This window comes from Leuciscus leuciscus (assembly GCF_965113295.1).
Source record: "Leuciscus leuciscus genome assembly, chromosome: 10".
Lineage (NCBI taxonomy): Eukaryota > Metazoa > Chordata > Actinopteri > Cypriniformes > Leuciscidae > Leuciscus > Leuciscus leuciscus.
This window is the reverse complement of record NC_138734.1, coordinates 9,902,206-10,190,563: the sequence shown is the minus strand read 5'-3', so window position 1 is coordinate 10,190,563 and position 288,358 is coordinate 9,902,206. Positions and strand designations below refer to the sequence as shown.

Sequence of the window (288,358 nt, the reverse complement as noted above, 5' to 3'; positions counted from 1 at the left end):
TGTTGAGCGTACATCAGTTGTACACTTGTTATTGCAGTGCGACTGAATAAGTGCACTCAATAACATCCACTATGGTTTCGAACACCACTACAAATGGATGTCCCCTCAAATAACGCCTTATTTGAGGGTATAGGGGGTGATTTCGGATTCAGCCTATACATCTCGTCTATGTTTGGATGTGTTGTATGCTACTCTCATTGTGTGGATTTGCCTGTGATTTATTAAAGATTGCCTTATTGCCGTCATCTTTGTGTTCATGTGCGTTCTAGCAACACATATCGTGACAACAGTACTCTGTGGACATATTTAAATCTTCAACGTAATCGTTTGTCAGTTAAAATAAACGGAATATTTACTCTAAGGCCTTGAAATAAATGGTGGGATTACCATAGTTATTGCGCACCACCAGTCAAATTCAGTTGTGCAGGGGAGGATGGAATATTTAAAGGGGAAAAAGAAACAGAGGGGACAGATTATCTCTCAAAGCTCCTTAAAACGGACTCAAATGGAGTTGAAAATGAGTTCACAGTGATTTTTTTTTTAAAAGGACAAATTGGTCATGACGTGAACAGAGAGCAATGGTCTCATTAAAGAAATTATAGAGCAAAAACATAACGCATCATCTACAAATATGAATCTTATGAAACCTGGCAAGAACTTGTCCAGGTCATATTTTGTAAAAAGGAAATTAAGTTTATTTCATGACCTCATGTGGATTTTTTAAAACAAATTTTTTTCCCATATTATTCTCTGTGGTTATTCTCATAACAACATGTTATACAACAATTAAAAAGATGATTCAAATGATCAAAATTAATTAAATTTAAATCTGCAGAAATCAAAAAGAATTTACAACATGAACTGCCATAAAATATAAATACTTAGTTTAAATAAGACACTCATAAAAAATTATATAATCGTAATAATACATTTACATTGATGAGAATTTTGGGGAAAATGTGCTTTATTTTCATGTCAGAATTAAAATAAACTATGCAGGATATTTTGTGTCTTCTGATTTTAGGATGAAATGTGATCTGAATACAGGTTTTCTGAGATTCACCCATGTTTACACTCTTATGTCACAATAGAGACACTATTAATTAACACATGTACCGGCAAATATGCTGTCATCGCAGCTCCACTGCATCAATTCCCATAAATAAAAAGCAGTATTCATATTCAAGTCAGCTATGACTTCACTCTTCTCATCAGAAAAACAGGGATTTGATTTCACAGCTGTTCAGGTGTCAAGTACAAATACAAAGACAATAGAAGTGTCTTTGTAATTGCACCCTGTCCCATATGTCTCTCTTTTTCTCTTAGAGTAAGACAACACGTGGAGGAGTGTGGCAAGGCCTGATGGATTACCGTGATTAAAACTGAGTGTAACAGGAGAGCTGCTCTCTCACATCTGGAGTCAACACACACACACACACACACACACACACACACACACGCACACACACACACACACACACACACACACACACACACACACACACACACACACACACACACACACACACACACACACACACACACACACACACACACACACACACACACACACTCACAAAGCACAATGCTAACACTGTTTGAGCTAGCATTATGTAATTGCCTGCTAGTCACACTGTCTTGCAGTATAAATTGTGTAGTCTGGATGCTGTGACATGCTTCCAGGTGAACGTCAATGAACTTTTGTTCCTAAGCTAGTGGCAGAGAGTTGGAGGAAAGGATTGTGAAAAAGACGTGTGCTTAATTGTATTATAGTGTACTTAAAATCTTAAAATAATATAAAAATAAAAAAAATAACTGTATTGCTTAAAAGGCCACTTAAATGTACATAAAGAGAGTCCAATTTCATGACTATGATTTTATAAAACACGCAAGTACACTTTTAAAATGTGAATTTTACACCCAACAGACATTCTACTGACTATAAGTAAATTTGCAAGTACATGTCAGCTTATTCTACTAACCTTAACCCCTTATTCTACTACCCTATCCCTAACAGTCTACTGATACTCAATACTCTAATGAGAGTTATTATAGGTGCAACATTATTTGTAGTCAACAGAAGAGGGCAGGGTTGCCAGGTTTGTGTAAAAAAACTAAAAGAAACAGCCCCGAAAAACGGTTCCCGTTCAGGGCGGATGCTTAAACCCGTGGTGGAGAAACCGCGGACCATCACCATCAAATAGGACCATCCAAATAAAGTGTAGCTATAAACCAATTTTGTAATATACTGAAGCATTACATACTAAATCACATGTTTTATTGTGTAATACTAAATTGCTTGATTATAATTTGGTAACACTTTATTTTACAGTGTCCTTGTTACATATTTTACGTTACCATATAACATTAAATTATGCATATTACATGCAACTAACTCTCAACCAAAACCTAATCCTACCCTAACTCTATAGTAAGTATATGTTGTTAATTAATATTACTCAGTACTTAAATATATAACTAATAATTACACTGTAACAATGACACCTTCAAATAAAGTGTAACCTAATTTTAACTGTAGTGTGGTATTCGATCATTAATGTGTAATTACAAATATGTTCCAATGCATTACACAAAAGAAGACAATAGAAGCAACATTAAAGTATTTTTTAGTGTAGCATAAATGCTTGTCATGCTTGTACATTCAGCAGAACAAATTAACCATATTTTAAAAACATTCAAAATAACTACGCAATTACATACAGTATAAAGATGTATACGTAAGTGGGTCAAAAAAGCACTAAACTTCAGCAAATTAGTAACATGTAAATAACAGTTCAAAAAACATCCAGTTCGTACTTAAGTATATTCTTTTAAAATGTTATTTTTGTAATAAAAAAAAAATAATAATAATAATAATTTGCTGAAGTGTACTTCTTTTTCACAAAAGGGACAGCATTTTGCACAATTACCGTACTCTGCTCCACGGAAGAAATACAGTCATGCAGTTTTGGAACCACATGAGGGTGACTAAATATTGACATTTTGGGGTGAGCTGTTCTTTTAAAGGGTGGTAAGATACCAACAGAGATTCTTTTGGTGTCAACTGAAGAACATTTTTTAATGTTTACAAATAGAATTTAGCAATTCAGTTAACTTGCTCTAAAACATGGCATTAGTGAGAGGTGTTCAAACAGCAAGACATCCCTTCAGGATAATTAGGAGGAAAACCAGGGCTGTCTGCAGATCACTGTCAGGGAAAGTCTGCCCCTCATCTTGACTGTGTTTGCACTGTGTCTGTCACTCTTTTTAGGGTTTGTGTGCTGATAAGGGATCCGTTTTTTTTTTGGGATGTGTATTGTTTAGGAGCTGGAGGAGGGAAAGAGGAAGATAAATAGTGTTCTGCAGCTTCTGTAGAAGATAAACCAAGGATCAGAAATACCATTCCTCACCTCCTCTTCCTTCAAATCTGTCCATAAAGGTGAAGTCATTTATAGGATGTTAAATTGATTTAAAAGAAAAGTGAATATTTAGTAGGAATGTTTCAAAAGCTTAAATGAAAAACCGGGGTTTGATTCATTTTGAATAAATTTGCCACAACATGTCTGATCATAGTCACATTCAAGTATAAATGAAAAGTCAAGGATTTAAAATATCAAATCAAATGCTGCTGAGAAGTGTGGGGTCATTTAAATACTGAGACCTCAAAGGTCAGAGAGAGAGAGAGAGAGAGAGAGAGAGAGAGAGAGAGAGAGAGAGAGAGAGAGAGAGAGAGAGAGAGAGAGAGAGAGAGAGAGAGAGAGAGAGAGAGAGAGAGAGAGAGAGAGAGAGAAAGAGAAATCCGAAAACAACAGACCGAACAAATAAGAGCAAGTGTGAGTCAGTCAGCCTTCACCTCATTGTTTTACAAAGCTGAACTTTCTGGGCAAACACACAACTGCTTTTAACCTCCCAGTGGGAGCAATGTAATGGAAATCCACACTACCGCAACTGGACACGTGGATGACCAGCTATGTCTATCCATGAAGTGCCACGTATTTACAGTACAGTAGGCTATGAATATAATAATAAGTGTGTGTAGGGGTGTATACAAATCTTTACGTTATGATTTTACAGGAGATAAGGGCCATTCTGGGGTGATTTTTGAAGTGGTTCATGTTTCAGTAGTCTGCATAGACAGTCCCAGAAGGGCTTATTGTTTATGTAATTCACAGGCCACAAATTTATTCACCTTCCATTAATGTGTTTGCTGTGATTGGATAACAGTCAGATCCCTTGACCGTATTAAAGGGCCATTGTATATGCACCCAAGATGAATTGTGATTCACTAAACTACATTTGGAAATCGATTCTGACCACTAATGAAGGTGTAGCCTACATTAAGCTACGTAAGTAATGAAACACATGGCTCAGTGGAAAAACGTAGCTACCTGAGGCAATATTTTTGCAAAACGCAAAATATGTAGGCTACTAGGCTACATATCACTGCAGTTTCTAACAGAAATTAACACTAGAGGCTGTAAAACAAGCACTTGTAATCGTTTTCACACACAATTATGATTACAAGGGCAGATTATGGATTAACAAAGACTTGTTTTCACGCAGCTCCTTGCACAATTATGACCTCACAACACTTTTTACCATAGTGCATGATTTATAAACGAATATATTTTGGAGTTTGCATCAGTAGCTCCATATCGTCGGTTTTACAATTTTACTAAGCTTGCTCAGTAGCTCAGCTGTTACAGAAATTGACTTGTCTTGCGAAGAGCTTGGGTTCGCACCCGTGAAAGACGAGTCAAGATAAAAGAGTTCAAAAACAAGCTTAAAATGACATGGTTACGATGGTGTTTTTATGTCACATTTGCTTTTGTTAACACTATCAGGTAGGTTTAGGGTTTAGTGCACGTTATTTTAAAATGAAGCATAAGTTTTTAGCACCACTCACCACACATTTCAATTCAGAACTGCAGTGAAACATAGGCTACAAACTCCGACGTAATTAAACGTTGCCACAGTCACGTTCATATCTGTTCTGGAAAAAAACTAAACGCTTTTAGCGCCACTCACTGGACCTTTCACTTCGAAACGCGAAATATGCACGACGACCACTGATAGAATGACTGGATAGCTCATGACGTCATAAACAGTGAAGCCACTGCGCCGCCATATTGGTATTCAATAGTGAGCTCATGTCATCTTCACAGGTAAGAAAAACAGTTACTATTAAATAGTGAATGCTAAAGACCTATATTTTAATGAATTGGTGAATATTCAGGTGAATATTGTTTTGTTGCCACAAATTAATAATAGGCTACCTCAGCACGTTTTACTAATTTGTTCCCTCGTTTTACTATATTGTGGCAACGTTGTAATTCGTTAAATCAATATGAGGGATGGAATTAGTTAAACGTGTCCACTATTTATTAAAACGAGGGAACAAATAAGTCGTCGTAACAACGAATTATTTAGATCAGTGGACAGGGCGCATAAGAACGAGCAGAGAGAGAGAGAGAGAGAGAGAGAGAGAGAGAGAGTCCCGGCCGCGCGCGCGCACTCTCACCTTCTTCAAACAACACGAGTGCTGTCTTGCTCTCTCTCACTCGCCAATCGCGCATATCAAAATCAATTGACACGATAGTAAAAGGTCGGAAGACCGATTGTGTTTTATATATCACAGGGTTCTCAAGTTTTACCAAAAGCTTGGAGTGAGATCACATACGGTTAGGGGAGGATCCCTAATGGAGCCCCGCCCCCCCAATTTTACCCATCGTTCATAATTAACCAGCACAAATTGAAATTATAACAATTGGTAAATCTGATAAATGATAGAGCAATTCATCACATCAAATATACTCTTTAATGTTATATTTCAAAATTACAAATATACAAAAATTACAAAAATATAACAAATTGCTCCAAACAGTTTGGAAAAACAAATCTTTTTGCATTTTGAATGTGTCTAGTCGAAATGGTATAATGATTTATTGGGTGGTGGGACATTGTGAACAAATGACATATTAGAGTATTAAGGTGTGTGTGTGTGTGTGTGTGTGTGTGTGTGTGTGTGCACAAGTGTGCACAAGAGTACACACTCCAGCTTATGAAATGTGTTTTGTGTTGTGAGTGAGCACTCTGCTTTAATACATGTAGCCTTAATGTAACTAGAAATACTATTAATACAGTATAATATATAATTTAAAATAAAATGAAGAAATACATCTTCATTCCTTACCATACCCACTAACATTTCCCTTAGTTTCAGATAACGTAAGCTAGCCAAACTGAGCCAAAGCTTCTGGCCTGGTTGCAAAGTAGTTGTAGAGTTTCTGACTGCATCAATAATAATGTATACGATGGGCTATATATTAAATGTTCTAGCCTAAAAATGTTAGACGAGCTTTCTTCCAACTTACCTTCTCCGTGTTCTCGCAATGTTGTTGGTTACCTAGTAACGAACGTACGGTGGCCGAGAATGTTCCGTCAACTTTCGTTTGTTCGCGCATCTATGTTGCCTAGTAACGAACGCAATCTGGCCGAGATACGTGCTGGCGGCAGGAAACTTCACTTTGTGTGCCTGCGCCTCGTAAACAACGATAAAGCTTGCTGGACAACTTGGTTGGCATTGCCTTTTCAGCGTGAGAAATACACGGTGTGGCGTGTGAGCGTGTGAACTGGTTGAATTGCGTGTGTCTCTCGGAGAAAACAACATGGGAATAGCGACAATTGTGTATACTCACAGGGCTTGAATTACAACCTGTGGGCAATTTTTCTACATCCTTTTGTGAACGTCATTTTACACTTGAATGCTGCACAGAGGGTCATCTTAAAAGTGACGTGGGAGCTACCAATCTCTGTATAGACCTTATGCGCCAGAGAAACAAGGGCGCCGCCATCTTTAGAATATTGTCTTTTAACTTCCTTTTTTGTGGTCGCTCTGTATATTTCTATGGCATTGCTGTCCAGAAGTAATTCGCTTTTGAAGTGGATTTACTTAATGTAAAGTTTACGAAAGTTATCATGAGGACTGTATTCATATTATAAAAGTGTTTATTACATGGCATGGTTGAATTCTAATGTAGAATGCGTCTGTTATTTCTTAATAACAGACCGCTGCTAAGTATAACACACCGTTGCCATGAAAAATAGAGCGTTGCTATGGACGCAGGATTCTAACCGTAGAGACTCTTCGCTTCTCTTCTTCATGTCGGGGTCCTGATCAGCCTGTCGGGGTTGTATTCGCTATAACAACCGCCTCGCTCTACATTATCCCTTAAATATATCTCATGTTGCCATTCTGTACACTGAGTTTTAGTAGCATATATATTGATTTAACATAAATAACATAAATACCTTGTGCATGTGTATATTCATTGCACCTATCTGTTCTGTTCAATGTTATTGTCATATGGAAGTCCATGGTTATAATTATTCATAAGTATGCAGTGTCATAACTACATCTCTGACGTTTATAACAAACCCAACCGTTTGAAAATCGGTAGAAAATTTAGCAAGTTATGGGTATTTAAAAAGAACATGCACCATTAAAACACAATGTTACGAGTGAGCGAGCTGACTGTGGCAAGATGGCCGCCAGGTGTGGACGTCGACCTCCATTGGCCAGCAGCACGGACGAGACATCCATAGACAGTAAAAGAAATGGACACAGTGATCCCATTGGATTCAACGGAGAAAAGTGAAGTCAATTAGAAACACTCACTTCCTGATGTCTGACCGTACTGCGCAGACTCAAACTGAGCTTGACGACGTAGATGTGACGTGAGCAACCCGTCTGTCTTCTAGTAGCTGTGCCAGGAGAAATCTGAATCATTCCCTTCCGAAACTTGCAGAGACGGAGAGTGTGAGTAGGAGGTGTCCATGAGCTAGGAGCAGGAGAAACTTTTGCTAAGTATTCTGATTAATTATTTTGTCATTTTGCCTCCACGTCCCCCGATTGCCCGCAAGCTTCTCCTCCTGTCCATACGGTAATTTCTCTACTGTCCGACAGAGTTGTGTGTTTATGACGCAATCGTTAGCCTATTTTTACAAAAACTGCTTCTACGGGGCCATAACGTAAGATACAAGGTAATGGAGCCTTTTAGACATTTTCTGTTTCTTTAGAAATAAATAATGGACAAATGGTTATAATTTAAACGCCTCAGATGTAAAGTTATTCGCTGTCAAAGTGACGCCAAAATGAATGGGAGTCAATGGAATGCTAATAGCAGGTGATGATCTGCTAATCAATGGGGTGTATGCAACACCCCCGGGGAAGCTTTTGTTTTTTCTGAAAGATTACCCCCTTGGAGACATCTAGCCTTTGTATATTATGTATTCTGTATATCTATGGTTGGAGCCCTCTGCTGGTAGGGAATCGTAAGATGGCCGCTCGACCGGAAGTGGTGGCTTCACTCCCTGCTGGCAGTTTAGAACGTCATGAGCTATCCAGTCATTATACTGATCAGTGACGACGACACGTAATTTGCGTTTTGAGAAAATGATGCCACAGGTAGGCATACGTTTTTCTAATAAACCTGGGATTAATATGTAATAAGGTTACAAATTATAATTGATGTCAGTTTGATGAACTGAGTCGTTCAAGTGCTGTGTTGTGAATTCTTGGCTTTGACATTTAGCCCTAACTGACAATTTTCTCACCCGATTCAATTAACAATGTTGAATTATTTATCAAAATATTTTAGTGGATTACAATTGGAGTTTTGTTTGAGATTCATTTTGGGAAAACACATTGTCACTTCAGACCTGTTTTTGGCAGAATGCATATGAAATGATCTGTGAATGTTTTTAGAAATAAATGTTTTGTTTAACACGACCGCTTCTGTAACATATAAGTAGGTTCTTTAATTTTTGCATTTTGTGTGGGTATGTGTGATAATCTAAATGAAAAAAACAACAACTATAGCCTATGTAAATTTCTGGCCTCTATGAATGGATCTTGTGCAATACACAGTAGTTGGTGAATAGGTGTTTCGCTTCCTTCAACAGTTTGGGATCAGAAAGAATTATTATGTATATATATTTTTTAATGAAGTTAACACTTTAATTTAGCAAGGACACATAAAATTGATCATAAGTGACAGTAAAGACATTTTTAATGTTACAAAATATTTAAATTTTAAATAAATACTGTTCTTTTGAACTTTCAATTCATCAAAGATCCTGAAAAAATACACGTTCCACAAAAAAAGCGCCCATATTATGCTATTTTAAAGGTTCCCACATTCTCCTACAATGGATTTACATGCATCAAAAAGGTCAAAAACGCTTTAATGTACAATATACATTGCACATCACCTATTTTCTCAGAAAATGGTTAGTTCGAAGATTCAGACTGAATCTGAAATCGCCCCTAAACCCTCATTCTCTATTCCCTACGTTAGTCAGCTAATACTGTTCACTTGAAGGAGTGAATGAAAAGGACTGAGCGAATTTGGACTGCCGTTGAGCGTACATCGGCTGTACATTCGTTATTGCAGTGCAATGTGATCGAATAAGTGCACTAAATAACATCTACGACGGTTTCAGACACCACTACAAATGAATGTCCCCTCAAATAACACCATATTTAAGGGTATAGGGGACGATTTCGGATTCAGCCTCAGTCTCTCTAAACCCCTCCTTTCCGAGAGCCGTCTCTACTCTGATTGGTCAGACAGCCCAGTCTGTTGTGATTGGTCTACTGCTTACAGCGCGTGCCGGAAATTAAACGGCCATTACCATATTTGAATTTCATATTTGTCTTCCTCAGTGCTTGATACACAATGATACGAACAGTAATGATGGCATAATTTTTTTCCATATCAATTCCAGCGTGAATCATCATCCTTTTGAAGGATGTTTACAAAGTAGATTTGCAGTGCTGAAAACAGCATCTTCTCGACATGTGGACAACACAAACCAAACTCTTCCAGGCCTCAGCTACAACTACAGTGTATGAGAGTGGGTCAAAGTAGACGGTGTTCATGGTCAGCCAATAAAGACCATAGACTGGTATTAAGCAAAGTTGTTACAGTACTGTATGTAATAGGTATGTAACAGGAAGGGAGACTGGAATTAGAGACGACTCATTTCGCCAGTTCAGAATCGATTCTTTCTTTTAGGAGACAATGACTTTATTTGTAATTCACTTTGATCTTTAAAACTTTGGAGACATTATACATTCACAAACAGTTATATTACACACCACATGAAAGGTAATATAATGTTTTTTGATCACAAAATCTGCATATTAGAATGATTTCTGAAGGATCATGTGACACTGAAGACTGGAGTAATGATGCTGAAAATGCAGCTTTGCCATCACTGGAATTAATTAAAATAGGCTATATTCAAAAATAGAAAACGTTTAGAATTGTAATCATATTTCACAATATTACTGTTTTACTGTATTTTGATCAAACAAATGCAGTTTTTCTGAGCATTTTTTTACCGACCCCAAACTTTTGAACATTTGATACGTGATCTTCCACTTTAATAATCAAATAGAACCTGAAAAAAAAAAAAAAAGCGATAGTGATCAACATAAATGTTGGCATTCTGATTACTAAGTGCCAACCTGATGCTTTCTTTGACTAGAGTGGAAAAAGCAAGCAGCGTTCTCTCTATTTCTCTCCCTCTTACTCGTCTTGTCTTTCCATCAGCTCCTTTGATCAGCGTTTCATATTAGAGGGGGGCTGATTCAGCTTTGAGACTCCAGCATAAATCATCTACTCGGCTGTCAGGGGCCACATGAATAACAGCCCAATCATCTCAGTTAACTAACACATGCGGTTCATCCCTGCCCTCCCAACAGCCATCAGCACCTGGCGCAAGAGAACTCACACACACACACACACACACACACACAAACACACTGTACTATCCGTGTTTTGTCTATCACACACACTTACAACCACATTTCATTCCCCGCTGCTATAATGCATGAGAGACCTATAAGACCAAAATAGCAGCAGATATGGGAAGACCGAGAACACTGTCCACACTGTCAGTTTTTGTGTGTACATATAACTTTCTTGCTGCTTTTTGGGTTCTTGTAACATGAAATGTGTCTTTGGTTTGTAAGAATTTCTTGTTTTTGAAAGAAGTCTCCACCATTTATTGGACCAAAATACAGTAAAAATAGTAATATTGTGAAATATTATTACAATTTAAAATAACTGTTCTCTAGTTTAATATATTTTAAAATGTAATTTATTCCTTTGATGGCAAAGCTGAATTTTCAGCCTTATTGTTCCAGTCTTCAGTGTCACATGATCCATCAGAAATCATTATTATAAGCTGATTTGCTGCTCAAAAGGGATTTCTTATCATCAATGTTGAAAACGGTTGTTTTTGTGGAAAACGTGATAATTTTTTTTTATCTTCGATGAATAGAAATTTTTTGTAACATTGTAAAGTCTTGTAGTTGTTGACATACAGTAAGAATATAGAACATTAAAATGAATTTGGATAATAATTAATAACGGTGGAAATATCTGTTCATACTGAAATCTTGTGATTGCCGTCTTCAGTGTCTCTTTAAATCTGAGCACAGTTTTCAGGATACATTTCTGAGCAGCAGGAGATTGAAGCAAAAGTCATTTTGCTCTCCATATCATTGCTGTTTATAACAAACAATTGAGATGATTAGAATTTGACCGATTTCTCTTTCTTATGGTTACATTTGCAGACAATGCATTGTGAGAGTAATGTGTAGTCTGTGTCCAGGCAGTTGCCTTGGGATGATTAGAGGACATATGCAATGTGATGGTGGCTATCTTCACAGTAAGATTAAAATAAATGACCCCTTCCTAACACACACACACACACACACACACACACACACACACACACACACACACACACACACACACACACACACACACACACACACACACACACACACACACACACACACACACACACACACACACACACACACACACACACACACACACACACACACACACACACACACACACCTGAACTCATAATACATCCCAACTCTCCCTTCATAGTTTTACTATCACACACACTACTATTACACACACACACACACACACACACACACACACACACACCCCCCACCCTGATGAATTGTTAGCGCTTCTGTCGAGCCATGCAAGGCCTATTAATAACGTGTGGATGGATGGAAGTGTCAGGTGGCCCAAGGGGGAGACATCTCGACATGGGGCCCAGCGAAAGGGCCTACTGCTCAGTTACTGAATGACAAACAGCCCCTTAGACAGATCCAGAGAGTTGCTGTTAACCTGCATCACAGGCCAGGAGAGGTGTCAGTGTTAAAGGCTCTTTATGCTGTCAGTACAAGATCTACTCAGTGAGCAATAACTATATTAAACCATGAGACAGACACTACATGTCTACTTGCTGGTATAATAATGCAGCATTAAAACAAGTACTATAATAATAATAATAATATGTTTATTTTATATAGCGCCTTTCTACAAACTCAAGGTCGCTTTACAATATGATACAAATAAACATGACAGTAGACAAAGAAACAATAGTGTTTGTGGTCAAATGCATTCAAACAGCCACAAATGACTGACCAACTGACTTACAGTTTTATACAATCGCTATGACAATTTTTTCAATACTTTTAACAAATTTCCTAAACTCTTAACGCACCAACACACCTAAAACACACAATTGGCAAAACGGTTAATTTCATGCTCAAAATCACACATTGTAAACTAAACTCCAAAACTAATTTTCAAAATACAATAATACACTAACACAATACACAATGTCTAACAAAACACTGCAAACATGTTTCAAAATCAAATAATTATTCAAAACACTAACACATGTTCTCTTCCAACAGGAACATTTAGTCAATCATAACACAATGACAAAAAAAACACTATCATCTGCTGAAATTACAGAAACTGCATTATTTTATGTGTCAGGTCTGCCTTTATACAATAGACAGTATATTGTATTGATTATAGATTGTGTTTTGCACTGCAGTTTTCTTTTTTTTTGGAAGTCTCTATATTTTTGTTTTGTAATGTAAATGCATGCATTTTGTTGTTGTTTTTTTTTGCAGCAGAAATTCAATACAACAAAATAAATGACCCTTCTTAGAGTAGCTTTATAGAATGTATGGTTTGTGAAAAAAAGAAGACAGAGACAGAATTGCTGTAGTAACGGCTTTATTTGCTACAGGACATTTCTGCAAGATAACAAAAAATATGCATTATTACAGTATTGCAGTACTGTATGTGAAAATACAAAATATACAAACAGAAAAGGCCATCTTCTAGTCTGCCCGGTCTTCTGCATTTGTCCACATGTTCTCATCCACATCACACCTGATATCTTCCCTGGCAAGGCATCTTAGGAAGAATCTTTTACAGTAACATGCCTTATCCACCCCTGGCAGTGTTCAGCTGTGATGTCTTGGTATGCAGCATCTTTTGCATACAGGAGGGACATTTGGTCCTGTGGACTATGGTCAAAAACCTTTCATCTCCAGGCGGAGAAAACTCCTCAATGGGGGTTGAGGAAAGGGAAGTAAGGGGCAAGGAAAATAGACATCATCCTCTGATGGGCGTCAAACCAGGCTGTGACTAGATGGGAATGGAGGAATGCCACATTGTCCCATATTTGCATAACTTCAATCAGCTGTTTCTCACTAGCAATGGAATAATGTGAAAATACAAAATATACGGAAAAAAAACAACAACCCGATCTCACGGGAAAACGTACAAATTCTACGAGGTGGTTACAGTAATTCGTACGAATTCATAAGATTTTAGCAAAATCGTACATATTTTACGAATTGCCCAATTCGTATGAATTCATATGAATGACCTACCCCTGACCCCGCCCCTAAACCTACCCATCACGTGGGTTTAGACAAATCGTACAAATTCGTATGAGTGAGGTTGTACGAATTCGTACGAATTAGCCATCTTTTTATCATTCGTACGAATTGGTCGTGAGATAGTGTTGGAAAAAGCACCAGAAGAATAAAACAATTTTTTTAAAAAAAAGAGTCATCTTCTAATTATTTGCATAATTCTATCAGCTGTTTCTCAGTAAGAATAGAATAAAATACAGGGGATATATTTGTGTTTCAATTCACAATATAAGCAGCTGTTTACCCCTAACTTGTAAGGTTAGGTTTAGAACATGGTGTTATCTGTTCTGACATACAGTGTTAAATCATTGGTAAATTTGGCAGTACAAATCCATTGTTTTGGTCTTGTTTGAGCTTGTGTGTAAAAGAAGTTCAAGCATTTTAAATTTGTGTTAATTGTATGCATTTTGTGTTAAAGCAACAAGAAATGTGTTAATAGTATAGCTTACACAGGCGGATGTAGTGCTAACTGTGTTAAGAGTTTTGGAAAATTGTTAAAAGTATTGAAAAATCTGTCATAGCAATCGTAAAAAACTGTAATGCAACATAAACATTATGGCAAGCGCAGCTATGACTTTGTCGGCTGGAGATCCAAGTTTGGTTTGAAGACGAAAACGTACCAAGCACAATGTACAACCCATATTTGCCAGCCCATAGATCCTCCCCTCCAAGAAATCAGGACAGAAGTGGTTAAAAGTGAAGAGACAGATTCAAACACCAGGTGTAAACGGGACTGTGTCTCCCTCGTCTACATGTGTTCTGATCAACCAAAACACATCTTAATACCAGGTGTAAACAGGGCCTTAGTAACCACTTTAAAATACACTAAAAGCAGTAAAGCAACATCCTAGCAACTATTGGAAACAGCATAACAACCACAGAGCAACCCCCCTTTCAACCACTCAGAACACTTTAGCGTGTTTGACATAGCAACGCCCTGGCAACCACCCAAAACACCTTAGCAACTACAGCATGCAGTAGAGTTGGCAAGTATATTTTCTTCAGAACTGCCAGTACATATCTTGATTTCAGTAGCAAGAGCGTGAGGCTTCTGTTTTTATCACATGGCACATGTGTTTGCCACCAGGGCCCCTGAGCATGCTGTAAGATCACACACACACACACACCGATGATGCCATCAATCATATAGCAAATGAGACAGACCAAAATTAGCGGACCGACTGGCCTAACACTCACCTCTGAATGCTCTCTCTCTCACACACACACACACACACACACACACACACACACACACACACACACACACACACACACACACACACACACACACACACACACACACACACACACACACACACACACACACAATACATTTTATACAGTACATTCTTTATCTAAATATATATTTTATCCCATAACCCTAAATCTATACCCTAAATTAATAATTTTGTAGGATTTATAAGCTGTTTTCCTCATGAAAAAAAATATCCCCACAAGACCAACATATCTGGTATTACTATCCTTGTGGACACACACACACATGTTTGTGGAAATATCACTATGTTAACTTTTTCTTCCTTTTTTCTGTGGAACAAGGTCTCCTTCAGAACGACTGATAATTTATCCAGTGTTTCCTTTCACGGAGCTCAGAAAAACCGAAGGCCTGGAAACACGCGAGTGTGGGTCAGAGAGGTTCTCAAAACCTCAAATCCACAAACTCTTCCTGGTTTTCAGCTTCAGACCCATGGGGGAACAACCTCATAACTGTGTCTCCTTACTGAACATGAAAATACGAATCAATCAATCCAGCCATTAGGAGCTGGATCGCTGCAGGGTCTCGTTAGTCATTCTTACGACTTTTACACAGCGTTCCTTGACCAGACGAGCTGTTAGCCTTGGAGGTGGATCGTGTTGTTTCATGCATTTGAAGGCATTGTGGAAAACCACTAAACTAAAGCATTTACTTCCTCCTCATGTTTCACAGAACTGAGAAAACTCTTTATTTAAAACCCTAGAACAGGAATTCTTGGCTGCACAGTCGTAGTTGCTTCCAAGGTCACAAGAATTATGATGGAGATGTATATTATGACAGTTAGGGCTTTGTTTTATTATTATCATCTTTGATCCAAAAGTATGATTCTGAAATTACGTTTGATAATGAAGAACTACCTTACCTGGATTTAAAGCTTGCACTGTACAAAAAATGCTTGGTTGTTCAACCCATGTTTGGGTCAAATATGGACAAACCCAACCAATGGGTTTAAAATTTTTGTTTAAAAAAATTAAAACGATGGTTGGGTTTGTCCATTTTTGACCCAAACATGGGTTGACCAACCAAGCATTTTTAGAGTGTAGTTTAGCCTTAGATGTAGTCTTTCCTTGTAAAGAAAATAGAAGAGTGCTTAATTGGATTGAATGTGCACTTGTAGCATAAATGTATATTTTTTTAAAAACTGTACTTGCAAATAATATAATATTAGTGAAATAAAAAGGCCCCTTAAGTGAACTTAAAGACAGGACATTTTCATGACTGTTTCCAAACTGTCTAAGGTCAAAGTAAAGGTTTTATTAAAATACATTTTAAATAATTGTTTTAATGATCTTTTTGTCATGAACTTGTTTTGATGTGTTGACTAACATACTAAAGCAGATATTAAGTGTTTGATTATAATTTGAGCTGTAGGGTGTTATTAAAATTTTAAAGTTCCTATGGTTTAAATGTACTAAATTGCAACCTTGTCATTGCAAATGTGTAATTACAAATATATTCAAATACAATACAAAAGTTCAATATAAATTACGTTAAAAGTATATTTTAGTTTACCGTAAACAGTACAGTTCGGCAGTCAGTACACTTCACTTTTACACATTTTTCAAAGACATTAGAAGTTATTATGAAATTACATAAAAAGATGTATGTACGTCAACTTAAAGGCACAATATGTACGATTTTTTGGATTAAAATATCCAGAATCACTAGAACAAATGAAATATGCTTTGTGTTGACTTGTTTACTTTATCCCTTAATATTTCCAACAATGTTTAGATATAGATCCAGGTCACTAAAGACCCGAAAATGTAATACTTATTGGCGAAACATTCATGCATTTAAGGGTCAAATCCAGTGAAATCAGCAATTTAAACCATGGTCTGTGTCATTGTGTCGCCTGTCAATGACGTCATTTCTGTGCTACCATTGATTTTTGGTTTTACCTCCATAGAAACAACACCAAAGATGCTTCAATATATTTTGTGTTTTATTGGACAAGTTAGCAGCTTTAGATACCTTTATCGACAGAAAACGAATCTTTGTTATATAGCTTAAGTCATCGTAAGTCTGTTAATCTATTGGTTTCTTGATTTACCGTGAGTAACATGTTTGTACCATGCCTCAGAGACAACACTATTTTGTCAATTGGCTAACATAGCAAAATCAGAAAGCATTTTATTTGTAGGCCTATTGACAGTAATACAGCATTTTCTCCACCTTACAATATATATTTTTAATTTATTGCATACCATTTAGCAACACAAGTAATCCAACTTTTAATAATATGATATTCTAATATCGACCTAGTTTGTATTAGCATGCAACAAATGTCTAGGCTAAGCTAGCGCACAGAGTAAAATTATAACATAACTTTCAACACACTCAAATGTATTTTAGTATGATGGTTTTGACCAAGGTAAAACAGCGCTGCATTACCCCACAATTTTAATACTTCAAATAAAGTGACCTGTATGAGTAGTAATTCAGCACTTGCGGCTGTTTCATTAGAATGAAATAAAATAATGTGAATTTAAGTGACCAAACGTTACTGTAAAAAGGTTCAAGTTCAGGGAAGACGGAGACGGATGTTAAACGTAACTTTAAACGTAAAATATGCATAAACAACAAAATGAAAGGAGAGGCAGCGGCCGACTCTGGCAAATAAGCATAATAAAAACAGCAATGTAAAATATCCCAGGCTCTCGGCCCCTCCCTGCTTTATACCACAGTAACGTTAATGAAACTTCAGTACATTAGCACACCCATGAATATGATTTCAGCCCAAGTCCCGTCGGATTGCTTTCCATCGGCCGTGGAGGTGAAGACAACAACTCCCATGATTCCACGCTCATTCATGGCGTCATCATCAAAACTATGTTATTGTTTTGAATAAGCAACCTCTATCTGCGAAACATACATACTATGCCATTAAGTGGGTCAAAAAAGCACTCTACAGTTAAATTAACTGCATTTAACATAGTTAAATTATGAGACATTTTTATTTATTCCAACTGACATGCAATTAAGTGACTAAAAACATCACATTCAGTTAACACTTAAATATATTCTGTAAGTACAGAATAAGTACACTCACCACCAGCCACTTTATTAGGTACACCTGTTCAGCTGCATGTTAATGCATTTAGGCATGTAGACGTGGCCAAGAGGATCTGCTGAAGTTCAAATTGAGTATCAGAATGGGGAAGAAAGGTAATTCAAGTGACTTTGAACATGGCATGGTTGTTGATGCCAGACAGAGCTGAGTATTTCAGAAACTGCTTATCTACTGGGATTTTCACGCACAACCTAGGATTTACAAAGAATAGGGCGAAAGTGCCTTGTTGATGTCAGAAGTCAGATGAGAATGGCTAGACGGGTTTGAGCTCATAGAAAGGCAACAGTAACTCAAATAACCACTCGCTACAACCGAAGTCTGCATAAGAGCATCTCTGAACGCACAACACGTCAAACCTTCAAGCAGAAGAGCTACAGCAGCAGAACACACACCGGTGTCACTCCTGTCAGCTAAGAAGCATGGGGGTTTACCAAAATTAGACAATATAAGATTGGAAAAATATTGCCTGGTGTGATAAGTCTTGGTTTCTGCTGTGACATTCAGGGTCAGAATTTGGCATAACAACATGAAAGCATGAATTCATCCTGCCTTGAATCAACAGTCCAGACTGCTGGTGGTGTGATGGTGTTGGGGATATTTTCTTGCCACACTTTGGGTCCCTTAGTACCAGTCGAACATCGTTTAAACGCCACAACCTACCTGAGTATTGTTGCTGAACATCTCCATCTCTTTATGACCACAGTGTACCATCTTCTGATGGCTACCTCCAGCGGGATAATGCGCCATGTCACAAAGTTCAATAAATCTCAAAATGTTTCTTGAACATGACAGTGAGTTCACATACTCAAATGTCCTCCACAGTCACCAGATCTCAATCCAATAGAGCACCTTTAGGATGTGTTGGAACGGAAGATTCACATCATGGATGCGCAGCTGACAAATCTGCAGTATCTGCGTGATGCTATCATGTCAATATGGACCAAAATCTCTGAGGAATGTTTCCAACACCTTGTTGAATCTGTGCCACAAAGAATTAAGGCAGTTCTGGATTCAGCAAGGTCTATATTTGTGGCTTGAAAATAAAAATCACCACTCACATTCACTGTATGTAAAATAACAGCTCAGATATTAAGTAAAATATCTTAGGTAATATTTTTGTAGTAAGGAATAAGTCATTCTGGTTTGGAGTGACATAGTAAATGTTGATGTATAATGTCACAAACATAAAGCCAATATATCCAAATATACATTCTCAAGTCACAAATAAAGCAAACTTTCCTAAAATGTAAAGACACGTACAAACATGCAATCCAGCTTACTGCCATGAGAGCCTTTGCACAAGGAGCGCTCTTTGAATCGGGCCCCTTTTCTCTCTCTGTATGTTTTCTCAAGAGCAGGAAGCTCATAAAAAGCACAGGTTTCTAAATTACTGTCACTCAAAGGGCTCCTTTCTTGCTTCCCTCCACTCCTTTCCTTCACTCTATACCTTACAGTTCTCTACCTTTCCCTTCATTTACTCAAACCAGAGTCTCCCTCTCTCTTTTTCTGTCCTCTGGCCCTGAAGGTAGAAGAGTAAACAGTGGAACCCCGGCCTGAATAAAGACTTGATTCTTCTCTTGCATGTTAAAAATGGATACAAAGGCAAATCTGTATGATAATTTCTGGCATATGGTGGCAGGGCCCGGCAAGACACTGTTGTTCTTTGTTCTCTTAAAACTAAAAACTAACTTAACTATTTTTTTTTCAGTAGCGTGACAGTAGCACAGCTTTTTCAGAATTGTGTGGCTTTTCTAACTTTCCTAGAACTAACATTCTTTCTCATATAAGACTGGGAAGTCTGGATTGTCTGGACAGTTCTTGGAAATGAACCTGTTTACAAGATTCGTTGATTTAATTGATTCCCTGCAATGACATTGTGTTGTGAAATATTTTTAGATGCTGCTGTTTGTCACTGTTTTGGATATGTATTAGTGTTTCTAGATTTATTAAAATAGCTTTAATATAGCTAGTTACTTTGGTTACACTTTATTTTAATGTGTCTTTGTTACACTGTAATTATACATTCACTGAGTAATATTAAGGAACTACGTGTACTTACATTAGGGTTAGGATTATGGGTTGAAAGGTTGAAATCGCTGGTGTATCTGGCGTCACAAACTAACTTGTAACCAATCACGTCAACCTGTGATCGTCAACGAGTGGATCTCTGAGCTGTGTGAGTGAGTGGAGGCGGGACTAATTTGCATATTCATAGGACCGTGTATACTAAATGAGGCAAGGGTTACATTCAAGCTATTTTAAGGCATGAAGATTTTTTTTTAAAGGAAAAAACTTTTAAATAGGTCATTTTGGTGATCAAAGATGAGTTTTAAGGGATAAACGTATTGACTACATGGGGGACTTTATTGCTGCATGCTGCATTGTGCATGTTTTTACATTGTACTTATATTAAAAAAAATTACCTCCATGTAATTACATTTGTAATTACAGTACACTGTAATTCCCTTAAACCAACCCTTAAACCTATAACCATACCACCAAACCTGTCCCTAACCCATATCCCACCTCAATAGCAGCAAGTGTTTTACGATACAACTTGAACACAATAAGTACATTCTACCTAACTATCTTGACTGCAATTGAACTAAATAATGAGTAGTTTGTATCTGGGAAGCTATAGCTTCTCCAAAGGCAGTGACTACAAGTACGTCTGTGCATGTGGCACGTTTTTAGGACTCTGCTGTGTCTCTACATGTCTGCGATGTGTGTTTGGAAAGAAAGACAGCTTTCACGACTCATTCACTGCTGGGTGCCAGGTGGGGATGTTTACATAAGGCTTCCTGGTGCCAGGCTGACAGACGCTCCTCTTTACCAGGTACAATCTGGAAACATGACACAAGTTACGAGCCAAAAAACTTGACGGTCGACTGAGGGTCTTCGGGACACCCTGCAGAGCATGGCATTGTTGGACAGGGATGTTCTGGTTTTAATCTTTTGAGAGCTCTGCGGACAGCTGGAAAAGTTCAGAGATATTTGCCTGCTATAGAGAAGTGTATTATTTTGTTCAAAGTTAAAATCCAAGACAGCAACATAGTGTCGGCTCATATCCGGGCCACATCTGGTACATGTGGATTCAGCGCGTATCAGATGTGGGCCGGATCTGGGCCGACACTATGTTGCTATCTGGGATTATTTCTTCTATCCCAGCCTAATGTGCAGAGAAAACCCATTGTTAGTTTGACTATCTGACTAAGTTATGCTGTAAGTTGCTTTGTCATTATATAAAAGTGTCATTATATACAAATTATACAAATACAGTTTTAACAATACAGGTTTTTCATATAAATTATATAATATACAAATTATGTACAGATTTAATACAGTTTTTTCATGATCATGTCAAACATAGCAATTGGCTCAACTGGCTAAATTGATGTTTGTATTTCTTTTTGCTTTCTGTAAAAGTTATTATAATAAAAAATAAAAAAATTTGCCTAAAGACAATTGTACAACAATGAAAAGACATTTATGTTCACGAACTGCCACATGACAGAAACTAATACAAATGGCTCCAGTCCTATTAAATTCTCATTCATCTACTTAAATGCCTTTCACTTAAATGTTAATTCAATACTAAAAAGGTAAATATTTAATCATACATAGTACAAAAATCTACCCAAATAAACATATGAAACACATTCTCTGCATCTATACCAACCATGCCAAACACAAATAACTTTTTCACAACATCAGAATGAAGCCTAAATGTTTTAAAATGTTCTAAATTGACTTACTAACAAACGTGAGTCAAAAGCTTATTTTTTAGACAAATTGTATTTTGACTGCCAGGACATAGTGTGACCAAGAAATAAAGAAAAATAAAGAAATAAATCCATTTTAAACCATTTCATTATCATCATATATGCATCATTTGAAGAAATGGGTTTGCTACCACGAAGGAACATTGTGTTAGAGGTTTACTAGAAGATAGGATCTCCCCTGTCCATCATCTGTACATCCACCAACTTTATGACATAAGACTAAGTTAGAGGCCGAGATCTAGAGAAAATGAGAACGAGAGAACGATAAGAAAATCAATGTACAAACATGTCCACAAAACAGTGCTTTGCTCATTGATAGCATTCAGCATCATATCAAGTTCTGATGAGCATCTTTGACCCATTAATCCCTTCAGAGTGCTATCAGTCAGCAGAGGGAGAGCAGGCCTGCAGTCAGACACGTTTTTGACAAACACCACCGGGAGAGAGGATGAGACAGTTTATCTGCAGAGATAAGATTACAGAGACGGCCGAGAGAAAACAGCAGAGTGATATGACAGAGTGAAATAAAGGAGGTAATGGAGACGTAACAGTCCTGTAAAAACCATTGTTAATTCACTATAAGAGACCAGTCTTTTTTTTTTTTTAAAGAGTACTATCGTGACCATAGTTTCAAAAACAAACAAAAAAAAGGACATAATAATCGGTACAGATATTGTTTCTACAAATATATATATAAAAATAGTAAAGAAAAAAATATTCTTGAAAAAATAATGATAATAATCAGGTGCATTTATTAAAAACATACATTAAATGTTTCTGTTCCTTAGAAATGAAAAATTCTTTGCTGGTAATGGTTCCATTCAGAACCTTTAAAATACACAGAACCTTTCCATTGCGCTAAATGTTCTTTGTAGTGGATAAAAGGTTCTTTAGGTTATTAAACTGTTATTTACACTGAATAACCATTCGCTAAAAGGGTCTTTGGAGAACCCAAAATGTTTTTTAAATGGCATCAATGTGAAAACGGATGTTTGAAACCTTTATTTTTTATCTGTAAGATTTACTTTTCTTGTGCACTTTAACATTTTTGTAGTGCACATTTTACACATACATGTTCATAAAAAAAATCACCAAATTTATTTGATTATGGATCTTCAACTCTAAAACCTCACGAGTCTTTGTTATATATAAATTAGGCCTATACAAATATACAGTTTTAATAATACTGTTTTTTCCCCCGTTCTTCAGATACTTCAGATACAACAAAACTGCGGTCATGTTTTGCAAGGACAAATAATGTTCGAATAATAAGGAAACAGATATATTTTATTGGTCTCCAGCTTTTCATTTCATGGTGATGCTGTGCCAGTAAATATTAACTCCTCCTGACTTCCAAGTTTCTTCCATAGGAAGAGTGAGATAAATTTGTTTTTAACTTAGGTTGCAGGGTACAGTACAGCTACCAAACTTTGAGACTGGACAGAACAATAACACGTCGATTCCACAACCAAAGACGAAATGTGACACAACCCAGCTCCCCGAGGACAGAGCGACCGGCCCTGTCAACAGCCCAATCAATGTGCAATTTATGGCTTTACATCACAATTCACGCCAATGAAACACCATGTCAGAAATGATTGTGCCCAACAAAAATAAATAAAATAAATAAGGGATGAATGAAAGGTTGGCTCAGAGCGCTAATTGACATCTTGTGTGCTTTATCGTGAGTGTAGACACCTCAGACCAGGTCCATAATACCCCAGTTCATTACGTGAGGTGTGAGAACACAAAGCAGGCATTCACTGCAGGCCAACAGACACAGAGCCACAGGAGTTCGGAGGGGGGGGGGGGATATGAAACACAGGAGCCGTCGGCTGTTTCTCTTGTAATTGTCCCAAAGGCTGCTGCAAGTTTTTACCCCATCATAGACCCCCTCTCTGTTCCTCTGCGCAAGCATCCAGCCTGGCCTGCCAAACCATTGGAAAAAGAAACCCATGCCTCAAAAGACTAGCCGCTGTGGGCAGGGGTGCAGGGCATTCAGTGCGAACATCAAATGCAGCCTTTTGTGCATTGTTATAGAAGACAATGAAGGGGATATTTATCAAAATTCTAAACGGAGAAGGAAAAAACCCTACTTAACAATATGAAATCCTTCACACTGAAAGCGTATACTCTGTTTTGACAAGCATAGCCACTGCTGGTGCCACTAGAGAATAATTGCACTGCTAAGTGGCTTATTTAATAAAAGCTTATAAAAATAAACTATTAATAATAATAAACCAAACATACATGTTACAAGCCATACTAAATGAACTGAAAATGAAAACATTGTAGTCTACATTTATTTTTAGAGAGCCAACAATTTGCTAGAAGTCTAGCTTGTATGGTTTTCTTTAAAAAATACATTTGAAAAAGTACATTTTAGCATACTTTTTAAAAAGTAATTATTATGTATATAACATACTTTAAAATAATATACTAAAGTGCTAACTGAATGTAATATTTTTTGATTACTTAATTGCATTTAATTTATAATTAAATGAAAATGCAGTTAGTTGAATTTAAGAGTGCTTTTTTTACCCACTTAAGTAATATTTATATGTAATTTCATAATTATTTCTATTGTCTTTGAAATATGGTTACAGTGTGCTGTCAAATATTTATGGTAAGCTAAAATGTACTTTGTCATTTCTATTGAAACTTGTATGTCATATATTTAAATTAGAGCTGTGAAATCGATTAATCACTTTAAATCACATCTAACATAAAAGTTTGTGTTTATATAACATATGTATGCATATACAGTATATATATATATGTGTGTGTGTGTGTGTGTGTGTGTGTATGTAAATATACACACACACACACACACACACACACACACACACACACACACACACACACACACACACACACACACACACACACACACACTTATATGAACACAAACTTTTGAACCACACTTATATGAACACGTTAGATGTGATTAATCGCGATGAATTGATTTAAAACATACTTTGAAATACTTTTGCATTAGTAAAAAGTACACTCATTAAAAGTGTACTTAATTGTGTTTAGATACATTGTCATGAAATTGTACTTGTTGGTGTAGTATGTGACCTATCAGTCATAAAGCACTTGCGTTTCCATTGCCTTCAGACTAACATTCCATCAAATAAGAGAAAGAACGATGGAGTGAAAATGAGAGAATACCCCCCCCCCCCATCCTTCCTCCCCTCCCCCCTCTCCCCTCTCCCCTCCCCTCCCCTCCTCATCCTAAACCTCAAATCCATTAAATGTTTCAAAAGTCTCTTTTATTCAGCTCAGGTTTGACCTACACCGTGAATATCTGTTGTGCTATGTAGTGAAATCTGTAAGTAATTATGTCACAGCTCAGAGAAGAACAGGTCATTTGTAAGCAACCCACGACTAGAAGAGTTCAAGCGTTCAAAACAAGACCGATTCAGGCCTGCTCTTCTCATTCATAACCACACTCAACTGAATGCAAACAGAGCGAGGGATAGAAGCCCTCATCCTCTGCTCAGGAAATAGATTGAAGAGATAAAAGGGCTGATAAGGTGTGTCTGCGTGCAAGAGTTTGTTTTGCAGGAACTAACGCAGACTTCCTAGAGTAAAGAAGAGGAATCACAAAGGAGGAGACAATAAGACAATGCAGTGGCTTAAAATGAGAAAGAAAGAGAGAGTGAGATAAAGAAAGGAGACGGTGATTTGGAGAAGGGGACGGAAGCGCAAAAGTACCTGACAGAAACTGAGTAACATAACATCCTTTTACCCTCAGATGTACACAGAGCTGGGATTGAGCAATCGAAAGTTCAATAGCAAGGTCAACATCACCATCTCAGCCAGGTTTAAAAGAACCAGTGTTACATAATTACAAATATTCCAGAGATTGTGGCTTTACTTACACTTTCACAACTGAATCTGTTTCACAGTTCGTTTGTTTGGCTGAAATGGTCAGCCTCAGATCTCCACAAGCTATACATGTAAAGATTTAGTAAAGGTGTTTACACACAGACAAACTGATTTTGAATCTGGCTTGGATCTTTTCCTGATTCCAGGCCTACCCTTGTGCAAAACACTTTAGCATACTTTTAAAAAGAGTACTTGTTACAGAAATAATATACTTTAAAAGAACATTCTTAAGTGTGACGTGAATGTAATGTTTTGGACACCTTATTGCATGTTAATTACAATGAAATGAAAATATTATCACGAACTGTGCTTTTGTGTGGTGTGCAGATGTGCCTGGAGCTTTCAAAAGGCAGGATAGACATCTTAGCATGATAGCATCGTCTCTTATGGGCGACTTCAGCAATCAAACTTGTCTGACTGTATGCATTTCTGCAGAGGTGGTCTTATCATACTTTGACTTTACTGAATGATGCCAATCAGACCTCAGCAAACAAGAAATTTGGTTTGTGAAGGAAGTAGTATATCCAATACATAACTGATAGGAAAATCACTGCACTCACAGATTGAGAAAATAAGGTTTCATTATTTTGCCAACGTCTGCATGTCTATTCAGCTTTTTTCAACACAAATAACCCATTTACATTACTTTTGAGTTTTACTATCTAGATGCGAGTCGTTTTTACAATTTATTTCTTTAAAGTTATGTTACTGTGAATGTCTGTAGTGTTTATCGTCATTATAAATCACTACCGTGTTTATGCAATGCACGTAAATGCTAAACTATTACAAAACAGATTTAGCTGTTATTAATTATACATGAATATAATACATGAACATATCTTGGCATATCTTATTTTTGACTTGAATTTTTTAAATTAATAAATCAGTCAATCCCTTCATTTTTGCTTTTTTTGGTCCTCCCCTCCAACAAAACTCTTTGAAATTATGCTGTCAAACTTTACCAATGCAATCTCCTGCTTCATATACTTCCATTGTAAATGCATTAATGTAAACATGATTTGCTTTTAAAACAATAATAAAAAATAAAAAAAATAATAAAAAAAACTTTATGTGAAAGCCAGCAAACACTAGTCCATGTTTTTAAGGGTAACCATATGTCCCAAGCTTTGACTTGTGGAAGCAGTGTGGTGGATTCAGTGACAAACTGACCGCAAAATTACGGACTCCTGAACCCAACATCTAATTACCACATTACCAAAGCACCATAGACAGGCTTATTTTGGATTGGTATAGCCATAAATTAATCTGTGTTTAGATCAGCACGTGGTGCATGTACACTCACCGGCCACTTTATTAGGTACACTTCGCTAACAAAAACATCTTATCAGCCAATTACATGGCAGCAACTCAAATGCATTTAGGAATTTAGACATGGTCAAGATGATCTGCTGAAGTTCAAATTGAGCATCAGAATGGGGAAGAATGGTCATTTAAGAGACTTTGAACGTGGCATGGTTGTTGATGCCAGACGGGCTGGTCTGAGTATTTCAGAAACTGCTGATCTATTGGGATTTTCACGCACAACCATCTCTAGGTTTTACAGAGAATGGTCTGAAAAAGAGAAAATATCCAGTTAGTTGCAGTTCTTTGGATGAAAATGCCTTGTTGATGCCAGAGGCCAGAGGAGAAAGGCCAGACTGGTTTGAGCTGAAAGTCAACAATAACTCAAATAACCACCGAGGTCTGCAGAAGAACGTATCTGAATGCACAACATGTTGAACCTTAGAGCAGAAGAGCTACAGCAGCAGAAGACACACCAGTGTCAATCCTGTCAGCTAAGAACAGCAAACTGAGGCTACCGTTTGCACAGGCACACCAATATTGGACAATAGAAGATTGGAAAAACATTGCCTGGTCTGATGTGTCTCGATTTCTGCTGTGACATTCAGGGTCAGAATTTGGCGTAAACAACATGAAAGCATGGATCCATCCTGCCTTATCAATGGTTTAGGCTGGATACATCTTCAGGATAACACTGACTTGATTAGCCTAACAACCAGCTCATAGAATGTTGAAATAACAGTCTATCTAAAAGTTTTATTCTTTGGTTGAGAGCTATACTTTCTGTACTATAAATCTCAACCAATCTCAACCATGTAGCTGCTGCCGTGTGTAAACAGGAGACTCGCTCTAAATAAGTGCTGAGTTATGAATCTGTTTCTTGCTCCAGAGTTTGGCAGCTCTCTCTCACTCCCCCTGGGTCTTTGGGCCTGTTGCCTGGAGCATGTGATGTACAGCCTCCGTCTCATCCACTTCCTCAACCCTGGCATTCCCTGGCTATGTTTCAGACAGCATAATTCCATGTTATTCATAATTTCTATTGTGTATGTATATGTCACTTTTCAGTGTGCATAAAAGGCTTGGATGAGCTACTACATTTTTATATTCCATTTATTATAAGGAATATATTTAAGGACACAATATTCACCAAGAGTATATTTCAGTTTCTCTTAATAGTTTTAAAAAGATTGACACAAAGACATACATTCACAATAATATAATAGCACTTTAGAATTATATACATTATGCATTATTCACATTAATTATAAACCTGTATATAGTAGCTCTTACCTCTGGGAGATATGAAAAAAAAAGTTGTTGTTCTTGAGCTAGTGAGCTACGAAAGCTCATTCAACTGAGCGCTACTTACCAATTTCTTTAAACAGAGCTTCTTGGTAGTTAACAGAGTAGTTACTAGAATTTTAATATTGCAATACTCGTTTGTTTCTGTGTAGTTAATGATGGAACAGTATTCTAAAGTGTCACCGCAGGATATGCTATTTCAGGCCAGTTCACCACAGTGTTTCATTTGAGATACCAAAAACGTATAGAGTCAAAGATCCGTATCTCTAGGTGGATACATTTCAAACCACAGAACTACTGTATCATTTCCCATTTAATCTTCTGAAAGCTGTGGACTTGCCAAAAAACTAAAAGTCCAGGTGAAGCGAGCTTTAATAGTAGCTCCACTTTTAACCCGAATCAAGCTTTACATGTTTCACCTTTAATTCATTCTATTCAACTAAATAGGCAAAACAATGAGAGCATTTTAAGATAAGACACCTCTGTCTATACTTGCAACCAGGGTGTGATGTACAGGAGAGTTTGGGCTGGCCTTGAAGCCCCTTAGGAAAGTCAAAAGAAAGAGTTTCTCTACTTTCTATTTGACAATAAAATTACACTACACTGAAGAGAAAAAACCTGCTGTTCCCAGAATAATTCTGTAAAAATACAATAAAAATGTAAACATATTTACAGAATAACCTGTAAATTGTTAAAACTGTAAAATTACAAGTGGGAAATCAAATAGCCCTTCTCTTTAGTAATGCTGTTACTAAAATATGTTTTGTATTTTTAACATATATTGACATCCACCATAATGACACTGGTGGTAAAAAGAAAGCCATATGATGAATCAAAGTTCATCACAAGGACCTTTTCCACAAACTGATGTACTGAACTTTGTTCTTTTTTACTTCCAAAAACAGTACATTTAACAGTATTTTTCTGTAAAATGACATTCATTGTAAGGTTATATCTATTACAGTTCCCTTTCAGTCGGTCACGTTCGATGTAGTTGACGTGTCGACTGATTGGGATCACGCTAGGGAGCCTGTCATCTTAGAGTATTGTAAAAATGGGCCAATGGACATCGGCCTGCGTGAAACACATCACACGCACCAGTTGACTTTCACTTTGGAGCCGATCGGTCTTGATGTCTCTGAAGAGTACTGTTGTTTAAAACGAGCGAGTGTGTCTGTGTTCTTCTAGGAAGACTCCCAGGCTGGTGGTTCTATAGCGCGAGTCATGGACAGCACCTTTCTCTGCCAGAAACTGCCTGAATAGCTTTTCCCCCCTCACTACCCTTGACGGAGAAGGTGAAGGATTGCGAGGCTATCCCTCCAATGGAGTGGTCTGTCGCGACACAGGTGCACCTGTGTCCGGTGGCCGCTGCCTTTTGGACGGGGGCCCCTCGTTTCCCCCCTAAGGCCTGTGAGTTCTCGTCCGTTCTGATGAGCAAAGCTTACAAAGCCTGTGGGCATACCGCCTCCTCTTGCGTGCCATGGTGCTGCTACAGGTCTATCAGGCCAGGGCACTCATGGACATGCACGGGGGTAGCCCAGACCGACCTCGCCCTCTGGGGCAGGAGTGTCGTGGCATGCGCGATCAGTCTGGCGATGTCCACCTTAGTGGTCCAGGAGTGCCATCGTTGGCTCAGCCTGGGTGATATGGCGGATGTGGACAAGGTTCGGTTCCTGGTCTCCCCAACTTCCCAGGTTGGGCTGATCGGCGATGCGGTGGAGAGCTGCGCCCAACAGTTCTCTGCTGCCCGAGCACAGACGGAGGACTTCCGGCACATCCTGCCCCGGCGGTTCACTGCTTCCTCCACCCCGCCGGTGGCAGTTCCTCCGCCTGCTCGCCGCCGAGCCCTGCCGCCACTCCCGCTCCCTCTGGGCCTCCACAGCAGCCCTCAGCCAGGCCTCAGCGTGGAGCCGGCCACAGTAGGGGCGCCCAGCCCGCTCTAGGTGCTGCCAAGTCAGGTGGCAAGCGACAGCGAAAGCGTTCCTGAGCGGGTCACTCAGGGATGGAGGAGGATCCTCTTGGAGTTCGTCCGATCGACTCCCTTCCCCCGGTGGAAGGCCGGGTGGAGGCTTTGTTGTGTGTGTGGGACTGTTCCGCCACTGGTGCCCAAAAACAGCAGAGCCGGCGGTACCCGCACTTCAAAGTAAGAGCAGTTTCCTCTGTTCCTGGGTTCAATGAGGGCCAGACTGCCGGTGTGTGACCCTGTAAAGCCTTGCACCCCTCAGCTACCTCTTGTATTGCCAGCCAGCATCGCCCGGTCACACCTTCTCACGCACTCTCTGCCGCTACAAAAACTAGAGACAGGTATTAATCACTCAGACCCTGCTTCGGGCCGCCTTCGGGCCTCCTGAGCTGGGTCCCTGTCTCTAACCTGCTGCCTCACTCTGAGTACGTCTCTGATACCTTGGGCCCCCTGTGTTGGTCCGTTGTAGCACTGAAAGGTGCTTCCGACCGACTCAGCCGGCTCTTGTATCATCAGACACGGCTAGACGATTCAGTTCATCCGGCACCCGCCCATGTGCAGCGCTGTTTGTTACACATCTGTGTTCCGAATTGTGCTGCCGTGTGTGCGGTCGTCGCTTCCTACTGGCGAAGGTTGCGATCGAGCAGTTCCACCAGCCGATATGAAGATAGGCTTCTAAATGAGGCCTGTTCTTCATTGTACTCAAACTATAGTGAGTAAGACCATCAGGGATCTGTGTGCTTGATTCGGGCTATTTTCCAAGCCTCCATTCAAGTTACTACACAGTACATTACTAATGCTCATCCCTATGAATGGTCTGCAGCGTGGGACCTGAAGGGCGCGTACTTCAGATATCCACTCCTCCGTAAACACAGGCCATCCTGTGTCTTGCGTTGAGGGGTCGAAGTCTCAGTACAAGTCCCTCCCTCCGAGTGCTACATAGCCAGTTGGGTCTTTAGGTTAACTGGAGAAGAGTAACTCGCCTACGGACTGAGAAGCTTTTTTCCAGTACAGAGGTGGACTTGGTTTACACGTTTCTCAACTGGAATGTGTCCGGTCGGTGCTTAGAGGTGAGAAAGGGTCCCACTGAATAAACTTCAGAGGCTCCTGGGGCATAAGACGCAGCCACCTATAAACGGTTTCCTCCATATGATGACTGCTTCAGCACTGACTTCATGACCAAGTCCCTAGGTGGCTGTGGCAGAGCAGCACGCTCCGTGTGTAAACAACACCTGGTATGCTGCCAAACTCTCAGCAGTGTTCAGACCTTTTGTTTCTCCGGGCTAATTGCTCCTAGAACAGAAGTGTTTACAAAACACTAGCTCAGGGGCCACGTATAACGGGCATGCGGTAAGAAGGGCTTGGGCATACCTCACACTGCATTGGCATTCAATTCCCTCGAGTTGTTAGCAGTTTCCTTGCTTGATGCTGCTGCTCAGCAAGATGTACTGCCCAGAACAGCGACCGTTGCTCATACGCTTCCCTTGCATGTCACAACTCACCCGCCACCTCCTCCTATGGAGTCAGAAGCTTCTGAGGTTGCTTCTTCCACTTTAAATTACGGCCTGCTCAATCATGCCGCCCATGTGGCCTCACGACAGCCTGTTGCCGAAGAAAGTGGAGACTCCATCCCCAGGCGTTCCAGCTGTCCGGGATATCTTCGGGGCCGCACAGTTACATCTGTTGCCGCTCTGATCTTGTTCCCTTGCCAGTTGTTTACTCCCTTAAACACGGAGACACCGGCTTACAGCTGACTCCGGGGCCTACGCAAAATGTGTTAATTCCCCAGTGAGCCCTCTTGCACTTCACTGTGTAAGTCAGGTAAGAAGGAGCAGGTTCTTTTAGTTGCCCCGTAATGGCCCAACTAGTACCTCGTTCCCTAGACAGCCTTCCTGACTCATTTCTCTGAGATTTCTCAGGGATAGGGCACCGTTGGCACCCGCACCGATCCGGAGAAATCCAGGTTCCGTTGCGGTGGTTCAGCTATCTACCGCTGAAAGAACGTAGATACTATTACTTCTGCGAGAGCTCCCTCTAAAAAATGAGGCTTGCTTACGATCTGAAGTAGAACCTGTTCGTTGTTGGTGTTCTTCTCACGAGAGGACCCCCTAGAGTGTTCGATCACTTCTGTGCTTCCTTTCCTGCAGAAGATGGGTCAGAGCGTGGCTGTTTCGCTCCACCCTCAAAATGATGTTGCCCTTAAAGCAGGGGTTCTTAACCTTTTTGATGTAGGGGCTCAAATTTTACAGTACAAAGTGGCCCAGGGCCCATTCAAATATTAGCACTGTATTGGTTTATTGATCTCACCCTTGGTTTGATTTGTATTCAATAACTAAACGAAATCCACTTGCATTTTAACAGTTTGTTATTCATGTGTATGTAAACCTGCACATACAACAAGATGCCAAACACACAACAATTCATGGAACAAATCAATCTGCATCAAGAACAAATTGAAAGGCTCAAGTCAGGCATATTAACACAAAAATCAGTTAGATTTGACAAATTTTACTTACAAAAAAATTGAAAATGTATATAAATAAAAATAAATAAAATAAAAACAATAAAATGTGTTGCTAAAATAAATCAATTCAAAATAATATTTTGAAAATTGAAATAAAGTGCAAATGAAAAAATATAGCTTTATAATCTGCAAAATAATTGTTTCAGCAGTCTACATTTTTGCATAGCAGAACCTGAAGTTGCTCTTCATATCTGTTATAAATGAACAATAACAGTCACAACAGTCCAATTTGAACAAGCTACAACTCCCTATTTATGTTCCCCTCTTAATGAGACACTTGGGCCTGCTTCACAGACATTATCAGATCCAGTCTGGGTCGAATGGGGGAAAGGCTCACTCTCAGAGTAGCCTCCAGTGTTGCTTTGAGTCTGTTTCAGGCCTAGGTCTTAGTTGTGGCCACAATGGAGAATCCTGATTCACACAGGTATGTAGTTGTGAATGCGAGGAGTAGTTTCACAGCCCTCAGTGCTAGACATGGGTACTCTTTTGAGACAGCAATCCAGAAAGAGCCCAGATCCAATTTGCCCCACTGCATCTTTAAAGTACTGTCAGTGGCTACTTCCAGAAGCTGGGATTCCAGATGTGAGGGCAAAGCAACATCATTTTTAGTGGGATCCACAGAAAATGGGTCCACAATCCACATGTGTCCCTCTCTGGGATCCTCAGGAAAGTAGTCATCAAATTTCACTGCCAGTTGTGAGAGGTGCTGTGAGACTGAGTCACTAATCTTCACCTGGGGGGAGTTTTCCAAAATGTCAGACAAAAGGGGAAACATGTCCATCCTTTTTCCTTAATCCACAAAGCAAGTTTCATCTTAAAAGCTTGAACTTTATCTGCAACAAAAAAAATATGTTGCTATTTCTCCCTTGAATTGAGATATTCAGCTGGTTCAGCAGTGAAAAAATGTCACAGAGGTAGGCAAGTTTAGCTGTGAACTGTGCATTGGCATAATAATGTGCAAAAGGAGAATTTCTCTCAGTGAGAAAAGATAGGACCTCATTCCTCAGTTCAAACAAACGCTTGAGGACCAGTCCTCTTGAGAGCCATCTCACCTCACTGTGATAGAGCAGCTGGACATGATCTGCTTCCAAGCCTTCACAAAGTTTGGCAAAACATCTGGAGTTCACAGCATTATTTTTAATGAAGTTTATGGTTTTCACACTTACATCCATCACCTCATGTAACTCTGGTGACATTTTTTTTTGCCGCAAGGCTTTCACGGTGAAGAAAACAGTGGGTCCATTTAGCTTCTGGGGCACGATCAAGTATCTGCCTGACGACACCATGATGCCTGCCTGTCATTGACGCTGCACCATTGCTGCACACCCCAACACAGTTCTGCCAGTCTAGGCCGTTCTCTTTGAAGTAGTTATCCATGCAGCGGAAAACATTCCTGAGCCATAGTCCGTGTGGGTAGCTCTCCACAAAACAGTATGTCTTCGTGCAAACTACTGTCCCAGCGATAGCGAACAAAAACCAGTAGCAGTGCAGCATTTGTGACATCAGTAGACTTGTCTAGTTGCAAAGAGAAAAATGGGCTGCTTTTTATTCTTTCTAGCAACTGATGCTGTATGTCTGTGGCCATGTCCGCGATACGGTGACTAACAGTGTCGTTTGAGAGTGGGATGGTTAGCAGCTTTTTTGCAGCAGCCTCTCCGATCTTCTCACGGCACATATCCACAGCGGCAGGTAAAACCAACTCCTCCGCTATCGTGGATGCTTTCTTAGTCTGTGCCACTCGTCTGGCTACGAGGTAGCTGGCTTTCAAAGCGCATTTAGAATTTCCAGTCAGTGACACAACAGACCTTTTCTGCATCTGAAGCCCATTTTCTTTTCTCTTGAAAAATTCCACCGACTTTCCCACAAGCAATGAATGTTTGGTTTCTAGATGCCGCTTTAGTTTTGAAGGCTTCAGTGCTTCATTGTGGGCATTAGCCCACACTCCACACACTGGGCTCTCGGGCTCTGCCTCGTCACCTCCATTCACAAATCCGTACTTAATGAAGTCAGGATTATTTTTGCGGCAAAATCTTGACTTTTGGGCCGGGTTGGCGTGACTTTGGCCTCCCCTTTTCCGCTTTAAAAATGTCTCCTTAACTTTTGCTACAGGCTACGGTTGACTGAGTGTCTTCTTCTGCTTATTGGCGCTTGTTAAACAACTAACTGAGGCATTACTGCCACTAGTGGTGGGATGGTGTATTGTAACTGTCTCATGGATAACAGTGGTCATTCTGGTGTCTTCAATTGATAACTTGTTTGGTCCCGCGGCCCTCGCGGCCCACAGGTGAAAAACGTAACGTTTTTGGCAGCCCTCCAGGTGGCGCTCTTGGGCCGCGGCCCTACGGTTAAGAATAGGTGCCTTAAAGCACATCAGGATGCAGTCGAGATATAGGAAGTACGACTTGATCGTCAGGTTCCTGAGCGGTGCAAGGAGATGAATTCTACAGGCAGTTGAGTAAAAAAATTCTGTTTTTAAAGAAACAGTTCTCCTGCTTGCTTGCACTATCAAGAAGGTAGGGGACCTTCACACATTTTCGGTCAACGAATCGTGCCTGGTTTTGGGCCGGCTAACTCTGGATTTGTGCCCAAGATTCCTACCTCTCCCTTAAAACGGGACCAGGTGGTGAGCCTGCAAGCGCTGCCCCGGAGGGGGCCTGAATTTTCTCTGTTCCTCCCGCTTTGCGGTTATTCAGGACAGAATGCAAAGTCACAGGACCTCTCCAGCTCTCGTCTGTTTCGGAAACCAGCAGAAGGTGACCACCATCAAACAAACCACATGTAAGACGATTACTAAGTTTGTGTGGGACAATGTGGGACATGTTACCAACACTAAAACATAACCTTAAACTGTTATATAATGTCTATTTAACTTAATAAAAACATTTGTATTCTGTATTTCAGCTGATAAAAATACTTTGTTCTTTAGTCCCTTCCAGAAAACGTCTCGGTTACCAATGTAACTCTCGTTCCCTGAAGGAGGGTACGGAGACTTAGTGGATCGTACCGACTGATGGGATCATGCCAGGGAGCCAGATGTCTTCGATATAGTATACAAATCAAGCCAAATGAGCGTGCTTGACTCAAGGGTGCCCTCTATTTGAAGAGAGCACCTGAGAAGCTACTGGCTCAACACGTAAGCTAACCTAGCAAACGTATTAGGTGTCGCCCAACCCGCAGCTCTATAAACATCTGCCAGCGAGGCACCCTGTGCCAGCGCCCAGGAAGCAGCAACACTCCGGGTGGAGTGGGCATGCAACCCTGGGGGACAAGGTACATCTTGGGTATCATACGCCAAGATGATGGCATCCACTATCCAGTGGGCCAGCCTTTGCTTAGAGACTGCCTTCCCTTTCTGCAGGCCTCTGAAACAGATGAACAGCTGATCTGAGGTTCTAAAGCTTTGCGTTCTGTCCAGATAAGTCCGTAAGGCGCGGACTGGACAGAGAAAAGCTAGGGTTGAGTCTGCCTCCTCCAGGGGCAGCGCTTGCAAGTTCACCACTTGATCTCGAAAGGGAGTAGTGGGAACTTTCGGCACATATCCGGGCCGAGGTCTCAGTGTCACCTGAGAGTCAGCCGGCCCGAATTCCAGGCACGATTCGTCTACCGAGAAAGCGTGCAGGTCCCCTACCCTCTTGATAGAAGCCAGTGCAAGCAAGAGAACTGTATTGAGAGACAGAATTTGAGGTGCTGTTAACACCAGAGATAGGTCCCAAGAGGGTATGGAAGAGATGCGAGGAGGGTTCAACCTCCTTGCTCCCTTAAGGAACCTGACGATCAGATCGTGCTTCCCCAGGGATTTCTCACCAACTGCATCGTGATGTGCGGCAATAGAGGCAACATACACTTTGAGGGTGGCGGGAGACAGCCCTCGCTCCAACCCCTCTTGCAGGAAAGAAAGCACTGATCCGACCGAACAAACTCGGGGGTTTTCTTCGTGAGAAGAACACCAATCGATGAACAGGTTCCACCTCGATGCATAAGCCAGTCTCGTGGAGGGGGCTCTAACAGAGGTGATAGTGTCTACGACAGCTTGTGGTAGACCCCTCAGAACCTCCACTTCCCGTCCAGGGACCAGACCTGGAGTCTCCACAGGTCTGGACGTGGGTGCCAAATGGTGCCCTGCCCCTGAGAGAGAAGGTCCTCCCTCAGGGGGATGGGCCAGGGAGGGGCTGAAGAGAGGAGTATGAGTTCGGAGAACCAGGTCCGGTGGGGCCAATAAGGGGCAACTAGCAAGACCTGCTCCTCTTCCTCCCTGACTCTGCACAGTAACTGTGGAATTAGGCTCACCGGGGGAAACGCATACTTGCGTAGACCCGTCTGCTAGCTGTGTGCCAGTGCATCCACACCGAGAGAGTCCTTGGTTAGTGAATAAAACAACTGGCAGTGGGACGTTTCTGGAGAGGCAAACAGGTCTACCTGTGCGGCCCCGAAACGATCCCAGATCAGCTGAACCGACTGGGGGTGGAGTTGCCCTTCCGTAGGCTTTATTTGCTGTCGTGAGAGCCTGTTGGTGGCACGATTGAGCAGACCTGGAATATGAATGACACGAAGCGACCTCAGATGCTTCTGACTCCACCAAAGGAGGAGACGGGCAAGTAGTGTCAGATGACGTGAACGTGCACCACCTTGCTTGTTGATGTACGATATGGTCGTGGTATTGTCCGATCTGACCAGTTCATGCTTGCCGAGCAGCGGCGTTCTGAGGCGTCTCAAAGCAAGTAGTACCGCTAACAACTCGAGGCAATTGAGATGCCAATGCAGCTGAGGATCTGTCCAGCGTCCTGCTACTGCATACCCATTGTGCGTGGCCCCCCAACCTGTCTTGGAGGCATCTGTGAACACCACCGCTTGCCGTGACTGCCGCTGCGGAAGCCATATGCCCCAGGAGCCTCTGAAAGTATTTCAGTGGAACCACCTTCCTGCTCTTGAACATATCCAAGCAGTTCAGTATCAACTGGGCACGATCCTCCGTTAGACGTGCCGTCTGTTTGACCGAGTCCAACTCCATACCGAGAAAAGAGATGCTCTGCTCGGGGGTGAGCTTGCTCTTTTCCCAGTTGACCTGAAGACCCAATGGACTGATATGCTGGAGCAGCAAGTCTCTGTGTTCGCACAACTGTTCCCGCGACTGAGCCAGTATCAGCCAGTCGTCGAGGTTGTTGAGGACACGAACGCCCTGTTCTCTCAAGGGAGAAATGGCCGCCTCCGTGAGCTTCGTAAAGACGCGGGGGGACAGAGACAGTCCAAAGGGTAGGACTTTGTACTCATACGCCCGACCCTCGAATGCGAACCTCAGGAATGGCCTTTGTCGTGGCAGGATGGAGACGTGAAAGTACGCGTACTTCAGGTCTACCGCTGCAAACCAATCTCCTGGACGGACACATCTGCACATGTCCTTGAGTACTATCATCTTGAACGGGAGCTTGTAAAGGGCCTGATTCAAGATGCGTAGGTCCAAGATTGGTCTTAATCCACCTCCTCTCTTTGGCACAATGAAGTAAGGGCTGTAAAACCCTCGCTTCATGTCGGCTACAGACACCGGTTCTATTGCATCCTTCGCCAGTAGTACAGCAATTTCCGCACGCAAGATTGGGGCAGATCTTCTCTTCACAACCGTGGAGCTAAGGGCAGCGAATCTGGGTGGGTGCCGGTGGAACTGAATCGTGTAGCCGCGTGCAATGGTGCTGAGGAGCCAGCTGGACAGTCTGCAGAGGTCTTTCCAGGCTTGCAGAAACCGTACCAGGGGGGCTCGTGGCACCACTGACGTACCAGGAGGAGGTCAGCGAAGTGGAGGGCAGGGACCTAACCCGGAGGGCCCTAAGGCGGTCCGGAGGGGGGTCTGTGTACGTATCACACAAACCTGCCTCCACTTGGTGGCATTGAGTACGGGAGGAGGCAAACCTGGGTCCTTGAACCGTACTCGTCTGCCAACTGGCGACACAAGAGGGGATTGAGGCAGGCCAGACTGATCTGGGGTGTCTGATAATCTGAACCTCTTGAAACCCAGGGTTGAGAATTTCTGTCCCTTTGGCGATTCGGAAACCACTGTACTCCGGAGAGACAATGGTGGAACAACAACCACCAGAGAAACTTTCGTCCCCAACCCTGGGGGGCCTGTATCAGGGACTGGTCTTAAAGGCCTGTATCAGGCATTAAGACCAATCTTGGACCTACGCATCTTGAATCAGGCCCTTTACAAGCTCCCGTTCAAGATGATAGTACTCAAGGACATGTGCAGATGTGTCCGTCCAGGAGATTGGTTTTCAGCGTTAGACCTGAAGGACGCGTACTTTCACGTCTCCATCCTGCCGCGACACAGGCCATTCCTGAGGTTCGCGTTCAAGGGTCGGGCGCATCAGTACAAATTTTACTCTTGCCTCCTGGACTGGCAAGATCTGACACAGGCTGGGCAGCCTGCCTATGGCTAGCTCTATGCTGAGGCCCAAGCTGTGGCAGGGGCCTAACAGGCTGAGCTGCCTTAGGTGACGTGCTGGTGGAGTGACTGCTAGCGGCGACGGGGTGAGAGGCTCAGCAGGCCGTCGTGGCAGGGTGTGTCGGGCTTCCTCCACTTGCGACTGAGCTACAGAAGGCTGTTGGGCACCACCCACTGTAGCGTCGCAGAACAACCCCGTCTGGGAAACTGGGGAGTCCAGGATCCGAACCTTGTCCGCATCCTCCATATCAACCAGACCGAGCCAATGATCGCGCTGCTGAACCACCAGAGTGGACATTGCCAGACCGATCGCGCAGGTTGCCACACTTGTGCTCCGAAGAGACAAGTCGGTTGCCCTACAGAGCTCACCCATGAGCTGACAGTCTGGCCTACCCTTTTGCACATCCTGGAGTGTTTAAGCCTGAAAAAGCTGTAACAAGGCCAAAGTGTGCATAGAGGCGGCGGCTTGCCCACAGGCTCCATAAGCTGCGTCTGACAAAGCAGACAACGACTCCAGAGCCTGTGAGGGGAAACACGGTTCTCCAGACCCGGATGTAACAGCCGCCGGACACAGGTGTGCCAGAACAGACCGCTCCACCGGAGGGATCGCCGTATAACCACTCGTCGCGCCGCACTCCAGGGTAGCGAGGGGGGAGGAGCCATCCTGGTCACTTAAGGCAGTAAAGGGTGCCTTCCATGACCTGGTTAGCTCTCCATGCATCTCAGGAAAGAAAGGTACTGGAGCTGTGGGCAGAGCCCGACCCGCTCCAAGAAACCAATCATCCAGCCGAGACTGAGCGGGCCCGGGCGGAGGATTCCACTCGAGCCCAACAGCCTCGGCAGCCCGTTTCAGCATAGCTAACGACTGTGGATATGACTCAGGCCATGCTGTACAACCCAGGGGGGACAGCACGGGGGAATACAGCTCCCGACAGTATACAGCCCGACAGTATACAGCTCGCCCTCAAATGTAGTGGTCGGCATCCTATCCCCCTGGTAAATTTCCAATGGAATGTCTAATTCACCCATTACAGATGAATCAGTGCGCTCAACACTAGAATCCAAAGGTATCGATGTGAAGGAGTTGTGATGAGTCCACGGGGAATAATCTCCGGGTGGAGCCTCAAACACAACTCTGCGATCACCTGACTCACACCACCCGTGAGGGAGTAGCGCAAAATCAGGGACTCTACATTCGCGAGCGAACGAGAGTCTAGATCTCAAAACCGAGATAGGCAAATTTTCACACAGAAAACATGCACCATCCATAGGCTTGGGTATCGAGTATCGAGTATCGAGTATCGATTGGAACCGGGACTAGCTTTGCGATTTTCCCGGAATCGTTCAAAAGTTTAAATTTCGATTCCTATTTTCGATTCACAGTCCGCCGACCGGAAGAAGAAACCGCTGTCTAAGTTACCAATTTGATCATTTCTAGCTCTATTCTGAACTGAAGTAACTACCTAATCGATTTCAAACTGCCAAATGTTAACTCGCTGAACACTGACAGCTGTAGCCTACTTCCCCAACATTTGTAAACTGGAGCCTACTTCCCCAACATTTGTAAACTGTAACATACACACGGCATGGTAAATGCGTGTATTACTAGCACAGGTGTAAGCGTATATGGATTGTTATGCTAAACTGCGAACCGATACATTTTATGAGACGCTGTGTGAGTTGCCTTATTAACTCACACAGCGTCTCATAACATTTATTCAGAGCAAACAACCCTGAAGCTAAACCTTAAAAACGTACTTATATGATGTTTTCTTATTCTTCGGTATCTTGCAAGTTGCAACCATATTCTCTCGTCCTCTGCTCGTCCGTTTGAAAACTGCGCGCGATGCCGGCGAACGTAAAAAAAAAAAAATTAATGAAAACACATTTACACATGAGTGTAAACCATATTCTCATGCATATTGCATACTCGAACTGCATATTTAGCCTATTTTACCTGATAGCCCATTTTAGCTGTGAAAATAGCAATTGATGGAGAAGGTCAGACTATTTCCTTCAGAAAGACCGTTGGTTAGCTAGCTCATTTAAAATATCCTAACATTTTTTGTTTAAAATAGATTTGATATTTATATTGTAGTTGAAAACAGCCCTGTGAGAAATTCATAGTAAAGTTCATAAAAAGTAAAAAGTTCATAGAATTAAAATTGATCTAAAGTTTTTTTGACCCTTAAAAGAATCGGAATCGAGAATCGTTAGGAACCGGAATCGAAACAAGGAATCGGAATCGGAATCGTTCAAATTCAAACGATACCCAACCCTAACCATCCACAAAAGCTGCCTCAGCGTGTTGTATGCCCAAACACGCGACACAGAAGTTGTGACCATTACAGAGGGCTAGGGAACGACCACATCCAGTAGCGCACAGGTGGAAAGACATCCTTCTTCCGGAGAAGAAATATGAAAAACTCACCCGTGTTTACTTCCTTGGAATAACGCCCTTCACCAGTGCTGGAGCACACAGGGATGTCCGTGGCGACACTGACGGGAAACCCCGTCAGTGAAGCACTCACTTTCCTCGCCCTTAAACCGACCGTCAGTCAACCAACACAAAGGTTGCTGTGAGAACAGCAGTTAAGAGATTCAGAAGCTCACGATCACCGCTGCCACACGCTGTAATGTCAGCACTGGGAGAGCTTCCAACAGAAGTGCCGACACACACAGGCTTGTTATTAAAGTACACTTTCAGAGATATCGACATAACAACCGATCAGCTCCGAAGTGAAAAGAATGAATGGTGGGTGCATCCACTTCCCTGTTATACCCACGCTGCAGGGTGGGGCGTGGATTGCGCACCTGCCAAAGCTCATTTGGCTTGATTTGTATACTATATCGAAGACATCTGGCTCCCTGGCGTGATCCCATCAGTAGGTACGATCGACTAAGTCGAACGTTACCCGACTGAAAGGGAACACCATTATATCACAATGTAACATAACATGTCTTTATTTTACATGTCATTTAAATTCAACATCTGAGCCCAAAGGCAGCAGGCATCATGCAGATAAGTATTTTTGAAACAGTTCTGACCAAGTCCAACTAAAACCCAACAAAATAAATAATGAACAAATAAAATATAAAACAACATGAAATTAGTTCATTGACAGTCTTATATATTAAGAATATATTAAACCAAAAACTTTCATATTTTTAGAAAGGATGTTAATTAAAACAACCACAGCAGGCAACAAGTTGATAAATTCAGTTAAATTAAAATTAAAATGTACTGAATTATCCATTTGTTTTCTGACAGGGAATACATGGAACGAATCACCGGTCCACATTTTCATTGACAGCCGTCACAACCTACTAGTGACCGTATTTACTCCTTTCTTTTCAACCATTGGATAGGATTTAAAAAACGGCTGTTGTATTTTTACTTCTGACGAAGTGCTGTTAAATGTAGGTGAAAAACTATGCCGCAAAAAGAATAAATAAAATGCTTTCTTAAAAAGGCAAAATAACGCATGCACATTTTCTTAATATGATAATTAAAAACCAACACACTGATGAAAACGCGGGACATTTTCTCAATATGCAACGTGCGGGACAAGGGGTGAAAATGCTGTGCGGTACAACGCAAAGTGGGACGGGTGGTCACCCTAGCAGAAGAATTTATATATATATATATATATATATATATATATATATATATATATATATATATATATATATGTGTGGTTTTTGTTATAAGAGGCAGTACAAACAAATTTGTGCATAAAAACCACTCCTTAATGGACTTCATGGATTTTCAAATGTAACATTTTTGAAAGTGAAAAAACATTGTTTCATGATATTTCATTTGAATGTAATTTATTTCAGTATTCTCTTTATTTTGTTCCAGTTTAGGTAAACTTCTCTTCAAATATATTATAACATGAAAACAACTAAATTGCAATGGGCCACATTTCATTTGAATGCCAAAGGTCAAACAGGGGCCAAAAAAGCAGACCGAAAACTATAGTGCAATGAAAGTGCAAAGCCAATGATGACCACATGTCAGAGAAACCTAAAAATATGACTAACATATTAACTTACAGGAGTTCTAAACATAGGTCTCATCACCAAGGCATTTTCAATAGGCACATGGGAGTCTGGACATGCGAACGGCATACCAGACCAGCAAACCACATGGTGCTCTCATAAAGAGCAAGACACTAAAAGAACCTGAAGGGTTAAAATTTAACAAATATAAGCTATGAATCCCAATCTGCTCTAATGATGGAATTATGTGGATTCAGTATTCCTAAGCATATTGATTTTTAGGCTGGTATAAGAATGTAACTTGTCTTGAACTGTTATATGGACATAAAACATCCATTAAAATCCAATATCCTTTATCTAGTGACCAAAATATCATAATATCAAAGACTTAAAGGGATAATTTACTCACCATCATGTGGTTCCAAACCTGTTTTACTTTCTTTCTTTGGCAGAACACAAAATAATATATGTTGGAAACCAAATAGTTTTGGTAACCATTGACTTCCATTGTATGAAAGAAACAACAACAACACAGAGACATCTCAAAAATATATTCAAAAATAAAGTCATGGGGGTATAAATAATTGTAGGCTACACTTTAGCATACTTTTAAAAGGAGTAATTGCTATGTAAATAATTTTGGTAACACTTTGTTTTAGGGTTCAATTCTCGCTATTAACAAGTTGCTTACACATACTACTAGGATATTGGCTGTTTATTAGTACTTTTAAAGCACATATTAATGCCTTATTCTGCATGACCTTATTCTACATCCCTTAATCCTACCCAATACCTCAATTTAAAAGCAAAAGTTGTAGTTAATAGTGAAAATGTGTTCAGGCCGAAGTGTGAACAGAATGTAATGTTTTTGGACACTAGTAATTAGAACTAAATGAAAATGTATTATTTCCCTTTATATTCAATTATATTGAAGTTTGGAGTGCTTTTTCACCCACTTAATTAGGACTTGAGAACATATTTATATGTCATTTCTTAATTATTGTCTTCTATATACTTCTAGTGTATTGCTGAATGTACTGACAATCATTAAGCTATGGTGAACTAAAATATCCTTAAATGTCATTTGACACATGTATGTTGTGTATTTCAATTCAGTTAGTTACAATTCAGTACATTTAAATATGTATTCATTTTAAAATGTAATATCGAATAGGCCTAACACTTTACAGTTAAAATTATAATCAAGTACTTTATGTGTGCTTTAGTATGTTAGTCAACACATCAAAATAAGTGTACTTCTTTAAAGCACAACAAAATGTACGCTAAATTAGAAATATTGTCTCACTTTATTAAGTATCTTTAACAACTATGTTCTAACATTTTAATTAATCATTAGATACAATGCAGTATTTACACACACACACACACACACACACACACACACACACACACACACACACACACACACACACACACACACACACACACACACACACACACACACACACACACACACACATATATATTTACCGTACCCTTATTCCACCTCAATAGCAGCAAATGTGATTTGCAATACAACATGAATACAATAAGTGCATTATACATATGTTTTGTTGATACAAGAACATAGTAACACCAAATATAAAGTGTGGCCAAATACAGTTTTTAATTAAAAAAAGTTTACATGGATTATTTCATGTGTATTAGAGCAGTAGGTAAGTGGTAGAGAGGAGGAGAAGGATATGAGAGACAGACAGAAGAGATATATTATACTGCATAAAATCGAATAATGACAGAAACAATATATCACATGGAGAGAATAATGGACAGAGAGACACATGACAGCAGCGATACTAATGGCTTTGGGATGTTTCCAGCTTGCCACTGTGCCAACTCACCAAATGACATCACTGAGAGGGAATGTAATAAGTGATTCATGATCAGCTTTGAATCTGATACCTCATTTTCCACACCTGAAGAGCGATCTCACCTGGCTGTCATAGTTTTTATATTGTCTCTGATGCATTCATTGATTTTCTATTCTTCTTCATGAATACAGTATTTCTCTTTTTACTTTCACTATTTTTAAATCAAGTTTAATTACCATGTCCATTTTCCATCTGTTCCCTCTCTTTTCACTCCCTCACTTCCTAACACTAATGCAGAGATGCCTGAGCCAAACCTCTGGACCACATAAGCAGGAAATTGCAGTTTGTTTTAAGTAAATTTGCACATGTAATGATATCTCGATGTTAGGCCTGACAGCGTGCAGCAGCGTGTAATTATTGTTCGAGGTTTGCGGAATATATTCCCATCAGGGTGATCTCTTAAAATCTTGGGGCCCATGCAGGACAACATGTTTATGAAGGCCTCCCATAGCTCCATTGAGAATGTTATGCCATAGAGCACTTCAGTGGGACGCGCTTACCCCTAAGAAAATCTTGTTATAGGATGAACTGATTGAATTTAAGCCTTTATTCAAATATAAACTCCTGGAAGTACACACACAACACTCTTACAGTTTTAAAAAGTTCACTTTGTAATAATGTGACTCTAAAAGTTTTACTTTAAAACACATTTAAAATCATTATATCTTAATAATCTTGTGCTGTTCTTTAAAGAAGTAGCCTACACTTATTTTGAAGTGTTGACTAACATACTAAAGCTCATGTAAAGTGCTTGATTATAATTTTAACTGTAGTATGTTATTTGATAACTGTCACAGACGTGTTTGCAGGCAGGAAGACAAAGACAGATGAATAAAGTTCTAAACGTAGTTTAATAACAAGTAATCCAGACAGGCATTAACACAACACATGGCCGATTTCATTAATATTATATTATCTGCAAGTAAAGTTGTATAAAAATATACTTTTAAGATTTTAAGTACACTACAAATGCACATTCACTAAAATGAGGCGCATTTCTTTTTTTCTAGGTAAAACAAAACAATCTTATTCCCAGTCATCTTTCGATATGTTCGGCTGAATGAATTGATCATTTTTACATTTGTGCTGTAAGGTTCCCAGTCATGCACATAAATTGCATTTAGTTGTATAACAACTGAGAACCCGACAATAAGCCATGTTCAGTCCTCATTCTCCTGGATCTGTCTGCTGCCTTCGACACTGTGAATCATCAGATCCTTCTGTCCACCCTCTCATCACTGGGCATCACAGGAACTTCACTCCACTGGTTTGAGTCCTATCTCACAGGTAGGTCCTTCAAGGTCGCATGGAGAGGCGAGGTATCCAGGGCACATCAGCTGACCACAGGGGTTCCCCAGGGTTCAGTTCTTGGTCCCCTCCTCTTCTCCATCTACTGTACACCACATCACTGGGACACATCATACAGGCACACGGTTTTTCCTACCACTGCTATGCTGATGACACTCAGCTCTTCCTCTCATTTCAACCAGATGATCCCACAGTAGCTGCACGGGTCTCAAGCTGTCTGGCGGACATCTCCACATGGATGAAGGAACATCACCTGCAGCTCAACCTGGCAAAGACTGAGCTTCTCGTCCTCCCTGCCAATCCGTCTCTACAGCACGACTTCACCATCCAGCTAGAATCATCATTAATCACCCCATCAAGGTCAGTCAGAAATCTTGGAGTAACGTTTGATGACCAGCTGACCTTCACAGACCACATTTCAAAGACAGCTCGATCTTGCAGGTTTGCACTGCACAACATCAGGAAGATCCGGCCTTTCCTAACTGAGCATGCAACACAACTTCTCGTCCAGGCCCTGGTCATCTCTAGGCTTGACTACTGCAATGCCCTTCTGGCTGGACTTCCAGCATGTGCAACCAAACCCCTACAGATGATTCAGAATGCTGCAGCTCGTCTTGTCTTCAACGAGCCCAAAAGGGCCCACGTCACTCCTCTGTTCATCTCTCTACACTGGCTACCTCTCGCTGCTCGCATCAAGTTCAAGGCATTGACGCTTGCTTACAGATCCATCACAGGCTCAGCTCCCTCCTACTTTCACTCACTCCTACGAGTCTACATCCCTACCAGACACCTACGATCGGTCAACGAGCGACGTCTCGTGGTTCCATCGCAGAAAGCCACAAAATCACTTTCCAGGACATTCTCATTCACAGTTCCATGCTGGTGGAACGCTCTCCCCACCCTCATCCGGAATGCAGAATCCCTGACAACATTCAAAAGACAGCTAAAAACCCATCTCTTCCGTGAGCTCTTAACCTCATAAAAAAATTTAAAAAAAAGTTTTTCCCTTTGAAACATCACTTATCAGGCTTATGCTACTCTGAATAATACCTGAACTTCGTATTTTGAGCACTTCTTGTGTTGTTGTTGTTTTTTGCCTCTTTATGATGACTCGCTTAAATTAGTCCTAATTTGTAAGTCGCTTTGGATAAAAGCGTCTGCTAAATGACTAAATGTAAATGTATAGAAAAATTCTGTACAGAAAAAAACAGGCATGAGAAGAAAAAACTATCTAAAAAGAGACAAACAAATAGACAGAGACAGAAATGGAGAGAAAATATTCTCCAGGTTTAAAATTACAGTTGTTCCAAGACTTCACTACTGGTCACAGATAATATCAAAGTTTATTTAACCGTCCTGGAATATTTTTAACTGATGTAAACAGTCTGACCACAGAAACAATGAGAGCATCTGTTTTCTAGATGACTGTTCCTATAAAACTCATCAAATGATTCTTCATACTTGACCTGCTTACAGTAAACAAGAATAAATCAAAAGTTTATTCACTGTTCAGAAAAATCAGTGAATAAAGAGTATTTTGTTCCTATAAAACTCATCAAATGATTCTTCATACTTGACCTGCTTACAGTAAACAAGAATAAATCAAAAGTTTATTCACTGATCAGAAAAATCAGTGAATAAGAGAGTATTTTGTTGACTTTGTTTTACTTCAATTGTAAGATGACAATGGCGGTTGTGGTGGTCAGTGGGTCTATGGATAGAGCTGAATTCGATAAGCTACATTTATTTATTCATTACAACACTGGGGAAGGACAAATGTGCACATTAGGAGAGAGAAGGGGAGAACGAGAGAGAAACATGCCAGTGTTTGAGGTTTGTGTTTCCTTTGGCCTCCTCTATGGAATTCACTTATTTGTGGAAATGTCAAGAATTCAAGTAATGGGCCCTACTAAACACAGAAAAATAAATGCAATGCTCAGCATATGAGGAACCATGACAACCAGACCTGTGAACGATATTCTCTTCTTTCTCGTTTTACCTGTATCTTTGATCAAATAGATGTAGCCTTGGTGAACATAAGACATTTTTCCATTTATACATATTTTGTATATCTATAAATCATCTAGATATTCTTTATAATCCAACATATAGAAAGCTGTTGTCATTGACAAGAATATTACATAGCAAGGCTGGTTCATGTTCACATATCAAGAGAAATAAACTCCAGAAAAGTTAATATTGTCACACGAAGTGTGGCAGGCAACATGCACGAAGATGGAATACTTTAAATAGTCTTTAATAATAAATGCAGGAGATCGCTTGGAGTACAAAGGAGATAAACCACAAAGCTAGGAGATAAACTGAAGGCTTATATACACAAGGGAGGATAATCAACACAACAAGGAACAGGTGTGGAACTCAATTAACGTCCATAGAAACTCACGCCATAAACATCTAACAAAGTCCAACAGAGGAGGGAGGGTGCACATCCTGATTTTTCCAAGTTAGACTCATTCCTGGGTCAACATATTTTGTTGATCCTAGAACAACATTCGTGTCCGAAACTGTAATCATAACCATATCTCTACCCCTAAACCTAAACCTACCCATAAGTCATCCCTAAATCAGAGGGAAATGATAGGTGAATAACACTGATGTAGAAGCACCTAACCCTGGTTGTAAGCCTTGACGTAAACTTGACATAAACTGTGAATTTTGTCCTTAAATCTGAGGGGTTGATTGGAATGCTGTTCCAGGATCAACAAAGATGTTGATCCAGGAACATGATGCACTTGGTGAAATCAGGTTCTGCGAGGGATGGTGGGGGCTAGAGCTGTAGAGGTAGACATAGAGCTGGAGAGGGATGTGACCAAGGTTGGACTGGCAGATGGAAACACCATAGCGGTGATGATGGCAGGAGGAGCTGATGAAGGGAGGATCCAATTGACAACATAGAGTACAGCCAGGACGAAGGCCCATGGTGAAACCGATGGTGTGAAGAGCCAGAGTGGAGTCAGAGGTCTGACAACCAGCGGTTGAGCCAGGAGAGCTGGAGACCCAAGTGGACTCGAGGAGACACAGAGACCGGGTGATACCGTAAGTCCTAGAGGCCAAGGTGGAGCTGCTGTAATGAGCGGCTGAGGTGGAGCCAGGGTGCTGGAAAACTGAGGAGGAGACTTGGAGCTGGGCTGGACCATCAGAGATGAAGGAGACTTGGAGCTGGACATGACCAGCGGAGACGAAGGAGACTTAGAGCTGGGCAAGACCAGTGGAGATGGGAGATTATGGGGATAACTTCTTCTACTTCCTCATCAAATAATACAGAGGCAAGGCACAGCTCACCCTCAGCAGCGAGAGTGTTCCACCCATGCCCTCGTAGGCCATGAGCACACCCACTGGGATGGGCAATGTTGCCAGCTCACGCATCTGGTCAGACATTCCGTTGGGCTCAGGCTCCAGGATGATGATTGGCTCAGGTGTCTTCTCTGGCGCTGGCATCACAGCAGGCTCAGGCTCTGTGTCTGTGGTGGATCCTGGCATATGCTCCATGCAGGGCATATGTGTGGAACTCATATGTGTGGAGATCAGTTAACGTCCATAGAAACTAACAAATGGAATTATTAGTAATTATTAGTAATCCCCCACCCCCCACCCCACACCCCACCCCACATTCACACCTCACAGACTGCAAGTTGTACTTGACAGCACCATGGAAGCGAATCCGAGTGCTGATGATACGTTGGATTCAATAGTAGATGTGTGAATAAATTCTAGCCATTTCATTCTTAACCAACATACAGTTGGAAAACGGAATAAAACTTGAGTGTTTGAGCAACCAAACACACATCTCCAACCACATCTCCTTGCTCCGTGTCAACGGTCGCTTTGACTAGGTGGTATTTATTGCATGGGGGGCGGGACGCTTTAGATTCTAGAGCAAATTTGATTGGATGGAAGATGTGATGAGAAGCTAAAGTCCATGGTGATGTCATAAAAATTGAGCGGAAGTCCATGGTGATGTCATAAAAATTGAGCGGAAGTGAGAGACTGTAAGTTTTGAATGCTTATATCTCCTAAATGCAAATTTTGTCATTGTTTTCGAACACACCAGCTTATTCATAACCTTAAGGCTAACATACTCATACTAAAAGCTTTGCATCACCTTTAAAAATCTAAAACTTACTTTTTAGAAATGGCATATTTTCAATAAGATTACATATCTATGACTTTGGCACATGGAATTTAAACTAGATTTTTTTTTTTTTTTTTATCTTTTCTTCACCCTGGAACATTTGTTTGTCATGAGTTCTTGTTTATAACACACATTGACAATAAGGTCATAATCAGTGATCCACTATCCACTTTTACACAAATGGAGAAAGTCAAGTTATCAGCAGAAGATTCGTGAGCAAGATTTTTTATTTTTTTTTACACTATTCCACCCTGTGAAGCGGAGCCAGATCATGTCTCAAACATGACTTCCAAATTGCCATCACTGTCACTTTGATCTCACACCCCAACTGCCCGCACAAGTGCTAAAAGTGTGCATGTGTTTATGGTTTTTGCACATTTGAGAGTGTGTGCTGAGACAGTAAATATTTAGTGTCTATACAAGTAGGTGTGAATGTGTGTTTGAGGGTGTGTGTTGTGTGTGTGTGTGTGTGTGTGTGTGTGTGTGTGTGTGTGTGTTGTGTGTTTTGCAAGGAGGATGGCGGCTTTCTTTGGGTGACTTGATCAACAACTTCCATTACCAAGAGACAGTCTTTGTAAGAGTATCACAGTTTCACACTGACAGACCAGCCTGGGAAAAACATGTTCTGAGATCTTCCATGGAGTTCCAGCTGTCACTGCGGCAGCCACAGATGTCACCCTGGTTATGTCGCCTATAACTGCAATCATGGACCATCTAAGATTTCCATTTGCACGTTGGTGTGAATCTCAGCACTCTTGTCCTCTAGCACATTTCATAGGGCATGCCATTCTGACCTCATTAACCTTTATCAGCAACTAATCTCTCAGTGCATGCCTGCATTAAAAACCTGTGAGCATATGATCTGTCTTTGTTGGTGCACCATAAGTTAAAAATAAAAAATAAACTAAGTTAATGTAGTACCATTCAAACATTTGGAAATACCTGACTTTATAAAGGCTTAAATGGCTAACATTAATTTTGTAGACAAATTTAAACCATGGATGTCCATAGATGCATGTAAGACTTAACAATAAGGTTCCATTCATTGACATTGGTTAATGTATCATATATCATGAACTAACAATGAACAATAATTAATTTGCAGCATTTACTAATCTACAGTAGCTCAATGTTAATTCATAAATACAGTATAATTCATTGTTATTTCTTCATAATGCATTAATTCTTGTTGAAAATGTATTAAATACCCAGAGAAAAGATCCTCAACAGAACAGGGAACAGTGAACAGGTGTGGACTAATTAGAAAATATAAATTCTAATAAATATCTGGACACAGTTATAACAGAGACCATAAAAACCAAGACTAGAAATAAAACAAGACAGTGAAATAAAACTTCACCCAACTGTATGAGTGTTGCCTAATGGTCTAAGTCAAAGGAGTCCATCCACAAGCCTATTGATTCTTTAGTGTAGGTACAGTATAGGATTGTAAGACGTTTTATAGTTTGTCAGGTGAAAATCATAGGTTACACTTTATTTTAAGGTGTCATTGTTATAGTGTAATTATATTTTAAAGTTCTGAGTAATATTAAGCAACTACATGTACTTACTATAGGGTTAGGGTGGGATTAGGATTTGGTTGAGGCTTAGTTGCATGTAATTATGCATAATTTACTGTTATTAATATGGTAAGTACATGTAACATTATGTAACAAGGACACTGTAAAATAAAGTGTTACCAAATCATCTTAGAAAAGTGATAGCACTCCTCTCCATAACAAGCTGTACAATTTGAGATGCCATTCATTTGTGCAAGGTGAATTATATAAGTTTAATACTTAGGTTAGAGGACTTTAAAAAACTAGAGCAATAGATAGTGATGCTTGCTTTAGTCCTGTATTAAATAATTCTAAAATGGAAGTGTCTCAAACTACGTGTACAGTATGTCTATGTATCTGTATAAGCACTTTCAAAAGGACATTAACCTCTCTGAAATGTTGTAGGGCTGACCGCAGTCTGTTAAAGTGTGAAGCAGAAGGCTGAAGTGGAGGGTTTCATGAGAGTATTCTGTTAACAGCCATATGTCAGCTTGTTTAATGAGATTAGAGAGCACTGTCTGTGCCGCTGTGGTGAAATCTGAACCTAATAATTTCAATGTAAAAGAAGATACCCGAAGAGGGGGCCTTCAGATGGCGGTTTGGATAAAACAGCTTAAAATCCACCACTAAAAACTTAAGAACTGCAAATTAGTCCAACACAAGCAAAATCTCTAAGCAATTATGCCTGTTGTATTCAAAAGCAAGATCAATTGCTATAAATGCTCTTTCAACCAGTATTAGAACAGACAAGATCATTTGTAAGAGGTGCTGACACCACATAAAGTTCTCTGGAAATGTAACATGTGTTGACAAGCCCAGAAGAGAATCTCCTCATTCATATAAAGCATTCTTGTATATTTGCCAGCCTAATAACAAGATTTATTTCAAACTGTAGATGGCATATTGGTATGCAAAAATAGTTTACAGGAATGCCCTTACAATGGAAGTATATGATGCAAAGCAGCGATGTACACCTCACATTTTTGTTAAAGTGCTTATATTAATTATTTAACATAAAGAAATGTGTTATTTGAGCTGTGAAGATTGTCCTTCAGCTGCTGTCATTGTCTCCAATGTAGAAATTAGCCTTGCGTAGCCAGGCCTTCAGACTGACAGCAGAAGTTTTAGACTCCTTAGCAGATTTCCATTGGCCATGGACCACCCAAGAGGATGTCTGAACACATGTAAAGCAACCGATCACAGTTCACTGTGTTCAACGTAATGTTTAGCGGTGTGAAAATATAAAGTCGATGTATCCACAATTACAAATCCGGCTTGCAATTCATTCAAGAACGTCCTGAAAGTCTACTGCAACAATCGGGTGCTGTGAACTTCACATACTTTTGAAAATCCAGCGTTTAGTTGAACCTGATAAGCGTTTATTTTCACAGTTGTAAACACAACGGCTTTCTTTTTCCATGAGGGGGTTTGGCATCAGAACGACTTTGTTTCCAGGCGGACCATTGAAGAACACGACACACATGTTTCCCGGAAATCCTGTAGGATTCAATTAATCAGATTATGACTTCGAAACTTTTGTGTGCTACCTGCATCAGATGTTCTGCCAACTGTCCATGGGTGTGACGTTTGAGGCTGAGACTACGTAGAAAAAGGATAAGCGTGTGCCCATCACTCCTCACATGCTATAAGAAAAACATTTTTGATGACGAATGGGTAAAAAATATAGCACTAAAGAGTATAGGTCAAGTTAATATTCATTTTAACTGAGGTATGAGTTTTTCTGTAATCAACAGCATGTCACAGATGCTGTTCACAGAGCTTCACTTGTGTTGAACCCAAATTAAGGTGACCATACATCCCCGTTTTCCAGGAACAGACCCGATTTTGGTGTCCTGTCTCTGTCTGAAGCTGTCCCCTGAAATGTCCCCATTTTACGTTCAAAATAGCCTGTGAATACACTGCAATAAAGCCTGACCAATATAGCCTGCTGGTTACCAGAGCAATCGTCTATTGATTGTTTGAGGCTGCAAGTCACACTGATTACTTCATTGTACGCCGCTACTTTAGCCATGAAGAACTTAAAGTCAAAAAGACAAAAAAAAAAAAAAAGGAATATTGCAGTATTTATTGTAAATGATTTATCTGTGCACATCATTATTTTTTCATTCATGCACCCTTGTAATCTTCAATCAAAATAACTTACCCTCCTTTTTGCAGCAACATCTCTTCTCTGGTGATGCGTTTACTGCCGAGAGGGCGGGACAACCTGTCACTCACATGAAATCACAGCAATTACAAACCACAACATCCAACGATTCACTCAATTCCTGATGGTCAAAATCAAGTCCCACCCTACATTATTTATTGTTCGAGAAGCTGTTTCCCTCAAATATACTTCACAATAGTGACTATTGCAACTTTGTTTCTTGTCAACTTCAAGGTGACCAGATTTCTGAAATGGATACCAGGGACATTTTCTATTTCAGTGGTCAAAATATAATAAAATGCAGGACAGCACTTGATTTTGTCCATCAGGAATTAATTGGATCATTGGATCGTTGTGGTTTGCTATGGCTGTGATGATCTCATGAATTCCGCACTCATGCCAGTAAACACGTCATCAGTGAAGAGATGTCTCTGTAAGAGGACGGGGAAGTTATTTTGATTAAAGATTATGAGGGCACATACATTTTTGAAAATAATCATGTGCATGGATAAAAGAGTCCCAAACACGTTCAGGCACACATTCCAGTAACGGAACAGTCTGTGGCATGATGAAAAGCAAAGCAGTATAAAAATATTCACATTTAATAACGTCAACCTTTGCCCATAATACAAACAGACGGGGCTTGTTTTCCTAATGAAACCACTGGCTATTTCAGTCGGTTCCCGTTAGCCGGGGACAAAACACTTGAGCATGTGGTGCAGGGTGCAGAGCAGTGGGTCTGAATCTGTCTGGCCGGGCCACACCCAGAGATTTCCACCCGCCTCAGGAGAGCTTGTTTATCACACAGCTGAGGTGTCATCCAGGAACATGGAGGAGAAGGGCAAATATCTGCACCCTGTCCAAAGCCACAAGCCTCTTTCCCATGCCGTGCCTGACCCCATCCTTCATCGTATTTCATTTAATCCCCCCATGACAAGAACAGGATTTATGATAATCTACTTATGAACACAGCTAAAATATTTAACAGCTCACATAAAAAATTAATTCCTTTGAAATGGATAAACTTTCTTCACCATGGATGAGTTTATCAGTGCAGTTGCTCATCTAAGTCATTTTCCCGCCTAATACACAGCTGTATCTCATTGTGAACAGTGACCTCTGCTGTTCGTATAGCAATCAGTAGATTCTGTATCCTCAAGAGTGTTTGGAACTGTTTGACAAGCGTGTCGGTACTGCAAGCCAGTGGCAGAACTTTCTACTGAGCTCTGGTGTTGTTTTAATGGCCGGTTTATTACTAAAGGGACCTTATCATAACTGACACAGCAATTCACACAGACATTAAAGACATTAAGATTTTTTTTAACACATTTAGAATTTCATCTGGCCATTAGATGTTTCTTTTCGATCAGACTTCTGTATATGAGGGGAAAAAAAGTATAGACATGGTAAAAAACAGTCGTTCAGAGCATACAGAGCATACAGATAAATATCAAGCAAGCAACTAATAATGTCTCATGTCAAACTGTTTAAGACGTCCCCAGGAAACATGCTAAAGTTCATGCATCAGTAAAGCATCAGTCACTGAGATCTGTGACTGTAAAAATATACATTTAGGTCATAAAGTTTGAGACCACCTGTAAACATATTTCGGGGTTAGTTAAATTAGTTAATAAAACCATTTGTTTTGTTGTGCAATATATTGTTGTCACAGAAGAGTGCAAGATTTGGATTTTTGCTCATCATCATGATCATCCAGTCCCTAATTTCTTCCTATTTGGGTCATCTAAATATTATCTCCTTCCTATCTCCAGCCTCGGCTGTTGATGGATTTGAAGATCTCATGTTTCCGAGGGTCATCCCTGTGGGCAACCCCCCCCCAAAAAACAGTTTACAGTCAGAAATAAGGCATTTATGGATAAATTTATGATTGCGGCATTAAGTTTACCTACAGTTTTCTTAGCCAAAAATATTAGCAATAACTCAACTCCTGGAGGGCCACTGACCTATAGATTATAGCTCCAACTATCTCCAAAACACCTGCCTGGAAGTTTCTAGTTCAAGTGTGTTTAATTAGGGTTAGAGGCGAGCTAAAGTCTGCTCAAGCTCCACACAGAGAGGCCTTGAACTCGAGCCCTTGTGTTGTGGGTGTGGAGGTGCAAACCACTAAGCCACCTATCTGTCCCAGTATACGAGTCTTTTGAAGCCATGCAACAGCATTGTGATAAATAGACCAAAGTCATTTTATGCTGACAATCTTCCCCTCTGTCGCAAATCAAATCAAAAGTGGAGCCATTGCCAATACCGCAGGTTGTACGTCGATGACATCAAAGGTCATTGGGTTTTGCAGGCCTTGTATCTGTAGCACGCCCGCCGTCCGACTGGGGGTGCTGCAGTAAGTTAATTCTGTTTGGCAAAACAATGAGACAGACACAGTTGTGCTGTTATCAGTAACGAGTCTTACTGCTTCTCCGCGACTCATAGTTACCCACATGATCAGCACATTGTCTCCCCCTACTGTCCACTGAGGGTATTACGCATCACAAGTCCAGCATAATAACAGTAATTGAAACAATATCATAAACACAATAAAATAAATCAAATATATGAAGACATTTTTTTTCCTGTGACTGTACATACAGGGTGTCACATATCTAAACTCATTGACATTGAATCTGGTGCGACACATCTATGTTTGATTTGAGAGCTGAAGATTGTCAGTGAATAATAACTTAAATTTCAGTCTGTTCATTTAAAACTATGAAATGACTTCAGAAGACTCAACAGTACATGAGTCATATTGACTACTTATATTAATTAGATTTTATGGTTTTTGGCCATTTTTGACAGATGTGACAGGAGCTGCATAAAGATTCTTAAAACAATTCTCCTTCTGTGTTCAATGGGAATAATTGGATTTGGGCTTCCATAAGGGTGAGTAAATAATGACAAATTTTTCACTTTTGGGTGAAAGTGTTCCAATAACAGGATTCAAATAAAAATTTTAATGGCTTGAAATAGTTTCAGCAACTGACATAAGGAATAGTATTATGTTAAAATGTAATTTAAACCTATGAGCAATGAAGCTGGTATTAAATCTTTCGGTGTCTTCACCCACAGAATGCAAAAAAACTCAAAGCTATTTTGTTTTAACATTCATGCTTTGCTCCATCCAAACCTAGTGCTGCGGCTCCAAAACCACTGCTCTCAATGAGAAAGGCTGACAGAAACGGCCTGTTTCTTCGATTTGCTGCCACACTGGCTTAAATTTGCTGACAGAGTAAAGCTTGTGCTCCTCTGTTGGCACGCGGAGGGCAGTTGGACTGACCATGTCCTAATAATGACCTAGAGTGGAAACAGTGTGTCCTCTTGCCATGAAACACAGAAACGCTGCCACTTACTTGCAGCCGAGACGGTCTTCAATGTTCTTTTTCAGAAAAAGACTGAAGATGTCCTTGGAGGGGGCATACAATTTTTTGTGTTCAAATTTGCACTCGTCTAGAGTTCTCCTTACCATCTCTTCTTTAGTAACCTTCTCTTTGTGATCTCTAAAGGGCAGACGGCCTGCCACCATCTCATAGATCATCCACCATCTCTACAGCCCAAGGCCCACCAGTCCACTGACGTACAATATGGTTCACGCTTCAGGATCTCTGACGCCATATACCCCTTGGTGCCAGCCTACGATGGAAAAGACAACACGAGGGGTTATGAGAAAAACCATTCAGCATTCTTGAAGCCACCTGAAAAAGCATTTCAAATCATATTTAAAGCCATCTATAATGGTACATACTCTTTGACCTTTTCTTCATTCTCGCTAAAATCCCATTTCAGAAGAGATTCCTGAAACAGACACAAAAACAGTCTCTTTCCATTTAACCAGTATCTCCAGGGACTTAAGCCAAACCCTTTGCAAGGGTGTGCTGTGCCAACCCAGATCCCAGCTTTGGGTAATACTGTGATTAGCATTAGCAAAGGCTTATTCAATGTTTTATGGTACCACTGGCAAAAATATTTGTTAATGTGACAATGACAACGTGACAAATGTAGTATGTCCGGATTACATTCATACTAGACACATTCATACTATACAGAACATCGAAAAAGTAAGTACCTCAGTGGACATGTTATTTTTGCATACAGCTAACACATTTTCAAACTCTTTCTAATCAAGCTCATCTGATCAACTCATCAGTTTGCTAGTGGAGACTTCATAGATGGGTCAGATAAATGAGATGTGAAATGTGTACATCCAAAATGTGTACTGCTGGTGTAACGGAGGCCAGCTAGTAAGAGCTGTGCAAGTAAACCTCACTTCTCTGGCGTGCTAGCAAATGACGCTAGTGGCTGCAGTCTTTGGTGTCCTTGTTAGTGTGCACGTCTCCCCTGCCAGTTGATGTTGGTTCATATTCTGCTCAAAATTGCGGCTCAATAATGGGTATGCCTCCAGGAAAAGGGTTTGAAAATATTGTTTTTGCGCAGGTATAGCCAACCCAGCTCCTGGGGCCCGTTCTTCGTACGTTGCTTAAAACATCCGAGATCAAATTACACATCCAAGATGATATCATCGGTCTAATCATGATCTGGCTAATTAGGTTCTTCGAACACACCTGCCGGATATAATTAGTATAGCTGGATTGAGTTATCTGAGATAATTGCGCGTTCATGAAGCTGGTTTAAAAGGGGATATGCATCGATAGTAGAAACATTGATCAGCAACGCTGCTTTTGGCTGCTCACCATGGCCAAAGAGCGCGCACAGTTTTTCTCCGCAGCAGAGCAAGAGTTATTGCTTGAAGGTTATGCAGAATATGAAACCTTAATTAAAATGCCAGGGAACACCTCAAAGTGTGCAAAAGCCAGGAGAGAGGGCTGGCAAAAAGTAGCAGACAAATTAAATGCGTACCGGTAAGTGCTCACCATATTATGGTTCTATCACTTATTACAGTATATATTCTTGTATTTTAATAATTTCATAATTGCTTAATGTCAGAGCCACCTCAGGACCCACTAGAACATGGGAACAAGTAAAAGTGAAGTACAAGAATATTCTTCAAAATGGTAATCTTTTCTACTTCTACTGTTCTTTGCCTCTTTTACAAAAGAAAAACACTGTTAAATGACGTGTTTGTCTGTTTATAACAGCAACCAAGAAAAAGGCTGAGCTGAAAAAAACAGGTGGTGGTCCTGCTCCCCCACATTATACCCCAACAGGAGAGCAGGCCCTGGGGTTAAATGTGAACCGACCCACTGTGGAGGGCATCCCTGGGTTCAGCTCTTCCTCAGACCAAAAGCCAGGGACCAGTAGCAGCAACACCTTCAATACTGGTAAATGAGCTTTAAATTATCTTGCTACACTGTAAAATATTTTTTTGCTGCATTAAATTAAGTAGGCCTATATAATCCAAATGGCTGGTACAGTAATTTCAACTGTTAAATATTGAGTAGTGATCAATTGCTTTGACTTGTGAAGGTGAAAACTGCTGAACTTAATGTAAGAATATTTTGCCATGAGTTATTGATCACATTTGTTCATATAGTGTAGTTCATTGTAATGCTATTGTGTTTCCTCTTTTGTGCAGTTTTACACAATACACCAACACTTTTACCTGTTCCCAAGAAAGTGGTGGCTGAAATATGTGCAGTAAGTGGACTTTTTCTAACTTTACATCAAAAGGGAAGAAAGTGCAACACTTTGTAATGCCCATTTGTTTCCACTGCACAGGACAGTGAAGAAACCCTCTCAGATGACTGTCCTTTGGAGGAAGTACTTGTAAGTGCATAAATAACTTTACTTAATTTATAGTTGTGTACATATTATTTCTGACTGCAATATGAGTTGCAGGAGGAAAGGCCTACAGAAAGGCCTACTGCACAAAGTGATACAGAGGGGTGGGCAGTGTAGTAGCCTACTTTTACTTTTTATTTTTGTTGCATGAGGCTTGTGTTGACAGTTCTTTTTTTATTTTTATTCTTTTTATCCAAACATGGCACAGGATGATATCCGTACCCTATATAAATGGAATCTACAACAGAAAATTGAGTATTTTGACCTGAAAAAACAATGAAGCAATCTGCTAAATATTGCCTGTAATTTGAATGGATTTGCAGAACAAATAGAGGATAAAAACTAATAGAGCAATGTTTGATAGTACCTCAGTAATTAAATATTCTGTGAAATCAACCTATGAATAGCTTACTTAGCTTTTTCTGCATATTGAATATATTGAACCCTGAGCATGAAGTTACGATTTCCCTACCCTACTGTGATGTATATCCAACTGAAACTTCTTCTTGAACAAAGGAAAAATGTAGGGCAGGACTTGAATTTGTCCAACAGGAATTGATTGGATAGTTGGATCGTTGTAGTTTGCTTTTGCTGCGATCTCATGTGAGTGATAGGTTATACAATTAAAATGTAATAAATTACTGCTAGTTTAAAATCACTTGCCTTTTCTGTTGACATCACTACACAGGCTACTGGATACGATCTAATCCATTCCTAATGGATAAAATCATGTACTCTTCAACATTTGTTTCTCATTTAATATCCTGCTTCACTCTCAAATACTGTCGAAATATATAATAACATACATTTACACACATGATCTCTAAAGGTTAACAAAAGGATAATAGAAGGCAATTTAGTTTTATAATAAACATTCATAAGACATGATATACTATAAATGTGGAGCTAAAACAGAGAACTTCTAAAACAATTCATACTTTTAATATTTTACATCTGTAGATTTGTTTGTGACAGGGTGAGAGGTGCAAACACTCACCTCTCCAAATCCTCCCTTCCCCAAAGTCCTAAACTCATAGAAGTATTTATCAGAGATGGGCTGCTTCTCGAATTCCTTCCACTGCACAAATCTCTCAAAGAACGGGCTAGTCTGACACTCATTGAAAGGTTTTCCTCTCAGAAACTCTTGCATGGCTTCTTTCACCTGCCCCATCATCACCTCCTCAAAGTCCTTCTCAGAGATGGCTTTACACTTCTCCACGATGTCCTCTGTCAGATAAGACAGGAAACTTTTGGAGTCAGCTTTGCAGAATTTGGCTTTATCTTTAGCACCTGCCTCTGCCAAATTCCAGTCATTCAGCTACTCCAGGAACTCTACAGCGGCAAGGTATTCTGGATTGGAGGCTAAGAGGAACTGTCGGAAGCATGTTTTACCAATGGGCTGCCTCTCACAGATGTCCTCAAAGTCCTTGGGAATAGCTGCATGCACCCTTGTACAGTTTTCAAGTTAGGGAAGAATTAGGGTACGCCTTTGTTTCCTCATCTCCTTGTCGTCTTGAATCTGTGCTATCAGGTAGGCTCTGTTTGCCACTAGGTTGTCCAGTCCACCCATGTCACACATGGCTGTGGCAAGTGAAGGGCCTATGTGAAAGAACTATGTGATGCTGCAGGTAACAATGAATAAGGACATGAAATAATAGGCAGCACAGTGGCAAGCTGTGATATGCAGATGAGTCAAAAAGAATGGGGCTTCAGCGTCTCAAGTCTTCCCTGTGCCACTCATGTAATTGCTCAGTCAGAATTAAAAACCTCAATAGGGGTTTTCTCTTAAGTAAGTGTCTTTGTATGCTAATTCATGGATACTGCTCACGGAAGGAACTTATGCCGTACCCAACTTAAAGAGGCTTTGTGCTATGTTTAGCCACAATGCTTAGGGATAGACAATGCAATTGTTGCCTGAAGTGCTCAGTCCTCTACTGTCAACTTTAAGTTTGAGAAAATAAATAAAACTTGATGGGTTTCTGAAGAAAATGTGAGTGGTGCTTGCCTATGCAACCTTTGCTGCTTTAATGCTATAGGGTGTTGCTATCCAGTTTTTAAGGCAGTGGTTCTCAAAATTTTGCCCAAAAATGTTTCTTCTTTTGGATCTCTACTTTTGCGATAATATAAAACTCCCCTGATATTAGAGTAACAATTACAGAAGAATTAAATAAATAATATTTTGTTATCTTTTGGAGCTTGGAAAGGTTCAGTTCGAGCAGATGTTTGTTTTATACCATCATCACTGTCCTCGCCAGAGCTCATTTCCCAGTACATTCAGCATCTGGCTCATATTCACGATCTCAAACATTGGGCCCTATATCTTGCACCCAGCGCAATTGACTTTGTCAATTGTAATGTAAAATATTAAAAGTATGAATTGTTTTCAAAGTCAATGTATACATGTACGCATGTATTATTCCTATTTTGCACCCGCGCAAAGCGCGCTTTTCCCTCCACAGAAGCACGTCGCTAAACTAGGGAATGAACTTGCGCTCCCTGGGCGGTTCAGCGCAAAAAAAGAGGCGTGTTCCAGCACAAACGTTCCTTCATGCTATTTTGATGGTTTAGAAAACAATTGCGCCACCAACCAGGAAAAAATTGCTTAAAGTCAGTGGCGCGTTGCGCATGTTATTCATATGCTATTTTAAGGGCGCATGCTTGGCCATAATCAATGTAGCATGTGCACAATGCGCATACACTTTGATTCTCTCATCTACACAGAAGCAGCAGTTTTCATTTTTGCAAATCATACATTATTACGATAGATAGATAGATAGATAGATAGATAGATAGATAGATAGATAGATAGATAGATAGATAGATAGATAGATAGATAGATAGATAGATAGATAGACAATTTATTATAAAAGCATACATCTAGCTTACACATTTACCCAAATTATCATACGCCTGTTTAACCGAAGTTAATATGGGTGGGTTTCTCCATTTCAGTGTAACTTCTCTCTTTTACGGCCGTGACGAGAGCGTTGCTCTCCTTGGCTGTGAACCGCTCCTGGCGCGCGCCTGGCAAATCCGCCGTTACAATAGGATCCGCTATGGAAAAAGCGCGTCTGCTCTTAAAGGGAATGTGAGATGACGCTCTGATTGGTTTATTTCACGTTACGCCCAAACCACACCTATGAATAATGAAGCTACTTCAGACCAACCCATTTTAGATTGGGCGCAAGAGTCATTTATCCCGCCGGGAAAATAGCAACAGCGCCCAAGACCCGCCCACAAAGTTACTTGTGCTTTGCGCTTGACACTTGCGTTTCAGATCGTTAAAATAGGGCCCATAGTCTCAAAACTATAATTTTCAACATCAATATTTTGATTGCTAATAGCTTCTTCACCAGATCCTTCACCAGATCCACCATCAAGTGACAGTGACACTAATATTTGATTGCATTCAGTACTTTTAGAACTTCAGTACATTTCAAGTTGTGCTGATGATACATTCTATTCTTTTGTTTTCTTCCTACAGTAAATATGAGTGAAATGTCACTTAATCATTGTGTATCAGACATTGGCACCTTTTGGAATAAAGGTGAATTGCACTTCACCTTCATCAAAGATTCATTATTGTTAAATACTCGGGTCGTTAGAGACCATATACAATTTTTACAAAAAAATGAATTTGGAAAACAGGAATTATTGTGTTGTTTATAATGAATTAATTAAGGAATACCAAGAAGGTTGATGTCTATCTTTAAAAAAATGTATGAGGAGGAGGGTAGTTATCAATGTCCTTGATCACTAAAGACTCAAGGTATGCGTTCAAGGGTTAATGATGCATGATTATCTGCCAGATGATAGTAAAATAATAGCTCTTTTTATGTTTGAAAGTTTAATATTTTTAGAGGTCTATTCAAATTCTGAACCCCATAAGTATGAGCCACATTAGTGATGCTTGCCTTAGCTTACCACCATTTACATTTTATTGATGCTGTTATAAGCTCATAGATCTCCATTATTTTCAGTTCTTTGAGTCTGAAGACTTTAGAAACACTCTCATTTACAAACATAGATTTAGAGCTCATTATGACAGTAGAAAGAGAGTAAGCCTTCATTAGGTGTAAACATTATTGTAAGATCTGTCCTCTTGGCTGCTTTTAATCAAGCTTTGTGCACTGGGGCAGTCATGCTAGCATCTATGGGTTGTCTGGCAGACAGCTGACATATTACAATAATGATGCAGCCTTACAGTACTTACATTTATTAAGATTGCAAGTTTTTGTTTGTTTTTTTTAAATTAAAAGTGTAATGAAACTTCAAATGCTTGACATGATTTTTGTAGAGTAATAAACCTGTGCCTGTAAACGTCTTTTCACTACTAAAAAAGTAACTAAGCGTTTTGTTTAGTTTTTTTTTATGAGTGAGAACAGATAGTAGCCAACAATATAACAGACATTAGACATTTAACCCGGTCTTGATTTATACTAAGCTGTAAACTCTTGTGAGTGATGGGTATAGGCTGCATAATATTCAATGAAAAAAATATGTTGGGCAAGCCTTGATTATTTCCAAAGCAGGTGTTACGTAGCAGAATGCTGCCAGACCTGAATGTGAACTCCTTAAAACAATGTCTAAGTAGCTTTATTCTTAGTTAACATTATCTATAGCATGCACAGCCTCAAGTATTTTTCAAGAAGTTATAACATTACATATTGTTTATACAGGACACTTGTCACACTAGCTGCTTAAGCTTAACATGTCGTCAACTTCCCAAATACAATTTAGTGCATAATATTTAGTCTCAATTGCACTCTTGAGAAAAGCCATTAACCCCAGAATGCACCAGGGGTGATATCAGTACAAACGGTTTACAGTGCCGCTGGCTGAAAAACCTGCTTCACATTTCAAGTAACTAAATCTTTTGTCTTGGAAATTGTCCTTATAGGTTCCGGACTAATCATAAGCACTCAAAACCTGAGCTAATTGTTTCACTAGAATTAGCAGAGGATGAAGCAATAAGAAACATAAAGGCAGAAGACTTACAAAATGCTTTTTCACTGAGGTCTCAGTGTTGCATTGACATTTTTTTTTATTGATGACAGTTTTCATTTTTGAACCATTCCTTTAAATATGCCCATTGAAGGAGTTTTATAGACCCGTGTACACTAATAATGAATAATAATTTAAACAACCATCGATATATGAAATGTAAATGCTCTCCAGAAATACTTACAACATGATTTTGAAAAAAAATCCTCATCCAGTAATCAGTATCACACATCAATAAAACATTTAATATTTTTATTTTATTTATTTCTAGCACACTTAAAACAGCATTCATAGTACAACTTCAGTTAGAATGTCACACATGATAACAAACACCCAAGTGAATCTGCTGTTTCCGGAGCTCTTCTGGCTGGTTCTTGTTAATGCTGTGTGAGGTGACAGAAGGGTAAAGCTAACCAGTGTCACCTGGATTTCTGCCTACGTCCATGGTTTCACTTTGACGGTCACATACATGCAGATAGGTATTCCTACACATTCAGCGGCTGGAGATGATCTGATATTCAGTCTTGTCTCCCTAAGGGGAGAAGTGCCAAAGTGGACGGAGGAAATGTGGGTACAAAGCTCCAATCCTCACTTGCCGATCCTCTGTACCACCCAGTCCTGTTGGCATAGTGGGCATCTATTGTTCTGCTTGACCCAGAGGGACATGCAGCAGTTGTGGAAGGAGTGGTTGCACTCTCCCCATACCACTGAGAGAAAGACAGAATAAGAGACGGTGATGTTTTGGACTTCACTGACTTTTATTGTAAAAAAAAAAGAAAAGAAAAAAAAAAGCACTGAGACATTCCTCAAAATATCTATTTGTGTTCCACAGAAGAAGAAAAAAAGTGAGGGTGAATATATGATGACAATTTTCAGTTCTGGGTGAAGTATCTCTAAGTCTTTGCTGCTTTAAATATCATAGTGTGAGACTGTCCTTTGATTTGACCAGTTGTCTAACCTACCAGTGAGGAGGCAGGGTGCGTTTGATGACGCAAATGCATACAATGGATTATGCACTTGGTCAAGGTACTTAACCACTGGTTACTTCAGTTGGATTGCCACTAATAAGTGTTCTGTAAGTCACTTTGGATACAATCATCTGATAAATGACAAGGTCATTTTTATTATCATTGTGCATTAAAAATGAGAGAGATAAAGAGATACAATATGACAGAGAATATTAGTGAAGTGCAAACTGTAATGGCAAAGGACTGTGGTGCCATCTGCTTCTAGGGCCTTAATGTAATTTATTTATTAGGCAGGTAATTAGTATGCCAGCAGTGATGTTACAGTTGACTCACCAACGCAGTCCTCTTGTTTGTTTTCTGCCTGGCATCTCAAGCATGCATCTGAAATACATTTTAAATAACACAGAGTTCATAAACATACCAATACCTTTATATTCATTTAGAACAGAAATAAGATTAAATCTAAATCATGTTTATGAAGAAGTCACAGTTTGAAGCGGTGTACAATTATAGTTTGATTAGGTTGAGGTGGGCACTATAGGCTACATTTGCTTGTCTTGGACAAGTAAAATCCAAACACAGGTTTGTCTCAAAGCCTGAACTGCCTACCTAGATAGCATTTTTGGTATATTGTTTATTTATAATAAACGCATTTGAATGTTCAATGCAATGACAAGTGCTTTTTGCACATTCAACGCAGTCTTCTGGGCATTGTTCGATTAAGTGGTTTTTGACGTCTGCGCAGATGCACCTGCAGTTGAATTTGATGCAGCATTTCTGAGCATCAAACGTTCGCTTTAATATTCTTAAACATTTGATTCAGCAGGTTACAGCATCATAATGTTAGCACATTAGGTTTGGCAATTTTTATAGCATCATAAAGGCGTCGATTCAAAGAGTTTATTCACGTTTTTGGGCAGTATACGTTACAGGTTCACGTTTGAAGCAGCACATAAACGACATATTTTGAGCAGTGATGGTGGTTCATTCGAACGATCGATGAGAATTACTGTTGCAGAAAGTTTAAAATCTCGGATTTCTTGCATTTATTTTTTATTTTTTATTGAACTAGGTGCATTTGATCGTAACATTTTGGGCATAATACGACTTTACAACGTTTGAGTCAGCATTTAACCGACCACTTATGATTTCCACAAATGTTGTCTGTGTAACGTTAGGCAGCAGTATGTCATTCACTTTTAACGGTTCACTAGTTTTATTTGTTACTAGTGTGTCAGGCGAACACTTTCTACATTCATGGTCTGTTGAGGTTAACCAGCAAACAGTTACAAAAATGCTACCTCAGGTAACGTTAGCCTGTTAGCTAGAGAAACACTCACCCATTACTTGAACCCGACAAATAGCGCAAGTGTCGCACTCCACATCCCAACTCCACATTGCCACAGCATTCCACTTCTTGAGGGAGAACATCTTATCTCCCCCTGATTTGGATCCAGAAGAACTGCTGTGAGTGTGCGCTAAACCCGGCTCATCACCATCGTCCATCTCCGCCATGGCGAAGAGGCGCAGAAACAAAATGGCTGGGATAGGCGGGTCTGCAGACACGCAGATCGGTCTCTCAGTGGAGTTATCTGTTAACAGGCCCCTGGCTGGATGTCTTAAAATCCATGCATTAACTAGATGTACCGCATGGCGGTACAAAATATGACCGCCGCTCAGGCCTGCACTGGCTTTCCACAAAAATAAATGACGAGGAGCAATTTGGCTGTATTGCGTGTTTATGTATATACCTAAAAAAAGTAGTAGTATGTGCATGTCTCTGTGTGTGTGTGTGTGTGTGTGTGTGTGTGTGTGTGTCTGTGCGTGTATGCGTGCGTACATGTGTGTGCGCGTGTGTGTGTGTGTGTCTGTGCATGTGGATTTGTAGGTGTGTGTCTGTGCGTGTGTATGTCAGTGTGTGTGTGTGTGTGTGTGTGTGTGTGTGTGTGTGCATGCTTGCGTTTGTTTGTATTCCTGCATGTGTGTGTGTGACAGTATCATCCTAAACCAGCAACCCTTCGCTCAACACCACCATCTACAGGCCGATGAGTGTACAGTCACTAAATGTGCACATAAATGAATTTATTTATACCCCCCCATGGATGAAATTCTACGAAACTTAGCATACCCCCAGAGGATGTCAAGTTAATCATACACATGAAATATGGTGCAGTTCTGAACATCTCAACTGAAGATAGGGGCGATTAAAGCAGAATAATATTGCATTTTCATTTTTTATGGGAGGGGCGCAAATCACAAATGAGTGGTTATGGGCTAGGTTGATGTGGGCCCTTAAGACCAACATACCATAAAAAAAAGCGCGGGGGGGGAGTGGCCCCTGGGGACCAAACGAAATTTTTCCGTAAAAGTCTAGTGGGGCGACATGCCCACCAAATTTCATGTTCCCCGGTGTTTCGGTGTCCCTGCATCGTTGACGAAAAATTCAGTAGATGACAAAAAAAAAACAAAAAAAAAACTTTGACAATCCCTATATGACCGCTTTCGCTAGCTACGCTAGCGGCGGTCATAATAATGCAGTATATTTTTAACACACGCGGCCAAGTTTATTTTTACCATTTGCTCTAATTTCTCCGGATTTCTAATTTATCTTCTTGAAACAAGAAAAATGAAGAGTGGGATAAACAAATTGCATATATTTTTTTAATTCATGGAATGATTTTTGGAATGATGGTCTGCATTTGTACTGTATGATATGCCGCGTTCCAGGCAACCTGTAACCCGGGTTTTTCCAACTCGTAACTGGGAGTACACCGATCTAGTACGAGTTCACGGGTGGGAAGTCACGGGTTTGACTGCCGTTCCAGGGCACATTCACGGGTATAAGGTTGGAAAAACACGGGTTACAGGTTGCCTGGAACGCAGTAATAGTTTCTTCATTTATGTACGATATTTTTGTTGTCACTTTTCTGCATCTGTGATGGACATATATATATATATATTTACATTTATTATTTGACTTGTTTTATGTCTCACATTTTATTAAATGTGGAGAATTGTAGGTCCCCCCCCCCCCCACACACACACAACAATGTTAGAAAAAAATATTTATTAATTTGGTTTTACATGCAAGCATTATTATTTAGCAAATAAAAATGTTGAAAAAGACAATATTACAAGCAATATTACATGCGGCATAGAGTGCTATTGTTGTGAATTTTAACATGGCTATGATTGCCTAAGTTCATGCGTACTGCCGAATCATGCCAAAAGTGCTATAGTGATAATTCACTATCCCCCATTCTTCACTGCAAGATGCAATTGTGACATCACATCAGTATAATACTGTTATACTGTCAGGAAAACAAGGTAAATGAATAAAGAATATAATAAGACATTCATTAAAGTATACATCCATACAATATAACGTTTTCAAAGGATTTTGAAAGTTTTCAAATTCTAAAAGAAAAATCTTAAAAATTGGAATGAATTGTGCACATTTTTTAAATCTGGTCAATAAAATGAAAAGGTCAATTTGCGACATGTCTGCTTTGTTTTTTAGAAATTCTGTATAATGTATTGCAGCATAAAAGTAGCCTAATCCAGAGTGCTGAATACATTGACATCAACATGTACATTAAATCATTTTCATCCTTTTGGAAGCAATCTCTTCAAGGCTGTATGACCCTATGTCAACCCTGTTACCATGATTTTGGCTACATTCACAAAATCTGGTCTAGTTAGTGATGTTTTAAAAATAAAAACCTTTCTAAAGACACAATTATTTCAATCTACATTTTTTTCTTTATAGCCTACATTCAGTAGCCTGCTAATCCATTTAGGCTGCTGTCGATGCAGGTTCCATTGTTATGTTTGTCTGAAGTATGTAGGCTAGATTATTTGTGTTTGTTTTTCTTTTACTTTCTATGTGTAAACTTTGTAAAGTAACTGTATTATAATTATTAACTCTGACAATAGCATATCAACATGCCAGCACCCTCGAGGGGGCGACTCGCTCCACTTAGAATAAAACGGCTTTTTTCTAGTCGGCTGATTGGTTTCTCCACCTCCAGTACCCTATCGTATGTGATCGTTTTAATTATATTTATCAAATGTACTGTTTTAATAATTTTTTGCAGTTTTCCTCGCATAGGCGTACAGTGTCTAAAATCTTACAATAATTTATTTTAAAAATCACCTAATAAAATTGGAAAATGTTTCTTTGAACGAATGATGTAGCCGTGACATCATCACACATTCGATTTATTGAACACACTTGACTGAATAAGCTCCCCAGGAATACTTTTACGAATCAACCCCACACTAGAATTCGCTTCTTTAATGAAAAATAATTTGAGGAGAATTCTGGATGATCACATCTATTCCAATGAGCGGCTCTTTCGTGCGCCAGTGATTCATGAAGACAGCAAACCGATGTCCACTGATCACACTTCTGTTCATCAACGGATGAACACCGACTTTGAAAAGAATCCTTTACCACGCTATTGCAAGAGGTGAGATCTGTTTATTGGACATTTTGGAGATAGGCTACATAGAAATGTTACGACATTAACAAAGTTCAGCAAAGTTTTACCACTTAGTAAAGCTCATTGTTTTCCTGATTTTTGTCATTGTATTTATGTAATGCTCTAGCTGTACATGTAAGATGATTGCCACCCTCTCTGACAAACGGACATGTTAAATGTCCCTGAAGTATTGATCTGAAAACATTGATACGTAATTATAAAGAAATTACATAAATAATATCTCTGTTATTTGTCACATATGGCTATTTTCTGACAAACTTGATAATTTGGACCTAACGTAAGGTGAATTAGGGCAATAACCTCTGCATCTGCCAAGCTGGAACTGACAAACTGAAGATTATGATGTGACTTTTCAAACATTTTGAGTCAAAGGATCATTACACAAATGTTTTTTCTTCTTCGTTCATCTGTGGTCTTTATTTGTGGTCTTTATCTGTGGTCTGGTTTTGAAGAATTGGTTAGCATTTCAGCACGTTATGGATTTTTGTAATTTGTAAATCCTTGGCTTCTGAAATGAGTTTTTTTCTTGAATAACAAAGACAGCATTAGTGTAGGAGGACTCATCAATCTCTGATTCAGTGCTGTTATTGCTACGGAAACAAACATTATTTTCAATTGAAATACTTAGTATTAAATTAAGCAATTCAAATGCAATCATTCAGGCACATCCTCTATTCTTTTTCTGACATAGGCTATACATACTGTATGTTGCCCGGTTTTTAAACTACTTTTAAACAACTCTGTAATTTGGTAAATCTCAGATGATTCACATTTAGAATGTTTTTTCAAAATTAATAAGCATTTTAGAACCATTAACATGTATTCAAGTATAATCTGAAAAAGAGATTATAAACATCTCATCTGTGTACAGTGAACAGTAATCCCACAGTGTTCGGACACTTAACATTTAAGGATTTCATTGCAATACTAAAATATCATGAACCTAGTGATCTGCAAACATGCTGCTAGAGTTTTTATCTGAACTATCTTTACTATTGATATTTTTTGCAGCGACTTTAAACCAACTGGTCCCAAAGTCTTTTTTATGAATTTATGAAGTTATTCTCAAGTTCACACAGGTATCCTATCAGAGTAATCGAGTAGTTCATAACATGTGAACATGATCCATTTTGTCAACCACCAGATGTCCAAATATTTTTTGATTTCATGAAACTTCTTCATTCTGAATCTGAACACTCAGCCTCGGAATCCCATGAGGATGATATACAGCTAAACATTTTATTAGTCAAAAAAGTTCATTATAGCATGACTTTATTCTCACGATTATTTCTTTCTCGAAACACAACGACTTTATTCTCGAAATTTAATGAGTTTATTCTCAAGATTGTATTTCAACTTTTTTTTATCGAAATTTAACGAGTTTTTTCTCGAAACACACAACTTTATTCTCAATATTTAATGAGTTTATTCTCAAGATTGTATTTCGACTTTTTTTTCTCAAAATTTAACGAGTTTAATTTCGCATTATAATGACTTTAATCTCGAGATGGTTTTATTGTTTTATTATTGCTTGGCCCTAATCCTCTTCCATAGTGTGAACTCATAAAACACACATACAAAAAAATATTTATTTTCAAACAGTCTTTTAGTACAGTAAAATATTACAACTTATTTTGTGTGGTTCCTGCTTCCTGGCACAATATTATGATCTCAAACCACCTTTACCATAGTTTGTTATTTGTGAACTAATTAATTTTGTCATTTGCATCACATAATCAGCTCCATATGGCTTTTCTGATATAGTAAACTTGCTCGATAGCTCACCGGGTACAGCATGGCACTTGCAGTGTGAAGTGCTTTGGTATGAAACATGAGTCAAAATAAAAAAGATCAAATATTTTTAGGATCAAGCCAAAATGGCATGGGTGCTTCAGCAAATGTGTTTTTATCTCACAATTGCTATTGTTGATACTATCGGTTAGGTTTAGAGTAGTTTACTGTAGGTGGTCAATTTTTTCAAATGCGATTTAACCTTTTAAAGCCACTCACTGGACATTGCATTTCCAAACTACCATGATATGTTCAACAGCCAACATAATAAAACGTTGCCAGATTCACATTCATCTGTTTCAGATAAAACTGCTTTTAGCACCACTCACTGAACATTTCACTTGGAAAGTGTTGCATAATGTGCAAGAAGCAAACATTTTCCATTGAGGCTGGGTTGCTTATCTCAAACACAGGGCATTGATCAGGGTGAAAAAAAAGATACTTTCTGAAGAATCTTTACTTAGATCTTTCCATACAACAGCAGTTCCCTTTTAGTCAGTCATGTTCGACGATACGTCAAAGCGACTGACGAATTGGGATCTTGCCTGAGATTGCTTCAACATCAGAAAAAGCAATTTCTCTAAAAGAGTAAACACGGGTATGACGTTGTGTATTTTTAAATATGTCATTCCACCCGTGTGTTTCTGGATGCGGTCGTTTCCTGGCCCCGTCTGACAGCCATGATCTTAGCCTCACGTGTCTGGGCCGTAAGCACGCTGAGGTGGCGTTACTTGAGTCATGCACCCACTGCAGGAAGATGACCATCGTGATGTTGAGATCAAGACTAAGATACCTTGAAAGAGGTGGAGTCCCCTCTGGTATTGTCAAGCTGTTTTTTTTTCGTGCACAATTTCCACGCTTGACAGGGACAGACACATCATCAACGAAGGCCTCTGGATTCCACTCTTCTTTTTATTGCATCAATTATGATGAATGTTCAAATAGGCAGACAGAAGAAAGGTGAAAAACCTTTAACAAAAATTAAAATAAAAAATATGTAAATGAATTGCAAATAAAGCTTATTAAACATCTGTTTTTGTCATTTAGTTCTTTGTATCTCTTTTGATATGCAGCATTCTCAATAAATATTATTAATATGCTTAATACCCTTTTTGAGTATAATCTGCAACATACACAATCCAGAAAATTAACACTTTATCACAATGTGTATATGAAATCAGATTAATTACATTATTTTAACAATCTGCTTAATCACACGTGAACTTCAGAAATAATATCGTCACTCTCTCCCGCAGTTAAATCGAAATACAAACAAAAGTACACAAATCAATACGCCAGTAACTTAATAACATTAATATTTTGCACGGAACTAAATTTACTTTGAAATAGTCACGTTATGAGCAGTTACAGAAAGTTGGTCACGGAATATTTCTGTGCCGAGCACAGACAGATATGCTGCGTCACAAACTAATTCAACATCTGCCACTACACAAGCATCATTTTCTTCCATTCACAGAAGCAAACCGAATTATTAAAGTTCTCACCGGCTGCCACTTCGGAATTTGACGATGTATTGAACGTTTGTGCACTTTCTCCGTGTCCAGCTGTTCAGTTTTCGGCAGAGCTCGTGTCCGACTCGTCTCATACACACCAACACTTTTTTCCGTTTTCCGCCCCTCACTGTTTTGTTTTTTTTCTTTTTCTTTTATATTTTATTCGTAATTCATTTATATTTCCTCCAGTTTGACTTGACAGCTATTCCCCGATCTGGTTCATCTACACAGCAGAGGGCCACTTCGGTCAATACACAGGGTGATCTGAGGATTACAGTTGGAGTGCTCCCGCCGGGTGAATCCCCGCAGTTTATTTATGTTCTGCCAGGGTTACAAGGGGTGCGTGTTGACTGTGATGGTTGCACCTTACTGGCCCACCCGCACCTGTTTTCCAGAACTCATGCTCCTCTCAACAGCCCCTCCCTGATGGATTCTCCTGAGGAGTGACCCTGTTTTATCAGGGACAAGACACCATTTGGAACCCACGTCCAGACATCTGGTACCTCCACTTCTGCTCTCTGGACGGGATTTGGCCTACCTCCAGCGGTAGTTGACACCATCACTTCAGCTAGAGGCCCCTCTATGAGGAGCGCTTAAGCTTTGAAGTTGAACCTCTTTACTGATTGATGTTCTTCCCGCACGGAAGACCCCAGTAGATGCTCTGTCAATGTCGTGCTTTGCTCCACCCTGAAAGTGTATATTGCCGCTGTTTCCGCACATTATGATGCAATAGACGGTAAGTCTCTGGGGAAACATGACTTAATCATTAGGTCCCTGAGAGGCGCCAGGAGGTTGAATCCTCCCTGGCCATGCCTCATCCCCTCTTGGGACCTCTCCCTGGTCTTGACGGCCCTACAGAGAGCACCCTTTGACCCCTTGCAGTCAGTAGAGACTAAGTTCCGGTTTCTCAAGACAGCGCTCCTGACTGCGCTCACATCCATTAAGAGCACCTCTCACACGGCACCTCTCTGGCAGACATACGCAGAGCTGCGGGCTGGGCGACACCTAATACATTCGCGAGATTCTACAATCTAAGAGTGGAGCCGCTATCTTCCTGTGTATTGTGTACAAACAGATAATATGTGGGAGGAATGGCTCCGTGTCTAGCTTGATGCGCCATTCCCCTCTGAGGATGGGATACGGGTGCTTGTTCTGCTCCTCAGGTGAGTTCCCCAGCTGGAATGTCTGTGATTGACATTCTCCGTACACAGCCCTGTACCTTCTTCCACCCCAACAGGTGCAGGAGGCTTGCTCGGGGCATTGGAAGGGGCAGCAGTTGTGGCGTCTTTCATAGGGATCCTAATTTGTCAGTTGTTCTGATGTAACGTCGAACGTGACTAACTGATAGGGAAGACCGGCCTACATCTTTAACGCCCGTTACAATAGTCTGACCTTAATTGAAGAGCGTGACGTCCCTCAAGGAGGGAACGGAGACATTACGTCCCATCGCCCCAACTCCTGTACCTCCGCTGGCACCCGTTTCGGCTTCTCAGCAGAAAACTTAATGTGAGTATTTGCACTCTTCCTTATATACCCAGAAGTGGGGGAGCAGATTGCAATGCAAATCTCACTCTCCAATTTGCATTGGCTGGTTCTGTTACCACTCCAAGGTGATTGGGCTCTCAGACGAGATCCCGATTCGTCAGTCGTTCTGATGTAACGTCTTCATTCCTTCCTTTGGGTAATGGGGGTTACATTAGTAAACTGGACGTTCACAAAGATTATGTGTCAGGGTTCTGTCTCTTCGGCCTGTTTATTCTTGGATTGGTGATAGAGCTCTGACGCTCCTTCTGTCTTGTTGCTCATTCTCAGTGTGCTCTGTCTTGTTGTGTTTGCTCGGGCCAAACGCTCTTCTGTCCGCGTGTGTGTTGTGTTCGATGTGGCATGCATTTCATGATTATTTCGACTGCGTGCTTTCATGTTGTCATGTTCTGTGTGGACACGCAGTCGGAGAGAGCTGTCATTGGCTGCGCGTTCGTGTCATGTTTTGTTCACTGGCCATGTGCTCTTGTTTTTTTATGTTTGGTGTAAGCACATAGCACATAGAAACAAACATGACAAGTGTAGCAAATTAGCTCTAAAGAAATATTAATAATCAATCATAACTTGTTATAATTGATTATGCATTTGGATCAGCTAATATAATTAACTTAATGTAGTAAAATTAATATTACAATCAACCCACCTGTTCGTCCCATGAACACTCAGCGTTAATTGTTTATTAATTCTAAGTAATATTCATTTCCGGGGAGGGAAATGTCTTTCTTACTGTACAGTACTACTAAGAGCCTGTAGTCAAAATCTAAATCGTAAAGTAAACTTTGTTGCAAGCAGAGAATCAGAACCAAATACGTATTGTGCACAAGTTTTATTAACTAAATCACGAACATAACTAATCTGAACACACATACATACATGCATAGGTAAAATAGTGAGTGACAGAATGAAACCAGAAGCAGGAAATGGAACTATGGAAAAGATTCATTGAACCTGAAAAGAACCATCAGCTTATCATTTTCAGAGAACCTCATTAAATGTATACTTGCATGGCCTTTGCAGTGAAACATATCGTAAAGTTCCTGAAGAAGGATTTTTGATGGTCCTATGAGTCTCAATCGATTTCTTCGGCGTTGACTGAAGAAAAGTTGGTGAATTTGAGTGGTTTGTTTGACTCTGTTCTGGTTGAAGGTTTTCTCTCTCTCCATGAGCACATGGCTGAGCACATGCAGATTGTGGCCTGCCATCCCTGGGCTGGAGAGGCCACGCAGGCAACCAAGTAGTGAGGAAGTCGGAAGAGTTAATGGTTGCCCATTCAGTGATGGTAAAGTTGCAGTTTTCTTCTGAGTTGGATTGAAGAAAATACAGTCTGACTCTGTTGGGAGAGTGAAGGCATAGCAGGCTGTGGTCACGGCCTGCCGGAGCCCATGGGTCCGGGTGGGGGTCCCCACAGACATCAACCCGAAGAAGCAGCAGGAGAGGCCAGAAGAAGAGAGGGAAGGGCTTGTGTAAAGACCATTTAAAGCCTGAGAAAGGTCCCACCTTTCAGGGTTGGTTCAACCAATAAGAAAGGGGGAATTTCCAAGCGGGAGATTCCACTGATTTATGACTCTATCTCAAGTGTGGTTAGACATAATCCATTTGTGTCCATTCATACTCAGATAGATATAACAAACTCACTGCATTCTAAGAGAAGGTGATGTACCCTAAAGTGTGAGTCATTAAATGAGGATTAATTAGATAGAAGACACGATACCGGTGGGGTTACATTGACCGTTGGTTGTATCAGTACATACTGGAGTATCAAAGACATAATAGTACACTTTACAATAAATCATTCACACAGTGTCCTGGGGTGCATGTTCATTTGTAGATCAGTTCGTCCATAAATTGATGCAGAAAATGTCTGTTTTAAGGGCTGTGGGTCTTTTCTATGGCCTCTGATTTTTCCACGTGACCACGTTTTTAACAGCAATAAAACCAACTTATCTGATTGTAGTCATGGTAACCAAGACCCTTCTTGCCCTTGTTGGGGGGATGGGACCATAGATCCCAGAGTGAGTTTTAAAGATTATTTGATTAGTATAACAAATAATTGTGTCTGATTTGTCTCAGTCGTTACACAAGCCATGTCTCTCCTGTCTATCGTCTAATCTCACCCTTCTTTTTATCTGATTATTGGTTAATTTGCCACACCCGTCCTCCCTTGTTACCAGCTTTGTTTGTTCTCCCTATTTATTCTCCTTGTGTTTGCAGTCCTGTGCCAGATCGTTGTTGTATGTGCATCATGTTTACCTGCTCCCCGTTGTCTTGCTGTGCCACCCTGCCCCTGCCCCTTGCCCCTTGCCCCTTGCCCCTTGCCCCTTGCCCCTTGCCCCTGCCCCTTGCCCCTTGCCCCTGTCTTCCCCCTTGGGGTAGTTTTTGGTTGCTTTGTATTATTTTTTATTAATAAAAGTCCATATCTGTATTCTTGAATCCTCGCCTCATCCCTTTACCCCAGTAATTCTTAAAGTCTGCCATCGCCCCCTAGTGGTCCGCGAAAAGATGACCTAAACTAGGCAAGTGTTTATAAAATCGTCACTTATTTAAGTAGATTTTTAATGCACTTGCGAAACTGTGATAACAGTTCTTGCCATCCTGTTTTAATAATGTAAAAATGGATCGGTGGCTAAACCAAAGAGGAGTCAAAAAAAAAGATCAAGCGTCCACTGAAAGCAGCAAAACTACAGCACCACAAAGGCCCACTGAAGCCGGTACCGAAGATACCGAGTCACGGCCACTGGCCACCACACTCCCGCAGACCACGGAGCTAGCGCACTGTGGAAACCATGTGAGAAAGTTAAGCGAAAATATCACAATGAGTACATAAAGTTTGGATTTTCCTGGACTGGGGATCTTGAGGATCCTAGACCTCACTGTGATTTGTGTTATGAAATATTGGCTAATGAAGCAATGAAACCATCTAAACTCAAGCGTCACTTTGAGTCTAAGCACAAAGATTGTACAGATAAACCAGTGTAATTTTTTGAGAGAAAACGTGATGAGCTTGAGCGACACATGAGTAAAAACACCTCACAGTTTTTTATGCCCGGTGAAAATGCAAAGGCTACTGAGGCATCATACAAAGTGTCTCTACTCATTGCAAAAACGGGAAAACCCCATTCAATTGGACAGACTCTAGTTAAGCCTGCTGCAGAAGTTATGGCAAACGTAATGCTAGGGAAGAAAGCTAGTGATGACATGCACAAAGTACCTCTGTCCAATGACACTGTCCAGCGACGCATAACTTCAATGTCCGAAAATGTCCAAGAGCAGCTGGTCACACGATTACACCAGAGTCCCTTCTTTTCTCTTCAGCCGGACGAGTCCACGGACATTGGTAATGAGGCAAATCTTCTGTGTTTTGTGAGATACATCCATGTGCGCTCAGTCCACAAGGATTTTCTCTTCTGTAAATCCCTTCCAACGAACACCACAGGAGAAGCGATCTTTGATGCACTAAATGCCGTCATTGTGCATAATAACATTGACTGGAAATGTTGTGTTGGAGTTTGCACTGATGGTGCAACTGCGATGACAGCCAAACACAAGGGCCTGGTAACGCGTGTGCGTAATGTTGCTCCATCCGCTGTGTCAACTCATTGCTGCATTCACAGAGAACAGCTCGCGGTGAAAAAGATGCCAAGTTGCCTTAACTGTTTTGGACGAGGCAGTTAAAATAGTCAACTCAATCAAAGGCAAGGCCCTCAACTCGCATCTTTTTAAAGTCCTGTGTGAAGAAATGGGGAGTGAGCACACAAAACTTCTGTTCCACACTAAAGTGCGCTGGTTATCCCGTGGCAAGGTCCTGTCTCGTCTCTTTGAACTGCGCGATGAAGTAAAATTATTTCTGCACCAAGCTGATGAACTGTATGATCGACTTCATGACTTTATGTGGCTTTCAAAACTAGCCTATCTTGCAGATATTTTCAGCATGCTCAATACGCTCAACTTAGCACTGCAAGGAAAAGCGGTCACAGTCTTCACTGTACAGGACAAAATTAAAGGGGCCCGCACCAAATTAAAGCTCTGGTGCGCATGTATCGATTGCCGTGAATTTGACTGTTTCCCCACTCTAGCGGACTTTCTTCTCGAAACTGAAGAGACCCTGGGTGACGACACCGTCACAGCCATAAAGGAACATCTACAAGGCCTTCACATGCAGCTGGGAAAATACTTCCCAGAGCTAGATGTGGACTTTGAGTGGATCAGAAATCCGTTTGGCGACATCATTGAGCAATGTACCAAGCTCTCAATACAAGAAGGCAATAGTCTTGTGGACATTGCATCAGATGGAGGTCTCAAAATGTAATTCAAACAACAGCCCTTAACAGACTTCTGGGCTCAGCTCCTTCCTGAACATCCAAAGCTTGCAGAATCTGCCCTCAAAGTGCTCATTCCCTTCCTAACTACATACAACTGTGAAGTTGGGTTTTCAACACTGGTTGGTTTGAAAACAAAACAGCGCAACAGACTAAACGTGGAGCCTAGTATGAGACTGAAACTGATGTGTGATAAGCAGCATCACTCGTCCCATTAATATTCACGTTAAGTTTTAGATGGAAATCTCAAAATATAAAATCCACAGATCTATTAGTTTTGTAATGTACTAGTTTTTGTTTCATGTGTAAAATCCCAGTAATTTCAGTGATATTAGACATTAAAGGGAACATTTTTTTCAGCATTTTATTGTTACCATAGTTACAACCATAGACTTCCTATACCCACCACCTCAGTTTTAAACTAATGCCTCTTTGGAATGACATTAAGTGGGACCTAGGCTGTTACAGTATTTTTAATTGCAGTTTTTTTCCCCCCACATGTGCAGTTTGTTGTTCATATTAAGCTGCAGCTCATTTCACATTTACTTTTTCAAATGAAAATAAAATTCATATAATAATTTCTGATCATATCATTGCATTTGTGTTTGAATAATTAGTTTTTGACTTGAAACAGTTGCATATTAAACTTCAATTTAGCTTATCCTTCCTATTTTGTTGTTTTTTGGGGGCGTGTTAGAGTGGGATTCTGTTAGGTGGTCCTCAGAAAAAAATTGGAAGATAAAGTGGTCCTTGGGCTGAAAAAGTTTGAGAAACACTGCTTTACCCCAAACCCTGACGCTATGATCCAGTAATTTATAAAAATCTAAAATGTGGGCTAAATGCAAGGGGAGCTACATCTATTGGTTTAAAAGTGACTTCTGTGAGCTTCATACTTTGCTACACTGTCTGACAGTAGATAATGGACCTTTTTTGCCTCAACAAAATGTCACTATGTTGACACTGGTTACTTACCACTACTGTGTTTTAAACAAGTATGTTATTAAAATGTTATTTTCTCTCTGTTGGAATAGGTGGAGCAATGATGACATTCAAAGGCACACATTGGCTAAGAGCCGGCGCATGGCTATGCGAAGACCAGCCTACATGTTTAACGCCCGTTACAATAGTCTGACGTTAATTGAAGAGCGTTTCCTAGAGGCAGCTGAGTATGGAAATATACCCGTCATCCGTAGGATGCTGGAAGAACTTCCGGAAATTAATGTCAACTGTGTGGACTACATGGGCCAGAATGCATTGCAGCTTGCAGTTGCCAACGAGCACCTGGAAGTGACAGAACTCTTGCTGGAAAAAGAGAACCTGGCCAGGATAGGTGACGCTTTGCTTTTAGCCATAAGTAAAGGATATATTCGTATTGTGGAGGCCATTTTGGGCCACCAGGCCTTTGCAGACACAACCAAACTCACTAGCAGCCCCCTCCAGACAGAGACACACGACGACTTCTTTGCCTACGACGAGGATGGGACTCGGTTTTCCCATGATATTACACCCATTACACTAGCCTCTCATTGCCACGAATATGAGATTGTGCACATTCTGCTAAGGAAGGGTGCCCGCATTGCACGCCCACATGACTACTTTTGCAAATGCAACAGCTGCCTTTATCACCAGAGGCATGACTCTTTTAGCCATTCACGTTCCAGAATCAATGCCTACAAAGGGCTGGCTAGCCCTGCCTACCTATCCCTGTCCAGTGAGGACCCAGTACTGACGGCTCTAGAGCTTAGCAATGAACTGGCTGTACTAGCCAACATAGAAAAGGAGTTTAAGGTAGGCATACTAGGATGTAGGAAGAGAAAATATAGATTGTATTGTATTATTAACCCCTCACTAGACATCCCCCATTTTGGCAAGTGGGGCATAAATGACATACCCAAAATAAAAAGGTTGCTGCTCATAAGTCATTCTGGATAGATACATGTGGCGAACAGGATGAGGCCGAGGACCATGAGAGATACGAGACCGGTGTGTCGCGCAGGTGTCGCTCATTATCAATCTGGCCACCGGCCTCGCGCTATTCTCCCACGGCCCTCGACCTCATCCTGCTCGCCACAATACATAATCAACATATATTTAAAAAGATGACACTTGTGAGATTACAGTTCAAGACTCATAATTACTCAGACTGCTATTAATATGGAGATAAATAAGCTCAAGCATAAAAACAAAAAATTTAAATATTAAGAATATGATTTTTAAATGTATAAAAATAGTGTATAAATGTGGTATAACAACTTATACCCATATTTAAAGTGTGGTCTTGCTTCATTTCAAATCTAAGGAATTTTATCTCTAAAACTATGCATTTTATTCATCATTTCATAAGACTATATCGTGTGTTTTTAGAGAAGGCTAATAAATGCTAATGAAATTATTTATGACCACTGTAACTCCCCTGCACTCTAATGTTTGGTGCAGAGAACTGCTGATTGTTAGAACCCCTCCCGGTATCAACACCACTTTCATCCTAGATTTGTTAATCCAACCTGAAGTCTTTCTAAAAGAAAAAGAAAAGAAAAGGCATAATCTTGGAACCTTATGTGTGGGTTAGAGCTACAATTAGCATCAAGCTACATAACACAATTTAAAAGATTAATATCACACTCTTACTAAATTCACTTTAAACCACCAATGAGTGTTTGTAATAACTTCTGATTGTCATTTAATATTGATTTTGGTCATATAATGTTGTTGAAATATTTAAAATTTACCATAATATAATTATCGTTACACCTGCTTACCATGTATACTGTAAACATTCCTTATTCAAATGAATATACCCCAAATTGCATGAAAATCCAGATATGGAGTACTCAAGTCACATGACTTGACTCAAGTCTGACTCGAGTGGCAAATTTAAGGACTTGAGAGTTGCTTGACCAAATTAAGAAAATTACTTGACTTAACTTTGACTTGAGATCCAATGACTCGAGACTTGACTTGAACTGTATGACTCAAGAATTACTTTATATAATTTTTTATATATAATCATCACAACATCAATTGTTGAACAAAATTAAAGCAACTGCACAACTGCGTAAAGCACAAGCATAGAAAAAAACATACAGCGCGGTGAGCACGCTAAATACAAAAACATCTTCCAGCATCGTTTCTTTTTGGATATAAACACTTTGAAATTGACCATATTCATAAAAGGAGATTTGCTGTACACATAATAACTGGAAAGGGATATCGGTCAAGACCATCACAACTTCGAATTTCTTTCACCACCTAAAAAAGTAAGCTATGGCTTGTTTAACCTGTTTGTTATAGTTAATTTGACTAACGTTAAATCCAGAGAGAATAGTGGTCAAAACAGCATGCCTCTTTACGGCTGCCAATAGATTCAAATGATAATTAATCATGGCATATGTTTTGTATATAATGTGCATAAATTCACAGACATTTGCCACAGTTTCTTTCAAATCATAGTGCTTTAATGCCAAATATGTCGCTCTTTCCAATGACGAAAAAACGACATAAACAACTGTTAATGATGTTTTGTCATGATTTATGTTTCTCTTGAAGCAGGGTCAGACGTTATCAGCAAAATGCCAGCAGAATTAATTCAATTAATTTTCGAACACCCAAAATTCAAGATATGACATTTATAACATATGATATTTAACAGTATTTACAGAATATTGGCCTGATTGCAAATGTGATACTAATTTTATACAACAGTTCAGTAAACAAAGAGTGAATATTGTGATTTTAGACATAATATTGTCAATAGTCTCTGTTTTTGCTCTGTTTCTCCAACGACAATAGTTCCAAACAAGCCACAGAAAAAGAGTTGAGTTGCGCATATATGAACGAATCGGGGGTTATCCGATTCAGTAACCCAGTTGCTTAGTTCCAGAATGAATCTGCCGTTTTGAATTTTAACAAATCAGTTGAATGAATGCTTCTATGACTCGTTCATTAAGACGGTGATTAGCCGCCACTTACTGGCGGTTTTAATTTCATAATTAAAAATATAATTAATTATTTTTTTGCATCTCATTTTTTCTATATTAAAATGATTATATTTAAATCATGAATTGCATAACATTATTTATGTGGTTGTAATTGCAGTGTAAATGCATGGTTAGAAAATAAATGGTAAGAAGATGGTTAGAAAAAAAATGCCCCTGCAAATCAATTTAAGGGGTCAAATATTGGCCCTTAATGGGAAATTTTATGAATTTCTACCGGTGATAAACATATGACATTTACTAAAACCAATATAATTAATGCATCGTACTTGTGAATTTACCTTCAAATGTTTTATCTTCAAAAAATTTCGTATAATTGTTATTGATAATCATAAATACATGCTATAATAATTTATATGATTATTATTAATATTACGATATAAATGTATAAGAAAGGTAATCATTTCTGAAGGGAAAATGAATAAGGTTGAGGCCAATATAAACTCTACTTTTTTCTGTTTGGTATTGTAACTTGACTTGAAGTGAACCACTGATTTGATTTGACTTGCTTGGTTTGTGTGCACTGCGACTTGAGACTTGATGGTAGGGACCTGAGACTTGTGACTTGAACATGTGTGACTTGCTCCCACCTCTGTGAAAATCACAAACAAACCAAATAATATTGTAATCGTGTGTATATTCTCTTTGTTTTTGACGTGTACTGTACTGTAGCTGTACGCCGAATGAGAGCGACGAGATCATAACTGACGCAAACCAGGAACGGGAGAGACAGAGCGTGGTCTGAACGCTCTTTCAGCTCTTCAGATCGCATAATTCAGTGAGAAATGAATAGAAATGGTATTCTGAATTACTAAATATTTAGCAAACATGTGAGAATAAATCAATATTTCTCCAAATATGTGCACCTTTGGACTTAAAGCCCTAACGGACGCTGTTCAGTGAAGTTATGTGAACACATATAAACCGCAGCAGATGTGACTGAATTCATATGCGTGTGATATTCTACTCAAAATATCAAACATTACAAATTGATTATTTTGCACTCCTGACATAAATTAGGAAATTAAAGTCACTGCAATCTAGTTTTATCATAAACAGTGGTCAAATATCGAAGCTGAAGTCTTTAATTTTCTAATGATACTGCAACAGTCAGGTTCTTTTAGTTTTGTTTTCAGGGACTTTTAATTTGTATTCTTTAGTTCCTGTTTTCCCATGTCTAAGTTTCCCGCCATCATCAATTACCATGGACACCCATCTCACCAGCTTCATTCATCATGTTCGTTAGCTCTGTGTATTTAGTTCCTCGTTGTTCTCTGTTTCCTGACAGTTCTCGTTAACGCACTAGCTAAGTTTGGTTATGTATGCATTCTGCGATTAAAGCCTGTTTATTCTTATTTCATCTTCATCATGTTCCTGTTGAAGCTACGCTGAGCCAGATAGTGAGAGAATAACCGACCAAACAAAATGGATAATGCAGTTATGTTCTCTGCCTTAGCCCGGCAAGGACTTTCTTAGCTGGACTATTCGGTTTATTTCTGCACACTAGCCCAATGGACTGCTTTCGATGATGGGACTCTGAAATCATTATTCTGGATAGGGGCTAATTACTACCAGCCGCATGATTTACCAAATATGATGGAGGGAACATGGAGGGAGGCCATTCTCCGCTGTCTGGAAAGTGAGTACCCCCAATTCACAACAGCACTCGCATCTTCAACCCCAGAGCCCAGCCACAACCACCCTGTGACACAGAGCGACAGCCGGAGTTCCCGACAGACGGAGTTGCCGACACAAGGAGAAGTGGACGTGCTTACCATCGCACCGGAGCCTGAGCCCGGGTCATTGGACCTGCCGAGCGAGCCCATAACAGAGGGGATATTAGTGGAGTTCGAGGGAATAGAGGAGTTCCATGGCCACAACCTCGCCGCAGCATGTGAGTGCATATTGGACTGGGAGATAGATAAGTTGGTCCCACCCTCTAGTTCCAGCCCTGCCCTCATCATCTTCTGTCTGCCCTATTGTTCACCCTTCACCTCCTCACTGCGTCGGGGATTCACCTGGGGCTTCCAATGAGCCATCTTTGACCAGGCTGGGGGATTCCCTGGCTCCGCCTCCAGTCGCTGTTCCGGTCACTCCACCTCGGCCCGTCATCCTAACTCCTCTGCCGCCACTGCTCTCTCCCTCGGCTCCACCATTGACCATCGGGTCCGCGACGTCACCGGGCTCCCTCGACCTGCCAGCTTCACCTGAGTCGGACATCGCCGGCCCTTCACCATGGACTTGCGAGCCTGTCGCTATGCTCAGGCTCTCCACCCCTGCGGCTCAGTCTGGCTCTTCCCCTCCTCAGGCTCCACGTCAGTCCTCAGTTGCACCAGCTCCGCCACAACCCTCCAGATCTCCACTTCCACCTCGGAGAATCGTCATGACAGCTCCGTCGCGGCCGCCGATGCCCACGGTGTCGCACAGGTCCATCAACCCTCCGTCTGAGCCCAGGACTCTTTCCCCATCGGCAACGTCCCTGTCGTCCGTCCCCATGGAAGTGTTGGATGCTGTACCACCATGGCTCCTCCCTCCAGCAACGTCACCATGGGGCACTACCTGGCTGGCCATCTGGGGTTCATCCGGTCTCCGCCCACATAAACCACCTCAATGGCTACTACCTACCATCATCTCCTTCCTGGTTTAGGCTATCAGCTTGCCTGTCTTTCGCCAGCCCTACGTCTACTCCTCGTCCGCCTCCTTCTCCACATCACGGTGCAAGGCCACGCCTTCTCGAGGGGGGCGTAATGTAACAGTCATGTTCTTTTAGTTTTGGTTTCATGGACTTTTAGTTTGCATTCTTTAGTTCCTGTTTCCCCATGTCTGAGTTTCCCGCCATAATCAATTACCATGGACGCCCATCTCACCAGCTGTCATTCATCATGTTCGTTAGCTCTGTGTATTTAGTTCCTCGTTGTTCTCTGTTTCCTGTCGGTTCTCATTAACACACTAGCTAAGTTTGGTTATGTATGCATTCTGCGATTAAAGCCTGTTTATTCTTATTTCGTCTTCATCGTGTTCCTGTTGAAGCCACGCTGAGCCAGATCGTGACAGATACTCAGTTTGTCCCGAACATGTAAGAGTGTGATGTTTTAGCGTGCAGTGAATGTTAAACAACAATATTGAGCCAAGTCCGATAATGACAGTTCCAAAGCACCTTCGCAAGCACAACTTAAGCAGGACATTTGAAAGTGGATTTTTTATTTTATTTGATACATCTCTTACATTTCAGTTGTAACTCATTTCTCTTCATCATGGTACAAACTGTATGTCCATTAACACACTGCATTGAAATGCATTGTTCAGGAAGCAGTCGTTAGAAAAATGGAGAGAACACAACTAAAGGTTGTGGTTGTACGGCTGAGGAATAGTGTTAAAAATGATTTTAAAACATTGATTCTTCAATTCCTCTGCCTTTGGAAGTCCAGGTAATTGTTGTTTCCTCGACATGACATAAACTCTTCCTAGCCTTATAATTACCTTATGCAAATGTATTACATGGCAATGTCATGGTAATAATGGCAGGACTACAGACAAGGCATTTCAGTTTAGCGTTTTCCGAGTGATTTACACGTGGACTTTGTGGTTTGTAACTTTGCAGTTTGCATGCACAAACAGCTATAAGTAAATCAATCACTAAATGAAAGGTAAAATAAAAAAAAGCATATGTCCCCTTTAAATTATGGAACATGGAAGAATAGGATATTTCCCATCCCAACGTTTCAATAGGTTATGTCATTGTCAACACAGTAAAGAAGAATGGGTGTGTCCAAACATTTAATTGGGTATTATCAATAGATAAGTATATTGATATATTATCAATATCAGATAGGAAGTACATTAGAAAAAAGACAAGCAACAAATGGGTTTAAGAAATATGATTATTTTAACTTTTTATGCAGAGTGCATATGGATGTGGGTGTGCAGTCTTGCCTGGTAGTTAGTGAGTTTGCAGCCTTTGCCATCGAGTGGGTGGATTTGCTCTTCTTGCTTATATTATTATTGATGGGTGTAAGGTTTTGTATGCAGATTCAGTCTTAAACAGATGGGAAGCCTGCTCTCTAGAAAGAAATGAAAAGCATATTATCTGCTATGACATGTTCAGAATCACATGCCAGTTGCATTCAATTTCCAAGCATTAAGGACACAGTATCATAGGTGGAAAATTCTTGCTGTGAAAATAATTCTGGTAAGAACTGTTTTTGTAATGCTGCAATATCTTTCATGAAGTCAATTAAGTGAGTGGCACTCGCCCAGGCTGCTGGTGGTGGTGTGGGGGACAATTTGGGCCACTTGGTACCAATTGAGTATTGTTTAAACGTCACAGCCTACCTGAGTATTGTTGCTGAAAATGTCCATCCCTTTATGACCACAGTGTACCATCTCCTGATGGCTACTTCCAGCAGGATAATGCGCCATGTCACAAAGCTCAAATCATCTCAAAATTGTTTCTTGAACAATGAGTTCACTATACTCAAATGGCTATACTCCACATTCGCCAGATCTCAATCCAATAGAGCACCTTTGGGATTTGGTGGGACGGGAGATTCACATCATGGATGCACAGCCGACAAATCTGCAGTATCTGCGTGATGCTATCATGTCAAAATGGAGCAAAATCTCTGAGGAATGTTTCCAACACCTTGTTGAATCTGTGCCACAAAGAATTAAGGCAGTTCTGAAGGCAAAAGGGGTTCCAACCCCTTTTGGGTATAATAAAATGGACGGTGATGTTATATTGTGGCCACAAAATGAATAATTAATTCCCTTGTTTTATTAATTTGTTCCCTCGTTTTAGCAAATTGTGGCCACGTATACTAATTCATTCCCTCTTTTAAGTTAAATCATGGCCACAAAGTAAGAATTCATTCCCTCTTTTACTAAGTTGTGGCCACGTTGTAATAATTGTTCCCTTGTTTTAGTTCAATAAAAATAAAAATTAGTATAATGTAGCCATGATTTGCTAAAACGAGGGAACAAATTCAAGTCTATATATATATATATATATTTTTTTTTTTTTTTGTCCACGTCAATTTTGGGGCGCCGTAGAAATTTACTTGAAAAAATAATATTCACATTTTATTTTAAGGTATGTTTAGGGTCAAAATGGTGTAATTTTTATCATACTTGTGTGTGTATATTTTCAACAGATCTATGCTAATTTCCATTCACAGAATGATTATAAGAAGCTGTCTATGCAATGTAAGGATTTTGTAGTTGGACTTCTGGATCTGTGTCGGAATACAGAGGAGGTGGAAGCCATTTTAAATGGAGACACAGAGACAGGCCACTTTGACAAGAGTGGCAGACCTAATCTAGTTCGATTAAAACTGGCCATCAAATATGAGCTGAAAAAGGTGGGTTTCTCTCATAACAAACATTAATAATGCACACAATGTTTTCAGTAAATGGTATAGTTATTAGGCAGATTGATTCATCTAAGTACCCTTCAGTGTTGAAATACATAGGCTTCATCACTGTGGATGATAGTACAGTAATATTAACATATCTGTTTACTGTATCTCTGCCTGCTCTTATGCCTCCCACACAGTTTGTAGCCCATCCAAACTGCCAACAGCAGCTTTTGTCCATATGGTATGAGAATCTGTCTGGGCTCAGGCAGCAGACTACAGCTGTCAAGTTACTTGTGGTTTTGGGGGTGGTGGTTGGACTTCCCATCCTGGCCTTATTGTACTGGATAGCACCCTCAAGCAAGGTCAGACTGCAGTAACCTCCACCTTTAGTCAATGTGAATTCAGCCAAGGCATTGCATTTCTGTTCTGCTACTTAACAATCATTCAACAATGCAATTTTTAATTTGTTTTGTGCAATGTTTTTAATTCTAGTTGGGGAAGATCATACGTGGTCCTTTCCTAAAATTTGTGGCACATGCAGCTTCTTTCACAATCTTTCTTGGCCTTCTCATCATGAACGCTGCTGACCGTTTTGAGGGGACAACTCTCTTACCAAATATGACCATCCACGATCACCCCTCCCAATTGTTCCGGATGAAGATCACACCTTTTACTTGGATGGAAATGCTGATCATTTCCTGGGTCGTAGGTCGGACATCTCACTGTGTTACACAACAAATCAAACATTTATTCTCAATCACATCATTTCATAATCTCACTCACATGATGTTCCAACCTATATAATTTTTTTGAACACAAAAGGAGAACTTTTGCAGAATGTTCAAACTGCTCATTTTCTGTATGAAAGTTGGTGACTAAGTTCCAAAAAGCATCATAAAAGCACTATAAAAGTAGTCTATATGACCAGTGTAAATGGGTTTGGAATGACTTGCGGGTGAGGAAATGAATACACATTAGTCATCAAGCTTAAGGAAAGTTCCCACAGTGATGTACTAAACTTAATCCCAAATGACTGCTGCAAGCACACAACGAATCAGAAGGGACACGACTCTTCAAACCGTCTAACAGCTGTCACATCTGTCTTATCAAAATATATTAGATATATATTTGTAAAAAAAAATATCTGTAAAAGAGATATAGTTCATTTAGAAAAAAAAATTTTGCTTAAAAATATCAGACACGAAATTACTGGGTGCAGGAACATTTTTATAATAAAAATAATTAACTCTTTCTTTCTTCCCATTAAAGGAATGATTTGGGCTGAATGTAAAGAGATATGGTATCAGGGTCCTCGGGAATATCTGCTGGAGCCTTGGAATTTGCTGGACTTTGGAATGTTGGCCATTTTTGTGACTTCCTTCATTGCAAGATTTATGGCATTTTGGCATGCAAATGTTGCACAGAGTTACGTCGACAAGCGCTACACAGATCTATCAAACATTACCTTGCCCCTTGAGATAGAATACTATCGTCTTGGTGAGTACTGTTGTCAAGCTTTACTGAAGAAATAATGCGTCCATTTAAAGGGGCCCTTTTTCAGAGTCTTGATTTTGTTTTTGGTGTCTACTAGAATAGGTTTTCATACTTGAATGTAAAAAAACAACATTTTGCACATATTTTACATTGTTGCCACATAATAGCACCCCTTTAAAAATCACTTTGCTTTGTTTTGACATTATCATAAGAATGTGGTCTATGGAGGGTCAAAACTGCCAAATAAATAAATAATGATTAAGATTTCAACAACATTACTTCAACAATGCAAATATATTTATGCAAAATATATGTTTATTGTTTTATGCAATGTTGATCATACATTATATTGGATAATAGCATTTATCAAGTAAATAAATGTAATATACTTATTTATGCATTTATTTATTTATTTACATTTTTGTATATCCCACTGATATATTCTCTACCAATTTAATAATGAGGTGGTGGTAAGATTACCTCTATTAGCTGATTGATTACGGAATGTGCATTCAGCTAAACTCTGTACACAATATGGGATGTTCTTTATTATTTGCTTAAAAAATTACTTTTAAATACACAATGCTACACATATCACAGTAAAGAGAGATGTAGCATTGTCAATGTTAATTCTTCTTATACAGTACGGGGCGCTATTAAGCATCTTCTGAAATAGTATAGAACAAGCATTGATCATGGACATGTAAGCCAATGCAATCATCAAACATTAACCAGCATATAAATCAAAGCTGCCTCATGTTAATGAATGAAATGTTGACCCATGAAGAGGGTCTGTGAAGTCTGTGAAGCTTTGGGGGTGTTGATAGACTCGATCTACTCCATCTATGTGTTGAATCCCTTCCGGATGAAGTCTTTACAAAAACGTGATTTTCTCCGCTTTTTTGTAAATGTTTTAATGAAACTTACCCACATTTAACTGTTGATAAAAATTGCAAGCAATTTGCATTGCAAATTTTTTAAGCAGAACCTCTGTTCTTTCTTTTAATGTATTTTATGTTCACATATTTATTTAACAAAATATTTTTTGCGCTGACTGGCAACTAAAAAAAAAAAAACACTGGTGGGGAAAGAGTTAAAGGGATAGTTCACCCAAAAATGTGTCACCATTTACTCACCCTCAAGTTGTTCCAAACCTGTATGAATTTCTTTCTTCTGCTGAACACATAATAATTTATATAGATATTCATATTGAGGGTGAGTGAATAATGACAGAATTACATTTTTTGGGGGAACTATCCCTTTAATGAAGTGCAAAACTAACGCAGACAAGTGGGAACATAAATGTAGCACCTCACACTTTTTCCACCAATGACTTTCCATGTTGAATTCCTTCAGCTTGACCATTTGAAAAAACCTGTAGAAAAGACCAGATTCTCTGCCTTTACAAGTTTCCTTTTTTATATATTTCAGCTCGTGTCCACTGGGTTCCTTCAGACCCTCAGCTGATCTCTGAGGGCCTTTATGCCATCGCAGTGGTTCTGAGCTTCTCTCGGATTGCGTACATCCTGCCGGCAAACGAGAGCTTTGGGCCTTTGCAGATCTCTCTGGGCAGGACTGTGAAAGACATATTTAAATTCATGGTGATCTTCATAATGGTGTTTGTGGCCTTCATGATTGGAATGTTTAACCTCTACTCATACTATCGTGGTGCAAAGCAGAACGGTGCCTTCACAACGTAAGCAATGAACATAACTGGTTGATTCACATTAATTCCTTTGATGATTGTTTATGTCTTCCTTTGTAATCGTATCACTTCCATGTCTTTATTCATTATATAATTACAAAATGCCCAGAGCCTTTGGCAGCCATGCACATGGACATACTGGAAGTAGGCGTTTGGCAAATTCAATTATCATGACTACCACACCATGACCATGTCCATGTGGACATGACAGTGAATAAGAGTCCTGGACTCTTCATGCTCTTGATATTTAAAAAGCCTCAGGTCGATATGAAATAGATAAGTAATTCATTAAAATACAAAATGAATTCATTAAAAAATGTGAAATCAAATTGGACTGTTGTGCCATTTAGTAAATACAGTAGCTTTTTATACCATATGTGACCCTGGACCACAAAACTAGTCACATGGGTACATTTTTTGAAATTGAGATGCATGCATCATCTGGAAGCTGAATAAATAAGCTTTCCATTGACGCTATGGTTTGTTAGGATATGACAATATTTGGCCGAGATACAACTATTTGAAAATCTGGAATCTGAGGGTGCAAAAAAATCGAAACATTGAGAAAATCGCCTTTAAAGTTGTACATTTATGTTCACGATTGTGCTGCATTCACTCACAAAAATATTTGTTATATATATTTATGGTAGGAAATTTACAAAATATCTTCATGGAACATGATCTTTACTTAATATCCTAATGATTTTTGGCATTAAAGAAAAATCAATAATTCTGACCCTTTCAATGTTGGCTATTGCCACAAATATACCCGTGCGACTTGTGACTGGTTTGTGATCCAGGGTCACATATATTTGAGTTGCACCAACCCAATCTAATGAGAAAATGTAACTATTTTATGAGTTTGACGATTTTTTGAAAACTTATGATTTTTTTGAAAAAAGAAGTATATGTACTCAAACATTCATATGTGTATGTGTATGCAATAATTATCCTTATCATAGCAAATCTTTTATTGATTTTTTTAATTGACATTGATGAATGAAATACTATTTTATAACATACCCCCAGACCTAAAGAAAGTCGTCTGTTTCTTCTTTTTCTTCTTCTTCTCCAGTGTGGAGGAGAGCTTTAAAACTTTATTCTGGGCTATTTTTGGACTTTCTGAGGTCAAGTCTGTCGTCATCAACAACGGGCACAAATTCATCGAGAATATTGGCTATGTACTTTATGGAGTCTACAACGTTACCATGGTTATAGTCTTACTCAACATGCTCATCGCCATGATCAACAACTCATTTCAGGAAATTGAGGTAATCATATTATGAAATGAGATTTGTGAAATGACCAGACGATAGGATAGGATAGTACAGGCCAAGGGTAAATGTCCAGACCCCATCATTTCCCATTCATATTCCTTTTCAAATGAGATACAGATCCTTTATATTACTGTTACATTTGTTGAAATGCAATGGGAAGTCCTCTCTGGTCATAGTATAACTTTTCTCTCATCATCAATCATCATTTGTTTCATAAATTACAGCATGTTTGTGTACACTGTGTAGAAACAACTTGTCAAAACTGACGGTTCACAATGTATTACAGTAGCATCCAACAGTGAAATATAAATTGGTCATGCATTGAATGGAACATGTACAACAAATATAGATGCTGCTGCAAAGTAAGAATGCCATTATATTAATAAGATTTATTGCGCTCTGATGAGGCAACAGGAAACAGAGGAAGTTATTTTTAATGCATTTTATTGCCAATCTGGGGATCTCATTATCTGAACATCACTAATATGGCAACACACTTAACTGTTCAAATCATACTGTTTTTGCATGCTGTGGTTTTATCAGTGCATTTACTGAAGCTATAAAAATTCCAGTTCCATGTCATTCAGTTCTTACGTATGCAGGGGAAACTGGGGCTAGTGGTCACATGGGGAAGTTCTGTATCTTAGTAAAGGTTTTGAGTCTTCCTACATTCATTATAGCGATTGCATTTAACAGACGCTCTTTTCCAAAGCGACTTAGTTTTTTTAGTAGTGTCATATTTGATGATTTGTTATCACGTCCACCAAGGACATGCATAGCTATTTTCAACTTAATGGATGATAAGTTGTGGAGTTAGTTGTTTTAAGGTGTAGCGCCCCCTATTGGCAAGTTTATGAAACTTGGTGCGAGTCCTCAGAAGGTCCTGTTGTCTTTATGTGTCAAGTTTCGTTAAAGGCCTAGTTCACAAAAATCCAAAAATGACAATTCTTTCATTAATTACTCGCCCTCATGTCGCTCCAAACCCGTAAGACTTTTGTTCATCTTCAGAACACAAATGAAGATATTTTTCGATTAAATCTGAGAGATTTCTGTCCCTCCATAATCAGCTATGCAACCGACACTTTGACGCTTCAAAAAGTTAGTAAAACTCATCCACATTTTCTGAAGAGACACGATCGCTTTATATGAACTGATTGAATTTAGGGTTTTATTCACATATAAACATTCATCAACTCCCACATCAGTTATGATAAACTGATGATAAATCAGTTATGATCAATGGTGACGTGCGAGAACCAATGAGGTTCATTCTTGTGTGTTACACTTACCGCGGGACGTTTGTTCTTGTGTGTCAAGCAAATTTGTTTCTGTTTCTGTTTATGTTTGTTGATCAATGTTTATATCTGAATAAAAGCCTAAATTCAATCTGTTCATCATATAAAGTGATCATGTCACCCGTACACTTTTAGGGCATAAAAATAAGGAAGAAGAAGAAAATCAGTACAAACCCAATAGGGTTCCAGGATCTTCGGTGCTTGGACCCTTAATTATGTCCACATCATTTTAGGGGCCCCTCTATATGTATCTTTATACATATGCTATATGTATCAAATTGTATGCCATTTCCAATGAAACCATATTATAATATTTTTGGGACAGGACGATGCAGATGTGGAGTGGAAGTTTGCCAGGGCTAAGCTGTGGTTCTCTTACTTTGAGGAAGGAGGGACACTGCCTGTGCCGTTTAACCTCATCCCCAGCCCAAAATCAGTCATAAGCCTGGCCATGAAACTCAAACAGCTCCTGCTAATACCCCTCCACAGACACAAAGAAGACCTGAAGGAGGACACAGAGCTCAATGAGGTGAGATGAAGGGGAGTCTCTTTAAATAACTCATAATGCATTGGATGTGTGAGAGAGTTTTTGGTCTGTCTGTGGGGTTCTCAATGAAAATGTGATCCTTTTATTGGTATTTGGTGCCATCTAATGGCCAGACAACATGAGGAGCTTTTCATTTATTGAAAGAACAAAATAGTTTTAGTAAAATATTCACTAATAATTTTTTATTTTTTTATATCCCAGTCGGGTAAACAAAAAGAGTCCAGTGAGAAGAATTCACCTCATACATCAAGTCGCTACCAGGTAATTCACACAACTCTGACCAGTCAGCTGATAGTCTTATTTCGTGCTGAAGGGGTTTATTTTGTGATACCTGTACACTATCCTGATTATTACACAGCTACTTACTAAAATAAGCAATATGAGAGACAAGAATCTAGCACAACTGTGTAGATTTCCTGCTATTTTTTGCATCCACAGAGGATCATGAAACGGCTAATCAAACGATATGTGATCAAAGCGCAGACTGACAAAGAGGGAGATGAAGTTAATGAAGGTACACTATGAATTTCTGTTTTATTGATGATGTACTGGACATCTCTGTGTTTCAGCTCACATTCACACAAAGTCATTGAAATTGTTGCGAAATGAATCAAGCACTGTGAATGAGAACGTTAATCACTGAATATACCTAGTTATTTAGGGTTAGAAAATTTATTTATTTTGATGTCTTCATTAAATTGTTCCTTTTATGCTGTATTAAAGGTTCCTAATTTTATAGGAACTGGGTTTTCCAGAGTATGTGAAGTTTGCCGGGCCATTGTTGCAGTAAACTTGCACAACATTTCTGAATGCATAATTTATTAGATGCATGCTGGTCGATTATTGCAGGGACATCTTTACATATTCATGCCCCTAAACATGATGCGGAACAAAATGAACTGTGATTGGTTGCTTTACATGTAAGTCAGACCGCCTCTGACTTGATTTCAGAGAGCAGAAAACTCGACATGTCAGTAACACAAAGCAAACTCTTCCAGGCGTCAGCTACAACTACAGTGTTTGAGGGCGGGTCAAAGTAGATGTTGTTCACGTGCAGCCAATGAACACCATAGGCTTGCATTATGGAAATTTGTTACAAACCTACATTGGCTCGTGCAGGAAGTAATAGGGGCACCTTAAGCTTTGCTCTTAAAACTGACCCTGTCTATTTAAAAAAAAAAAATGTTTAATGAAATTACGCTGTTATTTACTCACCTTCATATTGTTCCAAACCAGAATTTGTGCTGTTAATTAAACAGATGGTCACAGCACTTGTTGAGAGCTCTTGTCCCTGAAAGGAAATAAACCTATGAAAACGTTTGCAATTAGCAACAAAGAAAAGAAAGTTTTATTATCTAAAATGTGGTTTCAGCTGGAACTACCTTTCTAAGTGGATGAACCTCTGGTTATGTGTTGGTTATGCAATGATCCAGTTACAGTATGTTAGCATGTCACTGATCATAAACGGTCTTTATCACTCTCTTGACTTCGTGTCTTACAGGGGAACTAAAGGAGATAAAGCAGGACATCTCAAGTTTACGCTATGAGCTCCTGGAGGAGAAGTCCCGTCAGACAGAGGAGCTTGCAGACCTGGTCAGGAGACTGGGAGAGAGGCTGGCCAGTCATCAGAACCTGTAGTTTTTCTCAACAAGAGCACTCTTTTCATTTTTCTCAATGATGATTGTCAATAGATAGTCGATAGATTTTTTTTGAAAGTCGCGTTTTTGCTTCTGAAAATGCTAATAGTGCTGCTTTTTGCCATTGTGTTGCCATGTTGTGTCATATTCTAAACATGTATTGTTACAAATATATAACATAGTAACAGAAAGACAAAAAAAAAAAAAAAAGCTTCAAAGTTTTCAGTGAAGCTGAGCAGTGAAGGAGCAAAACTTATGTCACAGAGCAGAACACAGTCCGAGACATAATGTTTCTAGTTTTTGACCACTGTAAAAGTGTAGTTACTTTGTTTTGCATGGTGGTATTGATGTTAAGGAATGTAGAAATGTGTCATATTTTAACATTTTATGATTTTATGTTTGAGAATCAGGGTACACTATTTGTTGCAACCCCCTCAAGCATGCTTTGTTAACCCTAATTATTAATTATACATTTTGTGAAGTCTGACAGTTAAAAGGTGTCTGTGTTACTACAGAGTCAATGGTATATTTATAATAAAAAAAAATGGGAATGTAAAAATAAATGTTTTTTTAACACAAGTAAGTTGTGCTTTCAACTCATTTGCTCCCTCTTTTATGTTCACACACACACATATACAAAGCCCTGTACGTTGACTTCACTTTAAGGCAATGAATCTACGGAGACAGTTTTAAGTTGTTGAGAGAATAATTCCTGATCCACTTATTAATTATAGGTCCTAGACCTATTTAAAGAACTAAATGTCCTGCAAGGTTGTTGCATTTACAGACTGACAAATGATCAAAACCTCTCTGGTGAAAAAGTGAGCTTAACTGAATTGAATGAGCTTAACTGACTTGTAGTGTGTGTGTATATATATATATATATATATATATATATATATATATGATTCAACTGTATCTTGAAGATTGTCTTGCATTATTATAAAGATGAAGATTGACATGATTTATTAAAAGCGCTTTAACGTTGTAAAAATAATATTTATGTTCTGTTAGATGTGTTTTGACCACTTTTTGTACGTTGTATAATTATATCTCTAGGTAACGAAGATATTAACAAAAAATATTTTAGAAGGGCCTCATTGTTTAATTTTGCCTGAGGCCTCCTTAAAGGTAGGGTAGGTAGGATTTTTATAAAAAACCTTTTTTCAAATTTGTTTAAACTGTCTTTATATACCAATACATTATTAAAATGTAAGTGCTCTGAAAAAGAGAGTATAAAAATCGAGTGACTGTAGACCTTTTAATCTGCAATAAACACAGCTCATTATTTCCATTCGGGACGAAACAATTGATTGGTTTGGCTGACTGTCACTCACTCTCGCAACCATGGCTACCACCACTGTTGCTACAAGATCTGCCCATATGCGCGCGCACCCGTTTGATTTGAGGAGTGCAAGAGAGGCGCAGAACCTACGAAGAGTAAAATTATGGCAGAGAAAGAGCATTCAAAATTCAAAGCACCTGCATATGCAGTCAGCGAAGGCAAACAAGGCAAAAACTACTTCCTCGGACCCTGGTTGCCCGAACTCTTGAACGACCTCCTCTGCTTCGCCCTCGACCCCGGACCTGTCCTCGAACCGACGATGCGGTACTTGTCACCGGAGTGTAACGTTAGTCCTCATCAGAGTCAACAATGTTTTCATCATGGAAACTCTTACATGCAAAACACCGTATATGTTATGAATCTTACACGAAATTCACCTTCATCACAGTGCAACTGATGGTAATGGAAAAACGTGTATCAGTGCAACCTGTTTTTAGCTTTGCCTCATAAATATAGCTCGTTACCTATAAATATAGCTCGTTACCGAATCAAACAAAATATATTTTAAACTTTACCAGTATCGATACGCTAGCTTGATAGTGAGTACTAAAAGCCATATTATTTGTTTATAATTATAGTGATAAAGTTAGGTATTTTATTACATGTGATTCTGACATGATGTCACTGCATGCACTGCGCTCCTTCCTCTCCACTCGTCTCAGGTAAATAATGCGTCAGCTGAGCCTGAGCTTTTGGCGTCGCGCGTTCATGTGTTTTGGGGGCGTGGCTTTGGAAGGAGCTCAGAAGGGAGGGGGTGGAGTGAATGGAATTAATTAGCTGTGTTTACAACAGTCGTGAGAGGTCTACAGACACTCGATTTTTATACTCTCTTTTTCAGAGTACTTACATTTTAATTATGTATTGGTATATAAAGACAGTTTAAACAAATTTGGAATGTTTTTTTTTTCTCTAGGTAGGTAGGAAAAATCCTACCTACCCTGCCTTTAATGTAGGTTCACCTCTGCCCACACATGGAGTAAAAGGCACAAAGTATTGATACAACTACTTTAGCTATACAATAATATGTTTTTAATAATGTGTCTAAGTTAATGCTTGTTCAAAACAATCACTTTAGCGAAGTTTTTACTATTTTTGGTTTATTTTGATTAATAAAAGAATTCATTAAACTCATTAAAATGTTCATTTAAAAAAATACAGAGACAAAAATGATATATAAAAAAAAGATTCTGAACGCATTGAATGAGATCCCATAATTATTTAATAAATCTTTACAGTAGTAGCAAATAAATTATATTTGATTATATGATATGATTAATATCATATTTGGAAATATGATGGTTTCATTATAAATATGGTGATTATCTCTAAGGTGGACAATCAATTTGATATATGATATTTACCATCTGAATCTAACCATGTCGTATCAACAAATGGAAAAGTCAGCCAGCTATTTATTATCATGTTAATTATTGTGCCTTTCGCTCCAACAGCAGGTGCACTTTTTACCCCAATTACCATCCTTTTAAATATTCTTCCATTATTAAAAAACTGTTGCTTAAAGCTGCAGTCCGTAGATTTTTTAGGTTAAAAAAATATCCAAAATAATTTTGAGCAATCACCAGCCAGTGTTCAAGACTATCTGCTTGCCTTAGCTCGATTCAAAACGGTAAGCTTGTCATAATGTTTTTAATTCCAGCGGTACTGGTGGATTTCCAAGGGAAATTCCAGCATGTCTTTGCGTCATTACGTCACATCTGTACACATAAAGAAGGTGTCTCGGCTAGTAGGCTATATTGCGTGTGAGGATGTTGGTGGTTGAGATTTATAGCCTTTTCTCACAGCACTTGATATGATTAAACTTAATTTAATGGCGGATACAGAAAGGTTCAAACTACAATCACCAGTGACAACTGGAGATTCACCCGTAGTAAAACGCGAAAGACTTCGGAGAAAAAAAAAGAGACTTCAACTGGGCCCATGCGAAAACAAGGATAAATATCAGAAGGGCATTAAATGTAGTCACACAATGCTGATGTTGTTAACATTAACAATTTGAGAACAAAGTATAATTTGCATGGTTTGACGTGATATGATAAGCTATTGTTAGATTTAATCAGCGCGATTTACTGCAATGCTTTTTTTTTCCCTTAAAGCCTGGTTCACACGGGACGATTTTAAAATTGTCGGCCGATTTTCCAAACCTGAGAGACCCCACACACGGGGATAAAAAAATCACGGGTCTAACAGTTTTGGTCGTACAGTGTGTGGTGCGCAGCCACACGGCAAAATCAACACATCACACACGAACCAATTTGACTCCCGAGCATTCCCAGATCAGACGGGAAATCGCGCAAAATACCTCGAGATCAAACGTGACTTCAGAGTAAACAATCATGGCGGACGAAGAGGATGCAGTGGCAATAGTTTGTAGTTTGTTTTTAACCGGAAAAAAACGTTATCAAAAGAAAAGGCGATGATCTCTGACGTCCACCGGACTTTCTGGTGCGCCATGCCGCCGGCTGTTTTGATTATATTTCCCGGAGTTTCCTCGCCGCCTCGTCACCTCGCTTTCTGATTGGCTACACTCCACAGTCCACAGGCTGCGTGCTCGGGGGACACCACACACGAGAAGAAATCGGGCCAAATAAATCCAACATGTTGGATATCCCCGATTTGAGATCGGAGCGGTCCCGATCCTTCCGAGCAGACGAGAGCAGCCTTAACACACCACACACGGCAGGAATATCTGATCAGATTATTTTACGATAATCGGAGCATCCTTAAGATTGTCGGAAGGGCTGAATCGGGGCTAAAATCGGCCTAATTATCCTGCCGTGTGAACCAGGCTTAAGGCGGGCGTAGACGGTGCGATTTTTGCTGTTTTTACGAGCTCGCAGATGATTTTTTTCACTCGGGAGAAATCGAGTGGAATCGGTGATGCTCGCATGGTCGCGGCTCGCAGCGTGTGAGAGGAATTACGAGCCGAGCCGAGCACGTCATGAGCACCTCCCCGACCTCCCGATCATTTTTAAACATGTTTAAAAAATTCGGGGAGTCGGCCCGATTTTCACCAGCTGTCCCCTATTGCTAATCATACACAACCACGTGGGGCTATACCTCAGTGGCAGCAACCATACAGAGTGCGCATACACTGTCACACACACACACACACACACACACACACACACACACACACACACACACACACACACACACACACACACACACACACACACACACACACACACACACACACACACACACACACACACCTCTCTCTCTCTCTCTCTCTCGTTTTTATGTTGACAGGATTGGCTACTGTTCTCTGCTTTACAACAAATCATTTGCACACACATTTCTGTCATTTTTTTCTATTTGAAGCTTTGCCTGCATGCAACATTGACGGTCTCTGTGTTTAGCGCGAAAGCTCACGTGATTGCTGCCGGCTCGGGATAAAATTCGTGCAGGACAGTCGTGCCGTGTACCAGCTGCTTTGACGCGATTATCAGTTAAACTGACTCGCAACGTGTGCAATATCTCACGACCTCCCGAGTGTCCGATCCTGGTCCGAACTCGCACCGTGTACGCCCGCCTTTAGCTGGTCAGAACAAAAGTGGATGTTACTTACTTGTTCAGATTAATAATAAACATTATTAAATATTAGATCAAATCAACGTTACGTTCTGTCCACAATCACGTCAAGGAGCAGCCAAATAATCAAAAGCGGTTGTTACGAACAAAGCTGAGCTGGATTTTTGTGCCATCTAGTGGTTTAAAAGAGAGTCAAATGCGCCTTTTACCCAGGTGCACATTTAGCCTCATTGTACCCTACTGTTCAAAAGAAACACTTTGGCCTCTATGGTAAAAATAGTAGGATTAGCTACTAAACATATTCAACTAAACATAAAAACACTCTGGAAAACAGGTGAACTGCCAAGCAAACCAACCTTCACACAGACAAGGCCAGACCAAACTGAACTGGAAACACAGGTTTAAAGGTGTAGTAGGCCTAAGCGATTTCTGAAAAACGCTGTTGAAAGTGGATCAGGCCGAGCACCGCAACAAACTAGTAGCCAATCAGCAGTAGGGGGCGTGTCCTCTCATGATGGGGGAGGAGAGAGAGTAAGCAAGAGTGAGATTTGAAGAAAGACTGTAGAAAGAGAGATGGATGAGAGACATTACAAAAAGAGAAAAGGCCAGTGGAACATCACTGGAAAAAAGGGTCATGATCAAGCAAGAGCTTTAGGAACTGCGTTAATATTAGAAAAGCTTTCCAGCACTGGAGAGTCCTAAGCCGGAAGGCCTGAAAACAGACGCTGAGCTTGTGTTGTTTCTGCTCCATACTTGAGTAACATTGGTTTTGAGTGTGTGTTGCTGGCGACTAACAATGAACTCTTGCTTGTATATATTCTTGTGTACGGTGTAAATTTTTTGTTCTTCCTTGTCGTTCGTTATCTTCACCTGATTTTTTTGCAAAGCTTTATTTTGCTTCGCTTCTAGAAACACATTGTGTGTTTGTACATTTTGGGGGTGCAGCAATAAAGAGAGGGGTGTGTTTGTTTGGGTTGATTTCAAATATCAACAGGTTTCAACAAAGATTCTCAGAAATCGCTCACTGGACACAGGTGAGTACTAAACCATGGCAACATAAGCAGGAACATAGGGAACAAAGGAAACAGTGGAACAAAATGAAGCAAACTAAAAGTCCATAGAACAGAACATAACTGTGACAGTGTTTCCTCTGTTGAAAAAAAAAAAAAAAAAAAAAAAAATTTATATATATATATATATATATATATATTAGAAGTTGTAAATAAAACAAAGATTACTGAAGTAGGTTTTACAAGAAAATACTTTTTTCAGTCATTGCCGTTTCTTTGTATTTATTTGGGAATTATTATATATGAGTGATCATTGTTTTATAATTCTTTTTCAGTGTATGTTAATCTACAACATCACAGCAAAGTATATTATATTCTGTTGAGAGCCTATTTTCATGAGTTGTGATCTTGCAGTCTGAAATGAAAGTGACAAGACAAAAAGTGTACCCCACATTTATTTCTGACTTGTCATCGCTGGGTGCTACACAGTGTCACCAGTAGAGTTTGATTCACAAAAGGTTGTTTTTTTTTTCAGCAGGGGGAAAAAATAAAAGAGGTTTAATTTGGGTTAAGAAAATCCCCAAGCCCATCTAAAACAACCCAAACTGACCAACAAAACAGATTAGACTGCATGGTTTATGCTGTTTTTCTCCCTAGCAAGATTATGTGAAATGTTTTGTTTGATAAGTAAGCCCATGCTATCTAATACCACTTTGGTTTGAAATCTTGTTTTAAACTTGTACTGAATCATATTTGATACACAGATTTCTAAAGCCTCTAAATGATTAACATGATCAAAAATTTTGAAAAAAAAACAAAACATGTACACAATCTTCAACATTCTTTCTGTAATCCGATTGATACTTTGTAATCCGATTGATACTATATTTTTAGCAAGTAAAATGGCTTTTAGCATAATTCTAAAAACGTCCACTTTTAGGTCACAGTGACTTCAGATGACGCAAACTCTGAATCAACATTCACTAATGCTAAATTTTCTATATATTGTAATCATTATGTTCACAATTTGTAATAATTACTTCAATGAGCTCATTGTTTCTGCCTAAAATTAATATACATGTACATTTCTGAAATACATACAGGACACAGTCACCTCTGATAACAGATCCCTCTAAATTGTAATGTAGACACAGGCATTTTTTGTAAAGCTGCTTTGAAATATGTATTGTGAAAAGTGCTTTACAAATAAATGTGAATTGAACTGAATAATGCACGTGCCTTTTTGCTATGAAATACAGATTGTTTAAGGTAAATGTAACTTTTATATTGTTAGTCACTGGACTGAAGCAATTTAGGTTTACTTGTTTATTAATACATCATGTTTTAGAAAAGATCATTTAAATATCAAATTAAACAGGATTTTGAGGAATGTTTATTTGTAAATCTCTCTGATATTAATAATAAATATAAACTGATATTTATATGCATTAAATGGAAGTAGTTTTAATTGATTTACATTACGGTATCATAATTTAATCTTACTTTTTGGCCACATTATATCAGCATCTGCATCAAATTGTGTATTTTTACTCAGTTTGGGACTTCTGAATAAAAATGAGCTCCATATTCTCATATAGGCCTGTCATAAAAGCCTCATGTACACATAGCCTATGCAAACTTTCTTATTAGTTTTTTAAAAATATTTTATCTAAAAGTTTCAATAAACTGTTTCATAAAAAAAAAAAAAAAAAAAAAAATTTTCTCATGTCAGGCTTTACAGGCTTAAGGCCCCGATTTACTTAAAGCAAAATGGAAGAATAAACTGCTGTGACATAATTTCGAACAAAATAAGGCAAAAACAAAGTTCGTTTGGAGTTCGTGTTTGGACTTCGTGTTGGGATTTCGAAAAACGCTTGGCAAGGCGAACTTTCTGGAAAAGTTTGCTTCGGCTGGTAAACACCTTTGTACTACCATTGGTCCGTTGCGATTACATAATAGGTAGGTGTGGCTCTGAGGCTCCGCCTTCTTTTACATGGAAATCTTTTCGCTTCATTTCTCCTGTTCAGTCTGCCGAGGTCAGACGTCCGCGAGTGAAAACATGAACACGTGAGAGCTACTTTATAGTAGAAACGAGACACTGACACTATTTTTCATGTTTAATACGGTAAAGCTGCTTGATTTTAAGCAATATATTGTATAAAGTGCTATATAAACGTGACGTGACTTTACTGAAGTGCCGAATTGCAGAGCTTGTGCAAACTAATCATGTTGCTATATGATCAGATGCTTATCTTATGTTTTATTTAAATGCTTGCTGTTTTCTCAATTTTGTTGTGTGTTTATTTTGTTATTGAGAGAAAAGCGTGCAGTACATATTTATATATTCATCTAAATGCTGGGCAGCGTTGGAATGTTCACTAACAGTATATCGCTGGTCACCTATTAAACTTCGTTTCACCACTAAGCAAAGAACGAAAAAGAACTTTGCCGTGAGTATAATCAGGGCCTTTGTGGACAGCCTTTCCCTCTAACACCATGTCCTAACTACACGCGACGCACGATAAAAGGTATATTTTCCATGTTAATCAGAGTTTTTGTCCTAACCAGCGCAACGGCGACGCACGACGATTCTATTTTAAAAACGGTTTCTAGTTTTCTGTGACGTCGCGCTGGAACAACAAACACAAAATGTGGCAATGATAATCTCATGTAGCCTTCTGTTTATGTGCTTTATTTATTGTTAAAAGCGTGTAATGTGACTTTGAATATCATTTAGTGCTCCCAGAACAATGGATAATTCACAGGGGGTCAATCCAGCGCTCGAAAACCGTACGACCCCCGGGGGGCGCCATTGGCTAACAAGCCATCACCTGGTGTTAGCATTCCATTGACTCCTATTCATTTTGGCGTCACTTTGACAGCGAATAACTTTACATCTGAGGCGTTTAAAGACTCCATTTGTCCATTATTTATTTCTAAAGAAACACGACAATGTATAAAAGGCTCCATTACCTTGTATCTTACGTTATGGCCCCGTAGAAGCAGTTTTTGTAAAAGTAGGCTAACGATTGCATCATAACCACGCAACTCTCTGGAAATTACCCTATAGACAGGAGGAGAAGCTCGCAGGCAATCGGGGGGACGTGGAGGCATAAAGTCCGATAAAGTCAAGGGAGAAGCCCATAGAGAGTCATAAAGTTGCTCCTGCTCCTAGCTCATGTACGCGCTCCTACTCACGCTCTCCGTCTCTGCGAGATTCGGAAGGGAATGATTCAGATTTCTCCTGGCACAGCTACAACTACAGCTTATGCTGTAACCTGTCTACAATTGTCAGACAGGTTGCTCACGTCACATCCACGTCGTCAAGCTCAGTTTGAGTCTGCGCAGTACGCTCAACCATCAGGAAGTGAGTGCTTCTAATTTGCTTCACTTTTCTCTGTTGAACCCTATGGGGTCGCTGTGTCCAGTTTATATACTGTCTATGATAATTCACCTCAAATCTTGAAATTAAACAAATGGAAACAAGAAGGTTCAAACTGTGAACAAACAAGTGTAGCCTATTATTTGACAAAGATTGTTTTAGTAGGCCTAACTCAGTAGCCTATGTATTTGAATAATGTTTAAATGGTGTAATATTTGTGAATTTGATGTAGCCTACTTATCCATTTTCTTGCGATTGCGATCCATTTTCCCACACGCTGTTGTGATTGGCTTTTTTGATTTTGATTGATTTTTACGCATCTCGCAGACGCGTCGCGTCTAGTGTGGACAGACAAATTATTGCATCGCGTCTGGTTAGGACACGGTGTAAAAGCAATCAGAAGCAACGTCAGAACTTTACTATTCATGTAACAAGTGACAATTTCAAAAGTAACAAAAAATTCAAAGATCAAACCATTGGTTGGTCTTCCCTGTTCAGTTCAGATGCGCAGGTATAGTTTCCACAAAAAACTATTCTGTATTCATCCTAAAGGTTTCTGTAACAGACATCTAACATGACATTTTAAACTCAGGTCTCACAGTAACAGGCGGGGATGTTTCTTCCATAGTTCAACCTGACCTCTCAGTAGACACTTTTCTTCCCACCACCTGCGGCTGAGTACAGCAGATTGAATATACCAGGTGCTACTCTGCCTGGAAATGAGTCAGAAATAGAGAGCTGAGGTGAAAAGCTTTTATCAGCATTGGTTGACTTGACTACCACTGCTCCTCTGACCTCAGTAACAGCCTGTTTAGCTACATTCATTCAACTATATCCCAACATGGAGCATAGGGGTTTTGCATATATATATTTTTTATGCTATTGAGTTGTTTTTCCATTACAGACAATCTCATTGTTGTACCTATCCAGCTTATCATTACACTGCTACTTAACATAAATACATGGAAATATTGATTGGATTTGACATTTTTTATTCAATTATTTCGTTACACTTTATTTTGATAATCCACTTTAGACTTTAAGTAACTTTACAACTACATGTCAATAAACTCAGAATTTTTTTTTTTTGCAACTAAATGTCAACTTACTCTCATTAGAGTATTGATAGACTGTTAGGTTAGGGTTTGGGTTAGTAGAATAAGTAGACATGTAGGCCTACTTTTAAAGCTGCTTATAGTCAGAAAAATGTCTGTTGGGAAGCATCAAAATAAAGTGTTAGTATAAGCAGACAGTCTACTAATATTCGAATGACTGCTAGTTGTAGTTGCAAAGTTACTTATAGTTAGTTGAATGTCTAAAGTGGACCATTGAAATAAAATGTTACCAATTATTGACGAGTCAGAATCAAGTGTTCCAGTTATATATCATTCTGGAATACTTGGTTTTGAATGCCAAATCACAGCATTGAACAGACAAATATTTTTATATGACGACCAAATAAGTAAATAAAAGGACATGAAATGTTGATTTGACTTATAAAACCCATAAAATTAGCATATCTATATAGCCGTGGACAATTATTTCATTGTCATTATGCAAAAAGTTTGATCACAGTTAAAATCAAATTAAATATAAATATATTCCAATAATGTATGAATATTCTGGAATATCATATTTTGATCAGCCAATCACAGCATTGAGCAGTAAAATATTTGTGTTTAATGACCAAAAAATAAATAAATAAATGAAATTCTGATTTTGAATGATTTTTTTGTAAGAAAAACAACACAATTAGCATATCAATAGTAGAATGATAGCGAGGGACAACTATTTGACAGTCGTTATGCAAAAATATAAGCCAATCATTATACGAATCAGAATGATGTATTGAAGAGATGCATGTAATACATTATTATACTCTATTCTAATTATGGTATCACAAGATAACATTTTGGTGTTTTTAAGGGCGAGTTTGCGTGATCAAAGGACCGTCACAGCTCACTGAAGCATGGTTGCCAAGGTGATCAAAAATAATGCCTAGAAGATGTGGGAAAGGGAAGAATAGAACCAGCTTGGTCACTCTGACCCTATCAACCAAGAACTCTTGATATAAGAAGTGTGTGACGAAATGGCTTTGAAGAAGCAATTTTGAGAACATTTTTATCTAAATTGGGTCGTTCCTATTAGAAATCTGCTGAAAGTTTCAGTTATTGTGTCTGACAGCCATATGATTGTGCTTTACTTGTGACGTGGGTGATATCATACAGCCAAGGCTATGCAACTGTTATCAGCTGAAAAATCTGTTCAAAACTTATGGGACATGATTATAGTGGTTAACAAAAGCAGTCATCGCTATTGCTTAAAGTCGGCATGAAACAGAAGTTGTGACGTGTGTCAGAGTGAAGTGGTTTCTCGAACAAGAAAAAAAATGTAGAACGGGACATGATTTTGTCCATTGGGAATTGATTGGATGGTTGTGGTTTGCTATTGGTTAATCTCATGTGAGTGACAGGTTGCCCCGCCCTCATGCCAGTAAACATGTCATCAGAGAAGAGATTTTGCTGCAAGAGGGAAGTTATTTTGATTAAGATTATGAAAAAAATAATGATGTGCACGGATGAATAATTTATAATAAATACTGCAATATTCCATAAAAATAAATAAGAATAGGCAGTTTTGATTTCATGGTAACTTTAAGGTTAAGGATCTGAAAAAAAATGGATGTGTTTGTCAACTATTTGCTCAATTAAGTAAATCGAAAACCAGAACGTCACAGAACATTGTTTTTATCAGCCAAACAAAAAATAATCCAAATGACACTTTGAGAAGATAATTAAACCTGACTCCTCGCAGCATTAGACTCCTGGACTACATAATGCTTTAGTGGAAAATCACTTGGTGTGAAAGTGTGCTTTGCTGTGTGGAAATGAGCTTCAAAGAGAGCTCTCAACCGGCCTTCTGCAACCAAGCACACAAGTACAGGATGTTCACATCACATTAATGAATGACCTCAAACAAAGATGATTTACAATATAAAACCAGTCTATTTTCTTAGTCGTTTTTTTTTTTTTTTTTGCTTCTGTAGTTCAGACATCACAGACAGTTTCAGTTGAATTACGAAGCAGACAGGTAGTTTTCATATTCAGTCTGGAAACAAATTGCTTGTCAACAACGTGTAACTTCTGCATAGATAAATTAGAAGGACATCTTCTTTCTTCCCATTCGTGCTGAACACATTCTGTGGAGCATGTATCTGGAGCATGTTAGATAATATTTCAGCACTTTATTCCATGACTACCAGGTCACTACCATGATATTTCGGTGTCTTCGCCCATCAAACTTTCAAATGAGACTAAATTCAATTTTATGTAATTGACTTGTAAGGTAAGAAATTAACTTCGGATTCGATTTAATATAGACTGTCTTTACTCAAAAATGATTAATAAATAAGAGGCAGCACAGTTCAAGGGCACTTAGTGAACATATAGGCAATATAGTTTAATTAAATATAGTATGATTTCTAAATCAAGAAAAGCATATTAACATTATAAAATAAACCTTATAATTAATAAAGCATTTATTTCAGAGTGATTGTTGTTTTTATATTTAGGAATAAGTCGCTGGAACACTTTTGTACAGCCTCTCACCACAAGGAGGAAAACCGAGAGACGGCTAGACGCCACAGATCACAACTTCCAACCAACAGAGAGGACGCATCTCGCCGGCCAGATTTGTGATTATGGAAACCAAAACTAACAGTAGAATGGACACTGTGAACACTTCTCCCGTTGATTCTACAGATATGATGACGGAAGTTAATAATTTAATAGAGAAATATACGGACGGGAGTTTTGGGCAGGACAGGGTCTCCGTGCGTAATTTTGGACACGCGGGTCCTTTACGCAGCAGCGCGCATGGATCAAGCACCGAAGCTCTGGATCAACTATCTCTGCTTGACTTGCCTCTCGGTACCAAAACGTATACTGATCACATGGATGAATTTCTGAAAGTTGAAACCGGACAGTGGAGCCCAAAAGCAATTCTGCCCAATGAGACAGATGTTCTGGGGCGTGCGTTTATCAAAGATGAGAAAGAACAGTCTCTCATTATGGAGGCACCCAACACTGATTTCGACGTCGGCTTAAATATCAGCGCCTTGGAAAGCTGCTACGACCCTACCGAAAGGAAACAGCAATGTGGGTTTATGGAAGAGTCTTCAGCTTTGATGCTCTCATCTCAAGCTGCCCAACAGGTAGTTGTGGAGAGTTCCTCTGACTTTCGGTTGGACATGAATCAACCTACATTGGTTTTGCCACCTCAGAGAAGAGTATCACCTTCTCTAGGAAGGGGTATGTTGAATTTCGATGGAACGAGCGCAGGTCCCATGATGTCCAAAACGGACATTTCTAAATGGGTGTCCGCCGCGGACTCTCCGTTCTGGTATCAGTCAACTCGTGTGAATGAAGAGCACGCTGGATGTTCTTCACCTGATGCCTTCATCCCGCGCTCACGTACAGTCTACTCTGCTTTCCCAGGGTAAGAACGACGCCATGTATGCTGTGCGCTATTCTGAATTGAGTTTAAGCAACATGACGCATAATTGCATGAATTAAAATAACCAGAATTGAAATGGTGCGTGTAGTTTTAAGTTTCTAAAAAAATTAAAAATAAAGTGATAAAAAAATTACACACAAAAATTGGGGTAATCATAATAATAATAATTTTTTGGCAATGTCACCCAGAAATGTGCATTTATTTATATTTCATTATATTTAATGAATTCACTTTATCAATTTTATGGCACATGATGGAACAACATGTCCCAGAGTGCTCTATTTTACCCCAAAGTCTTTAAAATGGAGTCGAACATGAGGTTTACAAGATGGAGACAGAAGATTTAAGAAGTCATCTGTTTTTGTAATAAATAAATAAATAAATAATGTAGGCTATTATATTGACACCATGTTTACTTTGAATTCATCTTATGAATTGAACGGGGATCACTAAAAGTATCAACACACACGCTCACTGGAAAACTTAGCTATAGCCTACCGTGCCAACATTTTTGCAAAACGCAAAATACGTACCAATATATGAAGAGTTCAGATGCAAAAACCTCTAAGTGCCATCTGAAATTTTCTTCTAGAATGATAATTTTTATCAAGCTCGTATATTTAAGTTCAGTAATTTCAATTAAATTACAATTAATAGGTAATTTTCATTGCCATTTAAGTGAAATTACTGAACTTAAATATACTAGCTTGATAAAAATGATCATTCTAGAAGAAAATTTCAGATGGCATTTAGAGGCTTTTGCATCTGAACTCTTCATATGTACATATATCTGCAGTTTCCAACATAAATTAACACTAGAGTCAGTAAAACAAGCCCCTTTAATAGTTTTTAAACACAATTATGATTACGGGCAGATTATGGATTAATATCTTGCACAATTATGACCTCAAAACACTTTTTGATTTGAAAACGAATATATTTTGGGGTTTGCATAATTAACTAAATTAAATAAATGTTCGGTTTCAGCTGGTACAGAATTTAAGCCTACTTGTGATGCGGTGAGCTAGGGTACGAATCCCGTGAAAGACGATTCACACAAGAGAGCTCAAAGTCAAGAGTTCAAAAACAAACTATAATGCCATTGTTACGATTGTGTTTTATGTCACATGCGTTTGTTAACACTATCGGGTAGGTTTAGGTTTTAGTGTACGTTATGTTAAAATGAAGCATTAAGGTTTTAGCGCCACTCACCGCGAACTGAGGTGAAACTACAAACTTAAACGTAAAAAAAAAAAAAAAAAACCTTGCCATAGTCACGTTCATATGTTCCCGAAAAAAAAAAATAATGCTCCTAAAAACTATATTCCTCTTGCATCACATTAGAACCAGCACATTAAAGGGATAGTTCACTTTGAAATTAATTTTTGGTATGTTTTAGCTTACCTCAAGGACATCCAAGATGTAGGTGTCTTTTTTTCCGCAGTAGTTTCAATTTTGATATTTTTAGGTCAAACCGTTCTCGTCTGTCAGTCATAATGCAGGTCTATGGTCATTATCTCAAAACACATGCACAAAGTCCAAATTAAAACAATTCCCCGTCATCCAAATTAAACAATTCCCCATCGTAAGTACACATTGATGGCCTAAGACACGAAACGAGCGGTTTGTGTGAGAAAACGAACAGTATTTATATCGTTTTTACCTTTTATACGCAGCCATGTCGAAGTGATCTGATCTGACGTGTACGCAGACTGGTGCATAGATATATACACTAGATGTCGCCTTAAAGACATTCGTTCCAATGAACTGCCGTAAACAAGGCGACATCTAGTGTGTATATATCTATGCACCAGTCTGCGCACACATCAGATCACTTCGACATGGCTGCGTATAAAAGGTAAAAACGATATAAATACTGTTCGTTTTCTCACACAAACCGCTCGTTTCGTGTCTTAGGCCATCAATGTGTACTTACGATGGGGAATTGTTTAATTTGGACGACGGGGAATTGTTTTAATTTGGACTCTGTGCTTGTGTTTTGAGATAATGACCATAGACCTGCATTATATGACTGACAGACAAGAACGGTTTGACCTAAAAATATCAAAATTGAAACTACTGCGGAAAAAAAGACACCTACATCTTGGATGCCCTTGAGGTAAGCTAAAACATACCAAAAATTAATTTCAAAGTGAACTATCCCTTTAAGGTTTTGGGATCCACTTGGTGTGAGCCGTAACCAAATTGTTTTCAGGAGCAATACTGAGCACATCTAGTTTAGCACTGAATGAGCGAACCATTATCATTAATCAGAAGGTCAAAGGTTAGAACATACTGTACTGGCTCTTCTTAGTATGAAGACACTTGTGGAAATGTTATTGTATTTGACAAAATATCAAGCAAATATACAGCTATTTGGAATTACATTTGGTTATTATTTTATACTATATGGTCCAAATAAATTTTTAATCCACTGTCATTTAGGATTTGTTTGGGTTATATCATCAAGAGAACATTGTGTCTTGCTTCTATTCAGGGTTCCATCTCAAAGAGTGTGTGTTATATGTGGAGACGAGGCTTCGGGTTGCCACTATGGAGTTCTTACCTGTGGAAGCTGCAAGGTGTTTTTCAAGAGAGCTGTTGAGGGTGAGCAACATTGTAATCATTTTGTCAAAATAGTATTATCTGTCTTAGAGTATACTGAAGACCCCATGAAGTCTGCAGACTGCAGTTTCCCTCCTGTGTTGATGTATCTCCTAAACAGGAAACTTCCTAAACAGGAAGTTTGGGCGGGACATACAGTATCTAAGGGCCAGCCAATAGGCTTTAGTTATGTCACAGCCATAAGCACAATTTGCTACTTGCCAATTGACAGCAGATGGTATCGAGACCAGGACAATCTCAGTCTTGGGAGCATTTTCGATTGAATAAAAACCTGTATTTTTCCAGAAGAGCAAGACTGAACATTTTATGTGCACATGTTCTAAATGTCAGTTTTGGCAACTTTAAGGCACGATCACTGTGATTTTGCCAAGTAAAACATATTTTGTTGATCCTGGAACAACATTCCTGTCTGAAAATCCCTGACCCTACCCATAACTTATCCCTAAAATTTGAGGGGAACTATCGGTGAATAACACTAATGTAGAAGCACCTAACCCTGGTTGTAAGCCTAAACTTGACATAAACTGTAAACATGTTTTTATTTTATTTTATATTTTCAGTGCTTTGTAAAGTGTTGTTGCAAACAGGAGTTTTTATTTCCTGTTTCAAAGAGCGTCCCAGAAGATGGCAATTATTATTTGGACCAATGTTCACAGTGTTCTTTCTTGTTATTCTTATCACTGAGGACAGATATGTAAGAGCCACTATGTCTGACCATGGCCGTGTCACTATGCCCTGTCAGCCTTGCTTCAAAAAAATTAGCTCTGTGACTTTTCCTTTTTTCTCTCTCGCTGTACTTCCGTATCGCCTTCCTTTAAAAATCAAAACAAAAACCTGAGTGTTATTCATAAGTTTAATCATTTTTTCCCTCTTGTCTAGGTCACCATAACTACCTGTGTGCAGGACGAAATGACTGCATTGTTGATAAACTCAGGAGAAAGAATTGTCCCGCATGCCGTCTTAGAAAGTGCTATCAGGCAGGGATGATGCTTGGAGGTATCACTGTTTATTAACATTATGCTTTGTATTTATACATTAACTATATATCATTTGTCAAGCTTCTTGGACTTAATAGACATTAATGGGCAGTTAAAATGTTATATGTTATATAAATGTTGAAATGTTAAATATTTTCTAAAGTCCGATCTTAAGTATAGTTGTTCACTTTTTTTTAATTCTTCATTTATTAACCCTCATTTTGTTCTAAACCCTAAATGACTTTCTTTCTTCAGTGAAACACAAACGGAGATGTTTAGCACAATGTCCAAGCTGCTTATTTATGTACAGTGAAAGTCAATAAGGACTTGGGCTTTCAAAATCAAAACGTGCCATAATAGTATCATAAAAGTTGTTCATATATGCTCATGTGCATTTTAAAAGTACGGAGCCCCTAAAGGGACATGGTGGTGAAAAAAATAAATAAAAAATAATAATGTGATGGGAAGAAAATAATAAGTCAATGCTTTTGCGTTCTCTCACAAATGTTTTGCGTTCCCCCAAGAAACTTTGCGTTCGTTTGCAAAAAACAAACAAAAGACTTTGTTTGCTCGCAAAAGCTTCATGTTTCCTGAGAAACTTTGCGTTTGCTCGAAAACCTTGGCGTTCTCCTGACAAACTTTGTTTGCTCGCAAAAGCTTCATGTTCCCCGAGAAACTTTGCGTTTGCTCGAAAACCTTGGCGTTCTCCCGACAAACTTTGTTTGCTCGCAAAAGCTTCATGTTTCCCCGAGAAACTTTGTGTTCGCTCGCAAAACCTTCATGTTTGATCCTGATCCTGTTATCACATCGATTTCTTTAGTAATTTTGTCTGTTTAATCAGAAAACGGTAGATGGAGTTAGTGTAAATAGCCTCTGCAAACAAGGCGGGATATTTGCACTACGTTTCATTTTTCTGTGAGGAACAGACTGAAATCTCAAATTTCGTTGATGCTTGTTGAGCCCCAGTCCTCATTCACTTTAATTGTTTGTAAACAGCAGCCTGGACATTGTGCTAAATTTAACTAAAATATCTAAAATTATGAGCATCTTAAAGATCCTTAAGCTTCCACCCTAAAGAATCACAAGTAATTATTATTCTAATATTCAGTAGCATATTGAAGTTCAATAAGAGTGGCGAGATGATCAAGATAAGCCCTCATTAAAGTGCATTTGAGTGTTTCAGGCCGTAAGATGAAGCGTTTTGCGAATCTGAAGCTCATGGGGATGAGTCCATTGCTGATGTTCCAGGGTCCGTTCTCCCTGCTGGCTGATGGTCAAACGGTGTCCTCCCTGCCTTGTATGCCAGCCATCCGTGAGCTGCAGCTGACCCCGCAGATGATCAGCATTCTGGAGAGCATTGAGCCACAGGTGGTCTACTCCGGCTACGACAGCTCGCAACCAGAGCTTCCCCACCTTCTCCTCAACAGTCTCAACAGGCTCTGCGAGAGGCAGCTGCTCTGGATCGTCAGATGGTCCAAGGCTCTTCCAGGTAACATCTTTACAATCAGCCTAACAAACATTTTAGAGACTAGCGTTCATGATTCATTACCTTCTGAATGACTATGAGATCAAACCAAAGCACAGACAATGGAGCTCTTCATAATCTGTGAGTTCTAAGGCTTTACTAAAGATTTTTCTTGTTCATCTGTGTTTAACAGGTTTTCGCAATTTGCACATCAACGACCAGATGACGCTAATCCAGTATTCCTGGATGGGTTTAATGTTGTTCTCCCTAGGTTGGAGAAGTTTCCAGAATGTCACCACTGATTACCTGTACTTTGCACCCGATCTGGTCTTGAGCCAGTAAGTAACTAGCCTGGCTAACGTCAGACCTCATCTCATTGAGACGTGGTCTGGGAACCACATGTTCATTTTCTCGTATTTGAGGCGTGGTTTACGAATGCCCAGAGCCGTTTATTGGGCGCTACGAATGTCTATCAAATGCGCCTGTACGTAGCTCATAGCCAATCATTTCAATTATTCCAGAATGACGTATGTAGAGCGACAGAAATTAGACGAGGAAGAAGACGAAATAAACTTGCGTTCTAAACTACTTAGAACACTATCTAAGGCTGCATCGAAAGGTAACTTCGCGTCTGATGCCATGTTGGATCCATAGATATAAACAAACTGCTTCGGTGTGTCGCATAGACGTCGTCATCGTCTTGCTGCTCCCTCCCCGTTATGTGATTGGTTCCCTTTTTGAGGGGAAAATCTAGTCCATGGTGTCCAGGCTGCCTAGCAGCGTGAATAAAATCGCGCTGCGCCCAAGGCAGCATGGGGAAACCCAGGCTAGTAAGTAACAGTAAAATCAATTCATTTAAAATCTGTTCAAGGCCCTGATACACTTTTCAAAATTGAAGAATGACCTCGAGTGACGTCATTTCGAACAAAATCAGGCCAAAACAATGTTCATTCAAGAGTTCAAAACAGGTTGACCATTGGTCCGTAGCGATTATGTAATAGGTAGGTGTGGCTCTAGGGTTCCGCCTTCCTAGATGTAGATGTTCAGACCGTCAAGGTCAGACGAGTAAAAACAAAAACACACTGGAGAGCTGCTTTATGGTATAAACTGAAGTCGTAATTCTAATTGAAAGTGACAGTGTGACTGTTTTTTCATATTTAATACTGTAAATCTATATAAATAAACGTGATGTGACTGGAGTGCCGAACCGCAGAGCTCCACATCGCTAAAATGCTTCCTTAACTGTTTTTTTTTCACATCTGCCATTTTGTTGTTAATTGTGTAATTAAGAGGATAGCGCACAACATGTATATACATGTGTATATATATATATATATATATATATATATATATATGATGTTTGCTATAAGAATACCACTGCTCAGGTATTTCAAACTTCTTTTTACCTCGAAGCAAAGAACAATAAAGAACTTCGCTTCTAGTATATCAGGGGCTTTATTACCTAACTTTACACATAACCACATACACCATTTTCTGATGGTAATGTACCTTTTTTCACTGATGAAAAAGAGAGATAACTATTTCATATACTATCTGTGGCCTGCCATGTAGATCTTAATAGCTACATTCAATAAACAGGTTTATATATATACTGACAGACATTGAAATATGCATATATACTCAGTCGAGCTCTTTATATTTTAGTGATCAAATGAGGAGGTCTCCGATCTACGACTTGTGCTTGGGGATGCAGTTTGTTCCACAGGAATTCGCCAACTTGCAAGTGTCCAGGGAAGAGTTTCTGTGCATGAAGGCTTTGATGCTCCTCAACACTGGTAATAAATCCTCTGTTATCTCTCTGACACATAAAACTCTTACGGTCTGACCCTCTCAACAGGTCAGATCGGTGTTCCAGCATGGAATATTAACAATCTGGACCATTTTAAACCAATGGCTTCATGCCAGTGCGCATGGATAGACAAGAGATACGTGTTTGGCAGACTGCGAGACCTTGAAAATCCAAACTAAGTTTCAATTCCAAGCTAACATTTTTCAAATTAGATCAACATTAATGCCAAAGAAGCCTTACAATTGTGCTGACTACAACATTACTATATTGATAGAACACTGAAACTGGCATGATTAGCAAATGCAGTCATCAGTGAAGAGATTTTTTGTATCGTTTACAGAGCTGTCATTTCAGTGATTTAAATAAGGAACATTTTATGCTTTGTGCAACAGCAGTTTTCATTTATCCGTGACACTAATGCTGTGGTAAATTCCACTATGACCCTTGGCAGTGTAGTTTAGGCTATCGGTAATGTTTCAACATTGATGTGTTTGTGGCAGTTCCTCTGGAGGGCCTGAAGAGTCAGTCGCAGTTTGATGAAATGAGACAGAACTACATCTGTGAGTTGACGAAAGCCATCCAGCTGAAGGAGAACGGAGTGGTGGCCAGCTCACAGAGATTCTACCACCTGACCAAACTCATGGACGGCATGCACGAGGTACAGCAGGAGCTATAGGCTAACTATACATGGGTCATTCTCAGGAAATGCTAGACAGTTTCAGGATTTATAACTCGCAATTTATATCGCGTAATTCTGAGAAAAAAAAGTAAGATGTAACTTCGCAATTGCGAGGTCAGAATTGCCAACCCGATCTCACGGCAATTTGTACGTATTTTATGATGGCGGCTAATTCGTAAGAATTCATACAACCTCACTTGTATGAATTTGTAATTTTTTTGCTAAATCGTACATATTTTACGAGTTGAATTCTATTTTATGAATTCGTACTAATGACCTACCCCTGACCCCGCCCCTAACGTAGGGTTACTGTGTTAACCCAGTGATGGGTTAACCCCAACCCCCAATGGGTTAACCCCATCACTGGGGTTTAGACAAATCGTACGAATTGGTCGTGAGATAGCATTGGAATTGCGAGTTTTCATCACGCAATTCTGAGAGCAAAATTGCACGATAAAGTCATAATAACCTTTATATATTTTTTATTCAGTGGTGGAAACAAGCTTCCATAGGTAGCTGCTGAGCTGTCTCACAAAATCCTATTTTCCTATTCTCAGAAACATAACCCTTTAAAGCCTGACATGAAAAAAAGTCTAAAAATCTTTTTTCTATGCTACCGCTTATTGAACCTTTAGACAAAATCTTAAAAATAAGTTTGTATATGTGTTTTTTGTTGCACATCATATTTTATACATCAGGCTTTTATGGCTCACATAGTATGATATAGGAGAATATGCAGCTCATCATCATGGAGAAAACAAATTATAATAATAAATTATATGGCCAAAAAGTAAGATCTGATAGCTTGTAATGATGTAAATCGCAAATAAATTTTTTTTAACTCTTTTTCTCCCAATAATAGACAGTAATAATAATAGTAAGTTGATATTTAAATGCTTAATTTTATGATCAAAGATTTGTAGTTTTTATTATGGGGGACAAAACATAATACAATGATGATTGAGAGATGCCCGATTTTAATTTTTTTTTTTTTTAACATGATTTTTCTAAGAAATGATGATGGGATAATCAAGTAAAAACAAGTTTCTTCAGTCTAGTAAGTGTTAGTCATGTCATTTTACCAACTTTACCAGCAATTCTTGTTTACTTTATAAAAATCAGCAAAGATTTCACAGCAACGGTGTACCAACATTTTTAGAATTATACTAAAAGGCTTTTTACTTGCTAAAAAAAATATAAACTATCAATCAGACGAGAGAAGGAATGTAATAGATTGAGTTCAACAGATTTTTCAGAGCAGTTTCGATCATGTTTTCATGATTTAAAGGCCATGTTTCTTCAGAACACACAGTGATAAGCTGTGTGATGTCAGTGTAAAATACATCAAATGAATATTTCATCGTACAAATGTGTAAAACACAATATGAAATAGGTCACATAACATCTTTATTCACGCCATCACTTGTTATCAGAATGTGCAAAACACGATAGGGGAGCTTGAAGAGTGACGTTGATTTTATCTTTGTGTAGATTGTAAAGAAGGTCAATCTCTACTGTCTGAGCACATACATCCAGGCGGACGCCATGAAGGTGGAGTTTCCAGAGATGATGTCAGAGGTCATTGCATCACAGCTGCCGAAAGTGCTTGCGGGGATGGTCAGACCCCTCCTGTTTCACAACAAGTGAAGCCATGTGATCCAGACAGTATGCTTGGGTCTGAGACTCCTCGTGTCTCTGGTGTACGTGTACCACATCTAGTTAATCTAGACACACATCTTTCCATACACAATTCCTCCCCTTTTAATAGTCACAAGTTCTGATCTGATGTGTTAGTTGAAAATACAAAATTTTTCAATAGGAGTAAAAAAAAAACTAAAACATTCACAGTCCACTGATAAAGAGAGAAAACAATCTGCTATGTCATTAAACCTGCTATTGAATTTTACAAAACATGACAAAACTTTGAGCACTTTTATGTTAACGTAAGACAGACATGTTCACATTTGGCAGGTTTGTTTTGATTAAAATGAACTTTGGTGCGATTGCTTTGTTAGTGTAGTTCATTTGAATAGATGTGAACGCTGACATTCGAATCCTGGTGCGCACCAAACAAGCGGGCCGCCTTTTCAGAGACACTTCCAAACATACTCTGGTGCGGTTCGACTGAAATATGAACGCAACACGGACCAAAGACATCGAAACGAAGCAAAAACAGGTTGTGACGTCACAAGAAATGACCCTAAAAAGGACAGAATGCTCATATGTTGCCCATTACAGTCCAGTACAGGCGTCGGAACCACGTCTTCTTACAGCAGATCTTCGTTTGTGTGCAACAGAGGAATTCCCAGTGCGAGTTCTCAGCTGGTGCCATCATATAGCACATTTAGCCCAGCACACAGCATTTTTCATTGTTCGGTAAGTTCCATTGCAAAATATACGTCATAAAAGATTCTTTTTTTCTTTTTTTTTGTATCTTTAGGCTCTGTGTTAAAAATGACAGTGTGAACGCTAAGTGAACCAAGACTAAATGTATAATTTTCTTTTTTGGTCTGGACCAAAAGAACCAAGAGAAGTAAACTACAAGTGTGAGCACATAACTGTGCAAAAATGTTATGTGAAGTAATTCTTTTTCCATGTTCCATGTAATTCTTGACTGTCACTAAATTTCCAGACATTTTTTTTTAAACCAATTAGACTGTAATTTATGGTAAAATTATACTTTTCCTCCTAGTTTTATTTTAATTTTAAATCCTAAATGTGTGATGAAAAGGAAACACTTGATAAGCTGATAAGCGTCAAAAGGACAGTTTTCATGGTCAGATCTTACAAACTCCCAATGCCAGCCACCATGGATTGTACATTTACACAGTAACCGCTCAATTCACGTCAAATGAAAAGTACATGTGAAGTATCTAATAAAAAAAACATTGATTGCATATAATAACAATGCTTGAAAGACAAAGAGCTAAATTGGCTGAGAGATCACAGTGTATATTTAAAGGAACACTCAACAATTTGATCCAGCCTGTTTTTGTTTTTTTTAAGCAGAATATTAAGGGCCAGATTTACTAACAGCTTACTCCAGCGCAAACCCTCTTTTGGCGTTAAACTACTGTCAAGATTTACTAAAGACACGCAGTGAAAAATTTGCGCTGAAAAGGCGTAGATGGTTATTTTTGTGGCTGATCTTATTACATATGCATTTGTAGGAGTTTCCCTTTCAGAATCAAAATTTATGGAAGGAGATTATTTAAACGAATTGACGTTTTTTACTAAGGTTTGCACTAGTCAATTTACTGGTATTTGCACCATTATTTACAGCCCCTAAAAAAGCATGTCTTAAACCAGAAGCTAATCTGCGCTGCTCTTGGTAGATTGTGTTGGTGAATATGGAAATGATCCGGCTGCGTCTGTGTTCTCGTCGGCAGAGTTTTATCAGAAGGCAAGAGCATAAATTTGAAAAACATTTCTTGGTGCTCCTATAATTTCCTCCCTCTGACCTTGATGGCCTATCTGAAGGGAGTATCAGTCCAGCATCAGCAGTCAAGGGCACCGAGCATTTAATTGGGAAAGAACACTGGGATCTTGGCAATCGGCCGCTTTAAGACTTCCGACGCCGTTTTTTTCCAGGAAAGTCATTGATGTCTGGGATTTACTTCTGATGATTCAGCTTGTGCTAAAAACTTTTCTTAAAAGAAGACAAGAAGTGGGTCTCATTTTGTAAACAAATTTATTGACGGAACCAAAATGAATTAAGACGGCAAATATATGATTTGCAAAACAATTATCCATATATAAATTTCTATCATCTATCATCTATTTTTTATTTTTTTTAATCAGTTATCATCATAGTAGAAGTTTCAATAAGATGGCTGGAATGTACCATGTTGGTGTTGTTGATACTGAGTGTCATTTTAAACTTCAGAAGGATAAGTAGTAAGTTATTACAGTTGGACTTGTTTCATTAGTATCTGTAAAGACTGGATGCCAAACTGAGACATCATCTACTGCTATCCCAAGCCAGTGGTTTCCAAACATTTCAGGAATAGGAATAATTTTGTGTGTATCAGAAAATATTAGACATTTCAATTATAAATAACTAGAACACTTAGTTCCATTGCTCAGAATTGGAACACTTTACTTTTCTGAAATTTTACATTAAATAATTTGTGCTTGAATGGCTGATTTCAGTACTGCATGTATAATTCTATTAGTCAATAACACAATGGGGTCCAAAAGTCTGAGACCACTAGTAAAAATATTTCGCTTTTTTAAAATTCCTTTTTATTTTCAAAAATTATATGAACAGCATAATGTGATAAATGAATATGAATAAGCTACATAAACAAAACCTGACACATTCTCTGGCATGATTTGAAAATGTTCAAAAGAAAATCTTGAGCTTCATTGTTAACCAATTGATTAGTCAGCTAAAAATAATGCAGAATCCGAGATATTTCTAGTTTCTCTTTGTTCAAAATGTTCAAAATCCTAAAAGTGTGGTCTCAGACTTTTGAACATTTATGACAGTAACAGTAAGTCATTTTATAATGAGAAACCACACACACACACAGCACAATTAGCTGAATTGAGTTAAATATGACAATGATTCACAGCTCAAATAGTTACTGGTGAGGTTTAACCTTCTTTCCCTTCATTTTAAAATAATAAGAATTGAGCTAAAATAAAAGAAAGCCTGTCTCTTAGACCTATAAGCTGGTCTTTCATGAAAGAATTGCAGTATTCCACCGCACAGTAGACCTAAAATGATCATTTAGTGCGGTACATTGCACCTCCTGACCTCAGTGTATCTAAATTTGTGCATCTACACAAAATGATTTCAGTTGGGCTTCCACCAGAAGCACATCATGTCAGCAAAAGCTTTATCTAGAATTACAGCTGCGATTCAGGCCTTGTGCTGTGTCATTGAGGTTTGTGTACCATACATGATCTCTTAATATTCAGTGTCATATAATGTAATATCCATACAGTTCACTTACAAATCATTTAATGCTTGATATATACTTTAAGCTCTTGGTCTAAAATTCATGTTACCATGGATACCATGAAATGCTCGGCCTCTCCTGGTTGGACGCTGTCAGAGGAACACCACATAGTTTTCAGGAATGAGTCCTGTTTTGCCCTCAAACGTTGCCTGGAGCCAGCCTGGTTCCACTGAAGAATACACTGGGAAGAAGAAACAAAGAAGGTTTAAGCTGTGGAGAAGTCTTCTATAATATGAAAAACATTCTATAGTATTATTGCTCATACTTAGGGAGTTGAATAAACTGGGGCACAACAACATATATGAGACCATGTTTTGGGACAAATGACAAAACCATCACTGGGTCAATGCAGCTTATATTTGTTGATCTTGTATTATGCCTTGTATATTTTGCAAATTTAAATTAATTATTCAATATTACATTGTATGTTCTCTGCTGATTTTTTTGTGTGTTACAAATCTAACATCATTAAAATAATGACTTAGTCAAGTAGGCGTCAATAAGACGTTCAATGGGGTTCTTGATTCAGTTTTAAAGAACCCTTGACGCCCAAAAGGCTCTATATAAAGATAAATGTCTTAAATGATTGCATAATACTCTCATGTTTAAGAGTTTATTTCTTTTTTTTTTTGTGATAAATAATGTTTATTAGCCGTTTAATTAATAAAATCGAACAATACAAAATGTATTAAAATAAATGACCAGACAGAAACTTTTCTTCTAATAGTGTGGGTTAAAACATTATAAATCAATCAGTAACATAGTCGCAAATTCATAAAACAAGTTTTCTTTGTATGACAGCCTAGCCAAAAATTATGTCCGCTCAATTTGGCATGGTTCATTGTGTTATCACAAATAAAACAACTTTTCACTTAGTTTTGACCACTACTGTGTGTGTGTGTGTAGCCTATACATATTCATATATATAATATTTTACCTCAAATCATGTGGTGTGCTATTTTTTTTAAAAATTTTTTTTATCAGATGTACAATTTTTTACTTGGTGGGTAAAATGACTAGAGACCAAAATAAGCAAACACTTCTAAAGTCTCACTTTTATTTCGTTTGGTTTCTTCAGCCTTAAGTTAAGTTGACCGTTCATAAAGTGATTTGTTTGACCATTATGTTCACAAAGCAGTAGTATCCTCAGAAAAGGGAGGCACAAGTGAACCACATCTGCAGGTAATCAATCACAAAGTTGGGTCACTTTGCATCGAGAAATTGCCGTCATAAAGCTTTCAAAAAGACCTCACAAATGACTTGCTCAGTAATGACTCATATCAACATTCTCTGAACTATCAAAGCATCTGTTCACACTAAAGCATTATGCAGATGGGATTGCAAAATAAAGAGTAAATCGTTTTTATAAGCAGAACTCTTAATGTCAACAGTGAGAACTCAGGTTGATGGGTTTATGTTGTGCTAAGTGTTTGCTGAGCTTTAGAGAGGGGAAGACTTGACTTCACCAGGTTACTGTGACCTGTTTCAATGCCCTGGTGCCCAGCCAACATTATTCCTTGCGGAAAATACATCCAGCAATAAAATTCTATTCCTGACATGTTCGAGGAACAACAACCGATGGTTGTTCCACAGAACAGACACAGGAACACATTATTTTCTATCAACATTAATGTCCTGGTATGCAGCAAAAGTGCATTAGTTCAGTCATAGTTCATTTTCTTTGATTTCTGTAACTGTCACTGCAAGTCACAAAAGACGTACATATTTAACATCCACCAAACCACATTCCCAATACAGCAATACACCTCCCAGCATTGCTGCATGTTTCTTGGTGTATATTACAGTCGCAGTTCATAAAAAGTCACTTAAGAACTGAACTGAAGTTCTAGATCACAATTCTTGATGAATTGTGTGAGCCTCAGACAGCCTGACCACTGACCACCCAGACCATTTACTGACCATTTGTTACACATAGAAATGACAAGCGCTGGCTGAAATCAACAGATAAAACAATGGAATGAGAGAACAATAAAATGATGGAATGAGAGAACGAAAGGATGATGGAATGAGAGAACGATAGATTGATGGACTGAGAGAACGAAAGGATGATGGAATGAGAGAACGATACATTGATGGAATGAGAGAAAGATAGAACGATGGAATGAGAGAACGATAGAACAATGGGAATGAAAAAAGACAGAACGATAGAATGGTGGAATGAGAGAACGATAGAATAGGAGAAAGTTAGAATGATGGAATGAGAGAACAATGGAATGAGAGAACGATAGAACGATGGAATGAGAGAACGATAGAACAATGGGGATGAAAAAAGATAGAACGATAGAGTGGTGGAATGAGAGAACGATAGAATGGGAGAAAGTTAGAATTATCAAATGAGAGAACAATGGAATGAGAGACCGATAGAACGATGGAATAAGAGAAAGATAGAACGATGGAATGAGAGCACGATAGAACAATGGGAATGAGAGAAAGAACGATGGAATGAGAGAAAAATAGAACGATGGAATGAGAGAACGATAGGACAATGGGAATGAAAAAGATAGATCGATAGAATGGTGGACTGAGAGAACGATAGAATGGTGGAGTGAGAGAACGATAGAATGGTGGAGTGAGAGAACGATAGAATGGTGGACTGAGAGAACGATAGAATGGTGGAGTGAGAGAACGATAGAATGGTGGGAATGAGAGAATGATTTAATGAAAGAACGATAGAACGATTGAATGAGATAACGATAGAACAATGGGAATAAGAGAAAGATAGAATGATGGAATTAGAGAACGATAGAACGATGGGAATGAGAGAACGCTAGAACGATGATATGAGAGAATGATAGTACGATGGAATGAGAGAATGATAAAACAATGGAATGAGAGAAAGATAGAATGATGGAATGAGATAATGAAAGAACAATGGGAATGAGAGAACGATAGAACAATGGAATGAGAGAACGATAGTATGATGGAACGAGAGAATGACAGAACGATGGGAATGAGAGAAGGCAAGGCAAGGCAAGTTTATTTATATAGCACATTTCATACACAATGGCAATTCAAAGTGCTTTACATAGGAGAAATTAAAATAATTAAAAGAAATAAGAATAATTAAAACAGTTTAGAAAAATAAAATAAAATACAGTACAGTCGATAGAATGATAGAACGAAGGGAATGAGAGAACAATAGAATGATGGAATGATAGAACGATAGTACGATGGAATGAGAGAACGATAGGACAAGAGAATGCTAGAGCGATGGTAATGAATCGTTCTTAAATTTAAACTTGTGAACGCCCCCCATGAACACCTGAGCGGTCTTGCTTCCAACTGTTGTTTTCTGAACGCCCCCCGCCCCCGTTGAGAACCACTATGCTAAATGATTGAATATAAATGTAGACAGAACAATAGAACGAACGAAAGAATGATCGATAGATAGAACGTACAAACGAATGAACAATAGAACGAACGACAGAACAAACGAACGATCGATATATAGAATGAATGAACAAAAAATAGAACGATCAATGGATAGAACAAACGATAGAACGATCGATAGTTAGAACAATTGAACGATTGATAGATAGAATGATAGAACGATCGATAGTTAGAACAATTGAACGATTGATAGATAGAATGATCGATAGATAAAACGAATCAACAATAGAACGATCAATAGATAAAACGAATCAACAATAGAACGATCGATAGATAAAACGAATCAACGATAGAACGATCGATAGATAGAACAATGGAACAATGGATAGATAGAACGAACGGATGCTTGTGCTTTCAAACGCTCCTGCTTTCAAAACACTTCTGTGTGCTCTTAAACACTCCCGAGCGTTGATCATTGTAGCCAATCACAGACATATCTAATAAGCGCGTGAACACAATGGCCAATCAGGTGTTTACGATTCCGCTCAACAGCGCTCAAAGCGAAGTACTTGGTACCGAAGTTGGTACTTTTTGACAACTCTAAAACGATCTATAGATAGAACGAACAAATGATAGAATGATTGATAGATAGAACGATAGATAGAAGGAACGAACAAATGATAGAACGACCGGCAGATAGAATAGAACAATCGATAGATAGACAGACAGACAGATGGATAAACAGATAGACAGATAGATATATAGATAGATAGACTCACCGTTGGAGAAGTGAGCCCCCTGTGGGAAACTCAGCTCATTGCTGTGTTCGGCTTCACAGGAATATATGGCTTTGGCATCTCTATGGATTACAATCATGAAATGATCAAATTCAACTGTTTTAAAATAATTTTTTTTGATTTGCCATGAAATATATATTAAACGGTTGTTTTTATGTAGTGTGCCTATTTTTACCTTCCCAAGGGAGGAGGTTTTCCGGCTGATGGGTTCTCAAAAAGCAGTGCTCTGGCAGCCACCCTGAAACATACAACCATGCCCAGATGTCAGGATGATTATTGACAACATGATTTCACCGCACAATAATTAGGCTGGCTAATTTTTAACCATTTTAACTAAGCAGGTGGCAAAAGTTTGATTTACATGAAACATTTTTTTTTTTGGGTGAGAGCCAACATTCCACATTCAGTACTGCTAGATTTGGAGTTCAACTCAAAAGAAGAATAAGGACTACACTTTTTTGTGAACACTTAACCCATTAATACTAACACTTACTATTCTCTCTCTCTCTCTCTCTCTCTCTCTCTCTCTCTCTCTCTCTCTCTCAACCCCAATTCCAGAAAATTTGAGACATTTTGTAAAACACAATAAAATCAAGAATCTGTGATTTGTTAATTACTTTGAACCTTAATTTAACTGACAAAAGTACAAAGAAAAATTCAATGTTGTAATGGCCAAATTAATTGTATTTTGTAAATATAAACTAATTTTGATTTTGATGGCTGCAACTAGTGTTGCACGGTGTACCGATACTTCAAAAGTATCGCGATACTCGGAAATTAAAAACGTCACGATACCAAAATTTTTCAGTATCGATACAAAAAAAAAAAAAAAAAAAACGCCTCCCTATGGACGTCTGTGTTTTTTTCCTGACGCACGCAGCAAAGAACCTGCCGCTGTCAGTGTCATGTGACAAAACACTACAGCGAGATGGCTGCATGTGCGAGCACAAGTGGTCCACGACTCGTAGAAAAAGATGACGCGAGGAGTGACATATGGAAGTACGTTGCCTACCTTGCTCTGTTGCACGGTGCACCGATACTTCAAAAGTAAATCGGAAATTAAAAACGTCACGATTCCTTAATTTATTAGTATCGATACTTCTAAGAATGACTGCGTTCCAGATTTGTAAGGCCGGCGACACACTGGCTGCGTGTCGTGTCCGTTTTTATTTCGGCTCCCATGTTAACTGCCTGCGTGACACACGCGTCTGGGCGCAGCTCGAGACGCGCGGAAAACGCGTCCATGCTACAAATAGAACCGACGCCTATTTTTCACGCGACACGCAAGCGTGTTGGAAGCGTTTCCAGGCAAAATAGAATAGGAAAAGATGTTTCTATGTCATTTTGACACGAATACATATTAATAAATGACATTTTGATGTTTGAACGTTTTGACATAAATACAATAAATGTCATTTAAAAAAAATATTATCGATTTTCAAATATTGCACCTCTCAAATACAGAACGAATTATTCTGTAGCCTATTTTGCCGTCAACACTGCCGATGTTGTCTTTGCTGCTATATATTTATGTTTAACATGAAGTATAGGCCTTCCACACATCTCTCTCTCCCCACGTCAAATATATCACCAATGAGGCTTATCATATGTTACCAATATTAAACATTGTTTAATATAATCACTGTTCATATTTTTATTCAAAGTTCAGAATCAAGATAAAGCTCTTATGTTTCTTATGAAGAATGAGATAATGCTGCTAAATTTATATATTTTTTTACCTTGAATGTCATTGCTCTAATTTATTTTTATATTTCATATTTTGTTCAAATGTTTAATATATCTGCTGTTCATATGTTAATTTATTAGTGTGTTATATGATTAGAATGTTGTCCCGGTTTTAAAATAAAGCACAGCAATGATATTTGAGAGTGTTTCTCCCTTTTCAGGAAAAGTATCGAAAAAGTATCGAAATCGCAATACTTGACTTGGTATCGGTATCGAAACAATAATTTTGGTATCGTGACAACACTAGCTGCAACACACTCTAAAAAAGTTGGGACAGAGGCAAAATAAAAGTGAAAGGATTACAGAATATCCAAGTTAAACTGAATTGAAACCATTCACAATTAGAAGGTGAATTGGTAATACAGTAGGGGAGGGTTTCTTGTTAGAGTATAATACCCCTTTTCCACCAAGGCAGAGCTGGTGCTGGTTCGGAGCCAGAGCCTAGTTTCAAATCGGTTCTTTGTTTTTCCACCGCCAAAGCACCAGCTCCGAACCAGTAAAACTGGTTCTTAAGTAGCACCAAATCATTGCAGGGTCTAGAACGGAGCCAAGAAAGAACCGCTTGCGTCAGAGGATGGGGGCGGGGTTACCGTGGCCAACAAGACTGAAGAGAAACTTGTGACCGCCATTTTTAAATAGCAGCTAGTCGAGCTAATAGCAGCTCGATTATAATATCCGTCTATGTAAGTTACGGCGAGCTGCAAGAACGCATTGGATTCGCCGTGTTTGGATGCCGATTTATTTTCGCAAACCCATGAGCATCCATAGTAACGCAACGTCTATTATTGTTGATGCCTTGTTCGAGATGCATCGGAGCAGCGTGGACCGATCAGAGCTGCCGGAGTGTTTGGAGATCATACGACTCCTTGTGCTTTTTGATCGCTTTCGCAGTGCTTTGATTTCATGTGCTGATCGTTCTGCGAGAAGCCGATACATCTCGAACAAGTCTGGTGTGTTTGTGTTTGGCGCTGCCGCACTAGCGTTGCTGGGCAACATGATACATATGCAGTGACGTAAGATATAGCTCTGTTGTGCCTCTCTGGCCGGTGGAAACGCAAACCGGTTCTTAGTAAGCTCGTCAGTCGAACCAACTCCGAACTGGCAATAGCTCTAGCTCTGAACCAGCACCCGGTTCTTGTTGGTGGAAAAGGGGTATAAAAGGAGCATCCACCAAAGGCTCAGTCTTTGCAAGAAAAGATGGGTCATGGCTCACCACTCTGTGCCACTTTTCATGAAAGAATTGTCACTATTGTCACAAAGAACTATTCAAAAATCCCATTTCTCAATGAAAGATGTATTTAGGTCTTTCACTATCTACCATACATAATATTGTGAAAAGATTCAGTGAATTAAGATACATCTCAGTCTGTGTAGGGCAAAGCAGGAGACCTCCGTTGAATGTGCGTGACCTTTGAGCCCTCAGACGGCACTGCATGAGAAACTATTATGTTCTGTTAAATACAGCCACATGTGCTCAACAGTGCTTTAGAAAACCATTTTCACTGAACACAGTCTGACGCTGCATCAAGAAATGCAACTGGAATCTCTGTTACGCAAGGAGAAAGCTATTCATCTGTTCAATGCAGAGATGCTGCAGAGTTCTCTGGCCCGAGCTCATCTCAGATGATCCAAAATACAGTGGAAATGTGTGCTGTGGTCGGATGAGTCCATGTTTCAGAATGTTTTGGGGTAAAATGGAGACCATCCAGACCTTCATCAGCAAGAGGTCCAAAAGCAAACATCTGTCCTGGTCTGGGGTGCATCAGTGCAAACGGCATGGGTAACTTGCATGTGTGTGAAGGTATAACTGACATGGAGGCATATATTTGGATTGTACAGAGACATAAACTGCCATCAAGATGACATCAAGATGTGCCTGACGGTCTGCCTGCAGTCCAGATGTCTCTCTTATTGAAAATGTATGAGCCATCATGAAAAGGAGAATCAGACAACGACGACCAAAGACTGTTGAATCGAGTCCACTTAAGTGACGTGATGTTTCTTTTCTTCCTGTCATGATAACTCAACGAAATTATACATCCTTCCCTGCAGAGAAGATTTAAAAACCAGTGCGGGGTCACATCAACCCTTTCAGCAGTGTAATTAAAACTGGTGCCAGCAAAAAACAACTGCAATCAATCTCCATTCAGCAGCTTCCCTCGCCGCACGCAACTATACTGCACAAACTTTCCTCACTACTTTTAATACATGTTTTTACATTTCTCATGACGTAGTGTTTTTCTAAAACCTGACAGAAACATATAAAAGCTGTCAATGAAGTAATGGAAGAGATTTTCACACAAAAATGAAAATTCTGTCATTATTTACTCATTGTCATGTAATTCCCAACCTGTATGACTTTCTTTCATCTGTGAAACATGAATATATTTTTTTTCTCCATGTCTTGGTTACCAACATTTCTCAAATATCTACTTCTGCTGTGTTCACAGAAAGTCATTCAGATTTGGAACCACATGAGGGTGAGTAAATTATAGAATTTTTTCAGGTGAATCATCCATTTAATGTGATGCATATATATATATATATATATATTTTTTTAATTTTAAACACATTAAAAATGCAATTCCCATACAACAATAAGTTCAATATACAGCTTACATGATCAATTCTACTGTTTCCGAACAATAAATCAACTGCACTGAGATCGTAATGAAAAAAATAAAATAATAATTCTTGAAAAATAACCTTAAGTAGTGTGCCATCTTTTTTTCTTTTTTAAATAATGATTAATGAAAATGTTTTAAATTATTACTATAATAAAAAAAAAAAAATTATTACTATAATTTAAAAACAATTTTTTTTTACATTTGCATGCCAAATCAATTTCTTCAAAAGTCAGTGTGTTGTAATCAATATGCAGAAAGGCATTTTGGGTCAAACTTTACAACAAGGTTACATTTGTTAACACGAACTAACAATGAAACATTTGTATCTGTAAATATTATAATGGACTCGAGCTAACAATGAACAGTTGTATTTTTTATTAACAAATGTACATAAAGATAAATAAATACTGTAAAAAAAAAATACTGCTCACTGTTAATGTTAGTTAAAGGTACAATATGTAAGAATTTTGCATTAAAATATCCCAAAATCTCAAGGCCAGTGTTATATATTTTGTTAAGTTGATTACTTACAATATCCAACTATTTGGATCAATATCCCAAAAAAATTTCCAACTATTTTTAAATCGTGAGAAAATTGCGATTTTAACCAAGGAAACGGGGCGTTAGAGCAGGGGTGAGCTGGGAGTCGCCAGTCAATTGCGTCAGATCCGCGTTACCCTCGGTTTCCGCTCGTACTGCGTAGAGTCCTGGACAAATGCGGAAGTTGTAGTTGTAGCGTCTATCAAGCTACAAACTTTAGCTTGTTTCTTGCAGTCGTTATGGTACACAATTATTATTTACCGATTGCAGCTGGTTCTGTCGACAAAGCATGCTTAATTTTATATTTTCCAAATGTAGCATTCGGTAATAGTTATGTTTATGTAAGGAAAGTATTATTGCTTTAGATTTGTGTTTAGTTTATTGACATTGTTTATCACGTCTGGTGTTTATGGCCATGTAAATAAACATAGCATGTGTTATACATAAAGATTAATCAGTATTTTGGCAAATGATGTGGGCATGTTCGAATGTACTTTTACAACAATTGTTTAGGACACATAAAACTGCGCCACGTTATCACAACAATGAATTCAACAAATACAGTAACATCTATGATAACCAATTTAGTATTAAACCTTACTTTTCTTGCGGTTAATTCATTTTAATGAAATAAAAGTGTGATGAGGTTCAAGAGTCAGGAAGAAGACGGGTCGGCGTGACTGGGACTCGTACTTTATTAAAATAAAGCAAAACAAACAAAAGCCGTGCACAACGCGTATTCACCGTGGCGACGGCACAAAACTCGGATCCACCGTTTTTCTTCCTCTGCGTCCAATTTTCTCTCCAGTCTCTCTCTCGTTCCAGCGCGGCTTATAAGCGGTCTCTCCACGCCAATACTACTGCAATAAGACACAGGTGTTCGTCATTTGCACTTGACCTACTTGCTCGTCTCTTCTCTCTCCCATCACAGACCGCGCTGAACCACGCCCCCCCTCGCCACAAAAAGCATGTCATTAAACGCAACATTTATAAAAATAGAACTTAGCCTCATCCATGAACATGATTTTTCGATTCCCGTCTGACGGATTTACATCCACGGTGGAGTTTAAAACAACAGTTCCCATCATTCCACGCTCCTTCACATCGTCATCAAGCTACGCCGTTGTTGTTGTTTGGAATGTAGCGCCCTCTAGCGGCAAAAAATTCTTGCATATTGTACCTTTAATGCATTAACTAATGGGACATTATTTAAAAAATGTATAATAATAATAAAATATATTATATATATTATACATATATATATATATATGACATTTGAAAAATATGGATGAGGACACTCACTAAAAACAAAAAAACAAAAAAAAAACAACAAAAAAAACATGACATGTTTGACAACATAAATACAAAGAATACATTAACTTCAAAAGGCATGTTTTTTCTTTTTTTTTCAAATGAATTTTCAATGATTTTTTTTCATCATCTATATCCTCATGTTGCCTGAGATCTATCGCCGATCCATAATCTTTTGATTCGCTCACAGGGTGAGGTTTAGCATCAGTGGGTTAGATACTGGTAAAGAGTTTCACTTACACTGATCCTGGTCTCTGATAGCCATTCGTAGAGCCGCTGTTGTCCAGCTTTCGCCGTAGGATTGTTTTCGGAGGCAGATCGAGGAATGTGGCGGATCTGGCACCGTCTTTATGATCCACACACGCTAGACTCTGTACAGACCCCACACAGCTCTTATGACCTCCAGAGAGCCCAAAACAGAAAAGTACAAAATTACTTAATGTTAGTTTCTTTTTGTCTAGATCAGAGGGTTACAAACTTTATACTGTAAGAAATTGCATAGAGTTTTGTAAAGAAAAAATTGAAAATAGGACACACACTATCGGTGTGGAATACAGTTTGGAATAATTCAGATTTTTTAATGTTTTCAAAAAAAAAAAAAAAAAAACGTACGCTCATCAATGTTGCATTATTTGATCAAAAATACAGTATAAAAACGTGAAATATTATTACATTTTATAAGAACTGTTTTCTATTTGAATACATTTTAAAATGTGATTTATTCCTGTGATGGCAAAGCTGAATTTTCAGTATCATTAGTGTCACAAGATTTAGTGTCACATGATCCTTCAGAAATCATTCTGGTATGTTGATTTGGTGCTCAAGTATCGATAATAGTTATTATTATCAATGTTGAAAATAGTTTTGGCTGGTTAATAGTTTTGATACCATTTGAAACACTGATCAATCTTTTCAGGATTATTTGATGAATAGAAAGTAAAAAAGTTCTAACACTTTAAATGTCAATGTAATATGTCCTTGCTGAATAAAAGTATAAATTTCTTAAAATGTTATTAATTATTTTAATTTTTTTAATCTTACATTTGAATGGTAGGGAATGCACATTTCCACAAAATGACTGAGCTACAAAAAATTATTTTACTATTGATAATAATAAGGAATGTTTCTGAGCAGCAAATCAGTATATTTGAATGATTTCTGTAGGAACATGTGACACTGAAAACTCAAAAAAAAGCAATGGGTGCTGAAAATTCAGCTTTTCCATCACAGGAATAGATTACATTTGAAAACATATTATTGACGAGCATAAGAGACTTTGAAAAACATTCTTAATTATTCCAAGTTGTGTGTGTTTGACTCCTACCTTCTGTGATAAGTAAAGATCTTAGAGATGGGGCGTTGGAGCGGTTAAGCTGTGCGGATCTGATTCCCACTGAGTGAGGAGCCTTTGCTGGTGCTGGTGAAGATCTGGCAGCTGAGTTCACACCACAGGAGTCCAAGTCCACACGTCCAGCGTCCTCTCTGGAGCTGGAGTCGGGACTGCTGGTGCAGGTGGGGATCTGCCGCGGGCCAGGGAACGGGGGCTTGTCTTTGGGCTGTGGAGAGGAGCAGGTTTTGGAGGAGCTGTTCTGCTCTGAGGAGTGTGAGGAGAGGGAGTCCATGCTGCCGATTGGAGTGCTGCCTGAACTACTGCTGAACGTATCGCCTGCAGGGACAGTAAGACATAAAGCAGATAAAAACTAAAGTATATCTTAAATTTATCACAATTGATTGATTTATACAGTGACTAGGTGAAACATGAAACTGTCAAAATGTCCAGGTCACGGTCCACTTCAAAATGAAAATAAAATAAATAAATATGAGCCTATAAGCCTATTTTCTTATCTTTTTTTTTTTCTTTTTCTTTTTTGCATAGTGTGATTTTAATGACAATTAGGCAGATTTCCCCCAAAAAAATTCCAATTAATGCAATTTGTCTGAGGTGTTTTACTTTTTACTAATTCCCATTATTCTTACTAATAGCGATTAGATTCTCACCTTTTTTATATTTTAACCAGCATAAATAAGGAACTAAAATAAATGCTAACACAAAGTACAAACAATAATACAATAATAATAATAAAATCAGATAAAATCAAAATCAAATAACAAGAATGAGATTTTTTCCCCACATAAAATATAAGTAAATATAAATTCTTATTTCTGTTTTTTGATTTTAGGTTAAATATGACCCAGATTAGTTCTTAAAATTTCATGAATTAAAAAATGGGGACAATACATTTTTGTAACAATTATTATTTGTTATTATAAATAATAATTAGTATGATGCCTGTGTTAAAACCAGAACCAAAAATTAACAACAGTAAATAGTATAGCAAACAGATCAAAGATTATTATAGTATAACAAAACTATGATGACTCTACAAATATTGAAATAAAGAGTACATATGATATAAAAAAAAAAAATATATATATATATATATATATAAAAAACTGAATTTAACAAATAATTAAAAATGCAATTAAAATGCAATTCATATTGTACAGCCTGTGAATATATGGTTTACAGTCATTACCACTTTTCAAAATGTTATTTTATGTTTAATTAGGCTTATTAGTTTGCATTTTAGATAACAAAGTAAGTACATTTCTCCACATGTAATTGTTTCGTTTTTTTTAACGTTTTATGTTTCATACATATCAGGGTGTACTTTCACCCATGTGTTATAAGATGTGTGATAAGATGTGTGTGTGTGTGGGAATTTCTTTCTGGAACGTTTTAAATTGTGTGCAAATCTCACACCCTGTTTAGGCACTGTTATATAGTACATACAAAGAGTATTACTTTAATTTAACAAGCAGCTTAACCAGCTGGATATATTGGTTGGGCTTTTTTTGCAGTGTATTTGTGGGCACTAAAATGGTCATTTCCGTGGACAACTCTACTTCCGGGGACAAGACACCAGCAACTGGGACTGTTCGCCCTATGCTACGGAATTACAAGGTTTACTGACTCAAGTAAAATAAAAGTCTCTATAACATTCTGGTCACTAAGGACTTCAGTCCCTCCTTTAATGCAAGTATATGGGATTTTGTTCCACCTGTTTTATCGAGCCTTGGCAAAAACCACTAAAATAAGTAAATGTGTTAATGGCATTAAAGTCCCACTCCGATCATATTTTGAGCTATTTTTAAACATTCTCAGTGGTCTTTAAATGATGATTATGCCGTTTTTAGCCAAAATCACAAAACCTGTGCCGTTTTCTGGGACTTCGCTTCAGCAGAGCGGCAGTAGCTCATTAGCAATTCGCCTCTGCGTTGTGGGCGGAGCCGTTGGCTGAAGCGAGATACATAGGCAGCAACAGCCTCTTTCTGTCTTTCTTTCTGTCAACACAGAAAACATTTCATCACTGGATAGTTTTTTTCGTTTAATTAAAGTGTTGTTTTATGTCAGCTGAATGTCCGGAACGCTTTTCAGAGAAGATAAGGAAACTTATTTAGCACAATTCGCACAGAGCGGTAATTCTGAAAAAAAAAAAAAATTCTCCGAATGCTCCACATGAAACTTTGGTCTTCCGACCTTTTACCGCCGTGTCGATTTATTCTGATTAATATGTGCGAGGGAGAGAGAGCAAGACAGCGCTTAGTTTGGAGACGGTGAAGTCTTGTTTACATTTTCGCCTGGCTCCGAAGACAGAGTGCGCGCGCGCGCGTCCGGGTCTCTCTCTCTGCTCGTTCTTTCAGTTATAAACATGTCCTGTCACAAGCGCAGCAGTTCATCTACATTACTCACCGATCAAATAAGACTTTGGCGGGACAAAAAATTACTTTGGCGGGCGCTAAAACAAGTTCAATGCAGGAAAATTCATGCGTGAATTTAACTGAGTAGTACATGACCTTGCACTCGCACAAATGCGACCACATAAAATTTTAACTCGCACATTCTCAAAAAATGGTCGCAGTCTGGAACCCTGGAACGTAACGTTAATCCATTCATCTCTCACAGCAACATGTTTTGGTAAAGCATGAAAGCTAATACCAATATCTCTCCTCTTAGCATTGCAACCCAGGCGGGGCGGAGGGGAGTATGAGCTTGTGGCCCCGCCCAGTGGAGTTACTACGTCACAACTCCAGTCTATTTTAGCCGGCATTTTAGCGTCTGCTACTGATTCACAGCCATTTGAATGCAGAAATACTCAGAAATACAACTTTGAGCTTATTTTTCTCAAGATATGTCCTCTAGCATAAGAAAAATGCCACAAGAGCATGTTAACACCTAGAAAAACATGATTTTCATCGGAGTGGGTCTTTAAATAATGTGTTGATGTCAAAATCTAAAATTCATTTCTTATGTAATCATGAAACAGTAGAGAGTGGATGTACTATCAATAGAGAATGTGAAATGTGAGGATTACTGGCAGTGTAAGACTCACTGTCCGCGTCAGCCAGGCACAGTGAGGGTGCGTAGAGGCTCTTGGGTTTGCGCGGTCCAGATGAGAGGCAGATGGCTCTGCTCCTGCGAGACCCTGCCTGAGACTGAGGCTGCGGCAGGGGAACATTAGGGTCCGGCGCTTGATGAAATATCTGTGAAGACATACCCAAATAACTATGAAAGATTATGAGCAGTGAGAAAAGCGTTTCAGTTTGATGAGGGATGCAAGCTCCAAAAAGCATTAGTACACTTAAGTAATCCACATGTAACATGCATTTATTTGTGTGTGTGTGTATGTGCCAGTAAAGACTTTCTTATTTCACATCAAAAACATTTAAAAAAAACATTTCTATGCTGGACCTTTGATCAAAGACTCCTGAAAATAATGGTAACAATAAGAAATGTTTCTAGGGCACCAAAATCAACATATTAGATGAGTAATGGAGTAATGGAGTAATGACTGCTGAAAATTCAGCTTTGACATCACATTTTAAAATATATTCAAATAGGAAACAGTAAAAACACAGTATTGTGAAATAATATAGCTGCAAGCAGCAATTATCGGGGCCAAGCACTAAGAACATGACCAACTGCAACAATGAGCAATTAAAGACATATTAAGACATTTTAGGCAAAATGGCTGAAAAAACATAAATATAGTTATTTGATTTAATGGTTTATCACCTTCGACTAATATAGGTGGCACTGTGACCAATTAAGACTAGTGTGGTAAGACTAAGGTGACTCTTGCAAAGTTTGGTGTCAATATGCCAAAGCATTACAGAGATACAGCCTCAGAGTCGTTTTGGCATCATGTCATTAACTTTGTTGATGCGGTATATGAAAACAGTTTTGTCTATCAACACGAAATCCATAATACAATCTGAAGATGATACGATTTGATTTTGGTAAAAATCGGACAAATGGTCGAGGAGTTTTTTTAAACTTTTTTAAACTTTTCTAGTTTTTTAAAGAAAATCAAAATGGTGAACAGGAAATTCAGCCGACTATGGCAAAATAGGCTCTATGCACGATGCTTCCGTGTTTTGTCTCAGCCCGCCCAGTTACATCCGGTGGTGCGTCAGAAGCTGTTCTTGCATTCGGTGGAGATAATGGCAAATTACACTCGCTGTTTACAAGAACTTCCAGCAGTTAACGTGAATGATGTTAACAATATTGTGAGGCAGTTAGCTGTCACACCTAAGGGTAAGAAAGAGAAGGGCTTTAAATTATATATTTGAAGCTACATCGACAACTTTGAGGGTGAGTATTCTCTCAAATCATGCAAAATCCGACTAGCGAATCGGTTTCTAAAATCGTTGTCTCCGTTTCTGTGAAAAAGAATTTTAAGAAAGTTTTGGCGCAAGTACACTTCGCTATAGAACGCACTATGCGGAAGTAAAGACGCTGGCTGAGATTCTACCGGAAATACGTCAGCAGCGTTCGTGCATTGGTATTGGTATCTATGTTCTCAGCATGACCCAAGGAATCAGTTTCATTACAATAGGCTAAACAAAAGTTGTTAGCATTTTTGCAAATTGCATTATAACTTTTTACCACAAGGTGGCATTGCCCTGAAACTTTTTGAGTACTGTCAGCGTATGGTGCCGAAGACACATACAGAGTTGTGTGACGATATGCCAATGCGTTTGTAAAATATAGCATTTGATATGAGAAAATTTGGTTTCGTTTGACTCGGCATGCTACACAGAATCTAAAGTTTTGTGATTTTTGGCCAAACCGTTTAGAAGTTATAATAAACAAAAATGTACATTTTCCTCCATGTCTCCTGACCACTAGATGGCACTGCGCCAAAATGGTGCAGGTAGTCTAAGGTCATGGTTGTCATAACATAAACCAAGTCTGGTTAGAATTTGTCAAAGCATTGCCGAGATACAGTCTCACAACCCTTTTTGCGCGCTCTTCGTTGAATTCGTTTGCGCATTATTCGAGAACGGTTTGATGAATCAACTTGAATATCATTACTTTTTGTCAGTGTTATCTGGTTACATTTTCGTGGAAATCGGAGTAATGGCCTATGAGGAGTTTGAAAAAGTAAGTTTTTCTGAAAATTCTAATTGGTGGAAAAAGTTTCAGGACGGAAATCTTCCAGAGCGGAAGAAGACGACGAAGAAGAACGCCAACGATGAGAATAGGTGCTTGGCCTTCGATGCTTGGCCCTTAATTATTGCAAATTTGTACAATGATCAAATAATGATCAGCCTTGGTGAGCAAAATATACTTCTTTAAAACATTTTATTTTTTTCATCTTACTGATTTGACCTTACTTTTGAGCAATAGTTTACACAGTTATATATATATATATATATATATATGAAGAGTTCAGATGCAAAAGCCTCTAAGTGCCATCTGAAATTTTCTTCTAGAATGATCATTTTTATCAAGCTCGTATATTTAAGTTCAGCAATTTCACTTAAATGGCAATGAAAATAACCTATTAATTGTCATTCAAGTCAAATTACTGAACTTAAATATATGAGCTTGATAAAAATGATCATTCTAGAAGAAAATTTAGAGGCTTAGAGGCACTTAGAGGCTTTTGCATCTGAACTCTTCATATATATATATAGATATAGATATAAATGCATTATCTTTTACAGGAGATTGTTATGAATTATCTTTGATTTTACTTACCTTTTCAAAATTTTCGACGAGAATTTCTACCACAATGTTTTGAAATTTGATGTTCATCATGGCAGCAACGGTTTCCTGTTGTGAGCGCATGAGGGTAGGGCCGAAGATCACTCCCAGATTGGACACCGTCATCATGTTACTCTCACTGTGAGCAGACACACTGCAGGGACATGTGTCAATCAAATCCTCTAACCAATATCAAACTTCAAATAATAATTATCCCACAAAAATGTACTTGCTGGACCAGACTGAGTTATGGTTGTTAGTGCTACCTAGTGGACATGCTGTTTACCACTACATTTTAAATGATGAAGGTCAATGACCAAGAAAGTTTTGTTGGTTAAGGTAGTTTAAGGTGCAGTAAGAGATATCTGAGAAACACTTGATATTTGAAATCGACACCAAAACTACATGTCTCGAGCAGGAACAAAGCAAACTCTGCGTCCATTTTCAGGTCTTCCCGCACTCTAACGTCTCTCCTGCACTGGATAGTTTTCAAATTTCAACAGCGTTTCTCAGAAATTGCATACTGCACCTTTAAGAAGTCTTGTGAAGACACCAGCATCCATGAACAACATACTGTACACTGCTGCTGAACAAACATTTTATATAACATTTTGCTCTAAATAAATCTACAAAGTATTACATGAGACTAAGAAGAAAAATAATTTAAAGAGAGAAAGGTTTTAATTTTTGAGAAAAAATTGAATCTAAATCTACGTTCAGGTCATACTTGAGTAGATGTTTGATTAATATCTCCAACATCTCTTTGTTTTTGTCAGGTAGTTTATGCACCAGCGCGTGAACTGCACACACTCTGTAGTTCTGATCATCAGATTCTGAAAGAAAACAGACAAAACACATCAAGTGACGTGACGTGTAGCCAAGTATGGAGTCCCATAGGCTACTCGGAATTTGTGCTCTGCATTTCACTCATCCAAGTGCACACACACAGCAGTGAGTATCAACACACCATGATCACAAACTCAACCCACATATAAAATGACAGGCTCCTAAATGAGTGAGTTAAAAATCGAATCAAATATGTTTAACATGTAATTCAACTGCTTTATAACTTACTGACAGCCATGAGGAAGTCAGAGTGAAGCTTGTATGTCATGAGCGGCTCAGACAGACACCTAGTGGACGGACACAAGAATGACATCTTGTTATCTCTCTCAGAAATGCTATTGGTTATTTTCAACTCTCTCAAACAAAGAAAGGTACACATTATTTCAGGGCAATTCTCACTAACATCTTGAACCTCCATTAGGAGTAGTGACGTCAGCCTGAACACACGAACCTGAGGTAATTCTTGAGGCCGCTGGTGATAGTCTTGTTGTCCCATGTGTCTGGGTCCAGATCCATATCTGATGCTGCTTTGGGTGCTGTAAGAGAAACCAAGGCATATGTGCAACATTGTTTGTGTGCAGATGTTGTAGTGACATTAAACTTCAAATATTTATGACACATGGAAACGGCTAATCCAACATAAAAGTAATTTGGGTAAATCTCATATTTCACATCATTTTCTTACACAATAAGAAACTAATGTTGCAAGAAAATGAAGGTGATTGTTAGGACCAATTGAGATTTTTACATTGTGACAATATTTTCATGAAAAATAAGCACACTGTCCCCGCTGTTGAGTAGGTTAGTAATGAGAAAACATGCTCGCTGTAGAATAAAAAATAAAAATCAGCACTATCTAAATTATGTATCATTATTTTTGGTTATATCATTATTATGGTAATAATAATGAGGGCTTTCTTTTCATTACAGGTGAAAATGTGCTTAACAGTCAAGAAAGTTTCTCAATGCAAAAATATGAATGGTTCTAAAATAGGCCTCATTTCCCCTATTCAAAGTACAATCTCTTATTTCTTTCATAAAAAAAAAAAAAAGCATATAATATATACTGTATATGAGGGCACATTAATAAGAACATTTGCATAGAGAAATCATTTCTAATAAACAATACAACATCCCATAAATAAAATGAGAATTGTCAATTTTGGTGTCATGGTGACTTTTAAAGTTGGTCTGTGAAGGTTTTATACTTGATTTATGGTTTACGGACGCACTGATTCCAGGCATTTGTTGAGATCTTTCAGAACAAAATGAATAGCTACCAGACGTTAAACTCCAAAATAAATTATTTTGACAATGTTTTTGCGAGAGGGAACTGCGCCAGAGCAATGTATCTTTGCTACCCTGGCCCGAATCACACATTTCTGTGTCTAGTTCTCGAGTTGTGTAGAGTGCAGGGACTTACAGAAGACTGTGATCATGAGCTTCTGCACTTTGGAGTTTATTCCACCGACTCTGTACAAACCCATAGTGTTGAGCCCTGCTGAGAGGAGAATACACACAGAACATGTACAAATATATAAACACAACACACATGAACACTTCATCTCTAGATTCCCAGAGAGGGAGACTAAAGGACATATACATTAATCTAATGTCAGTTTAGGCACATTTCTGACTGTCAGGATTTTTGATGAACAGATAGATTGAAATAGAAATATGAATTGAAATTAGAAATATGAATTATTTTAATAATTTAAAGAAGAAATGTTTATTAACATTACAAATGTCTTTAAAAACATTTGCAAAGCAGGACAGAGAACATACCCATTTCATAAGGCACACCACACTTACTAACATTACCAACAGGATTTTGTAACAAGTCTCTTTAACCTTTGGGGCAAAAGCGTATCTCAGATAAAATTTTAAAGACACCTTAACATTTCCAACACCCCTTCTGGTAACACTTTATAATAACTGCACGCTATTAATCATTAGTTAAGCATTAGTAAACAGTTAATTCGTCATTTATAAAGCATTAATAGACATTAATAAGCAGTATACAAATACAGTTATAAATGCTTTGTTCTTGATTTATAAGCATATCTATAATGTGTTTAATAATTGTATTTTCATACTTTATTAATGATCAATTTATCATTTCTAAATGAAGTATTGCATTATTTACAAACCAAATTTGATTCATAAAATCACTTAGAAAGTGTAAGTAAAATGATTAATAAACTGTTTAAATACATATTATTATTCAGACATATAGTGATAGTTACTGAGTGTGTTAATAAATGCTTTATTAACATGTATTTCTACTGTAATTCATGATTAATTCAGGTAGTTATAAAGCATTTAGTAGTGGTCAGTTAACTATTTTTGTGAGCTCATCTAAAGTGAGGACTAGTTATGCCTTGTAAAGCATTTACAAAGGAGATTTAAAGGCTGTCAAATATTTTTATGTTCTCTATCACTAGCTATGTTTACATGGACACCTTTTGGTTCAATTGGAATGAAATCAATACGATTGATGAATCCGAACACGGTGTTTACATGAACGATAAATAAAGTAATCGGGTTGATGTGCGCATTTATATGTCAGAAGTTTCAAATCGTAATAAATTATTTGACATGCACACACTGCACAAATATGCAGTTTCCTGAGAGTTTCCCGCTGTTCGCGCATAACTATTCTCCTCTATTGGTTCTTTATTTGTTTTAAACAGCAGACGTAATATTAATCCGTCTCTGGTCATGATATGAAGACAATGAGCATATTAACCGTTGTGCCGCTGCTTATATTGATCACGCAGTAAAAATGCCCAAAACCAGTCGTCTGTGGATGAGAGTCTGAAACAAGGACTGGTGGGACGTTGTCCTGCTTCACTTCACAGACTCTGAGTGAAAAGAGAAGTTTAGAATGACGGGACACTTATTTATATGACACTTTATTCAGCAGGAAGAACAGTTTGTTCTGCGCGTCATACGTCATTACGCTATTTAACGTCATCGCACATGCGCAGTCCTTTCAGTTTCGGTTTTCAATCCAATCAAGTGTTTACATGTTCTCTCCATCGGATTACAAAAGGAATAAACCACCCCTTTCAATCCGATCGAAATTTCATGCGGATCGAGCTCAATCGGATCGATTAAGGTGTTTACATGAAGGTTTTTTAGTCCGACTGAGTCGTCAATCCGATTATAAGTGTCCATGTAAACGCAGCTATTGTGTTGTGTTTGTTTCCTTTTTCTGTTTAGAAGATCGGGTCTTTAAATCTCCTTTGTAAATGCTTTACAAAGCATAAATAGTCCTCACTTTAGATGAGCTCACAAAATAGTTATAACCACTACTAAATGCTTTATAACTTCCTGAATTTACCACATTTACTTACACTTTCTAAGTGATCTTATTAATCAATAACAACACCTAGTTTGTAAATAATGGTAAATAATGTAACTGGTTTGTAAATAATGCTATACTTCACCTAGAAATAATAAATTGATCATTAATAAAGTATGAAAATACAATTATTAAACACATTATAGATATGCTTATAAATCAAGAATAAAGCATGTATAGCTGTATTTATAAACTGCTTATTAATGTCTATTAATGCCTTATATGCCTGTTTAGTAATGCTTAACTAATGATTAATAGCATGCAGTTATTATAAAGTGTTACCCAACTTGGGAACAAAACTTTGTAAATCTTATTATTACACATACAGTACACATCTTTCATAGGGTAAGATTCCTGAAACATGACATTACTTAACATATTTTACATTATTTAGTTGGAACATTATTTTTTCTATTATTATTATTATTATTATTATTATAAGCATGCAAAAATAAAAAAAGTATGGGAATGTTTTATACACAATAAATATCCTATATATAAGGTAAGAGGCAATAAACACAAAACTCACCTCTCATCTCCACCAGCTGTATACACTTCCTCACAAAATTAAAGCCAGCCTCATTTAAATATGCTATAAAAGACAGGTGAAAAGAAACAGCATGTTCAATAGATGGATTTAGCGTGCGTCACACTCTGGGGGATACGGCTTACTCTGGTTGTACTCAATGTAATGCTATCGACCTTGTAAAAGGAAATGAGAGAGCAGAGACACACAAAGGGTGTAGTGATGGGAAACAGAACACATTATCTGAATAAGTGTTTGTTAAACACAGCTAATCTGATAAGAGCATGTGAGGTCAGACTCAAACATTAAGCTCACACTGATTGAAAAAAATAAAGCCTTCACATGATAAATATAATACACTGTTTAGAGATTTAAATACTCACTCTCTTCTTTCTTGCTCAGAATAGCAGGAAGATTGTAGATCTAAAAGAGTGAAAAATTATATTTATTGTATTGATTTCACTGTGAATTACTTGTTGAGCAATTAAATAGCTGATAATCCATTTTTACATGTTTTGAAGAAAATACCTGAACTTGAGGATCTTCTGAAGCTTGAATCAATACAGAAGCAATGATGACAACTAAGTCAAAATAGTATAAAATCAGAGGAGAAAGTTTCTCCAGCACTCACCGGCTCTTTGCCATCCATAGCTTCCAGCCAGAGTCTCCTGTTGGACTCCGACAGCGCTTGTAGCGTGATAATGCCATGCCTGAAGACAACGCACCATTTTAAAGTCTGACATGCTATAGAAATATCCTACCTACTTACTATAGTTCCTGTATAGTGCCTTTGCTCGTATATGCCTAAACTAAAGAATGTAGTTAAAAGAAAGGATTCAAACGAAATGTCGCAACATCATTGACAATTGACTAAAGAATCAAAATTCTGTCATCATTTACTCACCCTATGTCATTTCAAACCAGTATGAGTTTTTTTTTTCAGTGTGGAACATACAAAGATATTTTGAAGAATGCTGGGAACGAAACAGTTTTGGTTACCATTGACTTCCATTTCTCAAAATATGACAGAATTTTTATTTTTAAGTCAGGTTGAGCAGCAATAGTTCCCCCATCCTGTATGATTTTTGTCCTTATATGGAACACAAAAGGAACAATTTAGCAGAATGTTCAAACTGCTCTTTTCCATACAACGACGTAGAAAGAGTAGCGGTACAAAGATTTTCAGTGAATAACAGCTTCAATTTTGCACTAAACTGTTATATTTCTTATGAAGACTTAGGGCCCTATTTTAACGATCTGAAAAGCAAGTTTCAAACGCGAAACGCAACTAACTTTGTGGGTGGATCTTGGGCGCTGTTGCTATTATACCGGCGGGATACATGACTCTTGTGCCCGACTCAAATCTAAAATGGGTTGGTCTGAAGTAGCTACATTACTCATAGGTGTGGTTTGGGCATAACGTGAAATAAACCAATCAGAGCGACATCTCACATTCCCTTTAAAAGCAGGCGCGCTTGTTCCATGGCGGATTGCTATTGTAACGGCAGATTTGCCAGGCACACACCAGGAGCGGTTCACAGCCGAGGAGACCGACGTTCTCGTCAGGGCTGTAAAAGACAGAGAAGTGACATTGTATGGGGATGGGAGAAACCCACCCAAATTAGCTTCGGTTAAACAGGCGTATAATAATTTGGGTAAATGTGTAAGCTAGATTTATGCCTATTTTTTCACATCTTCATGGACACCGCAATGAACGCGCCACTGAAAACGCGCCACTGACTTTAGACTAGGTTTTTCCTGGTCTGTTTTCTGAAACTGCAAAATAGCACCAGGGAACGTTTGCGCCGGAACACGCCTCCTCTTTAGGCCGGAACACGCAAAATAGGAATGATACATGCGTCGGTGTACGAAGTCAGTTGCGCTGGGTGCAAGATAGGACCCTTAAGCCTTGTTTATACTCGACGCAGCCGCAAGATCGCGAGGCGCGCGCGGCAAAAATGACGTCATTGCGGAGTGGGCGGTCTCGCGCGTTGGGTTCGCAAGACCCAATTTCGCCTGGCGGTGTGCACGGCACTTTTTGTAACATCGCGCGCGGCGCCGCATCCGAAGATGAACGATTTCGAGGCGACTTTGTCCGAGCTGGTACGTCTGTACCAGCATGTTTATGATCCTTCCATGCGGGACCATAGAGACAGTCAGATGGCACAGAATTCCTGGAGGGAAATTGCGAAGACGTTGGGGAAGGAAGACGTATTTTGTCGAAAAGTTTGGAAAAATCTTCGAGACAAATTTGTCAAAGCCAAGTTTTAGCTGACATGCTTGCAAAAGTGGACCCAAGGAAGAAGCTTGATGTAAAGTTCAAGCTGAATCAGGTCCTTTTTGATGCACTGAGGGACAACGATGCATAGACTTTGTTTGCCATTACACACATTACAAAGTACTTAGAATTTTAAATAATACACAATAGATACATTTTTTTTTATTCATTTACAAAAGAGATTTGTATTTATAGTTTGCTGTGAAATAAAAACAAAAACTAAAGATTTTATTTTGTGTTTGCATTTATAAATGTCTTCATAAATAAAAGTGAGGCAGTACACTGATGGTAACAGACAGTGATTAACCTCATTCTTTTGTCTCTATACACATAGAAACATTTACATTGATGGCGACCAATAAAAGCCTCTCATTTTGTGAATAGAAACACATTTCTATTAAGCACCCAGTTTGCACTTGTCTAAAGTAACTGCTTACATTTACAGTAGCAGAAGTTTGCCCTGCTGATAAAATTAAAGTTTAAACACTCTTCAATAAGGCTTCAGCTGTTTTATTTAGTTTGCATGCAGTGAAAGTACAATAAACCTACTGCATGTAGTTTTGTATTACAAACTCAGTTACTGTAAATGCTATATTAACAAAAAATAAAAACGTATATTTTTATTAACATTGCCAAAGAGTAAAAAGGTAACGCATGTTTTTATGTTAGTTAATGCCACATGACTACATTAGTCAACATTTTAAGTGGATCTTAAAAGTTTCTCAAAGTTGTCTTAAGACAGCAACAGGTATCATTCAAAAATAATTGTAGAATTTTGATGAAAGGTTTTGATCCACGCAAACTACTTCTTCACTGCTGTTTCCCGGTGGTTTAGAGGTAAATTACTCCGAGTCGCCCCCTGTCGTTTCAAAGAATAACACAACGGCGCGCGCGTCAAGTATAAATGCCTCGTCCGTCTGGAGAGGTGCGCGCGCGGTCTGCGGTGACTCGCGCTCTTGCGGCTGCGTCGAGTATAAACAAGGCTTTAGAGTGTATTATATAAGAGTCACTTTTATGGAGTTTTTTCCCCTCATTTGTCGAGTTCCTGGTGACTATATGATGTTGCTTTATGGACAAGAGCAGCATGAACATTCTTCAAAACAATAAAAAGTAAAGAAAAAGAAAGTCACAGGTGTTTTGAAAAGACATGATGGTGAATCTATGATGGGTAATCTATTCTCTTAATCGTCTGAACTAAAATCAAAAAGCATGTTGTGTGATGGCCTTAAAACATTTACATTTCCCATCATGCTCAGTAACACTACACACTCTTGGGAAAAAAAAAAATATGCATGAAAGTACTATTTCATTTACATAAACATCAATTTAACCATATTCATTATCTGTGCTCAGAGTTTCACACCGATTAGAATCACAAGGAATTAATTCACCCATAAATATCGCCCATGGATCTTCTTCACACATGACTTGACAGCATTTGCATGAACCGTATCTGTAAGGTGAACGTTAGAGCGAGCTCATAGCCATTAACGCGTTCCATGCCTGTGCAACAGCTGTCACTAATATCTGTGCATGGATGAACGAGCTATATGCTCAGTTATGCTTTGATTATGACCACCCCGCTTGTTAGAGCAAGCACGCTGCAGTGCAGTTTGAAGGATATGGTATTAGGAGGAGATTTGTGTATATCAGGAAGTGTATGTATATCAGGTCATTTATAGTGACAACCGTGGCTCATCCAATTGGAATTTACAGTCAAAAGTATCTGCTTATAATAAAGCATCTTTCAACAACTTTTTCAGAAACAGAACATTTTGAGATGGAATTTTAGGTGAACTACTGTACAAAACCTAGTGAGCTGCCTTGCTGTCTACATAGGCAGCAGCCTTTTAAAGTAACCTGTCATAGAACTTCATTAGTGAGTGATTTAAAATAAAATACACAGGCAGCAAATCCACAAATCACACAAACTGCCTTCCTCACATGAATTTAATTAGATAATACATGATATTCTTATTGGCAAAGAAGCGTGTAACACACTTTTGTGTAAATAGTGTGTAAAATGCGAAATAGAGCTATTTTTATTGATACTTCTGAGTTTTGACTGAAATAAGTATATTTATACAAATTTCTTATTTTGGATAATTCACTTGTCGCAATGCATCATAAAATGGTTTGTGAGGGAATGACGGGGGTTCATGAGATGATGAAAAGATTAATAAATCAAATCATAAGGTGTAAAAAAAAAAAAAAAAAAAAGTTAAAATAAAAAACATAAAAAATGTAACATTTACTAAACATGGATATGAAATAAATTCAATATTTTATTTGTTTAGCGGCATGGCATGACACGACCAACATTCAAGACTTGTGAACATTGCGCAAGTGTTGTTAAATTATTGAAAATTTTGGGGTTTCAACAGTTTTTCAGCCTGGTGTATAATGTTGATTTGATGTTGTGATCTTTGTTCCTTGATGTCAAGTGATAGTTTGTGATATCCAGATCAAAAATGAGTTGGTAGAATCACACAGCCAGTTAAATCAAATCAAACTGTTATCCCACCAATTATGGGTGCAGGAAATGTGCTGGATTTTCAACATGCAATCCTTTAAAACCACTGGGGTGAGAAATGAGCTTTGATCAGCGTGGGATTTGGAATGCAGCACACATGCGCTACAACATGCTTTTGCGCTGTAGGGCTCAGGGTCTGGTCACATACCGGGCTTTACAGAAAAATTGCAGTGGTCTGAAAAGAGATCCACGATAGATGGTATTTCTAGATTGAAATAAACACAGAGAAGGGACAAGGGAAATGGGCACATACAAGGTAAACTGTCAGAAAACAACAGTGCAACCTTACTAGGTGGCAAAGAACATGAACAGACAGGTAGTTACATTTGCAGCTACTTACCAACATACAGGTCTGGCTGAGTGTTAGTAGAACATGCATGTTCTACTGAGTGTGCACAGTGTAATAACATACATATAAATGCATACATATTTGCCACCTAATATCGTAAGACTGTGCCATGAAGGCAGATGCAAGTAAAAACAGAAGATTATACAGATAGATTACATAGAAGACAGATTGTACAGTTAGTGTGAAAAAAGGCACAAGGAGCATGCAGAAAACAGAAATGCAGGCCACTCTTAAAACAAGAAGGGAAGTTTCATATTTGAGCACACAGAGAAACAGAAACTATAGCAAATGTTATAGGAAAAAGAATTCACCCAAAAATTTAAATTTGGTCATCATTTACTCTCCCTAAAGTTGTCTATCTATCTATAGCTGTTAATTAATCTATCCATCCATCCATCCATCCATCCATCCATCCATCCATCCATCCATCCATCCATCCATCCATCCATCCATCCATCCATCCATCCATCCATCCATCCATCCATCCATCCATCCATCCATCCATCCATCCATCCATCCATCCATCCATCCTGAAGACTTGTCAGTGCTCACCAATAAGGACTTTTTTTCTGCTGGCAACATTTTCCCTGGCCACATCACAAATATATATATATATATATATAAATAGAGCTTCTATTTCATTAAATAGTAAAAACGGCCTGGACATTCTTTAAAACTTCTTTTTGGCTCCATGGAAGAATGACATGAATAAATAATGACAAAATGATCATTTTTGGATGAAATATTTGAAAGTTTTAAAACGTCTGTACTGTGCTGTCACTGCAGACACCCACCTTTCAACAACCTCGATATCAAAACAGAAGCGTTTATCAATCGAGTCAGTCTTCCTCCTAATACAGGACTTCAGTCTGAACTTCTCTGGGGGATTTGACATGACACCATTCTGTGAAAGAGAGACAGACAGTGAGGATCTGAAGCAAACAGCACCTCTGATCCCACATGAGCATCTTTGTACCTGTTTAGCTGTGGGCTTCGCCTCTGTGTTGCACATGCTGAAGGTCTTACTAACTTTCTCATATGTGCAATAATGCCGTGTCCATGTGCAGCCCAAAGGCCCTGCAACACACACATGAAAAGTGCAAATGTGATATACTTGCTTTGAGGTATTTGGGAAAACATTGTTCATTTGCAGCTCACAAAAATTCTGGACAACATGTAAGCAATTAAAACTTATTTTTTAATATACTGTATGTTATAAATTATTTTGTATATATATTTAAGTGCTATATAAAATATATTTCCTAAAACATAATATATGTTAGGATGCATGCAACATGTGTGGACTACAACTCCTAGGGTTAAGTAGCAACAAGTAGCTTTTTTAAAACTTTTGATTCATTTTTTAGAATAGAAAATGTATTTTATGTAAAAAATAAAATCTATGTCCTAAATATGTATTTATAATTTGTATTTTTGCCTCAAAAATACCTCAAATTTTCACTGAAATTATTTAATATATTTTTGGATAATATTTATATATTTTGATTTTAAAATAAAAACAGCAATACATTTTATATTAGCAATATATTTAGCATTCAACTCTTCACTAAATCTTCAGTGTGTATGATGCATCAGTCCACAAGAGGGCAATGTTTTTCTTTCCTAGAACAGGTCATTCTCTGTCCTATCTGAAATTATCTGGTGATAATCAAAAGCATTCGGTTTACATGTGGATTTTATTTTGGCATTTCCTTTGCAGTGTGAGGGAACAGGGAAATACAGGATAAGACTAGAAAGAGGTCACTTGGGAAAGATGGTAACTCTTTATTTTGATGGTCCCTTATGAACATTCTGTTGACTATAAGTAACTTAGCAGATATGAAGCAGACAGTCTACTAATACTCTAATGAGAGTTAGTTGACATTTAGTTGCTAACTCTTTATTGTGATGGTCCTCAAACAGACATTCTACTGACTATAAGAAACTTTGCAACTACATGCCATCTTATTCTAACCCTAACCCAGTAAACTAACAATTTGAGAGTTAGTAGACATGTAGCTGCAACGCTACTTATAGTCAACAACAGAATGTGTTAAAGCACGAAAACAAAGTGAAACTGGAAAGATAAATATGAAAACACATGAAAACAAAATTCTAGACCTGTTACTTATGTCTGTCCTTTTGTTTGCTCACCGCTCTCGACTGAAAGATTGAGGACTGTCCATATGACACTCACGTTTCTCCTGGACATAGAGGTATCCCTCCATAGTCCACTGGCCCGGGGGCTTCTGGTCTTGATCTGCAGATCGAACTCTCTTCATCAGCATTTCTACTTCCTGCTTGGTGCTCAAAAAGTTGTTTCTTGTCTTCATTTAACACACGCAAAAAAAAAAAAAAAAAAAAAAAAATCACACATATGCAAACAGATCATGGGAATCGTATCTCAGCAATGCAACTGCCATTTTAAAACAGCCTTTCATGATTGATCTGACAGATATGAAAACCATACATGGCACTGAAATAAGTAATAGACATTTATAATATATAAACCTGCATAAGAACCAAAAGATCTGTTCCAAAAGATAAGTGACAAATGAAACCACATACTGTACGTGACTGATTTGTAAAACTCAGGCACGAGCATCACATGCAATCTAGGTATACTGGTCTCTACCTACATTTTTGCAAAACTCCAAAAACGCACCTATACATACAATTCACTGCAGTTTCCAGCTGTAATGAATACTAGTGGCGGTAATTACACAAGTCGATAATTGGCGATAATTACAGAGGCATATTATCGGTAAATAAAGACTTTTTGGTAACACTTTAGAATACTGTTCCGTCATTAATTAATAACTAAACAGGAACAAATGAGTAACACAATATTAACATTCTATCTCTGATTAATTAGCGCTCAGTTGAATGAGGTAGTTCACTATTAGCAAATCAGTAACTATTATTTCTTACACCTCCCAGAGGACTAACAACTACTATATGCATTAATGAAAGTAATGCAAAATGTATAATTAATTCTGAAGTGAAGATCAAGCTAACCCACCAGTAATGACTCAAGTATTACCAAATCCTTCAGAAGGATGCGTTATAAGATAGTCCTTATCCTCAAATGCTGCCTTAGATTTTGGCCAACATTTTTGGGAGCATAATTATACTGCCTATCATGCGAATTAGTGTTCACATCGATACCTAAAATGTTGCGTAGCTAGGCAGCTCATCGGTTTATGAAACAGAGCTAAAGTCAGAAGACTTTTCAAAAGTACTATGGGGTAAACTTAAGTTTTTAAAGTACTGTAATACTACAGTGTTCTCCTTGTTTCCACAATGATTGTTTCGTACACTGTAATGGATTTTAAAACATTTTCAACTCAAATCAATATTTAATACTTGCATAATTATTTATTTTTGTGAAAAGTATTTTAATATGTGGTATGCCTGTACATTATCCATTAATTTGATGTCTCACACCGCACTGACAGACGGCAATAGACTCTTCGTCGGGGTTTATCAGATCAGTGTGACTGTCGGCGTTGGTTTGCCTCTGTCGATGCAGTGTGAATTGGCCTTGACAAATAAAATTCAATATTTGGTGTCCAATTGTTTAGTTATGTGGCAAGTAGCAAGTAATAAGCAGGATAATGTACAGAACATTCAGCCAGATATTATTGCAAAATAAACCTTCACACAAGACCTGTCCAGATCAACCTGTCCGAATTTATTTATTATATTTACTTCATCCCTTACTATATGCACAGCTAGCCATGAATTTTCCTTGATATACTGTATATATACCAATTGCTGGAAGGAAAGGAAAATAAATAGCTTCATTTCCTTCTTTAGTCCTCTGGAGTACTGACATCACACCCAAATACATCAATGTGAATTATCAATGACACTCCTGCAATATTAAATGTGCTTGTCCTGCGGTAGTGAATTACATTTAAGGCTAATTTCTCACGCTTTCACAGCAGTGTTCATTCAGCGTATATATGCCGCAGTGCTGGCACAGTTCTGCAGCAGAACAGGTCTTTTGTGCTGAAAATCTGTGACACTACATCAGCTTTGAGCTCACTGTGACAGTGATGCAAAGAAAAAGGTCAAAGGGCATGGATCCCGAAACAGAGATGCTGACGAGCAGCAGGAAGTGGTTTATAACAGGCAGATATTGATCAAAGACACACAGAGCAGGTTAAAGTCTAAAGAACAGAGGGCAAAAGGTTTTTATATGTGCGAGCCTTTTTTGAACACCATGTCGCTTCACAAATATTTTCAGAAGTGAAAATTTAATTTGGTCAAAAGGAGGCTAAGTGAAAAAGTGAAAGAGAAGCTGGATGACTCACTGGAGACGTGCACTTACATTCTGCAGGTTAAACTGTAGCTGTTGTTTGTAGGGCTCGAATTCATGGGCGAGCTCATAACCCTCATGGTAGAATGTGAACAGACCCTGTAGGAAGGCCAAGAGCTGCAACCCAAGCAAGATGTAAATACAAGTTTCTATTTTATGCCTGTAACACAACATATCTACTGTACAGTATCTCTTCCTCTTTCTCAGTGCAAACAGGAATTTTACGATATTTTGTGTCAGTCTGAATATCTAAAGCTGCCACATAACTGCTCAACCAAAAGACTGACATACAATTCAAAGGGATTCTCTAACTTTCAAAACGGTGTGCTAAAATATGATTTTTTTATTTACACAAATAAATGAATAGTACTTTTGTAAAATGTTTAAAGTCCACCTGTAGTCAATAGTTGTATCCCTTAAAACTCATCTTTGATCACCAAAATGACATATTTAAGAGTTTTTTCCATGAAAAAAAATCTTAATGCCTTAAAATAGCTTGAATGTAACTACACCCTTGCCTCATTTAGTCTACGTGGTTCTATGAATATGCAAATTATCCCCGCCTCCACTCACTCACACCAGCTCAGAGATCCACTCGTTGACGATCACACGTTGACGTGATTGGTTACAAGGAAGTCTGTGACGTCAGAAACATCAGCAATTTCAAACCTCATTTTTGAGATTGTCTTTGGTTCACTGCCGTTTTAAGGAGAAAATACTCAGCAATGGTGTTGACTTATGAATTTGCACATGGTTTGTCTTAAAGCATATTAAAAACACCACATAGACATATAAACAACATTAAAAGCAGGATTTTCACCACAGGGGGACTTTAAAAACAATGAACACACATTAGATGCACTGAAAAAATTTTATTTGTTGAATTTAATCAATATTTTTATCGTAAGTGGTTGCATTCAATTTATTTTACCTACATTTAAACAAATGCATTAAGTTGAACTAAAATTGATTAAGTTCAACTTAATGCATTTGTTTAAATGTAGGTAAAATCAACGAATATTTTTTTTCAGTGTGGAGACATACCAGTAGCCAAACAAAAAGTGTTTAATTAATTTGACGCCTCATGGGGGAAGCCATGTTGAAATCACATGACCACCGAATACAACTTGCTTTATCTCTGTAAATCTTCCTGTTATTGGACATTTTCACTGACAAAAATCATTTAATGATGGTTGTCAGCTAATAGTGCATTTCTACAATATTTCTGCATCCACACTACTAGGTGTCAGTACAAGTCAGATTTAGAGAAGGGGAGAAATTATTTATTGTAAATACAATTACAACCCTACAACCTCAAATTTCTTAGGGAAGACATTTACTTAACTCACTTAAAACACTGACTGAATTGTTAATGCACAGACCTGATGTGGCTATGGTAAGTGCATTGTGTATAAAGTTATACATCTATTGAGCATTACAGTTATCCCATCTGGCCACTGTAACAATTTGACTTTCTGATAGTGACTTTAGCACAAGACTTCAAAGATGCTGGTGTCACACCCCCGAAACTCAAGAGCAGAACAGACTGCTGTGCTTCTGGTAGATTAACAGCGTTGCTTTCCCCATGCCTGGTGATAAACAGTGGATGCCCCTCTAAATCTATACAGCGCGTTGTCTGACTCACTTTACTGCTCACACTTATGCATATAAATATGCTTAATGCAGGAATGGCTCATGCAAATTCTGTCCACTGTTGTAATGTGAGGTTCAGCTGTTGTGTATTTTATGCGACCTATTTGCTGAGTGGAGATTTAGATGGCCAACATGAAAAGAACCTAAAAAACTATAGTAAGAGCACTTCCTCTCAAACTATTTTTAATGGCAAGAAACTTTCAATTTTTGGTTTATAATTGAAGGATCAACTTTGCATCAAAGGTTCCCTTAAAAAATTCATTAGAAGAAATAAAAAATAGACTCAAATGAACATACTGTTGTATTTCCAGTAAAATAAAAGAATCAGACCTTGATGTCATTGACAATGAAAGTGGAATGCATCATAGATCATTTGGTGCTGGACAAATTTGGTGAGACATGTTTGAGATTATATTGAGATTTCTGACTTTTGGTTGCAGTTTACCCAAAAATGAAAATTCTTTCATCATTCACTCGCCCTAATGTCGTTCCAAACCTGAATGTCTTTCTATCATAAAATAAGGTATTTTGAGGAATGTCTGGGGTTTTTTTCCATACAGATGGAAGTCAACGGAAACCAAAACACTTTGTTTGCCAACATTCTTCAAAATATCTTGTGCTCTACAGATAAAGAAAGTCACACAGGTTTGGAATGAAATGATGGTGAGTAAATGATCGAATTTTTTCATTTTGGGTGAACTATCTCTTAAATAGTTCAGGGGTGACTGTGGGACAGGAAATGACAGCTGAGGTTTGATTAAGTTGGCATGATAAGAGTGTGATTATGACTTCAGTGGTCAAACTCTCAACTTACTTCCTGTTGGCTACACAACCATTACTGACCAGATGGCTTGATTCTCATTACATTACACATCATGATGGGCATCTGATTTGTTTTTCAGGAGTTACATTTGTCTATACGTTATCGTGTTTATGTGCATAAGAGTGGCTTCGTGTGTATTTGTGAGCTTCAGTTTGTGAGACAGAAACTTCAAGTCTAAATATAAGAGGAATAATATGCATCACAAAGATCTTACCGGCTCAACAAATTCAAATTTCTTCTTCTCTTGAACCTCCTGGATTTTGAAGACGTATTCTAGCGAGGCGTCATAAAAGAGCTGCCTTTCCTTATCAATCTGAGCGTCAGCCTGGAAATGAACAAAGAGCGCTGTTACCCCAGAGACAGACAGAAAGCGATGACTGCCAGGCTTGTACGCTCATTTGGATGTGTTTGGGCTTTGGTTAATCGTTACATGTGAGAATTTATGGCTCAGCTTTGTGAGAATTTGTGTAACAACAAGCTAAACAAACGCATAGGAACATCTCTGAACAGCAGGAAAGAGGAATAAAAAAAATAAAAAATAACAGGAACTAAAGCTTGTAAACCCTGATGTTTTTAAAAGGATTAGTCACCCAAAAAATGGAAATTTGATCATTTTCTACTCATATGTTGTTTAAAACCCATATGACTTTCTTCTGTGAAACACAAAATGAGAAATTCAAGCTTTCAATAAAAAAACTAAAAAAAACACTAAGGACTATAAAAGTTCATATGACTTGTGGGTTATTACGTTCCCATTTATTGTAATTGAATGGAAAGTGTAGAAAGTATATTACTAAAAATGTATTTTTATGTTTCACAGTCCATTTAACTATCCATTTAAATAAATGACATCACAAAACTCACCCACGTTTTAGCCACTGTTGTCATCAAAAATGTCAACGTGTACAGTTTCAGTTTTACATTTGCTATTTGTTTTTGCTTTTTGTAAACTTTATACTTTTTAAGAAAATTAAACTTGTCGTTTTGCATACTGACTTGCAATCGGTTGTCTTTCTTGCATTGATTTGCAAACAGAATTTTGATTGGACTTTGTCTTCCTTGCATATATTTAACCATTTATACTCACCACTACGCTGCCTTCACGTTCTATTGAAACCGACTTCTGAAGTCGTAATTTTGAGCTTGTCACGTTCAAGTGCTTTGTTGTCGAAAAGAATGGAGCCAAAATGTATTGAAGATATTTAATTTTGAATAAAATTTAGTGTCACATTCATTGACAACCATATAAACTTTCACCGTGGCACCGAACATACAATATGCTTTGAATGGTTATTCATATATGTCAATATGCATTAATTTAAAAACAAGACAAAGGGGTGTAGCTGTTGTGGAAAACATGTATAAAGAATAGCAGTCACAGCAGCTCTCTACTCCGCCATGTTTAAAGTTCATGGTCAGCCCAAATCGGAAACTTGGGAATCAAAATAGTCTCCCAGTACTAAATACGACTTTAGGCGTTTAGGGCGTTCATGTCCTATGACTAGGAAACTGATATTTACAATAATTCCGATAGCACAAGGCGGCAGCATTACAATGCAGTTGATTCACTAGCCATGTTTCCATGCAACGTTGCGAATTTAACTTGTGAATTTAATTTAATTTGCAAATAAAGCACCGTTTCCATCCCATGTGTTCAAGAGAACAAAATCATCACTGAGAAACTAGCGCAAAATATATGAAAGTATTATGATGCCATAAAGAATCGCATGCGCAGGGTGAGATTTGTGAAAGTGTACATAAGATTGCAAGCAAGAGCATTAAAAGTACCATTTCGGCAACGAGAACGTTGCTGAGCCAAAATAAGATAAAGATGTGTTCTGGCGACTGGCGTGTTTATTGTGTGATGTGAGATGCTTCTGGGAGGGAATTAAATCAAATCATTTTGATGATAGACTTTGCTCAGACATTTCAGTATGATCAATCCAACATTTGAGATGCTGTACAATGAAATTGGTCCGCTGGTTAATCCAGTTATCCAATCACATCCACTTTTAAAGTTTTTTGTTGCGGACCGTGGGATTTATCCGGAAAATGTGTTTCCATCATAGTTTATGTGCTATTTTTTTTTTTTTTTTTTACTTTTTTTTTAAATCCAAAAAAATAAATAAAAAATCATCCAACTCAATTGAGGCCATACATTTTTTTTAATGCCCATATTTTGAATATGGGCATCTTGCCATTTTCATCCTTTTTTTTTGTTGCAATATCCCAAAATGTGCTTACAAATAGGTGGATGTAAGTTAGCTACTGTGAGTCTTGTGCACAGCAGACAGAAAGCAAGATATCATGATGGTAAGGCACATCTAATGCAGCACTGCATCAGAATTAAGACTAAAACCTAAATTACTAAGATTCTTTCTTGCAAGCACTGGTATTTCCTTTGGAAAGGGCACAACTATACTTATTTATGGTATGATTCACCTCTTGGAGAGCTGATTCCTTTTTTCTGGATGACAGGTTGAGATGTTTTTCCAGTGTGGAATAGTACTTTTCCGTCTCCTTGTCAAATTTCTTCTTTCCCTCCTATGAAAAACAAATAGTTTCTGGCATTAGTTGTTTAGTGTATTAAGTCAGTTTTCTGTGTCATAACAGAGAAACCACAGGTGAAAAACACTTCAGTTGATTATGTAACACTAACATTTGACAGCTACAAAGTGTCTGAATACTTTTGTCTTTATTTTGAAAAATATATCTATCATTTTATCATTTAAAACCTAACAAACAAATATTTAGTGAAAAGTTAAGCATGGAAATCTTCCTTTAAAAGTGGGGCCCTCAAATGCTTGTGATGTGCCTGTCAGGCCATTGGGTGGCACTCTAATGCTTTATCACACAGAGCCCGTTCTTGTCTCCCACTGATACAGTATGTGTAGTTACTGCTTTAAAAACAGTTTAACACATAATTGATATATTGCATGAAAATAAATATATTGTCACTATGTAATGAAATGATATAAACCAAGCTTAAAGATGATACTTAATCATCCATAGTTTCAAGATAACAAGATTCATCCCTTTCTGTTCTCAGCAGACACAGATCAAACCACCATTTTGCACAATCGCATGTCCATGGGTCATCTTTTAATAAGTTAACATTTCCTGACAGATGCAAGCAGGCGGAAAAGGTTTGCAATTTGTCTCAATGCTGACTCATTAATGGCACAGGTAGTATGGAGTATGTTCGCTCAAGCATACGAGTGGAAGGTTTCAAAATCAAACAAAAAATATTCTAAAACTTCAGCCAAAATAATCAAATTACAGCAACACAAACTCACAAAGTAGGCTCAATGTCATGGGTATTAAAAGTCAAGATGGCAAAAGTTACTTTGTCATCAAACACTATCATTTTTGAAATGCCATCAATGCAAATATGCTGTGTTGGCAGCACAATGGTGTAGTTACTGTTGCTGTGTCCGAAAGCTAAAACAATGCTGCCGGAGGTAAGAATCCAATCCAAGGCACATCCGAATCCAATGATACTGTGACATTTTGTTTACTGAGATAATTTCATCTGATCGATTTTTGAAGGTTGCATAGATGTACCCTTTGCTGACTATAACGTCCCACAATCCTGTGTTCAATCATGTCCGATTCCTGATCTTAAAAATAAAAATTGCATCTGAAAGTTGCGCTTGGTGGTCAGTTTGTGTCTAAGGGTGTGTTTCAGTTCGGTTGTCTTGGTTCTTTTGGTCCAGATCAAAAATGAAACTGATACATTTAGTCCTGGTTCGCTTAGTGTGTTCACACTGTCATTTTTAACACTGAACTGACATAACTTATTCACAGACGAAACTTAAAGAGCATCGAAAACAACGCTGCATAAATGCATTCGTTGTATGTGCGTACATGGTATTTTTACCAAGAACTCACAAAAGGCTTATAAAATGTGTGAAGGACTCAAAACAGCACCAGAAATTCCTTCGTTACACACACAAACGAAGATCTGCTTCAAGATAATGTCGTTCTGATGCTTAAGCATTCTGTCTTTCTAGGGTAACATCCTCTTTTTAGGGTAACATCTTGCGACATCACGTCCTGTTTTTGGTTTGTTTAGATGTCTTTGGTCCGTGTTGCATCATATTTCAGTCGAACCGCACCAGAGTTCATTTGGATGCGGGCTGAGACTCAACTTTTCAGCGTTCTAGGTCCGCTTTTTTGGTGCGCATCAGGGTTCGGATGGCAGCGTTCACACTTATTCAAATGAAATACACTAACGGAGCAATTGTACCAGAAATTGTTTCCTATCAAGAGTGAACGTTTCCAATCTAAATGTACGTTTTTGACCAACTTTTTCTACTTTTTATGTAATTTCTAGCAGGAAATTAGTAATTAAACATTATCTTAGTTATCACCAAAGCTTTCTATTTTGTTGAAGATCATTCAACCGTTATGCTGCCGTTAATAACAAATTTTGTGAGGTACCTTCTTGTGCAAATGCGGCCTGCAAAGCAGCGAGGCAACAAGTCAGCTGCCTAAGCTTTCAGACGCAATCCTTCAATGCTCAAACATTATTATTTTTGTTTTGCTTCACTTACCATACAACTGTGGTCTTGGACTTTACACTGACACCCATTGGCATGGAGGCACCATCATACAAATTGAAAGTTTTTTTTCTCTTTTGCTATTGTAGAAACACACTAAAAATATTCTTGTGCATATTTGTCACCCATGATTATATAATAAAGGTGTGACTGAGATAAAGTGAGTAGCTGGTCATGTGATCTCAACATGGCAGCCACCATGAGGAGGAGACACACCTTGTGTTAAATAAAACACCTTGGGCCCTATCTTGCACCCAGCGCAAGTGACTTTGTACACCGACGCATGTATCATTCCTATTTTGCACCCGCGCAAAGCGGACTTTTCCCTCCACAGAAGCACGTCGGTTAACTAAGAAATACACTTGCGCTCCCGGGGGCGGTTCAGCGCAAAGAGGAGGCGTGTTCCGGCGCAAACGTTGCTTCTTGCTATTTTGCAGGTTTAGAAAACAATTGCGCCACTAACCAGGAAAAAATAGTTTAAAGTCAGTGGCGCGTTGCGCATGTTATTCATAGGCTATTTTAAGGGCGCATGCTTGGCCATAATCAATGTAGCGTGTGCACAACGCGCACTTTGATTCTCTCATCTACACAGAAGCAGCAGTTTTCATTTTTGCAAATCATACATTATTACGATAGATAGATAGATAGATAGATAGATAGATAGATAGATAGATAAACAATTTATTATAAAAGCATACATCTAGCTTACACATTTACCCAAATTAACCGAAGTTAATTTGGGTGGATTTCTCCATTTCAATGTAACTTCTCTCTTTTACGGCCGTGACGAGAGCGTTGCTCTCCTTGGCTGTGAACCGCTGCTGGCGCGCGCCTGGCAAATCCGCCGTTACAATAGCAATCCGCTATGGAAAAAGCGCATCTGCTCTTAAAGGGAATGTGAGATGACGCTCTGATTGGTTTATTTCACGTTACGCCCAAACCACACCTATGAATAATGAAGCTACTTCAGACCAACCCCTTTTAGATTTGCGCCTGGCGCAAGAGTCATTTATCCCGCCGGGAAAATAGCAACAGCGCCGAGACCCGCCCACAAAGTTACTTGCGCTTTGCGCTTTGACACTTGCGTTTCAGATCGTTAAAATAGGGCCCCTTATGTTTTTTCAGTGGAAAACTTAACCTAGTGCACGTTTTGTAGGCTAGCTTTAGATGAAAATAAAGAGGTTGAAGAGCAAAGAAATGTGAATGATAAAGAGGAGAATTTTGAATATAAAATGTGGATATCTATCTGCTCCTTCCATCCCGTCACAAATCACAAGATAACTAACTTCACGAGAGGAGATGAATTTCCACAGGAGAATCCACAACACTGAACCCTCCAAAGGCCCTGACTCCACTCAGTCTGTTTTCACACCTGAGCTGTCTGCCCGAGGCCTTTCATGCAGCGATGCAATACGTGGATTCTACAGTTATCGCAATATTCAAAGGTCATATGTAAATTTTAAAGTGCTCTATTTCTTTGCAGCAACTCAAGTGCTGTTCTGAGTGGGAGCATGGGAGATGACAGAGGGTCTGTTTGGACCACTGTCAAAAGAAACAAGCTGGTTTGTTTGAGCCAAACGCATGAGTTTCATACATGTGATCCCGATAATTTTCTAACACCTCCCTAATTTTTCTATAATTTTTTTTTTGCAAAAACTTCCAAAAATGCAAGCAGAAATACTAAATTATTACATTTTCTTAAGAAAACATACAGAAAAATGTGAATACTGATCACAGTATACATAATGCACACAGTGTTCCCCAGGGTTCTGTCCTTGGGCCTTTACTGTTCATCATCTACATGCTTCCATTAGGTCACATTATACATCATCATAGCTTTAACTTCAATTGCTACGCAGATGACACCAAACTTTACATCCGTTCTCAACGCACTGCTCCTTTCCCCACCAACTCAATATCGGCTTGTATTGATGACATAAATCAGGGGTCGGCAAGTAACTTTGGCCGCGGGCCAATATTTTTTTTAGCCAGTAGATGGCGGGCCAGCTACACGGAGTAGGCCTATGGATACAAATTAAATACTCTTATATAGGCCTATAATTGTGGAATATGATGTGTCCGTCACCGTCCGTGGATCATTCATTCAATCTTTTTTTTTTTTTTTTTTTTTTTTTAAACCAAAAATAAAAAGATGAAAAACGACTTGTTTTTCCATTATTTATTTCCTGAACTGAAATGAAAAAGAAAAAAAAAACGAATAAGGACGGGTTTTCTGATTTTCTGATTGTGCTCAGATCAAAAATAGAAAAAATTTATTAGACAAATTTTAATTTTAATTTTTAATTTATGCATATATCAAGGAAATCATTTTAAACAGATCAAGTACTATTGTGGTAACAGATTACAGCCATTTTAATAAAGGTGTGAATAGCAATCATGCCTCATTCCGTACAGTCCGACTTTTGAACTTTATTCCTTTTTTTTTATTATTATTTATTCGGGACACACACATACACACCTAAGGTTTAAGGAGGTCTGCGCGGGACTGTTTTTTTTTCCGTCCCGCTCCCACAAGGTTCTATTCAGCAACCGCTTAAAATATACTCGGTGTTACCCCCGCTTTATTTCCCGACCTGACGGGTCTACAAAATTTAGATCTCGTTTCCATAATCTCACATTCAAATGTCTCTAACGGAAAGAAGGAGATTAAGTAGCCTATAATAATTATAAATGCTATACAAAAATTGTGTTCGTGTCAATATAAATAGTAGGCTATTTTAACATTGTACTGTCAGCAGAGAAAAAAAATGCCACAGAAAAAAAGAAAGAAATATAAATAACAAATTAAATAGGACAAAGCCTATCACTCAAATTTCTAAGCAACATAAACGAAAATCATATTGCCCTACTGACGAAATGAAGTAGGCTATTTTCTGCCGAACTATTTCAAACATCCTTGCAAAAAAATAATGTTGTTGACTGACAATGGTTTCAGTACCAAACAGCTCCTCAGAGCAGGTGTACAGGTGGTCAGAATTAAGTGCGGATACGCTGTCAAAAGATGTCGGGAGTGCGAGTGGGCTATTGTCAGTCAGACCGCCCGCTCCATCCAAAGTACACCAGAGTTCTGACCGCTACCGTCTTTTGACGCGCGAACGGACACAAAGTGGTCAAGCGTATAACTAGACGTGGCAGGCGCGAATTTGACGCGCTATTCGCGTCCGGTGTGAACGGCAGTTATACTTTAAAATGTAATCCCGCGCCGCGTGATTCCCTATGGGCGTTCCACACAGTATGCGGCGGTGAAATCGCCGCGCGACTACGGCTTTTCTCAAGTAGTGGAAGAGTTTTGTGCAGCATTTAGGACTACCAAAATAATCCGGCGGGCCAGAAAATATTGCTGGCGGGCCAGTTTTGGCCCGCGGGCCGCCAGTTGCCGTTCCCTGACATAAATGCATGGATGACTGATAATTTTCTCAAACTCAACACTGATAAAACAGATCTACTTCTTGTTGGTTCTTCTCAAATCACATCCTGTTTCTGTGTTGACAATGTTAATAATGTAGTATAATCTTTGATTCTTCTCTCTCCTTCCTTCTTCACATTTCCCCACTAACCAAATCTGCCTTCTTTCACCTTTTACTGTTACAATCGCTCGCTTACGTCCGTTTTTAAATATCAATGATGCTGAGACCCTAGTTCATGCTTTCATTACTTCTTGGCTTGACTATTTTAATTACCTTTTCTATGGCTTAACCAACACAACATTAAATAAGCTTCAATATATTCAGAACTCTGCAGCTAGGGTCCTCACATATACCAAGATATCTTCCCACATTACTCCTATTCTACGCAGAATACACTGGCTACCCATTGGCTTTCCTATGCAATACAATACAATTCTTATCACATTCAAGCCCCACATTCAAATTTGATCTGCATTGTCTCTATGCCTGCTGTCGTGTACACTTGTTATAATATTGTAAAGCAAACTTGAGTTTGCAGAAACTTGACGCTATATAAAATAAACGTATTATTACTATTATTAATACTGCATACTAAAAAACAAAAAAACAAAAAAAAAAACAGCATGGTAATATGCTATTCTGAAAATAGTTGTAGTTATAACCTACACAGTCATGCAGTGAAAGGAAATAGCCAGTGAAACTCGAACTCGTTTTTATTTTCATTCCCATGGCCCCTTCATTAACCCCTGACTCTGTTTAACGGCTACTGATATGACATAGCTAAACAGTGCACTTGAACAACAGTGTGCCACAACACAATTTTAGTAATCACAGTCCTGCATTCTTCGCACTGTCACATTTTTGACCATAATCAATAAATAATTTCATGACTGCATCTTTAGACGCTTCCTGTACTGTGTGCAGAAAAAGAGAATACCTTTCCAGAGGAAAATGTAGAGTCTATATCTGAAAGACTCATATGGGATAAGAATTAAATAATAAAACAGACAAATAAATGAATAAATATTTTAGATACTGTGTTGACAGTCAATAAATTTCCCTTTGGGTTTGTTTGCTTTATATGAGGACGACAGTGGAATATAATACACTGCATCTTTGGGCTTCATGACTTTTTTGTGAGCTGAAAACTGCAAAAAAACCTGACAGAAGGAAATACAAAAAAAAATCTCATCCACAAATACACTGAGACAGAGAAAAATAAGAGAATTAAACTAAAAAGCTTGAAATGTATTGGACTGCCCCATTATAGTTTTAAATCAATACATAATTTAGTATAACCACACAGTAAAAGTCAAGCATTTTTATTTATTTTTTTGGATGATAATGGCTAATTTGATATGAATATCTGCAATAAAAAAAGACTGTAATACTATGAACTCCACAAAAAGTCCACAAATAATTTTAGAGCTTGTTTATAACTAGGTTCATTCTCGGGGTGTAACGGTTCTTGGTAAAAAAATCGAACAGGACTATTCTCCACCCACGGTTCGGCACGCACTTGCACCGTGGTTCATCTTAAATCTGACGACGCATCTATAATATGGTTTATTGAAAATAACACCACATAAAACAGACAGACAATATTCTGCTAATGTATGTTTCTGTCGATGGATACACATTCTGGGTTCCCAATACATTACAACAGTGTGTCAGTATGTACTGGATCCGTGCATTATATACTTTATATCCACAGTCCTTTTTTCCCTGAACATAGCACATACAGAATCGTACCGAAACAGTAACACTAAACCGGGATACAAACCGAACCGTGAGTAATTTGAACCGTTGCACCAGTACAGTGCATTCAGATAAAAAAATGTAAGTCAGCAAAACTGAATATAGTAAAATATATTAAAGCCATACAGAGGAATCAAATTTAAAATACATAACTTTACAACCTGACAATTAGTCCTATTTTAAACATTTTAATGATGTGCAGTCACATGAGACGAAGAATCCAGTCATATCAGTGGCCTAAAAAAGGTTTTTGATTGACCAGACAGTCCAGAGTGTGAGGGGGGAAATACATTCTGTAAACAAGCAGACACAAACAAATTTGTGCATACGCATGCTTGGTGAATGAGACCCAATGCTTCATGCTTAAATGCCAACAGGTGTCAACCTAAAATCCAATACAATTGGACTGAATAAAAGCTTCTTTTGTTCTTTTATTATGTTACAATAAAACAATTAATAGTCAGGTGCAACTTTTAAATTACACTTTAAAACTAATTTTACTAATCCATATGCCAACTGAGGTTAAACATTTCTTTGACACACAATGGTCACAGACACATTTGATCAAAATTAAGGGTGCTTTCACATTTGGTTTTGAATGTTTTGTCTGAATCTCTGGCCCTGTTTACACCTGATATTAAGCTGCATTCTGTTTGATCGGATAACAACGCTAATTATAGGTACTGTATAAACAGGGTCTAAAACGTTTTGAGCCTGTCCACTTTCGACCGCTTCCAGAGTTAGTCGAAAACACATTCATTCGAATAGCCACAAAAGACGCCTCCTCTTCGCCTACTGACTTAATGCGTAAACATTATGGGAAGCGCGCTAGGCGGACGGGATTAAAACTTTGTCGGCTGGAAACCCAAGTTTGGTTTAAAGACGAAAAACGTACCAAGCACAATGTTCTTTCACCATTCCTGATTTCTAACACACACTCACCGCGTTCACGGTAGTCTTATGGCTATCAGCACAGAAGTGAAAGCTGCTGCTCTCCGTATGTTTTACCGTCATCTCCGTGTGGGTTCATATGTAAATTGTGTGAGCTTATTTTGTCCATTAGATCGAAAGATCTGAAAAAACCTATGCATTTTCCCGCTCATAGATCCTCCCCTCGAAGAAATCAGGACAGAAGTGGTTGAAAGTGGACAAAAGAGACGGACAGGTGTAAACGGGTATGTGTCTCCCTCGTCTACTTGTGATCCGATTGACCTAAATGCATCTCAATACCAGGAGTAAACAGGGCCTGACTTTGATCACTGTTCACATCATCCAAACGGACCAAACTCTTATGTCAAATGAAAGAGGTGCACACCAAAAGCACTATTGTGATAGCACCAAAAGCTACATAGCGGATAAGTAGAACTTTGTGAATGGCACACATTCAAAATCTGTGGAAATGTTATGCTTCTGCTGGAACAGAATCAATAGAGGGCTACCCATAAGACAGGCTACACAGTGTGATCCTGTTCTGTTGTCCCAGCAGGGCTTCTGTTGACCATCAGGTCTTTGTTTCAGACCTTCAACAATTTACTGCCATCCTCTACTGACTTGACCTCACGTGACCTCTGCTCATTGGGTCAGTCTGAACTGCAGCCAGGTTAAAGACCGCTGTGCCATGAAGGGGGCCCTGCATGACAGACAGTCTTCAGATCCCCCACAGAGGGACAAAGAAGCCAGGCAGACAAACATATGTGCCTGAGCACACACACACTCACAAAGAATCCTGGAGCCCGCGGAGCCACCTGGCCAGACAGGCTGATGGCACAGATTTTGAGTGATCACTGCCTCAGATACTGACAGCTCCAAGGGGAAACAAACCAATACCCCCCCACAGGGCTGCACTGCACAAACAGCCCAGGCTCTTTCTCTTTATCTGTTCTCTCTTCTGCTTTTAGTCATTTGAGTCATTAGCCAATATTCAAATTTTCCAAGCTTGGTGCCAAATCTAAACAATTGTGATGGAATGTCTTGCCACTGTTTATTACACTCAGAAGTTAAATTATTAAATATGATTGGATCAATTTACCGGAAGAGGAGAGAAGACAGGAGACAGACTGAGATAAGATGAGGGGAGGGGGGGGGGGGGGGGGCAATAAGAGAGGAGAAGAGAACACAAGATGAGACTAAAGAGACAAGAGAACAGATGAGAGAAGATGAGACAAAATGAGGGAAGAGATGACAAGACATGAGATTGGATGAGCAGAAAGAAGGACAGACAATAATAGAGGAGAGGAGAACACAAGACAAAACAAGATGAGAGATGAGAAGAGACAAACTGAGACAAGACAAGTTAAGAAGATTAGACAAGAAAAGAGTGATGAGGCAAGATCAGATGATAGAAGAGAACGGAAAAGAAGAAACAAAACGTGAGATAAGAAGTGAGAAAAAGAGGAGATGGGTAGGCATGCTGAGGAGAAAGGACATAAAACAACAAAAGAGGAAAAGCGAAGAAGAGATGACAAAACAACTAAGATGAGACAAAGAAGATGAAAAGAAGAAATTAAAAAAGAGGTGACGACAAGAGAAGAGAAAAGAACAGAGAAGATGAGAAACTCACAAAACAAAATGAGAGAAGATTAGACAAAAGGCCAACTAAGACAAGATGAGCAGTGACAACAATAGAGACAAGAACAGAGGAGACAATATGAGACAAGATTAGAAGAGACTTAAGAAGAGACAAGTGGAGAGGACAAAATGAGACACGAAGAGGAGAAGAACAACAGACGCGTCAAGATAAGAAAAATGAAGAGAAGAGAAGAGAAAAAGAGAGGAGAGGTGAAGACGAGAAAGACAAGAACAGCGGAGACGAGGCAATACAAGATGAGAGAAGATAAGAGAAAAGACAAACTGAGATGAGACATGAAGAAAAGAGGAGAAAAGGCATGGCAAGATGAGAGAAGAAACAAACTAAGATGAGGCGAAAAGAGAGGACAAAATTAGACAGAGAAGAACAGAGAAAACAAGACAAAAGAACAGAAGAGAGGAGAGGCGTAAACAAGAGAAAGACAAGAACAGAGGAGAAGAGACAATACAAAACAAAAGAAGATCAGAGAAAAGACAAACTAAGATGAGACAAGATTAGAAAAGAAAAAAAACAGATGAGAAGAGATGAGAGGTGAAGACAATGAGAAAGAGAAGAGAAGATGAGATGAAAGAAGATAATAGGTTGAGACTAAGAGAAGAGAAGACAAGACAAGAGAAGAGGAGAGAAGAACTAAGATGAGATGAGATGAGATGAGATGAGAAAGAGGACAAAATAAGACAAGAAAAGGAGAAGAACAGGAGATGAGACAAGAGATGAGTCCTGTGCTGATCTCTAGAGAACTGAGGATCATAATGAACAGTGACATCCTCAGCATCTTCACACAACACTTCAATTACATTCATTAAGGGTTAATTGTTCCTCTGTTACCTGATACGAGCAGGTGGGATGTTACATGTTGCCTGAGCAGTCGCTTGGAAACACCTGATGATCTACTGATGCAGTGCAGGGCTCTTGAAACAAACAGCTCTTTTTTCTGCTAACTGTCACATGGCTAATTACACACAGAGTCCAGTGATAATTAAGCAGTAGCACCTCAACTTGAGCTATTTTAATGACACTCAAAGCATGTTCTCACCTTCCAACTACAACATGAAAACCAAAGAAAAACAAACTTTCATAAAGGATACAACATCATTAACTAACAGAACAGCTCAATAAACAAAAAAAGTTCAAAAAAGTACATTCAGTTAAAAATATTCTATGCACAGATCATCACTTGTAGTATCTGGAATTGTGTGGCTTTTGATTTGAATAGTGAACAATAAACACTGTGTTAAACAAAAGATTTTTTTTTTTTTTTTTCATCAGCTAGAGTCTTTTATAACAGCATACAAAGACCTGTCATACAAAGCAAGTGCTTGCCTGTCTAATTTTAATTTAACAAGATAATCAAGGCCACATTCCAAATATTTAAAGCAAACGTTTCAAAATAAAGAGGTAAAGTGCAATTTATCAAAGTTATAATATTTTATCCCAATTCAATTTATGGTGCAGAAACAAATATAAATATGCCTTTTGTAAACACTATGACTTGCACTCTAAAAAACCTTGGGTTATTTTTTCTACCCAAATCCTGGGTTGAGCCTTTTTGGTCATTTTTTGGGGTTATTTTTTTCTGCCCATGGATTGAGTTATTTATTGCAGGCTTTTTGCGACCTCTTCAGGAGAGAGCAGTGCATCTCCGTCAAAATGTCTTCTGTAAAATAGGCTACAGGTTTGTGTACATTTATGTCATCAATAAATTCGTTATTGTTCTGTATATCGTTTAATTTTATACAAAGCAACATACAGGGGAGCGATGTGAGTCACCTAAAAGAGTGTCGCATCGATCTTTTCGCGTGATGGAAACGCCGGATGCTTTGCATAAAATTTTATGATTTCATTCAAAAAGATAAAGAATACGTATGATGTTAAAATATGTTCTCAGAGACTGGTCGATTACACTTGAATTACTACTAATATTTGTAAAACGAGCTTAAAGGTGCAGTATGTAAGAATGGCAAGACTGACTAGTGGTCGAAATAGGTACTGCAGTCGAATTCAAAATATCGGAGATCGTCGTTTCTCCCACTACCTGCTCCTCAGACTGGACGGCGCTCACACGGGTTGCCAGTTTGAGGACACGCAACAGGAACGAGCGCTACGGACAATGAAAATTGGCAACGTGCAGTATCACTGACCAAAACAATAACAAACATTCCAACCTGGAAACGCACATTTCAAAGTAAAATAACTGGCTATAGAAGTGTTTGTCAGAGAAACGAGTATGTAAACTTAGCATGTTTCCTCAATATATGCAAACATATTATGGTATTTTTATGCTTTGGTAGAGTGAAAAAGTTACAAACAGCACCTTTAAATGTTGACAATATGTATTAAAAATTATATAAAATATTCTATACTGTAAAATATGATTGAAAATAAAAGAATTATCATGCAAGCCAGTGGTTGTATCGAGTATTTTAAGCATTTAAGTTAGTCCGTACATTAACTATATGAAAAAAAAAGAAAGAAAAAAAAGGAGCTAGTATTATAGTAAAAATGAATCAGCCTATTATGCTGGGTTAAATAAACAACCCAATTTGCTGGGTAAAATGAACCCAACATGTGTTCTGTCCTCGATTTACCCAGCCCTTGGGTTGAAAACAACCCAAATTGGGTTGTTTTTAACCCAGTGTTTTTAGAGTGTGTGGTGCTTTAATTCACCATGCATACATTTGGCTCAACGAACCATGTTAATTTTGGGACGGGACTTCCTGTTTGGGGATCAATGACAGACAATCAGGTTCATGAAACTTGGAAACATTATTCTGGTTCAGTTTGCTGGTAGATGATGTTAAATACATCATTCTTTGAACAAAAAGTCTATTTCTCTAATATTTCAACATATCATTGTAGATGTTTCAACAGTGCCCATTTTTTTGGAAGGCTCTTAAAAGCATGAAATAGCAATAGCTGAACAACTGCCATTAAGATGAATGGGAATGCTAACGGCTTGCTTTTTGCTATGATAGACCTTGCTGTGTGTCTCTAGATGTGCAGAAATTACATACTGGCTGCACCCTAAAAAAGCAATACTTATGAAGCTACAAGGTACATTATTAAAATAATTGATCATGATTGGTTCAAAAACCTTTAGCACAACAGTTAACAAGCTGTCATTTATTATTATTAAGCATTATTATGCAAACATCAGTGCTCTGTAATCACAGAACTGAATACTAACAAACCACAGTGCATTTCACTTCTCGTTTTACAGAAGCGTCGCAGAGACAAGAGAAGCGTTCTTCCTTCAGCGTTTGATCTATCTTAGACATAAAAACTATAATTTCCTACCAAGCACATGAGGGTAAAGGCCAGCTTCCCACCCCTTATTTTGAAACTCTTTCTAGAGGAAAGAAGCTCCTCTCACAGCTCTCCTTCTAATGAAGGTTTGCAGTAATCCTTGAATGTGTCCGCCTCCCGTTGAGAAGAGTTATTTAAAAATACACTGTATTGCACTCGGCACCAGACAGGAAGTGCCCCAGATTAGACGGGCCTTTAACAACGTTGCCCAGATGACCTGGACACCTACCCATTCATCTTGAATTTTAAAACCCTTGAAAAGCTAGACAGAAACACCTCAGATACTAGAGGCAGCTCTTGTCCGGCCACAGAGATCATTAGTTTGGTTCCAAAGTTGCCGACCTAGACAGGACTCTAAGGCCCCTAAGACCGGTTCAAAACAGTAAGGCAGCATTATGTAATCCCAGAATACATTGTGAAAAAAATCAAAGAGTCTTATTTTATTGTAATTTCATTTTAAGATTGCTGACTGTGGTATGGTATGGAATGGAAGCTTTTTTCCGCCATGGAATAAAACTAGCAACTGCAAGTTTATGTCTCACAATTTTGAAAAAAAGTCAGAATTGTGAGATATAAACTTGCAATTGCGAGTTATAAAGTCAGAATTGCAAGATATAAACTCACAATTGCGAGTTACAAGTTTATATCCCGCAGTTCTGACTTTTTTTTTTCTCAAAATTGCGTAATATAAATATAAATATTTATATATATAAATATAAAAAGTCTGAATTGTGAGTTTATGTCTCGCAATTCGGACTTAATAACTAGCAATTGCAAATTCTTATCTCACAATTCTGAGAAAATAATTAAACCCGTCATGTATATTCACAATTTCAAGAAAAAAGTAGCAAAAATCACAATTACTTTTTATTTTTATTTTGTGGTGGAACCAAGCTTCCATAGCACAGTTATTATCAACATCAATTAAAAATTATACTTACTCTACGTCAAAAAGACACTCAATGAAGATAAACAGCTTATAAAGTATGCTGTTTACAGTGAAAAATTAATACAGAAATCTGAAATTATTTTCTTTAATATCTTTTATTTTAACTGGAGAGTATGGATAAAAACATATCTACCCACTTAAAAAAAAAAGTTGCTGATGTAGATGCTATACATCTCTTTAAAAGACATCCTAGTTATTTAAATCCATCCATTAATCCATTATTTTACAAATGAAAGGACTGGTGTCTATGATAGCTAAAGAACACTGTGAACATAAACAACAGATGATGCAATTCTTGCCCATGTTTACCAGTTATTCCTTTCACAATATACTTCTTTCAGTAACTGCATGTTTGCACAATGTTCAGAGTTTTGTGGTTACCTTGAATGTCATCAGATATGCGCCGGTCTAGGGAAGTGGGAGTGTGTCGAGTTTGACGGTGTGAGTTTTTGTGTAAGCGAGGTCTAGTCTGAGGATCTCTGAGTGGTTAAGGATGCAAACAAATCTTCAACTCTGTATTTGCCTACGGTTAGCTCGACCTGCCAGCTGGGAATGCAAGGTCTCAGAGATACACATAACCGAAAACCATAGGCTCTGCTGCTCAATCTCCGTGCGACGCTTTTGTTCATCTTGTACCTTATAGCATCCAAACTGAAAAGGAACCTCACAAGTTTCTGATTTAAAATGCACAAGCAACTCTGTCAATGGTCTCTCACACATATTACACCACAAGTTCACTGTAAAAAGTGGCAATGTGCAATTAATACCTTAACCCTCTGAGGTCGGAAAACGCGCCCCGCGTTTTGCTGGATTTTCTTCACATTGTAGTACAATAAACTTAAATTACTCCGTCATTTATGGTTATACATAAAAAAGAAATATAAAAAAAGAATCTGTGATATTTCTACTTTTGTATGTGTCCACTTACAATCAAATCAAAACATTGTGCTTTTGTAAAATAAAGAAAATAAACAAGGTGTGCGTTCTGCCTCTCCGTCGCTGTGAACTTTTTTTTCTTGAGCACGTCTATAAACTGAAACAAAACTCAGCGAATCCTTCTCACACATTTATGAGCCATACACCTTTATACACATTTAAGTGTGTACTTTTAAATGATCGGATTCAAACTGAAAACAAATATTCTCTGTTTAAGTAATTTGTATAAAACCAACAGGATGTCCAGTATCTCAAACGCTTGCTAATTACTTTTAATTCGACACGCCCACTCGCGCAAAAGAGATTCACATGCAAATCTCCACATGGGACGCGAACGCCCTCGTTACCTCAAACACAAAACACCAAATCAATATATTGTCTTATCTGAATGAGCAGTCAGGGTGATTTTCACATAGTTTTGGAGCAAATATTCTAGGCTACGTCATACAATTTTCAAAAGTCTTGTGAAGAAATAATCAGTATGGGTTTCATGGCCTTATATCAGTGACAATTTTTTTTTGTATTTTCACAAACCACGCATAAATGTCATTATCTCAAAACTACAAACTTTTACATACATGCTGCTGATATATTATTGTAGCAGAGTTTGTGCTGAATACAGTGTAATTAGACTTTAGCCATGAAAATGTCACTAGTAACAGAAAAAAACACAAATGTCAGAGCATGTCAGAACACTTCCAGGGCCAGAAAACAGCTCAGACCTCAGAGGGTTAAAGAGCTATTTATAACATAAAATTACATTTGTTGCAAATTGATGTATTTAGGTTGGTTCAGTGATGTTAAATTATATTATTGACTTGAACAAAACTAGATAATTTAGATGTTACTATATTTTCAGTGTAGTACTCTCATGAAACCTCAAACTTTTCTGAATTTATGCCTCCATTACTTTCCCTCTACATCTGTACAATGCACCATCCATCTCTCATCTCTGATCTCTGATATAAATTCTAGTGTGTAGGCATCCTAATGTTCATAGTTGATTTTCAAAGAGACTGACTTCAGCATGTGGCTAAGCTAAGAAGAAAATACTGTAATACTACTGTGCTCTTTGAAATGCATTCTGGGATCACCTTGTTTGCTAATGATAGATACAAATGTTTTTTTATTTTTTTTATGGACAAAACAAGGCATCTTAAAAAACACCATGTTTACACCATATATGCCTAAAAATGCTGTCTAGGTAGGTGACTCCCGAGTTTTTAGAACAGAGCCATAATTTAGAAAGGCCATTCCACCAACACTTTGGCACATAAAACTGTTCATAAAGACATCTTAAAAGTAATCAATATGAACACGAACACTTCTCACCCGTCAAGCGAGCATGTTTGAGCTTCCGTTTACCATATTTGATGTGCTCCATGTATGCGTGATGATCAATGTTTATAATAAGTTCAAATGTGCATAAAGAGTTTGTTTTTCTTCAAAAGACTTGGGTTAAACCATTAACATGGATTATTTTTATGATTTAGCAATTATCTAGCACAGGGGTTTTCAAACTTTTTGTGTGTGTGGACCACTATTTGTAATCAAGAATTTTCGCGGACCACCTCATAATACACATAATAAAATATGTACACAGAGTCCTACCTGAATTAATCTGCACCTCTAAATAGGCTTACTAGCTCTAAAACTATCATTGGTCATCACATCAGTACAACAGGCTTGTTAAAAGAAAGTTTACTGCACACAACGGCTGCCACATATTTTATTTATTTATTTACTCAAGCGCCCGAGGGCATAATCAGGTTCATTTGAACAACAGGCTTATTTCCATAGCAATGGAGTATGAAATCTATACAGAACACTGGAATATAGTCAACATTTCAAAACCTTTGGCGATTTTAGGGGATTATTAATCTTCAGAGTTTTAGTTTTACAAGTCCTCAAAAAGTACCTAGGCTTGAGTTTGTCCACTTAACAGCACATCTGGAAAACATTTCAGAAACGCGAGATCAAGAAAATAACTGGAAATTAAAATAATAACAGGCCTTATTCATTCCATTTATAAACATTTCGTTACTGCCTATGCCTAACTGTGCGTTCACACCGGACGCGAATAGCGCGTCAAATTCAAAAAGGGATCATATGTCAAATTCGCGCCTACCGCGTCTAGTGACACGCTTGACCACTTTGTATCAATTCGCGCGTCGAGAGCGAAATTGACGCGCGTAAAAACAAAAGTTTGAAGCGAAATTTCGTCCGGTGTGAACGCACCATTAAAGGCTATGCGTGTGATGTGATAATGAGAACATATTTGCCTCTGCCCTTTTCTCTTCAGAGAACCTGTTGCTATCCACCGAACCAATGTTGTGGTTCTAACGGCACTGAACTTGAACGTCAAGGCCGAACACCACTAGGCTATTTTAGTAATCACACAATAACTTGACAATTTAATTAAAATGTTATATAGGCCTACATATTATTCTTTTATTTATTTTTATGGGAATTTCCTGGTAAAATTAAGGTAAAAAAAAAATTATTTTATATTTTATTTTGCCTTTCCACGGACCACCTGCAGTACCCTTACGGACCACTAGTGGTCCGCGGACCACAGTTTGGGAATAGCTGATCTAGCATACGTTGAGTTCGGTTGATGGGTAAAAGCCATTTTGACAGATTACCCCAACCACCGGAAACTTGATGGTTCTGCACGAATCGCCTAGGCAGTGTGACATATTAGCTTCAAAACTAAGAAATTCACAAATAGACAACATTTTTGGAGCACTATTCATTTTGTACCTACATTCTAAGATTACGGTAAACTTTATGTGTAGTAGACTACTGCATCGGTTCCCAACAGGGGGGTCGCGGCCCACAAGGGGGCCTCAGCGAGCTCTGTGGGCGGTCGCGTCATATTTTGAAAAGTTTTGAGGAATGAGCATTAAATAAAATCCTTAACTTTTTTTCTGTTAAAAATTTACAAAATTTATATAATGAGCGAGTTCATCATGAATCCATTTTCCAGTCCGTGTTTTTGTCTTATCCTGAACCACTATGGTACACCTAAAATAAGTGTTTACATTGGGACTATTTTACACTGGTTCGGATCGCTGCCGCTGCGGAGTAGCCCAGTACCTGCGTGACTCGTCATAGATGTACACAGAGAGAAGTAGTTCCAGCTACAATGCTCTTCCGAAAGATGCATTTTTCTGTTAATAAACGCAAGTTTATTATCGCTCGCTATAGCGCCAAAAGCGTCAAAAATAAAGCCTCACATTGATAAAGCCTCACAAATAACATGCAAGTTTTGAAGTCCCAGACAGCAGTCATTTAGTAGTAGCCTATATTCTTTTCTTTTCTTTTTTACCTACACACCAGTGTGAATATTTTTGTTATTGCATTTCAAATAGGGTTATAGGGCCAATTTATAGGCTACTCCTAGGCTTACGTTTTTAAATTACAAAGGGCCTACTGATGTTTTTGTTATTGTATTTTCAATATTATTGGCTATTATTTGTGCATAAACATATCTGGTTATAGTAAACATACCGTTGTTTGAAAACAACATATTTTGTCATCCTTGCTGCAAGATTATAAGAGCGATAATATCATTAAATGTGAAGGGGGGCCCTAAAATATTTTCTTGGGGAAAAGGGGGTCTCAGACAAAAAAAGGTTGGGAACCACTGGACTACTGGATATCAATAAAACACGTCATCAAGTTACATTTGAAAGGATTATTGCCGCTTCCATAGACATCAGTGTATATTTTACAAACTATAAATGTTTTTTTGGATGCTTATACTGTACTTATATATATTTAAATATCAGAAAAAAAACAACAAAAAAAAAACAAACATGACGAGCGCTGAGCACGTCCGTCCTTCCAGCCAAATGCGAAAGCAGATTAAAATTTTCAAAGGTTCAAGGGCATTTTACTTGAATTAAGCAATGCTTGTAAAGCGTATGCTATCTAAGTAAATCATACAGTAGGTATTGTGTAAACAACAAATCTACATAATAGAAGTAATGTGGTACCCACCTGAACACAGAGATCTCAATACTTGGAACACAATACACAATAACGGTAAAATTCATTTGGATCCTTTTAGAGTGTGAATGTGTCATTCTAAGTCGAAAATCAACTCCAGATGTCACAAAACAGCAAGTTACTAAGCCTAACAACAAAAGCAATGATAAAACAGTGTAAATGCAGCAGGAAAACAGTGAAAAATGCTACCTTATTAATAATTCATGCCCCAGTGCATGATGGGAATACCAGTATCAGAATGTTAAGTAAGTTTTAATTCATTTTTTTATGTTGATATTTACGCTTTAATTTCTACAAGCTTAAATTGAGCACTAATATATAATTTACTTTTTTTTTTTTTATTCTTTCCTGAACTAACTTATTCAGAAATTACATTTGTTTTTTCTGTAGTATTGACTGTAGTAGCACCACAGAATCAGTTTTATCAGTATATTTAGAAGATGTATGTCATCTGTGATCTTCTGTCTGCCAATTTGTCTGCCTAACCACCTAAGGCAATCTCATAACGGCATGTTTCATTAGCAGAGTCCCGGTCAGGGCAGATGTTCATCCACCCCCTGCCGTCTGCCACCTGCTCCAGCCACCATCAGTCCAGAGGTGTCTTCACACGTGCCTCGTATCTCCAGTCGTCACTGTGACAGCAAACCATGTGCCCACATCCATCTTTACTCTACATTTCTCAGTAGGCCATGATGATCTAACTGCTGCTAGGCAAACGGATGCTTTTTAAAGTTCATAAGGTGATTTTTAAAGTAAATTTTTTATGAGATATTAAAATTCTATCAGATAAAAACTGACATCTCAAGCTAAATTAATACATTTTAATTCTTGCTGGGGTATAATTATGCCTTCAGTAAGGTAAAAGGGTTGAGATATTTATGTTTTTATTTGACTTTACAAGATTTAGGGCCCTATCATACACTCGGCACAATGCAGCGCCATGCGCGACACAAGGGTTTTTTGCTAGTTTCAGCCCGACGCAGTTATCATTTTCACGTCCTGCTCCACGTTTTTTTAAATAGCAAATGCGCCCATGGGCGTGCTGGTCTGAAAACGAGGTGTGTTCAGGAGCATTGTTGGCGAGTTGCTATTTTGAGGCAACTGAAATAGACTGCGCCATTGACCAACTGAAACCTGCTCTAAAGTCAATGGCACAATATTTTGTTATTTAAAGGGTGCGTTAGTAATGTCCACAACATGCCGGTCCACAACTCGCGTACACTCTGCTTATTACACACACAGGGATGCCAAGCAGCACACAAACCAGCCAAATATTAAAAATAAAAGAATTACAATATAAAAGATTATTATTGTCTACATAAAGATATAGTGGAATCCAGCTTGTTCCGTAGATGGTCTGCTCGCGCGCTTTAACCTCGCGCACAAGATGAGATGAGACTCTGATTGGTTTATTGCACGTTACACCTAAAACACACCCATTACTCATTATGAGAATAGGGACAACCCTTTTAGCGCCAACCATTTTTCCCGTTGTTAAACTAGCAGAAGTGGATTCGGACTAAGTGCACTTGCGCTGTGCGCTTTAGACCATGCGCTTAGATGCGTCCTTCGGATGAGACGTTAAACCGAGGTCCTGACTCTCTGTGGTCATTAAAAATCCCAGGATGTCTTTCGAAAGAGTAGGGGTGTAACCCCGGCATCCTGGCCAAATTTGCCCGGTGGCCTCTGTCCATCATGGCCTCCTAATCATCCTCATATACTGATTGGCTTCATCACTGTCTCCTCTCCACCAGTAAGCTGGTGTGTGGTGGGCGTTCTGGCGCAATATGGCTGCCGTCGCATCATCCAAGTGGATGCTGCACATTGGTGGTGGTTGAGGAGATTCCCCCTTCTATGTAAAGCGCTTTGAGTGCAGAGAAAAGCGCTATATAAATGTAATGAATTAATTAATTAATTAATTAGATCGTTCAAATTGGACCCTTGGGCTTGAGGTCATTAAACTAAAAAGTGCTTCATAGCATGAGAATTTACATGTGATGCTTCTTCAAAAACATCAATTGTAGAAAAATGGCACATAACAACACATTAGTTGGCATGCATTACCACACAGTACAAGCTGGCACTAGCTATTCATTGTTAAAGTTGTGTATATGAGGGACACAAATGGCACCTGTTTTGTAGAATTACCCAGCTGGCTTCCATGCAAACCTATTTTCAAGGCCAAGGTAAGAAGTGCTTGCTGCAGTTTTTAGTTTAATGAACTAGATAATACTGTGACTGTTGGTAATAAATGTATCGGCATATGTTACATTTGTGGTCCAGTTGTGGTAGCTTTATTTATTTATAAGTTTTGGATCTGATATGCTGATTTGATGACCTGCTGAGGGCAGTTTTATGAGAACCGTCTCACAGAGAATTACACACGCCATTAGTTGAGATCATTAACTTCTGTTCTGGGGTAGATTTGTGCCAGTGACATTTGCAGAGGCAAAAGGCAAAAGTGAATTAATTCCAAATCATTAATAATCTCCAGGACAAATGTGAAAAACTACACTAAATACCAATACTGTAAGTTTTTACCTTATAAAATTGTAACTGCATGGAGAAGAGTCCAATTCTTTAAAAATCGTTGTGTTCCTTTAAAGTTGCACAGCTTGTGATTCTAAGCTCTGATGACCCATACGTAACTGCTCTCCTCTCGTAGTAAAAGCCCTGTACCTGTGAGGTGGCGGGTAGGGTTGCTTGGCCAACGGGAAATAAATTGTTCGGGCTTTGGGCTTGAGCGGCCCTTTCATCGGCCACTGACCTCACTCCGTTAACCAGCTGGAGCTGCAGCGAGGCTGTAATTCCCTAATAAGGACGTCTATACCTCCCAGCAACCCTCTGAACACTAAACTTGAGTGAGGGGGAGGCCTGGCAGCCGGCCGATTCCCCACATTCCCATAATCCTTTAAGTAAGTCTCCTGACTCCATGGCTAGTGTTCAATCCATTCTCCATATTTAGAGTGTGTTTATAGTAGAGGAAAAAGGGATAAGCTATTAAAAGCAAGTGGTAAAAAAGGAGATTAGGGGTGAAAGAAGGGTGATGATTTTTAAAGTCTTGTTTTTATGGAATATTGCAGTATTTATTATAAATTAATTATCTGCGCACATAATCATCATCATCATCATCATTATTATTTTTAATTCATGCGCACTTGTAATCTTTAATCAAAATAACTTCCCTCTCTCTTGCAGCGACATCCCTTCTCTTCTGTGATGACGTGTTTAATGGCACGAGGGCGGGGCAACCTGTCACTCACATGAGCTCGACCAATAGCAAACCAAAACCATCCAATCAATTCCTGATGAAGCCATTTTACAAGAATATATATGGAAGTCCGTTCCACCAAAGAAATATATTCCGAAGCTTGTGACTTTTTCCCCCGCAATTGACCGTTCGCAAAGACCCGCCCCCTTTAGTTACTGTTGCTATGTCCGACAAGCCACGCCGCTCTCACGCCACACACCATGTTCTCAAACAGTGAAAAATACATCGTGGAGCAAAGAGGACACTGACAACACGCTGACAGACAGGACAGACCAGGTTACTTTTGATATGAAACACAGTCTCAACTGTCAAATTTTGTAATTTTTTTAAGAAATGTAAACAATAAATACCGTCTTGTGGCTCTTTAATGTCTCGTGAAAGATTGCTGTAGCGCCTCTTAAAGCTGCTCGTGAACCGATCATCTCTTCCTTCTAATTAAAGGGGAACTATGCAGGTTTTTTTTTGCCTAATTTACCTTAACTGAACAGCTTCGGAGTCGTTGGAATGGTTATATGACTTTTTTCGGGTTGAATGGTGGCCGTCTCGCTTCCCCTTAGCGCCTGTGAGCGGAAAAACCACCCTTGCAACTTTGGGCCGGTGGGAAGTATTGCGTGATATCAGGTCTTGCGATGTAATGAATTGCTTTACGGCACTGCACACATACATTTATACGCTAGCCTTCTGTGTATCATACATACGTCAGTGGACATGGCTCCGTGCTGGGAGGGGGGAGAGTCGCCAACGAGTTTTTACAACAGTATTGTCAAATATTCCGAAGCTGTAGGGTAAGCTCTATAGAGAAACCTGCGAGCAAAAAGCGAGAAAACAGCGAAGAAATTGCCAAAACTGCATAGCGCTGCTTTAATTTATAGCATCAAATAAACATGAAAGAACATAAGAAGGAATGTTGTTTTAACCAGGGAAAGACATCAGTACACTCCGTATTCCAAGTTCAAATCCTCCAACGTTAATCTTCTAACTCTCCTGACTGCTTTGTCGGACAAAGATGGCGGATTCGGCGGATGGCGGATTATGATTGATCAGATCGCCTGTCAAATTAAACTCCCTACAAAGGGTCAATTGCAAGTTTACATACGATTTTTTCTCGTGATATTGCGTGATATAGACTCACAATTCTGTCTTTTTTAAAAAAAAAGTATTTTTTTCCCCTCATAATTGGACTTTATAACTTGCAATTGTGAGTTTATATTTCACGGTTCTGAGAAAAGATTTATATACGTCACAACGAAAGAAAATATTATCGCAACTTCCGTTTCATGCCGACTTTAATAAGTCCTCTTTCTGCAGAGAAAGGTCTTTTGTTTAGTCGTTACAATAAAAGACTGAGATGTACAGGCTACAACGCATGATACAATCAATTATAATAAAAAACAAAAGAAACTTGAAAATGAAAAACATCCAACAAAGCAAACTCCATACGACTTGTGCATATTAAGTCTATATTCTAAGTCTTCTGAAACTATACAATAATAATGATAAAAAACTATACAAGCTTGGTTTTTGGAAATGCATCAACATTTTGCTAAATGTTTCAATGTTTTCCACAGAAGAAAATAATGACAGAATTGTTATTTTGGTGTAAACTACCCCTTTAAATGCACTGTTTTGCAAATTTTTTACTGAAAATCAAACATAATGCCACAGCGGTTGATCTCGATTTATGAGAATCAGTCCCTGGTTACACTGCGTCCAACCATCCGCTCAAAAGCAGAGAGAATACTGGTCCTCTGGTCCTGCAAGTGAACCTTCCACAAAGAGCATGCCACAAGCACAAACCCTTTTCATGCAAAATAAATCAAAAGTGGCTTTGAGGTAGGAACATAAATCAGAGGGTTTGGGTTATGTACAGATGGCTGAACCAAACACTCGCCTTGAAGAGACACTCAGCATGTGTGTTTGAGTGAGTATAGGTATATTTATGTAGGAGTGAGTGTAGTTGTACATATGTGTGACTGAATATGTGTGTATGATCTTTTAGATGCCCAAAGGGGTCAAACTGCTGGGTATTTTGAGTTGCTTAATTTAATGTACAGCGATGCAGCCGAATGTTTGTCTGTATTTGGAAATGTGTTTGTTTGGACTATAATCTGCCAAAGTCTGCTACTGTGTTATTTATGATTTCAATTATTCCTTATAAGGTTTTTGCTGTTAACATGATTTAATAAACCTATTAAATACCTGAAGGTAATAATATTTTATGAATGTTTGGCCGTTACAAAAGTGACTTCATACCACTAACTAAAAAGTACCTAAAAATGCCAATGGTTGGACCATGTTTGCCCTGCTGTGTATTCTTTTAAATATCTTGGAATAGCAAGTAAATACCATAGTATATGAATATGGTCAGGGGCGGAATGGGACCAAAAAATCTACCGGGAAATTCCGTAGACCACCGGCCCTCGGTGGTCAAAAACAAAAACAAAAAACATTTGCTAAAAAATATAGCGGTAAATGAGAGAATATTAAATATATATATATTTTGTTCCCATTTGCTCAAATAGCAAAAGAAAAACTCCTCTATAGTTTTTTTCACAACTTTCAAAAAGAGGAAAAAAAATATTATTATTATATAGGCTATATTAATAAAAATTTAGCAAAACTTGGCCACTAAATATTTAATATTCAATTATTTTAATTATCACAATTAAAGTTTTAATTTTATTAAATTGAACAAGCGCAACATTCAGCATTCAATCAAATATTCTAAAATATGTATTATTAATAATAAGGTTATTTCAACATAATATCTCGTTATTTCGACATATGTGTGCGTGCAACAAGCACGATGTGCATTTGTAAATCCGGTGACGCGTGCATTGATTTTTATTAATAAACTAGTGTTTTCTGACAGTGTCGGACTGTCGGCTGCAAAGATGAAGTTGACGATCGCCATAGTGAACGCGCCTATAGAGAGAAATGCACATAATGGATTACATAATCAGAGAGTAGCCTTTTTCTTTTCGTTTTGAATTATTTCGTTTAAAGACATTTCAAGCTTTGTGTATTTGATGTATTTCTCATGTCTGTGAGGCATACACTGAGTTTCGTTAATTTATGATGAGATGCGCTCCAGTTAACGTGCAATGCAATTTACCGCGAGGGCACCTCCATGATTATATTGTCTACTATATTTGCTTCTTATTTATTAAAATCCAGGCAATTGGTTGGTGAAAAAATTATTAAAATTAAGATACAATTTATACAAAACGAAATTCACTTTAAAGAAAGGTTTTCTACAAAACAAAACTTAATGAAGTGGTCAAAATCATGTCTGACCCACACCATGTCCCTCGATATATTGCGCATCCTATTCGTGCTGTTCGCTTTTCATAAATCAAAAAAACGAACAAAAAAAAAACATTATAATATTTGAACAAATATGAAATGAAATGCGCTTTTTTAATGGATACAACAGTATAGTAGGCCTACAGACTCTCTATTTGTACAAATTGCTGCACATTCATTTAATTCTAAATTTTGCACACAGAAGTTGAAAGGCATTTGTTCAAATCAAGTTCACGAATAATTGTGCGTGCATTTATTAATCATTATTATGATACTAAAATCATAACAAAGTAGGCTATGCTATGTACAAAAAATCTGATGAGCCCAGAATATGAACGCAACGTTTAATTACACGTTAAGCATTTTCCTCCCATAGAAAACCATTATAAGAACGCTTAATGTGGCTTAATGCAGATTAGAATGTCCCCTTATTATGTCGAAATAACGATATATTATGTCGAAATAACGACTTATTATGTCGAAATAACGACTTATTATGTCGAAATAACGACTTCGAAATCTCGAAAGTTTTCTTTTTTTTCTTTCTTCAAAATGCTGTTCAGGGCTTCCATAGAATACAGCCTGAATATAATTGCTTCCAGAAATTATTTTTGGGGGTGCTATCGGGGTGCTTTGGTCTTTCTTGGGGGTGCTGAAGCACCTGCTAGCACCGCCCATGCTCAGCGCCACCTTTCAGTTTTCTTTTTTGCCTTTCCATCATTTAACTCACTCACACGTTAGACTTCCAAAACGTGACGAGGAAAAAGAGGTGTTCGGCGGCTTTTTACATCAAAAGCCGGCCCAACAGGCTATGCCATTTGGGGAGGGGCCGCACACTGATCCCACTAACCCTATCCCCCACTGTTCCGCGGCCTCAAAACACTACCGGCCCACCGGGAAAAGTCCCGACTCTCCCGATTGCCACTCCGCCCCTGAATATGGTAATAATTCACTATCTAAGTGTACATAGTAGCATCATGGCATTTTTTTATATCTGATTTCATTACTCTACTAAGGTACCCTCACAGTACTTTTTGTAGGGAACCTGCAAGTATAGTAAATATATAAATAAATAAATAAATACACATATATACATATATAAATATATATATGAAGAGTTCAGATGCAAAAGCCTCTAAGTGCCATCTGAAATTTTCTTCTAGAATGATCATTTTTATCAAGCTCGTATATTTAAGTTCAGTAATTTCACTTAAATGGCAATGAATATTACCTATTAGTTGTCATTTAAGTGAAATTACTGAACTTAAATATACGAGCTTGATAAAAATGATCATTCTAGAAGAAAATTTCAGATGGCACTTAGAGGCTTTTGCATCTGAACTCTTCATATATATATATATATATATATATATATATATATATATATATATATATATATATATATATATATATATACTGTATATATATATACTGTATATACATATACACACACACACACACATATATATATATATATATATATACATATATATAGATATAGATATGTATAAAACGTTTTGGAGAAGATGGTTTATTTATGCTTTGCAGCACAGAATATCTCGCTTAATCTATATTTGAAAGACTGCTGGGCAAAGTACCTTAATTCGGTTAGCTTTTTAAAATTCAATATTCTAAGATTTCCAGTAGACAAAAACTGGTACACTTTATTTCAATGGTCCACTTTAGACATTCTACTAACTATAAGTAACTTTGCAACTACATGTCAACTACCAGTTAATAGAGTATTAGTCGACTATAATAGATTGTCAGGTGTTAGGGTTAGGGTTAGTAGAATTAGTTGACATGTACTTGCAAAGTTACTTATTGCCAGTAGAATGTCTTTTGGGGAGCATCACAATAAAGTGTTAGCCAATATTAAGCAGACAGTCTACTAAGACTGCTAGTTGACATGTGGTTGCAAATTTACTTATAGTTAGTAGAATGTCTGAAGTAGACCATCAAAAATTGTGACCCGGAAAACTTGGTCTGTAAAAATAAGTGACCTGATGCCCTACACAATACGACACATTGAAAGGACTATGAGCCTAAATTTCAATCTCATCAAAATAATAAATACCATCATAATTACAGCTACAGATAAACAAGAGTAGCTGTTCATACCACTTTTGGGAAGTACACTGACCGTACTATGGTACAGTATAGTGATGGTATTATCATGGCTCTCAATATACAGTATACTGAATGATTGGAATTTTTATATTTGATGCTATTCAAAGGTATTTCATATAATACTACAGTACTAACAAACTGGCCAAAGTCAACAGTAAAACTAAGGTACGTTTTGCACCTTCTTTTTCATTGGTACAAAGGCAGATTTGTAATAGCTGAACTTCATAAAATATTACTATCTTCAGGTATTTAATATATCCATCAAATCATGCTAATTTCAACCATACATAACACAGTAGATTGATATACACATAGATACTAAATTATTACCATATTCATAATATACTATGGTATTTACTTGGTATTCCAACATATAAAAAAATATATACGGCACGGCAAACATGGTCACACCTTTGGCACTTTAACTATTTTTTTTTTTAGTTAGTCGTATGAAGGCACTCTCGTAATGGCTAAACATTCATAAAATATCACTATCTTCAGGTATATAATATATCCATCAAATCATGCTAACAGCAAAAAAGCCTTATATGGAATAATTTAAGTCATAAATAACACAGTGGCAGATTATAGCAGAATATTGCAAACAAGATTTCTCCACAGTCTAAAAACGAATGCGTTTGCAAATGCACACACACACAAGAATGACTGCGTTGCATATTTTAGCCATGTTGGTCCAAATACCAAGGTATTTTTGGTTATTGTCTAAAGGGATATAGGATGACTTACTTTGGCTGCTCCGATCTGCTCTTTCCGGAATCTCTCCAAGGGTGTGATCAGAACATCATCGGCATTTTGTATCTGCAATCAATCAAGCATAGATATAAGGTATTTCATTAGAAAACACTCTTCTTTAAACTACATTAACTTCCGTGAAGTTCACAGTTTTAAGAGGTCATCAGATGCCCATTTTCCACAAGTTGGTATAATTCTTTAGGGTGTTCATGTAAAGTTTGTAATATACTTTAGTTAAAACTCCTCAGTGGTTGTGTAAAACAACACTCTTTTTACCTCCTCAAAAACAGCTTTGCTCACAGTGACCTGTTTCGGTGCATGTCTCTTTAAATGATAATGAGCAACTGCTCACCCCACCCCTCTCTTCCATGGGAGGTGTTAAATGGTTGATGGCAGAAATATGCTAATACGGGACAGTCCGTCAACGGTCATGGGCGGAGCATGAGCATTATGACATCATAGTACTCAGAAAATCCAAACGGCCTGATTATTGAGAGTGTTTAGACTTTTTGAGGATAAAAAAAAAAGAAAAAAAAAGGAGTGAATGGATTTCTTTCATTGTATGGTGGTTGTGTCCACACACTACAAAGACACATTTATATGCAAACAACATATAAAAGTGAATTTTGCATCCGATGACCCCTTTAATTAAAGTTAGAAGGTTTATGCAGCATACGCTGATTTCACGCAGCCGTTATTTTGAAATCGAAAGCGAGGCTCCGGTGGGAAGAAAACCGGAAGTGTCGCCTTTAATCACAGGAGAGTCGTGAATGCGATGGCGTATTGTTGTGTTTAATGATGTTGTGTCAATTCTAAAAATGTACATACATTTCTTTCATACTTTAGACTATATACAGTGAAATTCATTTATAAATAAAATAATTTTTTATATATAATTCAGAATGTAAAAAAAGAAGCAGGAATGAACTATATACATATCCTATATTGAATATTAACATCCAATAGTGTAAATCGCGGCAGCAGCTTCAGGTTGGTAATCCAAGGCATTGTTGTTTATCTTTACTTCCGGGGTGCTTCCCACCGCAGCCTCACTTTCGATTTCAAAATGGCGGCTGCGTGAAATCAGCGTATTAACGCCGAAGGCTGAGAATTTGAAAAATCTCACTATTATGAACAAATTTGTGGTGTGAGTTTACATTTCTGCAGAAGGCTTGTGAGAACATTCACACCAACACTTCAGAAGAGCAGTAATGATTAGTGTGATAGAACTTCATTCATCAATATTCATTTAATGATAACTCCAGAGAAGACTTTTCAAATGAGGAAAATGACCAATAATACAGACATTGTGAATTTGAGCAATAAATAAATAAATAAGAAAATGGCTTTTGTTTTAAAACGGGCCATTAAACGCACCGGTATTGTCAGAGCTGAGAGAAATATGGCCATCAACAACCAGAGAGGGAGTTTTACGTGCGCAGATAGGCATGCATTTAAAAGCTGAAATATGTCTCTATATACTGTATCTGCGTTTGCTGAGGGTATCATAGTATACCCTGGAAAAGACCCTCGTAGCAGACTGACACACTCTCTCCAGCCTCACAGAGAGAACAGGTGACTGCATCAGTTACATTTACAATGATGTTGCTACGGTGTCTAGGTATTTGCAAGGGCTCTGCTAGGTAGTTGATAGGATCTTCTAGGTTGTTGCTAGCGCATTGCTAGGGTGTTGTGTGGGTAGTCACTCAGGCTTTAATAGGATGTTGCTAGGTGGATGCTGTGATTCTTTGGGTGATATAATATCTTTTAAGTTTTTTTCATGATATGACCAAGAACAACTGAGATCAGGGTCTAATTCATTAAAGATCAATGGTTCTCAGCCTGCACATACAGTAGTTGATGAATTATGACGTATGGTAGTAGGCATGATTGTCTTCCTGTAGAGCTCTCTGTTGCACCGGGACTGAATCAGCCTACTTCGAAACATGCTCCTCATTTCTACAAGCATGTCACGGAGGGGGTAGGGAGTGCTGTCAATGATGTTGTCCAGCAGCTTGGACATCATTCTCTTCTCTACAACCACCAGATGGTTCCGGCCTTCTCCAAAAAGCCTGCTCTCTTGATGAGCTTGTTCATCTTCTTGTTTCTCCCAGAGTCCCAGCACACTACAGTGCAGAACAAGGCAGGCACGCAAACAGACTGAAAGAACATGTGCAGCTGCACACATGAAAAACCTTTCTCAAAAAGTACATTCAGCTTTGGTTCTTCTTATAGATAAGGTGTCTCAGTGTTGTTTGTTCATTTAAGTCTGTCATCCTCAGTGTTAACCACACAATATTATATTGTGTTATATTACACTACAGCTTGGGATGTTGGGAAGGCTCCAGCATACACACAAACCCTATAAAAGACAAGTGGTATTATATTTCATTCACAGTTATGTTATGTTTTTTCTGTTTAGTTTAAGTCATAGTTTTCATGGTCTCCATTTTCCCTTAGTTCTAGGCTGTGTCCGAAATCGCCCCATACCCTTAAATAGGGCACTATTTGAAGGGACAGACATTTGTTGTGGTGTCCTAAACCATAGTGAACGTTATCGAGTGCACTCATTCAATCCCACAATCCACTGCAATATGTGTACAACCAATGTACACTCAACGGCTAGAGAATGCCCATAATTCACGTTGAGAGTTCTGCGTTGAATTAATTCCCTCATCTGAATCATCCATGAATCCATTGTCCAAACCACTGGTCCAATGGCTACTGCGTAATATCATTCAGGTATAAATACATTTTTAATTGATTATTAAATTGATTAATTAAGCTTTATACATAGTTTCCATGACAGAGTTCAAGATAAATCTTCATATTACGATGGTAGCTGCCAGTTTGCTAAGTTTCAAATAATTATTAAACAGCGAGCACAAACTATGCAAAAGCGGAAGCCCTTCCGGCACCATCATTGTCCGAATTCGCTCACTCGTTTTCACTCACTCCCTCAAGCGAACTACGTATATTAATGGACTAATGTAAGGAATAGTGGAGGAGGGTATAGGGGGCAATTTCGGACACAGCCCTAGTCATTCCTTAGTTGTCATGGTTTCTGATTAGTGGTCACCTGTTCCCTGTTCCATTGCTTACCATCTTCTGTGTATTTAATTAAACATTTCAGTGCAAGGAAACAAGCTGCATCAAAGCAGCAAATATTCAGCATTTTTTCAAAAGTCTTTTTAACCCATTGCTCACACAATCTTGCTACAAGTAAATTTTTTTCTGCAGTAGATTTTTTTGCAGCGCATTGCAACTGCCATTGAGATAAATGGGAATGCTAACGGATAGCTCTCTCTCCAGGTATTAAAAGCCTCCTTACCAAAAACATGCAAACATATTAGGTCAGGATGCACATCTGCGTATGTGGAGCAGACCTGCCGTGGTGGCATGACATGACACTCGGTTTGATTAACGGAGTTATTCTGTGCCGTGAGGGCGTGTGATAAAGCTTTAACACAGCACATAATACCTGGTCTAATTTTAGAGAGACCTTTCTCCTCCACCATCTCTGGAGAGTGTCTCCCTCCACCCATAAATCAAGAGAATTGTTTTCATTGTCTCAAACACACGGTCACCCTAACCTTTGCCTGACAAAGGCACACAAACCTCATCTACATCCGAATGCTCTGTGATTAGCCGCAAACCTCAAACCTTGCACCATTTCTATCCGTTTCTCATTTCATTCCTTTGTTTTTATTTCAATTTAGGAAGCATCGCTTCATTGGTATTCAAAGACTGCCCCCCCCGAGCCTTGAACAAAGAATTTTGAAAGCATAACTTTATCAAAGGAATTACTGGTTGGATTAATATTCCAACGCAAGGGAAGAACTGCGATGCGAACATCAACCCTGCGGCTAGTGGAGAGGATAATGGATAAATGTGGCTAACTGGAAAGTAACTCAATAAATACTCAAATTTCCAGCTCATTCCTTTCATTATTATTTTATGACCAATGAATAAAGCATGTGTATTCAGAACTCTGAATAATTCGTCTGGCACAAACAGGTCTATGTTTGTGTGTGTCTTCCCAAGGATAATGAAAGGGATCAGATCTATATGATTTTAATGCATGAGCTGAATCGACACCTTGGCTTTAATACCCGTTTGGAGTGGAATGTCCTCACGGCTGATTTCATACCGTCTTAACTTCCCTGGCTGTAGACCAAAACATCCTGCGATTCAGTGCTCAGACACTGTGACTAATCTGAATCTGAATAACTCGATATCAACAGTAAAGGTTTTCATTGCATTTTTTCCTCTGTAGTTGCAGAGGCAGTTCTCAAGACACTTGACCTTTGGAATTAATTTCGGGATGAGCTGCCGTAATCAGACTTATCTGGAATGGCCTGTCTTGACGGGGCCTTTGTAGAGTCTCACCTGTAGGGATCACGTCACTGGAGACATCAAAAAATGGCTTAAATCAAAAAGAATTGCTTTATCATGCAGCAAGTTTATGTAAAACATACTTGCAAAAAGCTGGAGTGGTTTGACTTTACATTGGAAGTGTTTAATGTCTCAAGATACATCATGAACAAAGGCCTAAATATAAAGCTAAAAGAATAGAATGTACGTAAAAAAATAAAAAATAAAAATTCTAAAGGAAAGGCGCACAGGAAAACAGTGGATCTGTGTATAAAAATAGATGGGCGATACTTTATGGCTGGATGCCATAGTATTGTGCAGTGCGATTTTTATGTAATCTGAAGAAAATGTGACCATTGTAGAACTTGCAAGGTGTTGTGGAAGATTTCTGTGATGTTGCACTGTGATTTCTGATTTGTTCGTAAATTAAAGCATCACTGATAATTAGGGCTGGGATAAACGATTATTTTTTAAACGATTAATCTAGCGATTATTTTTTCGATGCATCGATTAATCTAACGATTAATTTTTTCAGACCGATTCGATTTCGATTCGATTCGATTATCGATTATCTCCCCATTAATTGACTACTAACAATTTATACATGTTGATTTACATATCTGAATGAAAAAACATGAATTCCTTAACATTGCAATATGTTTATTGCTCTTAAAATGACAAAATAAAAGACTATACAAGTGCAAAGTAATGCATTCTTAGTCAGAGATAGCATTCAATAAAACCTTAAAGCCTTGAAAACACATAGCTTACTGAAAAAAAGTTCTTTCAGATGAAAATAACAACTTGATGACTAGCATTCAATAAAAAAATAAAAAAGGTCACCCAAAATACTTGTTTAGAGCAACTGAAAGAATACAGTAACCAATGTAAACTTGAGGGCTTTAAGCTAATACAGAGAGTGCTTTTCCAACAAAAAATAAAAATAAAAATTAATAGGGAGCCAGCAGCCTGTCATGGAGAAAAAAAAAATCTCCGAATGCTCCACGTGAAACTTTGGTGTTCCGCCCTTTTTCTATCGTGTCTAATGATTTTGGTTAATATGCACGAGGGAGAGAGAGAGCAAGACAGCGCTCGTGTAGTTTGAAGACTGTGAGTGCGCGAGCGCGCGTGAAACTTTGGTGTTTCGCCCTTTTTCTATCGTGTTTAATGATTTTGATTAATATGCACGAGGGAGAGAGAGAGCAAGCAGCGCTCGTGTTGTTTGAAGACTGTGAGTGCGCGCGCGCGGCCGGGGCTCTCTCTCGTACGCGCCCCAGCAGTCATTCTATTCTACATCACTCACCGATCAAATAAGGATTTGACAGCCGCCAAAAAGAAGATCAATGCAGAAAAACCCCTGGATTGGTTATATAACGTTGGACAGAATGTTGATCCGGCCATCGCGTATATTCAGCGCACATAAGGTAAACGTTTTGCAAACGTTTTTTGGAGAAATAAAAACAGGTCGACGAATCGATGCGCATATTTTGCGTCGACGTATTTTTTGCGTCGACGTCATCGATGACCTCGACGCGTTGTCCCAGCCCTACTGATAATATATTGGTTTCAAGACAAAATGTGTTCAAATTTATTTAATATTAAAGTGCCCCTAATATACCTTTTTGAAAATTATCTTCCATGCAGTGTGTAATATAGCCTAGCTGTTTGTTAATGTAAAAGGTCTGCAAAGTTTTAAAGACTAAATTTGCATAATACCAGCCTATGCTTTTCATTGGCTGCCCGTGAACGTGTTCATGGACGTAGATCCATGTAAATCTATTTTAGGAGACTCCAAAACAAAATTAGGAACCTTTAAAACATACTAGGGGCAAACATAACCTTTAAAGCATATTAAGGGCACTTTAAAACATATAATTAAATTTATGTTTAAAAAAATAAATGTTTCAACAAAAAAATTATTTTAAGTAAAACTCATTTTAGATATAAAAATACATTTTAGATATACACGCAAAACAAACTCAGTTCCTACTTTTTTCCTATATATTCTTATTTGTACACATTGTCAAGTGTTAAAGAACCTGTAAGTGCATATGTATCTAATTTTTGTATCTAAAATGTATCTAAATGCAAAAAAAAAAAAAAAAAATACCAAAATGAAAGATTTATTTTAAGTGAAAACCGGAAATAAAGTTTATTTAATAATCAAATATTTCATTGTATTGTGTAATATAAACATTTAAACAGTGGTTATATTAAAACCTTTTTTTCTTGTCCGATTTATTCAAACATTATATGAATATGTCATATTAGTGCATATATTTAGAAAAATGCTCCTGTATAGAGTTTTTTTTTTTTTTTTTTTTAGCTGACTAATGAGCTATGGACATTGAATTGCTTCTGTGTTCTGTGATAGAGTGATTACATGAGAGATGATTCATTTCAGTAAGTTTTACAGTTTCTTTCAACATACCTTATGATGTTCATTCATGTTTTTTTTCATGCTATAACTACTAGCAACTACTTTTATTCAAAACTAATTCATTCAATTTATATAGCACTTTTCTCAGCACTCAAAGCACTTTACATCGAAGGGGGGAATCTCCTCAACCACCACCAATGTGCAGCATCCACCTGGATGATGCGACGGCAGCCATATTGCACCAGAACGCCCACCACACACTAGGGCTGTCAAAATTGCTCAAAAATGACGTTCGAATATTCCCTCTAAAAAACACACGAATATTCGAACTATTCGAACATCTGGTTGCGCATTTTGTCAATGACGCGCATTACGTCAATAACAGGACAAATTAATACAAAGAGACATACATAACTTGTATAGGTAGTTAATTTAAGTTTAAACATATTTGACAATGTATTACCAACACAAAACCAAGTAAATAAACTAAATGGCCAAGACCGCAGACCTCACTCTCGCTCACTCGCAGGCACTCTCTCTCTCTCTCTCGCGCCCTCGCGCTCACGCTCTCTCTGCGCATAGCGGTTTAAATTAACAACAATAAGCACATGTTGAGTGCTGATCAAGAGTTTTGTGCTAGCAATTTAAGGTCGCGACTCTTGTCCCAAATATAGCAGGCTTCATTCAGTGATTGAAACAAATTTATTAACATTAATTGAAGTTTTACAGTATAGAACCGACATTGAACGCTCCGAGCGAGCTGTGCTGTGGTAAACATGGAACTTTTCTGTTTAACGTTAAATAAAATGAGGCACACAATTCCGAGAAATGTGACAACAAAGAACTTTTACCCTGAGGTTCATAAAAAATAAAAGTGCTATTAAAAAAGAAAAAGGCTACTTACATTATTGGTGCTTGTATTAAAAAAAGGAAAAACTGACTGCAATTTAGTCCCTCAGGCAGCGCGCGCGCCCACTCGCAAAGCAGACAGCCGCGCCTCTGCTTCCGCGGGCGTGTTTTTCCATATTCGAAATTCATGATTCGAATATTATTTTTCACGTTCGAATTTCTGTTTTTTAAAACTATTCGAATATATATTCGAATTTAGAATATTCGTTGACAGCCCTACCACACACCAGCTTACTGGTGGAGAGGAGATGATGATGAAGCCAATCAGTGTATGGGGATGATTAGGAGGCCATGATGATGGACAGAGGCCACTGGGAAAATTTGGCCAGGATGCCAGGGTTATACCCCTACTCTTTTTTCAAAGGACATCATGGGATTTTTAATGACCACAGAGAGTCAGGACCTCAGTTTAACGTCTCATCCGAAGGACAAAAGAGTAATACAACAAGTGTTTCATCTATATAACAATATACACGTTAGCACATATATTTGCATGGTATAAAGCTACAGATCACTTTTACTTTTCCACAGCTCATTTTGTCTGGGTTTTTTGTCTACTGAAATTCCTCTGAAATATATTTTTGCAGTTTTTCGTCAGCAGAACAAACCAAAAACAAATTAAACAACAGTACAACCCACTGAAGAGATGTGTCAATGGCCTCACAGCCTCGCTTTCATTCCTGTTAAAAATCAAAGATGGCGCTGCTGTGAATAAGGTCAACAGAACACTAAAGACATCACAAAGACTTTCTTAGAAATACATTGGACAATAGTGTTGTCATCAAGAAGACCACCTTAACTGAGAGCAAGACCAGTGTGTGTTGAGACAAAGACAAGACCAAGACTTTGAGGGGTTGAGACCAAGGCAAGACTAAGGCAAGGAGAGACAGAGTCAAGGCCAAGACCAGGCCAGCACTCCTTAAATTCATCTAAAAGATCCACATTTTCTGCCTGAAAAAATTCTTAAATTGAATCAATAAATACAATAAATATAATAATAAGACACTATATAGAGCTGTTACCAATTAAATGAAATTAACAACTAAGTTCATCTTTGCAATGTAGAGGTGGCACAGAAGTTGCATCTGAATTTGTACAATTACAACTGAATAAATAATGTTTAGATAAGTGTTTAAAAATAAAATTTTGTTTATTGAACATTTGTTTAAAATCAATATCACGTTTGCAATCGTGTTCATACTGTATTTGTGAAAACAGCTCTCATGCTCTTGTGATTTTGCTTAATATGTTTTAATATAAAAACTAAGATCTCATACGACTACTTTTTTGCAATCATATCTCAAAATTTGTGGTCATTTATATTAATTTTGGTATCTTTTTTTTTACACATTCCCTCGTTAATTTATGAGCCGACACAACAGTAACAAAATAAATCAAATTAGAAATAAGTTTTTGATTTAATTTGAAACAGGGAGTTTGGCATTTGGGGTCTTGACCGGTCTCGAGTACTTCAACACAACTGAAAAATATATTAAGCTGATAGTAATCATAACTTGTATTTAATCATATGATAAACTCATCAACTCTTCCAAGTTACTCATAAAAACTTTTCATAAGATATCAAAGTAAATGCCTGCAAGGAACAAAAGCACCTGGTTCATTCCTGGCATTTGAGAGCAGTCTGCTGTGATCTATATACGACTCTAATTGGTGTCAGTGAGGTTGACTGCAAAAATTTGCTTTGAGCAGAAAGTCTGCTGAAACCATTTGGATGGCGTTCAACAGATCTTGAAGCACACATTCTACCTATAAACCTAAAAAGAGGGAAATCCATTTGGGCTCTATAGCTTTATCCATTAGGCATTTCACCAGCATGGGACATCTAATTTCTATGATGAACTTGTATAGATTTTCCATGACAGCATTTTCTAACATATCAATTAAGTTGCGATTATGCTAAGTGTGCTCACAGCGAGACACAAATCTTACTGAGTCGCTCTATCACCTCAGGTGCTGATGCAGCCTAATACCTGCTTCCTGGACAAACCCTCACATCCTTCACACACTGAGGCTTGAGGCGACAGTCTGCGGACAGAGTAGATGAGCAGATAAGAGGGTTTTTTTCTGCTCATGACTGCGAGGCTGCCTCATTCAAGGTAATGCAACTTGCACTCAAACTTCTCATTAGCAGGGGGATGAGGTGAAGAGTGTTTTGCTTTGACCAAATCAGATTTTATAGATGGAATGTTAAAATAGAGAACTGTGGCAGGTAGCTTCCCTCTGGTCTAAAAATGTATAGGTATTCCATTCAATTCCTGGTGGATATTTTACTTGTTCTAGAAAAAATGGCACAAAAATGGTTATAAATGGTAAATCCACAGTACAGCATGTTAAGCATGTATATGTAGACATGGTCGAGGCGATCTGCTGAATTTCACATTGAGCATCAGAATGGGTAAGAAAGATGAGTGACTTTGAAAATGGCGTGGTTGGTGGTGCCAGATGGACTGGTCTGAGTATTTCAGAAACTGTTTAAATCTACTGGGAACAATCTCTAGGGTTTACTTGGTCCAAGTTAAATGGTCCAAACAAGAGAAAATATCCAGTGAGCTGCAGTTCTGTGGGTGAAAATACCTTGTTGATGCCAGAGGTCAGAGGAGAAAGGCCAGACTGGTTCGAGTTGATAAAAAGGCAACATAAACTCAAATAACCATTTGTTACAACCAAGGTATGCAGAAGAGCATCTCTGAAAGCACCTTGATATCGAACTTTGAAGCAGATGAGCTATAGCAGCAGAAGATCACACCGTATGCCACTCCAGTCAGCTAAGAACTGAGGCTATAGTTTGCAAACGCTCATCAAAATTGGACAATAGTAGATTGGAAAAACGTTGCCTGGTCAGTTGAGTCTCGATTTCTACTGCAATATTCAGATGGTAGGGTCAGAATTTGACGTAAACAACATGAAAGCATGGATCCATCCTGCCTTGTATCAGTGGTTCAAGCTTCTGGTGGTGTTATAGTGTGGGGGATAGGGGTGTCAAAATTAATCGTTTCTACGATGCATCGCGATGCAGACGAGGACGATTCAGTATCGGTTCAGTAATAGACCATAACCGGTTATAATGTACTGACGCTTTTCTTACGTCATTTTTCGCGTACGTGCTTTGTTGCGGTAGCATACAATGGCAGAGGGAGGTGAGACGCGAGTGAGAGAAAATTAAAAATGCTCCAACTACTTTAAAAGCCAACATCTGGGCACATTTCGGCTTTTATGAACAACGTGGTAAGCACGACTTGCAGAAGACACGCGCTGTGTACGCTCATGTCACGCACAAATAGAATATGCAGGTAATACCACTAACTTGATAAACCACGTTAGCCGTTTTCACCCCGAGCTGTTATCGCCCGGCAGAGTCTGACTGCTTTAGAGTAAGTGGATGAGCTCCGTAACCCGAATCCGCAGCCAAAAACAAATCATCCACCCGCCCCAATAACTTTCTCTGATTTAAGTATCCGCACCCGATGGTCAAATTACAATTATTCTGTGTTGTTACGCGTGATTATAAATGGATGATTGTCACTTTCAACAGCGGACTCGGCGACGGTTGATGCGCGCATCTTTAATGGTAACATAATACACTGATTAATGAGCGCTGCTTTTAAATGAACATTTCTTTAAAACAAAATTTATTTGACAGATTTTCCTTTTCTTAGTGTCATAAACAAGCTTTAATCCCATGAAACTTAAACTGGAATGTCACTGTTTCTGTCACTGCAACTTCCCGAACAGGCGAGCACATGCGCGCACACATCACTTTTGAAGTAAAATGTAAAATTGAGGATGCGGTGCATCGTGATGCATCGTGATATCGAATTGAACCGGATCGATGACATAATAATCATAATCGAACCGAACCGTGAGACCAGTGTCGGTTCACACCCCTAGTGGGGGATATCTTCTTGGCACACTTTGGGCCCCTTAGTACCAATCGAACATTGTTTAAACACCACAGCCTACCTGAGTATTGTTGCTGAACATCTCCATCCCTATATAACCACAGAGTACCATTTTCTGATAGCCACTTCCAGCAGGACAAAGAGCCATGTCAAAAAGCTCAAATCATCTCAAAAATGTTTCTTGAACATGACAATGAGTTCACTATATTCAAATGGCCTCCACATTCACCACATCTCAATCCAATAGAGCACCTTTGGGATTGGTGGAACAGGAGATTTACATCATGGATGCGCAGCCGACAAATCTGCAGTATCTGCGTGATGCTATCATGTCAATATGGACCAAAATCTCTGAGGAATGTTTCCAGCACCTTGTTGAATCTATGCCACAAATAATTAAGGCTGTTGGTCCAACCCAGTCCTAGCAAGGTGGTCGGTGAGTGTATTTGCCAATAATAATTGAGCACCAAATCAGCATATTAGAATGATTTTTAAATGGACAGGAGTAATGGCTGCTGAAAATTCAGCTTTTGCTATCGAATAAATGACATAAAAAAATATTCTAATAGAAAAGAGCTATAATATTTTACAATGTTACTGTTTTACTGTATTATTCAACATACAAGCCTTGGTGAGCATAACAGACTTCCTTTTAAAAACAATATAAAAAATGTTAATTATTCCAAACTTTTGACTGGTAGCATAGATTTTATCCATCAATCTGTGTTTCCTCTGTTTGTTTTTTTGTTCCAGCTGTGAGAGGTATGCAGTGTCTTTTATTCAAAGAAACATTTGTCTTAGTTACAGTAACCTCAAATAAACTTCCCTGTTGTCTGGTTCTAGCTGTAGGGCAGTGATTACGTCTCGAGTCCTGGAGTTACATTATAGTTTAGTGTATGTGTGTCTCACTTTAAATGCCCTCTTGAGTCCCATTAACAAACTCAGTAAACCTTGGAAACAATCGCTTCTTTTCTGCCCGTCTACCCTCACTGTAGTCACGCTCGATGTGACATTCCATAAGACTGGCCTCAGCACACAGTGTGCCCACACCGCGGAACGCAATCACAGCGAGGATAAACAAAAGCTCCAGGAGATTGGACAATTCACCACGTCTAGCCTAAACCAGGTTACAGTTTTTGCATAAACACAGAGTTAGTACTGCCTGATCACATTTTTTTCAAGATCATTTTCATGACAATTAAGGACATTTCCTTGCCAAATTCTCATTACTGCACTGCAAAATAAAACAAATAAATAAAATAAATAAATATTATTCCAACTCTAAAACAAGGGAGACATTTTTTTCCAACCACAAACAAGTTAGAGACTACATAAATCTCTGCATTTCATGTAGTGACAAATATTTTAACAAAACCTGTTTATCTATATCTATATCTATATATATATATATCTATATATATATATATATATATATATATATATATATATATCTATATATATATATATATATATATATATATATATATATATATATACTAGGGGTGGCACGGTTCACAAAACCCACGGTTCGGTTCGTATCACGGTTTTAGGGTCACGGTTTTCGGTTCTGTACGGTTCTTGTTGTTGTTTTTTCTTTTAATCTTTAACACTCCAAAAATTTACTTCAGCATATGATATATAGCTGAATTATCTAATTATTAATTTATTTATTTCATAAATGGGGTGTGTTTGCAAAACGCAGCTTCTCATTTCCCGTGGGCTGTGTCGGACAGTTATTTGTCACCACTTTTTGCCAGGGTTGATATTATGTCCCAGCACGGATGTACCAATACAAATAAATTAAACATTTCCAGTTAACTAGCAAAGTATTCGTTTCGTTCGTTTGTTAAATAAGAAGCAATCTAGCGCTGAAATGTGTTTTTTTTAATCAAGTGATCAAAGTGCTCGTTGCCGTTGCGATCAGTGGCGCTGATACAGTGTTCTCGTGGCTCGCGCACACACCGCAGCGGCCGCACATTCTTCACTCAGACGCGCGCTTCAGTCCGTTGAGGAGACTCTAGGCTACTCTATTCGTTCCGATGAAATCACAAAACAAAATTCATACAAATCTGTCCCTGCTTGATATACAACCGCTGATAAACATAATCGGTTTTGATGAAAAAGAAAAATATATACGAGTGCAGATTAGAACTCAGAACCTTTGACACGCTTGGCAAGTTCTGCCACTGGACCATTAAAGTACATACCGGTACGTGGAACAGTCGATCTATGTAGCCTATTTATTCACGTGAAAAAAACAACATATAGCCTAGTGGAGTTGATCTCATTAAATGTCTAAGTAAACCCAGTGTACTATTTAAATCGATTGCTGGACATTGTAATGTTATTCTACATTTGTCTGATTTATGATTTAGCATTGTATTAGCAGTAGCACGGGCACAAGGCTACATTGCGCATGCGTCGAACCGTGCGAACCGCGCGACGCACACACGCACCGAACCGAGACAAGCGAACCGAACGGTTCGGATGTTTTTTCATGTACCGTGCCACCCCTAATATATACACACACACACAAATATTTGATACACTGAACAATTTTGTAGGTTTTCCTACTTACAAAGCATGTAGAGGTCTGTAATTTTTATCATAGGTACACTTCAACTGTTAGAGACGGAATCTAAAACAAAAATCCAGAAAATCACATTATATGATTTTTAAATAAAAAATTTCCATTTTTTGCATGACATAAGTATTTGATCACCTACCAACCAGTAAGAATTCCGTCTCTCACAGACCTGTTAGTTTTTTCTTTAAGAAGCCCTCCTGTTCTCCACTCATTACCTGTATTAACTGCACCTGTTTGAACTCGTTACCTGTATAAAAGACACCTGTCCACACACTCAATCAAACAGACTCCAACCTCTCAACAATGGCCAAGACCAGAGAGCTGTGTAAGGACATCAGGGATAAAATTGTAGACCTGCACAAGGCTGGGTGGGGCTACAGGACAATAGACAAGCAGCTTGGTGAGAAGGCAACAACTGTTGGTGCAATTATTCGAAAATGGAAGAAGTTCAAGATGACGGTCAATCTCCCTCGGTCTGGGGCACCATGCTAGATCTCACCTCGTGGGGCATCAATGATCATGAGGAAGGTGAGGGATCAGCCCAGAACTACACGGCATGACCTGGTCAATGACCTGAAGAGAGCTGGGACCACAGTCTCAAAGAAAACCATTAGTAACACACTACGCTGTCATGGATTAAAATCCTGCAGCGCATGCAAGGTCCCCCTGCTCAAGCCAGCACATGTCCAGGCCCGTCTGAAGTTTGCCAATGACCATCTGGATGATCCAGAGGAGGAATGGGAGAAGGTCATGTGGTCTGATGAGACAAAAATAGAGCTTTTTGGTCTAAACTCCACTCACCGTGTTTGGAGGAAGAAGGATGAGTACAACCCCAAGAACACCATCCCAACCGTGAAGCATGGAGGTGGAAACATCATTCTTTGGGGATGCTTTTCTGCAAAGGGGACAGGACGACTGCACCGTATTGAGGGGAGGATGGATGGGGCCATGTATCACGAGATCTTGGCCAACAACCTCCTTCCCTCAGTAAGAGCACTGAAGATGGGTCGTGGCTGGGTCTTCCAGCATGACAACGACCCGAAACACACTGCCAGGGCAACTAAAGAGTGGCTCCGTAAGAGGCATCTCAAGGTCCTGGAGTGGCCTAGCCAGTCTTCAGACCTGAACCCAATAGAAAATCATTGGAGGGAGCTGAAAGTCCGTATTGCCTAGCGACAGCCCCGAAACCTGAAGGATCTGGTGAAGTTCTGTATGGAGGAGTGGGCCAAAATCCCTGCTGCAGTGTGTGTAAACCTGGTCAAGAACTACAGGAAAGGTATGATCTCTGTATTTGCAAACAAAGGTTTCTGTACCAAATATTAAGTTCTGCTTTTCTGATGTATTAAATACTTATGTCATGCAATAAAATGCAAATGAATTACTTAAAAATCATACAATGTGATTTTCTGGATTTTTGTTTTAGATTCCGTCACTCGCAGTTGAAGAGTACCTATGATAGAAATTACAGACATCTACATGCTTTGTAAGTGGGAAAACCTGCAAAATCGGCAGTGTATCAAATACTTGTTCTCCCCACTATATATATAGAACCGCTATCAAGGCATTTGTCGATCGGAAAGATGAATGAAGAACATACGTCACAACTCTGTTGCTCTGATTGGTTGTAGGTCTATCCAAATGAGTGCAGAGGCATTTTCTTTCCTGGTTTGGTTGAAACACGCCCCTTAATCACAGCCCAATGGAGCAGTATCAGACTCATATTCTGACTCATATCTGAGTATGACGACATCAGGCTACTATACAGTAACTGCATGTCAAACCTAAGCTCCTGAAAAATAACACCTTTGAATGCAAATCCCGTCAAATCGAAGCTTATGAGGGTATAATAAGCTGTGAGTGGTTTAGGGCACAATGTAAGCATAGATGTTAGTGAGTTCCCTGTAACTCAAGATTACACGAATGAACACAGCTGAGCAGCTGAGGACCTGTCTTCTTAATAGCCTTAATGTAAGACGGGATGTAAAAGCATGCTTTGAGCGGACTAAAACACAAAACAAGCTAAGAGGAACGGTGTTAAGCAAGTGAGGAAATTACTAAACAGGGTGCAGGTTGAAGATAACCACACCTGGCTAGACTGAAAAAAGGGGACTGAATTTCACTGCTTTCACAACATTATCGGCTCTAAGGACAGATTTGTTCTGGAAAAGCTTAAAGAGGATTTCCCTAAAGGATATGATCACCTTTAAAGAGCACCACAGCATCAGGCCCCTGGCCTCTGAATACCATCAGAACTCAGCGGCCTTGAACAATCTCCAACCATGCAGAGCACAAAACAGTTTCTCTCTCTTTCACACACACACACAAGCTTTCCATCTCTCTTTCTGCTGTCTCACACCAGGGGAATTAAACCAGACTTCGCTTTAAAACGGTGGAATTTGATAAGTCTGTGCTTCACAATAACACACTTGGGTGGCTGGCACACACTCACACACGGATACCAATTTCTTCTATGGCTTTGAGCCAAACAAACCATCATGACGGTAATAAAACCGTCATGCCTGTCTAGTGGCAATAACCCAGCTTCACCATTCAAACCATTCCAAAACTTCCTTAAATTAGTACTGGCACCAAAATATATATTTGAGTTAATAAACCACTCAAACAGGAAGTGGCACTAATATGAGACACATGTATCAGTGAGGCAGTGAGCAAAAGCAGCCTCTTATCGCTCAATGTCTTTTCTATTTTGGGTTGTTGATTGACTCCAGATGTGACTAGGGGACGCGGGGGGTTGGAGGACAGGGGATTTTGTTTCAATTTCTAGTCTGTGAAAGCACACACTTTCAAAGCCGCAGAAGAAATTTGATGCAGGCTGCTGGGTTTGCTTTGAGTTTATTTGTTAATTCCCTCAACCATCCATTCACACATCATTTCCGTTGTCATACAAACACTACTGTTCAAATGTTTGGGGTCAGTAAGATTTTTTTAAAGAAATGAATAATTTTATTCAGAAAGGATGCATTAAATTGATTCAAGAGTAAATATATTAATAATGTTTAACTTTCTATTCATCAAAGAATCCTGAAAAAAAGTATGACAGTTTCCACAAAAATATGAAGCAGCACAACTGTTTTCAACATCAATAATAATCAGAAATGTTTCTTGAGCAGCAAATTAGAATGATTTCTGAAGGATCACGTGACACTGAAGACTGTGGAAAATTCAGTTTTGATTACAGGAATAAATTACTTTTACAATATATTCACATAGAAAACAGATTTTTTGAATTACTGTAATATTGTGAAATATTTATATTTTTAAGCCTAAATTCAATCTGTTCAACAAATAAAGCAATTGTGTCGCTTCAGAAAATATTGGACTAAAATTCAAATGGATTAGTTTTACGATCTCTTTATGAACTTTTTGTTCATTCATGAACTTTTTCCATTAAAGTGTCAGTTGCGGAGGCTGTCAATGGAGGGCCCAGAAAGCTCTCAGATTTCATCAAAAAGATGTGTTCTGAAGATGAACAAAAGTCTTACGGGTTTGGAATGACATAAGGCTGAGTAATTAATTAACTAACCCATTAAAAGGAGTGGAAAGGCCTGAAAACTGACACCGAGGTTTCTTTATTTCTTCTCGATATGTGAGTAACATGCTGTGTTTTCGTGTGGTTTTGCTGTGTTTCAGAGAACTAAGATATGCTATCTTTTGCTTGAATATACTTCTGTGTCATCGCTTGTTTGTTCATTTGCATTATTATTATTATTATTATAAGCCTGGAACATCTAAACCTCCTCCACCACCCGTTTCAAGCATCGGCTCACAAAGTGTGTCCGAAAAGTGAGATAACATACTACTAATATGTTTTTATTATTTATTTATTTACTTTTGATTCCCTTTTAGTGATCGCTATAACATCTTAATCTTGTCACATTTGTAATATAATAGTTAATTGGACAAAAACTGTGTTCTATGGGGTTGCTAAAGCACTGCACAGTCAAGTCAAGTCATCTTCATTTATATAGTGCTTTTAACAATGTAGATTGTTCCAAAGCGGCTTTACAGTGATAAAAGGAAATTAAAGTAACAGAGATTGTTTTGGCTTTATAGCAGCTCTAGAATAAAGTTATTGTCCAGCTAAAGTTAGTTTTGATTTATTCACTTCCGTCGCAACGATCATTAGCGACTAATATTAGCGTAGACGCCATTCTTCTTATGATGTGACGAGTACATCAGGATTTATGGGGAGTGTTCCCGGTTCCGGCTGACCTAATCTATGCAGCCTAACATTGAATTATAAAAGTCTATAATGCGTTATGTGTATTCTAGGTCAAAGATATGTGTTTTTAGTCTAGCTTTGAACTGACAGAGTGTGTCTGTTTCCCGGACAATGTTAGGAAGACTGTTCCAAAGTTTTGGTGCTAAATAGGAGAAGGATCTACCGCCTGCAGTCGATTTTGATATTCTAGGTTTTATCAACTGCCCGGAATTTTGAGATCGCAATAGACATGAAGGACTGTAATGCGTTAAGAGCTCGCTCAAGTACTGCGGAGCTAAACCATTTAGTGCTTTGTAAGTAATCAGCAATATTTTTTAATTTATACGATGTTTAATGGGAGCCAATGCAGTGTTGACAGAACCGGACTAATATGGTCATACTTCCTGGTTCTGGTAAGAACTCGAGCTGTTGCGTTTTGGACCAGCTGTAATTTGTTTATTAAGCATGCAGGGCAACCACCCATAAAAGCATTACAATAATCTAGCCTTGGTTAATCTACAGTGGTTGCTAGGCTGTTATGGGTTGTTGTTAAGGTGTTTCTAGGTGGTTTCTAGGGATTTTCTGGTACCAAATTTAATGTAAATAATAAAGATTATGTGTTTAGAAAGCTGTCTTTGTGCATGTCAGATGTTTAAACTTTTGGTGCAGTTGTGATTTTGTGAGTTGCAGACAGAAAGCTTACAATCTTAAATGTCATTTAGCATTCTGATCTCCACAAGACAGAAATACTAATGAAGACGTGGACAGATAATCACAATTCTGCTCTCATTGGCACATGTCAATAGGTCAACATAATTGACAGTATAACAGCATCACAAGGGCCTGGCTTCAATCCCACTCGACTGAAGAGAACTGACGTTTGCATGTATATACGGCTGCCTCGGATTGAGTCTGACAGCGGAGCGTTCCGTTCCATGACTGATTGGGCTCAGGAGATCAAGAATACACTAGCAACTCCACCACGGAAAATATTTGGAAAATCTACTTCCTCCCTTTCTTATATTCCTTTGTTCAAAAATGTATGACACAAGGTGTTGCTAGATGGAACAATGAGAGCCCTTCAAATCTCTTTTTCTTACAGGTTGTGCTTTAAATCACACAAACACAAATCACTTATTAACAAAGGAAATCTTACAGGCCGAAGTGATGAAACACTAAGCTGAAGACAACATGAAAAAAGAATGTGAATGACTAAATAAAGTGGAAAGTTTCATTGACTTGCAGCTACATTCCATGTGGTTTCTCATTAACCAAAGCTGGCCCTGGATTAGTGGATGTCTGATTAAGCGGTGTGGAAAGTCAATCGCTGAAACAGAGAATGGACAGGAGCAGCGAGCCACACAATGTAAACAAAGATAATGGCTTCATTTCAAAACCTAGCCTGTCTGTCTACCGCCCACGTACCGCTGTCTTCAACATCGGAATCCTAACTGAAATGCAACCTCATAAATGACTGACTTTAAATGCTCAAGGCAGCAACTCACAAATAGAATACACAGGATACTTAACCCACAAATGATTTAAAGGAAGTATTTTGCTAAAATAATACTCTATAATGAGCCAAGAACAAAACATTAGTGAAAATAGTCTATTTTTAACATCATCTGGCACAAAATGAAACCAGTAAAAAAGACATTTGACCAACAGAAGATCTAAGGGCCAGATTTACTAAACAGGGCAACATAAGCGTGAGAGCGCAGTTCTGCACGTGATCTACTGACGACGCGCAAATTAAAAAACACAGACGCAGCTGGATCATTTACATAATGACCAATGCAATCTACCAAGAGCAGTGCAAATTAGCATCTGGTTTTAGGCGGTAAATAATGGCACAAACACCAGTAAATTGACTAGCGCAAACCTTAGTAAATCACCTTTCATGATTCATTTAAATACTCTCCTCCCATAAATTTTGCGTCTGAAAGGGAAACTCCAACAAATGCATATGCAATAAGGTCAGCCGCAAAAATAACCGCGTCTACGCCTTTTCAGCGCTAATTTTTCACTGCATTTCTTTAGTAAATCCTGACAGTAGTTTTTTAACGGCAAAAAAGAGTTTGCGCTGGTGCTAGCTTTTAGTAAATCTGGCCCTAAATCTCTTGGCTCAATACAAAATACAAACTTCAAAACTTTATATTATTATTTGTGAAAATTAATTTTTATTAAAAAGAGGACCCCTAAAGCATGACATACTGTATCCAGTTGTCCATATTTGTTTTTGCCAGGTCCAAAATAATTTCACATGCATTTGTGTAACTGTACATTTAAACCTTCATTTGATCTCCATTCAACCTCATTGCTGTCTAGGTGAAAGATAATAAAGATATCTCATTTGAGATTTTTTCTGTCCTGTGGGCTTCCTCTCAGTCTAAATCTTTCGAGTTTCATCCTTGCAAAGAGTGTCGTTGCAGCAAACTATGCATGACGACTGCAAAAAAAAAAAAAAAGAGATTAGATGTTTAAGATGAAGGAGAGGAAAATGAAATCAAATCCACTGAGGCAGCTAGTCTCAAAAGTGTTTTGTTCTCAATAAAACTAAAGTGTCTGACTGTGTGAGACCACACAAATGAGTTTATTCCAGCCATAAATCCATAAATTATGCATTTAAGAGGAAATGTATATTTTAAAGGTCCTTTTTTATTCTATTCAGCCCATTACTCACTGTCTGAAATGAAACAGACTTTGCTTTTCCCCGTATATGGAGATCAGAGTGAGAGAGCAGGGGTTGCTGTATACGAATGAACCTTAAGAGCTTCACTCGAGACAAAGACGTTAAGGAGCAGTTCTTCTGGAAAAACAACAACAAGGGTCGCGAAAACAAACCATTAGTCATTTTATCACACTTCCTTTATCTCCTGTAACTTCAAACATATTTAAAGGAACCCAAAATTAATGCTCCCTGTTGGGATCACTTACAAACACAAATGCATAAACACAGTTAGCCTCCATGTTGTCTACTGCCTATGTTGACACTGACAGCAGTCTTCCAAGACAACATCCTGATATCCAATCTCATAAGTGACCAATTAGACACTGCATAAGAAGCCATATCTTTTTTACTATGAACAAAGCATTTGGTAGACTCGACTCACAACCTGATTCCAATGGAGTTTGATAATGTAATATTCTAGTTAGCTTTAAATAGAGTATCCAGATCCTAAATTAGACTGAGCTGTATGTCAGACTTTATACTGGCACTGGAAGAAAGTATATTTATAATCGACTCTGCTATCTTTTTTACTTTTTTTTTTATCCTGATGAATTTTGGGATTGTTTGCAATGATGCAAGGGCTGGGCAATATTGCCTCCCCTCCAGCAACCTCTGACATGACACTACAGAAATGAGCAAATGACACTGATCCAAAAATCCAATCAATTCCCAAAGGACATAATCAGCTCCAACTCTACATTCTTGCTCAAGAAGCCATATACATCATAACAGAGAAAGAATCTCAACTTCCTTTTCATGACAATTCATTTTAAGTGTCACATTAAGCGTTGTTCTGCAAATTTTTGCAAGTGAAATTCATTAAATTTCAATAGGTAATTTCATTAGGAATCCACGCAACTGTGAATTTTGCATGAGGCAGAAAGATTTCTGGACGCAGATTTCACAACAGGTTCAATTGGGTTCAATATTTTCACTGCACTGACCAACAAGAATCTGCTTGGTTTGAAAGTGACTTCTGTGTGAGCTGTGCTTCATACATCGCTACACTACTGGCACTAGACGATGGACATTTTTGCCTGCAAAATTCTACTGATATGTCACTAATGTGAATGCACCATTAGAATTGTCAAAACAAGGTATCCTAAGAGGCAGCATAATCTGTAAAATGAGAGGTGGAGCTATCTGACATCATGACCAATTAAAAAAACCCGGATGGCTTGATTTAGTATTTGTCTGTAACCCAATGTAGTTACAAACTGTGTGCATCCCTGATGTATTATTCATGCCATGTAGTTAAAAATTTAAAGGTTTAAAAGAGCAGCTGGTAACTGTGTGATAACCACACACATCATTAAGGTCCCATTTTAGTGAGCTATTAAGTCTTTTGGATAATTCTCACATCTTTTTGGTTATGTTATAAGGCTTTATATATAAATGAGGCTGCATATTGCTGGAAGTGTTTCAACATTTAGAAAGTCAATAAGGCCCTAGGGCTTGACCTTGAACCTTTGGTGTTAAACTACAGTATAATGGTTTAAATTCCCAGAAATGCACATCATATTACTGGAATAGTATGTGATATCCACCGGACGTCACTTGCGAGATGTGACGAGTGACCACATACGTCAAACACGTTAACCATACCGTCTCTTCTGGATCTCACTGGTGTGTCTGCTCTAGGGCTGTCAAAATTGCTCAAAAATGACGTTCGAATATTCCCTCTAAAAAACACACGAATATTCGAACTATTCGAACATCTGGTTGCGCATTTTTTCAATGACGCGCATTACGTCAATAACAGGACAAATGAATACAAAGAGACATACATAACTTGTATAGGTAGTTAATTTAAGTTTAAACATATTTGACAATGTATTACCAACACAAAACCAAGTAAATAAACTAATGGCCAAGACCGCAGACCTCAGTCTCGCTCACTCGCAGGCACTCTCTCGCGCCCTCGCGCTCACGCTCTCTCTGCTCATAACGGTTTAAATGAACAACAATAAGCACATGTTGAGTGCTGATCAAGAGTTTTGTGCAAGCAATTTAAGGTCGCGACTCTTGCCCCAAATATAGCAGGCTTCATTCAGTGATTGAAACAAATGTATTAACATTAATTGAAGTTTTACAGTATAGAACCGACATTGAACGCTCCGAGCGAGCTGTGCTGTGGTAAACATTGAACTTTTCTGTTTAACTTTAAATAAAATGAGGCACACAATTCCGAGAAATGTGACAATAAAGAACTTTTACCCTGAGGTTCATAAAAAATAAAGTGCTATTAAAAAAGAAAAAGGCTACTTACATTATTGGTGCTTGTATTAAAAAAAGGAAAAACTGACTGCAATTTATTCCATTGTCTTTTAGTGCACTGTCAACTTTCAGCAGTGCGACTCGTGTGACCTGTCCCTCAAGCCTTGTTTATACTCGACGCGTCCGCACGAGCGCGAATCGCCCCCTATCGTTTCAAAGAATAGTACAACGGCGAGCGCGTCGAGTATAAACGCCTCGTCCGTTTGGGGAGGTGCGCGCGCAGTCTGCGGAACAAGGCTTCAGGCAGCGCGCGCGCCCACTCGCAAAGCAGACAGCCGCGCCTCTGCTTCCGCGGGCGTGTTTTTCCATATTCGAAATTCACATTCGAATATTAATTTTCACGTTCGAATTTCTGTTTTTTAAAACTATTCGAATATATATTCGAATTTAGAATATTCGTTGGCAGCCCTAGTCTGCTCTGAGTTCTAAAACACACAAACCCACAGAAACACGGGGCATGTACCATGAAGCTAGCTAAGAACAAACTCTGGGTTACAGGATTGTTTTCAATTAGTGGTCGACCGATAAATCGGCAAGGCCGATATATCGGCCGATATTTGGCACTTTTAAAATATCGGCATCGGCCGATAAGTTTTTCTGATTGGCCGCGGAAGCGGGACTTTTATTTTGACGGGCGGCGCTGAGAACACCAGTGCCTGAGAAGAGAACAGCACGTCTGATCACACAGCGCTCACTCACATTCTCCGTCTTTGTCTCTTCTGGATCTCACTGGTGTGTCTGCTCTGAGTTCTAAAACACACAAACCCACAGAAACACGGGGCATGTACCATGAAGCTAGCTAAGAACAAACTCTGGGTTACAGGATTGTTTTCAATTAGTGGTCGACCGATAAATCGGCAAGGCCGATATATCGGCCGATATTTGGCACTTTTAAAATATCGGCATCGGCCGATAAGTTTTTCTGATTGGCCGCGGAAGCGGGACTTTTATTTTGACGGGCGGCGCTGAGAACACCAGTGCCTGAGAAGAGAACAGCACGTCTGATCACACAGCGCTCACTCACATTCTCCGTCTTTATTAGTTTACAATCTCTGTCAGTCATATCTAATACTTTTTTAGACAGAACTGGTAAACAAAGAAATGGTATGCGAAAAAGTAAAGTGTTGCTTTTATATTATTTGTTACAGAAAAGGCAAACAATTAGGCTAAAATACTTTCTCATTTACTGTCAACATTCAGCAAATGCGCATCTACATAATTTAAACAAATCTCTGAATATCTAATAAACATTTAATTTCACAAACCTTGCAGATTTAATCGAATCCAGCAGTGATATCTTATGAAGTGTGTATGTGTAGCCTGATAAACGTGTTACAGCGAGTGACGGTCGGTCCGAGCGAAGTGAGTGAATGCAAACAGAAGATCAGCTTCACAGGAGACGCGATCGAAAAACTTGAAATCCTTCATTTTAAAATATGCTGTGCTATATCCAGTTGTCCACTGTGTCATATTCATATCGTTTTCACTGTGCGCTGTATGTAATATTAGCGTTACCTTGTCTTTATTTGAAAAAATATGATTACCAGTGTGCACAAAATTACCAGATTACTGAGTGCAATGTTACAGTGTTTACTTCCTTTTTATTCACATAGTCACATATTTTTAAACAATTACTTTATTTGTGAAAAATACTGTAATAGGATTGCAGATTCAAGAAGTTGCCATCTAAAGTATAAGCATGTTTATTTTAAAGATTTGTTTTCTAATTTATTTATAATTTATAAAATATTGATTAAAATTAATATAAAGTATATAATAAAAATATCGGCTTTATATCGGCCATCGGCCATATCCTGCTCTCTAAGATATCGGCATCGGCATCGGCCATCAAAAAACCAATATTTTTTATATACCACTATTTTCAATTTAACAAAACTAAACAAACCCAGTCAGGTTTTGTTAGTATCAACTTTGTCAACTCAGGCTTTGTCAACTCAACACTGCAAAAACATATTGTGAACATTTGATATTCTCCAGAGCACAAACAAAGATATGCACTGGATCGCTTGCCAAATATGTTTCGCCTGTTATGCTATTATTACAGAGAAAACTGATCCTAGACCTGTAGTTGTGGGCAGCTTTTCCCTGTAAAAGCAATCAGAAGCAACAGCATGCAGGGGAAGGCTAAGCAAATTCTTTTATTCTCCCAAAACCTGCACACATACCGCCAGCACCCGCACTTTCCCATCAAATATTGTCCCGCACTGCACTCAATTGCATTGGGTCCCGCAGGAGAGTAGGTTTCAACCATAAAGGTATTTATAGTATGCATACTCATTACTTACCAGCCGCCTTCTCTCCTCTTCCATGGTGTTCAGCAGCTGGGAAAACTCTTTGAAGGACTGAGCTGGAGGAGAAAAACAGAGTTATTAATACATTTGCATTCGCTGGTTAAAGTTCAGACTTATATAATAATACTAACTTGATTCATATGAGCATTGATTTATTGTCACAGCTACTTATATAAATGAATTAGCATTTAATAAGAATGCAGAATGAACAATGGCAATTTTACTATGAATTTAAATCAATATGGAACAGTTAAAAAAAGACCTTCCTCCACTTCTGGTCACCTAAAAGGTATGAAAGAGAAGTGTTCATTAATTTATCCATAACTAACAGAGCACTTATAGGCTTTTAGACGCTGCTGATATGTTTCAGGTACTAAAGCTTAAAGCGAAATTTAAATTAAAATTTTACATTTCATTTCACCTGACATCAGCTATGAATGCCATGTGACTAATCAATCTGGAGCTGCAGGACAATGACATAATGACAATTTCATGCTTTAAGTGTCTCCAAAAAAAAAGATCTGGCACTGGTAAAATATCTACTATAATATACTGAAATATTAACCATTTGAATGTTGCTTTCAAAAAAATAAATTCAATCAGAATATAAGGCTATCAATGAATGGCTGTCAATCGAGAATTTGATGTCCGACATCTACCAGCAGCGTCTAACAAGCAAACCTTGACCCGAGGGGAGCCGCTACATTGAAGGTAGTTCAATCCCAGGTAGAAGTGACATGTGACCTGGCAATTACTTTAATTCCCACAATCCCCACTAAGTCCTTGAGCAAAGCAAGCACTTAACCCAGAGGTTACAGCAGAGATACTGGGCCTACAATTAGTGTATTATTATACTTGGAATTAAAAAAAAAAATCTGTTAAATGACACATCTAACCTTGATCCTAATTTGCACATACATAACATTTACCATTACACTCAAGTGAAATGAAAAAGTTAAACCAATGGATGTTTGCAATTTTGGTTAGGATGAAAAAAAGATATGAGTGACGCAAGTTAGGTATAAACAACCAACCGGTTGTTATCGCAGAATAAACCCCGACAGGGTGATCAGGACCTTGACGTGAAGCCGTGTAATAACCATCTATAATGCCCTCAAGTCTGCAAGTTAAAGGAATATTTCACACAAAAATAAACATTCTAGAATAGAGTGCATTATGTTTATGTGCTAATCTAACTAATCAATAATGATCGATAATGGAAAAAATTAGGGCTGCCCCCTAATGGACGACTAATTGTTAGTCGACTAGAAGAGGCGTAGTCAAAACATGTTAGACAAAAATGTTATTAGTCGCAGAAAAAAAAAAAACTGGTGGTGAAGTCACGCAGTCATGAGGGATAGATTGTTAACGGCGGGTCCTTGTGGTAATTACAGTATGTCGGGCAAGAAATCCAAATATTTGCCTATGTAAGTAGTAGCAACTTTACATGGCTGCTCGCTCTAACCTAGATAAATGTGTGCTGCTATTCAAGTTTTTATGTGGAGTGCGGAAGCTGAAGTAGCATCTAACACGTTTACTGCATTACATGGAGGCGCCAGCGCGATCACTTGCATTTAACTTAAATACTCCGTCATTTTTGGTCTTATATCAAGAGTAGCCTAATACATCATTCAAAACTGACAAATTTTATTTGTGTGAACTCACTATAACAACTTAACGTTGTGCTTTTGTAAAATAAAGAAAAAACAGGATGCGCTTTCTGCCATCTCGGTCTCTGTGAACTTGAGCGCGTCAAAAAGTACATCTATGGAAAGCTTGAAATGTCTATTTTTAAATGAACCGATTCAAATGGAAAACAAATATTCTCAGATTGTGTTATAAAACGTGTATATAGGTGCATGCACTACTGCTGAGATGAAAGTCAGCTTCGCCAACTTCGTCACTGCAGCCGAAAACACAAAAAAACAGTAGTTTATAAACAAATTATTAAAATGATAGGACAGTGTGGAAGCTGAAGTATTGCTCGTTTTACTGCACGACATGGAGGCACCGGCGCGATCACTTGCATTTTTTCCTGACAACAGCGGAAACAACTTAAAATAGTACTGCGGTATTTTTGGTCATACAGATAACTGTACCTTTATTTGTGTAAACTCGCAATAGAAACTAAACATTCTGCCTTTGTAAAATGGCAAACTCGGTTTCTTTGAACTTGAGCACGTCAAAAAAAAAAAAAAAAAAAAAAAAAAAAAACTCTGTTTATACTTGCCTCACAGACATGAGAAATCTATCTATAGAAAGCTTGAAATGTCAAGTGATTGTCAACCAATTAAAGTGGGAAACAAATATTCTCTGATAAGATTATGTAATCCGTATGAAACGTGCATATAGGCGTCCACTACTGGAGATGACAAATCAGCATCGTCCACTTAAATCTCTGCAGCCGAAACACAGAAAACATTATTAATAAATTATAAAAATGTTCAGACAGTCTCCTTTCTGTTTTTTCACGACATATTCATAATCATTACTTTTGCTGGTGCACTGCAGCAAGCTTAATGTGCGCTTGAGTGCTGATTAGGCTATGTGTTATATATAGGCAATTAAAGGCTCATTATTATAATTTCTATGGCTTATTAATATACACGTGCAATTAGTCGACTAATTGCTTAAAGTAACAACTACTAGTAGACTAGAAAAGTTTTAGTCGAGGGCAGCCCTAAAAAAATCTAGTATTTATAATCTATTTATCGATTAATCAAGCCTACTCACAATGCACAGAAAACATCTGCCAGTCACGTCACTTTACAGCAGGGAACAACACATTTTCTATGGACAAAACGCATCTTCCCTGCTGCGGGAAAAGTACACACTAAACATCTTCAAACAAAAGCTTATAGTTGACTGAAGCTTGCACTGACATGTGCTTTGACGGATGCATGTGCCGCTTAACGTGCTAGATTTAGTTTTTTTGATGGCCGATTCCGATATCTTAGAGAGCAGCGTGGCCGATATAAAGACAATTTATTTATAACTCATATTTATTTGACATAATATTTCATAAATGAAAAAATAAATCTGTAAAGTAAACTTCTTGATTCTGAAATCCTATTACAGTATTTTTACACAAAGAAATTGTAAAAAAATTAATAAAATGATAAAGAGGAAGTAAACACTGCTACCAACAGTGCACTCAGTAATCTGTTAAGTTTGTGTGTGCTGGGAAATATATTTTTTCAAATAAAGACAAGGTGAAACTAATTTTACACACAACACACAGTGAAAATGGCATGAATATGACCAGTGGGCAACTGAATATACAGAAATTGAAATCATGGGTTTAAAGTTTGTCGATCGTGCGTTTCCAGTGACAGTTGAACTCTCCTGCTCACATTGAAAAATCATGTGGTTTGTGAAATGAAACGTTTATTAGATATTCCTAGATTAGTTTAAATTATATAAATGCACATTTGCTGAATGCTGACAGTAAATGAGAAAGTATTATAGTGTTTGCCTATTACTAATTATATTATTACTAGTAGTAAACACTATAATAATTTTTCGTATATAACTTAATTTTTTTTGTTTAAAAGTTCTAATAACGTATTAGACAGAGCTGTTAAACAGAGACCATAAACTAATGAAGATGGAGAATGGGCGTTCTCAGAGCTGTCAAAATAAAAGTCCTGCTTCCAACACATCAGCTAAAGAGAAAAATGACCACTAGTGAATAGCTTACATTTTGTGGTTGTATCCTTATCTGTAAATGTTACAAGGTGGTATATTATTATTCATATTCTTGACCTTATCTGCTGCTCTGGTTTATCACCATATAATTGTATTGTTTCTGACCTGTCTCTATCAGATCATTTTCTAGTCTCTTTCTGTGCTCAGTTGACAGTTTTTAAGTTAAAGACAGGCCATAGTATCACTTTTCGGAACATTAAGAACATTGATGTCTCTAATCTTGCTGATGAACTGGCCAGCTTCTCAAACAAAGTGAACTTCTCCACTCCTGACGCTTTGATTTCCCTTTACAACAGTGGACTAACTGAGATCTTGGATGTTTTTGCTCCTGTTAAAACTCGGACTGTTTCTTTTAATGTTTCTGCTCCATGGTTTACCCCTGATCTGCGTCTACTCAAAACTAAGGGACGGAGGCTTGAACGTTTATTTGCTAAATCTGGTTTAATGGTTCACAAAGTTATGTTGACTGATCATATGTACCATTATAAGGAAGCTCTGCTTAAAGCAAAATCAGATTATTATACTAATATAATTGGAGCCAGCGAAGGAAACTCTAGATCTCTTTTTTCTTTAGTAAAGAAGGTTTCCTGTCCAGCAGATGCCATGCCTTTAAGCCCGTGTTCTACAGAACAATGTAATAATTTTATGACCTTCTTTGAGTAAAAAATTAGTAAGATTCATCAGCAGTTGGCTATCAGTAATTTAGCTCTAAATCCTCTGAGTCTCTTAGTCCCACAAATGACTATACATTCTACTTTTAATTATTTTATCCTACCATCTACAGCAGAGATACGGGATTATATTCATAGATCTAAATCTTCCACTTGTCAGCTCGACCCAATGCCTACTTGCTTGGTTAAAGCCTGTGTATCGTCACTGTCCTCATTATTTACTCAAATTATTCATTCTTCGCTTGATACCGGGCATGTACCGTCCTTCATGAAAACCGCTGTCATTACTCCAATTCTTAAAAAAATAGGGGCTGATCCATTACATTTTGAAAACTATAGACCGATTTCTAACCTGCCATTTATTACTAAAATATTGGAAAAGTGTGTGAAAGCACAAATTCATGAACACCTGTTTAAGAATGCATTATATGAACGTTTCCAATCAGGATTTCGTTCTCATCATAGTACAGAGACGGCCTTGGTTAAAATAACTAATGACTTGTTAATAGCAGCTGATTCTGGTCTTCTAACTATACTAGTCCTACTTGATCTTAGTGCGGCATTTGACACTATCTCGCACAAGATACTTTTGGACAGGCTAGTATCTATAGGAGTCACGGGTACCCCCTTGTCCTGGTTTAGATCATACCTCACTGGTCGTAATCAACATGTCCAAATAAAAAATTATAAATCAAGGTCATTTAGAGTTAACTTTGGCGTTCCTCAGGGATCTGTTTTAGGGCCTCTTTTATTTATGATCTACTTACTTCCTCTTGGTTTTATTTTTAGGAAATACGGTATTAATTTTCATAGCTATGCTGATGACACCCAGTTGTATTTATCTTCTAAACCTTCTAGTTCTTCTCCTCGACCTGTTTTGAATGAATGTTTATCTGAAATTAAAGCTTGGCTTTCAGGTAATTTCCTCAAACTAAATAGTGACAAAACCGAAATGTTATTAGTAGGTACTAAATCAACTTTGGCTAAATCTGATTGTCCTTCTTTAGTTATTGATAATACTGAAATGTATCCTTCTCAACAGGTCAGGAGTCTGGGTGTTATCCTGGACAGCACACTCTCCTTTGAAGCACATGTAAATAACATTACACGCGCCGCATATTTTCATTTGCGTAATATTAGCCGTCTTCGTCCTTCTCTCACTAAGAGCAGCACAGCAATTCTAATTCATGCGTTGGTCACTTCACGAATTGATTACTGTAATGCTCTTCTCTCTGGTCTTCCTACAAAACTTCATCGTAAATTTCAACTGGTTCAAAACGCAGCGGCACGTGTCCTGTCTAGGACTTCTTTACGCGAGCACATCACTCCAACTCTTCAACAATTACATTGGCTTCCAGTTAAGTACCGTATTGATTTTAAAATTCTGCTTCTCACATTTAAGGCTTTACATAATTTGGCTCCTCCATATCTCATTGATCTTTTAAACATTTACACTCCTTCTCGTTCTCTGAGATCGTCTCACTCTATTTCTCTTGTGTCACCACGTATTCGCTTAACTACAATGGGAGCGAGAACTTTTAGTTTTGTGGCGCCTCGGTTGTGGAATTCGCTTCCCCCCAACATACGGAATTGTGACAGTTTTCAAATTTTTAAATCCAGTTTAAAAACTTATCTTTTTACTCAGGCTTATGGGTAAATTGCAGTATTTTTCTTTTTTTTTTCTTTGTGTGATGGATGTAATTATGCTGTAAATTTTATAATTTTATATTGTGATTATTTTACTGGTTGTTTGCTGTAAGGTGTCCTTGGGTGTTCAGAAAGGCGCCCTTAAATAAAATGTATTATTATTATTATTATTATTATTAAGGTCACGTGAGTATTTCCATTTTGAATAAAAGCTCATATTGACAGCAATGTTCTGACTTCAGTGAGTGTGACACGCATGCGCGTCAAACAGACAAAGCACAATAGAAAATGACCAGTTTAAATTTTAACCCCCTTTTTTTGCACATAATTGCACATAGCCAACATAGATACATTCAATATATATATATATTCAATACATTCATACAATAACAATTTTGTAAATAATATTATTTTTATATTATCTTATAATTATAATATATCTTAAATGCTTTGATTATTCAAATAATCGTTAATTGTAGCCCTATTTTTTGGGTGCTTTCTGTTCCTGTAGCGTGCTAAACAGCCAAAACATTGACCCCTTGTGAATATATGATATAAATGTATTTTTTAGTGAACTGTTTTTGAGCTTGAATTCCAAGACCACTGCATGTAGTGCTTCACAAAGACATCCGCATCCTTCAAAATAATACCTCATCCAAAGTTGGCACTACCCTCGGTCTCTTGCTGTGGCACAACGGCAGCTTGTGAATTCTCAGAACAGCTTTTGCGTGCCACTGATGGCTCCATTGTTTCATTTAAACAAGATGTGGATGAGAGACAGCTGCTGTCTCCCCTGGATGGATTTTACCTCCGTTTGTGCTTGGACACTTGGTCAACTTCAGCCTGCCAACTCTATAAACACAATTATCAAACCATCGGCGCAGATAGCCTGTCCACTCTATTTGTTTCCATTCACGCTTCCTGGCTTTTAGCAGCCACAGCTGAACGAAAGACTACCAAAAGACTCCAAAAACACCCATTAATGCCAGCCATGCACACAACACACTCAATATTAGGGCTGGGCAATATAATTTTTCTAGCTACTTTATGTCTAGCTTTTGTTGACTTTGTCTATATTCAATATTTATGTATTGTTTAAAATAGGGCTGTGCAATATGACGATATCGTATGGACGATATAAAAAGTCTATTGCTTCATATTATGCTATATCGTTTATATCGTGGTGTCGCAAAAAACATTGTTTATGACAAAACTTTTTCATCATTTGGATGACTGCAATCTTACATGCCAACCACGGGGATGCAGGCAGAAACGTGAATAACATGGCGAGTGAAGGGGAGACAAAGCCGGGAGGCTCCGAGCAGGAGAAGAACCAGCCGGGACAAACCAAGGAGCTCGTTCCTAAACGAGGGGCTACCTCTGCATGGACATGGTTTGGTTAACTTTCTATATGTTTGGTTGACTATTTATTTTGATAATGAACATGCTGCGATGTCAAGTTAGCAATGCTAGAACGTGTGCAGATGTGAGGCGTCGGCGCGATCACATGAATTTTTGTCCTTCCGAGGAACCTTACGCCGTAATTTATGGTCATACGGATTGAAGCAAAAAATGATTAAAAACTGTAAAGCTTTCGTAAAATACAGAAAACAAGCACGATGCCGTTTTCTGCCATCTCGGTTTCCTTTCCGTGAACTTTGGACGACCGTTGCATGAACCGAGGTCAGCAAAAATTTTCCTTTCAGTTTGTTAATATCTGTAATTATTTAAGTGAAATAGCCTATATTTTGTGTATAGGCCTATATATTAGTTTTATACATTTAGTTTTATTCTGTTTCCTCCGTTCACAGAAGCGCTTTAAGTGCGTGATGTGACGTTGTGTGACTCAATGTTCTACACTATCCTGCAATTTTCGCTGGTTTCAAAAAACTAAAAGTTGCATATTACCTGCTATTCATTTTCACTGAAATGTAGGCCTAATTGTTTAATATTTGGTGACATATACAGTACAGTATATCCTCGGGAAAACTAACGCCAGCGCGTTGCCATTGCGACTTACCTATGATGACTTGACAGCTGAGCACGGGCATTTCACTCACGTTGATATTGGCTATGCGTCAATATCACATTTGCACAGTATGTACTATTTGAATTCGTGAATGGTTGACTGCCAAATTAAAATATTTAACAGAGCAATAAAATAACGTTAATAACCAGTTAATGGCCATTTCAAATAAGTGTGTTTGTTCAGAACGATTAAATTTGATTTTGTTTCCGTTTCTGGTTATGTTCCAGTCAAAATTTCGTTCCTTTGTTTTTGTTCATTGAACAGATTCGGAACCCTGATTGCTGCTACATTTGGCATTTTATATATCAATATTTTATGTCTGGCCTGTCATCATTTGTTTTTGATACATTCATATTTTATATTTCTATATATATATAAAGCTTGCTTTAACTTCAATATTTAATGGCCCGTTAATGTTAATTAATGGCCTGGTTTCACAGACAATGCTTAGATTAAGCCAGGATTAGGCCTTAGTCCAATTAGGACATTTAAGTAGCTTTTATAACCATGCCTTAGAAGAAAAAAAAAAAAACATTACTGGGGTGCATCTTGAGACAAAACAAGTTGCCTTCAGATAAAACAGCTCAAACATGGCATTTAGTCTGGGACTGTGAAACTGGGGGAATGTGTTATTGGCGCGTTAAACTCAACTCAACTAGCCCTAAATTTAACACAGCATGAGTTGCAGTCTGAACACGGTTTTCCACCCCCTTTTGATTGACAGGATATAATCATGCGATTTTTGGCCAATAGATCAGTGCATATTTATATACATATATTACTGATCATTAGATGATATATGGATGATTTAATGATTCATAAATAAGTGTAAAAAATTATATAAACATAAAATTTGCCAAATAAATTTGTTGTAGAATTAGCTGTAAATAAAACCAAATGTGCATGTTAGACATTTTAGCAACGAAAGTGACCGGGCATTTATTTATCAGAAGTAGAGAGAGTAAGAAACTGAATGTGAAAAGATAAGAAGAAGAGAACAGGAAATGAGTGGGAGAGAGTGAGACAGATTTGATGTGGAAGATAAGGGTAGAGGCTGTGGATAAATGTCTCTATTGAACTATATGAGGTACTTAAGGCAGAATATAGCGGCTAAAAGGGGTTAGAGCATATGTATCATTCACAGGTTAATGGGGAGAATGACAGAAGTGATGAGTCATTCTGTGAAATGGGCTTTTGGCTCAGGACAAAAGAGATCTGACATACATACATTTGAGAAGGACTGATGAGAGAGGCAGACATGGAATCGCCCTCTCATTTAGAAACCCCAAATGCATTATCCATAAATTAAGACCAGTCGCACACGACACTGCTTCAAAAAAAAAAAGCTCTTGATATTGTTCTTTATTGCAATATTTCCTATGGAACAGGAAGTTTAGGCAGGACATATCGAAACGGGCAGGGCATTTAACAATCCAGAGAGCATTTGATTGGACAAAAATCTGTGTAGTACAAGATGAGTCATCAAAATGTTTGCACATTTTTAATGTGCATGTCTATATTTATACACTCTCTCACACACACACACACAATACTTTACGACATGGTTAGTTCAGGTTGTAAAAATATCATTGTGATGTGTGGCTCCCCAAAAGCTTAATATTTGATATTTGTGAACTTGTAAAAAAAAAAAAAAAAAAAAAAACATTTTGAAAAATATATTTCAAAACATTGTTGAAAAAAGAATGATTCAAGGTGTAAGGGAAAAATATTAATTTCTAGTTGATGGTTGCACTATTAAATGCTTATATCAATTTCACACAATCTCCTTCGGGGTTGGTCTACAAATTGACATCACGACTTAACAGTTCTGTTATGTGAGACAATGGGAAAGAGGGAGACTCAAAGATAAAAAAAGTGGAACGTAAAAAAGAAAGAAAGTATGGCCGGCAACAATCATTGGCTCATCGCGGTTGAAGTGAAACAGTCTTGTACTTATAGGACAATTAATATTTCTATAGCTACATCAATCTTTCAGTGAGATTGATTTCAGGATAACTGGTGTGGATTGTGAATGTCACAGCAGGAAGTCATGGAATGAAATCAATAGGAGGTCAGGTGACCCTGTCTGTACTCCCAGACAGACTGCTGATGCGACGCAGACCGGTTGGAGCTTCAAAGTAGATTGCAGCTCAGCTACATCAAGATTCTGGTCCCACAGCACACGAGGGGTCCGGTCAAGTCACTCCGAAAGCTCACTTTCATCGATGACCAGATTGATTCCAGAAGACAATTACATTTTTCTTCAGTAAGAGTAATCTTACCCTTTTAGGGATGGGACACTATGGGATCACAACAGAAATACCAGACACTTTGAAAACTTTCCATGAAGAGTGATAGATGAGAACTTTCTAGTGGTCAACTGATATGGGGTCTTCAATGATCCATGCCATAGCGAATGGCTGCTATAATACTGCTATATTACTGGGTATGATCCTTTAAAAAAATAATACTCTGAAAGTAGAAATCCTGCTTCAAAACTTGGTCTACACCGGACGTGACAGCTGTCGCGTCGCAAAAGTTTGAGACTGTCTACACAGCGACCATTGCAAATCCAGTCAGAAGTAGTGTGAGTGCTTGAAGTATGTTATACATAAAATAGGGCATCAGTTTAATGTCGGGAATTTGTCATGTCGCGTCGCGCCACATCTAGTGTAGACAGCATCACTGATTATAATGGGTTATAATGCGTCGGAGGAATAAGAGGCCCTCTACCGAGGGCTATCCAGAACCACCGCCAGGCATCACAGAGGAGTTCACCCAGCTGGTGGAGGACCGAATGGTAATGCGTTTTGGAAAGTGGACCGAGATTTCTTTTCTTTTCTTTCCTCTCTCCCCACTCTCGTCTGTCTCTCCTTATCCTTCCGTCTCCTTTTCTCTCGCCTCGTTTGTCCTTACCCCCAGGTGCAGTGGCCGCCGTGACTGTAGAGCGCAGTCTCGAGGGTTAGGGTTAGGGTCTTCATAATTATTTATGTGGCAAAATGATGTATAATAAGTGGTGTGACTGTATACCGTATCTCTTAAATGTCCGTCTAGTTTGAACTTGCCGCGCTAGCAATTGCTCTCTCCGTGGAAGCTTTGCGTTTAAAGACCTAATAAAAAAATTCAACTCAGATCAATATTTCTCAATTATTTTCAATTAATTGAAAATAATGCTTCGCGTCGGGGTCCTCTATTCTGAGATAACAACCGGGTGAATGTACATTATCCCTTACATAACATACCGCTGGATGGCGCGATGTACCAATCAGAATCAAGCAATTCCACAGAGCCATGTAATAATTAGATAGAAAAAGACTTCATTCATGATTAAGTAGTATCGTATTTAATGGAAACATTTTTTTTACCGTTAGTTACGTGAGGCAAAAAAGGATAAACTGAAATTCAAGGCACTGCAACACAACTTTTGCTCACGTATTTGAAAGCTGTATTAAGGGTAAACATCATATTATGCGACTTAAGTGACGACCTACTAGGTTCGTTCTACCTTAAGAACAAATGGTTCAACCGAATAAAGTACAGAGTTAGATACAATCTAGCTAGTAGTTACTAAGCCTCTAGTGTAGTGTTGTCCAAGTACCGGTACTTCAGTACCAAGTCGGTACTGAAAATGTGACGATACCAGCATTTCTGTAGTACCGGGTATATTCGGTACCCACTAATAGGCAGCTGCTTTAAGTCGCTTCCGTTTTTTTATCTAAGCGTGGGGCTCCAGACTAACTTTTTTACTTGGACCACTGTATGTAGCCGATATATACCACGATATAGTATATATATATATATATAGTGTCTGTGTATATTAAACTGCAAAAAGACTATTTAAATATTAACCCTGCATATTATGCTTGTCTCTTTGTGAATCAATGGCGCAGATGCACAGTTTCATTTACCTCACACACACACACACACACACACACACACACTGAAGCTTTTCAGTCTCTGCTGCCTCACGATATGATGACATAATGAAATTCCTCTCCAGAGCCGCTCTGAGAGTCACTTCATGAGCATTTTACCGTTTAATTTGAGAAAAAAACTATCGTCATATCATACACACACAGAAACTCAAAAGGTCTTCACGGCAACCCGTCAAAATAAAAGTTCGGTTTAACTTGAAGAAATTGACATAAATAATTCTATTAGGCTACTGTACAGTAGATTTAGCTACGTCTCCATGGGATTTTTTTAATAAGCAATATTTACGTTTAAACAGCATTTAATGCTTATATGTATTATTTACTTATGATTACCATCATAAATAAAGTCATTGAATTGAATTCAATATTTTTTTCAAATAGTTAAATAAAATAGAAAAATAGTTCCAACAGATTTTGCTGTGGTACCGAAATTGGTACAGAGAACCGTAAAATTTGAATGGTATCGGTACCGACTACTGGAATTTTGGTACCGTGACATCCCTACTCTAGTGTGGACTTTACATTCCAATTTAAGAAAGAACTTGGGAATGGCTGGTGCAACTCTACCTTGAAAAGGGTCTGAACGATTCACACAGTGTAAATATACTTTCCTTTGGGGTGATTGAAGCCTGGTTTATTGAATTATTGAAGCTACACACCTGGAAGTTGCATAAAACCGTTAGATCGGAACTTGCAATTTTGCAAAGTGTCTGGCCTGCTATTTTTGTGCGCAAAATTCATCAGAGTGTCACTGAATGGACTGTGAACAAAATGCTGGATTCATGGCAAAGAGATTGCATTAACATGCAGTCACAGGATTCATCAACATTCACTTGTCCATGGAATGTAAACCAAAATCATTCTGCCACATTACAAGTGTAAATCAATATCTGTAGCCCTATTATTTCCTACCCATCAATGCTTCTGTCCATTACAGCTGTCCATTAGATAAACAACCATAAAGATGTTTTTGCTACCTTACAAAACATTCCCAATATGGTTGGCTTGCCCAACATCCTTTTTAACCAGACAAATAGGGGAAAAAATGGCAACTATTCACCACATTCCTATCTGACGACCAGACGGGGATATTAAAGGGCCAAAATGAACTCCATTGTGGGCTTGCTTTGCCCCACCTCAACACATTTAATTAGCTTTTCTCCCATCAGATTCCCTGGGAAAAGAAGGGGAAAAGGCAGTAGGCTAAAAGACAGGTTGCTTTGTGAGATCGAGAGTACGGAAAAACGGGAAGCCAACTGTTAGATGCAGATGGTCTGAGTGTCAAGCCAGCACACAATGCACAGAGCAGTGCAGGAAGATAATAAACAAAGTAATGACACATAAGGAGAGAACGCTGGAACGAGAAAAGCATAGGAAGAGATGAATGGATGCTAAAAGAGTCAGAACAGAATGAGTGATCAACCCATCAGGGCATACGAACTCTCAGCACATCTGCTCAGTGCCCACCGTGGGGTGAGCAGTCTGCATTCTCCTTAATCTCTGACACAAATCACAATTAGTTACTCTGATCTTTTAAAGGGCTGAGCCGAGAGCTTTTCGTCTAGAATGTAAGAAAATCAATACAATACATTATGCATGCTGGGCAGGCAATCTTACCAAGACCTGCCTTGAGCTAAATCTGGATTGGGACAGGATTTCAAGCATGCCCACCGCTTGCTTTCATACAAGAATACATTTACTAATCAAAACGATGAATTCTAAGTCCTTCAGTGACTGCTCACACGTTTAAGACTTTAAAAAGTTTGTGTTCAATAGCCGAAAGTAAAAGAGTCGGAGTGCAAGAAAAAAAGCATTGAAATCCCTTTATGCTCCAATGAACTCACATGAAATTTCCAGGGATAAGTCTTGATTAAGATGACAATCCCATCCATCTGGGAGGGTGCAGGACATTTGGGAATTTGGAAGGAAACTATTCCACAGAGCATTAGAGGAACTTTCCATTAAAATGATCTCAGAATGGTTAAGCAGATTGTCTTTAATGGGTCTGGAAGAACATTTTATCGCTCAGATGATGAGTTCATAGCTTAGGCGAGTTAATGGACTTCTCGGTTATGATTTACATTCAATTTACTTTTAAGTTCAGTTTAATATAACACATATGTAATTATACATTTCCTTGCATGGTTGCCACATTTTAGTTATAATTACTAAAGTTCTATTATAAAAAAAGCTTGATTGCCTAATATTTGTTAGTTTAGCTGTTATGCTAAAGATAAACTGATTTAATTTGCAATATAAATGCGATATGTGAAAACTTGTTAAATGCGATATTCGAGATGCGATATGATATTGCTTTAAGTGTGTAAAATCTATTTAAATTGCATTTAAAAATATTTAAAAACTGATCTGGTCTGATCATGTAACTAATATACTGTATGTGTTTCACATTCTTTCTTGGAAAAGAAAGTATTCTGAAATTCTGAAAGGAACATCAGTGTTTTAGCATGACATAAAAAGTAATGTTTCAAATCTGACAATGTAATTTTAACATCAATGTAAATAAAAAAATAAAACAACCTAATACCAATATTTAAATACCAACAGCTCTTTGCTCAACTTGGTAATATATAGTTTTATCAACCTAGAACTTAACATCAAGAACATCCAGGTAAACAATAACACCTGAAACTAGGGGTTGATGATTTGTTTTTTTTCCGCATCAGCAGTTAAAACTAATAACAAATGGGCAAATTACAAACAATAGGACAATTACAATAAAACAAAGATACAAACGAAATAAAAAGAGCTCTAAGTTTGTATAGCCTAAGCTGGCGAGTAATAAAATGGTGATCCTATTGCCAATGTGTGCGTAGAGCGTTGTCTGGGGAAGCCAAGCAGGAGACTTGCTCTGCATTTTATCCAATAGCTGAGATATCCCATTTGTGATTTGTCATTCCTACATGCATCTACAAGACAGAAACTGTATCAGCAGTAGCAGACCTCAAAACAGCAGTTGACCTCACACTTACCAATGTTCACCTCATCATCCGTTTCTGCATCACCAATGCACTCAAACTGGAACTCCTGTAAAGACTGGGAGAACTTCTGCACAGCTGCTGAGAGGTCTGAAACAGAGAAAGAGAGATTTATTTCCCATGAATGTTCCGCAAGAGTAACGCAAGTAAAGAATAATTGACGACGGGCCTTTGAATTATTAGAAAATAATGCACACCGCGACGCGAAGTGAAGTTATTAATGCAATTATTACAGAGAGAGAAAGATTAAGCACGTGTGAATTACCTAAACTTAGTCTGTGCATCTCTCAACAGTGTTCGGCAGCAGCGTCTCCTCAGTACTTACAGCGAAACGTTTATCTGCTTAAAGAACAGCGCTGTTACTACCTCACTAGTGAGAAATGTCATCGCTTTTAAGTTGCTAGCGCTGACAACATATTCCTGTGCGAGTGTGTGTCAGTACTGTATGTGTGTGCGTTTAAGTGGGAGAGAATGTGTTTTTTCCATAATTTTGTGACAAAGTGTGTCGAAATTTGTTGTTTTTATCCTATTTACTATATTTATTTGCTTGGTCAGTGTCTTTTTTTTTTTTTTTTTTTTGCTGTTGTAGTCTAACGATTTTAAAATAACTGAAATCATTTGGCGAAGTGATATGGACATGTAATGCGGTCAAGACCTGCCTGGAACTACTACTGTGTGTTTTCCTGAAATATAATTGCACACCTTAGAACGTTCATCAACCAATCAGATTCAAGCACTCAACAGCCCCGTAATATAAGGTTTAATTAAAGGTGCTCTAAGCGATGCCACGCGTTTTTTGGGCCAAAACATTTTTTGTCACATACAGCAAACATCTCCTCACTATCCGCTAGCTGCCTGTCCCCTGAACACACTGTAAAAAACCGCGGTCTCTGTAGACACCACAGGCTCCACAAACGGCAACAAAAACAAACTGGGCTCACCCGCTAGGGATGCAACGATTAACCGATTTCACTATTAACCGCGCTTTAATTCGTCACGGTTAATTCATCGTAAAGGCTCCGCAACACCGCGTTTCTGTTTCACGGAACGGAAATGTTGCATCTTGCGCAAAATGAAAACAAATTCATTATAAGAGCTTATAAGAGACACGGAGGCGGAGCTCATAGGCCATTACGCACGCACGCTGGATTAACAATGGCAGAGGCACCTAGCAGCGAAACTCTGTTTCCTCCAAAGAAGCGCCTGAAGTCGGCAGTTTGGGATATTTTGGGTAACGTTACACAAAGAATGACCAGGGCGTCATTGAAGATGACGGATCACCTATTTGCAAAACGTGCTGTAAAAAGGTTGCTGCTAAAGGATCGAATACATCAAATTTGATGCAGCACCTGCGGGATCACCACCCAGCTTTGCACGCTCAAGTAAAGGTAATACATTCCGTGGCAAATGTATTAAAGTTAAATTCCGTGGCAAATTACTTAAAGGGGGGGGTGAAACACTCAGTTTCAGTCAATCTCATGTTAATCTTGAGCACCTATAGAGTAGTATTGCACCCCTCATATCTCCAAAAAGTCTTTAGTTTTATTATATTTATAAAAGAAAGATAGGCAGTTCCGAGTCTTTCCGGAAAAAACCGAGTGGCTGGAGCCTGTGCTTACGCGCCGATAGCTAACAGCACACAGACATTTGAAGCAGTTTTACTCACGTTTCCAACGCACGACCGTTAACCTTTATCGTTGGGACTGCTCCATCCTTAAGCATTAGACGATCTGCAAATCCGGCGTCGAACTGGCCTTGTTTATAAAACAATCATCGTCGAAATGCACTAGCAGCGAGCACAGCGCTTTGATGGTTTCGCTCACTCTGGTCTACTACGGGTGCGCGCGCGCCCTCCCGAGAGAAGTGCCCTAGTTAGGACCCAAAGTTTTGAAGTCAAAAGCCAGCTAGAGTTTTTTAGTTTTCACTTTGGTGTTTCTACTCGGGTCCAAAAAGAAAAAAAAATACACACAATGAAAATACAAAACAATTTTGTAATATAGTTGATCAAAAGAGCCTTTCAGGCAGAGGTCCAGCAGCCTTTGACTACATTTGTTTTCTTTAAATGGAAATTCTTAGCTAATATGTAGCTTATATTTAATTCCAAATAGACAAAGGCTATTTTTATTTAGATTGTTATTTATTTTCAGTGTTAAAGTATTACTTATGTTTTAGTCAAAAATCTTTTTTTCACTTTTCTTTAATTCCAAAGAGAGAAATGGACTTTTGTTTGTTTGTATTATTATTTTGTGGTGTATTATTTGGTTGCTGAGCAGCAATAAATAACACTTTAAAATATAAGGAGTTTTCGTGTGATTTTATAAACTAATAGTGTTGTGAAATTAATGAATGCAAAATAATCGTGATAACCGTGAAACCGTGATTATTCCTCAGACTATAATCGTACCAGAAAAAATCTATAATCGTTGCATCCCTATCACCCGCACCACGAAACACAACAAACAGTGCTCCAGCCAATCACCGACAAGAAGTATTTGAGGGTGGGGTTTGGGGGGTTAGTGCGCATACACATGAAGGGGGTGTGTGGAGGAGAGAAAAGCATGAAGAGGGAAGTTTGAATTATGGCCGACACACGACCAAAGAGACGACGTTCCGATGAACAAATTGCAAAGAAGAGGGACAAGGATAAGGAACGCACGAAGTACCGAATTTACATCGGAAAAACCTTTTGAAGGTGGCGAGAACTCCGCCGGCAGAAGGGCTTCCGATCCGACATTCAGTTGCTCTGTTTTTGCAGAATAGATAAATCCATCTTTCTTTCTAAACTGTGTGGTGGTGGCGCAGTGGATAAGACACATGCCTTTGGTGTGAGAGACCCGGGTTCGAATCCACTGTGAGACACCAATGTGTCCCTGAGCAAGACACTTAACCCCTAGTTGCTCCAGAGGCGTGCGACCTCTGACATATATAGCAATTGTAAGTCGCCTTGGATAAAAGCGTCAGCTAAATGAATAAATGTAATGTAAATGTAAACTGACGTTCATGTTCGCCAATCCAACACAAGGATGTAATTAGCTAGAACTATGCAGTCAGCGTTAGCTTTGGTGAATACAACATATAACGTTATGTTTCTAGCAGCTAGCGATCAATCTCTATTGTAAATGATCAAGCAAATTCACAGTAACGTAGGGCGACAATTTGTGTGAATGGTTATTTTCATCCACTGTTTGTTATGAATTTGAATTTGAATTTATAGGCTATTGACAACTTTGACTAAATTTGTTTACGACGCCGCCGTTGTTTATGCTCACTGGGAACCGCGAAGCTAACGTTATCTTGCTATTATTGCGTCCTTGTATGGGAGCTATTATCAGAATCAGAATCAGAATCAGAATCAGAAAGAGCTTTATTGCCAAGTATGCTTGCGCATACGAGGAATTTGTCTTGGTGACAGTAGCTTCCAGTACACATACAATATAAAGTGACAAGACAAGTGACAAGTAACATAGGTATAAATAAAAAAAAATAAAAAATAAAAAATAGAAAAAATAAAAATAAAATAAAAATAAAAGATTATAAATTATAAATAAAGTTATAAGGTGCTATAATGAAATGTCTGAGGGAAGTATTGCACATGTTTGTTCCACAGTAGGGGAACATTTAAGTGTTCATGAGGTAGATGGCCTGGGGAAAGAAACTTTTCCTGTGTCTGGTTGTTTTTGTGCTCGGTGCTCTGTAGCGTCGACCAGACGGTAACAGTTCAAACAGAAAGTGTGCTGGGTGTGACGGGTCCAGAGTGATTTTGCGAGCCCTTTTACTCACTCTGGATGAGTGCAGTACTTTGAGTGTGGGAAGGGTAGTGCCAGTGATTCGCTCAGCAGTCCGAACTATCCGCTGTAGTCTACGGAGGTCGGTTTTAGTAGCAGAGCCGAACCAGACGGTGATGGAAGTGCAGAGGATGGACTGGATGACAGCTGAGTAGAACTGTACGAGCAGCTCCTGTGGCAGGTTGAATTTCCTCAGCTGACGCAGGAAGTACAGTCTCTGTTGGGCTTTCTTCACAATAGAGTCTATGTGAGTGTCCCACTTCAGATCCTGAGAGATGGTGGTGCCCAGGAACCTGAATGACTCTACTGCAGTCACAGTGCTGTCCATGATGGTGAGTGAAGGGAGTGCAGGGGGGTTTCTCCTGAAGTCCACGATCATCTCCACTGTTTTGAGCGTGTTCAGCTCCAGGTTGTTATAACTGCACCAAAGAGCCAGCTGCTCCACCTCCTGTCTGTACGCAGACTCGTCACCGTTCCGGATGAGTCCGATAACAGTAGTGTCGTCCGCAAACTTCAGGAGCTTGACAGAGGTGTCTTTAGAGGTGCAGTCATTTGTGTACAGGGAGAAGAGCAGTGGTGAGAGAACACATCCCTGTGGAGCACCGGTGCTGATGGTGCGGCTGTCGGACGTGATTTTGCCCATTCTGACTAGCTGTTGTCTGTCTGTCAGAAAGCTGGTGATCCATATATCCTCAGGAAACGATTTTAAGATAATGTTTCTCTTTTTCTGCATTCTGTTCTGCAATATATAAAACCCTTTATCTAACTTGGCGACATTACACATTGAATGAAGTATCAGTAAAACTTAACTTTGTTTGTAGTGACTATTTTGACTTTCCTTTATGCCGGAAGGGAGGGGAGGAGGGAGGAGACGGGATGAGGAGGAGGGAGGGTCTAGCTAGCCTCCGTTTTGTTTGACAACAATTCGAATGTCAACAAGAAGTTTCGACTCCCGGGATCGCTTAGAGCACCTTTAAGGTGACAATCAATTTAAGTTCAGGTTTTTTTTCCATTCCAATGCTCTACTTTACCATTGTTTTATGATGTAAACACGCTAGAAAGACGTCTTTAACTGTTGGCTCGCGTGTCGCATATTTTGCTCCACTCAAGTTAAAAGAAGTGCAACTTAAAAAAAAACAAACACGTTTCTAGACCTTGCCCTTTTTTTTCATCCCACTGACCTGCGTCTCACGTTTTTAACAGCAAAAACCCATTCTGTGTGAACCAGCCCTGACCGAACTATATCATGGTGCATAAATGCATTCAAAGACTTTAAAAACACATGAAAGCTAACTTTGAGCTTGAATCAAACAAAAATCTATCCACTTCAGTCAAAGGTGTATCCTCTATTCAACATGAAGCTAGGAGTCTGTACAAAAAGACAAATAAATAATCTTCACTCCCTGCTGAGAGTAAATGAGCTCTCATTTGGCGTGCTAAACGCACATCTCAGTCATGAAGAGTGGGCGGAAAGGACTCGATCAGGAAACGCTAAGCAACTCAATCAAAAAAGGTAATGAGACTGCAGAGAAAAGCCATTTCATCATGTCTTAAAGAGGTGATAGACCCGACTGCTCCTCCAAATACCAACAAAAGCCTTCAAAAGCTCTCTGACAAAGAAAACTCTGAAAAGGGTTTCTCATTACTTTCTCCTTAAATCTTATTTTTGAAAGAATGTAGGGTTGGAAAATGGCTCTTTCAAGCTTAAGAGCAAAAGATTTGTCAAAAGAGCAATACGTAGGGATTCACGACGGGGCGGGGAAGAATACTTACTTTGCACTTTTGACTGTTGGTTTGATAAATTATTCATTGACATCTATCAAGAGAGGCCACAAGGACGCATTGCAAGGCTCATTACATAGACCAGCGCTAATACGCAGACTGACACTGATCTGCTGCAACAGAGGCTTGTAATTCCAGAAAGATCAAAAGTTCACTCCATATAATTCGCAGTCCTGTGGCTTCTTTGCTTTTAGGTTCAATGCAAGTGTAATTTGGGGCATTATGGTTCACTTATAAAATATAGGCTATCCATAGCATTGGCATTGAACACTGAAAAAAGCTAAGAGGAAAAGTGAACATAAGGTTTTATTTGTGGCCATTTTTCCTTTTGATTTGCACTTAATGACTTTTGTTTTTATCTAAATAATTTTCTTTTTTTGTGTGTGCATCATACAGTTTCAGCAAACTGTAATTTGTGTTCATTTTCTGCCCACTTTTTGACCTTACATGAAGGTAAGAGTAGACAGAAATAACATTTCTGTAATGTCTGGCTCTCTGAGTCTCACGTATCAAACATACAGAATGCAGTTTAGATCATACAGAGGTCACTAGGAAGGACACAGAGAACACTGCAATCCCACATTTAGTAAACACTGGAACATCCCACTTCCAGAGTTCAATTCCAAAGGTTACAGATTATATATGAATAAATTAGCCATGATTCCTAACTAAAGAAAACAGTGCAGTAAAGGACAACAGGATGTGGTGTGATTTTTCCCACACTCCATAACATCAGGGTACAATGTTACATATCTTATAACATGAACAGTGTTCCTTTAAAGGAGTCATGTATACACTTCTGTTGCATTTTCCCTAAAGTTCCACTTACAATAGTTAGTCAATGTTTGTCATAAAAGTTCGAAATTTACAGTGAAATATACACTGAAATATAGATGTTCATGACCATTCTTTCCTTTATCTGGCCTAAAGAATTAACAAGGTTGTACTATATCTGCTACCTTTCAGATATATAACCCCACATTTTGTAGAATAATCTGTGGTTTGTTATTCTCTTGCACCTTTATTTAACTGACTAAACTATGAAGAAATTATTTCCAATGTTTTCACTGGCCAACATAAGTGTATTTTGTAAATATTGACAAATTTTGATTTTGATGGCTGCAACACACTCCAAATAAGTTGGAACACAGGCAAAATAAAAGTGAAAAAAAAATTATAATATAGAGAATATAGAATTATCCAAGTTAAACGTTTTGAAACAGTCTACAATGAACAGGTGAACTGGTAACATGGTTTTGTGATTGGGTATAAAATGAGCATCCTTTGCAAGCAAAGATGGGTCATCACGGCTCACCACTTTGTACCAAATTTTATGAAAGAATTGTCTAACAATTAAAAATGTTCTCAATGGCAAGATTGCAAAGAATGTAGGTCTTTCCCCATCTACCATACATAATATTGTGAAAAGATTCAGGGAATTAAGATAAATCGCAGCCTGTGTAGGTGACGGCAGGAGACCTCCGTTGAATGTGCATGACCTTTGAGCCTCCAGATGGCACTGAATAAGAAACTGTCAAGTTACTCTGTTAAAAAAAAAAAACGTTGTCACTTAACAGTCTGCCTCTGCATCAAGAAATGCAACTTAAATCTCTGTTTATGCAAGGAGAAAGATATACATCAATTCTTTGCAGAGATGCGGCTGAGTTCTCAGGGCCTAAGCTCATCTCCGACGGTCCAAAAGACAGTGGAAATGTGTGCTGTGGTCAGATCCATGTTTCAGATTGTTTTGGGGGGAAAACAGAATCAATTTCCCAGTCCCAAAGCCGAAAGGGACCATCCAGATTTTCATCAGCAACAGGTGCAAAAGCAAACATCTGTCATGGTATGGGGTGCATCAGTGCAAACGGCATAGGTGACTTGAAAATGAGTGAAGGTACCACTGATGTGGAAGTGTATATTGGGATTGTACAGAGATATACAGTATATACTGCCATCAAGATGACATCTTTCCTGGGAAGCAAGACAATGTCAGGCCTCATTGTGCATCTGCTTCAACAGAGTGGTTTCTTAGACACTACACTGCAGAGTGGATGTGCTTGACTGGTCTGCCTGCAGTCCAGATCTGTCTATTATTGAAAATGTATGACCCATCATGAAAAGGTGAATCAGACAATTACCATGAACTCTTGAGCAGCATCAGGAGAGATTGGGGAAAAATTCCTCTTGCAAACTGCAACAATTAGTATCCTCAATTCACAAAGGAATTAAAAGGAAACACTTTCAGGACGAGTTTTTTTTCCAGCTGATAAATGATAAAAAACATTGATAGGCAATCAGAATCCACTGACTTTTAAAGCGGCAGATAACATAACAATGCATGCTTATAATAAACAGGGTTATCATCCTTTGATGTGGACGATAATATAGTTATTGTTATTACTTTTACAGTAGTTATCACTCTTGGTCTTTAGAAGTGATTGATAATGAATATTAAATGCTAAATCAATCCTAGAATTGAAATGAATTTGAGTTGAGGTTGCAAACAGAATGTATAATTGCAATTCAAATTTGAATGTAAAGAAATACAATTCAAATTCAAAGAAATTCATAAAACTAACAGATTTCTATTTGCAAATGTCTTGCTTCCTATTGAAAGAACTGGCTTAAGTCTAGTCATGGCTTCTAACTGAGATAAACACAGGAATTTACTCCAGGATCAGGTTTCATCTGTGGCCTTATGCGTCACCCACTGCACTGAGAGCGCATAACAAGGTTATCCACTGATGTGTTGAGTGAGCATGTATATCATCTCATGGCATGCACAAGCTCCGAGACTCCAGGGTGCTGGTCAATAATCTGTTTGAGATGCGAGTCTGCTCAGTCAAGCTGAATAAGCCCCATCAATAATGCAGTGCCCTTCACCTCTCGTACCGCCAGACAGCATCACCACTGCAGCGCTGATCCACAACTACAGTACTTTCCTCAAGCCTTCCGTGAGAGCGTTAACGTATAACAGGCCGGGCTTTTTCCGAGATCAGAGGTTGTTCAAATGAAAGTGGGTGTCTTGAGGGTTGTTACTGCCGTTATTAAGAATCGAACCAGCAACCTTCGGGTTACCAAACAGACTCTAACCATTAGGCCACAACTGCCCCCAAAGCCGTGAAAAATCTCCCTAGTGGCCATTCCTTCCTGCATTACTTCAGCTCTCCAAACGGTCTCTTTATCTCTATAGGTAATGGCTCGTAGATCTGCTGTCCGTCTCCACAGAGCTGTCACTTTGTGCTGCTTTCGTTTCTTCCTCTCACCTATTAAGTGTAGAACATGCTGCCCGTCACAAAATTCTGCCTTCATGCCTTTAGGGAATCGCTGAGTCAGGATTGTAAATGGTGAGTTCTTGGCTCTGTTTCAAACCCTAGTGAGCTTCCTCACTGCCTACTGTCTATAAGCAGTTGCCATCTAAGAGTATCAACATTGTAAGTGATTGAATTGAAATGATCTTCTTAGAAAGCAACTTCATTAATAGTCACACATTTGTAAAGATACACATATAATCTGTTTTACTTATATATTTTTTCCCATATTTAAGTTTTTTTTGGGGGGGATATCATCTTTATAATATCATATCATGGATAAAACGATAAACTTTATTCAACGTAACAGCCATTCATGTTCAAATGAGAGATGTAGTTTAAGCTTGATGCTAAGAGACAAACTCACTGAGTCACGTAGTGGAAATCCCAAAGATATCATTTTTCTTTACATTAATGAAATAAGAGCCTTACAACTGCATGTCAACCAAGGGTATGTTTACACGCAACGATGTGTTCTAAAAACGGAAACGTTTTGCCTTTGCATTTTTCACGTTGACAAAATGATCCCCGTTCACACGGATCGGCAAAAAAACGACAAAAAATGCTGTATTATGCTGCCAGGCCAGTAGTTGGCGATGTCAGAGACTAAACGTAATAAGCATGACGTCACTGTTTTTGTAGTTTACACGGAAACAATAACGGTATCGTTTTCAGAAACTTGCATTTTGAAACCAGTTTTCAAAAGTTTTAGTTTTCAGGCCCCCAAAAGTCGTTGTCGTGTAAATAATTATATAACGTACAAAAAAGTTTTACGTTTTCAGTCGAAAACGGTGTCGTCTAAACGACCCCTAACTCTCAAGAGTATTAGTAGATTGTTATGTTAGGGTTAGATGTTAGGGTTCGGGTTAGTAGAATAAGTTTTATTATTAATAAGTGTTATGTTTAATTTTCTCTCTGTTGCTTATGCTCATTAGTCATATAAAGCTGCTATTCACCTGTTTGATGCACCGAAAGAATGGCCACTGTATGCATGATATACATTACTACAGTATGTACTTCACTATTAATTGGCATCCACATACAGCTCTGTGGAAATTAATTAATTAGCCTAACCGTTTCAGTACAAGTTTTGCGTAGCATAACACAGAAATCCATGGGGGGAAAATACATTACACAATAAACACGTTTAAAAATGTATCGGATGACAATGATGAGATGTGCATGTCATTTGCTGCAGACGCTGTTAAATATAGAGCTGTCAGCAATCTAAAATAAGACAATTTCAAGATAGACTCTAATTAAACAATAAACTATGTATTTACTGTTTTATTTGAGAACCACACAAGAGACTCAAATTACTAGACAAACCTCTGACTGAACATGTGAAGGATACAGATTTGAGGGTGTGGAAAGATTCAGATACGTTTGAAACCATGTAGCAATACAGTGAATCAGAATTCATGAAACAAAAAGGTAGCCTCTCTGAAATCGTAATTGGTCAACAAACAGCTACATTAAAATGCTGCAGCAAAAGCATTTGCATTTTTCCACTATGTCCTTGAGACTGACAATACTCAACAGATTTTTTAAAGAGTATAATCTTTAGTTAGCAATCGAATGTAACTGCTTATTCCAATAATCTGACATTAGCATGTGGCTGAGATAACAACTTGATAAATAAGCTCAAAAGAAATATTCAAAACAATTATTAGAGAGAACAATTTTTATAGATGCTTTCTGGTACTTAATAAAATACATATTCATATTCAACATGTCTGCACTGCAGTCTGGGATTGCATTCTCTCAAAGAGAGATTTTGGGCCAAACTAGGAATGTTTTAAGACCACAATTTAGTTTGACGTTTTGGAACAGCCTGTGCATCAGAAGCACACCTGCTATGATGCCTAAAGATGTTGCCTAGGAAGGAAGGCATCTCAGTAGTTTTACAGATTCAGACAGTTGGTTTAATGAACAAGAGTAACACTGTTCACATCACTGCATGATAGGACATACACCAGTAAGAATGAGTATTATGATTTTGCATATTTGCATATGTTCACAATGGGTTTTAATAATTAATGAGTGAGGATCAGATGGAAAACTGTATTCAAAAAAGTTGACAGAGCAGTATGAGCTGTCACAAAGCATTTCACTCTCAAACTGACTTACAAAAGCTGCAAGGGAACATAAAACCACCTGGAACCAATCCCAATAACACACACACACACACACACACACACACTAAAAGACAGTATGTGTCATTACCTACCCAGTTTCAGGGGTAGAAAAGAAAATCCCCTTACAAGACAATAAGAGCTCAAAGGGCAAAACCAGACAGCAGAACAGGAGCATGTTCTCAAAAGGTCACATACATCCACCCTGCTGCCTCTCGAACCTTACTAGATTTATTTACTTATTTCTTTTCATTTGGTGTTTGTCACAAAAATATATCATGGTTGTGACGCGAGACCACGCATAGGGCCTCAGAAGACTTGGGAAATTACTTTATGATGCTTTTCTGTCTTTTTTGGAGCTTGATAGATTTGGCTGAACTATCCCTTTAAACACGATCCAATGTGCACAGAACATGCATGTCGGCACTTATCAACATTCCTGTTATGACATTAACAAGCACGATGCATCTGCTGGGTAATTTTGCTGCGAGTGTAATTACAGGGCATGCTGTGGAACCTGGCAGAGGCAGTGTGCACATTGACGGGCTTCCAGCCTGCTTTTATCACAGGTTTTATCTGATGTCACACCTCCACACAGCCTGCCATGGAAGAGTGCCTTCATAGCTCACTGCCTGTTGGGGAAAGGACATTTCCTCCAGGCCCTGTTACAAACAACAAGCCAAAGAGAGAGTGACGGTGCGTGTGTCTAATAGTGTACTGCAGATAGTGGGTGGCTGCGTGTATCTGTTTATTTTTTTATTTTTTTTATATAAGTGTGGGTGTGTAGCAAAAAGGAATTTCAGTTCTGTCTTTACATTCCAAAATGTTTCATCAGTTAGTCAATAATGTCGCAAATGACACCTTTTATAGTGATAAAAACACCATCTAACACGCAAGTCTCTGAAAAAAACTAAACAAATAGAGAATGAGAGTTTTTCGCTGTAAAACTTACTTAAAGCATGCAGTGTTTTCAGTGAAATCTACTGGATGATACTAAGGGTACATTTACACGACAACGATATGCTTAAAACGGAGAAGTTTTTCCTTTGAGTTTTCCGCGAACAGACAACACAATCGTCAAAACGATCCCTATTCACACCGATCCAGGAAAAAAAAACCTGTATTCTGCTGCCAGGCCATTAGATGGCGATGAAACACTATAGATTGAACACGTAATACGCATGTGCATAACGTCATCATTTTCAGATATTTGCGTTTTTGTTGTTTACACGGAGACCGTTTTCAAAAACTTGCACTTTGAAATTCGTTTTTAAAAGTTTGCGTTTTCAGGCACCAAAAACGGCCAAAACCATAAAAAGTTTTACGTTTTTAGTTGAAAACAGTGTCGTGAAATAGCCCCTAAATTTAATCATCAGTAACAGTATGCTTTGAAATCAAATAAAATGATAATAAAATCCCATTTAACTTCTGTAATCAATTTGAAATGAACCGTTTCACATTTTTTAGTACTCGGACGAAAAAGATGATTGCTGTGACTTTTAAAAAATATATTTCCTTTTTTTTTTTTTTTTGCCATTTTGGGTGGTACCTGAGGTCTGATTGGTTAGCGTAGGACAGCATGCAGAATCCAGACAGGCGAAATAAAGTGAAACTATGGATTTGAAAACACTCAGTGATGCCTGGAAACACTTGGATCGTGAAATGCTTTTGCGTTCTCTCGCAAAATATTTTGTGCAAGTGCAAGATTTGCCGCACCCGTCAGCCATATAACATTATAATGCGAACACTAGGCCTATAATATGTTGTGAATTCTTTATGCTTTAGACGTTGCCCGTTGTGTTCAGTGCGTTGTGATGGGAAGAGTGTATCCATGGGAGGAACACTTTCTGGCTAGCATGTAACTTAGTTCAAGTTCACTTGCATTTTCGTCTTTTTGTGCAGATACAAGTTGTATATATAGATGTACTGAAGTCAGTACATTCGTATATACTGTACATCCCAAATTGTTATTAGGTTAATTTTATGGAAAACTATGTAAATGTTTTGGATTGATGGATTGAAGGATTGATGAACAGCCTCCAGAGTCGTAGTTGAGCAAATGCATAGTGGTGTCTCCAGTGTGTGTACACTCAGAAAACAATGTATTCAAATTTAATTTAACCAAAGTCCCTTTTAAAGCAAGTCAGTTCACTCTGTGGAAATCTTTGGAACAAGTACAGCTACTACCTGATTGAATGTGGAAACATTGAAATTTCTAAAACTGCTTGTCAAAATTAGTGACACTAAAAATGGGAGCTTTGTCAGTTTAAAGGGATAGTTCACCCAAAAATGAAAATGCTGTCATCATTTAATAATTAATAATAATTCATTACATTTATATAGCGCTTTTCTCGGCACTCAAAGCGCTTTACATAGAAGGGGGAATCTCCTCAACCACCACCAATGTTTTTACTCACCCTCATGTTGTTCCAAACCTGTATGATTTCCTTTTTTTCTGCTGAACACAAAAGAAGATATTTTAAAGAAGGTTGGTAATTAAACAGTTGCTGGTCCCCATTGACTTCCATAGTATTTTTTTTTTCCTACTATGGAAGTCAATGGGGTCCATCAGTCTTTTGGTTACCGACTTTCTTCAAAATATCTTCTTTTGTGTTCAGGAGAAGAAAGAAAGTCATACAGGTTTGGAACAACTTGAGGGTGAGTAAATGATGACAGCATTTTCATTATTGGGTGAACTATCCCTCCAGGGGTCAGAAAGTAGAAGTCCTGCCATATGTTTATTCCACCCATAAACTCAGTCAGCTGATTTCACTAATTAGTTCTGTCTCCTGGCTGAAATAGCAAATCCAGGTGATTGGAACAAAATACTGAGGAGGACTTTTACTTTCTGAACCTGGACTTTACACCTCTGGTTTTAGCTCATGTCTAATCTCTCATGTTCATCTACAGTGTATGCTAGCGCATTCCTAAAGAAGAAAAAAAAAATCAGATAGGCCTATACACGTTTATAAAACACTGTGGTTTTTCACTCTCAGTAAAATGGAGCTTGAAAATAAATTCCATTTTCAATATTTTATTGATCTGTAGAATGAGAATGTCCCCTTGTACTATCACAGTCACCAACTGTAGCATATTTTAAAATAATAACTGTATTATTTTCTATAAAATCAAACCATTTTATGTTGTTACGCCCATTGCCAATACACAAAAGAGGGTCAAATACTCACATGGGACCACAGTAGTTACTTTCACTCAAAAACAGTCGAAAATAACATAGGCTAATAAATGTAACAGTTTCGGACGAGCCCCCAATTATGTTACGGCCAGTGCCATAACACAAAAGAGGGTCAACACGAAAGGCTCGGTCCAATAGGGTTTTTATTAACTAACAATAACATAACAAAATTTGGGGGAATAGGGAAACAGAAACAAGGAAAACGAGCGCCACTCGACCGCCGCACCAATCCCGCCTCCCAGATGTTACAATGGGGCTCCTTATATCCACGCTCCTCTTACACGGTCCACAGGTGTAGAGAATCTGCTCATAATAAGACACAGCTAATACACATTTCCAACCACTAGAGGGCAGACAAAACATTAAGAAAGAAAATAGTAACCAGTCAAACTACATGCACATGTAACATATTGCATGCGGCATGCCTAAGCTTTATTTAACGCGAAATGATCATGATCACCTACATAAAATAATATTTGTGTTGCATTCCTTAATGCTTCGGAACGCATTTCTGAAAGTATGTGTCAAACTATTTGCGAAGTACAGAAAGCGATAATACCAATACAAATTTTGATAATAAAAGTGTAGCCTTGTCTAAAATACCTGCTTAAAATGTTGCAGTATCCATTTATCTAACAAACTGCACAGCATTCGGAGTAGACCTATATATTTTCATAAATGTGGACACCAGCAACATCATTTATTTATCCATTACTGACTGTCACGCACGTGAAGTGGCCGTTAACATTTCCTTTGTTCGAGGTTCATGTAGAAGTCATGGAACAAAACTGCTAAATTACGATGTTCTTTTGAGGACTGACAGGTAATGTATTAGGGAACGTCTCAGAGAGAACTTGTATTCCTCTGATACCCAATCAGACGCTCTTGACAGGAAGACCATACTGATTTGCCACGAGAGCGGCCCATCAAAGAGACCCTCTTCCAGCTTAACAAGAAGCATGGGATTGTTCTCTGATCGAACCGTAGGAGTTCCCTGTCCTTTGATTCCACTCAGAGGGGATCGAAAGAGGAAGAGTCTTGCTCCAGGTAACGATGACAATCGTTCATCAGCCTCTCAGTGGGGGTGCCCATGTGTCAGCCGGAGGAAATCAGGCCTGGCATTTTTCCAGTCAGCACTTCTCTGAACACCAATCCCCCAGTCAGGCCTGCTGTATCTCTACCTAAACGACACCATCTTAAAAGGATAGTTCATCGTAAAATGAAAATTAAGTCATAATTTACTCACCCTGTTGTTGTTCTAATGCCGTATGCCCTTCTTTCTTTTATGGGCCACTAAAGGAGAATTTTTTTTAATTTTTTTTTTATGTCTCGCTCACGTTCATTCATTGAAATGGCAGTGAATAGCGACCAGCATCAAGCTTTTTAATAAAAATGTGATTACAGAATAATTATAACCGACACGTGCCGTATATTCCAAGTGTTCTGGGGGTATACGACAGGTTGAAAAACAAACCCAAATTGTATGTATTAATAAATAAAAATCCTGACCTTGGCAGTTGGGCTTCACCACACGGCTACACGATGTGCATATTCGTGAGACTCTATTAGCGCCTCAGTTCACTCAATGCAATTACTGTATGCAATCATATATTAGTGTCACTGTCACTTGATGGGATCTGGTGAAGAAGCTGTCAGTAATCAAAATATTGATTTTGAAGATGTTGAATATGACAGCTTTGAGAATATGGCTGAGATCGCATATAAGAGCCAGATGCTGAATGTACTGGAAAATGAGCTCTGATGATGACAGTGATGATGGTATAAAACATCTGCTCATATTGAAACCTTCCAAATTCCAAAATGTAACGAAATATGATTTATTTTACTCTTTTGTAATTGTTATTAAAATATTAGGAGAGTTGTACACTACTGCGGCCATCCCTGTTAGATATAGATCCGGGTCGCTCAAGATCCGAATATGTAATAATGAATGGTGAAACATTCAGGCATTTAACTCTTTCCCTGCTGCCAGCATTTATTTATTTTTTAGTTGCCAGCCACCGCCAGCATTTTAATCATTTTCACAAAATATTCATGGCCACCAGAATATTTTGTTGTATGAATATCTGAACATGCAATATATCAAAAGAAACAACAGAGCCCCTGCTTTTAAACAAGATTTTAAGCAAAAAGCTGAGAAAAATCAAGTTTTTGTCAAAGACTACATCCAGATCGAGTAGATCGATTCTAGCAACACCCTTAATGCTTGCACAGTCATATAGCTCATCCTGGGTCCACATTTTAATCAGTAACATTGGGCAGTTTTGATTTATGTGCAGTTATTTTATATGATACATATGAGATCGCTTGTTTCTGCGTCTTCTTCACATGTGTTTTGATCAGGAGATTCAGTACTCTTTCAGAAGATGTGTCATAGCGCCCTCTATAACAGTGAAAACACAGAAAGCCGGACAATTAATTTTCACGTCCTGCTCCACGTTGTTTGATTTGTGCGCCCATGGGCGTGCTGGTCTGAAAACGAGGTGTGTTCAGGAGCATTGTTGGCGTGTTGCTATTTTGAGGCAACTGAAATAGACTGTGCCATAAACCAACTGAAACCTGTTCCATGCGTCTCGCAGACTCTGTTGTCTCTTTTAAAAAGGATCTGAAAACATGTTTATTTAGGAAAGCTTTTGGTTGATGGGTTTTCACTAGTGTCACTTTAATTTTACATATGTATATACATTTTTATATTGTTTGTTTTACCTATTCTCTTGTACAGCACTTTGTGATTTTATCTGTGAAAAGCGCTTTATAAATAAACTTTACTTACTTACTAAAGTCAATGGCGCAATATTTTTTTGTTATTTAAAGGGCGCCTATAGTCGAGTGCACAAGGCACGTACACTCTGCTTATTAAACACACAGGGACGCGCAGCAGCACACAAACATGCCAAATATTAAAAATAAAAGGATTACAATGTAAAAGATTATTATTGTGTACATAAAGATATGGTGGAATCCGGCTTGTCCCGTAGAAGGTCTGTTCGCGCACTTTAACCTCGCGCACGAACAGATACGTTTCCTCTCTGGAGACGCATTCAGTCTTTCTGTTTGCAAATTCCAAACAGGAATTTTATTATATACAATGAATTTAATAAGAGCAGTAATTCTAAATGAACTGCTGTATTGGGGAATACATGTAATATAATTACTATATCCAGATAAGTGAATGTCTATGTTTCTTCTGTGCTTCTTTTTTATGTTATTATGGTGGGCAAGTTTTTAAATGAAATATTTATAATTTAACCCTTTTTTGTTACAAAATATATAGCATAGACAACATAATTACATTTTGCACACTGTTTGGAGGACAAAACTGAGCAAGATTTAACTTGATGTAATAAAACGTGACTTTTTAATCCGATTAATTGAATACATAATTGACCGATTATCTAGATTGGGCTAGATTCAACAGAATAAGCCCAGCCGCATTCAAATAGATAGACCACAAAGTACAAATGTTGTGTAACTTTGTTAAATGACAACATGCTGCCTTCTAAGACACCTTCTTTTGGCTAAAATATAAGGCAGTGCATTTTTCAATCACAGAAAAGGCTAGAATAAATTTTGACAAGCAGAGTGGGAAAAATACATGCAACATGATGGATGGAATGAGAGAAATGTTGAAAGAATGATTTTAATTTATTCAAATTCAATAACAAAAATATAATAATGATAAAAAGTTTTTATTTAACTATTTACACCATTTATTTGTTTAGGCTTACATTATAAAGTAGTTAGCTTAACAATATGTTAAGTGCACTTCATGTGACTTTCTCAATTGATAGTTATTCAAACAAAGCCAAATTATAAAAAGAAAATTCTTTTTTGGCAAACTTTTGCTAATATATTGCATTTGCCATAGTGTCTGGCCTATATATTCTGGGAAAACTCTCTCATTTCCAGCTGAACATCAAGCTAATACATAGGCCTACTCAGATTTTTTTTCTTATTCTTTGTTCTTTTGAGGTTGTATTTTTCTGTGCTCAAGGGTGAGCGAGTACCTAAAGTCTGTCAGTATTCCCAGAGGCGGCTTAATTAGACATTCCAGGAAACCTGAGGTGATGTGTCAACGTGCAGACAAAATTCTTCAACGCACCCTGTCAAAAAAGTATATAAAATTTTGACTATTTGTTACCAACTTATGAAACAGTTCCATCATTAAAAAGAAGTCAAGGTAGCACAACAAACACACCCAGCCAATAAGATGTCCAAACATATCGGCCAATCAGACGGGTTGCAAGACTTCCATTATCGGCCTCGTTCAGATGGAAATACAAGACATGAGAACCACAAATCAAGAACAACTTTGTTCACGGAGGCACAAGTCTCAGAAATGCATTAATTCTGGACAGAATCACTCTCACAAGTCTTACAAACAAGCCTCTTACAGCAAAAGCAAAGTGACATATGCATCTCAGACTGTAATAACACCGTCTCTACAATCTGAGGAAAGACGGAATGACAAAACCAGCTTTCTTGGTGTTGGCTTTAATGCAATAGAAGCATAAAAAGCTAAACAATGCCTGAAATAAATTGCATAAGCAAAAGCCAAACAGCCATCCAGCAGAACAAACAAAAGCATCTCATTCAGATTCCATCAAACAGTGTCACTTTCTATTAGCAGCAAAAGAGCATATCGTTTAGTACAAATTGCTCCTTTCTGCTGAGCAAAGGGAAATGTTTCCGTTTAGCACAACACATCACGTATACTAACATCTGCAGGGATTACTTAAAGATCGTTGCTATGCGCATTAGCTGAATGAAGTTCAGTTACATCTCATCTCATCTCATTAAATTGTCAATTATACAGTACTGTATATCTTCAGATCTTGGCACGCGTTTCACAGCATAAGACAGAAAGAAGTATAACATGAAAGACAGGCCATTCAGTGATATTGCAGATCATGTTCCACTGATATGCTAGGCAATTTTTTTCTGGCAACAAACAATATAATTTAGTTTTTCATGACCATCTTCCACCCTCTCACTAACCCTTAGAATGTTTGTTTTTTTTACCGTTATGCCTTAAAGGCTTTTATGTTTATTCCATATTTGTATGTGAAATGAGAATCAGTGGTTACTTTGCTATCTGGTCCAAAACACTTCCCAATCACTCAGCAACAGCTTCTTTGTAAAATCTGCATCACATTTTGATAGATTCACAAAAGATTCCACACTGAATTTAGGATCGTGTAAAATGTTTTTTTGTTTTTTTGTTAAAAGTGTGTAATCAAGTGAAGCAGAGCAGCATCAAGAATACAAAAACATATGCAGGACAACTTGGCCATTTCTAATTATTTCTAAATATTTGCATACTTTTAATTCATATTTTCAAATGTAATCAAACAAAAATGTAACAATTCCTTTTAGACCTTTTATTCCAAACAAAGTACTGCATAAAAGAGGTTCACTATTAAAATTTAAGCATTTTTAAACTTCTTAAATAATGTTTTAGTAAACTGTATAGTTGTTGTTTTTACTACTTTGGGAAGTACATCTATTGTACAACAGAAATATATTTATTTAATAAAATATAATATTTACATAATTATTTTGGCAGGTTGTAGTGAAGACCTTTGAATTTCTGTGTATCTGACACTAGTTTTATCAAATGAAATGGTCAAATTCTTGTGAATGCTTGACTCTCAGAGCATCTCTGGGGATGAAGCTCATGTGTTCATGTCCTCATATAGTGAGACGGCAGACGCTGAAAACACCACGGGCCCTATCATACACCCGGTGCAATGCGGCGCCAGGCAAGTAAGTGGTTTTTTTTGCCAGTTAAAGCCCGACGCAGTTATCATTTTGTTTACGTTGTTTAAATAGCAAATGCATTTGCGCCCTTCTGTGCCAATATTTTTTGTTATTTAAAGAGTGCGTTATTAATATGAGCCTATAGGCGGGTCCATAACGCGCGTACACTTTGTTCTATAGATGGTCTGCTTGCACACTTTAACCTCGCACCAGCGTTCAGTTTTCCGCTTGCAATTAAATAGCAGTCTTTTTTGCAGATTAATATTTACAGACACTAGTCATAATATATCACAATTTGATTAATTGTCTAGCTCTACTTTTGATTTCTTTATATAAAAATTGCCAAATTCCATTTTTATGACATGATTCAGTCTGCGTTTTCCGCATTGTGGAAATCATAGAGCCCTGAATTGTGCCTCACATATCGATCAGTGACCTTGGAAAACAATAAATATCAGTTAGCAGAAACATCACAGCATCTGGCAAGCATCTCCTATATCACTCTTACTGTTAATTATATGCCATATGGAATAATAGTATCCAATCTCCTTCCTTATTATTTCTCTTTGATTGGGCGGACCAAATTAATGAATACTAAAAAGTCTTGTTAGCGTCCAAAGATCAGTTGGTTAATACAATAGCCGGGTCTTGCCAACTATGTCACAATATAATACAAATCATACAGATCAATACAATCACAATCTCATAATAAGATCGCCATTGAAACTCTGGAGTGGGTAAATCTGCAGTATCAGTATCAATCAATTCACTTCACCCAGAAACGGCTCTGACTGCACTGAGAAACAGAGGTTTCGGAGTACTGTATACACTTACTTAGACAATGTGCTGCTTGATTGTAAGAAAAGAAACGCATGCATACAGTAAATAAACATATTGATAGAAGGACCTGAAGAAAAATCATAATATATCGATAAAGCCATAGTTCAGGAAGTTTAGAGTTTCAGTTAATGGCTTGTTTGGCCTGAGAAGGAAGCTTTCAGTTCTGTATCTTTACATAGTACATGAAACTTTACTTCCATGATGTCACATATTTCATAAGGAACCAGGATATTATTTTTTTTTTTTAAATGTGGCCGTTATACTGTATATACCAGAATGGAGCAATTGGAGGAGAAAAGAATGAAAAGTAAAAGTGATTCCTGGTCATTTGAGAAGTTGTTTAAAAGGGAGAGCATGTAATAACATTTGATATTCCAAAAATAATCTTTTTATTGAACTGATGAATAATGCAAAATTAACACTTGGAACATGCATAATTTTATTTTTTAAATAGGCCCAATTTAGATTTAGTTTTTTATGATATGAAACCTCAAAGGATAAAACAGGCTTTGATCAAGGTGGTCAAACCAGGAAGCCAAAAATCTGTTGTACTGTGAACATATTTCTGCAAGCAATATACAAACAGCTAAACATTGTTTATGGTGTAAAATAGACATACGTCTATTTCTTTATCTGCTGCAAGGAGGTATGATACAGAAAGAATGATAAGTCACATTCCATTAAGCAACAATGTAGTTCTGGAACTGGTCAAGATGGCTGGTATGGGTTTTATGTTGCAAACCAATGTTATTTTAGTATCAATGATATACTATTATAATTAGATTTTTATATTTTCTGTTTTAATTTTAGTTCAATTTTTTTTTTTTTTTTTTTTTTTATGTGTCTATATAGGTTAGATTTATTTTTAGTTTATATAAACAAAATAAACAAGTTTGTTTATTTAAATTTAGTTTTATTTTATTTTATCTACGTGAAAATGAGATGTTGCCTTGGCAAGTAGGTTTTTTTAATATATTTTATTTCAGTTAATGTTTATTTATTTCAAGTAATGAAAAAGTTATTTATACATTTAGTATTTGTTCCAGTTAACAATCATAACCATACAGAAAACTAATATACTGTATCAAATTATCTGTACAGAGCATAACAAAAGTAAATAGTGAAACAATGGTTTAGAAAATTGTACCGTACAGATATGTTAATTTAGTAGCATATGTTAAATTATGTGTTAGCCAATGAAGAGCATTTCTCTGAACAAGGACATCAGGTCAAATCAGGCAACAGCTCTTGGGAGTGAATTTGTAAAGGTCAGAGTCATATAGATAAAATTGGCTATAGTGTAACATTTTCTAACACAGTGGAAACTGTGTAACTTGTTTCTTAGAGCCTTGAAGAATTAGAACATTTCACTGTGAAAATAACTCCCGACAATCCAATCTTTGTTCAGATTAATTAGTCTCTCAGCATCCTGAGTCTTACAGATACAAGCTAGCACAAACACAGACACACACTTACAGTACTGTCAGTGAGGAAAGTTATCAGTGGGAGGAAAGCACAAGACTACACAACACTGTTTACAGCGCATTTCCTGTGGCAAAACCCCTGGAGCATTGCACTTACTCACATAAACACACAACACTCCCAGAAGAGTAGTGGAATCCAAACAGAGACCTTACTAATGCGGAGATAGAGGAAGAGAAATGCTTTCAAATTTAATGCACTGCTGGTGCTTTGCAAGAGTGGAGAAGCACAAATGTCACTTATCAATGCCACAATGTGGGCTTGATGTTTTGTATGTCTACAATGTTGCTGCTAAAAGCTGATTCTAAATTTACAAACAACAAAAACCATTCAAAATTCAACTTTTACAATATTTATAAATGACACAAGACAAGATTATAAATACCTGGAGAGAGCTATAAATAGTATTTAGCCACTAGCAATGTCTCAATGGCTGTTGCTCAGCTAACGCAGCAGCTAAGAAAGTACACAACCTGTTTGTTTCTATCACAGTCCTATTGCTCGTCCTGGGTCCACATTTCATTCGGTAACATTAGGCAGTTTTGATTTACGTATGCTGTTTGGTGATCGTGTTAGCAATGCTTCAATCACTTGTTTCTGCTTCTTCGACTGTGTCTTGATCCAGAGATTCTGTAATGCGTAGAAGATGTGTAATAAAAAAATTTACTTTTATTATTGTTCATTTAGGGGCCGTTTACACAACACCGTTCCAATGTTTGAGCGTGTGCATGCGTGCGTTATTGTATCTTTGGGTTAGTTCACCCAAAAATGAAGATTAGCCCATGATTTACTCACCCTCAAGCCATCCTAGGTGTATATGACATTCTTCTTTCAGACTTCTTTCAGAATACAATCAGAGTTATATTAAAAAATGTCCTGGCTCTTCCAAGCTTTATAATGGCAGTGAATGGTTGTTTCTTTTTTGAAGTCCATCAAAGTGCATCTATCCATGATAAAAGTCCTCCACACGGCTCATGGGGGTTAATAAAGGCCTTCTGAAGTGAAGTGATGCGTTCGTGTAAGAAAAAGATCCATATTTAAAGCTACACTGTGTAATATTTTAAGTTGATTTTTAGCAAAAAACACTTTGTTCTTTCAAAATTATACATTCTCATTAATGTGTAATCACTTCAACCAACTAATTAAGTATTCTCGTAAGTGTATAATCTGCAATTTAGAATACATACGAGCGAGTCGCTCGAATGGCGGAAGCCATGTTGCGCATCCATCTTGAAAATACATTAGACAAAGAGGGACAATACCTGGAAATTCAAGCTTTGCCTTTCGCGTTTTTACACTCAGTGGCACCGTGACGAATGCGAGGGGGAGATTACTCATGACTGCTGGCAGATTTGAAATAACACAGCAACCGTAGGAGTTAAAACGTCCTCGGAATGGGAGGGGCTAGACGCATCGCTTCACTTCAGAAGGCCTCAGATTAACCCCCATCAGCCGTGTGGAGGACTTTTATCATGGATGGATGCACTTTGATGGATTTCAAAACAGAAACAACCATTCACTGCCATTATAAAGCTTGGAAGACCCAGGACATTTTTTTAAATAACTCCAATTGTTTTTGTCTGAAAGAAGAATGTAATATACACCTAGGTTGGCTTGAGGGTGAGTAAATCATGGGGTAATAAAAAATTTTGGGAGAACTAACCCTTTAAGTACACTACTTGACAGTTTCATGCCTTTTTAGTATTCACTAGTGTTTATTAGTTCTAAATGCTCCTGTTGTCTGCTGTGTTCAGGCTTAGGCTATGTTTTGTTTAAATACATTCAGGAAGTGTACGGTCTTGGAGCAGATCAAATAAAAAGGGAGTTCATATCTGACTGCTTGTATTCATTGATTGAAATGTTGCCATGTGCAGTGATATCGCAATGCATCGTGATATCGAATTGAAGACATGATAATCGTAATAGGATTGAATCGTGAGACCAGTGACGATTCACACCCTATCATTACTGGAGATTTTCAGCTCAGTATACGGAGTCCTTCACATTCCACACACAGATCACAATGACGTAAGGTGAAAAGTACAACATTCACACACACGTACTGCGGGGTTTAGTAGGGTCACATTGGAAATCTGTCATTCAAAGTCTAATCAGGTTAAACAATGATTTTAAGAAGTTTTAATGGTGACGTTTTACATTTTAATACAAGTCAGATTGTCCGAATTCATACAAAAATCGCCAACCTGTACAATACTTACGAATTCGGGCTCCTAAATATTTCAATCAGTGCTGAAGAGCGATTGTGTAGCAGTTACACGGACATCATTATTTTAACATGGACAGAAATCCGACCCCGTCATCCTTCTTATTCAGAGCTCACTAATCACCTTCATAAGGCAAAGGGCCTTTTGATCAGGCAGCACCTCTAACCCATTTGGGCGGTAAGTAGTCTCTTCAGCTGAAGCTCCCCTTAATTTCCTTGACACTCTCTGCTGCAAATTAGATGGGACAAATTTTCAGAAGAGCCGTGGTTTATTTCGAACTTCCATTGCTGGGTGAGCATTGAGCAACTTTGAAGTAGAAAGAGATTGGCTTTGTTAACAATGCCATTCAACTAAAATGGTGAGGTATAGCTCATAAAATGAAATGTTTTTGTTTAGATTCACATATGCACTGAATAAACACTCACAATTAGATGAAGAACATGTTGACTTTCAGCAAAAATTATGGTAAAAATATTGTCAAGTAACTTAAAAATTGTGATTTGTGTGGGAACGTCTCAATTAACAGACAAATTTTAGCAAAAAAATATAATATCCAAAATAAACACCTCTGGCCAATCACTCATGGCGTGCAGAATATACCCAGCGTCCCATGAGGGTGAATGTGATTTCAGCAAGTACAGCATGTTCCTGGATCAACATCTTTTTGATCCTGGAACAACATTCTGAAAAAAACTATCAGATTTGAAGGACAATTTTACAGTTTATGTCAAGTTCAGGCTTACAACCAGGGTGAGGTGCTTCTACATCAGTGTTATTCACCGATCATTTCCCTCTGATTTTAGGGATAACTTATGGGTAGGAATAGGACTACAGGAATGTTGTTACAGGATCAACAAAATGTGTTTATCCAGGAACACGTCTTACTTGGCAAAATCACGGTGACTGTCCCATGCGATAATCTAACAAGAATGTAATACCATTCCCGACGGGTGTAGATTTTGGTATGGACGGTAAGGGCATGTCCCTACACATCATTTAAGAGTCTAGTACAGACTAATCCCTAAAAGTAGCAATCACAATTATGACTGAATGTAACAATGTAAAAAGTAATGTAATATAATGTAATGTAAGTAATTTAAATATTGTATGTTTCTGTCAAGTATTAGAAATGGTACACACACACACACACACACACACAGAGTGAAAACTAACTTGGTGTCTAGTATGCAACTCCTAAGTATCCATACTGTATGTATTTTATGTAAAATGTCGTTCTAATCCATTTACTTGTTTGCATGGACACTAAACATACAAGAATGATGTGTTGACAGCATCTGAAATGTAAATCATTTATCAACAACTTTACAGTTTACGAATCATCATTTAAACTATCAATATTTAATTCATGAAATTAATTTGTTGATTCATTTATGATCAATTAAATTGTTTTCAAATCACATTTATTAAAGGGATAGTTCACCCAGAAATGAAAATTCTGTCATGATTTACTCACCATCAAGTTGTTCCAAACCTGTATGATTTTTTCTTCTTCTGCTGAACACAAAATAAGATATTTTGAAGAATATGGGTAGTTTGGAACAACATGAGGGTGAGTAAATGATGACAGAATTTTCATTTTCTAAATATGTTGTGAAAAAAAAAGACAATATGCTGAATAGCCTATGCTGTGAATAAAATGGTTTGCATAAAATATACACCACCAATGCACCATAACATAATCATAGAAGTAATTCATTTTATTCTTGCACTGTAATCCAAATGTTCAGAATCCATATGATTGCATAATGTGAGGAACGGAACCAAATCCAAATTCTTATTCAGCGATCTTTGTATATAACCTCAGTAGCGGCTGCATCTATGAAATCCTGCACTCGTTTAAAATTTGTACATTTGCCAGAGATGTATGATGCAATTGTTTTACATCAGTGTAGATTTGAAAATTAAACTTTCCCCTGTTATGGTTGAATCATGGAAGCTAAGCCAGTTATTTCGCCAAGAAATCTCTTATTTATTATTTATATATGTTTAAAACATTCCTTTCCTTGTAAAGAATATGCCAACTGTTCAACAGTCGATGTACACATCATCAATGGAAAACCTATGCATCAGTGGAGTATTGCATTGCACACATACTTCTATGTTTATATAACTCATTCCAGCTCCCCTCTCTATGTCTAACATATGATCCCTAAACACGTGTCCATGCAAACTATAGTCTAGCTCATGCATTTTAAACTTCATAAGATAGTACAACTGATTATGAATACTAATAAAGAATAATAATACATATTAAATAATTTACATTTATTCATTTAGCTGACGCTTTTATCCAAAGCGACTTACAATTGCTATATATGTCAGAGGTCGCACGCCTCTGGAGCAACTAGGGGTTAAGTGTCTTGCTCAGGGACACTTGTGCATTAGAGTATTTGATGCTCAAGTAATGAATAATGAAATTATATGAAAAGATACATTTTTGTCTTCAATCAGTCATATCAAATGCTTATTAGCTTTCGTTTGCCACATCACTATTGCGACGTCATGTGTCAGGTAGGCTACTGTATGAATTTAAATGAGATATGCATGCCTTTACGAAGTGGATCAGAAAATTTTTCAGTGATTAGCAACTAAAATTCTACTCTGTACATCACACAAAACTCCTATTTTCCACTAGTGAGTGCCTCAAATGCAACACATTGTTAGATGCTACTTTGCAAATGGTTTTTGCCATTTTTGAAATAACTTATTATGAATAACTTGTCTGTTATGTTTTTCTAAAGTTTGGTTATGTTTAGGTTTGGAGATGGAGTTAAGGAATCTGAAATCTATCTATAAAATTGTAAAAATATAACTATTTATATATTTTTGTGCAATAAAGAATTCAAATATATCTTACATTTCTATAGCTGTAAATACATAATACTACTTGGGTTTCAGATGCTGTCAGTACATCCATATTATATGTTTCAGCATATACCCAAATGTAAGAAAGGAAGCTTTTGTACCTGTAAATGTTATGTATGAATACCGACATATAAACAAAGAGATGTATGCCAATGGAAGACATTTTTAATGTCCCCCTATGGTGAAAATCAAGCTTTTAATGTTGTTTATATGTCTATGTGGTATTTTTAATATGCTTTAAGACAAACAATGTGAAATCGCTGGTGTTTCTGGCGTCACAAACTACCTTGTATCCAATCACGACAACATGTGATCATCAACGAGTGGATCTCTGAGCTGCTGTTAGTGAGTGAAGGCGGGGCTAATGTGGATATTCATAGAACCGCGGCGTACATACTAAATGAGGCAAGGTTGTAGAGTTACATTCAAGCTATTTTAAGGCATGAAGAATATGTCAATTACGTGAGTTTTAAGGGATAAAATGATTGACTACATGGGGACAAATCACGTAGATGGTAACAACTGCACATATTCACATACATTGGGTTCGTACACCTTTTCCAAGGTCAAATTCAAGCACTTTTCAAGCACTTTCAAGGTCAATTTGAAGCTTTTTCCAGCACCTTACACCACCGTAAATTACAAACCAATACATAATCAAAATTATTATTTTGTTTTTATCACATTAAAAGAGATGATGCTATAAACAGCCAAAATTGTGTTTCGTAATAGCAGAGGGATCAGATATTTAAGCAAATCACAAGTTTTATTTTTCAAAATGTATCACTGTCTAGATAATGCCTATGAATAATACTTTCCATTATATTAATGTCCAAATATTGCTTCCCAGATAATGTGATTTTCAGGCTGTAAAACTGAAGTAATTTCAAGGGCTGAAAATATGAAGACATAGGATTTGAACAGAAATATTTTACAGGCCTTGGTTTTGGGACACATTCTTGATATAGACAAACAAAATCTGAGACAGTGCAACAACAACCTGTAATTCCATTTGAACCCAGAAGACTCTGACAGTGCACAGGCACCTGCCTGATAAATAGCCTATATCAATTGAAATAAAAAATGTCTTTCATTGCCAAGACATACAGTATCTACTGGAATAGAGCAGTGTAAATATTGCACAAGGCCATTCTCAACCAGGCTACTTGTCTGACACTCCATCTGACAGATTTCTGTTCAGCAATCAACGATTGTTGTTATGCACTGGGCTAACGTTTGCAGGTTTTAATTTGCGGGTAGTTAACGTTACAGTTACTGTGCTGTAACTTTGACTATGTTCACATATTCCACAAATGAACGTGCCATAACGGACATGCAATACTAACATTACATTATCACCGCTGTGCTATGACACCCATTTATTTCAATGGCTTGCGCGCTGCGCGAAGACGTTTTGTTGCTGCGTCGACCAAAGTGGAGCGCAGCATCGGCGAGCTTGCGTGCACGCCGCGGTCAAAGTTAAAAATAGTTCAACTTTTGCCGCTGCGCTCTGTGACGATTACCTGTGCGGCCAATAAAAACGGGGCATCCAAAAAAGCGCGGAAATCAAAAGGAAAACTCCGCCTACTTTTGCTCTGGCCAGCGTAGCGCAAATCGCTCTGTATCGGAAGGGCTACATTTTATTTCTCCATTTAATAAACAAACTATTCAGTCAGATAGGTTTTTGTTGTGAAAGAAATAGTTACAATTTCAAGCATTTTATCCAAAATTTAAGCACTTTTCAAACCTTGAAAACACAACATCAAAATTCAAGCATTTTCAAGGATTTCAAGCACCCGTACAAACCCTGATTGTTTTGTAAGCCACTGCAAAGAAGGTGGAAATATGGTAAAGTAGCTCAATGATTGTAGTATATTACATTAAGAAAAAGCCACAGCAAATTACCACCCCAGATTCTAACCGACAGTCACTATGCGCTGCTGTTAAACACAGGATTATGTGACCTTTACAAAAACATGCACCCCACTGAAGCATTGAATGAAGTGAACAAAATTGCACTGCCACCCAGTGACACATCAGTCTGAAAGACGTATTATTCATTTGGGTTCATTTGACTGGAGAGAAGGATATTAAAAGTGTATTTGGATGATTTTTCAAAGTTTTCTGCTGGGAATAAAGCAAGGTTAAAGTCACAAAATGCACAGGACAGAGGAGGATCAAAGACCTATTTGAAACAGAGCTTTTGTGACAATTAGTCCTCTGTATGATTTTGGGAAATTTATTTCGTTTTTTTTTTTTTGTATTAAACTGAATGGTAGTATTGTCTGTGTGCCATGTGAAGTAAGCAAAGGAACAAATCGGAAATGAAAACTAATGTCATAATTTATTCACCCTCATGCTGTTCCAATGGAACAAAAAAGTGCAGGTTTTTAACACTGCTTCTATGCTTTGTCCATACAATTATGGCTTTCAAGCTTCAAAAAGGATGTAAAAGTAGTTCATATACACTGTAAACTCTTATAGGTTAGCATAACAAAAACTTAAGTAATCAGTTACACGTTTTTTAAGTTAAACTCAAAGATTATTTTAGTTAGTTAGAACTTAAAATTCTGACTTTTTCTGAAAATGTAATTTAAATATTGACTAACTCATAACTTGATTACATAAACATCATATTAACTCAAAGTGTGTAACGCGTTACAAAGTAACGCGTTACAGTAACGTAACTACTTTTTTGGGTAAAAAGTAGTGTAACGCGTTACTACTAAAAATTTGGTAACGAAACGTAGTTCCTTTTTCAATTCGCCGCAACGTTACTTTTCCCATGGATATATTTGACAGCGACACTGCCTCAGCTGCGCGCTTGAGAGAAGAGAACGGTTGAGAACTGAAGAAAACGATTTAAGGCCATTGCATCCGAAATTTTCGCACGTTAAAAAAACCGTTATGTCAATCACGCTTGCACACTGTCTACGAAACTTTCGTCCGTAATAAAAAAATTCGGATCGGGTTCGATTTTCTGCGTTTTTCGCATCCACAGCCAGTATTTTGAGAGGTTTTTTCACAATTCAGAGCCACCGTACAACTAAAAGCGAACGACAAAATCCACAATGGATTTAGCAGCCAATTCGATCACTAATCATGTATTATTTGGGTATAAAATATAACCTGTATACAGCTGTTCTGTCTGCCCAGCGCTTCCGCCGCCCGCTTGCGTGTGTGTGTGTGTGTGTGTGTGTGTGTGTGTGTGTGTGTGCCCATACCTTAGACATACTGCCAGTCTCTGTTCAGGATCGATTGGTTCACGGAAATTGGTGGTCTTGTTTTTAATATGTGGCTCCAGTATCGCTAGCAAAGCATCAAACTGTTCCACTGACATTCTGAGGTAAATTTTGAATCGGAGGTGTAAGCCTTGATAAGGAGGTGAAACTCTCCTTCCTCTCGGCGCAATCTCAGTATTGGGTGGACCCAATATTTCCTCTTTCTTTTTCTCTTTTTAAGAAGAAAGAGGGCAACAAAATCATCCCCACTGCTACCCTTGACGAATACATTTTGTATTTTTTGCGGGGGTTTTTTTTCAGCAAAGGTTTAATAAATACGCATCGGACTCAGTGTGCAAGGTTTCTGTGCGTGACGAATTTTAAGGCTGACGAACATGAAAAAACGCATACGAAAATTTCGGACTCGGTGTGCAATGGCCTTTAGTTTCATTTATGTTTAAATTAAATTAAATAAAAAAATTGCGTGTGGAGACATGATTTTGACCACTTTATTAAGTTTGTTTTTGTAGAAAACCTGTATTTAAAATGAATTTCGTTTTGTATTAATTGTATCTTAATTTTAATCAATGTTTTATCAACCAATTGGCTGATTTTAATAAGAAGTAAATTAAAGAAAACTATTTAGTTTCATATTTATGTTTAAATTAAATAAATAAATAAATAATTTAATCTATGTTGATTATATGAAAAGTGAAAAATAATCATGACGGCACCAGCGCGTGAACTGGAGCTCCTCTCCATACTGTAAATGAACCGAAACTCATAAGCTACTTGTCTCACAGACCTGAGAAATATATAGAAAGCTTGAATATGTGTAGACTACTTTTAAACAAAATATTTTTTTTTCTCTCAAAATCTCTTTTTTTTCTACTCCCTTGATAGAGTGAGTCGTATGTCTGAAAACTAAGCTTATGTCTTCTATATCATTTTGTCCTATGTTATCAAGACGCGATTCGCACCGGTGTTAGAGAGCAGGGAAGCTTTATTGGCTGTTGCCGAAATTTAAAGTTCGGTGGATAGGGGAAGCGGAGCGAGAGAAGTGGCGCGAGCACGCGGCTCATCGCGGAGTGTCGCACTCTACCCCATGATGCAGAGCCGGCTGAGAATAAAAGTTGCCGCACACAGCAGCGCCAATGAGAAGGACTTTTTTTCTTTTGAAATTGATACTATTTTTTATAATAAAGAGCACAAAATAATTACCTGCTATGTCCTCCATTATAACTTTATGTCTACATATTTAGGAACAGATATTGGGTTCTGCCCAAAGTCAAGCAACATAAAAGTAACGTAAAAGTAACGAGTAACGTAAAAAGTTACTTTCCAAACGGGGTAACTAAGTAAAGTAACGGATTACTTTTTTAAAAAGTAACGAGTAACGAGCAAACACTACTTTTTAAAAGTAACTTCCCCAACACTAAATCGTTTTTGCAGTTAACTGCTTGCAAGCAATAGCACATTTGCATGTGCTAATATATTTAGCAAAGAGACTATCACTATACACTTGCATATACACAGTTCAGCAACAGCACATATAACCTCAAACACAGAATAGAAACCCATATAAATCCCAACCTAACAGAATATTAAACACTAACACACCTCTCTTAATATTAATATTTGTGCACCAAATACAATTCCAGTTAATTTAAACATTTATTCTCCTAACACATCTCTCTTTTAATATTTGTGCACCAAAGAAAAAAAACTGTTAATTTCAACATTTATTATTCTTATTCTGTCTGACACAATGTATGCTGGGAACTAGAAATCTGTTGTAACTCATTCAGCTTAATTTCAGCTTAACATGAGTTAATGTAACTCGAAAAATTATTCACACTGACTCAATGATGAACAATCGCATGGCTTCAGAAGACTTGAAGTCATATGGGACAAATTTATGACAATTATATTGTGCTTTTGTGTACTCTTTTAAAACCTTTAGTCCATATGAAGAGTTCAGATGCAAAAGCCTCTGGATTATATACGGATTGGCCGTACACACGAAAACGCAAGGGCGGCGTTTTCAGATTTATCCACCTTGGGACCCGGTTTCAAAAAATAGCGGTTTCAGTCTCCGAAAACGCCGGATCCGTGTGGACGAAACACCAATACGATAAAAAATGTATACGTATACAGCGAAACGCGTCTCCGTGTGGACAGGGCCTAAGTGCCATCTTAAATTTCCTTCTAAAATGAGCATTTTTATCAAGCTTGTATATTTAAGTTCAGTAATTTCACTATAATGACAATTAATAGGTAATTTTTATTTTAAATTAAAGTGTAATAACTGAATATAAACATGCAAGCTTGATAAAAATGATCATTCTAGAAGAAATTTTCAGATGGCACTTAGAGGCTTTTGCATCTGAAGTCTTCATATTCATTGTAAGATAATAAAAAAGCATACAAATAAATATCAGCACAACCTTCAGAATTGGAAAAAGAAAAAGTCATACAAGTTTTGAATGACATGGGTGAGTAAATTATGAAAGAATGTTAATTTTTGGGTTATTTATTTATTTAACAACATTCTAATCACTCTGAGCCAATGTGGCATTCACTAAAAACAAGTTATCCTTTGTTTCCATGTCTGAAGGTCAGCGGTGCCACATAATATTATCATTAGGTAAAACCTTTATTATGCAAAAAGAAGCAGCAGCATTTGCACGGCCTTGGCATGGGGAATCAGATAATCTAGGAACCTTGAGGGGGGCAGGGGGCATATTGTATTTACCCACAATTTATCCACATCCTCTAGAATCACAATTCCAGCATTCCACACACAGTACATTACATTAATGCATTTGGCAGTCAAATTCTAGCTGAAACAGTGTGAATGCTTTCACAGATGCATACAAAAATATACTGGAAATATACCAGCCAAGCACCTTTGGCATACTAATTTTAAATGTAATTTTAATTGTACATTAACCTACAAAAAAAGAAGAAGAGATATCTGCCCTGATTTTGTTCTAAGGAAAAGCAGCTATATTTCCATCCAACACAATCTCATGAAAGTGCGTATCTATAGCACGAATGATAATTCTCGTATAATTTATACGCCAAAACGAGTTTTAGCATTCAAATGATACGCACTGCAAACCCCTTGGGTAGGATTAGGGGTGAGGAGGGCGTGCATATTACACGCCATAAAGTGCGTATCATATGCACGCGAAAACTGCGTACCATATTTACGCTAAAACTCGTTTTGGCGTATAAATGATACGAGATATTATCATTCGTGCTATAGATACGCACTTTCATGAGATCGGGCTCTTCCATCCAACTATTTAAAAAAATCTTGCCATTTCCTGTATAAAAAAAAAAAAAAATGCTGAATGGAAAAGCCAAGACACACGTACATTCTAAAAAGGTGCATAAAAAACCCCGTCTGCACTCAGTTTTTTTATCCGATAAAAAGACATGCGCATCAATTATGGTGGAATCACATTTACTGAATAAATTCCTTTCACACATACAGTCTTTACTGGTACTGTAAATTACCGTTATGAGATCATGTGTAAACAGGACTTTTTCACACACACACACAAAAAAAACTGGTAAATCGGTTCTGGAATGATAAGTACTTACCTGTATGATAAGTTGTACGTTTTAGAACATCTTTTTCAAAGTAGGCCTAAGTTTCAAAACGTATGTACAGCGATTTTTGGATGCAGCAACAGCAAGGCCTTCTTTTCCATTCATCAGTGCTGTGTTTCTGCAGTTATTGCGTACTATAGTAATGGCAATACATAGCCTATTACGTGTCTTGTGATAATCCCCTTACGCCTGTCACTCAGAAGTAAAACATTTTTTATATAACAATATTTTTTTAACTTAAGTGCTTCTCTTCATTCAAGTGGATGAATAAAATGGCCCAGCGTTTAAAGGTCATTTTGGCACTGATGTGTGAATGGTATCTTACCGGTAAAAAGACGGAACACAGTTGCTTGTGTGAACAGCACATTTGTGTATTTACCAGAAAAGTAAATCTGGTAATTTTACGGTAATTTACCGGTATTGCTGTGTGAAAGGGGAATTTGTCTCAACAGAGTATGTCAACTAGTTAGTCCACTTTATTAAATCACAGTTTCATTGGGCAGCAGCATCTGAAATGTTGGTTTAGTCTGAAATGGCCGAGCCAAAGTATGTCAAATGTTTGGGTATATTCACCTCACAGAACTCTCACACAATTGCGTTCCCAAACATCAGGCTTCCGCCTCTGAAGGCAAGATACAGTAACATGACAGCGTAAATTAATTATATCTGCGCACTCTGAGATGCAAGTGATGTATGAAAAAAAGAGCAACAGCGGATTCCCCAATTGCAGCAACTTTCTTTTTTATTACAGATATTTTGCACCGATTTCTCAGTAAGTTTTGTTCTCTTAACACAGGATGGAAACAGTACTTTATTCGCAAATATTTTATGCGTTATTCCAATTTTGTTGGAAAACAAAACTCACAACTTTGGATGGAAACATAGCTAGTGTACGCTAATAAACAAAAGGCCTGTAGTGAAAGACTACACTGGGAATCACAACAGTCTCTATGTATCTGTGACCTCGATCAGATCAGTAAACAATTTGTCATTTAGAACTTTAGATAACCCCTGAATAGATACTATCACACAAACATTCAAACATGAACTGAAATAGAAATGTTGACATTCAAAATTCATGTTCTCCTTTTCTGTCTCTCTACCCTAAACAGCAAAAAAAATAATAAAAATGTCTTGGTAATTTTATAGTTAGGTTATATCTCATCACATAAAGTAACATGATGTCACACAATAATAAGTAGGCTTATCTTAATATACATTAATTTATGACACAACAAGCATATTCATGAATAAATAATGCTTGTTAATAGTCACTTTCTATAAAAAGGCATGAAAAGACTTTTAAGACTTGAAACTCTTAAAGGTATAACTTAGTTCACCAGAAACCCTCATGGTTTTGTTTTATTACAAACATTCTTTAAAATATCTTCTTTTGTGTTCAACAGAAGAAAGAAACTCATACAGGTTTGGAAAAACTTGAGGGTGAGAAAGTGATGATACAATTTTCAAACTATCCCTTTAAATGGTCAACAAGTTAGTGAAAGGACTTGTGATATGACTCATGATATGAACTGTCAGATGTACCGTTTCATTTTCAATAAACATTCATGAAATCTTAGGTTAAATATTCAACAATACGCACAACTGGGTAACACTGTTGTAAGTAATAATGCTGCAATTTAGCTTAAATTAAGTAATACTTTTTTTATTATAGTAATTAATTTCTTTAAACAACTGTTTGGTAATTTTATCTTTGGTAGCCATGTCGAATATGAGCTTCAGAAATGCTGTCAACACTACAATTAGTGTACACACTTATCAAATGTACTGACATGATATACTTGTCTTCCTGTCATGCTGTAGAAAGAGTCCAAATGATATCCATTTGAGTGTCATAGTTTCTTTTCTTTCTTTTCTTCTTTTTTAATAGAGGGAACACCATGCAGTAACAAGGTAAATAGTATGTTTTGGTCATTAAAATAATTAAAATGTCTGGGAATTGAATTTTTGGCTACAACAGAGAAAGATTAGTGAGGTGAGGCTAAAATTATTCATTTTGTTTGATGCGTTTAAACCAGCTACATTTCATGCTGAGTTAAATGTTAGCTGTGGTAATTTTATCACTGGATTTTTGGCTTTTACGCAAACTCGGATGTTTTTAACTAATCACGTTGGCTATTTGTCAAAACTTAGTTAGACGCCTACTTAGACTGCATTGTTGGGTATCACAAACGCGCTTTAGAGCACGTAGTGACCACATGCTGTCTAGGTAGACAGCAAACTAGGTATTGAGTTACAGCCAACATGAACGGTTAGAGAGATGCTGTTGTGTATTGTATTGAATTGAATTGAATTGAAATGTTTAGTACTCACTCTTGAGCGCGCAGATCAGCTGGTGTCCATCTTTAATCAGTTCTTTGATGAACTTGTTGGTTCGGTCCAGCTCGATCTCGTGACATTTGAGTCTCTCTCTAAAGTCCGGACTGTCCACAAAAGAGTCACTGAACTCTAGTGTCGGCAACCCCATTATCAGACCTGAAATGAAGCCTCACAAAACTCAGTATTTCCTCAGACACACTAACGGATCCGTGTCATCATCACCACCATCATCATCATCCACAGTCAAACGCGCGAAGAGTCGCTCTCTTGCAGAGATTCATGCGAAAGTTTCTCTTCACTTCCGCGCTCTGAACTTTCATCAAGCCAAACTTCTGCATTCAGCCTGAGATCATGAGACTCCTGCTGGTTACATTAGATAACACCCAGAGACGTGCCATTTGTAATGGCTTTCAACACAATTTTAGTAAACAATCAATTAAAAAAATTAAAATCTATTTTTCAAAATTCTTTGTTAATGAGACATTCATTCATACTTTGTAAAAATTATTTTGGTATTTCAACACACACAAAAAGTCACAGAAAAAAAAGCATCAAGATTGGCATGTCAAGGATCATCAGAAGTAGGCCTAGGTAGTTCCTTATTAAAGTAACAATTTCTTATTTTCACTTTCTTACAGTGTAGAGAGGACAACAACATTCAGTGATAAATATGTAGGCTACACTACCTTTACTTTTACATTTTCACATATTTAGATATATGTTTGGTAGCCAAGGGGTGTAACGTAACGATACCCTCTTGTCACGATTCGATACATATCACGATACGATATTATTGCGATACTCCAAGACATATGATAAAAGGTTAACAAAAAATGTACTGTTGCTTAAAATGATGAATTTGATATTACATTGTGGGTATAAGCTGAAAATACAGAATTATTTTAGACGAATATGCTTGCACTCTTTCACTGACTAGATATATTTAAAATAATGTTGGCCACTTTTTACTGGTAACATAAGAAATTTGACATTATCAGGACCCACAAATACCCCCCCCCCTATTTATAAAGTTGAATATAATGTATAATAATGCCATGGGGGGGGGGGGGCCATGGCATTATTATACATTATATTCAACTTTATAAATAGTAGTTTAATGTAGTACTGACACTAAAACTCTAAGAAACTAGAATTTTTTCTCACACAGAAATGTGCATTTTGAGTGAATTATACACAATATATTTTGTCTCTATCCACAATACATATTGATGCATTTTTGTATTGCAATAAATTGTGACACAATATATTGTTACACCCCTAACGTTTAGCATGTGCAGGATGAGGATGCATTAGCCAAGGTGGTATAGTACCCTATGGGAAATAAATAGACTGTACACACATTTGCTAATTTAGTTGTCATAGCACAAAACTAAGTGTCATATACATGAAAATTTAGTTGAATAATTTATAACTGTTGACAAACAAAGCAGAATCCCAGGAAAAGAAATGTATCTGAAAGGTTATTCTATAACTCATATAAAGGCATAAACAATTGTTTCACTCATAGTTTTTAATAAATAGCGATGTCTGAAATATACATCTAACTTATGAAATTATTCAATAATAATCTCATGAATTAAAAAAAAAAAGTATTACAATAAAGAGTATTAATAGGAACACCATGTCACTCAGGCTTTACCTTTTTCTGGTAAAATAAAGATAATATGTCCACAAATAAAAAAATAAAAAATAAACAAAAATAAACAATAATGTGTCCACAAATCCATCATTAACAAACAGACACAAAAATCTTTGATAATCAACATTATACAAAGTCACAGATCGCTATTTTCTAGAGACACAAAAGAAAAGGCCGTTTACACAACCGTTTTTAACTAAAAATGGAAAATTTGTATGCTTTTGGCTGTTCATTTAGCGTTTTCGCAGATCTGTTTACAAGGATCGCTTTGATAACATTGTAACACTAAAAATTCAAAGGAAAAACGTTTCAGTTTTTAGACATCGTTGCCGTGCAAACGTACCCTCAATCTCAAAAACGTTGATATTCAGATGAAATGACAAAATTAAAGACACCATGAAATCAAAATGGACAAATAATTGATTGTATGTATAATGAACTTTTCTCTTTCTCCGCCATTGACAGAAATTTCCTGATTTTAACTGTTATGATAGGGGGCGCTATGACACAACTTCTGAAAGATTACTAAATCTCCTGATCAAAAGACATGTGAAGAAGAAGTAGAAATGAGGGACACTTAACCATAGATATCATATATAAAGGCTAGATGTCTCGTGCGCGCTGCTGGCCAATTGAGGTCGACGTCCGCACGTGGCGGCCATCTTATCACAGGGCGCTCGCTCACTCGTTTAATGGTGCATGTACTTTTAAATAACCATAACTTGCTAAATTTTCTACCGATTTTCAAACGGTTTGGTTTGTTATAAACGTCAGAGATGTAGTTATGACACTGCATACATACACTGCATACATATGAATAATTATAACATAAATGTTCAAGCATTCGGAATTATAGCCACGTTAATAACGTTTGTAAGAAACCAAACCGTTTGTAAATCCGTCAAGATTTCAGCGAGATAAGAGGATTTGTGTGCATGCTGATCACTCACCTTAATTCACAGCTTCACTGTGACAAGATGGCCGAACGGTGATGCCGGAAGTGACGGTGCCATAAGACATCTAGCGTTTATATATGATATCTATGCACTTAACGACTAGCTGAAACATTCCAATACTTTGACTCGACACGTTTGGGCATGATCAGTCGTAAGTATCAAATTACATTCATAATCGACCTTACAGTCGTCAAGTGTGTCCCCCGCTTAAGAACGCGAACATCAACATCAGCATATAGGCTACATCATGAATGAAACCAGCATAGATCTGCCTAATGTAACTGAATGAAATGTCGACCCAGGACTCAATCTACTCCATCTATGGTTTGATTATCATTCTGAATTCGATCTGGATGTAGTCTTTGACAAAAATAAGTTTTTTCTCAGTTTTTAATTTTTTTCTCAAAAAATGTTGCTTTTTTATGAAACTTACCCTCATTCATGTGTCGATCAAAAAATGCATTAAGCTATCTTTTGATATACTGCATTTTCAGAAATTCATACAACAAAAATATTCTGGAGGCCATACAAATTTTATGAAAATGATCAAAAATGCTGGTGGTGAACGAGTTCACTGGAAAGAGTTAATTGCATAGTAAAAAAAAAAAGAAAAGAAAAAAAGAAAGAAAATGCACAACTGAACATAGTCAACTCATTTAATCCTCAAAGAGAGACAGAGAAACATATCAGAAAGATGGCTTTGACAATAGCTTGTACAGCCTGAAGGGCCATACACCAGTGTACATCTATCTGTGTGTGACATCAGTAAGGCTGCTGGATGTCTGATGACCTGCAGCATTTCTCAAGGTCTGATGAAATGAGCCAGACATATGTGGCTACAATAAACCAAACCCTTAAACAACTCCCTCACCACCTTTAACCCAGATGTAAAACTGCCAAATTCACATAAATATCAACCAAGGAAATAAAACATCCGAAATGAACTATAAAGTAACAGAAATCACATTTAGGCCAGTCTTATATCAGTCTATGAATATTGTCATATCATATGGGCAGGTTTCTTTCTTGTATTCCCCTTTTCTATTCCAAACAGGCAACTGTAATTATACTCTCTGATAGATCGTGCCAGAACTAATGAGAGTTGGGAGAGAGTGAATTCTGAATTAATACCTTACTAAATGAAAGTAATGAGACTTCAGCCTAATTGGAGCCGGTAGAATCGGCCACAAATACAGGGCACGCTGGAACGATAATGATGTCAAATTCCAAATGAGCATTCAGTCGACGCAAAGCAGGAGGAAGAATTTAAAACACTTTAGCCATCTCATTTGCATACGCCATGCTAAATTTTCCATTACCCCAAAACTGAAAGACACAGCAGCAAACAAAACAATTGTGCAACATAATAGACAGCCTATAAAGAGGCATTCACACTGACAACCATTTGTAGCAAGACCAAAGGTCATTTATTTTCAATTAGATTTGGTGATTTAAGTTGACAAGACTATAGCGCAACAGTGACCACCTGCTTTTTCAGTGACGTTTTGCTTGGTTTTTTTTTTTCCACATTTACTCTCTTCATTTCAAAACCTTTTTCAATAAGAGTTCTAAGCCATTAATCAAAATATTACAAACTGTGTTTTCAAGCAAAAGTTCATTTCGCATAGGCTATGTACAACACTTTATTCTTCAGACGCATCTATTTTTTCTGAACGATCTATCTTGTTAATGTTTCTACATTATTGCATCACAATTCTTCTAAAGAGAAAATAAATGGGATTTTTGTTACATATTTCATACACAAAACTCAAATCGTAGAGCAACACTTGGTGTGCAGGCTGTAAATTCCCACAGATGGCATTTTCAGAAATTCAGTATTCAACCAATTCAATTTGATTCAGCAAAAGTCAGTTCTGGTGACAGGGAGAATTGGAGACCAGAGACCTCCTCACAGCCTGAGACTCAGAAATTCTCCTATGATGGGATAATGACTGAGAGATTGCTCTGTGAATGTGAGGCTTAATGTAATTGTGTTGCCTAGAGGAGAATTCAGTGGGGGAAAAAAAAGTTCTTTAAAAAACAAAATTAACCGCAATCGTACAATAGCAGGCTGCGTGAGGCTAGGCTAATTGCAGTGTAGCACGGCCGCCTGTGGTGTCTTTCGAAGCAGTTTTCTTTAATTAGGATGATACCAAGCGAGAAAACAGCTACTGTATAGTCTAATACACACTCTGTCAAACCTTACGACCACACTGCGATAGCACTGACATCACACTAACTGTACTCCCACATTATGCATCAAATCCCACCCGCTTACACACACGAAGGCAAAAATGGATCACCAGTGCAGTCAGTAATGTCTATGTCTGGTAGTTGCACACACAATAGACATCAATACGCATGCAACCTCATTGATTAGCTTCCCTGCACGGGTTCGTTATTTGCAAGCTCCTGATTAGATTTCAGCTGACGTCAATGAATTATTTAGCATCTTGGCTGAGGTGTGTGTTTGGAGGTCTTGGCTTCACCAGCCACGTGAGTCTCCCGTGTGAACACACTAATAGGGTGTCCCAGGAGTCCTGTTTGACTCATCATCGTAATGAGCGGTGAAATTATGAATCAGTCAAGACACTTTGGTACAGATTTAACTGCTCAATGAGAGCGTGAAGAATCAGATTGAGGGAATATCAGGGGCCAGATTTAATATATATGGCAAATTAGCATGATAGGGCAGTTTAAAAAAAAGCGCGGATGGGAGTGGACAGTTCTGCGCGTGATCTACTGACGATGAACACAGACGCAATGACCAACACAATCTACCAAGAGCAGCGCAAATTAGCATCTAGTTTAGACATGTTTTTTGGGGGTCATATATCGCACAAATACCAGTAAATTGACTAGTGCAAACCGTAGTAAATCACATTGCATGATTCATTTAAATACTCTCCTCCCATAAATTTGAAGTCTGAAAGGGAAACTCCTACAAATGCATATCCAATAAAGTCAGCCGCAAAAATAACCGTGTCTATGCCTTTTCAGCGCTAGTTTTTCACTGCGTGTCTTTAGTAAATACTGACACTATAATTTTTTTAACACCAAAAGAGGGTTTGTACTGCCGCAAGCTGTCAGTAAATCTGGCCCTTAAAGTTAACGTTTCTTGAAACTGCTTTGGAAGTTGGAACGATTATGTTGTGAAAAGTGGCAAACAAATAACCACTGTATAGGACTTTGAAGAATCTGGTTATAGGTGAGGGACATAGAGGCATGGTGAAGTATTAGTGATGATGTTCAGTCACCAGACCAAATGGAATTCAGTTACAGACAGAGACGTTTCTGCCTTTACTAAACATTTTAACCTTTATTTGATTAAAAATGTATATATATATCATATCAGTTCATATCATACAGACCTCAAAATTCGTAATTTATCTTGAATTCGTAATATAAACTTGCCCAATCGTTCCACTTAAACCAGTGGTACTTTCTGAATTGTCAGAATCTTTTGAAAGAAGAATGATTTAATTCGGTCAATGTAACATTGCATGAAGGAATACAAAGGACATGAGATCAATGCTAACATTATTATGGCTTACTCTGTACAATCTTTCCTCAATGTACCAATATTTATGCCCATGTCTTGTTTCAATGTTGTTTATGATGCTGCATGCATTATTGTTTGTATTGTAATGGTGCATTTCTGTCAAAAAACAAAACAAAAAAACAAATGACAGGGGGAAAAAAAAAACCCCAGCCAGACAGTGAATGCATGTTTCCCCCTGATACTGGAAAATACATGCCTTTATCCAGCTGAATGACACAAAGCCATTTCTCTTATGGTCAACTCTGGGAAATCATTGGAAACAGGGGTTCTAGGCCTGTTTAGATGAACTCTTTGTGATAAATGATACATTACAAAGTGAAAGTGAAAGTGAAAGTGACACGTGATGGCCAAGTATGGTAACCCATACTTGGAATTTGACCTCTGCATTTAACCCATCCAAGTTAATGCACACACATTAGGAGCAGAGTAGTGAGTAGTTAACACACAGACACTGCAAACGTGGATACACACACCCAGAGCAGCGGGCAGCCTTTGTGTGGCGCCCGGGGAGCGATTAGGGGTTAGGTGCCTTGCTCAAGGGCACCTCAGTCATTTCCCACCGGTTCTGGAATCGAACCAGCAACCTTTGGGTTACCAGTTCAACTCCCTAACCACTAGGCCATGACTGCCCCTAAATCACTTATGTTTACTGCTGTTGATAAAATCTAAAGCAAATTTTTTTTTTTTTTTTTAATTCTACTACTAAAGCCTTGTGATAAAGATCTATTCTGTGTAAATTTGCAGCCTTCAGCAGAATTGTGCAGATGCAGACTCTTATGATGTCTGTGGTGTGGATTATGATGAGCTAGGATATGATTGAGAAGAGGATGATTGATTTCAGAGGATGCAGTTCATGGAGATACAACTGGAAATGTCACACACAGCCAACTAACTGTTTTTATAAACCAGGCCAGATAGTAATGACCAGGCATAACATTAGTCCTTATACTACACTGTAAAATCCTACAGTTGTTCTGACTAACACTTTTTAGGTAACTTTATTTAATGTCTTAATTGTAAAAAAAAAAAAAAAATGTTTTTGAGGCAGATCAATCCTTAATAGACTTTTCACTAATTTCTTCCACTTCCGCAGTTATCTTTCTAGTTGCATTCACTCGTTTCCCAAAGTCATCTTGAATGTTGAATTGTCAATACAACTGAAATATTTGAGAACATGTTTTTGTTTGAACTCACCATTATGGTGATTAGTGTTCCCATTGGTTGGGATGCAGCGATGCAACAAGAAATCACAGTTGTTTTGTTTTCAAAGGAAGGGAAGTAAACGGTGACCTAACCTCTAACTAAATCATTAACTAGTCTTTTTTTCATATCGAATAATGATTTTTTACAATTTTATTGCTAACACTTATGTCATAAACAACTTGTGAAACTTTGCTTTCACTTTATTTGATGGTCCTTTTAACACATTCTGTTGACTATAAATAACGTTGCACCTACATGTCAACTTACTCTCATTAGAGTGTTAGGAGAGTATTAGTTTACTGGGTTAGGGTAGAATAAGATGACAAGTAGTTGCAAAGTTAGTCAGTAGAATGTCTGTTGGAGGACTATCACGAGTTAGCAGATATTAAGCAGATAGTCTACTAATACTCTAATGAGAGTTAGTTGACATGTAGTTGCAGAATTACTTATAGTCAACATAATGTTCAAAAGGGATCCTCAAAATAAATTTACCGAAACTTTTATTGGGTTGATATAAGCCCTCTATATTTGTGACAATATCTTGCAATTGACCATGCTTGAGTCACACAGACTTCAACATTCAGCATGCAAAACACAACAATGGTAGCTATAGGTCAAATCTAAAGAAAATGATCAAGTACTCTCTACAGCTCTTTCTAGTTACTAGAACTCTACTATATCTAACTAAGCATCTGTCAGTACAACATACTTTTTATTTTACTTTACTTAGTTTTTTAACCAGGTATTGTTCCAATGTGCCGTCCACGGTACACTGCATATTTTTGTGCGATATACAACAACTCAGAAATTAACAGCTAAACATGTCACATACCTCTGGAAAGCTGAGACTCTTGTGATTCGTTGTATATTAAAATTGTCTTTTTTTTTGTCATTTTATTGTCATTTTAATATATACTTATAGTTTTTGTCAGACCATCAACAACCAAATAATCTACTGCAAATATGAAGGAAGTCACTTATAAAGCCTCCTGTTAGTCCACTGGTCCATAACATTACAACAAAAATGGTTTAGTTACACTGTAAAGGGTCCAGACAATCCAATTCAGTGAAATATTTAGTCCATAACACAATTATATATGAATGTAGTAGTAGCATTTCAAGTTAGCCGAAGTGCTAGCGCAAAGTTTTATGGTGCTCTGTGCGTCGTGCGTAAAGTGTTCATACATGGCATATTTGACTCTTGGAGAGATGTTTTTGGATGGGGAGATAATGTTATTATAACATATTTTACTTTGTATACTGAGGTATGCGTTTGTGTTTTGAGATTTCTGCTAACTTCTGTGTTTTTGCTGCACGAGTATATGTGTGTTTGGTGTTAGGCGCTCATGCACAGGTGTAAATGTATGTGTGTGTGTTTATGCACGGGTTTGTGTGTGTGCGTGTGTGTCTGTTCATGCACGGGTTTATGTTTGTGTGTAAGTATGTATGTATGTATGTATGTGTATGTATGTATGAATGTGTGTGTTCATGCACGGGTTCATGTGTGTGTGTGTGTGTGTGTGTGTGTGTGTGTGTGTGTGTGTTGTGTGTGTGTGTGTGTGCTCACGCACTGTTGTATATATGCATGGTGGTTCGTGTGCATGCATTTCTGTTTACATGCGTGTGAGCATGTATAAAATAGTAGAATACATAAAAGATGTAAATGTTTTGTAAATTATCTCTTTCTTTGTTTTTTGTTTTTTTTATATCCCAGACAATCATCTGACATTGAACTGGATGAAGACTAGGAATTAGTCAGCAGAAAGCCATATACTGAGGGACATGATGACAGCACCTCATCAAGAGAGGAGCCACATCCGTCACCTTCCCAGAGAGGTTCAATAACCAAAGAATTTGTAAATAGTTTGATATATAAATGCTATATATATATATAGATATAGATATATATAAACACTATAGTTATCTGCAGGCATCTGTTTACAAAAAAAAACATTTAGGCGGAAAGTTTTTTCCCCCTTTTTTAGTGTGTTAAAAATTCTATTACTCAATACCAGTAAGACATGCAGTGATTCTGACTATTTAGGAACAAACCTCAAAGTGTCCCCTTTCAAAAGAGACCAAAACCATGCATTATACTCCAAATGGTTTAAGAACAGCATGCATTTATTTTGGGTATGCCTTTTTAAAGTAAGTCTAACTAATTCGATTTTACAGTGCCGGACACTGAGCGGTTAAAACTCTAAAGAAAACTATATGCAAATTAGTGCCCACAATGTCGCTTTAATTGTAGCGCATTGTTCTTCGACAAATATCTGTACGTCAAAGGCCCTGATGATTAACAAACAAACAGCTCATGGGCGGAACTCGACAATCCCTGCAGATTTGTTGTAACTTTGCGTGATCCTACAGCTAGGATGTATCGTCTCAGCGCCTGACATTGACTGCGATGCATTTTCTTCCACAGTTTGACGTTTGAGGTAATTTCATAATTTCCGCCGCTTGGCTCGTCTGCAGGCGGCTGCCTGTGGAGCTCTCAGCCTGTCACAGATTCCCTCTCCTCATGATTAATGACCCTAATTGAGATTCATTTCTTATCAATTAGAGTGTGGCATTTACTGCCGGACAAGTCCCCCTCCCGCATTTATTCGTGTCTTGACACAAAGCAAGGTCTTTTTACCCCCAGAAACAGAGTCTATTGTTGGTGACACCCTTGCCCACGTGTAAGCAAAAAGGTTAGGCCTGATGACTTTTTCATGAGACAAAGTGGTAAGCACAGAGATAAAGAGAGAACAATGGGTTAAGGGTGGGCAGACAGAGCGGGAGGACGACAGACAAGGAAGTGAGAGGGAATATAATTGGAAAAGAGAAGAGGAAGAGACGATCTTTAAAAGAGGAGGAGGTCAGGGGTGAATTCAGTGTCTTTGAAAACGCCTCGGTTACGACTGTAACCTCGGTTCCCTGAAGAGGGAACGAGCGTTGCGTCGAAACTGACGCTATGGGAACGCTTTGCGTGATGACGTCTTGAAGCACATGTAAAATCAGTCCAATGGTGTGGCGGAACGTCAGAGGCGGGTGACGTCACGTACCAGGAAGCTATAAAAGCCGGCCCGAAACAGAAAACGAAAGCTTCGTAAAGTCTGAAGTCGCGCTGACAGGCATGAAGGAGATATGGCAAGGCGACGCAACGCTCGTTCCCTCTTCAGGGAACCGAGGTTACAGTCGTAACCGAGGCGTTCCCTTTCAAGGGAACTCGCGTTGCGTCGAAACTGACGCTATGGGAACGTCTATGCCAACGCCTCCATAGCTACAAATGAGTCTAAATCCAGAGAGTAGAACCTGACGAAGGTGTGCGGTGAGGACCAGACTGCCGCATCACAGACGTCCTGTAACGATACTCCTGATATAAGGGCCTTAGAGGCCGCCATACTCCTAGTAGAGTGCGACCGGACAGCCAAAGGAGAAGGCTGTCCAGCCGCCTCATAAGCAAGTGAGATAGCCTCAACCACCCACTTGCTCATCCTTTGCTTAGACACCGGACCTCCCTTGTTAGGAGACACAAAGCACACAAATAATTGATCACTTTTACGCCACAGGGCAGCTCTGTGGACATAAGCGTCTAACGCCCGAACTGGGCAAAGCAAATTATTAGCCTCCTGGTCCGCATTCTGAAAGGGAGGAGGACAGAAGGCCTGCAGAACAATAGGTCTAGCCACATTAGTGGGGACCTTGGGGATATAGCCCGGTCTAGGGTGAAGAAAAGCTTTGACCATACCCGGAGCAAACTCCAAGCATGACGGAGCAACCGACAATGCCTGGAGATCCCCTATTCTTTTAAGAGAAGAGATGGCGAGAAGAAACAGAGCTTTCAGAGTTAGAAACTTCTCAGGAACCTCCTCAATGAGCTCAAAGGGGGCCATGGAAAGGCCTTGCAGCGCAACGGACAAATCCCATGGTGGCACCCTAGAGCGAACTGCAGGCCTCAGCCTCCAAGTGCCACGAAGGAAACGAGAAACCAGAGGGTCTTTCCCCACAGACATTCCACCCAAAGGAATGTGGTAAGCACCTATGGCCGCCACATAAACCTTTAAAGTGGACGGGGTCAGACCTGCAGTGAACCGGTCCTGCAGGAACTCCAGAACTGTACCAATTGGGCAGTTGACTGGATCCAACCGACGGTCACTACACCAAGAAGTGAATACTCTCCACTTCAGGGCATAAAGTTTCCTCGTGGAGGGAGCTCTGGACTGTAGAATGGTCTCAACAACCTCAGTTGAGAGACCTGACTCTATGAGCTGGGCCCCCTCAGAGGCCAAGCCCACAGGTTCCACAGTTCTGGGCGGGGGTGAAATATTGAGCCCCCTGCTTGGGACAGAAGGTCCCTCCTGACAGGAAGCTCCAGAGGATGCCCGTCGAGGAGGGACACAAGATCGGGAAACCATACTCTGCCCGGCCAGCGCGGGGCTATAAGAAGTAGATGGACCCGGTCCCTGCGAACTCTTTCCAGAACTCCCGGGAGCAGAGCCACTGGGGGAAAAGCGTACAGACGTAGCCTCGGCCACGTCTGTACCATAGCATCCAGTCCCAGAGGAGCTGGATGCCTGAGGGAGAACCAAAGTGGACAGTGAGACGTCTCTCGAGACGCAAACAGATCCACTTGTGCTTGGCCAAACTCCCTCCATATCAGCTCCACCACCTCGGGGTGGAGCCTCCATTCCCCGGGCCTCGGCCCCTGTCTCGACAGAGTGTCTGCTCCTATATTCTGTACCCCGGGGATGTAGGCTGCCCTGAGTGACAGCAACTTCCCCTGGGACCACAAGAGGATATGGCGTGCCAGATTGGACAATGGGCGCGAGCGCAAACCCCCTTGGTGGTTGATATAGGCGACTACCGATGTGTTGTCCGTATGCACTAACACATGGTGTCCCCTGAGATCTGTGATAAAGCTCCTCAGAGCCCGGAAGACAGCTAACATCTCTAGGCGATTGATATGCCAGGAACGATGATGGTCTTCCCACAGACCTTGAGATGAGCGACCCTCTAGGATCGCTCCCCAGCCCGTGAGGGAAGCATCCGTCGTTAGCAGTTTGCGACGACAAGGAGCTCCCAGCACTGGGCCCTGGGACAGGAACCAGGGTTTCTTCCACATAACCAAGGCACATAGGCATCGCCGCGTGACCTTGATTGTGCGAAATGGGTTGCCCCTCGGGGAAAACCCTCTGGTCCTGAGCCACCACTGCAGGGGCCTCATGTGCAGTAGTCCAAAAGGTATCACGTTGGAAGCTGCTGCCATGAGACCCAACAGTCTCTGGAACTGTTTGACAGTGAGTAGCTGGCCTATCTTTACACTTTTCACAGCTGCAAGGATGGAATCTACATGTGGCGGTGACAGGCGCGCCTGCATCGACACTGAATCCCAAACCACGCCTAAAAAAGTGGTCCTCTGAAGTGGAGAAAGCACACTCTTCTTGGCGTTCAGCCGTAACCCCAGCTCTTTCATGTGGGCGAGAACAACATCTCGATGTTGAACCGCCAACTGATGCGACTGAGCTAAAATCAACCAATCGTCGATGTAGTTCATGATGCGAATACCCTGGAGGCGCAGAGGCGCCAGAGCTGGATCCACGCATTTGATAAAAGTGCGGGGTGATAACGCCAGGCCGAATGGAAGAACTCGATATTGGTATGCTTTGCCCCCGAAAGCAAACCTCAGGAACTTCCAATGGCACGGACGGATGGAAATATGGAAATATGCGTCCTTGAGATCTATCGTGACAAACCAGTCCTCGGACCTGATCTGTGGCACGATTTGTCTCAAAGTTAACATTTTGAACTTGAGCTGCATGACTGACTCGTTCAGAACTCGAAGATCTAAAATGGGACGCAATCCCCCGTCCTTTTTTGGAACTATGAAGTACCGGCTGTAAAACCCGGTTTCCCTGTTGGAGGGAGGTACATATGGCCCCTTTCTCTAACAGAGTGTTTACTTCCTGTTCCATAACCAGAACCTGCTCGGGGCCCACCACTGTGGGCAGGACCCCCATAAACCGAGGTGGGCGTTTCTTGAATTGTATCTGATACCCTTTTTCCACGGTCTGCAGGACCCAACGAGAAACATTTGACAGTAGCTTCCACGCTGTCAAAGATTCTACTAGAGGTACAAGCCTCTCGAGACTGGTTTCTGGATTTTGTTGCTGTTGAGTAGTCGGTTCGTCGCCCTGTAACGGCGCACCGGCAGGGAACGACCGAACAGACTGCTCTAGCACCCTCCTCAGAGGGGGCGGGCATCCCGAGGCCACTACGTTTCCGGGTGGACCTTGAGATATGTGCTCGCCGGAGACCGCTGCGCCCTGTAACACCGGAGGCGGCAGGGTTGGCAGAACGGTCCCCTGAGGGCACCGAAGAGAGACGGGCACCGTGAAAAGAGGTGTTAACCGCTCTGCTTCGGGGGGAACTACCCTCATTTGTCCTGAGCCCTCGGACGTCAGGACCTTTTCCCAGCAGCCTTCTTGGCGGTAATAACGGTCCGCAGATCCGTTTTACCCCTCGAAGACTGCTGGGTTTGAGAGCGCCCTCCGTGTCCCCGAGATTTTTGTGGGGGAGCACGGGAGGACACACTCTGTTTTTGAGTGGCACGATGTTCAGCGCTCTTTTTAGAGGAGTGAGGCTGCTCCCGCTCAGCAGCCTCAATGAAAGAACGGCGGGGGAGACGTTTTTGCAGTGCAGCTGCCTGTTTAGAAGCTTCTTGAGATTTAGCTACCGCACTGTTAACTGCATCACCAAAAAGACCGACAGTGGAGACCGGAGCATCTAAGAGAACGTGTTTCTCTTTATCCTTTATATCGCTCAGATTGAGCCACAGATGCCTCTCAGTGGCCACCAGGGCTGCCATAGACCGCCCGATTGATTTAGCGGTCTCCTTGGTAGCCCTGAGAGACAGATCTGTGGCTCTGCGTAGTTCGGCCACCGTGTCAGGACCAATTCCCCCGCCCTCCTCTAAATCCCCCAATAATTCTGCCTGATATGCTTGCATAATAGACATCGTATGCAGACACGCTGCAGCTTGACCAGCGGCTGCATACGATTTATGAACCAGTGCTGATGTGAATTTTACTGGCTTAGAGGGAAGTGAAGGAGCCTTCAAGGAAGATGCCGTTGCTGGAGAGAGATAGCTCGCAAGCGTCTCCTCCACCTTCGGCATCTCCCCATAACCATATTCTTTATATTTATGAATGGAAGAATAGTGGGATGTTTGTGGTGTATAAACTCTGAATGAAACTGGTTTTCCCCACGATCTCGACACCTCGGTGTGGAGATCGGGGAAAAACGGAAGGCTTCTGCGCTGAGACTGTGCACGAGATGGCAGGAAGCGTTCGTCGAGCTTACTTTTCGAACGAACGTCCTGCCTATCCTCTGGCCATTGATAATCTTTGAACTGCTCTCGTGACAACATCGAGCAATTCCTCAAAAGCGTGAGACTGAGGTGGCGAATCCTCAGACTCAGCTTCAATACTAACAACGTCCAACTCCTCAGAGCTGGACAATTGCAGTATTGGTGCCTCCATCGGGGGGGAAGAAACCGCAGCGCGTGCTTCCACACCCTGATGAGAGGCACTGGATCTATCAGAAGGATGTTGAGATAAGGCAGAGCCCGTCTCAACATCCACTGATAAATCCATTTGTGAACCCCAGGTCTGAGATCGACACAAGCCCTGGGGAACGTGGTCGGGATTGAACCGAGCCAAGCGGGATCGGAGCGTACGCAATGGAAGCGCCTCGCAATGCACACAGTCACCACCCTCGAGTGCTGACTGGGCATGCTCCTCACCCAAACAAACAACACAAAGAGTGTGAGTATCACCTCCCGTTAAATAACGCGGGCAGGGATGGACACACACTCTAAACTGCTGCTTGCTCGCCATACTGAATATATATATATATATGATATAGACAGACAACACCAAATAACAAGGACAGATTCAACACAGAGCGCAACTGAAGACTCAGAAAGCTTTCGTTTTCTGTTTCGGGCCGGCTTTTATAGCTTCCTGGTACGTGACGTCACCCGCCTCTGACGTTCCGCCATACCATTGGACTGATTTTACATGTGCTTCAAGACGTCATCACGCAAAGCGTTCCCATAGCGTCAGTTTCGACGCAACGCGAGTTCCCTTGAAAGGGAACCTAGTGAACTGCCTTGCTGTCTGGTGCATATACAGTAGCTAACAAAAATATGTTCTAAGAATGTTTTGCTAATGTTCCCATTAAATTATAAATTGTTTTATTTTTTAATGTTCTCTGAACATTTAAAATGTCCCGTTTTTTTTAACGTTTTTTTCTTGGTAATGCAAGAACAAGAACAACGTTCCCATAATAATGTTTGTAAAATGATAATGTGGAAATTTTGCAAAAATGTCATAATGTTCAGAGAACATTCAAAACTAACAGTTATAACTATTAAAAAATCTTTAGATGAACTACATAAAACATTTTTAAAAAAAAAACGTTTCATGAATGATGTATAAATGTTTTTGTTCTAAGGTTTTGAGAACATTATTAAAGACCAGGGCTGGGTTTCCCAATAACGTTGTCTCTTAGCGCGCTACGAAGACTCTTAAGGTATAACTTAAATAAAGGTATACCATTTCTAGGCATGTTCCCCGAACCATACCTTAGGAAGCTGCTTAAGATACACCTTCTTACGTGTGACGTTACCCGGTGCTGTCCGTGGCGATGGTGCTGAATTGGTTGATATCGATGGATCGAGAATCAATTATTCTCTCGTGCAGGAGCTGTTTATGTGAGAAAGCGGTGTTCTTTATAAAAGAAGCACTTCAGAAATAGTTGAAATTGCATTTATTAGGACTCATGGGATATTATAAAACATAATCCAAACTATAATAGCCTAGCCTACATATTTTAAAATTGTATCATATATTGTTGCCATAATAACCATTTCAAATTTTTACGTGCTTTCTTCTCTTTCCCATTTTTGTTCGCTGAGGTGGAGCTGCGATGAAATATTTTTCTTGTAAATACTTTCCAGCATTTCAGTAATAAAAGTGTACATCTTATGTACGGTGCTCGGCAGTGATCAAAAAGGATTTAAACAGTGAATTTTGAATCTCTTCTTGTAAACTCAGATATGTGGATTCAGACGGCAATTCAATTCCCACACGACCTGTTTGTCAAAAAACAGTAGGTAATTTGTCCAGGGATTTTTATGCAGGTTGGCTGAGAAAAAACACTGACATCAAGGATTCGGACGGCAATAAAATCACCGACTTACCCCTGTAAATGTTTAAAATACCATACTAGCCCATGAGAAACAATTAACGTCCGAATAGGACTTAACTGACAGTAGCCTATGCTTTCACTGGCCTTTAAAAGGGCTCTGCAGATGGCGCCGTCTTTTAGAACAGCTATTCGCTGTATCGCTGCCATAGTTTGAGCAAACTCCCCACCACAATCATTCCCTTTAAGTAGACTATTAAGCCTTTAATGGTTTACCAGCTGATGTACCTTTGGATAATATAATTAAAAATCTAACAACAATCAGTGTAATGGCAATTTTATTCTTTGCATGAAAACACTTGAATTAGCCTAATTGAACACTGTCTGGGTGTATTAAAACTTCAGAATTATATTCGTATAGACCTGCAACAGTGAGGTAAAGCTAAGAGTGGTCCAGACTAACCTTCCGAACGTATGACTTACAGAAGGTATACTTAACTAAGAACGTTTCGGGAAACACGTATTAACGATAAGGTACAGCTTAAAGGGATACTTTACCGTTTTTTCATATTAAACTATGTTATTCCCTTAACTAAGACGAGTTGATGCATACCTCTCTCGTCTCAGTGCGTGCACTAAATCCCTCTGTCTTGCGGCGAAACTTTGTTAGCCCAGTTCATTTAATATGGACCAAGCAGAGAAGCTACCAAACACCTCCACGTTTTCCCTATTTAAATACAGTTACTCGCGAAGTGTAACTCGACCTAGAACGGTGACACAAAACAAAACGTTGCGCTTTTCTAAGCGTGTAAAATGGATAACTATTTTGTATGGCGGAATACCATAGCAAGTGCTTGTAAGCACTTCGACTTGGCGCAGTAATATCTTCACTCGTGGAAAAATCCTCTCACCGGCCCCCGCTCCCTCTAGTGAAGATATTACTGCGCCAAGTCGAAGTGCTTACAAGCACTTGCTATGGTATTCCGCCATACAAAATAGTTATCCATTTTACACGCTTAGAAAAGCGCAACGTTTTGTTTTGTGTCACCGTCCTAGGTCGAGTTACACTTCGCGAGTAACTGTATTTAAATAGGGAAAACGTGGAGGTGTTTGGTAGCTTCTCTGCTTGGCCCATATTAAATGAACTGGGCTAACAAAGTTTCGCCGCAAGACAGAGGGATTTAGTGCACGCACTGAGACGAGAGAGGTATGTATCAACTCGTCTTAGTTAAGGGAATAACATAGTTTAATATGAAAAAACGGTAAAGTATCCCTTTAAGGTGTAACTTAAGAACGACGTAGCGTTAAGAAGGTTTCGGGAAATGCAGCCCAGAGAACGTCTGTTAATGTTACTGGAAGAATGTTTGTTCATAACTTTGAGAGAACTTTGCCAGAATGCTACCCAACATTATGAGAACATTCCCTGTTAGCACCAGTAGCTGGTGATGTCACTTTGTAAAGAAACACTACCCGTTTTCAGACGTCAACGTTTTCACATGTGCATTTTTGTAACTTGCACTTTGAAACCTGTTTACATTTTCAGCCAGGCCCCCAAAATGTCATTGTCATGTAAATGAATGGCCAAAACGCATAAAATGTTTCCCATTTTTAGTTGAAAACGGAGTCGTGTAAATGTCCCCTAAGGCAGGGCTTCTAGAACTGGGGTTTGTGAGGGAACTGCAGGGGGATTGTGACTTGAATAAAATAAAATAAAATAAAATAAAAATAAAATGTGTGTATATATATATATATATATATATATATATATATATATATATATATATATATATATATATATATATATATATTAAAACGGTACATTTAACTGATTATTTTTTATTTATTTTTTACAGTGTACATGTAATCCTGTCTTAGAATTAGACCAATGATTTTCTTATAAGGCAGGATAATGTTGCTTCTTCTGGAAAACACTGTATCAGAAGTGTAGCTCTGATGCCGGCGACTCACAAGGTTTTTGGTACTGAGTTAATGGTTTTATTGCTTTTCACTTTGAAAGAGCGGCCAGTGAAATACATTATATGCTGCTTGCCTTCCTTTCAACAGTAAACTTTCACAGTCTGATCTATCACCTAAAAGGACATTAAGAAGAGAGGAAATTACACTAAGACTACCTTCTTCCTTGCTCTCTTTTCCCCATTGGCTTTTAAAGCAAATGCATTGTTCTCTACGCAATGCATCCCAGGCTATAAAGATTGCAATTAGATGCCTTTAGTTGCCGCTCAAGTAGAGGTTCGCCTATAAGTATATACTTTTTTTTTTATATACCTTTATACCCCGATGACTCACATGGAGGGGCTTGTCTGGTTAGGGCCCCCAGAGCAAATCTGAGGCTGGGATGATAAATAGCTAAGTTCCCCTTTCACACGATTTGTGAGTCCGTGTAGCAAGTCTGCACATGCATTTTCGTTCCACTTTTAAGTGGCGAGCAGTCGTGGGGTTTTCTCCTCCCCTGCTCGCTCTTCCTCAGCCCGATAAATGGCTTCACTGCACCCAGCCATGCCACCCGGGTAATGTCTCCTCTGCGGGAAGGCATTTGAGCACATTAGAAATCATTACATAGAAATCCAGTGTTACGTTGCAGTGCAGACACACAATAGAGGCTTTTAGGATGAAAAAACAAGGAAATTAGATTTTATATTAGGGTATTTGATATTAATTTCAAAGTGGTGTGGATTTTACACTCTCTGGAGAGAAGACATTTTAAGCTTGCCATGCTGAGACATTTATGCTACTAATGCTTGTTAATCACTGCTTGCTTATGAACCTCTAGGGGGCGATGTTTCCTCTTTTCAGCTGACTCGCACAGATGCTGTGACAGACCTTTGCAACATAAGCTCAGGTTTTCTTGCTACATTCCTTCGAAGTCAAAAAGGCCATCTAGATATTTCCAATTATCAGAGAGCAAACAGATTTCAGATTTTTTAATATCCTTCTGACCAATACCGAATCTCTGCATAATCACACTTTAAATAATGGAGGTATCTGAGACATGTTCATCTATTCAAATGCAAACAAATCCCTCTTTGAAACTGTCCTTTCACCCTTCAATATAGGCAATATGAGCAAAATATGCAATACATTCAAAAACTCCTGAGATAGAGATATTAAGCCACATCATGGTAAGATACCCTAGATTGAATATTCACAATATACAGGTATTTGCAATTATTTTGCTGGAAATAGACTTTTTTATTTTATAAATTTTGTGAATGCAATAGCTTATTTCAGTTTTTATAAATGTGTATCAATAGAAAATACATGAAAATGGTTTTATTCAATTGTATTTATATATGCTGAAAATGTTAACACGTAAATAGACCAATTGCCAAAATAGCAATCCTTATAGAAAACTAACAGAAATTAAAACGGCTAAACATACAATATACAATACAACATATACACAACGTTATATTTAATTCGACCTCCTGAGGTGGATGATAATCAATTTCTGAAAGTTAACTCTGCAAAGCCTGATTGCATACATATGTCGCTTGCAGTGAGTGTCACGTCATATCCGTAAATAGCGAAAGATTGCTCCGTTGTCATGACACCCCACCGGCTACTTTGGCCCTGTCCCAAATGGCACACTTCTGCCCTGTCCAAATAGCCACACTTGCGGTCTTTTGCACTTGACCACTTGTCTACCTGCATGACACATTTCCTCTATTTGGAAAGTATACTGCAAGAGGACACATCGCCCCCTAGAGGTTTCTATACTGCAAGTGTGTATACAACTTTTGATTACCCGATGGGACACATTTATAGTCTTGCAAAAAATGAAAGTGTTTAAAGTAAAATTTTATTTTCAATACTTTGCATATTTAAATAATCTTCTAAATGTATGTTCAGTAGTTGCTATGTAACAGAGGACACAATAAAAAAATTGTGGTGCTTCTAATTGAGTGATAAAAAACAGTTGCAATTGATTTACAAAATACATATACCCTACTCATCTTTGCACCAATAAAATGAGCAACACTTTGTTTTACTACCAATTAAATGTTTTTAATTAATTTAAATTACAGTGGAAGGTTTTCATCGACATCTCACGATTTCGGGGCATGCGAGTTCCCGAACATAATGCATGATGGGATACGCTTAGCCTCGAATACCGCTCCGAAGCAGTTGCAGTGTGGGTTTAGTGTGCATTAATAAGGACACTGCACTTTGGCATTGTTAAGACATGGGACAGTCTTGCGCACTTACTTCCTGTCACATGCATGTGCTCTCAAGTGGCCAAGACCGCAAGTATGGGTATTTGGACAGGGCATTCTAATGCACTTTCAGTCTTGGGGAATTACAATGGCTGCCACGTCCGTTAAGTCCGTTACCCTGAGACTGAAGGGTATACCATTAAGTCATTTTCAGAAGGGTGCTCGCGCGCACTGATGCGAGCTCTGCCCCGAAGCGACTTAGGCCTCGTTTACACTGTCAGTGAAAATGTGACCCAATTCAGATTTTTTTGCTCATGTGACACAGATCGGATGTGTTCTATGACAGTGTAAAGAGGAAAAAAACGCATGCATTCGGATATTTCGAGATCGGTTTCAGGCCTCATTCATATGTGGAAATAAATCAGATTTAAATCAGATATGTGCCAATGCGACTGTAATGTATTAGGCATCAAGGCATTAGGCTATCTCCGCGGTTTAATGACGAGAGAAACCCCGACGCGCATCTGCAAAGGGACGGATGGCCCGACGAAACGTGTCGTTGTAGGAGAGGAATGTGGACAAACATTGACACAACTAAAATTTCGGACCCACTGCTTCTCGTTAAAGCCCGCCACAATATGCTCCCACCAGTCCTGAGATCTCCTTGCACACAATAACTGAAGCATATGCACAGGCTGCAATGATGGCACTTTTCGTCCTCCTCCGCCTCATAATCATGGTGATGTTTGGCGAACTTCGCATATATCGCAGAACTAGCATCAATCATATTTTGCGTTCATCCATCTGTGCAAGATAATTTAACCCTTTAAGCATGCGCGATGTTTCAGATAGTATGGCAAGTAGGGCTGGGCGATAAAACGATAACGATAATTATCGCGATATAATTTTTCTCGATAAAACGATATCAAGAGTTCGAGAAATGTTCGATAATGTTTATGCGCCAAAAGCGGAACGAAACTCATTTGAACCGCGCGCCACATGGACCATTTATCCGCTCGGCTCAAAGTCCAAACGCAGCGCAGCGCGAGCTCACTAGAGCAGATGCGTTTACTCTGATCGCTCTCGTCACGAGATCCAGTGAGAAGCGCTTGAATTCAGCGAAGAACACAATGTCTCAGTGATATAAACCAGTTTAAAGGCAGATGAAACAGGAGCAACACTGTGCGCAACGATACAGTCAGAAGGCTTTTCCGTGTACAAATTCCCATCATTTACCATGGATTTACTGTAACTTTAGCCTAGTAATATTAACTGCACCATGAAATGTGGGATATACATATTGAATTGTGTTATATTATTAATGTAGACAATGAATTAAAGGACTAATGGAATATAATTACAGTATTTAATAATATTTTTAGGCTACTGTTTTTCATACAAATACCATAGAAACCATAAAGTTACATTTTGCAATGATAGTAAGGTGCTTTAGGCTATACATGATTTTATCTGTGCTTATCATGATCTAAATGCATGATACTGGATAACCAATGGTTAATTTTAATAAAACTCAAACAGTCAGAATATTACAATATTACATGCAGAAACTAAGAAATACATTTTTCTATTAAGATATTTGTTTTGTTAAGGAAAAATGACAAATGTTTGAATGTTCTACCTCAGACCTGTTTGGCAAGTGTTTGTCATGATATGTTCTGACAATAAAGGGTAGTTTAAA

General features: G+C 38.4%; 6 protein-coding genes and 3 long non-coding RNA genes across 16 annotated transcripts; 5 read left to right on the top strand and 4 right to left on the bottom strand.

The window, feature by feature from the left end:
* Positions 1-57,766: 57,766 nt before the first annotated feature.
* Positions 57,767-62,490, bottom strand: grk7b (G protein-coupled receptor kinase 7b). The gene is given in 6 exon segments (XM_082182677.1): positions 57,767-58,008; positions 58,011-58,106; positions 58,215-58,268; positions 61,165-61,530; positions 61,534-61,677; positions 61,681-62,490. Coding segments are annotated over 6 exon segments (957 nt in total). The 5' UTR covers positions 61,792-62,490; the 3' UTR covers positions 57,767-57,822.
* On the top strand, positions 59,031-60,346 carry LOC309507178 (uncharacterized protein). Its single transcript, XM_082181281.1, has 4 exons — positions 59,031-59,332; positions 59,418-59,485; positions 59,570-59,752; positions 60,007-60,346. The coding sequence occupies exons 1-4, from the start codon at positions 59,166-59,168 to the stop codon at positions 60,123-60,125; spliced, it is 537 nt and encodes a 178-aa protein (XP_082037407.1). The 5' UTR covers positions 59,031-59,165; the 3' UTR covers positions 60,126-60,346.
* Positions 62,491-65,451: 2,961 nt separating the features above from the next.
* Positions 65,452-67,729, bottom strand: rnf7 (ring finger protein 7). Its single transcript, XM_082181563.1, has 3 exons — positions 67,525-67,729; positions 66,518-66,565; positions 65,452-65,923 (listed from the first exon to the last, which is right to left on the bottom strand). The coding sequence occupies exons 1-3, from the start codon at positions 67,697-67,699 to the stop codon at positions 65,805-65,807; spliced, it is 342 nt and encodes a 113-aa protein (XP_082037689.1). The 5' UTR covers positions 67,700-67,729; the 3' UTR covers positions 65,452-65,804.
* A 2,689-nt stretch (positions 67,730-70,418) lies between these two features.
* Positions 70,419-97,747, top strand: trpc6b (transient receptor potential cation channel, subfamily C, member 6b). The gene is made up of 12 exons (XM_082182912.1): positions 70,419-70,656; positions 80,884-81,640; positions 89,022-89,204; positions 89,399-89,563; positions 89,694-89,910; positions 90,471-90,698; positions 92,127-92,391; positions 93,476-93,671; positions 95,298-95,501; positions 95,721-95,780; positions 95,958-96,033; positions 97,021-97,747. The coding sequence occupies exons 1-12, from the start codon at positions 70,484-70,486 to the stop codon at positions 97,155-97,157; spliced, it is 2,661 nt and encodes an 886-aa protein (XP_082039038.1). The 5' UTR covers positions 70,419-70,483; the 3' UTR covers positions 97,158-97,747.
* Positions 97,748-109,495: 11,748 nt separating this feature from the next.
* On the top strand, positions 109,496-120,519 carry pgr (progesterone receptor). The gene is made up of 9 exons (XM_082182971.1): positions 109,496-109,790; positions 110,017-110,942; positions 113,458-113,567; positions 114,465-114,581; positions 115,746-116,051; positions 116,221-116,365; positions 117,693-117,823; positions 118,338-118,495; positions 120,008-120,519. Exons 2-9 carry the CDS (start codon positions 110,146-110,148, stop codon positions 120,161-120,163), a joined length of 1,920 nt encoding a protein of 639 aa, XP_082039097.1. The 5' UTR covers positions 109,496-109,790; positions 110,017-110,145; the 3' UTR covers positions 120,164-120,519.
* Positions 117,067-117,686, bottom strand: LOC309508609. The gene is made up of 2 exons (XR_014209600.1): positions 117,406-117,686; positions 117,067-117,269 (listed from the first exon to the last, which is right to left on the bottom strand). It is a non-coding gene; the product is annotated as an uncharacterized lncRNA (long non-coding RNA).
* A 1,671-nt stretch (positions 120,520-122,190) lies between the features above and the next one.
* Positions 122,191-266,235, bottom strand: arhgap42b (Rho GTPase activating protein 42b). Of its 8 annotated transcripts, none has more exons than XM_082182897.1 (25): positions 265,906-266,235; positions 229,301-229,396; positions 214,315-214,376; positions 188,603-188,674; positions 160,051-160,152; positions 157,823-157,933; positions 155,145-155,249; positions 153,006-153,135; positions 151,785-151,885; positions 151,603-151,712; positions 150,608-150,664; positions 146,280-146,358; positions 146,032-146,071; positions 145,652-145,714; positions 143,179-143,256; positions 142,207-142,291; positions 141,984-142,042; positions 141,637-141,742; positions 140,904-141,063; positions 138,232-138,400; positions 135,180-135,521; positions 134,096-134,255; positions 127,807-127,869; positions 127,614-127,693; positions 122,191-123,664 (listed from the first exon to the last, which is right to left on the bottom strand). In XM_082182897.1, exons 1-25 carry the CDS (start codon positions 266,057-266,059, stop codon positions 123,576-123,578), a joined length of 2,673 nt encoding a protein of 890 aa, XP_082039023.1. In that variant the 5' UTR covers positions 266,060-266,235; the 3' UTR covers positions 122,191-123,575. The 8 variants fall into 8 exon arrangements, with proteins under 8 accessions (XP_082039023.1, XP_082039025.1, XP_082039024.1 ...); XM_082182899.1 differs by having other exon boundaries at positions 135,180-135,530; positions 138,250-138,400; XM_082182898.1 differs by having other exon boundaries at positions 143,179-143,253.
* Positions 123,671-124,358, top strand: LOC309508595. The gene is made up of 2 exons (XR_014209587.1): positions 123,671-123,999; positions 124,040-124,358. It is a non-coding gene; the product is annotated as an uncharacterized lncRNA (long non-coding RNA).
* LOC309508683 lies at positions 138,409-140,500 on the top strand. The gene is made up of 2 exons (XR_014209672.1): positions 138,409-139,575; positions 139,616-140,500. It is a non-coding gene; the product is annotated as an uncharacterized lncRNA (long non-coding RNA).
* Positions 266,236-288,358: the final 22,123 nt, after the last annotated feature.

Coding starts and splice junctions, on each gene's coding strand:
- pgr (XM_082182971.1), top strand. CDS start 110,146: ATGGAAACCAAAACTAACAGTAGAATGGACACTGTGAACACTTCTCCC. Junction 110,943..113,457: donor GTCTACTCTGCTTTCCCAGG/GTAAGAACGACG, acceptor GCTTCTATTCAG/GGTTCCATCTCAAAGAGTGT. Junction 116,366..117,692: donor CCCGATCTGGTCTTGAGCCA/GTAAGTAACTAG, acceptor TTTATATTTTAG/TGATCAAATGAGGAGGTCTC.
- arhgap42b (XM_082182897.1), bottom strand. CDS start 266,059: ATGGGGTTGCCGACACTAGAGTTCAGTGACTCTTTTGTGGACAGTCCG. Junction 151,713..151,784: donor CGAAGCCCACAGCTAAACAG/GTACAAAGATGC, acceptor TCTCTTTCACAG/AATGGTGTCATGTCAAATCC. Junction 123,665..127,613: donor GGGGGCTCACTTCTCCAACG/GTGAGTCTATCT, acceptor TCTTCTTCCCAG/TGTATTCTTCAGTGGAACCA.
- rnf7 (XM_082181563.1), bottom strand. CDS start 67,699: ATGGCGGAGATGGACGATGGTGATGAGCCGGGTTTAGCGCACACTCAC. Junction 66,566..67,524: donor TTGTCGGGTTCAAGTAATGG/GTGAGTGTTTCT, acceptor AATGTATTTCAG/ATGCATGCTTGAGATGCCAG. Junction 65,924..66,517: donor CAAACAAGAGGACTGCGTTG/GTGAGTCAACTG, acceptor TCTTTCTCTCAG/TGGTATGGGGAGAGTGCAAC.
- LOC309507178 (XM_082181281.1), top strand. CDS start 59,166: ATGGCCAAAGAGCGCGCACAGTTTTTCTCCGCAGCAGAGCAAGAGTTA. Junction 59,333..59,417: donor GACAAATTAAATGCGTACCG/GTAAGTGCTCAC, acceptor GCTTAATGTCAG/AGCCACCTCAGGACCCACTA. Junction 59,486..59,569: donor CAAGAATATTCTTCAAAATG/GTAATCTTTTCT, acceptor TGTTTATAACAG/CAACCAAGAAAAAGGCTGAG.
- trpc6b (XM_082182912.1), top strand. CDS start 70,484: ATGAAAAATAATTTGAGGAGAATTCTGGATGATCACATCTATTCCAAT. Junction 92,392..93,475: donor CAGAACGGTGCCTTCACAAC/GTAAGCAATGAA, acceptor CTTCTTCTCCAG/TGTGGAGGAGAGCTTTAAAA. Junction 93,672..95,297: donor ACTCATTTCAGGAAATTGAG/GTAATCATATTA, acceptor TTTTTGGGACAG/GACGATGCAGATGTGGAGTG.